The following is a 288,358-nucleotide window of genomic DNA, read 5'->3' on the forward strand; positions in this document are numbered from 1 at the left end:
TGAGAGTTGGCCTGACCCCTTGCCAGGGCAACAATTCCCCACCAGGTCATCCCCTGTAGCTAGCATGAATTCCAGCAAGGCGTTTCCCTTAGTGAGACCGTATACTTCGTGCACTAGGTGGAGGTTTAAACCAGGTTCTTATCACTTAAACTGGTTTATGTGTAACTTCTGTCCCTAGCTCCAGTGCCCAGATTCACTATGGGCCAGATTCCATTCCCCCTATTAGATTCTAAAGTTGACTTAGGTGCCTAAGTGTGATTGCATTACACCATGCTTGAGCCCTGAAAAAAAGTTAATGAGAAAGGCAGTTGGGTCCCCTTCTTCCTTGATGCTGTACAGTAGTGATGCATCATGTTTAGCGCCCACAGACGCTACTGTACAGTAGTGTCTCATGTAGACATACCCAGTGTGTTACAAAAGTAAATGCATTAATGGATTTTCAGAGTTTTGAAAACGGTTGGAATAGAATGATGCGTAGCTACCCAAGTCTTAGATGCCCAATAGGTAGAATAGGATGAGGCTGTGTGCACCCCTGTGCACTGCTTGCAGTTACAACATTAGTAAATCAAAACACTCAAGTGCCTGGCTCAATGGATTTATGTGGTTGTAAATAAAAAAATAACCAGGCCCTTTTGCTGAACCTTCAATTACAGAGATGATATCTTGTAGGAATGGTAGTGATGACTTCTTCAAGTTATCCCATCTCCTAATCAAAGAAATATCATAACAACTCAGCCTTTGTATAATGTTATATACATTCTATACACACATTCCGCATGGTTTCAATACACTCTGCAATCTATTCCTGGCAAGGTGAAGCCTTGATAAATTCTGACCCTTCTTAACCGGCTGAGACACAGGTCTGTGTCTTTCCCACTTTATAATTCTTTGCTGAGTGCTCATACTGAAATTGTTTCATAACCACATGAATTTGGAGTTTTCTTTTCACTCTGGAAGAAATGTAGAGTTTGGCACAGTGACAAGTATAACAGTGTGTAAAAGCACAATTAACTTATGCTCCCACCCCATTTTTTTACATTTTCAAGGAAGCTCTGAGATTTCAGAGTGATTGTTTTCACTTCAGAGCCAGCAGCACATGGTTCTTTCACTTCATCAGCAATCCCAAACAACCTCATGCTTAGAGATCGACAGCATGCAGCCTCCAACATTACAGCCACCATCACACACACATAGGACCTGAAGCCAATGCACTTAGTACTCTTTTTGTGATTAAAATCAACACAACCTGGTGCTTTCATAGTTGAAGGAAAAAAACAGAAAATAAAAAAAGACTGGTATTTTTAAAGGAGAGAGGCAGTTAGCCAGGATAGTCTGAAGTCACGCAGAAGGCAGGAAAAAGTGCACCTTATAGATTCACTAAGTCAGAGGTCTATAAGCTTGTGTAAGCAGCAGAGCCTAAAACAAGTAAGCATTTCAATCTCAATACAATCTACTAGAAAAAAGATGTTCATCTACCTTAGCGCTCTGGAAAATCATAATCAAAATAGACAGACTGAAGCCTATTTTAGATGTACCTGAAAGGGGAATGAAGTACTACAACAAAGTGTGTTTGTGTGTGCATTAGAACCAGAACCACACACCACAGCTTGTAGACTTTGGATTTAGGTAGAACTGGGCAGTTTGACAAATCTCCCAATTTGACATTTTTTTAAAAAAATATTTCCAAATGGTTGAACTTTCTCCATTTTGGCATTTTCTCCTTGCTAGGTTGTGCTCACATCTCCCCACAACTAAGAATCCAACATCACAAGTGTTAACAATTAGTTATAGTTTGATTCAAGTAAGTGGTCCTATTGAATTGAATGGACTCCTCATATGAGTAAAGATAGTTACAAGTGTTTGCCAGATTTTGCCCCATTCAAGTAACTACCTTATCTGTTCTAAATTTCTCTGTCCTGCCAGAGACACAGCATGCAAATGAGGGGTGGTTGGTACTGAGTCTAGATCTAGTGTGGGCAGGTGCTTGATGCTAAAAATCAGGTGGAACCTGTGTCCATTTATGGCTGGGGAAAAGGAAGAGGCTTGGTTTCCTGGTGATTTGAGTTTATTATCACTATGTTGCTCCTGGACATCACTGAGCTCCTGTTGCTCAATACCATGTGGAATATCCCACTGCATTTCAACTTGTCCTTTCTGAGATGGAGCTTGTGGTGGCAGCAACTATCTCTGAGCAGCCCCACTGTATGCCTATCAATATCTTCAAGCATTTGGTAATAATCCCTTTTTCCAAAATCCTGTCAGCCCTAAATCCAGACATTTCATTTAAACTAGTGCTATTCCAAACTAAAGATAAGTTCATATCTGGTGACTTTGGCCCACATCTTCCATATTCAGTAAAAGCAAAGTTCAGGGACTGAACTTCCTCAAGCTGTCTGAAAGGTCAAATCTTGTTCAAACTCAGATCTACCTCTATTCCCCACTTTAAAACAAGAGCTAAACAGTCTACCACCTGAGAAACATTGTCACCTGCCTTACTCGACAGTAAGGAACATTCTAATGCAACATTTTCATCAGTACCAGCATCACATCAGGTTTCCCTTTGCAACCAGTACCATTAAGGCATTTTGCCAAGCAAAACCTTGTATCTAGCATGGCAATTTACAAGTTATCCTAAATTCCTGGTTTGAAGACCTTGGCTGTTAAAAGAGGAACTTCCAGGTGCAGCAATGTATAAAACTGTTCTCTGTATTCAAAAGCAGAACAGAACAACATAATTGCCAAGCCTTTACTAGCTCTTTTGCAAGTCTATCCCTAGTATTGCACTGGGTTTTAAAATTCTGTTTAAATAAATAAATAAATAAAAGCCCTGTGCAGTGCACCCCACACAGTTACAACAGTAGTAAACCAAACATTCACGTACTCGGAGGAAATGCAAAAGAGACTAGGTGGACTTCATATTGCAGGGTTTTGCTGTTTGTTTGTTTTTTTAATTCTGTTTTTTTTTTTCAATCCTGGCATTTATTTTAATAGTGTTATAATGAAACACCCTCAAGCCCTACAATGGCTTCTATCAGTGGCTAATAGGCAAAATACCTATAACCTTTGTTTCATAGGAGGTGTTATGGATACCAGAGGGCAAGATGGTGCCTCAGTTTTATGAGGTGTGAAAGCAGATATTAGCTACTCCCACAAAAGGTGGAAGTTATCCCTAGAGCAAAAGTGGAGCAAGGAAGGTATGTGACTCCCTGGGTACAGCTACACATGAAATTAATGCAATGTGATAAACTCTGGAGCAGTTTGCACTGGAGTACACTGCTCCCAGGTGACGTGCCTACATGTGAACCTAGGACAGCAGTGTTTTGAGCCGGGGTGGAGCAGCCCCAGGCTGGCAGCAGGCTCAGGGGTTCAGCTCCAGGTTCCAGGGCTTTTTGTAGACATACTCATCATTTTCTAAACTTTAACTGATTTGCATCACACAGTTTAAATCAAATTTCAATTCAAATTAAGGGTTAACATATGCACATTGATCATGAGGGAGGTTTTCCTTCATTTCTGTACTTCAGGGCCACAAAACTGCACTCATTTGCTACATGTGGTAGCAAGCAAGAGCAACAGCAAGCCCTAGATATATACAGCTTAAAATGCCTAGTTCAAACTGTCCTAGTCTGTATTAAATTAATTGCTCATTCAATGAGGAATAGTTAATTCAGACTGGAGCCAATTTTAATTCGGACTACAGATGTCCACATGTATATAGTGATGGCTGTAGTCTGGATTAAACCTAGAAAAATGTAACATCTATAAATGGCTCAGGTGGCAGCACCAGGTAGCATAGGATCTGGCTGGGGCACAAGAGCACTAAAACTGTGGAGCCACCGTGGAGCCATTTGTCTGACCCACCGGGCTAATTACTCTACTCCAGAGTAAAGCGCACCTGTAGATGCACCCCTTAACTCCTTAATTAAACCACTTCTTTAAGTCTCTTTTTGTGACTGAATTAATGCAGCTATGTACCAACCTGTACTCAAGTGTAGCTTAAAGGCTCCATCTAGCCCATGATATTTGTATGTATAGAAAAGTATTCATTCAGAAGTCACTATTGGCCAAACACTACCCCCACAATAAGTACAATCCTATTTTCTTAGATGGCTTTGGGGTATGGGTAGAAAAGGTTTCAGAGAGACTGTTTCCCTGAACCTCTTAAAATTAGAATAAGAAAAAAAAGGAATTGCTCACAGCATTCCAAATCTACAGGAGAAAAGAAATGGCACCACAATTCTGGGCAAAGTAGCACAAATGAAGTGCAGCATGCCTTAAATTTGATCATAAATTTCACTTTTAATTTGTTTGACTTATGTCGTGAAAATTGCAGCTGAGATCTGTCAGAAATTGTTTGTCCACCTTTTATATATAGACAAACCTATACTTTCAATACAAAAGTATAAGGATTCTATGAAAATCCCAAAATTACAGAGGAAAACCATGTCTCACGTGGTCTCTCTTGATTCAAGTACTCTACCTGCATTCTTACCTATGGACCTGCTAAGCAATATGGCATCCTGCTTAGTCCCAGTACCCCTGTGTGCAAGATCTTAGACAAATGATTTAAACATGTTTCATGGAAATCATTGGTTCAGTCATGGGTTTTAGTCATGACACAGTCATAAATGTGAAACAGCATTTCATCTCAGGCTTCTTTATAAGCTGACCAGGAAACATTAGGGGTTACTATTCCAACAGCCTTATTAGTCAGAGGTAGATGAAATACATTACTACCCATTCATTTGCCAGTAGGCCCTCTCTGTGAGTTGCGTCCTCATTCTTGGATCCAGCTACAGTGATCCACCCTGGAAAAAATAGAACTAGTCCTTCCCATTGCTTCCTTTAAAATAGGGCAAATAAGAGGAAAATTATTTTTTAAAGGACTGTTTCACAATGGAGGGCCTACTGTTGATCCCATGCCCCCCCCCCCCCCCCATCTTCCCTTCCCAGTACTGACTGTTCATAAATTGGTGCGGCAAGTATTTTAATTCTTCTCCATAAGCAAGTCCTGAATTTTTGAATACATGAAGCATGAATACATGAAGCTGAGTAACCATCTCCTCCTCTCTTCTGAAGTCCCTGCACACATCAGGGACAGCATCTAAGACATAGTGAATCCATTTGTCCAATGGCAGAATACAAAAATCCTTGTACAAGCTGACCAACATCCCATGCCACTAGAAAGCAATATGGACATTAGGTGTGTGCAAAACAGGCCGTATTTGATTCGGATTCAGATTCAGCCCAAGTCGGGAACAGTGATTCGATTAGTTGATTTGGATCACTGTTCCTGATTTAATTCAGGCGAATCCAAATTTGAAGATTCAATGCTGATTCAGAGAATCAGTGATTTGGCCATAGACATAGCTTTAAATGTTTTTTCTGCATGCCTTGAGGTACCAGACATGTCTTGTGAATGCCACAGTGCTACAATGCTGGGGTGAATGGAGCTTCCCACAGGAGCATGGGGGGCGGGGAGATGTGCTTGGCGGTGGATCCGGAAGTGGACTGGAAGTACTTCCAGGTCTGCTGCCGAGCACACTGAGAGGCCCCCCAGTGCCCCCCCTCCCCCCTGACCCAGGAGGCACCAGTTGCCAAGCTGGGGGTTGCGGGTGGGGGGGGAAGAGCTGCTGCTGAGCACACTGGGGAGCCCCCCACGCTCCAGTGGGAAGCTCCATCTGCCCCAGCATTGCAGCATTCATGAGCCACTTGGTACCTTGAGGTATGTAGAAAAAACATTTAAGCTGTGTCTGTGTCTGAATTGCTGAATCTTTTGGAATCTCTCCAATTTGATTTGGAGACATTATAGGCTCTCATGATTCAGTTCAGATGCAGAGATTTGGCCACCGAATCAGGCTGAATCTCCGCCGAACTGAATCAGGGACCGAAGCTTCACACAGCCCTAATGGATATTTCATCACTATCCTCTTCAGAACTGAATTGAAACTGAGCTTTAGGGATACATAACATTCTAGAAACAACAGAAACAATAAGTGAATTATCACTTATGTTTTCAGCTTAGCTTCTTGTGAGGTTTCAAAAAACTCTATTCACAATAGGCATTAAGGCTCAAGAGAGAAACTTTTAAAGTGTTGAAATTTAAGTAAGTTCCTTCTCTGACCACGGTGTTTTAAAACTCATTATGGAGCAGCTTTTTGCATAGTATGGGTAAACCCATAAGAGCCCTTTCCCTTTTCCCTAAAAGCACAGTCCATATAAATGCCAGGCATTGCACTGTGAAGATCACAAGGTCAATTTGTCTTGGACAATGCCTCTAAAGTGTTAGTTAGAGAGGAAGAAGAGGTACATCAATTACCTAGTTTTTTGACTGAAAAATATAGATTTTCATGAACCAAAACATTTCACAAATTTGTGTTAATTCAGAAAATCGTTTTAATAAAAAAAGTAAAATAATTTTGAAACCTCCCAAAATGTTTACTTGACACTTTCAGAGCTTTCTTTATACTACTTAAACTGCTTTAAACTTACTTTTTAATATATTTTAAATTTGAAAACCAGTTCATAGTGAAATGAAATGCTTCATTTGACCCAAGGCAGACAAGGTTCGTTAGGTAGATGTGTTATCTTTTATTAGACCAATTACATAGTTGAGAAAAAAGTTCTTTGCAAACTTTCATGCACAAACACCCTTTTTCAGGCATTGAGAGACTCTGCTGCTGTTATGAGTTTTCTATGGTAGAAAAGAAACTAAAGTAAAACAAAAAGTCTCTGAAAATGCAAATGAGTGGAAGTTTGGAAGAGAAAGGGTAGAGATAGGGGGATGGAAACCTTGAGACAGATTACTTGACACACCAGATAACCTGCCTCAAGCTGACCACTTGAAGGAATGACAGTGGTCAGCTTGAGGCAGGTTACCTGCTGTGTCAGATGTCAGGCAGTTTGCGATGTGTCATAAATCCAATGTCTATATTAAGCCCATGATTTTTTTGTATCCAGTAGATTTATGAAGTGCATAGGCTCATCTATGAAAGGTGTTTTGTAAGTTCCCTTTGAGGATTAGAACGGAGAGACTGGAGAGGGAGTGATCGTCTTGTGAGAAGTGGGCACCTACAGGGAACTAAATATTTTTGTCTTTGATGGATTTTCAATGTGTGTACATTCTGGTGTGCAGTTGTTTGGTTTCTTCTACATATTTTCCATCAAGAAATTTGGTGCATTGGATGAGATATATTACATTTCTGGAGATGCAGGTCCAGGATGGTAAGATCCAGGATGGTGATGGTTCTGTTGTGGGGGATAGTTACTGTGGTGGTGATGTAGATGTGTTGGCAGGTTTTACATTTCTTGTCCTGGCATAGACTAGATCCATTCAGTGTGGTTTGCGTCATAGAAAGTTTGCTTCTGGTGATGAGGTTAGCAAGGTTTGAAGCTTGTTTAAAGGCTAGGATGGGTAGTTCTGGAAAGATCTCTTTAACAATTGGGTCTTCTTCCAGTATGAGTTGCAATTGTTTGAGGATTTTCCATATAGGTTCCAAGGAAGGATTTTATCCAAATCTTTTGATCCAAAAATTTTATGACTCTTCAATTTGCTGCATATTTCAAACTTTTTTCTTTCACAATTTTTGGAATCATCCAGTAAACTGAAAGAATGGTATTCACACAGCTAGGTAAGGAGGAGTAAACCCATTTATAAAGAACTTGTAGGCATGCAACCCTCTGTGCCTACCAGTTAAAAGTGACGTTGCATCTCCTACAGTTATCTGTGGGGTAGGACAACTGCATCTTATCCCCAAACACTGGACCATACCCAAATCTCACAAGCAAACTATATTTAGGGATGGAAACATGCATATTTATTAGACAGAGTGTGCAGATCAGATCAGAAGCTGAAGGACAGAAAAAGAGGCAGGTTATCAAATGAAGGCAAAAGAATTGCACCACAAGAAAAGAAACTGGAAAGTGATGAGTCAAGTGAATTCTCAGAAATAAGGATAAGAAATGGGGTACCCTTGTGACAGATACAGAAATGATTCATAGGAAATTCACATGAAGTCTAAATTAGGGGTTGTAGTTATCTGTAAAAGCATTTAAGGCAATGGGGTTCATCACGAGTTTGCTAAGGGCACATGGTCACATTTTTCTAGAACGTGAGGCAGCTGTTCCTGAGGGCACAGAATGAGGAAGTCAAAATAACAATGAAACATTTTTGCATTGAATGTATGCTTAGATGTGCAGTTTACTTCTGTGATCTAGGTTTATATGTAGCATTAGCATCATTTGAATTATTGCAGTCCCAAAGACCTTAAGCCCTGGAGTAGGAGACCAAAACTGTATTGTGATAAGCATTCACAAACCCAAGTGAAAAAAAGTCAGATTACAGAACAATAAAGGCAGACAGGAGAGTACAAGGAAACAACAAGACAATAGTGGCCAATATCATAAATATTATAGGTGGCGGTCTTAGCACATTAGATGCTCAGCCATTGTCAAGACTTTTTTTTTCCAGGCCTCATGGCAAAAGAGAATTATATTCCATTATTATAACAATATATTGTTACTTTATAGCTTTGTTTTCAACAATGCAATGTTCTTCAAGATTAGAATAAAGAGAGTATATTTTAATGCAATAATAACCCATGGAATAAGGGTTTCTCTTGTAGGTTTGTTTCTCATGCAATTTAATAATTTCTCCATATAACCCTTCACACACTATCCACAAATGTATTATATTTCAAATGATGAACTGTCATACCGACTACAGATTATCCCCAGTATGACTGAAGTATGAGCCCTAGGCAGTTATGATCTATATTAAAAAAAATACTCTTATCTTTTATATTGATTATAGACCCTATCTAAAGTTTTTTTTGGGGGGGGGGGTGGTATTTTTTTTTCTGGCTTAGAAGGCCATTGTTATTGGGAAAAGGTGCCTGCAGTACCGCTTATGTGTTAGAAAGGAAAGTTGCTTGCTTCATGAAAATATATTCTATAAAAGAAATCAAAACAGAAAATGTAGATGATATGGTAGCAGAATAGTTTCTAAGAACTCCATCCAACTCAGACTGAAGTTAATAGAAAGACTCCTGATTACTTTAATGGGACTTTGGTCAAGCCTTAAGTATAGTGATTATGGTTTATAAAATGTGTGTAGCCATATATTTTACCTGCACCGCAAGTGTGTTACTTTTGAAGCATTTTGAGATACTCAGATAAAAGTACAATTACGGTGTAAATTTTTCATCTACCTGAGTTGTTATTGGGCTAGACTGTGATTTGGACTGTGCATAGACTATATGGGAAAAGACTCTCCCATACCTCCCAGCATACACTACTTATATCTAGAGTCCAGGCATGTAGTAAGGAATCTACTTATCCATTTTTTACCTCCCCAGCAGATGGGTGTGAAAGGGTGTAAAATGGGAGCATAATGCTGAAAACGTTTTGCCTGTTTTCTGGCAAAAGCAACTAAGTCTTAGAGTATTTCAGAGTATTACTAAGCTTTCCAAGAAAGGAGGAAGAAGGGGAAGAATGGAGATTCAAAGTAATGTCACAATGCCTCCTTGGACTATTTCAAAATACACATTACCACTTGTTCAGGGCTGTCCATAGAAGCATAATCAAGACCATTATTATTAAACAACGATAAGCCTGAAGTCACAAAGTTTGGGACTGGAAACAAATACCATCAGCATTCATGTGGGGTTTCAAGTCTGTATTTGTGATCATATCCTCTGATTTCTGTGTACTTTTAATTTGGTTACATTTTTCATACACTTAGGAGTATCCAAAGTATCTAGCATCTCTGCCATTATGAAAGATTTTTGTTTTACTAATTAAAGCTAGATGGCTCAGGGAATTGATTGGGAATATGATACTGAGATGTTCACCTCTAGGTCATTAGTTCAAATTAGGCTCAGGTTTGTAGAGAATGAAAGTAATTACCCTCTGACAATGGCTCAGTGGTTGGAATAAACTATCTATTGCATAGTCAAGTACACACATGGTCAGACTTTAAGAAACTATGTATCCCTCATGTTAAGGAGTCTTCAGTGTAAAATAAACTGAGAGCATGACTGCTCAGTGATGTCTACTGTGTTAGACCAAGTGCTTGGTATTATATTGTTTATGTCATACTGAAGTAGGGTAGGACAAGACTGTCTGACTGCTGCTTCCCTAGGGACCCTTGTGGAAATGAGTTGTATCTCATGAGCTTCTCAGTCCGCAGGATTTTGAATAAAAATAAATAAACTTAGCTGGTGGTCTCTTCCATTTTTCCACTGGTCAGTTGCCCGAACTGCAAAAACTATCCCTTAATTGACACTAATTATCTTGCTTGTTAACAATCCTGAGAGAGAACCCAAAAAATGAATAATGCTAAAGAAGAGGTTGTTGGTTGTAGCTGAGCTGGTCCAAGGACATAGGCAGACAAGGTTCTTTGGGTAAATGTGATGTCTTTTATTAGACCAACTAAATAGCTGGAAAAAATGTTCTTTGCAAGCTTTGGGGCACAAATACCCTTCTTCAGGCATAGGGAGAATCATTTGGCATTTTGTCTGTTCTGCATCAAATAGAAGCCAATAAGCAAAATGCAGGTTGGGGTTATCAGATGGCAGGCAGGTTATAACGTGCTATAAATCCAATGTCTAAATTTAGTCCATGATTTTTTGTATCCAGTACATTTATGAAGTGAAGTTTGTAGGCTTGTCTACAAGAGGTGTTTTGTAAATTCCCTTCGAGGATTAGAATGGAGAGATTGGCGTGAGAGTGGTTGTTTTGTGAGAAGTGGGTATTTTTGTGTTCAGTAGATTTCTGGTGTGCATTCATTCTGGTACACTGTTGTTGTTTGGTTTCTCCTACATATTTTCCATCAGGGCATTTAGTGCACTGGATGAGATGTACTACATTTCTGGAGGTGCAGGTATAAGATCCAGGAATGGTGATAGTTCTGTTGTGGGGTGTTAAAGAACAAGTTCTGAGAGTTCTAGGGGTGCTGAAATGCCATGATTTCAAAAAGGATTCTGAGGTGCATCCTGATAACTGCACACGTGCAGGGGTGCACATTCCCGTGGGACAAACAGCAGTGGTACATATTTTTGCTGCTGCTTTTTGTTCCAGGGTGTGCTCCTGCATGTGTGCTCCAGCACATGACAAAATGACCTGGGTGGGGTAGAGGAGGCTGGCCACAGCAGCTTTACTTGGGGTCTTGGGGGCCCTCTGGGGCAGAAGCGGTGCCAAGCTGACCACTCAGCACTGGGCCAGCAGCCAGAGTATGGCTTTGGCCTGCCAGGCTCCATTTCTGATGGGGCATGCTGCTGCCATCTGGTCTGTGCCACTTTTTTAGCACTGGGATCTTCTGCTGTCAAAAAAACCCTTCACACTGCTAATTACCAGCATGGCAAATGAGTGCATGTGCACCATGTGCAGTTTGTAGTGACTTGCATGGGATTGAGGCACTGCAAACTTCACGCTCATTGGCCTCGTTGGGCCTGAGATTTCAATAGTTGGTCTTGTTCCAGGTTGGAATGGAGCCCTACAATCTGACATTGTTCTTCAAAGAAAATCCTCCCCAAAACTGCATTTGAATCAACCAGAACACTTTCTCTGGACAAAATTGAAAAAGTTGTTTTTTTTAACCTTTTTATATTCTGCTGCATGAAATACAAGTTTCTAAATGAAAAGCCATTTCAAAATGAAATATTAAAACAGTATTATGTCAAAACGAGCAAAATGAGTTCTTCCATTTCCCCCCAAAATTGAATTTTGGCAAAATCAATGTAACAAGCAACATGTACCTCGAAGCAGAGTGCTCCACAGCAGATACAGCGTAGCTTGCAGCAGCGGAGGTTTGTCCCTTCTAAGGCACCATAGGGAGCAGTGAGGTTTGTCCCTCTAAGGATGTCAAACTAAGGGCAAATGAAAAGGAAGTCCCAGTAGGACGTGGGCAAACAAAAATGACCCCTCAGCGAGCCTGCGGAAAATCCCAGCCTTCTGATTGGCTGGGAGGGATCCTTTAAGAGAGAAGGTGTATACACAAGGCCAGAGGGGAGGGGGAGCTTTGCAGCAGCAGATGCACCCCTTGGGGCATGTGGAGGTCATGAGGGAGGACACGGGAGCACTCAGCCCTGAAAAACCAAGTTGGGGCTTTAGGATATGACAGGCTGATCCCCGCTGGGACTCATCCACCAGGAATCCATGAGCCTTGTGTGGGGTGAGAGGGAAGGTGAGACTGGAGGGAGATAGTTTGGGTCACCTTTGGCATCTATGAGAGGTTGGGTTGGCCTGAGGGGGAGGGGTACTGAGCATCAAGCAAGAAAGCTGTGTGATGGAAGAAACCCTATGAGGGGTGAGTGGAGGGCTAGAGAAAGACTAAGAGGGGTTGGGAAGCAGTGGTTTTTGTGTTCCTTTGTTTTGTGTTTGCCTTTGAGTTAAGGTTTGTACCAGGGGCAGGACAGCACGGTTTGAGGGTATCGGAAGCCAGAGTTGGTTACCAGATGAGCCAGAGGGCATGGCATCCTCTACCAGCTGCTGCCTGCAAACCCAGCTGAAGATCGGGTTGTTGGTGCTAAGCCTGGTAGACCCCGAAGCTGTGCTCCCCCTGCTGACCACTGGAGAGATTGCAAAAGGCATTTTATTGTCACCCAGAGGGTGCTGGTATTAAGTCCTTCATGTATTTGAAGTGCTGTGTTATCAGTATGAAGTATAGTACGTTGTAGTCAAATGAATGAATGTGCGAATGTTAGGTTGTTTTTTGTTGATTGTTAACCAATATTATTAGCTTAGTTATGCATTTTCCATTTCATGTCATTTATAAATTTAAGTGCCTATAATTCATTTATATATATATATATATATATATATATATATATATACATACACACGTTTATATATATGTCAGTTTAAGTAGTGTCAGGCACTGGAGAAGGGGAACTTGGGGTATTCTGCTGCTCAGCTGCTACTACTTCTTTGGTGGACTGGGAGAAAGACCGAGGCCACTGGCACCCGAGGGATCTGAAATTGGCAGTAGGCGGCCTCTAGCTCAGTGGACCAGGGTTATATCAACAAGATATCATGAACTGTTTAGATTTCACTGAATCTGAATTCTTCAGTATGAAATACAGTATAGGCTCATAAATCTTTGGGACCTAGCAAACGCATGTATGCACCCACCAGAAATTTGAAAATTCTGGATTTTTAAAACACCAGGAAAGTGCATAGCCTTAGTACAATTTTCTTTACTATTACACTATACACGTGACTGAGTATTGTTCGAAACAATAGCTCTAGGCTGACGAACAAAAACAATGGCAGTCGGAGAAGTGCCAGACTTCCAGAGAAATTTTTGGACTATTGGGAAACCATTTTTTAAATCCAATAATGTAGTGTACTGTATTTTTTAAAAGTGCTGGATTTTTGAGAATTCTGGAATTTTGAAAGATGGATTTATAGGTTATACTGTAGTTCCACTGAAGGTTGCTGTCCCTGTAGAGATGGGTAGTCCATACAAAGGAGCTTATACCTGCACCACAATATGAAAACAGGTTTCAACCAGGCTACAATACTTCTTACTCTGCTCTTATCCAAGTGAAATAGCCCCAGTATAACAATGTCAAATGCACTAAAAGGCTTTGGACCTTAAGTCAGACTGACATTTTTCCTCTGTCTTTTAAATTAATTCTTCTATAGAAGCTTCTCCGTTGCTCCCATTCACCAGCACCTAGTTCACTGCACTATGTAGTACTCTAATCACAATAATAGTCAGGGTAGTATTAATATGGAAACAATAGGTGGCTGAGCAGAACTTCATGAAAGGCAAGTTCTGAAGCCCAGAGTACAAGAACACTAGCTAACAGAAAAACACCAAGATCCTCAACTGCTCCAGCTTGGAAAGTGATTAAATATCAGCACTCTAATCTGAAAGCATGTCACTAACTGAATGCTTGCTGCCAACAATCCCATTAATAGTTATGCAGATCACACAAGAACTCAAATGGTGAAAATGTAGCCAGAGATTCAGATGCAAACCTACTAAAGCATTTGCATTGTTAGAGATTCTGTAGCAAATATATGCTGCCACATATGGCACTATACATACCAATAGCAATACTACTATCAGCTTGTAACTCCCTCTCTACCACAAGACATTCCACCATACAAGGTTCATTTATTTTTTAATTAATAAGTGGCTCAGATCTTTTTCTCTGATGAGGTTTCTGGAGCAACTAAAGGAAAATCTACCTTCCTGTTAATATATGCTGGGAGAGGTTATACTCTATGCCCATGGTCTGCAGAGATGGGATTTTGAATGTTTACGGGATGAAGATGTATGCATTAAAGGTCCTAACTATCGAGCTGCTTCTGGAGTCTTGTTGCCCTGATTTAAGGTCCTCCCAGTGTCCAGAGACACACAGAACAGCCAAGCAGTATTCTTGTGCTATCTTGAAGTGATTTAAGGTTGAGAGACATGAAGATGAAATCTAGACAGTGGTGGGTCAATTCTTTCTGTTGCTCTATTCTGCCATTGTAAGCATTGCTTCCTGTTTCTCTCCAAGGAAGGGCACCTAAGTTAAATTCGTGCCAATATCATCTGTAACATGTTACCATTTTTGCCCATCACTTTGGGGTGTACTCATTTATTAGGGGTATGTTTCTGGGGGTCTCTGTAATTCTGTCAATGTGCTGCTTGTGTTACTTGTGTTTCTATATGGAGCTGTATCTCTCCCTTCTGCAAGTCCTCACCCCCAATGGAGCTATTTTGCATGACTCAGTTTCAATGGGGCTGGGTTCCTCCAACCACTGAATCAGTCAAACACATGTATGCACATATACACACAGATTGACAGGATATGCCTGAGCCAGGCCAGGTTATTTAGCATTGACAGGCTAACACCCTCATATGCCTTGAACTCAGTTCATCAGGGCAACAATAAAATGCAGGCAGACACAAGCACACAGGTTAACAGAGCACATCTGAGTCAGGCTGGACTATTCAGCACTGATAGGCTGACACCCTCCTGTGCCTTGAACTCAGTTCATCTCTTATTTCAGCAGAACAATAATAAAATGTAGGTAGACACACATACACACACGCTAACAGAGGACGTCTGAGCAGGCTGGGTTTGATCAGCACTTTCAGCTGATACCCTCATGCGCCTCAAAACTCAGCATGTCACAATCTCTTGGCACAATGGTTCTAGTAGTAACCCCCTTGATGAGCAGACCCTACTGTGGTTTTGGGCATTACAGGGATCTTTGGCTTAGGTAAAAGAAGTGTTGCTGCAGAGCAAATGGGAAGGTCAAAGGGAAGAAAGTAGGTGAGGTTCATAGAGAAAGTATAGTAACCAGCTTGACCATAGAAGTTATTTATTGCCAGGTATAGGAACTTATGATGATACCAGTAACAACACCCATACAAGAGAGAGAGAGACAAATAAACAGTTACAATATTATATAGTTTCAATTAGGGTTTTGGGGAAGTCTAACTCAAGTTTGATTAGCAAAAGTCAGGTTTAGAAAGCTGTGCCTGGAGTAAGAGAATAAAAAAAAGTCAGGTTCCTGGAATGCAGGGGGGGGGGGGGGGGGGGGGGGAGAAGAAAGAGAGAGACAGATCACAATACAGACAGGAAGATTCAGCGTTTTGGATACCAATAGGGGAGTCATTACTAGAATTGGTCTGATAAAAATGCTGAGCTGGGTGTGTGTGGATGTGGGTTGATTAGCATTTGGAGCAAGGATTCCCCATTATGCAGTGCTCCGCTGCTTTTCTGATCCCAGAATTTAGTGCAGCCCTTGCCTTGGAATCCCTGTTCTCCATCCTGAATGCTAATGAAGGTGCGTTCCTGTTCCATCTCCCATTTAAATGAATTGTCATCTGGTTCCATCTTGGATGCAAATGAGACCGGGGGAGTTGCTTCACTCTTGTTACCCTTGTCTGGAGGGCTTTAGGTGCGTCTCCCACTGCATCTTCTTTGTCTTCTGTAAGTCCTTCCTCTAACCAGTTCTTGTTCAGGCAGAGGTGAGAAGGGAGAAGAGTTCTTTGCGAGTCAGACAGGCTGCGTCCTGTGCCAGGGTTCCCCAAGAACATGGAGACGAGAGGTAGCAAAAGTAAGCATGGCAAAACTTCAGATATACACACCTGTAAACAGACAACACACTGAAGGCTGTCAAGGTGTCCAGTGTATTATACAAGCATGCTGCTGAATTAGATGGAAACCCAGAAAGAAAAATTAGCACTTGTTGAACTTTTTGACCAAAAAAGGGATTCTCAACAAAATATTAGATTTGAAGAAAACCCTATCATTTAAGTAACTTGTCCCATTTGGTGAAAAGTTTAGGTTTTTTTTCTATGGGACAGCTCAACATTTTGAGGAAAAAAAAAAAAGAGGTCTTGGAACCGCTAGATCCTACACTGGGAAAAAACAAAACAAAAACAAACAAACAAACAAACAAACAAACAAACAAACAAACAAACAAACAAACAAACACAGTTTGTTGCAATGGTAAATGATAAAGTATCTGGTGCTGCTGAATCTAAAAGACTGACATTTTTATTTCATAAAAAATTAATCAAAATTTCCCCCTTAGAGTTCCGAGAGGTGATGCTCTTAGACAGACACCCAAGGCTTAGGATGCTGGATGCTTGTATGTAAGAATTGCTCATGTGAAAGACAACATACAGCCCTGTCTCTTTCTCAACTGCAGCTTGGAGCAAGTGTCAGATCCTAGTGTAAACTTTCCCATCTGTGTTATTCTGTCAACTGAAAAGGAAAGGGATTAGCATGTGTACTTGTCACATCTTTTGACCCGGTGCACACTGAAACCAAAGGTAGCCTTAAAGCAAACAGCATTCTTTTCTTGCGAACCTCCTTTTGCAGGGATGAGCATGATCTGGGAGGGGATTGGGGTGGCACTTTGTTAAAAGAAAAAGAAGTCCAGATCACATAAAACAAAGTCTGTAGCCTCTGCAAAAATAAATCTTGAAAGCTTCAGGCCTCCAAAGGGTATACCTTAAGCAGGGCAAGACAGAGAGAGAGAAAACATTTGAGAGGAAAGTTCCCCTCTCTGCCAAGCTCCAGATGGAAGGCCTTCCCACGGAAATAGTTACAGAAGACAGATTGCTGACAGAAAACGTTGCCAAGTGAAGGAGGTCCCGCTCGTTGTGCTGGTTAGAGTTTAGTGGATGAGAACATAATACTCAGATTAAAACACTTGTTCCAGAGAAGGGGGTCGGAATGTAGTAAAAGCACTCTTTAATGTGACAGAGCACAGTTAGCACACTCGAACAGAGTGTATATTATGTAAAGGTCACTAGGCCTGGGGTTTTTATTCCATCCTTTCATGCATGTTATTATTATTATTATTATTTTTTTTTTTTTAACTGTAAATGCAAAGCAGCACTTGACAGAAAAATAGTCACCACAATATGGCCCTCAGCTGCCTTTCCACTTCTTTGTGTTTTGTTTTTTTTTTTAAAGTCTCATTCAGGCAGGATGAAGTCTTGGGTAGTGACATTAATAGAAAATACATTTGGGCTTTTGGACATTAATAGAAAGTACATTTGGGCCAATCTAGGCACCAACAAAACCTTTTCTGGATGGATGTGTTTTATGCCAATGCTTGGCCAAAAATTATTAATGCAAAAGAAGAATGTGAGAGTTTCCTCTCAGTCCTGTTTGATGGTTGTTTTCTGGTCATCTTTTGAAATCTGCAGCAGTGTATGTCACTGCTCAAAGACAGGAACAAATGCAGTAGTTCCAGGATGATCAAGGGAGTCAGACAATGGGAAAAAGGAGGTGAAATGCATCTCAAACACAGAGAGCAAAATGAATGGGCCAGGATGTACCGGGTACGCTGTGTTCAGGAAACATGCTTCTCCAGTACAGCTGGGCAGGTACACCCTGATGTTCCCTTTATTTGGATGGGAGCCATCCTATTAAAGCTACTGCCAAGACCCAACCATCATCCAATATCAACAGACCTGTCAGGTATTAATAATAATAATAATAATAATAATAATAAAATGCTTGTCATTTATATAGGCCCACATTTTCCAAAGTCCTACCTCCCATTTCTTCATACAATTTGGGCCCCCAAAATTTCACCCACATATTTTGTCCTTGTCAGCAAAAGGCCAAAAGAGGACTTAGTTAAAATAGAATTCCTAAAGCCCATTATTCTGTCTGCTTGCAAAGCACTTTGTCAAACTTCACAGCAATCCTACTTGGCTGATAGATTGTATTACCCTCTGTGTTACAGATGAGTAAAATCTAATAGGGACATGCTAACAGACTTGCCCACAGTCAATCTGTGGCTCAGCCAAGAGTAGAGTATAGTATTATGGATATTGGTCCCCTGGTATCTGTTTGTTTAACTGAGCAATGGGATCTGATCCCCATTCCCAACAACTACACCATGTCACACAATTTTGGATCTGGGATCAGATCTTAATCAGACTATTATTACTTGCCTGTGCAAGGGGAGCCCAAAACCATGAGTCCAAGTTTCCACTACACCACTTCATACCAGGCTGTGGGCACCTGGCTTTCAGCTTGCCACTGCAGGGGGTCTAGGCTCACTGGGGCAAGTTTGAGACCTGAAGGATGGAACCAGCACTGGGACCAAACTAGAGCCAGGTTGAGACTCCCTGCCCTATGACTGCACCAGAGACCCTAACTAGCTCTGATGGAGTTCCGGAGCTGGGACTGAAAGTCAGCTGGCAGGGACCACACTAGGGTCAGTACCAAAGCCCTGTGCATCAGGAAGTCAAAAAACCTCATGTACACCCCAACTGCAAACTTTTTTTTAAAAAAAAATCTTGGAGTGCCAGGACTCCAGGATTGGGAGAGGTTCCTCAGTCTCAGGGCCCCATATAGCAGGGATGTCAGAAAGCTATATGCAACTTGGCTGCACATCTGGGAACCTCTCCCTGATCCCAGGATCCCCCTGGCTGGGATGTGTCAAGTGCCTTGATCCGCAGTTCCCTGGGAGCTGCAGATCAAAGCAGACAATCTGCCAAGTCATGGGGAGCCACGGAGCTCCCCATAACCCATCAGGGTGCTTATCTTGCCCTGTAGCTACCACAGGGGCTGAAAAGCAAGCCACGTCCTGGTAGCAATGAGCCCTAGAACTCCCCACGACCCAGCTCTGCAACCCAGCTAATGAGCTGCCCTCAATTCATCACTCTGAAAACAGTAGGGCACAGCACAATCCAGAGCTGCATCACTTGGTTGTCTGCCTGGTGAAACTGGGGGAGCTGCGAGCCAAGCCCCACCATGCAGCCAGCATCAGGCTGCATGGCAGCACTACTTTGTCACACATTCAATTTAAGGCACAATTGAAACTAGTCACAAAATGTTATACGCATTTTGTGGAATATTTTTGTGGCTGTTTTCCCATTTTGCTGTGCCATTAATTGGCTGAACATGTGGTAGGGTTAATACTTATGGCATAATTGACACAGTGAATCAGGCCCCTGGGTCAGAGTGCTTCCAATCACCTCCTTTTAATCACCACCAAATATTATTTGTATTATCATATTGTCTAGAAACTGAAATCTTGGAACAGCACCCCAGTATGCTAGATGCTACACAAACTCAGAACAGAAAGATGGATTCTTTTCTTAGCTTGAGTCTCAGTTTATGAATCTAAGACACTCTTGTTACCTAAAAATGATTGGCAGTGTGGAGAGCATGACATACAACTACCTAGCAGAGACAGATTTTTACTGGTATATGAATGTAATTGTTGGTTTGGGTGGTTTTAACTTCCTTTAAACTTAATCATCAAGTTGGGAAATATTTTTTCATGTCTTTCAAAGCATCAAACACAGCAAACCTGGGTATGGGGTAAAGAAACTAAGGGAAAAGTTGATAGAGAATGCTAAGAGGATGATGGGCAGCTTCATGTGGAGTGGAATAAGACTTCTATGACTTTGCTGGAATTCCTTAGCATTGATACACTATTTCCTCCCCCCTATCCTCCTCCCTCAACAGAAGAGACTATTGAACCAAAGTTTACTGCCTGCTGTCATAATAAATATAGCCATTGCAACACAGTGATTAGGAATGTTTACAGGGTGCAATTCTTGGCCAAACAGAGAATGCGTGTTTTGAGAGGCCATATGGCACAGGTCATCGCATTGTTTGAAAACAGAATACAGAATAAGAGCACTCATGCTCTACCAGGTTTATTATTTCCCTTTTAGGCAAATGTAGGGATAGAGTCTGACATGGAACAGACAGACTGTATGAAAGCTTCTCCATGCATTTCCATTCACTCTGAAATATCCCCTCTCCATCCACTCCTCTGTTATGACTATTATTATTTATCTGTATTGCAGTAATGCCCAGCAATTCTAATTATGAACTAAGTTAATATCGTCATAGTGTAACATGTATGGTTCCGAGTTGACGCTACAAGGATCCTGGCCCAGCTTGCCACCAGGCTCCCCCCCCCAGTTCTCCCCTGCCACAACTTGATGTTATAGGTTTGTCAGGAGGCAACCCCAAGAGGCAGACGTGCGTTTGGGGTGGATCCCTATCTGAACTCAGGCCCTTCCAGGCCTTAGTTCACTTCCATTGAACCAGGACCCTAGGTTCTCAGGCCCCAGCTCGGCCCTCTATGGGCTCTGGGACACTCAGCCTCTAGGTATGCCCCATTCTGTGGGCACAGGGTTTACGTTCCCCACGGTCCTGCAGCCAGATACCCAGTCATCTGGCATGCCACCATCTTTCCTGTTGCCACATATGTGGGCTACTGCCTTCACACAACACCCCAGAGGTCCAGTTCCCTTGGCAAGCTATATACTGAGTGCCTCTACTGCACCCCCATTATCCTCCAATCCATCCCTTACAGTCACTGCAGTCCTCTGGTTCAAAAGTAAATCAAAGTATGAGCATTCACTCCCAAACACCAACCTTGCCAAACACCAGCTCCCTGTCAGGGTTAATTCTCACCCTGGGGTAACACAAATGCAAAAGATGCAAAGTATGCATCTCATGTTGCTTGCAATCTAGGGTCTCTTTCACCCTTCAGTGAAACACAGTCCTTGCCTCAAGGCAATCCAGACTGGTTTTCCCCTGGAGCTCTGCCCCATATCAGGTAGCTCCTATGTCCAGACTGCCTTTTCTGAGTTAAGCCAGACTTCCGAGCCTCTCCATGGGTCACCTGACCCTGTACTTCCACGCCAGGCCTGCCTATCACTGCCTATACCTGTAGCAGGCACCCATCTTATCCTTTCTATCATTAAGTTTTTTCAAAGGGGCTGGGCTGACCAGCAGGCCCTGGGGTTCTTTCCCTTTTCTCAGTAATGGGACAGGGCCCCTATTACAGATAGATACTAGGGCTGTGCAAAGCTTCGGTCACCAATTTGATTCGGCAGAGATTCAGCTCAATTCACCGGCCAAATCTCCGAATCCAAACTGAATCTGGATTTAATTTCTCTGAATTGAATTGGAACCCTCTGAATCAATTTGGAGAGATTTGATGTTTCAGACATAGACACAACTTTAAATGCTTTTTGTACATACCTCAAGGTACCAGGGGGCTTGTGAATGCTGAGATAGTGGGGCAGATGAAGCATCCCATGGGAGCATGGCAGGGTCCCCAGAGTGCTTGGCAGTGGACCCGGAAGTGGACCACAAGCACTTCCAGTCCACTTCCGTGTCTGCTGGGAAGCATGCGGGTCATTCCCCGCTGCTCCCCAGGTCTGGGGGGGGTCACCCAGGGTCCCCCCCCCCCGCCTCCTGTGGCTGATCGCTGAGCCAGGGGAGTGTGGCAGGGGAGGTCCCCTGTGCACTCAGAGACAGACCCAAAAGTGGACTGGAAGTACTCCCTAACTATTATGAGGGAATCCTAATAATCAAAAGATGAGTGAATTAATATTCTGAGTTCTACATCTGGCTATCCAAATGAGTATTTAGGCACACAAGGGACCATTCTTTCTAAGTGGCAATCTGAGCAGCCACATGTATATGCTATTTCTTCATGTTCTGATGGGAAGCTTAGTTTCCAAGTGTGGGTGGGTGAATTAATATACACTTTTGTAATATGAATATACACACACGTGCACATACATGTGTGTGCGCGCATGTGCTTTATCATCTCACATACAATGCACATTTTTTCCCCCAAAATCAGCCCTCCAAAATTGGGGTGCATATTTTAAGTGGGATAGCTGTTTCTTTTTGCTGGATAAAGAAGCAAGCCGAGACACTGTGCATGCCATGCAGCTGCCAAGGTGATTGGCAAGATGGTGGAGTCCCGTGTCAACCCTCTTATAGCCATCGTTATTGGCTGAGCACTGTAGCTTGTGCCTGAAGCCACAAGTGAGCTGCTAGTAGTATCTTAATGAGGCTTCTGATGTGGAAACAACACTATTTACCAGAACGTATGTAAAAAAAAAACTACTTACAGTAAAGAATTAGCAGTATTGCTACTGTCATAGCAAGGTTTAGGGGTCAAACCTGGTGTGACTGAATAAATCCGCTTAGAAACAAAATGTGCAGGACATGTGGCATCCCAGGAAACAATCTTGGTGAGGAAACTGGCACCAAGAACTTTCTGTTACCACAATTCCTGGACTTACTTTGTCACACAATCAGTCACAACTTTGAAAAAAAAAATCTTTTCTTTTCTACATTCTGCCTTCCAGAAACAAGGTATGTGTATTATCTGGGGGCAAATCGTATACAAGAAAACACAGTTTATACATATAATCCAATATCTAATAGGTATAGTACAAAACTATTGCCTCATACATTTCCTGGACTATCACAGCTACAATAACCCTCAAACCTACTTGTAGGCATTATGTGGCAGATAGATAAAGAGAAATCTATTTTTATGGCTGCATCAAAAGGCTACTGAAATCAATAGGGTTTGTTCCTCAGACTTTGACAGGCTTGGATCCACCCTTTAATTTAAATTAATTAGCCACTGCTCATAGACACCCCTCTCAGGTTGTAGTGCACATTCCCTTGGAGGCAGCAGCATGGATTCAAACATATCTTGCTGTGACAGGTATCCACACCAAGCCAATCTAAACGTGGCCTGCGCACCTGTTCCTGGGGCAACCGCCCGCCTTCTTGTCTGCCAGGCCTTGTTGTTAATTGATGTTAATTGGCGGGAGGCTGCCCTTATACTGCCCTGATACCAGGGGGCGCTATTTGCGGCTCCGTTTCCTCCCCTACACTGCAGTCCACACCTTGCCGATGTAATAGATGTTGTTATGTCCTAGCCGTATTATAATCTGGCCCCTACCTCTCTTGATCTGCACCCTCTCCGGCGCTAGGGCTCTCCCTATCTCCCTATGTGCCCTCTTCTCTGGGCTGTCTCCACAATGCTGCCCCCTCTCGGGGTTCCTCAAAGAGCTGCCTGCTTCTCTGGGGCCTTCTCAGTAACGCTGCCCTCTCTCCAGGGCTCACCACACCCACACTGGGACTTCTCAACTGCCCCTCTCTGGGTTGGGGGTCAATGCCCACTGAAAGCTGCACCCTCACTGGCGCTGGGATCCCCACATTACTGTGGGTCCCCTAGGAGGCCTCCTCCAACCCCTAATAGCCTCACCCAAACCACGGGTCACAAACAGCAAGACAAACATAAGCCCCTTGGCTATAACAAAAAAATAGAAGCCACCCAGCCATAATAACAATCCAGCCTACCAGGTAATACTCCATCCCTCAGCCATGTCAGATGCTGCACCTTCAGTCAGGCAGCTCCTCTCTTCCAGGAGAGAGCACGAGCGCACTCCTTCCTCCTTGGCTGCTAGCAGGGAACTACCTCTAGCCTCAGCCCCTAGGGTTTATAAGGGAGCCTGGCCCTGCCCCTTCTGGTCAGCTGACTTCCTCTGGTTGCCCTGGGAACCAACAGCTGGGCTCCTTATTCTCTGCTAGGGCTTCCTCTCTAGCAGTTTCCCCTCTTTAGGAGCAGGGCACCTCAGTGCTCTGTGACACTTGCCTAATGGCCACATGCCCCAACAAGCACAAACACCTCTCTGTTTCTTTTTTGAATATAGAGTTCCCTGTTACCAACAGACATTGCCTCTAGGATGATGGCAGTTTTAGCTTTGTCTTTAAGAAGCAAATAACTCCCCACAAGTTACATGCATTTTGCTCAGCAGAAGTAGCTAGTTCTCCTTGGAAAATTTACAATCTAGTTTCTATGTCTGCCCCAGCCAAATAATCTGGCTAATGCATTTTAATCCTTAATTAGATTTTTTGCATCTTTTCCATTTAAGCAGACCTTCCTGCTTGAAGAGATTTTGTATCAAGGATATTTCTTGTATTAAAAAATAAAAAGGCACAGTACTGCATGTTCATGGTGTTCTGATCTGGAACGCTAGGGACAGACATTACACATAAACTAGCTTAAGCGATCAGAAACTGGTTTAAATCTGTAATAGAACATAAGTTCAGTGCACATAAACCAGTTTCAAAATGGCTGATAAACATAAGCCTGGTTGAATGTAGTATTAGACTTAACTGATTTGAGTCAAATTGGTTTATGTAATGTCTGTCCCAGACCCCTTCCTGATTTAAGTTAAACTAGAGTTCACCAGCATCCCAGATGTTTTGCAGCCTTGGGCTGAACTTTCTGCTCCAGAAAGCAGGGCTGACCCCATCCATCTGCTCCCTAGCCAGAGCTCCAGCAGAGACTGCAGGCAGAGCAGGTTCTACCTTGCTTTCCCCTGTCCCACCCATGTCGCTGCTAAAGCAAGGGATTCCCCCCTCCCTCCCATCTCCCACAGCACGGGCCCCAGTCCCATGGACCCTAGGCATGTGGTATGCTAGCTAATGCTAAGAGGTGTCTATGTGCGTGTGTCTCCTGTTTCACTGGGACAGGCAGACAGGACAATGTCCACTTAGGGCATTTTGGATCAAATTAACAGGTAAGCTGGTAATGTCTCTCCATTCCTTCCTTGGAAAAAGCTGTTTAAGAAGAGCTTGAACTAATGAGAGAGGCCTTTGTTTTGTTGATGGCTTGATAACTGTGTTATTAGCCTCCTGCTGGCTCCATCATGTGTCAGGTCTGCAGCTGGTATGAAGAAGCAGGGAGAGAGAGATTGAAAAACTCAGTATCATCAACTGATGCATGGACTCCACACACCTTCTTTGCCTCAGAGTGCTAGCCAGGGGCTGGGGGCTGGCAATACTCCCACTCCTTGAACAGCAAGTGGGGAAAAGCCTGGGACAGTGCAGGCAAGGTGGGGGTTTAAACCCCTCCCTAATCAGAGCATCCTGCCGGGGCCTGGATATACCCCAACTCAGCTCAGCACTGTTGAAGGGTAGGGAGGGCTGCTGTAGCACCTCCTGGCTTCTAGCCTGAGCTGTTTCAGGTATGTGCCTGCATTACCTAGGCATCATTTTTTACACAGAGAAAGCAAGATCAAGTCTATGGGTGATATTTATGTCTACACCAAATTCCCAGCACTCCTGTAAGAGGACTTTCCAAAGTTCCATCTCTGGCTTCACCAATTGAAGTTTTACCACCATATTTCAGTGTGTGGTGAGTGAAGATGTGCCAGAGAGCAGAAGCTTCCTGAGAGCACCTCGAATCTGGCACAGACATACCCATGGTGAACAGGAAGTTTACTGCGCAGGTAGGATATCATATAGGACAAATTTGGGGGGTGAAATTCTGGCTGCACTGAAGTCACTATAATGGGACTGAGGGGCATAACCCCTTGAGTTTTATGCAGAATGATATACTGAATTTTATACCAATTTGGCCTTGGCTACACTGTGGATCTGCCCCAGTTTCAACCATCGGTGACCAACAAAAAAGTCAACGTATTGGGACAGACTTCTTCTGTAAACAGATAAAGCTGGTTTACTTCAGTGCTAGTTGTAACTTAAACAAGAGTAATATGCGCCAATGCTGATGTTATCAGCTTTGTTGGTCTACACTACGTACTAAGGTACTAGCCTGCGTCTGAAAAGCTTTCAAAATTTGGGCCTAAATAAATAAATAAAAAAGGTTCAGCAAAGCTTCAGTTTGAATACTGGGCCACAGTATGGATCAACCCAGATGTGATCTAATCTCTTCCAGTTTGCCTATAGCCTACAGCTATTAAAGTCCTACTATACTAAACAAAATCCACGGAACACTTTAAAAAGAAAAAAATCAAGCTAAATCAACTCTCAAATTCCCATGTAAACTGGGTTTAAGAATGGAAAATTTCTTTTACCTATTCTTTGGGTGGTACAAAAATCTAAAATTCCTATAACCCTACTTCCCTGGGCCAAGTCAAACAAGGATATTGTCCTTTTAATGTCTTAAAGGCTCTGTTTTCTTGTAATGCCAAATGCAATATTTTTTTGAAAACACTACACCAGAAGTTTCCCAGCTGAGAAAACAGGCTGGTGAAAAATGGTTTCAGAAAACGAAATAAACCATGCAAAAGCTGTTCAGGGTGTGTGTATGAAATGAACATCTGGATTTGAGTTGTTAAATTACCTCCTTTTTCCCCCCTTCTTTTTCTTTACTCACAGCTGTTCAAAAGAGTCCTGAGGGCAAAGAGACAGGTCAATGGACTGGATTGCACCTTTTTTTCTCCTTTCAAACCTCTTTGCACCTACACAACATATTCAGGGCACATGTGTATTTAATAAGTAGGCACAAATAGGAGAGAGAGACAGAGAGAGAGAGAGAAATCCCTCAATTCCAGAGGCACCAAAGGAAAAATAAACTCCGGATTTCAAATTTTCTCAGAAAAAAAAAAGAACACTTATGGTTCTAATAAAATATTTCTTTAATAAATGATGCATTTTTTAATCAAGATCTATCCTGAGCATATATTTTTTTATGTTACTTTACAGAAAGCTGATGGGGGTTCTACCATTAAATTTTGGAGCATGAAAAAAAAAAAGAAAAAATGTCCTGGGTTCACTGAACTGTATCTTCCAATATCAATATAACAATTCATGCATTCTTATTTAATTGACCCGTTGATTTAATTTCAGGTTGAAGGCTAATATGATGATGTTCTACAAAAAAATGGATGCATTAATGGATTTTCAGGGACTTCAACAGGGTGGAATAGAATATCACTTAGGGGCCTAAGTCCACTTAGATGCCCAGTTGTTGGAATGGGATCTGTCTCTGACTCTCCTCCTGGTCATAACATTGGTCAGTAATAGAGGGTTTTCCAGCTGGGACAAGTTTACTCCAGCTCCTGTTGGAATGACTACAATAAGTTCCCCTCTGCTTCACTGCCTTTAGATACTCTGTAAAGGCCAGGTGAGTCCTGGTTTGAGTCTTGCCTGAGGTAATATGTGACCAAGCAGTGAGTCTTGGTCTCTGATAGTGACATCATCTGATTTCAGTGACATCAGCTACATGAAAAATTCCTATCCACTTCAACATTTAGCCATGATTTAAGAAATGACACTTACACACTGAGCCTTAGACATTATGGGGTCACCCACTTAGTAAATGCCCAGAGTAATAAACCTAAATAGTTATTGCTAACAACCAAAGCCTTTCCATAGCTGAAACTAGTATATGAAAACAGTATGCTGAGCATGTCAACAAAGCAAGATGGACAGTTGTCCAATAATTACAAAACTGACTAGGGCTCAGGTTGGGGAATTGTCCTACCTCAGCCACTGAATCACTGGCAAATCAAGACGTACGTACACTGGTATAATCTGCTTTTATATCAATTTAAATGACATATGATGCACAGGTCTTTGCTAATGAAAGCCAGTCCATTCTGGGGTAAAGTTATCCCTAAAAAAATCAGAAGTAACAATAAAAAGTGTGAGTTATGCTGGTACGCAGGTCACGTGCTTGTAGCACTCAGCAATTTCATCTTGACATAGCTGTTTGCTCAGTACAAAAAGGCACCAGCTCCTCAGCTATCTAGTGAGAGGTAGCTAGCCATGTTAACTACCTCTTAGGAAATCCTACTGAGGGCAGCTACCTGTCAGAAGCTGTTTTGTTTTGTTTTTTTTCTGTCCAGACACCAGTATCAGACATTTATGATATAGAAGCTGATATAAATTACACTGGTATAAATGCGTAGTGTCTCTCCAGTACATCTTATACAAAGTTGCTTAGATATAATTTTCAGTCATGATACAATAGCACTACCTACAAAAGATACACATGAAGATCCAGGGTTTATCTCATAAGTGTTACTGTTGTATCACATTTTAAAATTTTACACTTAGCCACTCTGTACAACACATGCACCCATAGCACAACACACTGAGCAGTTATTAAAGACAGGCTGAGGAATTGGTGCTTTAAAAGTCTGTATTGGTCTCAGGCTAAGCTTTGAAGTATAGGCATGAGGATGACCTAGAATGTGGGTCTAGGGTTTGTATAATGGTACCAAAATCTCACAAACTATTCTCATATGTTTTCACTGGATAATTGTGAAATTCTTACATGGTCAGGCATGCCTTCAAGATTTTTACCTATTTGTGTCATCTATACTTGGACCTAGAGAACAAAGTCTTTTCAGTTTCTGGATCTACCCAAAGCTAAAATCATGCAGGCAGGAACAGATACAGCACAGAAGGGGGAAAGGACTCTGTGGCTATTCAAAAAGGACATGCTGTTCAAGTCATGTTAAAGTCATAGGCTCCAAAGAAAAATTCTTCCAGATAAAGCATGAGTTCTCCACACTGACCTTGACCTTAACACTCAAATACAATTCAATTCACCATGTGAAGAGGAGCACAGGGTTAGACATAAAAGTGAAGGGAGTTCAACTCTGTGATCATCCAAGAATGGACCTCTGAGAAGACAACAGAAGAATGTGAAAACTCCCCAAAGGTTTCAGCCGAGTCAAAAAATAAAAAATTCAGTTGAAAAATTTACTTCAGCCCGTAAACTGATGCTGAAAATCAAGTACTAAGCTAAATCCTTCTTCACAAGTAATATAGCCCCAGTGTCAGAACAGAGGCTTCCAAGACTATTGCTAATACACTAACTCAGACAGACATACTAATGCTTGCTGAAAAAGCATCAGCAAAGTAGTCTCCATCACAAATTCAGCATTTACCAATATTTACTGCATAGAAGCGCACCTACATGGGATGCTATGTTGCCGTAGCAATGTGCTCCCTCGCTATAGCACGTTGCTACGGCGATGTAGTGGCTAAAAAGACCTATGTGCCATTGGCACGGCACAGTACAGGCTGTAACTGCACATTGTTTAGTACTTCCTTTTGGAAGTACTAAATGACGGCGCAGTAACAATGGTGCCATAGGGGCACATGTAGACAGACCAACTCACATAACCAGAAAGTGCTGGCAGAGGGAAGAGGAAAGACTATGTATTATCTTTTTCAGCCTTACATCACCCTGATCAGAACCAAATTAAACATGAAGTAAAGTTAAGGATAACCATAGGGAAACAAAGTATAAGGTAAAAGCATTGCACTCCAATCTCATTTATATCTGTTATATCCCATCTTTGGTTTGTACCTTGTCTCTTTAAGGCTCAGGACTTGAGTCCTGAAAGTCAGGCAGAATTCTGCTATTGACCTTGATCTTTGCAATGAGTTGTATGTGAACATGTAGTTCTGCCCATGTGGGACTCATTACAGGATCCAGACCTTAGATTGGAAAGATTTGCATACAAGAGCCTCAACTTCTTGCAGGTCTGTTACACACCTATTACAATTAATTAATAATTAGCAAAGGCTGTTAATAGATGTTTAATATGCTGGTCAGTGCCTTGAAGGTTGTCAGTTCCATTTCAGCTCTTCAGAGCAATTTCCCTGACAACTGAACAAGTATGAAATACAGGGGGTTGGACTAGATGACCTCTTCAGGGTCCTCCCAGGCCTGTTTTTCTATGATTTCTGTGAAATACAAATTGGTGTTTCCTTGCTATGTGCTTTATGCTAGTTCTATTTAATTATGGTCATGCGGTTATTGGGAACCAGGCCCGATTTTGAAGAAGCAGGTTTGCAGTTATTTTCCAAGTTCCTAAATCTTTGACTAATTTAAAAGCCCCGTCACCTGCAAGTCGGAGTTAATTTATTTTTTCTTCTCTTCTTTTGTCTTCTAAAATGCCCATAAGAAGAGGACGGTAGTGAATATTATTTATGGAACACCTAATAAAAATGCTATGGGGAAATAATTACTGGAAACATTTGACTGAGTGACTGTAAATGGTTAGGCCCCAGCGTGCTGATTTAATGGACCACTGCTTTAGTCTGTTATACTTTGTGCTACTGACTTGAAGCCCCACTGCCCTCTTGTTAAACCACTTTTAGATCAGAACTTTGTTCTGTAGAGTTATGGCAATTTTTCAGAGCATGATAGTCTCAGAGGGGATGATTTTTGTATTTGTAAGAAGGCCAAGAGCTGGGCTTGAGAGAGAAGCAGAAGTTGCTGGATGAGGTTTTATGAAGGAAGAAGAGAGAAATGGTGAAGGTTTTGGGATACTAGGATTAAACAATATTTAATGCTGCAGATGCACCATGTTTCAGTGATATTTCTGAGTAAGACTGGTCAGATGTGAATTCACCCCTCTTTTTTATGCATCATTCAGAAAACAAATCTGACTTCCTTTCAAAGTATTTGCTGTTCCTCTCAGACTCTGGGGTGTTTTTAAAATGTTCACTTCACAGTTAATTATGTCCAGGGATTTGGGTTTCCCATGGAAAAACAGAGAAAAACACAGATTTTCACCTTTTCCAGAGGAAAGCATGGATTTCTCATTTTACTAGAGAACTCCATGGATTTTGCAGTTTTGCAAAGCGCTCTCTGCAGGCTGGCAGAGTTGCAGTCTGCAGGGGGCTGGGAGGGGATGGGAGGAGGGCAGTCGGGCAAGGGGCACCATGTGCATGTGTATGTATATGGCCACCAGACAGGCTGGAGAGCAGCTGCTGTAGGTTAGTGGGGGTAGGGGGGAGGTTAAGGGAGGGAATTGGGCAGGGTTGGGGCTGGGGCAGCTGCCCAGCCAGGTGGTGCATGGGGCTTGGGGCTGCAATGCATAGCTGCAGAGCCCCAGTGGGGGTGGGACAGGGTCACAGGTGGCTTGTCCAGGGGGCAGAGGGTGGGGCCAGTGCCCCACTGCTGCACGCACTCCTGGGGAGCAGGGGGGACCCGTGCCCCCCAGATCTTTGTATGGTGCGGGGGTAGGGCAGGGAAGGCTGCCCACTGTGAGCTTCGGCTCCCTGTCCTGCTGCCCTCCCCCAGGGCCTCCGTAGCCCAGTGGGTGTGACCAAGAGCTGCAGGGCAGAGCGGGGCCAAATCTGGAAGCTTGTTGCCACTGCAAACTCCATGATGCCCTGGCGAGGGGTCCCCTGCCTGCACCAAAGGCAAAGGTGGTGGTACAGGGTTGTGCCCCTCACTGCTGCTGTGTGCACAGGGGATGCATTGCCAGGGCAACATGGAGCTTGCAAAAGCAAACAGCTTCCCCATGCAGCCCCACTGTTCCCTGCAGTGCCGGGTTGCACCCACTGGGCTGCGGAGGCCCCAGAGGAGGGCAGCAGGGCAGGGAGCCCAGCCCTGCTGAAGGCAGCCTGCTTCACCCCAGCCCCATGAACAGGTCTGGGGGGCGTGGATCCCTCTGCCCCCATGGGAGTGCACACAGTGGCGGGGAGCCAGCCCCCCTCCCCCCAACAAACCCACAGCAGGCAGGCAGCAGGGAGCAGGGTGGGGGGAGCCAGGCTCTGCACTCCAGTCTGATGCAGCAGCCACCACCTCTTTCCAGGGGCAGGGGGCTGTGGACCCAGGTCTCTAGCCCTATAGTCCTGGCAGATGAGGAGCCCCTCTGGCAGGGCTAGGGGTGGCAGGGGTCAAGGGGCACCAGAAGGGCTTGGGGGGACTGTTAGTGGGGGAAGTGAGGGGCAGAAGCAGGGCCTGGGGGCTTATGGGGGGAGTGAGGGGCACCAGCAGAACTGGGGGGGGCTGTTGGGAGGGAGTGAGGGGCACCAGCAGGGCTGGGGGACTGTGAGGGGAAGTGAGGGGCCTTTCATTTTAATCACAAATCTTGGGGTTACCAGGGAATTTGAAATTTTTTATCAGGGAAAACCAGGATCCCTGATTATGTGTCATATGGGGTCCCTTAAGTCACGCGGTATTATTTCTGCCTTTTTCTTGGATAGAGTACCTTCTCAAACAGATGACTAACCCATGCAAAATAATGTACTCACAGATAATCAAACATCTCTACCATAACATATGTAAACTGTTCAGAATTCAAAAACAAATGCTATCACTTCTCAGTTCCCAGGAACTGAAGTCAGTGTTTTCATTCATGAAAATATTTCCAAACCAAAGCTGTTTGGGTTACTGTTTCTCCAGTGCTACTGCCACTGTGGAGTTGCTAAAACTCCCCAAGTGAATGGCAGAAACTACAGTGCTGGTTATTGCTTTATAGATTGCCAGAGCAGCACTGTACCCATCCTCTCTGCATATAGTAGCTGACACACTTTTCCTTGTTGTTACTATTGGTTTTAATGTGAATTTTGGTACTTCTGAACAGGAGATAAGGTTGTAATAAAAAGCTAACTCTCCTGCTTTTCTCCCAGCTACTGCCTTATCTGACTAGCTTGCAAGCCCTTCAGGATAGAGATTACTATTCAGTGGCTGCATCTACACATGTGGTCACTGGCGATGCATACGGGAACAGAGATCAGCCATGTACCCCTTGCAAGGGCCAAACGCAAAACCAGAAGTGCCAGTGGAAGTACACTTCTAGTTTCACCACTGGCGTGGTGATTGGCTGCTGGAGGACCCCCTCCCCGCAGTCAGCGATTGGCTGCTAGGGGACCCGCCACTATCAGCGATTTGGTGCCCCCCCAGCCTTGGGAGACACCAGTCTCCCATGCATGTGCTTGCAGAGTAGAATAATTAGCCATGGAGTAAAGTATCACCATCTACACATGCAGTGCTATTAGGCTGCAGTAAACTAATTTACACCACCATAAAATAGTACTGTCAGGAACAGTATTATCTTATGATGGGGTAATTAATTGCAATTAAACACATGTTTAAAGGCTGAACACAGGCATAAATTCTGCTCAGTCAGCACAGTCATCAGGGGGCCAGATTCTTTCTTGTTGCCTAGCATCATACCGCAGCCAGCTCCTTCATCACCCGCCGCTGCCACTCAGAGCCTGGGGCTGACTCTCCATGCCCCCAACTTTGGCATAAACTGCTCTGCCCTGGCTCATTTTCTGCTGCCCAGGTCACATGTGCATATTCAATGCCTGGGAGTCATCTACTTTGGCTCAAACTGCTCTGGAGTTAATGCTTGGAATTAATTGCACATGTAGATGCACCCGCTATGTGTTTGTGCAGTGCCCAGCCTGACAGCATCTCAGCCATGGTTGAGGCCTCTGGACACAAGTGTAATACAAATAACAAGCAAAGGGTAACAATATAATGTGACATTAACCAAAGCTAGTCTAGCTCTTACCAACCTTCTTTAGCATAGGCCTTCCATCAGAGTAGAATCATGCAAACCACTCCTTGAAAAAGACTATCTTAACATCTGTCACACTAAAATGGCCCATAGAGTAATCTGAATAAAATTTTCTCTTAAATTTACAAAGCAACATCCAAAGATTTGAGCTGTGGCATCCCACTGCCTTTAGTGGGAGTAAGCAAACTATATACGCTTATTTTTCTGGTACAGATCTCTCTAATTCAAAGCTAAATGACAGCTGTAGTAATGTACAGCAGTCTCTGTAGTATTGCAACCATGACTAGTGTCTTTTGAAAGGACTGTTTCAAAGAAACTGAAAAAGAAACGAGTAAACTGCAATACTACAGATCAAAGGGAACTAGCTAATGGAATATGATGGCAATGCATTTTTCATAAACCCAAACATTTTTATCATAACCAGAAACCAATCTATAATTCAGAAAAACCCCAAAAAGGGAAATCTACATTGTTGCAGAAAGGTCACTGAAACACACTGATGTTTATGATGTTGCTCTTTCTCTTTCTTCACTTCTGCTTCCACTAAAGTTTCAGTCATCTGATTCAGGAGAGGCAACACCAGTCTCAGTCCCTGTCTGCCTTAGCATGACTAACTATGGAGACTTTGAGACATATATCAGAGGCCTGCTAGACGCTCAGCCCTAGAGAAGAGGCTGTTCTTTATCTGCAGAAAGTTAGGGGCTGCATCTGCTCTCAATTAGTAGGCAATTAGGGGAGTTGAAAATAAACCTGTTTACATTGGCTATGAAGTCTAAAATAATTTGTGAGATGTCAGGACAGGATATTAAGATGTTAATGATCTTGTTTCTTTTCTTTTTTGCATGCAGTGTAGTATCACGTCTTCCTTTCTGAGATGTACATACAATGACAGATTGATTGACTTTGGGGAGGTTAAGAAATCACTGGAGGCTGATTTGGATGGGAGGCAGAATTCTGTCTTGTGACCAGTATGTATTGGAAACCTGGAGATATAAAGAGCCTTGCTAAGGGGAGGCTTTTGCTCATTTTTTCCTCTAAAGTACACAATTACAATCCATTGAGTTCTCAGCCACCATTCCCTTAGTATAGGCCCAGATCATTACTTCCAAATAGCCTCTGACTGTATCAAACCAAAGAAGATTGCTTGCAAACAATCACTGCTTGAGATGTTCATTTGGAATGATGAGAGTAATTACATTTTACTTCAGTTTTCTCTTGTCTGAAGTCCAAGATAGGTGGATTATAAAGTGATGTAGAGGAGGAAGAACATGAACAATATTTGTCCCTATTCTACTTGTGTGAATGAAAAGTTAATGGAAATCTGACAGAAGGACTGAAGATGTGCCCCTGACCCTTGCCTTTGAATCTATGACTCAGGATGTTCTTGCTTTTATGTTGCAGTTATCCAGATACATTTATGTTAAATTATTAACAGCACTACTATATTTTCTCATAAAAGCCAATAAACAAAAACTACATTCCATGTGCCATAGTGGCCAATTGTGTTCTCATAAGGCCATCTCCTTTTATCTCCAGCTTTTTTCATCAAATGTTGTGTATCCAGTTTGAACTAGGGCAAAATGTGCAAATTTTGCTGGATCCCAAGCTAAAAATTAGATGCAATTATAGTAAGTATTTTGCTAAAGTAGAAAAAAAAGCAAAGAGGTCAGTATGTGTGGTTCCTTCTTAAACTGTACTTATTTTTGTTTGTTTTTCCTGTTTTATATTTTCCACTAGCATTTTAATGCCTAGGTGACACTCAAGAGTACAATATAACATTAGAGCTAAGTACAGACAGTCAGAAAGCCCAATGCTGAATTGATTCAGTCTTTGCAGGTTAGTTTGAGCTGCATAGATTGAATGGATAAGTAAGTGAACAGACATTCACTTTTGATTCTGGAAATGTAGCCACATGCCTGTAGTGACCCGTAGATGCCTGTAGATGAGAAGCTGGGGGGCACTAAAGCACACCATCTTGCTTGGCTGGAACACATAGCTTGGGCCAAGGCTAGATGGCCCACTCTGCAAGGAGGGAGGCATTGCAGGGGAGGTACAAAGCATCCTGGTAAGTTAGGGGGCTGTGAATTAACCTAACTCTGGAGGAGATCTGTGACAGAAGTGCAATAAACTGATTTAACCTAAATCAGTTAAGTCTGATACTACATCCTTCCAAATTTATCTTAAACTGGTTTCAGCCATTTTGAAAGTGGTTTATGTACACTGAACTTCTGGGCTAGGTACAGACGTTCAGAAAGCCCAAGGCAGAATTGATCTAAGTTGCACAGTTTTCTGTAAGTTGTGTAGTTTAGCTCAGTAGCGAACAGAACACACTTTCGCCCTTTGGAGGGGGAGTCAATCTTAGACTAGATTCTGCCATTTTTAAACCAGTCTGTGTGCGCTAAACTTCAGTACTGGTATGGGTATGAACCAGTTTCTGATAATTTATATTGGTAAAAGTGTAACGTCTATACCTGGACCTGTTGTTTTACAGATTTGAACCAGTTTCCAATCACTTATACTGGTTTATGTGTAATTTCTGTTCCTTGCCTAGAAGTGATCTTTCTGACATAGTCTTACTCTTCCCTTCCACAAAATGAAGGACTAGGAGCAGATCCAATCTCACACCTATAGATATTTTCTTTAGTCATAACCTCCTTTGATAAGAAACACTAGAAGCTATAAGATATAATTTCTCCTTTGCCCGCTTGAGTTTTTTTTTGGTGGGGGAGTGGGGAGGGAAAATACAATCGTTAAAGCATATCTAACTTAGACCAGTCAACATCATCATTATTATTATAAGGGATCCTGGTTTTCTCTGTTAAAAAATCCAAAATTCTCTCATTAAAAAACCCTCTAAAATCTGTGTTTTTCCACAATTAAAACAAAACTTCACTATATACCCGAACATGTCAGAGTTGCTCAGCATCACAAAGCAGCAGAAGGGATAGCCGCAGCTGGACCTGTGTCCTGGTGAGCAAAGTGGGCAGGGGGGAGCTCTGATTATCTATGATAAAAAAACCAAAATCAAACATCAAAATATATAGGTATTTAGAATTTATTGTATTATAATGATTGAGGCACTGGTAAGCATTGAAATTGCTTTAAGATTATTAGTGTATCAATCAAACATTGTGTTCAATGGATACAGACATACATACATACACATATACATACACATATACATATATATGGTCCACTGGGGAACATGTGGGGGGCCTGTCTGTGCCCCCCTGGCTTGATGATCAGTCACGGGGGGACCCCAGGTGACCCCCCAGACCCAGGAGGCACCAGTTGCTGAGTTGAGGGTGGGTGCGGGGGGGCAGGGGGTAGGTTCCCTCTCGCATGCTCCCTGGTAGACCCAGGAGTGGACCGGAAGTGCTTCTGGTCCATTTCCGGTTCTGCTGCTGAGCACGCTGGGGAGCCCCCCGTGCTCCTGTGGGACACTCCATCCACCCCAGCAACAAGCCACCTGGTACACTGAGGTATGTAGAAAAAAAATGTAAAGCTGTGTTTATGTCCAAATCGCTGAATCTTTCCAAATCTCTCTGATTTGATTTGGAGAGATTAGGTCTCCTGATTTGATTCAGAGATTTGGGCTGAATCTCTGCCAAACTGAATCGGCGGCTAAAGCTTCACACAGCTCTACTGACAACCCAGATACAAGACTGTCCTTGATTCAAAGCAGAGGTTTCCACCCCGTATCATTCTCATGTAGGCAGAGTAAGGACATCCAGTAGTTGGGTGTCCCTGCTCCAACCACCAGGTTATAGAGGGCAAGTGTCTGTCTCTCTCTTCTTCTCTCAAAGATATTTAAATGAAGTATTCATTGAAACAGAATTATTTTGGTTTCAATGGAATGAAGTTCCAACTAGTTCTACTTTGTTATATCATATTAATGTCTCACCCTCAAAAAAGACTCTCTCTATTTCCTAATTAGGAGGTTTTCTTGATGCTGCCCAAGCTGTCTCTGCTTTGTGGATAGACTTGTCAGCATCTCAGACCAGCACTAGACTGACCAACAAATACTTTTCTTTCCAATACTAATTTCACCTGCCTGTTAGCCTACAAGTTAGAAGTCAAATCATATCCTTTCTGCTTCATACAGCATCTTTGTCAACAACAAACCTGAGATGTAAGTTGGACTTGGTAGTTCTGCTGATACCATGCACGGCGGACTAGTGCTTAGCTCACCCTAGCAAAGCTCTTTTGTTTCCACAGCACTAACAGTAGTGAAATATGGTGTTTGTCAGTAAGCTAACCTGCTGTGACTCAGACTCTGATACACAGGGTGCGCTTACAGTACATACAGTAACAAGGTACCATATTTAGCATCTCTAACCACAACTGCACACAAAATACTTCACTAGAACAACTGCTGATTTCCTGGACTTGCACTACAGGAACTCTGATGATTTGTTTTGACCAAATGGGGGTTTTTATCTTGAGAAATAAGTAATCGGAAGGAAAAACTGTAAGTCACCTGTACTTCTGGCAATCAGTGATTGTCCCAAGAGTGCCAAAAACTTGTTTGAATAAATATTGCTCACAGTTGAGAACAGTGGCAAAATGAAACCAATCATAAGAGGCTTAAAATAATTATTTCATAATTATCAACCCTCGTAAGCTTTCCATACCTGTATTAGCAAATCTCACTCAGCACCTGAATTTGCTATGTTTAAAAGACCTGTTTTTGTTTGTTAGCATGTACAATTTGGGATTGTATGATGAGAAAAGTTGTGAATGTTTCAGTCCTGCATGACATTAATTCTCTTCTCTTCTCTGCTCACTGATTCATTATTTTTATAGCTTTCTATTAAAAGGGGAACATTTGAGGCCTTTTTTGTCTGTCAGTAGCAGGTTTGTAGCAGTGGAAAAGGAACAAAAGCACAAAAAAGGAACAAGGTGTCAGTAAATTCTTAACAGACTCTCAGAATAGGACAAGATGTTTTGGGGCAAGAGAGAGGATCAGAGGCACAGCCACAGCTATGGTCAAAGTCTTGGGTAAAGAGAGAGAGAGAAATTTGATGATTCAAAGAAAGAGCTATGTGCACAAGAGAGGGATCCAGATCCTCTCAAAGGAAAATCTCCAGTATGGTAAGGAAAATGAAGTAGAGAAATGCATAGAGGCAGGGACAAATCCAGGGCTGATTCAGTGGTGCAGTTGCACCCCGCCCTCCCCCATTTGATTCCTGGTCAATGCAAAGTTTAAAATCAACTGCAAGGTAGTGGCAGCCACATCTTTTTTGGGGCAGCAGTAAGGGAGTCACTTGACTTCATGGCTATTCATAATCTACCTGATTCCTTCTAAATTCTTCATTTCACACTCTCCTTTTTAATGTTATTTGATGGTTCCTCTAATCAAGCTGTTCTTTTTTCTGCAATTCTACTGTCTGTTAGCTGCTGCTGGTAATGTAGCTCCTATTTCACAGCCCTAGCTACAAATATTAATTTAGGTGTAGAAATAACTTTCAGTGAAGCATTAGATACACTGTCAAGATGCTCAAGAAGGCTAGATTTTGTTTTATGAACCCAAAAAAGATGTAAATTAAATTCTAATACTAAAGAAACAACATCTTTTGATTATGTTTTGGCAAGTTTGTGTTTTTTATACATAATAGGATATATAAAATTAATGGGCATTCCAATAACATTAGATTTATAGGTGCTTCAAGCTTAAACTGAATAATATAGTTGTAATCCCCTAGCATATAAGTAACAATTATATCTTTTAACTAGAGAAAAATGTGTATTCTATGATGATGCACCACATCATCAGCACCCCCCTTTTGAAAATCCTGGATCAGCCCATGCATAGAGACATGCTTATTGTTTTCCTTTTACATTGTGTTTACATGGATGCAGCATGCATTTGTACCACTTTATGCCTTTTGCAGTATATCTGCTCCAACACCAGTGTAGTCTATTTGGATTTGATATGGAATCATCCCAGGAATAATAAGTGGTAAAACTGCACTGGTATAACTATCAGGGTAGATGCTATCTTGTTCTGACAAATGGTGCAGTTACGTTACTGAGAGTATTAGGGATGTGGATTGGGGTTGGGGATCTGTGAGAGCTGTGCTATGAGGACTCATTTCTAATAGAGGTGTAGCAGACAGACAGCCTGATTCCAGGTAGTGTGATAAAGTAGCTTAAGAATGCAGAGGTATGGGATTGCAACCCAGCATAGCAACTGGGTGAGTGTGCTGCTAGGGGGGCAATTCACATTTAAACTTTTTCATTCATTAAGATGGTTTCTGAAGACCTAGTTACCTGCATTTTTTATTTGCTACTGTATAGCAGAAATGAGCTAATACCTTATATAAAAGTGTTTGGCTATCTGTCAGGCTGAAATGTAGTTAGAAATGTGAAAAAGTGTGTAGCACTTGTATTTCCTTTTGATGCACATGGACCTGGGTGGGATTCTGGGTTTTCTTTGCTTTGCTTGTAATAAAAACATCACAAGGCACAGAAGGAAAAAAAAATGGTTTTCACAAAGAAACGAAGGCAGCAGAAGTGGCCACCAAATGTGCTGTAGTCCAGAGACAACAGTGCTGCCTTAAAATGATGCTCTGATGGTAAGGTTCCTTAAATGATGACATTACATTTGTTATATTGGCCTGCTACATTTTGACAGTCTTATGGGATCAACACAGATTTTTCTGGACATGCAAACACTGTTGGGGTTCAATCCAGTTTCTATGTTGCCTAGATAAAATTTGAGTTGGATCCTTCTCCCTTGGTGTGTGTTCCTTTATGTGGAGGTCTTAAAATTTACATTGATCCATTCCTGAAGGCTGGCAGGGCAGGAAGGGAGGGGGCTGGCTGGCTCTGTTTTACTGTTTGCTTTCTGGGAAGTCAGATTTGGTCAACTGGAATGAATGCTGTGTTCATTTTAAGAAAGTTTATATTTAACTCTGGCAGGGTGGGTGAGGAGAGGAATGATTGGAAAGGGCGGAAATGATCACAGACCTTACAAGGGGGTACCCCCACCAGACACTGCAGCCAGACCTTTCTCAACTCTCAACTCAAAGTCCTAGATCCAAACACATATGCTTTTCTTTTTTTGCAAGGTCAGAGGTGTATCTAAATCCAGAACCATCTCTAAACTTTGTAACTTGTTTTGAGGTCTATAATACACTAAAATAAACCCTTGGCTCTTACTCCCAAACTGAAAATACACCTACTAGCTGAGCAGCTATCCCATCTTATGCCAGTAAACTATGTTACCACAGCTGTCCCACAGGAGATGGTGGGGGTCACCACCAAATGGAGCACAGTATTTTGCTTGCGCAAGACTCAAACAAGCAGAATGACTCTGCAGATACACAGAGCAACATGGACTTTATTTAGGAGTGAATCCTACACCAGTCATTACTCACAGTGCCAGCCCTAACCCAGCAGACATAGTAAAATGACATGATAAATCTATAGTTTTGCTATCTTGGCATTGTCTTACCAGGAGTGGCACTTCCACTCCCCCCAAATATTGTGAGCAATATGCACAAGCAGTGGGACTCTAGCTGCCCCTCGCACAGATGAACTACTAGGCAGACTCTCTGTGGCCATACACATGTCACACAGGAACCTAGCTGTGATGGGATGAATTACCAAAGGAAGCTTGCTGGAAACAGATCCTTTCTCTGTGTCCATAAATGGCTGACCAGGGACTAATATCCCTATGCCATGCACATGCTTGTCCACTGCTTCTAGATTTATAATTAGGGGAATTTAGAAAGACTACAAAATAATGATTGGGTGACTTGATGTGAAGAGAGAAAATAAATAAATAACCCATAAGGGCGTTGTCACTGGGAAAATCTGATCTCAATCAAACAACCACATTACTACTCTTGAAAACCATAGCCAAGCTTATTAAGCTAACCACTACTGTCGACCCCTCATTCTTTTCAATATTTCTTAGGGGCATCCATCTTCTTTAACACAGTCCCCCTGGTTTCAAAAGCCAGACGCAAATTAATTCCTGGAATCCTACAGTGGGGAGACATTAAAAGCCATTTAGAGGTTTCTGTGGAAGCCTCTCTCCATGCTTATTTGAGTCAAGTCAGACTTAAGCTGTAGCATACTGGAGCCAGCCTGAAGGAGCAGGGGGTGATAGGTCTGCGGCAGACAGCAGGCACACACACAGGCTTGGCTTATGCAATAACTGAGGATTTTGTTTTGTGTGGCAGGGTGTGAATGGTACGTGTGTGGGAAGAGGGGAGAGAAGAGAGCTGGGTTTTTAAGGACCAAGTTAAATATCTGATATTGTTAATACTTAATCTAGACATCTGTGATTTTACATTTATTTGGTAATATCTGCCTAAAACAGGGGTGTCAAACATATGGCCCTTGGAGGGAAGTCATTCAGCCCACAGGGCCTCTTACTACAGCAGCCAGAAGGTGAGAGCCCCTGTGTCAGTGCCAGCGGTAAAGGAGATAACTGCTGCCTCTTTACCTACGTTGCTGTGGCTGCTGGAGTCGGAGTCGCTATTTCAGTTCAGCAGCTCTGGTAGATGCAGTAACCGTGGTTGAGGGGCAGTGGTGTTTATTCTTTGGTTGCTAGTTTGACACAACAGCTCTAGCAGCTGTCAAGAAGCCCCATGGCCATGATCCAGGGGTGGGTCATCTGGCTGCCAAGGAACTCTGCAGTCTGGATCCAGCCCATCAGGGCCAAATGAGTTTGACACACCTAGCTTAGAGGAATAAACACTGAAGCAGCCGGGTCAGAGGATGCACAGAATTTTTTCTCTGTGAAATCTCATGACCCCATCAAGTAGCATACTCTATGCTACATCATAAGGCAGAGACCCACAACTTTCAGCAGAGTTGTGTTTAACACACACCCTAGTGGCTGTGGATGGATATAAGTTATCCATTTGTTTTAGGTTTTATGAAAGCACCTATTAATGCAGTAGGTAAACATTTAGATTGCATCTCATCTGCTTTGGTAAGCGATTAGAAACAATCTTTTCCTCTGGGTCAGCTGACCTTCAGACCAGGCAGATCTCTGCATTGCCTGGAGTCTGGTAGTCATCCCCCCGTACTCTGAGGCATTGGTATAAATATAGAACATTATCGACCATTTTATTCTGTCTGGTGCACAAAAGTAAAACGAATGCAGCCCTGTAACTTGTCAATAACATTTTTTTATATATATATTAATTTTGTGCTTTTATTTTAAGGCTATTATGGGTTCTTGTTTCAGTAAAGTTCTTGATATAAAAAAAAAATCTTCACGATATGCTTCCTTCCTAAGTGCTTCAGTGGAAGAGGACATACTGAAGAATATGGGTTATTTTTGAAAATGTTTTGTTGCTTGAAAATAGGCCTGCAACTTAATATATGATCTACCTGGTGCTTATACAAACTGCACAAATAATAACATCCACTAGCTGCACAAGAGCAGCCCACATCAAAACCCTGCATCCAAGCTCCCAAGAACTCACAGGGATTTTTCAGCTGGATACACATTTGGATTTCATAGATTTCATAGACATTAGGGCTGGAAGGGACCTCGGAAGATCATCGAGTCCAGCCCCCCGCCCAAAGGGCAGGAAGTCAGCTGGGGTCATAGGATCCCAGCAAGATAAGCATCCAGTTTCATCTTGAAGGTGTTCAATGAAGGCGCTTGAACGACCTCAGGTGGCAGGCTGTTCCAGACCTTGGGGGCTCGGACAGTAAAGAAATTCTTCCTTATGTCCAGCCTGAAACGATCTTGTAGTAGTTTGTGACCATTCGTCCTCGTCATCCCTTGGGGCGCTCTGGTGAAAAAACGTTCCCCTAGATACTGGTGGTCACCCCTGATAAACTTGTAGGTGGCCATCAGATCACCCCTGAGCCTGCGCTTTTCCAGGCTAAAGAGCCCCAGGGCTCTCAGCCTGTCATCGTAGGGTCTGCTTCCCTGACCTCTGATCATGCGCGTGGCTCTTCTCTGGACTCTCTCAAGCTTCTCCACACCCTTTTTGAAATGTGGAGCCCAAAACTGGATGCAGTACTCCAGCTGCGGCCTCACTAAGGCCGAGTACAGGGGGAGAATGACGTCCCGGGATTTGCTTGAGAAGCATCTATGGATGCAAGCCAGCGTTTTGGTCGCTTTACTAGCCGCAGCATCGCATTGCAGGCTCATGTTCATCTTGTGGTCAATGATGACCCCCAAGTCTCTTTCTTCCATAGTGCTAGCCAACACAGCACTGCAGAGCCTATAAGGATGCTGCCGGTTTTTTTTCCCAAGGTGGAGAACCTTGCATTTATCGGCGTTGAACACCATCAGATTCTCATCCGCCCACTTGCTGAGCCTGTCCAGGTCAGCCTGGATCATCCGCCTGTCTTCTGGTGTGGATGCTTTGCCCCAAAGTTTGGTGTCATCGGCGAACTTGGCCAGTCCGCTTCTGACTCCAGTGTCCACATCATTAATGAAGATGTTGAACAGTATGGGTCCAAGGACAGAGCCCTGGGGGACCCCACTGGTCACAGGACACCACGATGAGTGACTTCCATCAATTACTACCCTCTGGGTCTGACCCCGGAGCCAGTTTTCCAGCCAGTGGATCGTGGGGGGACCCAAGGCGACAATTGGCCAGTTTCTCCAAGAGATGATCATGGGACACCAGATCGAAGGCTTTTTTGAAGTCAAGATATATGACATCAATCTCATCTCCCTTGTCCAGGTGATAGGTCACCTGGTCGTAGAAGGAAATGAGATTGGTCAAGCAAGACCTACCCGCAACAAACCCGTGCTGGCTATCCCTTAAGATGTTGGCGTCGGCCAGTGCATTAAGGATGGCCTCCTTAATAAACTTTTCTAAGATCTTCCCCGGGATAGAAGTCAGGCTGATGGGCCTATAGTTAGCCGGATCCACTTTCCTCCCTTTCTTGAAGACAGGCACCACGTTGGCCTTCTTCCAGTCTTCGGGCACTACACCAGAGCGCCAAGAGTTTTCAAAGATCCGTGCTAGAGGCTGGGCTATGATGCTCGCCAGCTCCTTGAGTACCCTGGGGTGAAGATTGTCAGGGCTGGCTGACTTGAAGGTATCCAGCTTCTCAAGATGTTCCTTCACAAAGTCAGCATTAATGGAGGGCAGGGGATCACCCTCACCCGGACTTCCCGGCCCTGTAGCGGGCACGGCCGTCCCATGGGGCTGATGAAAGACTGACGCAAAGTACCTATTTAATAGGTTGGCTTTTTCCTGGGCGTCAGTTGTCAGTTGCCCCATCTGGTTCAGCAGGGGTCCAACGTTGCCCCTGCTTTTCCTCCGGCTCCCCACATATCTGAAAAAGGACTTTTTATTGTCCTTGATGCTCAAAGCTAGCTGGAGTTCAGTTGCAGCCTTGGCTTTCCTGGTCTGCTCCCTACAGGACCGGACCAGTGCAGAATAATCCTCCTTGGAGGTGACTCCCATCCTCCATCCTTTGTAGGCCTTTCTTTTTAGCCTCAGGAGGTCTGCTAGGTCCCTGGAGAGCCAGGGGGGCTGCTGTGCCCTCTTGCTGCCTTTCCTCCGAGATGGAATAGACTTAGTTTGTGCATTGAGGATCGCTCCCTTGAGGAGCAACCACTCTTCTTGAACTCCCCTCTCCCTGTGGTCACAGTCCCTTAGGGCCTCACTGACAAGCCTCCTGAGCTTGTCAAAGTCGGCTTTCCTGAAGTCAAGGACTTGCGTGTTGCTGACTGACTTGCCAGCTTTTCGGCGGATGGTGAAGGCGATCAGCTCGTGGTCGCTGTCACCCAGCTTCCCATCGATCACTAGGTCGCCGACTAGGTCCTCCCCAGTAGCCAGCACCAGGTCGAGCAGCGCTTTGCCTCTCGTTGGCCCATAGACTTCTTGAGTCAGGTAGAGGTCATCCACACACGAAAGGAAGCTCTGCGACCGCTCAGATTTTGCTGAGCGATCCTCCCACGAGATGTCTGGGTAATTGAAGTCACCCATGACAACCATGGTCCTGGAGCAAGCTGCCTCAGCCAGTTCCTGGGCAAACTCCTGGTCTAGCTCAGGACTTTGAGTGGGAGGTCTGTAATAGACTCCCACCATTGCGTCCCCCGTGCCGTGTTCCCCACGGATTTTAACCCAGAGGGTCTCCAGCCGTCCACCCTGGTCGCCAATATTGGCTTGCAGGGACGTGTAGCTTTCCTTAACATAGAGAGCTACACCCCCGCCCCTTTTCTCTACACGATCCCTCCTGTACAGGGTATAGCCATCTATCCCCGTGGTCCAGTCATGGGTGGAGTCCCACCAGGTCTCCATGATCCCTATGACATCGTAATTGTTTGCACTGAGCAGGAGGATGAGCTCCTCCTGCTTATTCCCCAAGCTCCTGGCATTAGTGTACAGGCAGGCAAGTGCCCCCTGGGGGGCTCCTTCCTTGCCCACAGATTTTACCAGGGCTGGGGCTGGGGTGGGCTCCCTTGAGTGCCGTGATCCACTGGCTTTGCAAGGATTGTTCAGCGGGCCAGCAGTGGCGGTAGTCCCCCCGTCCCCCAGCGGGCTTAGTTTAAAGCCCGGTGGAGCAGGTCAGCCAGTCTGGCTGAGAAGAGCCTCCTCCCCAGGGGAGAGAGGTGGAGACCATCTCTTCCCAGCAGCTCGCTGCTTCTCTCGCCAAAGAACGGGCTGTGGTCATGAAAGCCAAAGCCTTCCTGACGACACCAGCGCCGCAGTCTTTGGTTGACCACATAGATCCTCCTGTCCCTTCTCAGCCCATAGCCTGAAACTGGGAGGATCGACGAGAACACCACCTGTGCCCCCAGACCCTTAAGCCCCGCTCCCAAATCCCTGTAGCGCCTCATGACCTGGCTGGGAGTGCTCCGAGCCGTGTCATTGGTGCCCACATGAATAAGGAGCATGGGATAGTGGTCTGTGGGTTTGAGGAGCTTGGGGATCCTCTCCGCAATGTCCCGGATGTGGGCCCCTGGGAAGCAGCAGACTTGCCGGGCTAAGGGGTCAGGGTGGCAGATAGGCCCCTCTGTCCCCCTCAGGAGGGAGTCTCCCACAACAAACACCTTACGTTTTGTCTTGGGGAGAGCAGGGGCGGGAGTTGCAGTTAGGCCCATGTTGCCTGTGGGGGCCAGCAACTCAGCAGGCTCTGAACTGAACCATAACTGATCCATAACTGAACTCAGCGATTAACTCCAATAACTAACCAAACCAAAATCTTGGCTCTGGATAGCCTCAAACTTTGAGGAATTTCTCATCTACCCACTCAATTCGTGGCTGAAGCCTATTTCAAATACATAAAAATGTGTCATTATATCAGGTTCTTCATCCATGAGTTGTGCAAGATGAAGCCAAAGTGTCTTCTGGCAGCCACAGAGCATGCACAGCTGATAAGAAGATGAGAATACTAGTTGCTATTTTGTGTCGGAAGACTGGTATATTTGGTTTGACATCCTTGTCACATTAATAGCAAATACCAGGCATTCCAGGGGGTGGTGTAAAATATTCTTTAATCTGCCTACCCAACTATATAGTATTTTGGTGAGTTGGGAAAAAAATTCCTTACTGATCACCTACAATGATCATTCTAAAACCTTCTTGGAGTTGCATATCCATTTTTAAATTATTAAAAAAAAAATGTAACTACAAACACATTTCAAACCAGTAGCTTGCAAACTTTTTGAACTTAAGGCACACCTACTGGACTCAAGGCACCCCTCCATAACTTTGGTTAATTGAGTGGCACCCAATTTCTAATACCATTATACATATTATGATGCTTACCTCCTTGAAAAGGGACCAGGCAATGGGGATGTGGGATGGGCCAGGTAGGGACAAATCTGAGCCTGTGCTTATCTCCTCACACCTTGCTTATCTCCTTATATCTCTCAGCAACTTTCAAAGGATATTGTAGCACCCCAGGGTGTCATGACTCCTGAATTGAGAACATTGTTCTAACCTCTCCAGCAAAGTATGAGATACTAATTATACAGTAGGCCATTAAGATCAGTTGAAGTCATTTTGTTGGCATTCAAAGGAGGTATTATCATCCAAAGAATTGTGTACTGGACTTGGAAGCATGGATTCTTCTCCCACTTCTTAAAATTACCTGCTGTATACATTTGGGGAAGTTCCTAGCTTTCTGGGTGCATCTACATTAAACAAACTACTTCTCATTACACTAATCTAATGCACAGTAAAGCATCACTGTCTCCATGTGCACAGCAATTACTGCAGGGAAGATAAGTCTAATGCACCATTTTCTAGTACCTGTAGAGACAAGTACTAGAAATCAGTGCATTAAGCTAATGTGCTGAAGCACACATGTAGACGCTGACTAGGAACAAATTGCTCCTGGCCAGCTTAGGCAGCAGGGGCCCACAGGGAGTGGGAAGTGCTGTCCCCGCTCAGCAGCATGCTGCCTTCCAGCCATATGGAGATTGGGACGGGTCCTGACCTCCATGTGGCTGGGTGGCAGCTGTCTGGCAGCCAAGACAGCTCTTTCCCACCCCGTGAAGATCAGGACCAGGACCTGTGCCCCCTGCCAGCCCAGGGCTGGCACCCAGGGGAGCCTGGAGCTCCCCCTGGCTGCTGCAGGGGGGCAGAGCAGGGCAGGACTAGCCCTGGACTGAACTGTTCCTGTTGGGAGAAAATTTGCTCCCTACAGGTGCACGTTCAGATGTGTGTGGGACCACAGTTTAATGCACCTGAATTTTCTGCCAGAAGATTCAGGTGCCTTAATTGCACGTGTAGACACACCCGTGCCTCAGTTTCTCAATCTATAAAATGTGACTAAAGTTATGCTTCACTTTGCAAAGTGCTTTGAGTTGTATGGATGTAATGTTCTCTATAACAGTGTTCTCTCTAAAGTGTTATTACTGTGAGACTTTCTCACAGAGAAGGGAACAAAGTCCTAGCTAACCAAGACCAAATGCAGCATTACAGGGAGCAGAAGTTGTAGAGAAATAAAAAGTAACAGAAACTAAATTCTTTGGAAGATCTATAAGGAAAAAAAATACAACAGACACATCAATTATTTAATGAAACCATGATGTCCATTAATGGATACTTAAGCACTGTTTTGGCAGGATACCCTACCTACTGTATCACATTTGTATCAGTGTAACTGGACATTATGCTGTAGCATGTTCACTAACTCTTGTTATTGTTTCTGACAGTTGGTGATCAGTTCCTAAACTCCATCCTGTTGCAGCCATTACCAAACAGCGTTCAGAGGATCTCTATCAACCAAACTAAAGCCCCCAACTATTGGGATTCTAGTGGCTATGGTGGACTTGTTTCACTTCACCTTGCCTGGGAAAACTAAAACAAAAGAACAGATTGCCATCTTAGAAACATCATTCAACAGAATTGCATCCATGTCACTGCAGTCAGAATCTGGCCTGGGAAGTTGAGAGATAAAGATAGCTCTAGTAAAATAAAGATAGCACTTTAGTACTCTTGGATGCCTCTATGCAATCTGAAGTTGAAACTGTTTAGTACAATCCAGAACACTTCTGAACATTAGATTTTACCAAATGAAAAGAGGATAAGAAAAGCTCTTCTAAGCAAAAATAAGGAGAGAAAATATGACCCATTTTAATTTAATACTGTGCAAAGAGAAGCTGAGTTTTGCCTTTTCCACCAGCCTAGGTAAAATGAAATGGCTTTGCCTGAATTTAGCAGTGAGTTTTGAGGTATTTGATTCTGAAATTTGAAATGGGACCCAGACCAGGGGCATGAACTTAGAGAGGATCAATAGTGTAGATAATGTTTAAATGAACTTTGTAAAAGATTCTTTAAGGTATTTTGGCATGTGGACACCTGGGGGATCTAGTCTGATGTCCCTCTCCATCATGCAGCCCATATATGGCTTTCAAACTAATGGGCCTTCTCCTTTAACTTAGGATCTTATGATTTTCAGATCTAGAGGTTCTGGATTCAAACCCCACAGACATCCTGATTAAGGGGCCTGTTAACACAAAACCAAACTTCTGAATTCCAACTACACATCAGAAAAATGTACCGGTAGAGAGCTGCTACTATGGAGAATACGTCCTGATCTTCCAGTCTTGAACCCTTTTGATCAGAGTACTCAGACTTTCCTATAATGCCCAGAGATATTTTCCCAAAATCCCTACCTTTGGTCTGACAACAGTTCTTATTTTGCTTCCTTATATTTATCTGTGCCTGAGGCTGCTGCTGTCTGAGGCTCTGCAGATGGTTCCACCACTTCCTCCCAATGGCCAGCACTTGAAGTACAACTACACTCAGGCTAACCCAGTTAAAGAAACAAATGCATTTATTTATGGACTGTTACACCCTAGAAGACACAGGCAAAAGTAGCTTAAAATAGAGGTGCAGCCTCCTAGGTTAAGTAAAGTTGTTTTTAATACTCAGTCAGCTTAATAGCTTAAGCAACAGTGTCTATAAGTGATTTTTTCCTTGTGTGTGGCTGTCCAAGCTGAGCTATGCACAGTACTCCAGCACCTCCATGCAGCCAGGCTGACAGAAGCATATCAGCTCTGCACCTGTGAGAATGAGGGGGCTAAGGAGTAGTGAATAATTTGCAGTAGCCTACAGTTCGCTTACAGGATTGGAAAGTTAAAAAGTCAAATAAAGAAAAAGTAGGTATTCAATACATTTCACATTCAATACATTTCACTAATAATGGCTCTTGACTTCATTGGTTTATGAAACCTAGCATCTTTGGGTACAAAAAGTAAGCTTTTGAAATCTTGTTACTTATGGTTTTGGGATAGTGACTAGGGCTGGTCAAATATATAGACTCTGACTTGTAAGCAAATCTCAATCCAATAGAGAAGAATGCACTGTATTCAAAAACTTGTCTAAGTCCATCCCACCCATGCAGCTGGTCCAATACAACATATCGACTACAAAAAAATCTTTCCTTCTTGTTTTAATAAACATTTTTGCCACAAAATTTTTCAAGTTTTGGACAAACTATTCAAAGTGAAAAAAAAGTGTCATTTTGATTCACTTACGGGTTGGGGCATGGTGTTAAATATTTTTTCTCATCCTTGCCTATAAAATTATAAGGAAGGAAAGAAAAAAAAAAGACAAGAAAAGGTGGAGGCGCAAATTAAAATAATAAGAAAAAACCCTCTGCTCGTATTCTAGTCATTTGGACTCAAAATAATGTTTTGATTTTTTTCAAATATTGAAAAATTTCAACTAATATGAATATTTTAATGACAATTCCTGTATCATTGGCAAAATTATTTTTATATAAAAATGTTTTTGAAGTATACATTTCAACAAGCCCTAATAAAATTAAGCCTTCTCTGTCTTTTGAAGGCTTTCCATCATACGTGAGAGCCATAGGGTTCATGGAATATTGTATAGTTGGGGAGAGGAATGAGAGAAAGGAGAAGGAGACAAGGAGAGATCATAAGGGAAAACCGTCTTATGACAGCTAAATTTATAACAGTTCAACTTCCTGTTGAAAATCCCCAAGGGGTAGCCACAGAGATTCAAAAGTATCCTGAAGGAATGGTCACTTGAGGTATATACTGCACCATATATACCATAAATTATAAAGGAAGCCAACTAGCAAGACAACTCTGCAGGGCTGCATAGCACTACCCTACAATGTATGCAAAGCTGAAGACTACAATGTATACTAGGGGTGCGCAAATCAGGCCCTATTCGATTCGGATTCGGCCCGAATCAGGGACAGTGATTCAATTATTTGATTTGGATCGCTGTCCCCAATTCAGTTCGGCTGAATCCGAATCTCAAGATTTGATGCTGATTCGGAGAATCAGTGATTGGGTCATAGCTTTAAATGTTTTTTCTACATACCTCAAGGTACCAGGTGAGGCTCGTGAATGCTGCAATGCTGGGGCGGATTAATCATCCCACAGGAGTGCAGCATCCGACAGGACTGCAACCACCCCCCCCCCCCGCCAATGCTTGGCAGTGAACCCAGAAGTGGTCTGGAAGTACTTCCAGTCTACTTCCAGGTTTTCTGGGGAGCATGCGCCCCCCGCTATACCCCCTGCACCCTCCCATGCCCCCCCTGGCTTGGCAGTCAGCTGTGGGGGGACCCCAGGTGCTTCCCCAGATGCAGGAAGCATGGGAGGGGGCCCCCTGCGTGCTCTCCGGTGGACCTGGAAGTGGACTGGAAGTGCTTCTGGTCCACTTCTGGGTCTGCTGCCAAGTGTGCTGCGGAGCCCCCCATGTTTCTGTGGAACACTCCATGCTCCCCAGCATTGCAGCATTCACAAGCTGCCTGCTACCTAGAGCTATGTAGAAAAAACATTTAAAGCTGTGTCTATGTCTGAATCTCTGAATCTGTCCAGATCTCTCCGAATTGATTCAGAGAGTTCCAATTTGATTTGGAGAGATTAAAGGGTCTCCTGATTCGATTCAGATTCAGAGTTTTGGCCACTGAATCGAGCAGAATCTCCCCTGAATCGAATCAGGGACCGAAGTTTCGCAGAGCCCTAATGTATACAAAGAATACAAAGAACAATGTATATGCTTTTTCTGAGGCCTGCAAGAAAACTTGTGCATATATGGATTCCAACTGGGAGAAGAAAAATGGTGAGGGATGTCTGTCTTTCTGTCTATTATCATTATCTTTCATAGTTTAATGGGGGTACAAATGATATTTGAATTCTGTTTTTACAGTGTAGTTTCTCTTTAAAAGGTTTCTCCCGACATAAAACAAACACTAGTCATATACTTGTTTTTATTCACTATTACAAAAATGATCCATATTCTTAAATTTCTTTTCAAAAGAAACAAATAACTGAACCTATACAGGAAATAGGAAAGAGGATGTGGTTATTTTGCTCCTGAAGTCAACCTCCTGAAGTCATATAAAACACTAACACTAGAGGTATAGGCTGGTAAAGAATAATAGTTAAAAGTCTATGTTTGTATAATGTTGTTCATACAGAAGGATCCAAAAGTTCTTTAAAAAAATTCTTACAAATTCTATATTGTCACTCCCCTCTGAGCTCTGTGAGGATAGCCAACATACACTCTGAATTACTAGGAGTTACACCCTCCACTACTGAAATGGAGCCACCTCTAGAGTGAAACACAGCTGTTGTAACAAAAAGACTTGCATAACAAGATGGGAAATGAAAATTCCTGTATCTGGTTGAAACTACAGGTGAAATTTAGAAGGAAACATGGACAGAACTTAAAACTGTGAAAATCAGAGTTAATACAATGTCAGCAATATGAAAAAATAAAATTACAGATTGTTTATATTTGGATGAAAATATTGACATTTACAACAAAAAATGGCAAATATTTGCTTTTTACAAATAAATCTGTGTTTATTCATATTTACACTCATCACACACGCAAGCCAGAATTGAATACTTTAAAAATGTTTGATTTATTTGAAAAGGACGGTGTAATTAATTGAATGCATTATTCAAGCAGGTCCAATGTACACCTATGTACACCTATAGAACCAGCTCCACAGAATAGCTAAGCACCCATTTAGGCTCCTAAATGAGGCTTAGGTTTCCCAAAAGCTCAGCACTCACCATCCCCTACTGACTTCTGACTTTTTGGAGTGTCAGGATGAACCGCATGCAATGCAGCCCCCACTGCTCCACCCTGGTTGCTATTGTTAGTGTTATCATTGGGCTGTGCTCTCTGGAGTTTCTCAGAGTCCCAGCAGCAGCAGAAAGAGCAGCTGCCAGCATCCTGAGAATATCGGCTCTGGAATCTCAACTACTGTGTGAAGTTGCTGCTGCTCCGGCCTGAGCTTTGTGTTTTCAAAAGGAATCTGTCCAACAACAACACCAGGGGGGGAAAAAGACTTCACGTAACAAAATTAACAGAGCTGCCACAGCCGCAGCACTCAGTTAAGAGGGAACTTTTCTCCTTCCGCTAACAGCCATTTCATTTGTTTTTGTTTCCGAGCTTCTTTAACTGGCCACTCACTCTGCCCAGCTCCCTTTGTCTAATTTGGGTCTGGAGGCTTCATGCAACAGGCTTTTGGTGTAACTGTAAATCTTTTTACAGCCCTTCTGCCTCTGGACTGTAAAAGCAGTGCCACTGTATGCTGCCTAAATGGGTCATAAATCCACTCAGTGCATTCACTGAACAAGGGAAAGAGTTTTTTAAGAGAAAGAAAGAGGGAAGAGAAGAAAAAAAAAACTACAAGGAAGGTTGGAGGGACTCTGGGGAAAAAAAAGAAAGGGTTTGCTACTGGAAACAAAATAACAGGAGTCAAAGGGAAAATATTAATGTTGGAAAAACAATCAAGCATGAAATATTATTTCTGGGTGGTAAAAACAAAATTCTTCTAGAGTGCGGCTCTGTTTATTACTGATCAAACCATCCTGGAGGACTCTGTGTATCTTCAGCTCCCAGTCACTAGGAGATTATGGTGCTGAGTAGCTCTCATTTTTTTTTTTTTTTTTTTAGAGATGAGGCAGCCCTCATCAGACTCAAGGCATCCCACCATAATGTCTGTCAACTGAGCAGCAACTTGTTACAACAAATGGATTTATTTTGGTGCTTACCTCTTTGTTGAGGAGCCAGGCAGTGAGGGCAGGTGCAATCCAAGCAGGGAGACCCTGAGCCTGCACTTATTTTCTTATCTCCTCACAGTTCCTGTGCCACCCCTCAAAGGAACTTATGGTACCCCAGGATGCTGTGGCACCCTGCTGAGAATCGCTGCTCTGGGAGTTGTGAAACACCTAGAAGGATCAGCCCCTAGACAGGGCAGTCTAGTGGAAACTGATTTGGACTTGGACTCTGAACACCTCAGGGTGGGTTTTTTGTTTTTTTGTTCTGGTACTGACTTGGGCTCCTGGATGACCTGCTTTGGGCCTGGGGCTCTGGAGCTTTGGAGCTCTGTGCCTCTGATTCTCCACCTACAAAATGGAGAAGATGATACTACCTTCCTTTGTGCAGTACCTTGAGATCTACTGATGAAAAGAACTACACAGAGTTGGCTACTGTGATTATAAAATGTCTGATATAATGGATTAGAGCCAAGCAAATCCAATGAGAACACTACCATTTGTATTCGGGGAGCAGGATCTGACCCAAAACAAGTGAGCCTTGTCTATCAAATTTATTGCATTTTTTGCCTTAGTACCCAGGCTCTAAAGGCATGAGCCAAAGTCCACAGCAGTCAGAGTCTTTCAGTTGCCTTCAGTGGGCTTTGGATTTGGCCTTAAAGTCACTAGGAAGCTGAGGGATATTTCAAAAGAATGTAAGTGGGTGTGAGCTGAAATTGAGGAGTTTCAAGACCAGGGAATGCAGAACAGTAGCTATTTAAAGGCAAAATTTGCTACTGAACGTTCTCTTTTATTAGGGTTATATAAATATGTTCCTGTCTCAATGTATGTGGAAAAACATAAGTGAGGTGAGACTATATCCCTTTATTTCTCATGGGAAATATTGTGCATAGCTAAAACCACCTTTTCCCCCATGTTCACCCACCACCCACAGTCCTTGGAAGCTCTTAGCAGCTGTGTACAGTGTTAGAATCACATCAGGAGTGTTGCTAAAGAGGTCACAACATTTCCATTATAATAAAGCTCCTGTTTTCATTGCATTCCAACTCAGCCATAAAGGTCTGATCTGAAATTTGGCACTCAACGTGATAGAAAGGGAGGGGATGCGCTCTCTGGCTTGTTTGCTTTGCTTTCTTGCAAGTGAAGGGAAGAAAAACAAAGGCCCTCCGTTACCTTTGTGAAATGAAGTGATGGGTCTCAGCAGGCAGGTGTGTTCCTTTCAGAAAACCACCACCATAATTAGCACCAATTAGCAACCCTGTTGCCAACTTCAGCAGAAATTCCAATGGGCATAAAGGTCTAGAGCATAAACTCCCCTCTTGTTCTTTCTACTAGAGCAGCACAGATCACTGACCAATAGTTCACGTCAGAAGACGCCAGGTTCATGTTGAAATATTTAACTGTGGAAAGTGGGGTTTGCACCTGGACAGTCATTATGTTTTAAAGAAAATCCATCTGGAGTTTTATTGCTTGTTCTCTCTGTGCACTCGGTGTACAAGAACAGTACAGAGGCTGGATTATTTCAAACCAAAATGGTTCCAAAAGACTGTTTACACTCAGTCAGGTCACTAAGCATCACATATTTTTTCCATTTTATCTTAATCAGAGTTATGAAATATGCTTTTTTACAACCTTTCTAAATACAGTGGACCACAGCCTCAGCCCTAGCAAACTGCTACAGCTCTAGGTCATCCAATAGAGATTTTACCCCAATCATCATATAACCTGTGACAGCAGGAAACTTTTGGAATTCCGAACAAACTTGAGTGTAGGAATTATGACAATTTTGAGGTTACTGGATCTGGACCAGTTTTATTAGCAGAGGCTCTAGAATCATGGAATCGTGGAAGGGACCTGTAAGATTGTCAAGTCCGGTCCCCTGCTAAGGGCAGGAAGTTATTGGAGTCAGATGAGCTCAACAAGGTGCTTGTCCAGCCTCATCATGAACACCTCCAAGGAGGGTGCTGCACCACCTCTGCTGGGAGTGTGTTCCAGATTCTGGTGACCCTTACAGAGAAAAAGCTTTTTCTTATGTACCGCCTGAATTTACCCTCTATTAGCTTATGTCCATTGGTCCTCATCCTCTGTTAAAATACCTTCCTGAAGAGTTCCTCCCCTAGATCTTGATGCTGTACCCTGACATACTTGTAGGCGGCTATCAAGTTACCTTTCAGCCTTCTCTTACTCAGACTGAACAAACACAGTTCCCAGAGTCTCTCCTCATAGGGCCTATCCTCCATGCCCTTAATCATATGGGTGGCCCTTCTTTGTACCCTCTCAAGCTTATCCACATCCTTCTTGAAGTGCAGTGCCCAGAACTGGACACAGTACTCCAGATGCAGCCTCACCAATGCCAAATAGAGAGGGGGAAGCACCTCCCAGGACCTATTGGCCACACATCAGCTGATGCATGCCAGAATTTGCCCTTCTGGCAACCTCATCACACTGTTGGCTTATGTTCATCTTCCGATTCATTGCGACCCCCAGGTCTCGTTCAGATGCTGTGCCAGCCAGTGGATCTCTACCCATCGTATAGTTGTGGTGAGGGTTCTTCCAACCCAGATGAAGAACCTTGCAATTCTCCTTGTTAAACCTCATCTGATTCAATTCTGCCCATGAATCCAGTCTGTCAAGGTCATCCTGGATCTTTACCTTATCCTCTCATGTGCCTCATGGTCTCATCCACAAACTTAATCACTAAGCCTTCCACCCCCTCATCCAACTCATTAATAAATATATTAAAGACCCTGGGTCCAAGCATTGATCCCTGGGGGACATCACTGAAGACGGCCCTCCAGAATGAGGCCATCCCATCGATTACAACTCTCTGGGATCAGCCTCTCAGCCAGTTGTCCACCCACCTCACTGTAGACTGGTACAACACAGTACCCTCCAGTTTGATTGAGAGAATCCCATGGGAAACGGAATCAAAGGCTTTACAGAAGTCTAAGTAAATGACATAAACCTTGTGTCCCTCGTCCAGATGGCTAGTTACCTGGTCGCAAAAGGACACTAGGTTTGTCAGACATGATCTACCTTCAACAAAGCTGTGCTGGTTGCTTCTTAACACCCCGTTAGTTACCAGCTTGTAATCGATGGCCTCCTTAACAAATTTTTCAAAGACTTTACAGAGGACTGAAGTCAGACTGCCTGGTCTGTAGTTTGCAGGGTCATCCCTCTTCTCTTTCTTAAAGATGGGCACCACATCAGTCCTCTTCCAGTTGTCTAGGACCGCTCCCGAGTTCCATGACTCTTCAAATAACTTTGCTAGTGGTGCTGCTATAAGCTCAGCCAGTTCTTTCATCTGACCCAGCAGACTTGAAAATGCAGGCTTGATCTGACTCTGTATTTATACAATGGGCTTTAACTTAATTATTAGGAGACATTATTGTCTATCAAATAAATACCATGTTTTATAGGGAAACAGAGTATAGTTCACTGGAATTGGGTAAGATTCCTTTAAATGGACTAGGTGCCTTACAATTTGTTTAAAAAAATTGAGAGCCTGATAATCTCAATTACTCTAACAAAATTGGGTGTAACTTCTCAGTTGCTGCCAATTGTCATGAATTTATCACAGGTCTCATGATATTTGGTATTTTTTATTAAATTCTTGGATCCTAGGATTTAGTGAGTACAGTAGAATTTCAGGTTTCACTTTAAGAGAAGGGAGGGTCCAGCCTTCCTGTTGCTGAGAAACACGGAAGGTAAAACAGAAAGAACACAACACTAGCTTGTTTTAAAATCTCTTGATTCGTAAGCAATGGCATGATGTTTGGGGAGCCTAACTCAGAAGATGTAAAGGGTAGGGAGTACTGCTACTCTGATGTCAATGAAGAAGACTAGCATGAGAGGAAGCAGAGCTTTTCATGGATTTATTTCTTTGTGTCTTTAAATATCTGCCTTCACAAACAGCTACAATGGAGACTGGTGTAAAATCAAACTTACTCTTCACTATTGATGTTCTTTGTTCCCTGTTTGAATTTGTATAAACTTGTATTATGAACCTAGGGTAGTTGCTTTCACTGTTGTTAACTGTTATGATTTTATAGCAAGCATTGTGATATTGGGTGTTTTCATTCCTGTCTACCACAGCAAGAAAAAGAGGAGAAAGGAAAGAAAAGAAAATTAAAAAGAAGCAAACATAAACAAAAACCAAAATGTGTCATTCATACTGCCTGAAGGGTCTAAATTAAATAGGTCAAATTCATCGAAGGAATGCTGTCACTCTGTTCTCTGCTCAAGTATCAAAGCATATTTAAGGTAGAATGGATGGAAAGGATAGGAAAGGTTCGAATCCATGCTAAACCACAGGCTCCCTCTGTGACAGTGGACAAAGTATAAGCAGCCAGATTTTCAAAGACATTTAAGTGTTGTAGTCCCAGTACAACATAGTCTTTACGAATCTTCACCCTAGCTTCCTGTGCCTTAGTTTCCCATCTGTACAAGGGAAATAAGAACACTGCCCTGCCCCACAGCAGTGTTCCTGAGGGTTAGAGAGTTTTTTACAGCATCTGACAAAGTACATTGTGGCCTCTGAGAGCTCATGCCTTTTTGAACTAGCTAGTTTTTAAGCTCCCACCCTGCCACACCTTCTGCCTGACCTCAGATTAACGTGGCTAGCCACCTGTGTACATCAGAGTGTGAAGTGCCCTAGTTACCAAGGAAAAGGAGCTGCCATACAAGGGATTTAGACAGCAGCAACATCCAGCAGATTAGAGTCCTTAGGCACATGGCATAGAGATGGTTGAGCTCTGCAGATGCCTGAAATGTACTGAGGGTGGGGGGGAAAGGGAATTATTTTTAAATAGACATTTTGCCATGCAGCTGACCAGCTGTAAAGATAAAGACAGCATTTGTACCTTCACTTGGAATTGCCATAGAATGCATTTCAATTGTTTTTTTTTCCTGTTCCATCTTTAATATCAGAAAAAAAATATTGCATTTAGTGGATAGGGCCTTTTGACCTCCTATGTACATACATCAACATCAAATGTCTATACATATGTACACAGAAACTAATCAGCTCCATTAAAAACAAGAATAGGTAGATTTCAATTTATCCAAAGCTTGGAAAAAACCTGCTGCTGACAAGTTCCTTCACCTCTGAAATATAACCTTTGACTTACCCTCTTGTGATGAGATAAAGTCAATCAGGAACAAAATGCCACTATAAGCCACTGGGCTGATAGGCATGCCATTTCCAAACAACTATTAAAATGTGCATATGGAATAGAATGTTTAATATCAATCTCCAAGAAATGTCTTTATCTTTACAGCTGGTCAGTTGCATGGCAAAATGTCTATTTGAAAATAATTCCCTTTCCCCCCCACCCTCAGTACATTTCAGGCATCAGCAGAGCTCAACCATCACTATGCCATGTGCCTAAGGACTCTAATCTGCTGGACATCGCTGCTGTCACCTAACAGTGAACACATGCTGTGTATTACTTGTGTTTGTGACCATGCACCAACACCTGACCTTTTTAGGATGCTCTCTTATGCACAGGCTGGGTGCAGAGGGTGTGTTATAAGGGCTTTTATTTTTGGCGGAGTTTCTAGAATGCAGCTGTGGAAGGGCGCAGCTTTGAGGAACATGTGGGAACAATCTGCATGCATAAGGGTCCGCTGTGAAACGTTTCTGAGATTTTATGAAACATAAAACAAGTGAATGGAAAACACTTATTTTCCACCTACATCCACAGCAAATTCATATTTCCTGAAATTATCTTCATATACATATGTATAAAATATAATAAACAAGTGCTGAGCTAGCTAAACAGTTGAAGTTCAGGTGAAATTTCTGACACTATTGAAATCAGGTGCTGAAAACTTATATTGAAACTAATTCATCTGCCAGCAGCCAATGTAATTTCAACTCCTCCTTCCCTCTGATCCTCAATCTTCCTTGCACTCTCCCCAGAGTTTCGATGCAGTGGTTCGTCCCTCCCAAGTGATTGGATTTAGCACAGCAACTCTGCTCCTGAAAAACATTTTTGAAATAGTCACACCATGATCTTGGGTGTGTTTCTGTTAGGACTGCTTAATATTTTTACTTTGGAGCACTTTGATGGATGAAGGCTTTTTCGCTCAATGGGAATTTTTGCCCAATAGTTTCAGCTTTTGTCAAAAGTTGATTTTTTACCCCAAAAAAGTTAAAAAGCAACCTTTTCATGGGTTGGCAAATTTAAATAGAAAATTATCCACCAACCAAAACTTTTCAATTCTTCAGTGACAAAATAAAACATCCAAAAGAATAATTTTCTTACCATCAAAATTATTCAAAGGGGGAACCCCCCCCCCATATTTTGCTCAGTCCTACACTGATTGAAATAGTGTTTACAAACTGCTAAAGATAACTCAATATAAATTAAGCTGGGGTGTGTTTCAGTTAAATAGCTGGGACACGTGAAACTGGCACATTCCATGTGCCTCTTTGAATGAAATGAATGTGAAATAGAGCACACTTTTGCACTTCAGATTGCTTAGGATTTTGCCCCCATGATAGGTTTAAATTGCTTTTCTTTTCAGCCAGCCAAGAACAAATGGGTGGTAGATGTAATATGGCTGTTCACAGGAAATCACTGTGGATTGATTTAGCTCCATCTCATTTAATACTGTATGGGAGTCATACAGCACAAGCACATAAATTACACAGGGGACAACTTGCATGGTTTCATAAAATGTTCACACTGTTATCCAATCAGATGAGAAGCTTTTATAAAGTAAAAGTATTTGGAACCAAAGGTACCAAATAGTTTCTTTCAAAAGTTTTCTTTTCACTAAATGGAAATTTGCCTGGAAAGAAAAATAACTTGAAATGTTTGAGGGGGGTTCCAACCAAAAACACAAAAGTGGATTTTTGAAACCTAAAGATACTTTTCTATCTCTAAAAATAAAAAACAACCATAAAAATTGAAAAAAAATTGCAATTTTCATTTTTCCATTAGAAAATGAAAGATTTTATGGAAAAAATGGAGAGGAGGGAGGAGGGGGATGGGACAGACCTCAAAGACATTTCATTTTCTTTGGAAGAACTTCAAAGGAAAAAAAATGTTCCTACCAGTTCTAGTAAAGAATTATGTCTGGCAACTGACTTATAACATACTGAAGAATTATTCGTAAGAATTGTTTACAGATCCATCTTCCTGTAGTTAGATTTTTTATTATTACAACCGGGCTGTCATTTTAAGCTGCATTTACTACAGGCCCCACTGAATTAATGCACAGATGTATCAATGAGGAGGAGTCCCCTTAAACTGAGTTAAAAGGTTACCTGAGTTAGTTAGCTTGTAAACTTTTGGGTGTAGAGCTTGTTTTTTTGTTCTGCATTGTAAAACTCGTACCACAATATGGTTCTGGTCTCTAGAATATAGATTAAGAAATAGGGATTGTACCAAAATACAGAATCTCCTTTCTGAGCAGAGCTGCCACCAGAAAGGAGGAAGCCTGTGTATGCTATTGGGGAAAGGTTGTGTTAAAACTAGGGCAGACCCTAAAATTAGAAGAGTTCTTTGCAAGTCCCTCTAAAATTCAGAGAACTCTTGTTAACCAATTTCAATAGGAAGAGGATTTAGCCCTTGATTTAATGTCCTGATTTATCATGAGTTCCAAAATTTGAGTTCTTTTTTGGCTTGGGCTGTCTGGCAACTATACAGCATATATAATTAGTGAATAGACACATGAGGACTATGAAAATGAACCCTTACCATTAAATATGCTTAACAAAACATGATAGTTTTCATTGTTTTGATATCAACTTGTTAAGAAGAGGAGATAAAAAAGTATTTTCTAGGCAGGGTGTATTTTAATAGCTCAACATAGCATTAACTCTTTTCACATGGTGAACATCCATGTAAACCTCAGGCAGGATTAAGAGAGTGAGTGACTGGTCTTATTGTGGGATCCCATTAGACATGGTCACAGTTTTCTCAACCAAAGTAGTACGCTCAGCAAAGTGCACGTGCCATAAATCTCAAAGCATTACCAGCCTTCAATGAAAGCTCCTAACATTATAGCTAGGAGATGATGTATGGGGATGTCACCAACTCCCCACATCACATGAACTCCCCTTCCCCCCAGTGCAGGCATTTTTATTGGCTTCAGTGACTCAGCCTTAAAACATACACCAGCCATCAAGATAAGTGACAGCAGGCCAGTGGCAGCTTTATCCTTTCTTCACCAATGACTGGTCAGTTGCAGATACTTATGGGAGAATGAAGGAGGTGGAAGGGAGTTGAGCATAATTAATTGGACAGTTGAATAGGTTTTGCTCTTATGATTTCAATTAACCTTTGAACTTTTTGATGACAAAATCAGATGACTACCAACCAACTTCAGTACAAACCAGATGTTGTCACTGGTTAATCCAGACCTCAAATAGTCCCTGGACAGGATTTGGAGAGGCTGTATTTATAGATGAGTTTAACTCCAAAAAGAATAGAAATGAAAGTGAGGGAGCTTATTTAATACCAGGCAAGATTTAGCTCTTATTCTTCTCCCATTGAAGGTGATTGCAAAACTCCTCTGTGGAAAGAGGATGAGGTCTTTAGATGTAAAGAAATACACTGAGGGATGTGTGTGGAGGGAATGTGAAGGACACAGTCATATGAAACACAACAAATAAGTGCACAGTCACTAATAAGTAATGCATTGTTGTTTGAGGATATGTGAGAAAAGGTATCATTGGGTGAATCAGTCCATTTAGAGTTAGAAACTACTTGACTGCTTACTTATCTTAAAAAAAAAATTAAATTGGGAATCAGTCTGTAGTTTAGAGATTCTATAAATGAATGTTTCATATATTCCTGATAATATGAGTTGCTCAAATGTATATTATAATACAACTATTTGTACAGGATTTTTAAAAATATCTATGTTAAAAAAGGTCAAAGGCATAAAAATGTATTCTAGGTCAGAGTATCTTTAAGGTACGCCATCCCTTGGCTCAATGTTAGAGAAACCTTGTGAGGATATACTTGAGAAATTCCAACAAGAAGTAGTCGGAGGACTTCTGTATAAAGACAGATTGCAGAAGTGTCCTTCAAACTCTTATACATTAATAGCCCTATCTAATAATGTCTAACATCCCAATGAAAGACGCATCTGGCTTCTCTCCCTTAATCAATACTATTCAGCAGAAGTCCTTTTGTCCAACAGTAGCATAAATTATCAGATACATGCAAATAGGCTCACTAATGTTAATTGCTAGGGCTGATTGGTGATTTTTTTATTATGATCAATCATTGCTCAAGAATCTTAATAAGGCATTCAGGGAAATCTGTGAATTCATAATAATTAAGGATCCCAACCTGTAACATTAATGGCCAACAATAAAGAGTCACAGAATGTTTCAGAGAAGATAGTGCCCCTTTTCTGAAAGCAGGGAAATAGGAAAGATTAGGCTTTTTAGAGAAGTAGCAGCTTGATGGGATAATATCATTAGACACTGTAAACACTTATTAGTACTGTAAAAAGCAATCTGGGCTCATGGGAGAGATGATATTTTTTTTAGACCAATAAGATTTTAGGACCAACAAAAAAGGGAGGAAGCAACTATGACCACTTGAAACCGGAGATCCTGATCCTGCCTTTGTTCAAGCTAATTTGCATAATCACAGAACCTCACAAGAGAGGTGAGAAACTCTTTAATAGCTAAGACCTGCTTGCCAGAGGAATTTTCCATCTATTGACTCCTCTGTGAAATCCTATGAAATATGAACATTCATTTCTACCCAGGATAACTTTTACAATCTTTTCTTCAATGCCTGATAAAGGGTGTTTGTGCCTGGAAGCTTCCAATTAAAGATTTTTTTTTTTTGTAAAAATCTTGTTGGTCTAATAAAATATATCATCTGTCCCATGAGTCCAAATTGCATTTTCCTCTAGACTAATATGACTACAACCTGGATATCTATTACTACTGTAGCCACTCATCCTCATGGTAAATTGGTTGATGATGTTTATATATCTCATTTACATATTTCACGCTGTTCCTTCTTTCCTCCTTTTTTTCTTTTCTTTTTTGGTTGAAAAGTAAATAGAAATTTTAAATAAAAATGAAATGTTTTTATTTTTGGTCTAAAGTTTTCTGTAAGAAAACAAAACTAATTTATTTCCTAATTTTAAGTTCAGACAAATGATTTTTGGAAGCAATGACTTGTGATTTCCAATGTTTGGGTTTGGCACTGCCTGGTTTAGTCAATATGGTTTTCAATGACACATATCATTGTTTGTACTTTTAGCAGGGTCTGATTCATCTCACTTATACTAGTGTACATCAGGAGCTATTGCAGTGGAACTACCTACCCATTTTCTAATCTGGTTTGTGAAAGAAGATGCTTAGGCCTACTTTTTGGCAGAAGTGTCTTCTAGAAAAATTTCTAAAAGTGTCCTAGGCATTTTACTGAAACAACTAACCAACCAACAAATATCTGAAGCAGGGCTTCTCATTCTTCCCTCTTGATTAGGCCTCTGTGATATTGAAATGCTAACATGCTCCTTGGATTTCGCCTGCCATTTCCAGCTCTCCTTGCACAGCTTTTATAGTTCACAAGGTAGGGAGTACAAAATGTGCCTGTTAACTTATACAAGAAAAAAACTGTCAGATAAGGTGAAACCTCCTTGTGTACCAGTTTAGTGCAATATGATTATCTGAACTGTAAAATGGATAAACCTATTAAATTAATAAATCTGCTGCTATGCAGTCTACCACTGATGTTATTGCCCTACCTACCGGGCACCCCTTCTTAAATGAATACTTGATAAAAAAATAAATAATTTAAAAGGCAGACACTAAAGCTTTGCATTGAAGAGTTGTCCTTTGTGTTATAAACAGTAAATAATTTTTATTGTAGTGGACTTAAGAAGGAGAAAATGCAATGGAAATCTTAAAAAAGTTATAATCCCTAGTTTATACTACCGGGCTCCTTATTATCCATTCAACTAATAGATTCCCTGTTCTTTTTTCTGTTCTAAAGTATGAGTAAATTTTAGCATTCATTGAAGTGAAAGATAATTAGCAGGGCACTGGATAAAGTAGTAAGACATTGTCCAAGATGTTTTGGGTCAGGAATGGATGGTCAGATTCAGTGCAGAGGTCATCTTTATTCATTGCTTGAAAGGTTTAACAGTGATGTTTTAGATCAGAAAAAGGTTTTAAAGGAATGATTCTTTTGACTTCTTGGGAAGTGTTGAGCACATGACTACTACCATAAATACTGTATTACATAGCAGCCTCCACTGACATTGATGCCTGAGCATTTGGACCACTGTGCAAGCAGACAGGAAGAGACAATCTCTGACTTTAAGTTCTTATCATCTAAATAATGAAACAACCAAACCTAGGAAGGTAAACAAAGGCAGAGAGAGATGGGGAGAATTGCCTGAGGTCGCGCAGAAGGTCTGTGGCAGAGGTAGGAATAGAACTCAAGTTTCTTGGATGCCTAATACACTAGCTGGTAAAGTATTATTAATGTTACCAATGAAATTAGAAATAACACTCAGAGCCCCCTCACCCCTACCCCCCAAAAAATCTAAAAAAGTACTCATAACTTGAAAGCAAATTTGTAAAAGGAAACAGGAAATGAAAACTATAGAGGGCTGACATGATTACAGGGTGTTAATAAGAACAGACAGAAGCCAGGAGCCTTGATGTACAACTAGACAACAAGAGGTTACATTTGGAGTCAGGGCTATGCTAATTTGCAAACCTGGGTCCATTTCATTAAGTGAGCTGAGAGACAGGCTGTCTCAGTCCAGCAGAGAGGGATCTCATTATCCATGTAGGGAGCAAGAGATAAGAATCTTTTAATAATTGCTGGGAATTTTTTTATGATGATACGGAATGCCAATTTATGCCTCTCCACTCAAGGAGGATAAAAACCAGCCTCCTCCGCAGTTCAAACCTATCCCCCTGGCTGTGGCCATTAAGGACAGGGAGAGAAAGCAGAGACTAATATGTTTGCCCGGGAGACCAATGCTGCAAAACTCCATTAAATGCACTTCATAGTAGAAACATGTTTGTTTACAGTGCTTGGAAAACTTTGCCAGCCCTTTTCATTTAATTATTAATTATTAGCAGGAGAAGGAGCAGTACTGAGGGCCTGATCCAAAGCCCATTGCAGTCAGTGGTAAAACTGCAACTCACTACAGCAATTTTTGGATCAAGACTTTTGTACATTTCTCATGAATGCAGGGTCCTGAATTTACAGGCCTGGAAAGCAGCCACAGAAATATGTACAGTATTGCCAAAAATGCAGTACACTCCCCTGACCTCATTTCCCACCCACCAAATTTATTTGCTGAAGCCAGGAAAAATGACCCATTCTTAAGGTCAGACATCAGCCAACGGGTCCTTGCTTGAGATAGCTGTAAGAGTGCTGGATAAGGCCACATATATTGGTGGTCACTGCAATAGTGACATTTGTCTACTAGGAACTGGTTTGTGAGACTAGTGCCTTTCACATGACCACCCTGGTCCTCAAATGGGAAATATTTTTTGACCATTACTCAAAGACCACTGAGAGCAGACACTGGCTATAAGACCAATGACCTCTCCTTTGAGCTGTACTATCCCTAGCAGACATGTTTTGTTATGTGATAATGTCAACCGTTATCAGTATTGGAAAAAGCATTTATGGAGGACAACCAGAGTGGTTTCAATCCCTGGAAGACTCAAACCTCTATAAGCTTCTGATGCAAGAATGAAAAGGAATCATATAAGGCCAAGTTCTGTTGCACATATAGTTACACTTAGAGTCACTAAGTTGGACTATGTCCAAGTGTAGGGAGATCCTAGCAATTAATTTATTCCTTGACTTCTCTTTTTTTCCAGTTAGAAGTTGTCCTCAAATAAACTGAACGAACTGCAGTTTTCTCAGGCCTATCTGTTATTTGCAATGATTTGCTAACATCTGTGAAAAATCCTTTATCTATTCTTTGTAAGCAAGCTCACAGTGTATCATATTTGAAATCTGAGCTGGTTTCCAGGGACACCAAGGTCATCAGGTATGTTATAGTTCACTGAGTTGGTGTGTACAGTACTATCAGGTATATGGTAGAGGTGCACCAATAGAGATTTTGGGGGCTGATACCAATAGTAAATTTTTAAAGAGGCATATCATATCAGCCGATACCAATCTGATTTCCTAACAGCTGCATGCTGCTGGTTAGTCTGGTGTGGTGGAAGGGGAAGGGGCATGGGGGGTGGCAGATCAAGGCCCCCATGGTGAGGGAGGGAGTAGAGCTGGGGCTGGGGCAGGAGCTGGCCAGCTGGGGTGGAGCAGGGTGTGGGGTGGAGCTAAGGCTCATCCAGTGGGTATGTGGGGTGTATGACTTTCACTGCTGCATGCACCCTTAAAGAGCATGGGGGGGAGGGGTGTCCCACATCTGTGTGCGGCGTGGGTGGGAGGGCTGCATCTGTGGGTTGGGCCTGACACTGCTGGGTGGCGGTGGCACTGGGAGGGGGCTACTGGGTGGGGGGGGGCTGTAGCCACCCCAAAGATCACCATAGCTGCCCCATAGCCCCCCCTCCCAGTGCTGCCACTGCCCACCCCACACATAACTAGGGAGCACACCCCTCCTCCCCATGCCCTCCTGGATGACAGGCAGAAGCAGCAGTGGAAACTACTGGATGAGTGGATGAGCTGCTGAGCGAGCTGCATGCAGCAGCAGGAAGCCACCCCCCTTCCCTTTCCATGCCCCCTCGATGAGCTGTGGCTCTGTCCCGCACCTCCCTTCCTGCCCTAGCTGGGCAGTGCCTGCTCCAGCTCCAGCCCCACTCCATCCTCACCACAGGGACCTTGACCTGCCTCCCCAAGCACCTCCCCTTCCTCTCCCCTTCCACCACAACAGACTTACCAGCTGCACACAGTGCTCCATGCTGCTGGCTGTGCTCCTCACCGCCTACATGCTGTGCTGAGGCTGCGCACATGCACGGGTCATTTATTGGTCAAATTATCAGCCACTTCAGGCCAATTTCCAATATATCTTTATATCAGTGCCGATCCGATATCGGACTAATGTATCAGTGCACCTCTAGTATATAGCTCAAATCATAGAATCATAGAAAATTAGGGTTGGAGGGACCTCAGGACATCATTTAGTCCAAACTCCTGCTCAAAGCAAGACCATACCTAACTAAATCATCCCAGCCAATGCTTTGTCTAGCCAGGTCTAAAAAACCTCCAAGGATGGAGATTCCACAACCTCTCTGGGTAACCTGTTCCAGTGCTTTATTACCCTCCTACTGAGAGTTGTTTCTAATATATAACCTAACTTTTCTTGATGTGACTTGAGACCATTGCTCCTTGTTCTGTCATCTGCCACCATGGAAAACATTTTACCTATGTCCTCTTTGCCAGGTACAGACACTAGACTTGGACCAGTATAAGTGATTGAAAAACAGTTTATACCTATAACAGAAGTTTGGCGCACACAGACTGGTTTAAAAGTGGCAGAACCTGTTCTAAGATTTGTTCTCCTGCACCAAAGGGTGTATGTGTTTATTGTCCACTACCAATCTAAACTATGCTGCCTACAGAAAACCATATAACTTAGATCGATTCTGCCTTAGGCATTTTTAGTATCTGCACCTAACCGTTGTCACCACCCTTCAGGTAGTTGAAGGCCGCTATTAAATCCCAGTCCAGTCTTCTCTTCTCCAGATGAAACAGTCCCATTTCCCTCAGCCACTCCTCAGAAGTCACGTGGCACATCCCATTAACCATTTTCATTGCCCTCTGTTGGGCTCTTTCAAATTTGTCCACATCCTTTCTGTAGTTGGGGATCCAAAACGGGACACAATACTCCAGATGTGGCCTCACCAGTGCCAACTGGAGGGAAATAATCACTCCCCTCAATTTCCTGGTAACTCTCCTACTAATGCAGCCCAGTATACTGTTAGCCTTCTTCTCAAGAAGAAAACACTGTTGGCAAATATACAGCTTATTATCCCCTGTAACTGCTAGGTCCTTTTCTACAGAGTTACTGCTTAGGTAGTCAGTCCCCAGACTGCACCAGTTCAAGGGATTGTTTTCTCCTAAGTGCAGGACTTTGACTTTGTCCTTATTGAACCTCATTAGATTTCTTTTAGTTTAATCCTCCTATTTGTCTAGGTCATAGTGAATCCTAGCCCTACCCTCCAGCATATCTACTACTCCCCCCAGTTTGTCATCTGCAAACTTCCTGAGGGTGCACATTATCCCGTCATCCAAACTGTTGATGAAGATATTGATCAAAACCGGGCCCAGGACCAACCCCTGGAGCACTCCACTTGATACCAGCTGCCAACTAGAAATTGAGCCATTGATCACTATCCTTTGAGCCCAAGATCCGACCAGTCTTCTATCCACCTTACAGTACATTTATCCGACCTATATTTCCTCAGCTTGCTTGCAACCATAAGGTGGGAGACTGTATCAAAAGTCTTGCTAAAGTCAAGGTACATCATGTCCACTGCTCTCCCTGCATGCACAGAACTAGTCATCTCATCATAGAAGGCAATCAGATTGGTCAGGCATGACTTGCCCTTGGTGAATCCATGATGACCATTCCCAATAGCCCCCTTCTTCTCCAGGTACTTAGAAATGGATTTCTTGAGTGCCTGCTGCATGATCTTTCCAGGGACTGAGGTGAGGTTGACCGGTCTATAATTTCCTGGATGCTTGTCCTTCCCTTTTTTCAGATGGCCACTATATTTGCCCTTTTCCAATCATCTGGGACCTCTTCCATTTGCAATGAGCTTCCAAAGACAATGTCCAGCAGCTCTGCAATCACATCACCCAACACCATCAGCACCTTCGGGTGCATCGCATCCAGCCCCATTGACTTGTACACAGCTAGCTTTGCTAAATAGGTTATAACCTGTTTTTTTGCCACTGTTGGCTGCTCTTCTTTTCCCCAGTCTATTTTGCCAGTCTGGGAGCTGGCCTTATCTGTGAAGACTGAGATAAAAAAGGCATTGAGTACTACAACATTTTCTGTATCATCTATCTCAAGGCTGCCTCTCCCATTCAGTAAAGACCCACAATTTCCTTGATCTTCCTCTTGTTGGTGACATACTTGTAGAAGCCCTTCTTGTTATGCTTCACATCCCTTGCTAGCTCCAACTCCAATTGCACTTTGGCCTTCCTGATTTCATCCCTGCATGCATGAACAAGACTCTTATACTCCTCTCCAGTCATTTGTCCAAGTTTTCACTTCTTGTAAGGTTCCTTTTTGTGTTTTATTTCACTGAACAGTTCCCTACTAAGCCAAGCTGGTCTTCTGCCATACTTACTTGTCTTCCTGTGGATTGGGATGGTTTGTTTTTGTGCTCTCAGTAAGGTTTCTTTAAAATACAACCAGTTCTCCTGGACTCCGTTCGTCCTCCAGCTGGCCTCCCAGGGAATCTGCCCATCAGTTCCCTTAGTGAGTCAAAGTCTGCTTTTCTGAAGTCTGGGGTCCTTACTCTGCTGCTCTCCTTCCTTCCTTTCCTCAGGGTCCTGAGCTCCATCCTCTCATGGTTGCTGTTGCTCAAATTGCCATCCATTTCTGTGTCCCCCATTAATTCAACCCCATTTGAGAGCAGCAGGTCAAGAAGAGCACAGCCCCTATTTGGGCTTTCCAGCATTTTCATGAGGAAGTTGTTCCCAACACTCTCCTGGATTGCCTGTGCACTGCTGCATTGCTCTCCCGGCAGATATCAGGGTGATTGAAGTCTCCCATGAGAAGAAGGGCCTGTGATCTGGAATTTCTTATAGCTGTCTGAAGAAAGCTTCATCCACCTAATCCTTCTAGTCTGGTGGTCTGTAGCAGCCACCCATCACAACATCATCCTTGTTGCTGTACCCTCTGACCCTGACTCAGATACTTTCAACAGGCCTATATACAGTTTCACATTGAAGTCCTGAGCAATCATACAAGTCTTTTATATAAAGAGCAACTCCTCTTCTTCTTCTCCCTTGCCTGTCCTTCTTGAACAGTTGACACCCATCCATAGCAATGCACCAGTCATGCGAGCTATCCCACCAACTCTCTGTTACTCCAATCATGTCAGAGTTCTGTGACTGCACAAGGACTTCCAATTCTTCCCCAGGCTCCACACATGCATGTACAGACATCTGAGGTAACTAGTCAAGTGCCCTACTTTCTCAGGAAGAATGAGAAGGCCTCTCCTGTTGCCCCCTCCTCCTTGTGCTTCCTCCAGGACATCTATTTCCCCACTTATCTCAGGGCTTTAGTCACCATCCCCCAGCCAACCTAGTTTAAAGCCCTCCTCATTAGGTTAGTGATCCTGTCTGTGAAGATGCTCTTCCCTCTGTTCATCAGGTGGTTACCATCTCTTCCTAGCAATCCTTTTTCTTGGAACAACAGCCTATGGCTGATGAAGCCAAAGCCTTACTCGCAACACAATCTGTGCAGCCATGCACTGATTTACAGATTCATCTACTCCTGACTGGGCCCTTCCCTTTGACTGAAAGGATTGAGGAAAACACCACCTAAGCCCCTGCCCCCTTCACCCTTACACCCAGAGCCCTGTATTAACTTTTGATCTGCTGGCAGTATTATTGGTGCACACATGTAAGAGCAGCATGGGTTAGTAGTCAGAGGACTGGATAAGTCTTGGTAATCCTTTCATGACATCTTGGATTTGGGCTCTGGGTAAGCAGTGAGCTTCCCAAGACAACAGGTCAGGCTGGAAAATGGATGCCTCCATCCCACACAAAGGAGAGTTTCCAACTACCACAACCCATTGCTTCCTCTTGGTGGCAGTGTTCTCAATTCTCCCAACCTCATGGATGCCTAGCCTGGCCTCTTTCTCCAAAGGAACATGTGCCTTCTCCTCTATTGCTAGGGCTCAATATTGGTTCTCTAGGAAAAACGCTTCAGGTGGAGATGAAGACTTCTGCTTGTTGCCAGAGGTCAAAAGCTTCCACCTTCCACCTTCCCGGGAGTCCATGTCCTCTTCCTTCTCTAGTGCTGCCTCTGACAGTCCTCCTTCCATAGTCCTAGAGGTCTCCTCCAGCACTGAATTGATGAAGTCAAGTCCTCATGGCAGAGGATGCTTCAGAGCCTTGCCACCTCCTCTTCTAGCTCTCTTGCCTGCTCCCTGAGGGACACCACTAGGAGACACCACTCACATCACAGGCACTCCCCCACCTGGCTGTTACTGGAAGGAACCTGCAAACTGGAGTCTCCCGTGCCAAACCAGGAGTTGGGTGGAGGCCTCAACAGTGAGTGGTCCTGCCTGGACAGACACATGACAGGTGCAAGTAAAGGAAGAGCTTGCAGTGGCAGTGGCTCTGGCATTGCAACATCCTCCAGACATTTCTCTGGTGCCTTTCTCTTCCTGCTGCCTCTCCCTGCCAACTTTCCAAGCAGAACTTACCTAGCAAACCCCCCTGTAAGTGGGCCTGTTCATTGCTCCTTAGTCCTGAAAGGTTCCCTTTTTTCCTGCTAACCTGCTTTATCTCATGCCTATTTGTTTATTATTAAATCACTTTTTGTAAATAGTCTTGTGTGTTCATGGAAAATTCAGTGTTTCCACACAGACATTCCTGCCTGTAAACTCACTCATTCCCTTGGATCTTCATTAAAAGCAGAGATTTTTTTTTTTGCCCTCTTAGCTGAAGGAAAAGACTTTCAAATACAAACTGAATATGATCAATGCAGTGAGGTCTGCCTGAATGTGGAGATGCCTCCAACAATAACTCCAAGGTATTGTCCATCGGATATGGAACTAGGAACGGCTGCAGGGAAGAAATGCTGAGGGAAAAAAATGATTCACAAAGATAGAAAGGGCAGAAACAGGAGAGGCCTAATGGGGAACAGGTATCTTCATTTAGTGATTAACTCAATGAACAAAACAAAAATAATCAAATGGGGCACAACACACCCCTGCTCTCTGGTTAAGGTCTTTGGGAGCTACAATCATATTGTGTGCAAATACAGTCCAAAAGGTTGATATTTCCCTCAGACAACCACTCTCAAACACACACAGATGTAGGGGCCAGCTGTACTTGTAAGCCACAAACTGTTCCTAAGCAATATTCACTGAGAACAGGTGCATGTCCTGAAGGGACTAAAGTCTCTCCCTAATGAATGTTACCCTTCCAGAATCAGTAAAACAATTTAAAATTTTCTTTTTCCAGAAGCAATTGATTCGTAGAAGAACAAACTGAATCTTAAAGGCTTTATCTATCAGGAACAATTTCAGGTGAACTACCTGGTTTGGTTCCTATCAGAATACTTTAGCCTGTGTTAGCTGGAAGCTTGGAAGAGTCTTTTGTACAAGAGACAGGCACAGCAATTTGCCATGTGTGTTATCTTAACCTTGTGACGACATTGGTAAGACTTGTCCTGTTGGATAGAAGTTGCAGTTTCAACTTTCTCCTGTTCCCTCCCGCTTCATCACCACTACCCCAACTATCTGATTCCTCAGAGATATGAAGAAATATGAACAAAGCCTGCAGTAGATCATGTCAAGCCAATATTAAATGCCTCTAATGGACCTTAGATTAGACCAGCCTTCTTAAATGTCTGGATGTTGCCTGCAAATACCCAGGGACTCTGTAACTGAAAGTCATGATCATTGTCATGATCATTTGGGAGGAAGGGTAGATTGCTAACCTTGCACTAACAAAATATGTGGAGCTCCTCAAACTTTACAATGTAAAGTGTAATGTAAAGTGATGCCCCTTTCTTTGATTTTATTTTTAAATTAGATGAAATTTTGATATTAATGAAAGCTAGGTATTGCTAAGCTTCTCCCACAGAGTAACTGATACAAGTCAATCCTTAGCTCAAATTCTTCTAATTCCAGGGTCCTAGATCTATCAATTCACATCAAATTAGACACACCAAATGCAATGCTGTTCCAACCCTGACCTATCCACGCAGCAGTACATAGCATGCTATCCCAGAGACCTGTTGTGACAACGCACCTTGCCTACATGGGCAAAAATTTCCAGTCTCCCAGTCCCCCTTACCAAGAATATCCCAAGTCTCTCTTTCTATTCTGAATCACAATAGTACTGAATTATAAGGCAAGCTTTTGAAGGGGATACATAACATCTACTAGGGAATTGTATGTGATTGCTGAATTATTTCCCTTTAGCCACCAGATTTAATCCCTGGTGTTGAGATATGAAAGACAAAAATTCATAATCTTCCAATCCAAAAGGTTTTTATTTTTTCTTGCTGGCTGTTCTGTTAATACTCTAGTCTCCCATTGTTCTGGGTTGGTAAGACAAATGCCCTAGATGCTTCTGTGATGAACTGGTCTATCCCAGAAGTTATTTCTAATGAAACAGTATAAACTAAAGAAACGATGCCCAATAGGAAATTTCCCAAATCTCCTACTGGAAGGATAGCATACTCTGAAAATGTGTAATCCCAATCTAAATTTTGAGGAAGGGGAGAATTTTAGTAGAAATGTGTGTGTGTATAGATATAGATATTTGTTTTAAAATTAAGATACACACACATGTGCATGCACACACACACACACACTCTAAATTTAAGTGTGTATGTGTGTGTGTGTGTGTAACTCTTCTGCTGGGTACCAGTTGGCAGCAACAAGAGCCAGGTTCAATTATGGGGTACTAAATATATTTTACCTTGGCTCAAGCCCCCTCCCAGACCATCTGGGAAAAAACGAATTATTAGGTGTTCCCCATAAATAAAAAAACCCTCCTCACAAACACTGTATACACAGAACACAGATTTATTACAGAAAACAGAAAAACACCAAATACAATTTAAAACACTGTTAACTACAAAGCAGAATCTATAGGTGGCACGCTCTTGGGGAAGGCTTCCCAAGCAGTCTTGGGACTTGGGGCTCCCCAACAGGTAGTTCTAGGGGTCTGCACCCCTATACCTGCCCTTCAGCAATGGGCTGGGGACGGGCTCGCACTGGAGAGTCCTGAGCTATTCTATGGGTTAACTGTGCCACGGGGAGCTGCTCAAGTGCATGGGTCCTTCTGCATTGCAAGGGGCTCCTTGAGAAGTGATAGAGAGCCAGCCTTCACTTCTGCATGATGGCTTTGAGGGGTTAACATTTGCTCATCTTTTGTCAGCATACCAGAACCCCAAATTCCTAGTCTGAATCCCAGCTCTGCTGGGCAGAAAGCTCAAAACAGCTCGGAGGAAAGGTCAGGCCTACCTTGGCTCAGGTCTGAACTACATCTAGCACCCAACCACACTGCTTGGTTGGGACATAAACTACAAAGAGGACAAAAGGAGGCTGAGACCTGAACTGGGCAGCAAAAAGCCGGCCAGGTCTATACTGCACTGAGGCCTGGATAGACAACAAGAAGTGCCGGGTCTCACCGTGGCTCAAACCATGCCTCACCCTGGCCCAAATCTGCCAGCCAAACAAAAGGTTGAGGTTTAGCTGTACAGCTAGGCTGAAATGCAATAGCTGTGAAATAGCAATAAGGGCCCAGGCCTATGACTGCAGCCTGGGCATCCAATCTCAGCTATATCACTGTTCTGAGACAATACAGCTTCCAAGCACAGGGGCCAGTAACTGCCAGGACACATTCCTGGCAGTTTGCTCCAGGGGTTAATACCCCCATGGCATTAACCCACTTCAGGAAAAAAAAGGGAACGAGGGAGGAAATAGTCTCAACCTCTGAGACAGACTTTCTCTTTGTGTACTTGAGGCTTTTCCATCCCACAGCTTTTGCTTGTCTCTTCAGTGAAGATGGGGGGAGACCCCACCATAGGGAGCAAGGTTTCTGACTCCCAATTTAGTTGTGCAACTCTTAGCAGCCTCAGGAGAAAAAGCTGGAAACCTTAGTGGAGTTGTTCTTATATACCTGGTGTGACATCACTCAAGCCTTGTCCAATTAGGGAGTGCCACTGTCCACCCTCTCTCTTACTCATCTGCCTGGAGGATTTTCTGCTTCCTCTGGGGGTTTTATATATTTTGCACAAATTTAGGCCCCAGCTTGCCACGGGCTGAGCAAGTGGCCAGAACAACAGGGGCCGTTTTGCTGCATCACACACACACACACACACACACACACACACACACACACACACTACACAACCAGTGTGTGTGGGGTGGTTACATTTAGATAGATAGATAGATAGATAGATAGATAGATAGATAGATAGATAGATAGATCTTAATTTTAAAATTAATTTGATAGTTTATAGAGAGAGAGTGGTGGTGGACGGGTCGTTTTCGACCTGGAGGGATGTGGGAAGTGGAGTTTCCCAGGGCTCGGTCCTCGGGCCTGTGCTATTCAACATCTTTATCAGCAACTTGGAGGTGGGCGTGGAAAGCACGCTGTCCAAATTCACTGACAACACAAAGATGTGGGGAGAAGTGGGCACACTGGAGGGGAGGGACAGAATCCAGCTAGATCTAGACAGGCTACAGAGGTGGGCAGATGAGAATAGGATGGAATTCAACACAGACAAGTGCAGGGTGCTGCATCTAGGGAGAAAAAACCTGAAACATACCTATAAGCTGGGGAACACCCTTCTCAACAACGCAGTGACTTAAGTGGATTTTGGAGTCATTGTTGACTCCAGGATGGACATGAGCCGGCAACGCAATGAAGTTGTTAGTAAGGCTAACCACATCTTGTCATGCATCTACAGATGCATCACAAGCAGGTCCAGGGAGGTGATCCTTCCCCTCTTTGTGGTGCTGGTCAGGTCTCAGTTGGAGTACTGCATCCAATTCTGGGTGCTGCACTTCAAGAGGGATGTGGCTAACTTTGAGAGGGTCCAGAGAAGGGACACTCACATGGTCAGGGGACAGCAGGCCAGGCCCTATGAAGATAGACTAAAGGGCCTGAGTCTGTTCAGCCTCCACAAGAGAAGACGGAGAGGGGATCTGGTGGCCATCTATAAACTCACGAGGGGTGACCAGCAGAACATAGGTGAGGCTCTGTTCCCCTGGGCACCACCTGGGATAACAAGGAATAACGACCACAAATTAATTGAGACCAGGTTCAGGCTTGATATCAGGAGGCATTACTTTATAGTTAGGGCTGCCAGGCTCTGGAATGGGCTCCCAAGGGAGGTGGTGCTCTCCCTTACCTTAGGGGTCATAATAGGAGGTTGGATAGATATCTGGCTGGGTATGATATGATCATAGATCATAGATATGATCCCAGTATTCATTCCTGCCCAGGGCATGGGGTCAGACATGATGATCTGTTCAGGTCCCTTCTGACCCTAGAAACTATGAAACTGTAATTAAAAAGTGATGGCATAAGAACTCTGCAAAAGTCTTCTACTTGTTGTACAGCAGCACTGTTTCTCTGCTGAGATTCTCCAGCTGTGACCATGCTAATATGTAGGATGATACCTACAGCCATCCTCTAGACCCATTCAATTGCTGGTCTGGCTAAAAATGATGATAAGAGAATAACAAGCAGGGCCAGCAGTGGTGGTATATTTGTGGACTCTTGGCCTTGAAGAATTAGTTTTATACTGCCTAGCACATTACATACATATGGCTAACAAGAAGCCATCAGGGAAGCATAGTCACAGCGAAATGATCTATGAGAAGTCTTTATTTCCATTCTATGTATTTAGAAGCTTTGTTACAGCCAGAATAAAAATACCAACAGTGTCTGCATTACTTTATCTTACAGCATAGAAGCAGCCAATCTGTGCCAAAATGTCCTGTTTCACCTCTGTGTATCGGTGTTGATGTGACAGGAGAACAGGTCAAGTAGAATTACAGGTTTTGAGACCTAGCAGACTGCTGCCCCCCAAGGACATTAGGCTTCATGAACAAGTTTGGAATTCTTCCATTTGCAAATTTTCACTCTAGCCGTTAATTTGGCAATGACAGCTCAGAGAGGCCCAGGCATGGAGGAGAGTAGAAATGAACAGCAACAGTGGTTTTATGTTTATCAGAAAGGATTTCTCCCACGGGCTACTCTGTACAGTCTGTCCAAATCCACTTAGGACATATTTCGCGTTTTCATCATACCCAAGGCTGCATGCTAAGAGTATTTATTCCAAAAGGAGAAGGGGAGAGAGACAGATACAGAGACGGAGCTACAGGCAGGCAGCGTCTAAAGACTGTTATCTTGAACTGAAATGCTTTATAGATATACAGCTACGTATATACTTACATCCATCTGGAGGTATTTATATATGAGTAGAACAGAGATACAGTTATATATATACATATATTCATGTATATATTTGAGCAGACTATTACATATACATTTGATTAAAGACTATTTTTGCTTGCATACTTAAAAAAATTATCATTTACTCATATTATGGAAAATGCCTCTCTTCTATGTGACTGCTGCGTACAGAATTCCCTAATTATCCAGGTATAAAGAACAGTTCCTGTTGTAATTAGCTTTTCTAAAACCTCTGTAAAAATAGTAGAAAATATTCCTCTAAAAATATATCCATCAATTTGGGGAACACCAATGCTGCAATGATTCTTTCCCTTCAGAGATGAGACCACAAATAATTTATTTTCTGTACTACTTCTTAAAACAAAAAATAATTCTAACCTTGTTTGAAAGTGCTCAAACATGTGAGTAGCATTACTGAAGTGAGTGAGTCGTTCCACTGAGCAACTTCAAGTTTTGACTTTACAAGAAACGTATTGTGATACGCATTTTTTCTCCCAAATGCACACTCAAACCTGATGACAGTACTTGCACTTCATGCTGCCTGACTGCAGATACAAATCAGGAAAAGCAGCAGTTTATTAGAATGTTTCTTCCAGATCTTTTTTTTACTGGAAAACAGCTGCTAAAACCAGGAAAAATAGGGCCTCAACTTGTTTGAAGCTCTGTCCATATAGATACCATATATTACATGTACCAGTGCATCAAAAAATTGTATTATTAAGTCCTTTCCCTTTTCCCTGTTGCCTTTGGGACCTCCTGGCACTGACTAGAGACTTGTTTAGCATATGAGCAGATGCTGAGCAGTGGCCTAGTTGATTAGTGTGCTGTAGGTTATGTTAGTTCTGGTTGAGTTTTCAGCAGTTATGTCTATGTTTTCTCTTGCATTAGTCAGTGCTTTGAAAGGCAAACAGCAACACAGTCATACATGAATAATGACATATTCCTGTAAACTGGAGGGACCACTAAGCCCCTCTTGAATTTCTGGAGGTCTGCTTTTGCTACATGTCCTTCTCTGTGAAATTCTTATTATAGCAATGAGAAGAGGGTACAGAAACTATAAGCTTGATAAAGGTCCAAGCCTTTATGAGGGGCTAAAACAGCATGTGTGCATAACTGAAGGACTCTTTCAGTCCCTCATAAAGGCTTGGCCTTTCATCAAGGTTATAGTTTCTGTACCCTTTTGACATCTATTCTACAGTCTTCAAGAACAGCTTCTGCCTTTGTCCTAAAGAAGTCATGGGTCTTAACAATATTGTTTAACCTTTCCTGCCCTCTCCTTCATTTCTACTGGTGCCAGATATATGTAAACTCATTCCGAAAAAAAAAAAAAGAAGAAAAAAGACAAAAAAAAGACACATACTGCTCAATTGACACTGCCTAACAAAAGCATTCATGAGTGTTTACGGGGCAGTTGAAGTGTAATGATTTAGTAGATGTTTATAAATGTTTATACTGTACAGATTAACATTCCTCAGGGGGCCTGTAATGAAGAGAGAGCTCCAACTGGAATCAGACCAGCCAGTCGTGGTTGGAGGTGTATGAATGAATCCTTCCGAGCTACACTCACTAGCTGTTTACTTATTTTGAATGGATTTCCTGTATCCATGCCCTTCTGCATTTTGTTTTGGGAAGGGCAGAAGAAGAGGAGTCCTACCTTAGGGATAGAATACTTTTGAAACCAGCTAAAACTTCAGCTTGTTACTTAGGTTAATATAATTAATCACAAATAACACAGGACAAAAGAACAAAGTGTCCATGGGCCAAACCCTGCTCCGATAGAAGTCAAGGCTTAAATTCCCACGGACTTCAAAGGAAGTAAAATCTTACTCTTCAGAGGCAGTTTGCAAATGTTGTACCCAACATTAGATATGTTAATCCACATTTTGGCAGCTAAAACTGATTATTATGGAACCAAATGCATATTTAGATATTAAAAATAAAACATGGGTATCTGATTAGGGATTTAAGTGCCAGCAAGGGAATTAGGTGCTTTACTTTAGACAGCAATGTTGAAAAATCTGGCCAAAGTCAAAAGGATATTGTTGTGCCAGAAGGTGGTAGGTGCCAGCAAGAGTATTTTTGATCTGTGGAGATCCCCAGAATCAGTAGAAGCAATAGACATGTTAGACATCTTTCATTTAGGCCCAAATGAGGGAACAATTGCGTGCCCTGTTGTGCAGTAATAGCTGAAACAATAGAAATCCTTGTTACAGGTACTGGTTCTCGAGGGAAGGCATGAGGAAGAACTAATACAGGGAGAATAAGAGGGGTTGCTTTAAAACTGATTGATCTGCGGTACTGAATGTATGTCTGTGAGGGAAGTAGTGTGAGTGTGACCCTGGAAGGATGCCACTCCTTTGAGCAGAGTACTAAAGTCAGACCTGGGAACTGTGAGCAAAGGAACTAGCCTGGGTGTTTTCTACTATTGTACTTAAGGGAGCAGGATTTTGGATGCCTTCTTTGTAAACAGATTTGTACTAAAGAAATAACTGACTCATGGCAACAGATTATTTTCCAAACAGAAACAACTCAACAAGGGTTAAAAAAATAGCTAATTTATCAGGCCACAAGGCAACTGCTAACTACACAATGGACTATTAGACTGTGGCTCCCCCTGAACGAAGAGCACATAATAGCAATCCTGGTACTTAAAGCAATAGAGGATGTGATTTACATAATGTCCTCTATCCCTAGAGGTAAAAGTCATCTGAAAGGGACAAGGGAGGGATGCAGAGCAGGAAGTATCATAGCTTGGTCTTCTTGTGCTCTGGCCTATGGAATTAGCCAGACGTATTAAGGACAGGCATCTGTACCAGCTAGCATGCTTCCATCTACTACAAGACTAGCAATTCCTAAACCCAAACTTGCACAGACAGAATCACTTTGGCAATATAGCTTAGTCTGTCTGTTCCTGGGAGCTAAAATGTCTGCTCAGTATATACAGCAACATCAAGCAATATTATGATAAGATTACCAGCAATCCTTTATGTAAGATTGTATAACTATGCGCTCTAATTTAGTCACCTTAAAAATGCTGGCGGTGATCTGAGAATTTTTGTACTGGGCCAAACTACATCAAACTATTTGTTTAAAAAGTTTCCATGCCTATTTTCCAAAAATCAAAAAAAAATTTGTTCTGAAGGTTGTGTGAAGATTCAATGGCACACAAGTGATTTTATAAGAAAGACATTATTTACTTCCCCTCTGTGGGAAACAAAGATTTCACAGGTTGTTCAGTTCACTGTACATGGTCGTTGTGGGGTGCTGAGCTTGGCTCTGGGGCTAGGTACAGACAGTCAAAAAGCCTGAGGCTGCACCAATTCAGTCTTTGCAGGGTTAGTCTAAACTACACAGATTAAATTGAAACAGAAATGAACAGACATTTACCTTTGATTCAGGAAATACATCCACATGTCTGCAGTGGCTCAGGCCAGAAGCCAGGGGGTACCAGAGCATGGCTGTCTTCTGTGTGTTTACTTCCTCTTCCCAGTGGCGTACCATGGGTCTTCAGCACCCAGGACCAATGCCTTTATTTGCACCCTCCTGCTAGGGACGATCTGAGCAGGGTGAGGAACTCCTTTCTTTGGCCCCATGTCACTTCCATGGGGAAGTTGACATCATGGCATGCTGGGGCAGGGGTGGCAGCTGGAATTTCTGCCTGTAACAGGTAAAGAAATGGACAACCCACTGGGTGGGAGGGTAGGCCACACACCAAGTGTGGGAGGTGCCACGGTCTCTCAGCCCAGCTGGCACTGCCCTCCCCCCCCATTGCTATACCACTACCTCTTCTTCAGCCACCAAGGTCTCTGGGATTTGCAGTCCAGAATTACAGCAGCAGGACTCTGCAGGGTTGCTCATGATTACCTCTTCCTGCTTCCAGGTGCCTGTGGAATTTGTAGTCTACAGTTGCAGCCAGCAGTAAGCAGGGGAAGGGGTGTTTAGCCCTCCTCTGTTGCCGCAGACTCCAGCAAGGTTTTGCCGGGGGGGGGCAGTCCCCGCCTCCCCCCCTTTCTCCATAGACTGGGCTGCATCCCTAGCCAAGCTAGCCCCCTCCCCACTTCCTTGTCAGCCAGCTCTCACTGCTCCACCTAGAGTGCAAAGGGGCAGGGCCAGCCCTACTCTCTGGAGCAGACAGCACAGCCCAGCCCAGGGCTGGAAAGCATGCTGCAGGACTCTTATTTAACTTGAACCAGGAAGGGGTCTGGGACAGAAGTTTCATAAACTGGTTGACCCAAATCAGTTAAGTCTGATACTACATTCAAACAGGTTTATCTTAAACCAGTTTCATCCATTGTTAAACTGTTTTATTTGCACTGAGCTTCTGTTCTCTTACAGGTTTAAACCAGTTTCTGATTGCTTAAACCGGTTTATGTGTAACTTCTTTCCCTCGCCTATGATGGCCCTTACTTTACAGCATGCAGAATATGGATGGGAGAGGGGCCAAGCAGGAAGACAAAGCTAGGAGATCATTCCTATACAGACATACTCACATATTCTTCCATACTTGTGAGTATAATAAGGGGACAGAGATAATACTAATAGCTGTAGAATGGCCTTGCAGGCTCTCCACCTGAAGGTCTTTCCTTTCTCTATGTCTTGTTCATTTACTGAGTGCTATTGGGATGCAGGCCCCTGGATTTGTTCTTAATCTCTCAATGGGTTGATTTTTCATATGTAAAATAGAGATAAGTTATAGTTTTCAGCCTTGAAAGACATAAAGAGGATTAGAAACATATAGCATGGAACTGGCTAGGAAGTCCTGGTTCCTCAAGTCCAGTCCATTACCATCACAGGCAACCATGTCCTATAATTCCATCTATTATTTTATCAAATTCCATTTTAAAACCAGTTATGTCTCTTACTCCCTTTAGAGCTGTGGCAAGTCTGCTCTAGATCCTCACTTCTCCAATGGAAAATCTTAGTCAGTTTATGCTACAGACTTTTATCGTAAATAATTAGCATGTATATAGCATGTGAAATCTCTTTGCATTAGAATCTATGTGCTTTTTACTATCAGCCAAAAAACCAAAAATACCAACTCTGTTAATAGCAGGGAAATACAATGATACACTATAAAAGCTTTACATGAACCCCTGATGAATGAGGCCAGACAGGAAGTTTCTGTGCACAATGCCTGTATCTATTTCTGTGACTTGGCTTTCCTTGATAGAGGATTTCACTTCCTATAATGCAAAGGAAAGTGTCTCAACATCCTATTTACATGTCCCTAAGGACCAAAGATGAGATGACTACTAACCACCTTCTACATTTTCAGCAGCCTCTCAAACAATGTAAATCAACTGCACTTTCTTTGTTTCTTTAAAAAAACACAGGAGGAACTGTTTGTCCCATAAAGTAGTCCATTTATAACAATAGCTGTTTACACACCAACATTTGCTAGGGATTCCAGTACTGTAGTAACAAAAAAACCCCACTCCCTCTCTGTACGAATAAGAAATAACTGGAACAAGCACTGCTCAATTACTAGTGGCCTCTAAAGTCCACGGGCACCACCTGTTTCCCTTCTTGATTGTAACTCTTAATTTTGCTTATGAATCATACTGTAAGTACTATGGGATAGAGATTCTGCTCCTTGCTAGGTACACTTATCTTATTGCAAATGCATTGTTTACACCTATGATACTTCATAAATTATTACACCCAAACAAACTACATGAAAGAATATAATTAAAATTGTAATGTAAACTGTTTGCAAGTTAGGAGATGCTAAAATCAAGGCTTCCTGAATAACCTAATTTAACCCCCTTGTGCATATATATTAAGATACAATCTTTAGATGTTCACATTTTTTTTTCAACAGGACCCCTGCCTCATGGACAATGCTCACTTAATGAGCAGCTATTCAATATTTACTTATAGCTTCATTATTCAGTGTGTGGCTCAAGGCCTTATTTACTGCACACTGTTCAAACCCTGCTTTGAAGAAAAAATAGCTAATTCCCTCCTTCATAAGCTTTCCTATAGTACTTATCAGGTTAGCATCTGAGTGCTTTATAGACATTGCTTCATTTTCACAGTACTCTGTGAGATGAAGGGATATCATTACTTCACTGTAAAGAACAAGAGCTGAGGCACAGAGAGATTCAGGTCAAAAGTTTTCACTTATTTTGGATGCCCAATTTTAGGTACCTAGGAACTAATTTTTCAGAATACTTTTCATTACAGTGCACTTTGCATATTCAAAAGCACAGCTCCCATTGACTTAATTTGCAGATGTGCGTTCTTCATGCCAGCAAGTCAGACGACAGGATATCAAGTTGCTTATAGAAAATGAAGAACACAGAATTAAAGACCTCCTGTGAAAAGCGTCATCAAAGTGACTTGCACAGACTCAAACAAGCACTTTGAGGGAAGTGGAGATAAAATCCAGTTATCCAGGACAGCAATCAACTGCCTAAAAGAAGTTCCCTTCTCTTCCTGTAGTCTGTTTCGTCATCACTGCACATCTTCAAGCTTCTGTACTGAGCCAGGGGCTGCACAGACAAAACCCTTCTACACTACAGAGCCTCATTTCACCTTCAGTTTAAGTGCATCTTATGCACTGACTGAGGTAGGAGTCCTTTGGTAAACATAGTATATGGTCATGTAATTAAAGAATGTATCAAAATAAGAGAGGCTTAATTCAGGGTTAAACTGGCTAATGACTTTGAAGCCTTGTGCATTTTCATTTAATTGTGAAGATTTTGTAGCATATTGTATTATACTGTGCTTCAAATAAGACTTCCAAAAGGTAAAAAAAAAAAATTATAATTATGTTTTGTGAAAAATTCCAAATTTTGACTCTGTCCTGATTTGAGAAGACAAAAATTCCAAATTCTACATCTCTAGTTATAAGAAACTGAAAACAGTATCAGGATACCTGAACAGATGGTACTACCAATAATAATCATCATCATACCGTGTAACTGACCGCTCCAGGAATACTGGCTGGACAACATGGAAAAACTGAGACTTGTTATCATTATTATTTAAAAGATACTAGCCAAAGGTATCAGCCATTTTTTTGTCAGATTGGGAGAGTAGGCACTTTGGGTGTTTTCTTATGTCCATCTTTATCTCATAAACAGAAACCTCATTTGTACTGGAAACTTTGTTTGTTTTTATTTATAAAGGAATTTATAAAGGAAAAAAATATTAATTTTTAGTGCTCAGCTTTTTGGTGCTGAAAATCCCATTGGCTGTGCTACAGAAGATAAATATTGAATTAATAGCAAATTAAGAATAAATATAACAAAATATTTCATATAGTATATGGGCCTTGATTCCGTAAAGCATTGATACACTTATTTAATTTTAAGCACATGAGTAGTCCCATTGATTTCACTGTTTCTGCTTATATCATTAAAGGTTAACTTTAAGCACACATTTAACTGCTTTCCTGAATCAAAATGGCCTAAGTGTTTTGTTGAATCAGGTCCACAGTCATCTTCTGGTGTTCACAGTTGCAGGTATCTAGGGAATCAAATACTTAAGTTGTGTAGGAATACAGATTTCCATTTCACAAGGAATTCCCTGATTTCAAATTTGTTTTCATTCCAAATCAGAACAGAACTCCCACATTTTGAAGTTTCCTTTTTTTTCTTAGCAACATTGTTCGGGGATAACATTGATCCAAAGAAAAAAAGTGAACTTAAAGTAGGCACTTGATATGGAAAATTTTAGCTCAAATATTTGAAGTTTCAAATATAACATAACTGGAAACTCAGTCTTATATTTAAAAAGAGTCAGGAAATGATAATAACAGGCACTGTGACCAGCCATTTCTATTATACTTTTATAATATACTTTTCTAATAATAATAATATTGTTACATACCACCTATGTTACTTTCAATCTAATGATTCCAAATTTCCAACAAAAAAATCTTTGTTTTTACAGGTGGAAAATTGAGACACAGGAAGTTTAATTGCTTTTCCCAGTTGGTCAACCAGAACTCCAGGTCTGCTACCCAGCCCAGTAGTTCCCATTTTCATGAAGAAAGTCAATGGGTTCAGGTCAGAAAACGCAAACCTAACTTGCTTCAGCACAAAAGACACACCAAACTAGTAAGTCAAGCATCAATTCATAAAAGTCAACACTCTTTGCTTTAGGAGATCCTGCTCCTCTCTCATGTGGTATCACTGACCACTAGGCCTGTGTGAAGTGGCTAGTATTCACTTCAGATTCAGATTCGGCTGATTCGGGGGACAGTGATTTGATTTGGTGATTCGAATCATTGTCCTGAATCGATTTGGCTGAATCTGATTTGGAGATCTGGCTGCTGCCGAATCAGCCAAATCTCTGAATCACACAGGCCCCATCCCGCACCTGCTCTCAGTGGCGGCCCCACCTACCCCAACTCCTGGGTCCTTGAAAAAAAAAGCCATAACTCACTAGCTGGTGCCAGGTGGGGGTGGTGATCCCTGCTGCCTCCCACTGCTCTTCCATGAGCCTACCAACCCCTTCCTGTTTCCCCAGCCCCTCCATGGCTGCCCCACCCAGCCCCAGCTCTGTCCCTTTAAACCCCCCCAAACCCCTCCCCCCACATTTACTGGCTGCTGCCTGGCAGAGAGGCAATCCCTTCTGCCCTGTACTGCCCCATGCCATGTCGGGGACTCTGCACAAGACCCCCAAAGCCCCAAGGCTGCTGCAGGAGCTGGTTAATCTGCGGGGGTTGTTTTTATTTTCTTAAAGAGCTGGGAGCTGGGGCGGGTGGGTCAGCCATGGGGAAGGCTGGGGGAGTGGGCAGGGGTCAGGGGCTCGTGACAGAGCCCTCCATGTGGCTTGGGATTGTGGGGGGCAGTAGGGATCACCCCCTGCCAGGAAGCAGCCAGTGAGTGTGGGCTTTTTTTAAAGGGCTGGGAGCTGTAGCTGGGCTGGGCTGGACAGCCATGCGGGGGCTAGGGGAGCGGGTGGGGGTCGGGAGGGCTGGGGGAGCAGGCAAGAGATGGGGCCTGGTGGGGGTCCCCCCATGGAGCCCTCCCAGCTCCTTCAGCCCCCCCGGCCCAGCCCCTACTTAACAGCTAGGAGTCTGGGTCCAGATCCCTGCTGCAGCGGGCAAGGACTACCCAAATTGCCAAAGCTCTCCAAATCTTTTCCAAATCTATTTGGAGAGCTTTGAATCAATTCAGACTTTTTAATTGGTCCCCTGATTTCATTCGGATTTGGATATTCAGCCACCAAATCAGGCCAGAGGTCCTCCGAATTGAATCTGCACCCGAAGCTTCTCACAGTCCTACTGACCATAGACTGCTTCTACTTTTTCCACCCTAGCATGCTCCCCAGCAGACAGCACTAAGTCATCATGGAGATTTCCTGAGCATTGATAACATGGCACCTGGAGTTGTCTGTACTACTGATGACAGGATACAGCATGCTTTAAAGGGTGGAGTAGAAGTCGGCCTAACCAGGCACTAAACAGGATAGAAAGCACAAGAGTTTGGAAGTTAGAATAATGAATAAATTGCACCATCCTCCTCCTTCACCCCATACTCACCCTCTCTTTCTTATTGTGGAAAATAGATGTAAAGGGAACATTACAATGCAAAAGGCAATTCAGGACATATGCCTTTGAAATATGATAGCAATAGTGATGGAAGTCCCAAGCTGCATGTAGACTCCAAAACACAAAAACTAGACAGAAGCTAGTTTATTACAATCTGTGCATGAGGATCTTACATTTAAAGGGGAAGCAAGAAAAATGGACTCAGATTCTCAGCTGATATCAGGTCCCTTTTGAATTGCTGAGGTGGTGGAGGTGGATGAGATTCAACTGCAAGAAGACAGAAAAGAACTCCTCTGCCAGAGGGGAAGTCCCTGTTGGTACCCCTGTTGGCTATGGCATGTGTCTTACACCCCAGTTCTCTGCTCCAAGGCAGGAGGAGGTATGTGTCAGGGGAAGGAACAAGGCTCAGTTCCATTGTTGCATGTTTCCTTTACTGAAATAAGGTCCATTAAGCTGCCCTAATTCTGGTGAAGGCTGGGGCCTTCACAGATTCACAGAAGTTTAGGGCTGGAAGGGACCGCATGAGATCATCAGGTCCAGCCCCCTACTCTGGCAGGAAAGACTGCTGGGGTCAATTAACTCCAGCAAGGTGTGCATCCAGTCTTCTTTTGAAGATCTCCATGGTAGGTGCCTGCACCACCCCTGCTGGGAGTCTATTCCAGAGTCTGGTCATATGAACTGTAAAGCATGAAGGATGCATGCTCCCAGTGGCAGGGGGGGGCACGGTGGTGGCAGGAGCACAGTGGCAGGAGTGCGGTGGTGGTAAGTGGGAGCTCCTGCAGATGCCACCAGCAGTCTTGGGGACGGGGGAGGAGTGGAAAGCAGTGATGACAGTATCAATGGCACCTTTTTGTAGGGGTGCACCGCCATGCACCCCCTATGCATCACCCCTGTTGTGAAGAAGTTTTTCCTTTTATCCAGTCTGAAACCTTCTTCTAGGAGTTTATGACTTTCATAGACAGCTGTTCAGAATCAAGGAGTTCTATAATACATCCCCTGACAACACCTGTGCTAAACAAAACTCAATCATAGGAGAGATTTTCTTTGCACAGGGGTTTCCCTCCCCCTCCTTCCCTTTTCCCACCAGGAAATAAAAGCAAATTAAAGGTGAGTCCCCAAATAAGGCCTGATACAGGACAGTGTAAAAGCAAAAAATATTATAATTGACTTTATTAGTGCAGGAGTTGACCCTGAATGCTTTACCATTTGGTTGGCCCTGAATGCTGCCATATGCATTGTGGTCCAGCAATGGCTGCGCTCAATAAATTAGCATTATGCAACTCCTGGCAAGAGCAGTGTGAGTAGGATGCAGCATTTGTATCTGTGCTCTAGGTATTTATAATTACGTTTTTCATAGGCTGTTTTACTGCCTCACTGAGTAATTTATGGGGATAAAATAACATGAGATCTGCTCTTTTTGTGCAATTTAAATCTCTGAATGGTGAAAATTGCATGAGAAGACCAAATTTCACATTGTTCCCTCTCCATAAATGGCTTTCTGAGGCAGTAAAAAGCCATGGAAAAGTAAACATAAATACTATACAAATACCACGATATTCAGGTTTATTTGGGTTTATTGAAACACTATATTGAAATATTCAGGTTTATTCAGGTTCCTGAATGCAAAGCCTTATTTGCCCTTCTGCATTGCTAACTCACTCAAATAAAAGCTTTGTAGGAAGGTGAAGTAACAAACTAGAAATATGTAAATTAAATTTACCAGATTAAAGGATTACTTTATAAAAGCATCATCCTTAGTAGTAACTGTATTACTTTTCAGGCTGATGAATAATGTATATGACTTCCAGTGACTTTTTTCAGCAATTGTATTATTCCCATCCCAAAACATGAACAATGACTAAACACCCAGAATAGCCAGAGTTTCACCATGCAACTGTCATGCAGTTGTTTCATTTTATGAAGCTATAATCAGAGAGGTATAACTAATGAACTTTCTGATCCAGTGATCAGTCACATGTGCAGTGTGCAATGTTGCATTAACAGTAGGGGTGTGTGAAACGGGTTGTATTCAATTCAGATTCGGATTCAGTCTGAATCAGGGACAGTGATTCGATTGATTGATTCAGATCATTGTTCTCAATTCAATTCGGCTAAATCCAAATCTGAAGATTCAATGCTGGTTCAAAGAATCAGTGATTCGGCCATAGACACAGCTTTAAATGTTTTTTTCGACGTACCTTGAGGTACCAGGTGCAGCTCATGAACACTGTGATGGTGGGGAGATGGAGTGTCCCACACGAGTGCAGGGGGGCTCCCCACATGCTCGGCAGCAAACCAGGAAGTGGATCGGAAGCACTACTTGGCGATCGTCCATGTGGGGACCCCAGGTGCCCCCCCCAGACCCAGGAGGCACTAGTTGCCAAGCCTTTCTGGTCCACTTCTGGATCTGTTGCCGAGCATACTGGGGAGACCCCCATGCTCCTGTGGGATGCTCCACCCACCCCACCATCGCAGCATTCATGAGCTGCCTGATACCTTGAGATATGTAGAAAAAACATTTAAAGTTGTGTCTATAACTGAATTGTTGAATCATTCTGAATCTCTCCGAATCGATTTGGAGGATTCTGATTTGATTTGGACAGATTAAAGGGTCTCCTGATTCGATTCAGATTTGGAGATTCGGCAACTGAATCGGGCCAAATCTCCACTGAATTGAATCAGTACCAAAGCTTTGCACAACCCTAACTAACAGCCCCTACCTTTGGTGTGAAAATTACTACAAGTGGAGTGAGATTCTCACTTGGCTTTAGTGCTGGCCAGAGAAGTTTTCTAGGTATCTGCCATAAACAAAGGTTCCTTCTTTCTCTTTTGGCCTTTTGGAAGGGGAAAGTTTTTGAGAAATACATAGATTTCAGCCCAAGAGGTAGTTTTAGAAATAATTAGAAATGCAGTGAAATTTGCATGTGTATGGAACACAAAGAGACACTGTGCCCACCTGGCTTCAAACAGTCGATCGTGTGAAACCTTGGTCTGGCCGGCTGGCAGTGGAGGTCCTACAGTCTCCTGTAAGTCTTTTGGTAGATGTTTATCACCCAGGTGGCCTCCCCCAATCTCACCTGCCATGATTTTGAATGTTATTCCAGTGGGGGGCCAACCACCCAGGGCTTCTCTGTGGGGGGGAGTCCACCTGGCGGTCATCTGTGGGGCTCCACCTCCCCTACACCCCAACCTCATGCTAACCTTTTGGCAGGTCACCAGATTTTCTCAGCTGTACCCCCAATGATGTATTTCTTGAGCTCAATGATCTCCATAGCCCTATCATGCCCTTAGCCCTGCCTCCCAGGATAACTCACTCCATTAGCTGTAGGGCTTCAGAAATAGCCTCCTCCTGCCCCAAGGCAGTTTCCATCCGGGACTCTAAATTTAACCAACACTCCAAAAAAACAAGGAAGAAGGAAAAAAAAGTATGGTGCAGAGCTGTCTCGCCTACATCACCTCGCCCTACTTCTCAACCCCTCCAAAAAGGGAGAAATGAAAGAAACCAAAACAAACTATAAGTTGGGAAGGACCTGTCTGGTTTCTTCCCCTGCCCTTCTGCTATGGTAATGGAGTGACTTTTGCCCCTATGATCCCACTGGGGTTTGACCCATCGTCTGGCCAGGGTAGACCGTGGCCCCTCATCCTGGGTCGTTTCTCCCCTCACTCCACCAAGTGCGGTATGTGGTGCTGCTCTCCTCATCTGCTGTCGGAAGCGTCCCGCTTCCGGCATCCTGCGGTATCTCCACAAGTGGCTGGCTGCTTCTTATACTATGAGCCGGTACCTAGCCTCCTACCATACTGCTCTGCAGCTCCTCTTGCTGCTCACAGCTGTTTCTGCCCAGAGGGAGAGCCTCCTCTGGCTCCCGCATTCCCCCAACACTCCCACTTTGTTGGTGTAGAGAGCCTCTTCTGGCTCTCCTGTCCCTCTGACGCTCCTGCCTTTGTTCAAGCAGAGAGCCTCCTCTGGCTCCTCTGCCTCCTCACCACACTGCTCTCTGCTGGCACAGAGAGCCCCTGCTGGCTCTCTCTCCCTTGGAGCATCCAGGACAGCATCCGGCTTGAGAGTCTTCCCCGACTCTCCTCTCCTCCTCTCGCCATCTTCCTCGGTGGTCCTTCTTATCCCTGCCAGCTGGTGATTGCCGATGACGTCACTGGCCAGTTTCAGCTGGATAAAGGCATGGCTTCCAACCCGCGTGGATTTCCTCCCACGCTCCAGCTGCGCCATGGTTCCTGCTGCTGGTAAGTATTTTTCTTGAGTTATTCTTATGTTTTTTCTTTCTTTTATACATGATCTCCACCCTAGGGGATCCCCATTTATTGTTTGGGGTACTTCCTGCCGCTCTCCCCCAGGACAGACACATAACATAAAAAGCCTTCTCTGCCTAGTCCTTTCCACTTACTTGTGATCCTTACCTCCAAGCACTCTGAGAAAGCTGTACACCATAAGATCATAAGGTGCTTTGTCTTTCTACTAAAGATCTTCTGGGTTTACATTTTTTCCTGATGAGACCTCACAACTCTCATGGCAATAGGTGTCATATACATGCATAATAACAAGAAACACAATATTACATTTAGCAATTATTGCAGTACCTGATTGGCTGTCAGGCTTCTCAGTGATTTTCCAATAAGCATTTGAAAATCAGAAGGTTTCTCCAAACAGTGTCTGAACAATCAGTGTCCCCATGGTTCTGAAAAGGGAGATAGGAAATTTCATTAGAACAGGCATAGCTTATAAGTAGGGGTGCACCGATAGAGAATTTTTGGGCTGATGCCCAGTTTTTAATAAGCCCCATCAACCAATACTGATAAGATTCTGATATGCAGCCAGACATAATGGAGAGTGACATTTGGCTGGTAAGTCTGTTGTGGGGGAAGGGGATGGGGAAGGGGAATGGGGGGCATAGATTGAGGGGCCCCACAGTGAGGGATGGAGTGGGGCTGGGGTAGGGGCAGAGGCAGGGGCAGGTGCTGTACAGCTGGGATGGAGTAGGGGACAGAGTGTGAGTGGCTCATCTGGGGGGTGTGGGGAGGGTGGCTCCCACTGCTGCATGTACCCTGGGAGGGCATGGGGGATGTGTGACCCTGGATCTGTAGACAGGGTGAAGGCAGACTGCTGCTACAGGCTGGGACTAGTGCCAGGCTCTTCCTGGTGCGGGGGTTCAGCCAGGGCAGCAGTTGCACTAGGAGGGGGCTATAGGGGGAGCTTCATCCACCCCAAAATTCACCACAACCCACCTCCCAGCACTACTGCCACCCACCCTGAGCACAGCCCAGCCCAGCCCCAGCCAGGAAGAGCCAAGCACTGCCCTGGCCCCAGCCAACAGTGGCAGCTCACCCTCACCCCACGTGCAGATTGGGGGGCACACCCCCCCATGCCCTCCTGGGGGTGCGCATAGTAGCAGGAGCTGCTCCCCACCCCTGACAAGATGGACTCATGGTCCATCCCCCACTCTGCCCTGGCTGTGCAGTGCCTTCCCCTGTCCCAGCACCACTCCCTTCCTCATTGCTGGGGTCTCCATCTTCCCCCCCCACACCCCTTCCCTTCCCCCCCCCCTTCTTCCACAACAGACTTACCAGCCAGATCTGGCTGCTCTCCATGCTGCTGGGCTGCACTCCTGGCCACCTGTGTGCTGCATTGCAGCTGTGCATGCACAGGGCAGTTATCAGTGAGATTATCAGCCACATCAGCCAAAAAAAGCCGATTGCCCATACAATCAATTTTCCTTATCTTGGTGCCAATCCAGTATGGGACCGATATATCAGTACACCTCTACTTATGAGGTTTCCAGTGCTCAGCTTGGAAAGAGATGCCATAAGGACATCCTAGTATGTTAATATTCTGTTTCCATCCTAAACAAAGAAGTACAAAGATATAAGAACCTACATATAGCTTTTCAAATCTCAGCATAGGCATTAATATTGCAATGACTTACATGCTTAATTACATCCACAATCAGCACTTTCACTAAAGACAATGAGATTAACCCATACCATGTAAAGACAAACACATAGAGAAATATTGCAGAATCATGTGCATATTTTAGATTTGAGTTTCAGGTGAAGGTTTGAGAGGGAATGTGCATAATTTATAACATGTGGCTCACCATGACTAAGGGCCATTTGGAATGGTATTTAAAGCTATTTGCAAACACTGAGAACAGCTGTGTTTCATATTCACCTGACCTTCTCTTAGTTCTAATTCTTTTGGAGGTTTGATTGTAAAGGAAACAGGTGGATTTTACTTCTGAAGAAGGAAAGCAGAAGGAAAAAGAGATGGGACACAGGAGGGAGGGTTAAAACTTCGTTCAAGTGTTCCTAGAACTGTGAGGGTGGGGGAGTGACTCATCTCTAAACTACATTGTTATTCATAGTAAACTACAGATGGTTGCAATGGGACAAGTAATTTTTTATATGATATAATTAATTAGAACCCATAAAACCCAATTAAACAGCACTTTTGAGACTATCAAGTGGTGCATGTTAGAAACTGAAAATATGACAGCATAAGTACATTTTTATAGCTGGGCGAACAGCTCAGGATTATTTTCATTGCTCTTCTAAAATGTGAAATGGCATTAGTTTGGCCCCTAATAATAAATCCTTTGGTAACTGGTGATATTAATAATCTTTATTGGAGGTACAATGGGAGCAGGTGGGGGTGGGGAAAGGAGAGTTAAGACTGCATAATATATTGGCTTGGAAAATGTAATCCAGTCCAAAGTGGTAATTTAATCTCAGTGTCTGACTTTGGTAGGTTTGGGAGTAGGATGGAGACAGCTAAAAATAATACTAACCCACACTTTACCCCTGCAAGCATGTTGAGGACATTTCCAATGTAAAATCTGAAGGTGATATTGCTACTCACTGATCAGCATGAGGAAAGAAACAAAGGACAGAGCTGCTGTGATTAAGTGGCGATTTAACAGCCCCCAGTGAAACAAAGGCCTTGTCCCATTCACATTTAAATAATTCCCTCCAACCCCCCTCCTACATTTTTATAACCATAATGTCAATCTTCTTATTGCCTGAGGAGGGGGTGTTATCACTGTGCGTGTGAGACAGAAATGAGCCTCTATATGTGCATGGGTGTGTGTCCCTGGGTGTATTTGTGTATACAAGCCTGATGCACAATCTAGTGTGAGGCAAAAGTTCACTTTTCCTTTATTTATTTACATGAAGCCCCATTTATGTTTAACTTGGCAGCCAAGAGGCCTGTATTTTGTGCCAAGCACTAATTCCTTGACTGCCCTGACAGGCCCTGGCGTGCACACCTGAAAGTCATTAGTGTGTGGACCCATTTTGTTCTCACATTTCGAGGCAGTGACCCGCAGCCATGTACAGCTTCAGCAGACACTTTATCATCCCCCCTGTCATCAGCTTTGAGCTCAGTGGCCTGGGCACTGCCAGACCACAATAAGCAATGAACTAATGAGGGCTCAGGAGAAGCCCCTGTTTTAGCAAATGAGTGTCTCAGAGGGGCCGAAGCGTCCCAGATCAGCACCGAGTGTGACTGATAGTCAAATCACTTCCTATTTGTTTTCAACTGACTAGATTTTTTATTGGTGTTGTTGTTGTTCTCTGAAGGAACAAAAAGCGCTTCAGAGAGAAGAATCAGAAAGATTAATACAACAGCTGCATGAAAAGTAACAGCTGCATGAAACTTTATGGTGTGCTTCATGCAAATGCCATCCTGAAAGAACAGCTCTATCTGAAAACTTTAAAGGTAAGCTCTGGGGCATTAAAGAACAAAATGACAGCAGAAGAAAAATGGGTTTAAGCAGAAAAGGATGCAGGGAAAATAATATACTTCTTGGCAAGATTGGAAATTTGATGGGGAGTCCAGAATGGAGAAAGGAAGTGAAAAGCTACTGCAGGTGAGGTCTGCAATTCAAAGTTTTGCCAACATGGCTGTGTCAGCTAGAGAGCAGCAAAAATGCCTCTAATGCTGGCACATGCTGCATCTTCAAGCTCTGCAGACATAGCTACACATGCCCAGCTATAAAGGCAGAGGCTCCAGAATATAGGCAACTCCTCAGACAATAAGTACTGCAGGCTAAATTAATCTTGGACTCACTGTGTCAACATTATGTATTGGGAATACTTCTGCAAGAATTCTTCATTTCTATACTGCTGTGCATCCTGAAGCCTTTAAAAGTGCTGTACAGTTTCTGTATCAGTGGAGGTACTAATCTGCTCCATCACTCGCAATGCACTTTGCTAAATTTCAGTCTTTTAATAATGTATTTATTTATTTCATGTATCTTCAGCTGTTTCACCTATACTCTTCCCATGAAACATTCTCCCCCGTGTGGTTTACTTTAACATCTCATACTCTTTAGCAACTGAAAACAGCTTCTGCTTTAGCTTGCCAGAGAAAATGGTCTTCCATTTCTCCCAATATGGAATCTTTTTTATTAAAGTGGTCCAGTCCTAGGACCCAGGAAGGGTAAATTCAGTGGACTGATAGCAGGTTTTAGAGCTAAGGGCTCATGAGCCTGAAAAACAAGTGGAGGGGCTTTAATTCTGAGATTCCCACCAGGGATCACAGCATTAGATATTTGTCTTCAGCAACCTCAAGTCTTTAAAATCATGAGTTACTATACTTTTTTTTTAAATGGATCTTTCTGAAGACTTTGTTCTGAGCCCAGAACATTTGGATGCATGGTAACCAAAGCACATGACTTTACAGGGAAAGGGATACAAACATGGACCCAAATCAAATGTTTAAAAAGTGGTAGGATATTACAAAAACAGTCCCCTCCTCCCCCGCCCCCAAAATAAATGAAGCACCTGCAAAATACATCAACACTTTTTTCAGCAATCTTTTGGGATAATCTACACAACTCACTAGAAGTTTCTGCATGCACTTATATGGACCCATGCATGATCTCTACATGTATTTGTGCTCTCAACATCCCTGAACACATATTATCATGACAAAGATGAGGAGCTGAGGTAAGGAGACTAAGGGGCAGATCTAAAAATTAAGCTTTTCAAGTTAGGCTTTGCAGCATCTAATTTTTAAGTGCTTGAACCTTGGACCTGAGCTTTGAGACCTCTAGGTTCTGTATGTGCACGGGGAGAAGTTAGGCACCTTAGGATGCCATGCAAAACAGCCACCATGTTGAACAAAGAGCCATCTAAATTCAGCATGTTCAGTGGGTAGCCACACAGAACCCATCAACACTAGGGCTGTGCAAAGCTTCGGTCCCTAATTAGATGTGGTGGAGATTTGGCCTGATTCAGTGGCTGAATCTCCAAATCCAAATCAAATCAGAGGACCCTTTAATCTCTCCGAATTGAATCAAAACCCTCTGAACCGATTCGGAGAGATTTGGAAAGATTTGGTGATTCGGATATAGACGCAGTTTTAAATGTTTGTTCTACATACCTCTAGGTATCAGGCAGCTCGTGAATGCTGCGATGGTGGGGCACATGGAAGTGTCCCACAGAAGCATGTGGGGCTCCTCAGTGCGCTTGGCAGCAAATCCGGAAGTGGACCAGAAGCACTTCCAGTCCACTTCTGGGACCACCAGGGAGCATACAGGCCTCCCCTCCCATGCCCCCTGGCTCAGCAACTGGTGCCTCCTGGGTCTGGAGGGGCACCCAGGGTCCCCCCATGGCCTATTGCTGAGCTGGTAGAGTGTGGGGGGCCCCCCCATGCGCTCTCTGGTGGACCCAAAATTATTTCCAGTCCACTTCTTGGTTCACCGCTGAGCATGTGGAGACCCCCCACCCACCCCACTCCTGTGGGATGCTCCATCTGCCCCAGCATTGCAGCATTCACAAGTCATGCTGGCACCTCAAGGTATATAGAAAAAACATTTAAATCTGTGTCTATGGCCGAATCGCTGATTCTCTAAATCAGCATCGAATCTTCAGATTTGGATTCGGCCAAATCGAATACGGGATAGTGATCTGAATCAACTAATTGAATCATGGTCCCTGATTCAGGCCGAATCCAAATCCGAATCGAATAGAGCCCGCTTCACACACCCCTAATCAATACCAACTGCTAAGGACAAGGGTGATGTCTTAAAGTTGGCTTATTACTCAAGGGGACTCCTCTCTCCGCTTGAGATCCACAGCCTGTAACCCTCTCCTGAAGATGTAGGTGCATACAGCCTACTTTTTAGGAAAGAGCAGGGATCACTCTTTTCTTTTAAAACACAGCTCCACTGTTTTATATAACAGCTTAGTGCTTAGAGCCTTTGCCCAAGGTGTAGGAGGCCCAAGTTGAACTTCCTCCCTGGTCTGAAGAGATTCAAACAAACTTCCATCTCATTCTTGGTAAGTGCTCTAACAACAAGGCTATAGGCTCTTCTGGATGTGTCGGTGGGGGATTTCTCCAGTCTTCCAGTTTAAGTGGTGTCACTATTCAGAAAATTGAAGGATCTGGACAAACAATCTGACTCATGCCTCTCATTTTCAGGACTATCAGGATATCAGATTAACCCAAGGAACCTTGTCTGCCTATGTCCTTAGACCAACACGGCTACAACCTACACCCCATTTTCAGGACTAGGCATTTAGTAGACTGCACAAACAATATGTACGGGGAGGCTACTGAATGGTTAGGAAAGTTTAGATTGAACTAGTTTTAACATAGTTTATGTTTTAGGATTTCCAAGGAAAGAGAGCATTTAAGGAGGGACTAAGTGTATAGAGGTTGCATGGACTAAGTCAGGATATATACAAGAGGAATAATTTCATGTATTGTACAGCCAATAACACAATGGCTAATGCCATCTGTATAAGACTATACAACAACCCTGTACTTTAGCCTAATGAACTTAACAGTAGCTATTGACAATGTAAAGAAGCCTTGCTTTATATTAATATTAAAGCCTCTTTATATTGTCAGAATAGCCTAGAATGACTTCAGTATAAATGAAAATTAGGTCCCAGATCCCAAGCCTGGAATTTGGAATATGCCAACATATCTCTGTTGACTTAATTTGATGCCCTGAATTTTTACTTTGTTTCTCTAATATCCACTGACCAGAACTAATGTAAAGGCCAAGGAGACCTAGCACACATATTCATGCAAAATGTGCATGGGATGTTTATTGTTGCAAAGGGGCACAACTTGAGAACAAAGGACCAGAATCCCTGTTTCACACATCAGTCAAAAATGTTCATTGCCAGCATCAAGACCTCTACAGCAATAAAATGCTGTGTGCAATACTGACTCAGAAGAGAGAGGGACACCAAAAAAAATTACCACACTTCCAAAAAATGCAAACAAAATAGGCAAAATCCTGGCTCTACTGAAGTCAACAGCAAAACTCCCACTGACTTTAATGAAGCCAGGATTTCTGGACAATATATCTGAGTAATTTACTAATTCCACTCTCCTTCTGCAGTCATTTATTTCCAAGGAAAAGGTCTATAGTTCTTGACACATCTACAAAGTTGTTTTAATTTCAATGGAACACGTGAGCCTAGAGAGTCAAAGGTGTTAATTTGACCATGCCAGTGTGAAAAATTATATAGTTAAACATAGTTCGGGTTTAGAGTACAAAGATCTTGGCCTGCTTTAGTCCCATGGTAGACACACTAAAATATTCATTCGAAATTTATTTGAAGCATAATCTTTTCCAAATTTGCCAGTGACATCTTAGCCACTGTTCCTGGCAATGAAACAGCCTCAGATGTTCAGTTTGGTAAGTCAGCCTCTTCCGCTCCCTAAGCTTACTGGTAAGGAAATGGAAACATCAAAGGGACAGTTGGTGAAACCTCAAAATAATGGTGTTCTGTAGTTTGCTATTTCAGCACAAAGTAAGAGAGTCCTGCAGGTTTTGTAATGCCTGGAGTACAAGTTAACTCGAGGGGAGGAGGAATGAAGTCCAAGCAGGCACTGCAAATTTCATTTGCCACATGGTTTGACTTTGAATAGTTTTCCAGGCCTCACGCCATTACATAGGATGTAACATCATAATGATGTCAGCTCTTGGACCACAGAATGAGCTGATTTAAGCTTTACAAGGGGAAGGATGAATAATTTCATAAGAATGGTGAGTTGAATAATGCAGATCTGTTGGGATCACACTTCAGAAAACTCGTGATTGAGTTTGAACTATTTTAAGGTGTGTATTGGAAGTTCAAGATCTGATCAATGTAGACATCTTTCATTACACTGTTGATTGCTTCTATCACCCCAGTGCACTCTTGCTTAGGGAATCAAAATGTCTCTTGTGGTTCACTAAAGGACGCTACTGCAGTATTAAAAAGATTAGAGTACTCTCAGCCTTTACATGGATGCACGGGGGTGGACATTAAAGATGGAGCAAAGAAGGTTTCCTTTTTTCTATATTGCACACTGAGCTCAAGGTGAAATATAGTTCTTTAGCTTGGAAGAATGGTCATCACTGGGGGATCTTCTCCAGGGGAGGCAAATGGCCACAAAAGGCACAGGGACCATGGTTCTCTCCATCCTATGTACTGGCCTACAGGAAGGAGCTCAGGGTAGGATTGTGTGTCCCGGTAATATTCAATTTTTCTCCCTTGAGCACTCCCCTAGGTGCTGCCACCCAAGCTGTTGCTTAGTCATACAGTTTTGCCAACATACCCTATAAAAGGACACAGAAACATCTGAAATGAGGACATGGTGAAAATACACCAGGAAAGTTTTCAATCCAAGTTTAAAAGCTGTTGCAGCTCCTGCACCCAGGCACTTTAATAAAGACATTTATTGAACATCACTGCAGATGTTAGTTCCTGCCAGTTCTTGGAGAATTTTTCTCTCTTTAAATGAATACTTAAGAGAATCCAGTTATTGCAGATCACCAGGAATACACAAGGAATGGTTTGCTTTGTAAGCTTTACTGCAATTACGGATAATGTTGGAAATACATACTGTACATTTCCTGTATGGTGGGCCTGCTGTGAGCAGAGAAAATTCTGATTGAAGGGGATTTCTATGCAAGCTATGCAGCAGAGGAAGATTGTATTACAAGCTTGGATTACTGATTCAAGCTTCTTCTTTCTTTTTTCCTCTTTCCCTGATAGCATTTAAACTTAAATAGCTATATAAGTTCAAACACTCTTTTATAGTGTGAAATAAACAACTTTTATGGTTCAGAAACTACAAGCTTAGAGATCAACAATTTACCACTAACTCATGCAGGCTTGGGCTCAGGAAATAGCTTAATGTTTTCCCCTTGCCCCCCAAAATACACAAAGGTCTGTAAATCAGATGCTCTGTAAATCATGAGTAAGATCTCTTTAGGATTTGCACCTCACCTGCTGACCTCTGGATCCTATCTGTACTGAAAGCTGGTAGAAATATATTCCAGGAAACACTCCAGGAGTGTTGAAAACAACTGAGGACCAGGGGACAGAGTCTCATATTATGCAAATTAGCTGTTGAACACACATGGAGGCAAGCAGGAACCTGCCCGGCCCAATGGCACGTGACTTCATACCTCTGAGCAACTTCCCGCTTGAGTGCTGGAAGCTCCACATGGAGAGCCAGCCCAGCCTGGCCTGATAGCACATGGACTAGGAGCTGTGTGCCATCAGGCCAGGTGGGAAGCTGCACATGGAGGCATGGAGTCACTCACCATGGTGCCAGGCTTACCTTCACATGTGGCTTCCTGCTGGAGTGCTGGGATGCCCCACATGGAAGCACAGAGTCCATTTGGCCCTATGGGACACGGCTCCTGGTTCACATGCCATCAAGCCAGGTTGGCTGGCTCCATGCCTCCATGTGGGGCTTCCAGCAAACTAGTGGGAAGCCACATGTGGAGGCACAGAGCTCGCCTGGCCCGATGGTGCAGAGCTCCCACCTGCAGTGCTGTGAGCCCCATGTACTGGCACAGAGCCCAGCCTGGCACAGAGCCCTGCAAGTGCCGGCTGGTGTGAAAGCACGTGCCAGTGGGCCAAGCCAGCTCTGTGCCAGTATGTGCAGGCTCTGGAACCCAGCAAGGGCCTGTTGCCTGCTGCTGCCAAGCTGCTGACGGTGGGGGTTGTGCACCACAAACCCCACATGCACATCCATGCCCCCCCTACACCCTCACAAATCCCTGTACACACCCCCCCAACACACACCCTCCAACCATGCATATATTTCTAAAGAAGGTTCAAATAGTGTTATATTTATTTTAGGTTTTTTTTTTAATAAAGTAATTAATTATGCATAATTTCCTGGACATAATTTTGAATTCTTCTGCATATATAGTGGCCTTTCATTTTAATCACAGATTTTGGGTTTCTAATCAGAAAACTTGTAATTTTTATACAAACAAAACCAGGATCCCTGGTGGTCACACACTGTGCAAGTCTTGGTTCCTCAGGCAGCACACTGTAGGAACCTTTATAATGTGCAGGCTCCTGGGACCCCCACTGTATGCAGTCCCCTGCTATGTGAGTAGTGTGAGGCCTGCCTGTGTTATGAAAGACCCCTACTGATGCTTGGTCAGTGTGAGCCCCCTGCCCCACCACTGCTCACCACTTGTAAAGGAGATAGAGTCCGATGTTCTTTGAGCAGTTGATTGGAAACTAAGTTCTATGAAGGAAAACAAGAGGCAGTTTTCCCAGGAAACTTAATTTTCTGCCCTTTTTGCCATGAGAATTGTGTTATTTCTGTGCACAATCATGGTGAATTTCCAGAAAATGGGGGTTATTTCACCAGATGAAATAAAATCCACAGTTTTCTCTAAGGAGAAGAGCATGTGGGATTTTGCTTGTTTGTTTTTTATTGCTACATCTATGTACTCTGGTGCCAGAAAAGACAAAATTTTACCCTAAAATCAATCTTCTCTGTCTTCCAATTTTTTCACACATGCCACAAAAGCTCACAAAGCAAACTGCAGAAGTTCCCTCTGTGGTAGCTGTTTTTCTTCATACTTTATGTGCCAATAACCCTTTAGCTACCAGTACTGTATCTTTCCCATGACATATAAGAAGGCAAACATTCCACTGGAATGATGATACTTTGCCATCTTGGAAATTTAAGAAAATAAAATCAATGCAAAAAGTAATTTGCCTTCTTGTCCAGTTCTCTACAATGCTGTCAGCTGTTTAAATACCAGAGGGACGCTTCAACCTTTTAGAGAGAGGTATTTAGCTATGTTAATCTGAAGTCCGGCAGAAGCAAGCTTCTGGAGGGATGCAGCTGCTCTCCCACCAAAAACTATGTACCACATATTTCAGGAGTGAGCTCCACAGCAGCAAAAGAGAAGCTGTAGCACAGGGATGGCTCGTGGGCCACTTAATGAGTTTTGGTGAGTTGTCAAGGGCAGTGCATATACAACCTTTCAGAAGATATCATTTAAATAAATTATAGTGGAAAATTTTTTTTTAAAGTATACTAAAAAATCAAACACCTACTATAATATATTTGAATTTTATTTTTTGTCCTGATTTATGGGTTTTTGAGTAGTGTATACAGAGGTGCTTGCATAATAACTCAAAATAAAGTCTTACTCTTGTGTATTGTATATTGGGGGGAGAAATATGTGGTGGGAGTCTGTGAGATGTGTGTGTAGGGGGTGGGTGTACACATGGGTGTCGGGTGTTGCCTGCACGCTAGGCCCTGGGAGCGAGCCAGGAGGGCGGGGGGGAAGGGAGGGAGGGAGGTGAGGGCAGGAAACACATGAAACACAGCTTGCCTGAGTGGTGCAGTGCTGATGCAGGTGTAGGTGAGGTCTATCCCCTCTCCCCCATCTGGCCTGTGGCTACCTCTGTGGCACTCTGCAAGGAGCCATACTCCACCTACTCCCACCCAGAGCTACTCATGCCACAATCCCGCCCACATTCAGCCCATGCCCAGCAACGCTACTACCCCAGCCCTGGCCAGCAGTCATCACGTCAGGTGGGTAGAGTAGGTGCAAGGCAGCCAGAAGATTGAGCCCCATACATTGGGGCAGGAGCTACCTGGCTGCAGCTTCTCCCATGCCACCACTTCCTCATGCCACCTCCTACCCAGAGTGGTGCAGCAGGGGCAAGAGGAGGAGGAGCCACTAGAAGCAGGGGGAGCCAAGCTGTACCTGGGGGGAGGCAGCAGTAGTAAGAGCAGCCCCACTGGGAAGCTGTACCCACTGGGGTCAGGGCTGGGGTGATGCCATGAGCGACTGGTGCAGCCTTAGTCAGTGGGGGCACGTCCCCCCCCGACCATTCTCACTGCTTGGGGGGGGTTCCCCCTTGTAGCCGGTCTTGCTGCCCAGGGGGCTCCCCCATGGCAGATCTCACTGCCTGGAGGGAGTTCCTCCACATAGCTGATTGCTTCAGCCACTTCTAGGAGTGGCTGCAGCGACTGGTTGGCACTTGCACGGCGTGCACCGAAGCTCCCGCCTGCCTCCCACCCATCACCTAAGCAGTGAGCGTGGCCAATCAGGGGGTGCACCGGCACTCTCAGGGGGTGCACATGCACCCCCAATGTGTTGCCACTCGGTGGTGCCATTGGCAGGAACAGAGTGGTTGTGGGTAGAAGCGTGGTTCTGCCCCAGGAGTGTTCAGGGGTTGGTCCCATCTGGACCACTGTAAGGGTACCCACAGGCCATATACAATCAATTGGCAGGCCAGATGTAGCCTGTGGGCCATATTTTGCCCACCCTGCTGTTACAGAACTTTAAGGACATAACTTACACTTCAGTGAGCAGGCTAATAGTCATGATACCAGTGTTGAGAGACAGGCTGAAAATTCCCTGAGTGGATACCCCAGAATGAATCTCTGCAAAATGAAATCACACTGCTCTACATTCTCTATACTACAAACACTTTAGAAACTCAATGGGCTATAATGTCTGCCTGTATGGCTAAGGATGATTACAATGACCTTGTGTGCACTGGCAGATTTAGGTTATCAATCTGTCCATCCATCCCATGCTCTTCACCATGGTATTTGACCATGTGGTTGATGGCATACATTTTGCCCCACTTATCAGGCATATCCCTTGGCATTTATAGGGTCAAAAATATTTATTTATTTTTTGCCTCCAAGCAGAAGAAAATCTCAGTTTTGGGGGAAGCAATAACCACGGCACATGTCAACATAATCAGCAGCACAAGGATATAAACAACTCTCAATTATCCCAAACCAAAAATTTTGAACATCTTGTTACATTTTTTCCTTAGGCCTTAAAATTACTGAGTTGTTATGGTCTGCTGCTTTGTGGTGAATAAATCTAGGATAATTCCCTGGAAAGAGTGAATTGCAGCTGATGTGCTGTTAGTGCAAAAGACCACAGTCCCTAGCTCTCCCTGACATTCCTATTGGGAGAAAAAACATACAACGTTCTCATCATATGGGAAAATAAAAGGCGTGGAGAGGAGGGGCAATGATCTGATTTCTAGGAAGTGGGCATCAGTTGCAAACTCTGCATGGAAAACAGGCAAAGGGGAAAGGAATATGAAAGTAATACACTTCACTGGGGTTTCTTACACACTTTTCCTCCTGTCCGAGAGCCAAAATCCACAGACCTTGGAAGTAACTCAGAAAAACAACGAAATTATCCAAAAATAAGGGAAAAGAAAGAAAAAAAAATCAATGCATACTAATTCTATCTCAGTGCACTTTGTGAAGGATTGTTAGGTTGTGTTTTTCATACACAGTTTGTGGCAATTGTAATCAAGGCATAGGCACACATATTTGACATGTGTTCAGCCTGGTAAGATGGGAACACAGGACTGTGAAGTAAAGGAAGAGATGAATTTGGGAAATAGAGTTTGTGTGAGAATGTAGATCAAAACCACAGTACTCAGACTCACATTTGGAATATACCCCCTCATACCCAAAGTTTGAACACATTTGGATCCAGGACTTTAGTTCTGTCCTATGTTCAATCTGGGAGAGCAGTGTGAGGTTTAGCAACATGTTTACAAGTAAAGAAGTATAGAGCAACTGAGAGGCTGGTCCAGTTGCACAGAAAGTGCATTATGGTGCCAGAAGAGAGAGATAATCCAGTGGTTAGACTGTTTGCCTAGGAATTAAGAGAACTTATTCTATCTTCCTTTCTATCACAAATTTCTTGGGTGGCCCTCGGCCCACCCCGAGTACTTCTTCCACTACGCGCACACCGAATTCTGGAAATAAGGCATGACAATGAGCTCATACAAGACAGTGTGCCTAAGAGTGGTGCAGTTGTGCACTCTGTGCTACTCTATTGCCATTAGATTGCCTTATTTTCGGGAGTTAGTACACACAGAGGAGGAACAAGTAGACGGGATACGCTTCATGGCAGCGCTTCTAAGCACAGCATGGAAGTGATGTAGGTACTTCCCTCCCTTACAGGGATATTATGAGGATAAACAGATCATTAATTGCTCAGATATCATTGAAGCTAGCCATGTAGGATGCCTATAGAAATGTTCTACCGTGTTCTAATTAGAACGTGGTGTAGCAGACCCCGTTAATTGAGTCTGCTCTGGGTTCTAATTAGAATGGTCTAGCATCGCTGCAGTGTCATGTGTATTAAACCCCTCCATGTTTCAAAATGGCTGTGGGGGTGCTTTAACTAAAACTCATCTAATGATCTTTAATTAAAAGGTTTTGCAGCAATTTTTAAATACGTAGGGGCTTAATACACATGACACTGTGCTCTTTTGATTAGAGCGGCTCTCCGGGAACTGCTGTAATTAAAATGCACCCTCCCCAAGCATGTCTATAGGCAGCTGGAATTAGCACTGGTAGATTTTCTGACACACATGCCTATACTCTAACCATTAGATCCAGTTTCTCTTTGAGCTAAAGGAGTTTATAGTATGTATTAAAAGAAGGTAAACCATTCCAAATTGTGCCTCAGCCAGTTGCCTGCTATGTTAAATACATGCTAGCTTGTTTTGCCCATCTTCGTACCAGTGTAAACTAGGAGTAATTTTATTGGCTGTCATGACTCCTGACTTATCCCTGGTACAAGCAGGATCAAACTCATGAAACTCCTTTATTCAAGAGCATTTCTCTTTCAGCCCCCTTTCCAGGTTCTCTTAAGCCAACTGCAATAACAACATCTGTGTTCACCATGCACTTTTGAACCCATGATGTCTGTGCAGATGTGAAATTAGGCAAAATGAGTTTGTCTATTCCCTGTACTCATCCATTAAAGCAAAGCCCAATTCTATGACTACTGTAATGACTAGAAGATACAGATTTCCTGCAAACCTGGCCCCTGACAGTACATATTGCAGCCTTCTTCAAGAGGGATAAATGTGTCGCATGTGGCATGTGGTGATTTAAAGATGGCTTGTCATACCTTTTAAAAAAAAGAGATCAGATACATTTGTCAATTATCCAAATGGGTAATTTCAAGAGATTTTCATTTGTCTCCTCTAAATGAACAAAGAGTTATGTGAATGTTAAAAGTGGAAAAGTATACATCCCACCTTGTACACAGATGGTAATCCCTTGATAAACAGGATGGCTTCTGCTTACAGATGTACACGTACTGGAGAAATACAATGCATCTCATTACTATCTCAGCTCAGGTGGCACTCCACAGGTATTAGCAATGAAGGAAAAACTAGTAAGGACAAAAGGTATACCTTCTTACCATGGCATTTCCTGCTTCAATCCTCATCGCAGATTCACTCAAAAGTCAACCTAAGTTCCTTTGAAACTGATTCATACACTGACCAATTTGAGAATAGAGAGTGCTGTTTCCTTCAAGTAAGGAGCATGCTTAGTGGAATAATGAAACTTCATTAACAGAGCAGGTTGTATTCATGTAGAGCACTACAATCTCCCAAATCATATCTAATTAGGAACCAAAGAATTTGGTCTAAAGGTCTCAAATATTGCTACTCACTATGTTACAAATGCATAGATATATAGGCACATGGCCTGGTGCGCTCATGAATTATGCACATCCCCCTTGCAAAGCTGGCAAAGACAAAATTAGCTCTTTTCCCATTTGGTGTTAAAAGTCCTACATTGGCATAAACTATGTAACTTATTAATTCAAGATGAGGTAAGCTCTCTTCCTACAACAAAGTGTTACATTATTAGTTCAGCCTCTTACTATCTTTTGATGGAAGTGGTGTTTTTATTGCTGTACGAAAAATTCAAGATGAGTTAAATGTTCAATATTTTCTTATAAAATATTTAGGTTTGTAAACTGTTGCAAAATGGCTAGTGTTTATATAATATGCACAGACAGCTGTAATGCCTATCATGAAAGACATTGGTTAAATGTATAAGCTCTTATCTTATGCTAAAGGATTTAAAAGATGCTTTACCTATCTTAAAGTGCAGTTCTATGGAGTCAAAGAAGTGACTTTGGTAAACTGAAGCATTCTGGGCTTCAGAACTTATTCCTTTCCAGGCTTGCTAGGTTAAAATGTACTTTTGAATTGGAGTCAAGGGTTCCAATTCAGCAATGCATTTAAATTGAAACACATGAATTGGACATCCCAATTCAGAAAAAAAACCCCCAAACACTTGTCTAAGTATGTGCCTGCCTGTAGGCACAGGCTACGTTTCCACTAAAATAACAATCCTAAAATCGTGACAACACTGATGGTTTTAATAGCTAGAAAACCAGAGGGGTTAAAGCAGTACCATAGCAATGAAGTTTGGCATCCGGGGCAAAGCCTGCAGTGGCAGTCCGTCCTTGCCCTGCAAATAGATCTGTGGGGCACATGCCCTCCCCCCATACTTGCCTGGGAGCGCATGCAGCAGTGGGAGTCACCCTTGTCCTGTTCCTGCTCCCCCCACAAACAATCGGGGCTCTGTCTCGTGCCCCACCCTGGCTGGGCAGTACCTGTTGGCACCCCTTCGCTTCAGACCCCAGGACGGTTGCTCTGCTCACCCTCCCCCCGCCCACTTGCTACAGCACTGGGTTATAGGCAGTTATGGACAAGGGAATATTTGGTCCATGTAGCTAGGCAAGCATGCAGATAGATGTATATTGTACCTTTACATTTCTAAAGGTTTTGCCTCCACTTATAGACAGCAGCTGTTTTGTCCTCTGAGTTGCTGCAGGCTCTTAGGAGAGTCACAAACTGTGCTCTCCCACAGAGACTATACTTTTTGTACTTTATTGCCCCTTTTCTTGATGTACAATAAAAGTAGATTGGAAGTGTGTAAATATTCCTTGTATGTGGTGAAAACCTCAGAAGTGGAAATGGGATTCACTTTTTTGGGTAGCAGAAGAGTATCAGCAGTAGAGATTGGTGTGTTCTCTTGAAGGAAAGGAAGAGCTGATGACTTTTATCAAATCAATCTCACTGGTTGAATAGCCTGAAATTAGATAAACCCTTGCTCTACTTGTTCCTGGAGCCAATTTGGAGGCAAAGTAACTGATGTAAGAGGAGTGTAATGCACCCTTGCAGCATCACTGCCAACATCTGAACACAATAGTCTAGGATTATGGCATTCCTAGGACCCGTGTCCAATCCACTATTGCATCAGCACAGACTTTGAGTGAATGAGGTCCTGAACAAGACGCTTTCTGTGACACAATTACATGTCATTTTAATCTAGCCACATTTAAATATCTTGATGCCGAGAAGGCAAATGTTCAAATGGCCTCAACACAATCAGGTCAATGTATTACTTTATGACTTTGGCAGATGTATCATTTGTAGCTTTTCACAGTAGTTGGTGAGATACATCAGATTGACAGCCATTCAGAACAAGCAGCCCTCAACATCAGGCAGCCTGGGGAATAGCAGTGTAAGCTTCTGCAGTATATCTCCAGAACTGGAAGGACAACTCCTAGAAATGAGTTATAAAGTAACATGCCAGCTGCAGTGATGAAGGCTCATGGTGTGGATCCCTGTCCATTTAAGGAAACAGAATATGTGAAGCACTAATACATTAACACAAGGGTCCACACAGATTTTAACAATAGGTAAAGACTTGCAGTTACTACTGTCTTGTGCTACGTTCAAATGAATGACAAAAAAATACAACCTTTTTTTAAATTCTGTCTTTGCTCATTGGTCCTTTGACCAACCATTAGTGGTTGATGGTAAAAACGCTAGGAGGTGGATAAATTGGTATTAGGAAACACATATCAAGAACTTCGTCTTTTCCAACCAAAAATACTGCACACACTAGACATGTTAAATAGATACACAGTGTGACACTAGACCATTAACTGGGCAGCTGTAACCTTAAATGGAAACAGGTTCTGAAAGCAAAAGTGCATGGCAAATGCAGAACTCTTTGGGAGAGTATTTTTTTCCTAAAGGATGCAGATGGTTCCAATCTCAGAGCCTTCTGTACTTATTCAGGTTGACTGATACGTGGTTTCTGCTTGATTTTTAGGGCAAGTTACATACGGAAATTTCCTAATGTGTCTTTTCTCAGAGAACATGTGACAGATTTGATATTCGTCAATGTAAGAGCTCATGTGCAACACGGAACTCTTCCGGTATTAGGAAAAAAGGAACTCAGTATGAAAAATAGAGAAGAGAGAGACCACAGAAAAGAGACAAGGCAATGTCACAGTCACCTTCTCACTCCAGCAATTCATGAATCTCAACAATAACAGGGTGATGCTTCCTCCAAGGTGCAATTCCTGTGCTCTGTGCTTGTGGGGGTGATTACACAGAATGAGAAGGCCTGGAGGAATCCTGAGGAAAGAACTAATAGCCCGAGGAAATCCTTTCACAGGCCTTGAGTATTTTTCCATACTTTCTAGTCATATCTCCCAGGGAAGCAGACTTTCTTCTTCAATCGGGTTACACAGCTTCTTTCTTTTTGTCTAGTGTTTTTGGAGAAACCATTTACTAGATAGGAATTTGCTTTCTATTTGATCATTTCTCACTAGACCTTAAAGAAGTAAAAGGGTCTCCCATGCTTGCAGGATCCCTTTACATTATTTTTGGGACTGTCTTTCAAAGAGACAGCTCTGCTGAACACACAGAACATTGTGAACAATATAAAATTGGTCTTGCTTCACTTTGAGCCAAAGAATGGCTTCCCTTTTTTTGCCCTGTGATCATCCAGGGGATGCTCCTTAACTCAATGACAGAGAAAGGGAGCTGTCAAAGCCAGATTTTTACATGGGCAGCAAAAGCAGGAACAGCTGGAGTAGCAGTAAGGGAAAATTCTACCTAGACCTCCCTATACAGATATAGGGTTTAACTGTGTGCTCTGATATTTTACAGGTATCACCACATTGCCCAGTGCGGCTCGTTGCCCTCAATAGTAGGTAGGCCAAACAGGATATATTTTTTTCTGCTAAAGCTACCAGCTGTTGGACGTAAGTCAGACATTTAAAGGGATTTTGGCCTCTAAGCAAGGAAATATTAATCTAAATCTAACTTGTAGACAGAATTAACTTTTTGATATTCACAGCATAGGCGCTGCCTAACTTCCTTAGGTGTCTACGTACACAAAGCAGCACATCCTATTTCACCTATTAGGTACATAAATGGACTTAAAGGCCTAAGAAATATTCTAGTCTAGTCTAGTCTACTCAAGTCACCAACAAACATTTATGGCAAAATGTTGGTGAATCCTGCCTTCTTTTGCCATCACTCAGATCTTAAGGGTAAGGTGATGGTGTGTTACAAAAGTATATGCATTAATGGATTTTCAGAGGTTTGAACAGAGACAAAAAGAATTGCATTTAGGGGCCTAAGGCTATAAACAGCCATTCATCTGCAGCGCTACAAATTGCCTCGGCACTTTATAGTGCTACTAAAAATGCAGCACCATGGGGGTGTATAGATATGCTAGATTGCTGGCTGGAGAGCTACAAAGCTGCCTCAAAGTGTGCTCTCTAACCAGGGGGCAACAGGGGGATATAACAGATATTACATATAGCACTACAAAGCACGCCATTAGAGAGAAGTTCATGTTTCAAACAGGTACTTTTCTGAAGTGCACAGATCATGTTTGTACAAGGGCTTCTGTAGCACTATTAATGTAATGACTGTCTATACACTAAGGGTGCTTGTACATGTACACGTGATAAGTTCACCTAAACACCTAATAGGTAGAACAGAACCTGGCCTAAATTTCTACCAGCTTGTCCTGTCAAAATGGCCAAAGAGCTTCTGTCCCTAAGGAGCTGCTCAGAGCTCTAGTTGCAGACTAAAAACTTGGTTTTGCGGGGAACACCTATCTCAAGAGTAGGGGGCCTCCTCTGTACATATCAGACCATGAGCATTGGAAGTAGACCACTGATAAGTAAGCAGGCAGAACAACACCAGCACAAAAGCCAGTTGCCAACACTAAGAAATGTAGGATGCGTGTGAGAGAGTTATCTAGTGTGAGCCAAATATAGAGCCAGTTTCAGCAGCTTGGTTGTAGATTAGCTAAGCAGCTGATCAGGCTGAGGTCCTTAATTGCTGAAGATGGTTCAAGGCTGAGGATCCTCAGCAAAGGGAGGTGCATCGCTCTGGCCCTTTCTGCATTAGATCAGCTTCTGTGGTATGGCTATACCACTTCTTCAGTGTTACTGAGAAAGCCCAGCAACTCCCACTCTTCATGCACCAAAGCCAGAAACAAAGCAATGAAGTGACTCTGTGGGCACTGTTCATCACTTGTCAAGCATACTGGAGGCAGAGAGTTTAGGCAAGTAGTGTGGGCTTCTCCATATGTCTCAGGAGCATTGCAGAAAAAAACTGAGGGTATAAAAGGAGACTCCCTGAGTGAATGGGGAGAGCAAATAGGGCAGTTTGGAAGCAGTTCACTGGGAGCAAGAGGAGAAAGGGGGAGAGGAAGAGGGGCTAGGCACCAGGCACCAGACCCTACTTTGGGAAGGTAAGTGAGCCAGGACTGCTTGTGTATTTGGCTTGCTGAGCGTTTGTTTGGTGGGCTGTGTGTGTTTTGAATGTGTGCTCTGAGTAGCTGGGAGTGCTGGTAGCTGAGTGATTGCTGGGTGATTGCTGCCTGTGTCTGACAATAGTCTAACAAGGGGGCAATGCCAGTCCAGGCCCAGTAGGATATAAAAGGAGATTCCTCGAGTGACCAGGAAGTAAGCGAACAGGGGACAGCAAGCAGGGCCATTTGCAGATCTGGTTGCCTCCCCTCTCTTGTAGGGGAGCCTTTAAGTTAAGCTCTTTCTTTTAATTAAGAGTAGCTAACCTACATATATTTAATGCAAGTAGCTAAAACTCAGGAGTTTGGCCAGTACTTAAACCCCTTGCTTAACTGGAGTGCAGAGCAAGGGGGAGTTCACTAGGAAGTTTGCCTGGAAACTCTCTCACCTTCCTTCACTGTAAGCTTGGTGAGAGGAAGCAGAGAAAAAGGAACCTTTCAGGACCAAGGAACAATGTACAGGCCAGCTTACAAGGGCGTTTACTAGAAAAGGTCTGCTTGGAAGAGGGGAAAAAAAGGGAGGAGGCAGATTAAGGGATTCATAGAAACAGTTGGAGGATGAGAAACACCAAAGCCACCGCTACTGCCAGCTCTTCCTCTCCTTGCAGCTGTGAGGTGTCTGTCCAGGCAGGACTGCTCATCATCAAGGCTTCCACCCAGGTCCTGGTTTGGCACTGTGGACACTGCAGCTTGCCGATTCCTTCCAGAGACTGCCAGGTGGGAGAATGACTGTGATGTGAGTGGTGCCTCCTGGTAGTGTCCCTCAGGGAACAGGCAGGAGAGCTGTAGAAGGACATGGCAAACCTCTGAAGCATCCTCTACCAGAAGGACTTCATCAAGTCAGTCCTGAAGGACACCTCTAGGACTGTGGAGGAAGGACTGCCAAAGGCAGTACTAGAGAAGAAAGAGGGCATGGAGTCCCAGGAAGGTGGGAGCTGGAAGCTTGTGACCTCTGTCAGCAAGCAGAAGTCTTCATTTCCACCTGCAGAAATTTGCCTGGAGAACAGATATGGAGCCCTAGCAAGCAACAGAGGAGGAGGAGTAGGTTCCATTGGCAGAGGAGGACAGGTCAGGCATCCGCAAGGTTGGAAGGATCAAGACTGCGGCCACCATGAGGAAGTGACAGGTGGTGGTGGTTGGAGACTCCCTTCTGTGGTGGACAGAGACATCCATCTGTCAGCCTGACCTGTTGTTTCAGGAGGTCTGCTGCTTGCTCAAAGCCCAAATCTGAGATGTCATGGAGGGATTATCAACATTCATCCAGTCCTCTGACTACTACCCCATGCTGCTCATCCATGTGGGAACCAATGACACTGCCAGGGGAGACCCTGAGCAGATCAAAAGTGAATACAAGGCTCTGGGTGTAAGGGTGAAGGGGACAGGGGCACAGGTGGTGTTTTTTTCCAGCTTTCAGTCAAGGGGAAGGGCCCAGGCAGGAGCAGATGCATCCTGAAGATCAATATATGTCTGTGCAGTTGGTGTGCAGTTGGCGCCACCAGCAGGACTTTGGCTTCTTTAACCATAGGATGTTGTTCCAAGATGAAGGATTGCTAGGAAGAGATGAGATCCAGCTGATGAAAAGTGGGGAAGGCATGATTGCAGACAGTCTTGCTAACCTTGTGAGGAGGGCTTTAAACTAGGCTCACTGGGCGATGGAGACCAAAGCCCTGAGGTAAGTGGGGAAGAGGGTGACCTGGAAGAAGCACAAGCAGGAAGGAACAACAGGGAATGCTTCCTCATTCTTCCTGAAAAAATAGGGCAATCTACTAGTTACTTCAGGTGTCTGTACATGAATGCATGGAGCCTGGGAAACAAACAGGAAGAATTGGAAGTCTTAGCACAGTCCTGGAACTATGATATTATTGGAATAACAGAGACTTGGTGGGAGCTTGAATGACTAAACAACTTTCATAGATGGGTATAAATTGTTCAGGAAGGACAGGCAGGGGAGAAGAGGAGGAGGAGCTGTTCTTTATGTAAAAGAACTGTATGATTGCTCAGCACTCCAGTATGAAATGAGATATACCTGTTGAAAGTCTCTGGGTTAGGGTTAGAGGGGAGAGCAACAAGGGTGGGGTTGTGGAGGTTGTCTGCTGTAAACCACCAGAGAAGGAGGATGAGGTGGATGAGGAGTTCTTCAAATGGCTGGTGCAAATTTCCCAGTCACAGGCCTTGGTTCTCATGGGGGACTTCAGTCACCCTGACATCTGTTGGGAAGGCAATACAGCAGTGCACAGGCAGTCCAGTAAGTTTTTAGAGGGAATTAGGGAAAACTTCATGGTACAAGGGTTAGAGCAGCCAACTAGGTGCTGTGCTCTACTTGACATACTGCTCACAAATGGAGAAGAATTTGTGAGGAACAAACACAGAAGTGGATGGCAACCTGGGCAGCAGCAAACATGGGCTGATTGAGTTCAAGATCCTGAGGAAAGGAAGGAAAGAGAGAAGCAGAGAAAGGACCCTGCACTTCAGAAAAGCAGATTTTTGACTCACCTAGGTAACTGATGGGCAGATCCCCTGGGTGGCCAGTCTGAGGGTGAAGGGAGTCCAGGAGAGCTGGTTGTATTTTAAAGATACCTTACTAATGGCGCAGGAATGAACCATCCTGATGCACAGGAAGACTAGCAAGTATGGCAGAAGACCAGCTTGGCTTAGCAGGGAACTCTTCAGTGAATTAAAAAACAAAAAGAAATCATACAAGAAATGGAAACATGGACAAATGACTAGGGGGAAGTACAAGAATATTGTTCATGCATGCAGGGATGAAATCAGGAAGGCAAAAGCACAATTGAAGTTGCAGTTAGCAAGGGACATGAAGGGTAACAAGAAGGGTTTCTACAAGTATGTTACCAACAAGAGGAAGATCAAGGAAAGTGTGGGTCTTTACTGAATGGGAGAGGCAACCTAGAGACAGATCATATAGAAAAAACTGAAGTACTCAATGCCTTTTTTACCTCAATCTTAACAGGCATGGTCAGCTCCTGGACTACTGCACCTGGAAGCACAGTTGGAGAGAAGGTGAGCAGCCAACAGTGGTAAAAGAACAGGTTTGGGACTATTTAGAAAACCTGGATGTGTACTGTGTACAAGTCCCTGGGGATGGACGGGATGCATCCCAGGGTGCATCAGAAGAGGTCCTGGACAATTGGCAAAGGGTAAGTCTACTGCCCATCTTTAAGAAAGGAAAGAAGGAGGATCTGGTAAACTGCATACTGGTCAGCCTCACTTCAATCCCCAGAAAAATTATAGAGCAGGTCATCAAGGAATCCATTTCTAAGCACTTGGAGAAGAAGGTTATTTAGGAACAGTCAGCATGGATTCACCAAAGGCAAGTGTTTTCCTGACCAACCTGATTTCCTTTTTGGTAAGATGACAGCTCTATGGATGCAGGAAAAACAGTGGACATCATATACCTTGATTTTTAGCAAGGCCTTTGATACTGTCTCCCACAACATTCTTGCAAGCAAGCTAAGGAAGTAAAGGTTGGATGAAGGTGTACAGGTTGATGTAAGGTGGATAGAAAGCTGGCTGGACCATCAGGCTCAACAGGGTAATAATCAATGGCTTGATGTCTAGCTGGTATCCAGTATCAAGTGGAGTTCCCCAGGGGTCAGACCTGGGACCAGTTTTGTTCAATATCTTCATCAATAACTTGGATGATGGGATGGTGTGCACCCTCAGCAAGATTGCAGATAACACCAAGCTGGGACGGGTAGTAAATATGTTAGAGTGTAGGCCTAGGATTCAGAGTGACTTAGGCAAACTGGAGGATTGGGTCAAAAGATATCTCATGAGGTTCAACAAGGATAAGTGCACTTAGGGCAGAAGAATCCCATGCAAAAGTACAGGCTTGGGACCAGCTAGCTAAGCAGTAGCTCTGCAGAAAAGGACCTGGGGATTACAGTGTACAATAAGCTGAATATGAGGCAACTGTGTGTGCCCTTGTTGTGAAGAAGGTTGCCAGTAGATTGAAGGAAGTGTTTATTCCCCTCTATTCAGCAGTGGTGAGGCCACATGTGGAGTACTGTGTCCAGTTTTTTGGCCCCCACTACAGAAAAGGATATGGACAAATTGGAGTGAGTCCAGCAGAGGGCAACGAAAATAGTGAGGGGGCTGGGGGACATGACTTCTGAGGAGGGGCTGAGGGGAACTGGGCTTATTTAGTCTGGAGAAGAAAAGATGGAAGTGGGATTTAATAGCAGCCTTCAACTACCTGAAGCATTGTTCCAGAGAGGATGGAGCTAGACTGTTCTCAGTGGTGCCAGATGACAGAACAAGGAGCAATGGTCTCAAATTGCAGCAAGGGAAATTTAGGTTAGATATTAGGAAAAACTTTCTCACCAGGAGGGTAATAAAGCACTGGAAAAGATTACCCACAGAGGTTGTGGAATCTCCATCCTTGAATGTTTTTAAGGTCTTGCTAGACAAAGCCTTGGCTAGGATGATGTATTTGGGACTAGTCCTGCTTTGAGCAGGTGGTTGGACTAGATGACCTCCTGAGGTCCCTTCTAACCCTAATTTTCATGGTTTTATGATAAGAGAGAGTTCCAAGGCTCCATCTCTAATATTAATATAATTGATACATTTTGTGCATCAAGTTGCAAAGCAGGGTATCAGCACTGGTCAAATTTAAGATTGAGTGACTATGTTTTGCCTACGTACCTAAGCCCATCCCTCCAGTTTTCTCTATTAAATCCATCCATAATATTGCCATATTCCCTTCAACGGCTGTTTTTTTGCCCCCAACATTCAGTGGGGGACAAAGCAAGTTGCATAAGAACTTTTGCCCTATTTTTTTCTTTGGATTTTTTTCTTGTTTCCAGAAATGCAGGCCCCAACATATAAAGCATACACAGATGCTCCTACAACATGTAATGAAGGGCCACAGAAATGCACATACAGATAGACACCTAGTCTGCAAGATCCTTATGTTTAGTGTTAATGACATTGAATATAACCTTCATATTGTCCTATTTGCATAGTAAATTAAAAAAAACCCCCACCAAACTAAAGCATAATTTATTGCAGGAGGAAAAAAAAAAGAAAAACCTGAAGAGGTTTCATTTTAAACCAAGAAGATTTTACTAAAAAAAATAATTGTGTCCTTAAAGAAAAGGAATAATTGTAAGCAGAGTAACAGCTTGGAAAGATTTCCTTACATTTCCCTTTTAATTTAATTTAATGAGGGATGCTAGTTAGCAATGCCGGTAATGGATTGTTGTGGTAACTCATCATGGCCACTGAAACCCAGATCTAATCAGATGGAGAAGCAGCAAGGGTTGGCTGTAGCAATAATTACAAGTCTGAGAATCTAAAAAAAGATTCCACAAGAACACAAAGAAAGAAAAGTGTTACTTCTTATATTGTTTATTTTATTAACTCTTTGTTATTTTTTTTCCTTTTCATATTAACATTTTGAACTTTCCTCTCAGATTCCTTACCACTTTGCTTTGCATCATACTTCTGAAGTGGATAATAATGTATTATATGTATGGTAGCAGAGCATGTCCAATTGACAATATGGACCCCAAGGTGCCATGCACACATACCCCTCAAAAAGACAGGACCTTAATTGAGGAGCTTCCAAATTAAACATAGTATAAGAGGCACATAGCTCTATCAGGCAGATAAGAGCACAAGTTAGCCTGGATAGACCATTGTAAGTGTATGTAGAGCTGGCTGGAACATTTCTGATTGCATTTCATTTCACTAAAATATTCAGTTTCACTAAAGCCAATATGTTTCAGGCAGACAATCTTAACATTTTTAGGAAAGAGGATTTAGGGATTTGGAGTCACTTCTGATCAGAGGCAGATCTGAATATATACATTTGACAAAATGCCATTTCACAAAAGTATTCCAAAGGGATCTGGTTCATTCCATGTGGAACCAAAACAAATTGAAGAATTTGAAAGTTGCCATGAAATTGAAACTTGCCATCCTCTGGCCAGCTCTGGGTATAAGGTTTCTAGGACCTCTCCTCGTGCAGTAGGAACTATCTAAACTGAAAGGATTTGGACTAAAATACAACTGCACTTGAAGCTGTTCCTTGTATTGCTTATTCTGGCCAATAATAAGCATAAGAGCATTAGCTAAAAGGTATGTATTCATATTTCTGAATGACTATGTACTATTAAGTGACAGAAGTGTGAGTCTTTTATTCTCTGCCCTTTCAGTTGATCATTCAACATCGACTATAAATGTCTGTAGCAGTGATGTGTGGGATGAAAAACATCCAGCAAACTGCAGCAGATTTTGTAGGGATATTAGTAATTGGCCTGAACTTCTTTTCATTAGTTATAGTCCACTTAGACTGTCAAACAACTAGTCAGCTAGGAGAGGCATCATACTTTCCTGAAAGATTTACTTCACAGATGGAATTCGCTGGCTGGAAGTTCACTGACATTGTCAGGTCTTAAGTAAATGTTACAGGCAGAAGGGAAGGGAGAGGCAAACACCTTCTCAAAAAGTTTTAACAGTTAAAGCAGGTTCTCAGCATGTTGGTAACTAATTAGGTGTGCGCGCACACACACACACACACACACACACTATACTTTCGTGTGCAGATAATGATAATCATAAACCATGAAAAATCCTCCAAGAAACTAATTAAATCAGGTCCTAACTGGACTTCAGCCTCTTTCCATCTTCTCTCCTCCCAACCTCTGTAAAAACAGTAATTTGTGTGGCATGTTTAATAACATTGAAGAGACAAATCTTTTGGGCATCTGACCCATGCATGACCTCTGTTATTCTGTGGCTATGTGTAGGGAAGAAGGATCAATGACCCACATATACACAGCAGGAGGCAAAGCTACTATTCAGGCAATCCCTGGAGAAAAGACTAGATTATGGGAGACAACTATGGAGAACTCCTCCCCACAAAGCTGACCAATTATGCAGAGAGGTATATAGTGCACAATCTGGGAAGTATAGGATAGAAGTTCTTCTGGAGCAATTCCTGGGGCAGCGTAAGATCATGGACTGTTGGAAAAGGGCAAATATAGTGCCCATCTTTAAGAAAGGAAAGAGGGAGGATCCAAGGAACTACAGACCAGTCAGCCTCACCTCAGTCCCTGAAAAAATCATAGAGCAGGTCCTCAAGGAATCTATTTCTAAGCACTTGGAGGAGAAGAGGGTGATTAGGAACAGTCAGCATGGATTCACCAAGGGCAAGTGTTTGCCTGACCATCTTGATTACCTTCTATGATAAGATGACTGGCTCTGTGGATGTGGGGAAAATAGTGGACACGATAAACCTAGATTTTAGCAAGGTTTTTGATACTGTCTCCCACAGGATTCTTGCAAACAAGTTAAGGAATTATGGCTTGAATGAATGGACTATAACATAGATAGAAAGCTGGCTGGATTGTCAGGCTCAGTGGGTAGTGATCAATGGCTCAGTGTCTAGCTGGCAGCCGGTATCAAGTAGAGTTCCACAGGGGTTGGTCCTGGGGCCCCTTTTGTTCAATATCTTCATTAACAATCTGGGAAATAGCATAGAGTGCATCCCTAGCAAGTTCGCAGAGACTCCAAGCTGAGGGGAGTAGCAGATTAGCTGGGGTGTAGGGCTAGGAGTCAGAGTAACCTAGACAAACTATAGGATTGGGCCAAAAAATTTCATGCAGTTCAACAAGGACAAGTGCAAAGACCTGCACTGAGGATGGAACAATCCCATGTACCACTGCAGGCTTGGGACCAACAGGCTCAGCAGCAGCTCTGCAGAAAAGGACCTGGGGGTTACAGTGGACAGTAAAGTGAATATGAGCCAGCAGCGTGCCCTTGTGAAGAAGGCTCACAGCATACTGGGCTTCATTAGTGGAAGCATTGCCAGAAGATTGAAGGAAGTCATTATTCCCCTTTATTTGGCACTGATGAGACCAAATCTGAAGTCATAAGTCCAGTTTTGGGGCCCCCACTACAGAAAGGATGTGGACAAATTGGAGAGAGTCCAGCAGAGGTTAATGAAAATGTGAGGGAACTGGGCTTTTGGAGATGAGAAGACTGAGGGAAAATTTGATAGCAGCCTTTAACTTCCTGAAGTGGGGTTCAAAAGAGGATGGAGCTAGACTGTTCTCAGTGGTGGCAAATGACAGAACAAGGAGCAACAGTCTGAAGTTGCAGCAAGGGAAATTTAGGTTGGATATTAGGAAAAACTTTCCCACTAGGAGGGTAAAACATTAGAATGGGCAATCTATAGAGGTGTTAGAATCTGTGTCCTTGGAGGTTTTTAAGGCCTGGCTTGACAACGCCCTGGCTGAAATGATCTAGTTGGGGATGTTCCTGACTTGAGCAGGGGGTTGGACTAGGTGACTTCCTGAGGTCCCTTCCAACCCTAATTTTCACAAACTCATAGAAAATGTCTATGCCAAAATCAGTCCTTCAACAATAACGTCATACACCTAATGGCATGCTGATCAGTGAGCTAAGGATCTAACCTGAATGGCAGATGTGCCTGTTGATTCCCCTTTCAACAGGCCCAAGAGTAAGGATTAATACCCAGTAGCAGTCAGCCTCTTGCAAAAGAAATAAACAAATGATAAAATATTATGTAAGGGTCAGATTCCAGATTCACTGCCAGGAAGAAGAGGAAAGACATTTTACTTCAATTGGGACCAATTAATTTTATTTAAAAATCTTTCAACTCCAGTGAATAAAAAAACCTTTACGTCCAAAAGCTTCATAGGCAGGTCATCCAGACTCCCATTTGCCTTGATCTGTTTTCCAGCCTATGAGACTCTCCTGGGCTCTGAGTTACAGTGTCGCATGCTGAAAATGTGTTTGTTCTGACAATTTGCTGTGCTTTTATGTAAAAGAACAGACAGGAACCCACCCCCAAAACCTCAAAGCAGCAGCACACATCTTGGCTGCTTGACTGATTGGCTCCCTGTAAAAAGTTGATTCTTGGACAAACTGTTATTCCATTTTGAAAGTATGCACTAATCCTAAAAAAACACACACACACAACCATACAATCAAGTACTAAGAGCTTTGGGTGGATTTGTGACTGTGATTTTGTGACTAAGGTGTCAGCTGCTTCTGCAGAAAAGGACAAGGTAATGGAAAAAGGAAAAGAGGGAATGCAAAGCTGTCCAACTGTACTGAACTGAACTTCAGGGCTAAGTCGCTAATTCTAGGTTTCCCTCATTGCTGCAGAGTCAGTGAAGTTATGGAAACTGGGGGGAGATAAACAAAGGGAATTTCTAAGTAGATCAAGAACTAAGAGGAAGGAAAGGAGACAGCATACAGATTGAGAGCATAGGTCTATTTTGCTGAGGGTGGGAGTCCTGCATAACCCCAAGCATTTCAGCAAAGACATAATTTCCTAAGATGGTAAAAAATCATCACTCCATTTACACCAGCAGAGAATCTGCTCCCTTGATTTTCTCCCATTTCTCCTTTTCCTTTTACATTCCCATTTCAGCAGCTTTCCACGGGCCCATTTAACCGGAGCCACATTTAAGTGACACATTCCAGACACATTCAAAAGTGTTGATCAGTGGCAAAGCTTGGAATAGAAACCAGGATCCTGTCCCTGATCCCCATCTGAGCTCACAGTTCTGTGTACACATTTACATCTAAGAGGTTGGCTAATCTGAAAAGGTTGCTCCCAGAGCAAAACAATGAGCAGAACATAAAAATTAGCATAGAAAAACCCTCAAATGTAGCTACCTCACTAAATTATTCCCCCCCCCCCACACTTTTAAATGCATTTTGACTTCACTATTTACCTTCTGCTTTCTGGTTATGTCTACACAGCACAAAGTAATGCCACAGAGAGATGCCAGAGTTGGCTCAGGTACCAGAAGTAATAACATTGTGTTAGTGTTCCCCCTCAAGCTAATTAGTCTTGCTGAGCAGCAGGATATATTAACCCAAATGCACTGTTCTGCTAACTTTCCTCCACTGCTTTTGCTACCCAAGCAAGCTGTTTTAGAGCTAGCTTACTATTTCTATATGGAACAACCCTGTGTTGTGTGTATCGTATAGACCTATCATTTATTCATTGTTAGTATGGCCTGCCACCAAAAGTTCTGTTCAGCAGAGAGGCACATATGTATGTGGTAGACCACATGCCATTAATGTGCAGAAAGCTTACTGTGCATTAAAATACTGCACAGTAAGCTTTCCCTGGGAGCACTTCTACATGTGCACCCATCTGGAGCAGTTCAGGGCAGGGCTACTCCTGCCCTGCTCTGCTCCCACATGGAAGCCAAAGGGAGTTCTAAGCTTCCCCCGGAAGCCAGCCCCAGGCTGGCAGAGGGTACTAGGTTCAGGCCTTGGCTCAGTGTGGGGGGGGCTGTCCTATCTCCCAGGCAGCTGTTTCCTAGCCCCATGCCCCTATCAGGACACTTTCCTAGCCCCCTGCCCTGATCTGCTGATCAGGGCAGTTGCGAGAGAAGGGAAACTTTCCTAACTGCTGCCTGGGCTGACCAGGAATAGTTTGCTCCCTGTCAGCTGTCTACACAAGCAGTGCTGCACGGTAGCTAATGCCCAGTTAATCTACTACCTATATTTACATAGTAGAAAATTGCACATTAGCCTAATTTACTGTGCAAAAGCTAATGTATACAGTTAAATGGTGCCAATTTAATGCACAGTAGATTAGTCTATTGCACAGTAAAGTATCTCATGTAGACACACCCAGTAGTACAGGGGCAGGCAATTATTTTGGGCCAAGGGTCACTTGCCGAGTTTTAGCAAGCTGTCGAGGGCCGCATGGGTAGCCCCACCCCTTGAAAGATGCCCCGCCCCCTGGTTGCCAACTTGTGACTGGAAGTCCCGCACCCTAACCCCTGACCTTTGCCACCCAAAGTCCTACCCCTTACCCCTGAAAGTACTCCTTTCAGCAAGGAGTTTTGCCATCTTGGAATCAGAAAAATACCAGATTATATTCTAAAAAGCAAACATCTACAGCATTCATTAATTTGATTTCAAAAAATATTTTTGTCTTGATTTAAATGTGTTTGTGTAGTGTACACAGAGGTGATTGGACAATAGCTTAAAATGAAGTCTTACTCTTGCATATTGTGAGGGGGAGTGTATAGGTTTGTAGGGGGTTCTGGGTGTGTGGACTGTAGATGGGTATTGGTTTGTGGGGGGCTGTGTGTGGGGAGAGGGTGGTTGGAGAGTAGGTGTGGGGGTCTGCATCATGGTGAATGGTTTGTGCCCCCGGAGGCTGGGGGGCATGGTGACCACCCAAAGGCATTGGCAGTGGGGGCGTGGTGGCAGCGAATGGGGACTGCCCACAAGTGGCCATGGTGACATTGGCAGTGAGGGCAGACTGAGCGGGGACTGCTTGCAGGCAGCCACAGTGGTTTCAGTGGTGGAGGGTGGTGGTGAGCGGCAGGTGGTAAGTGGCAGGTGACTAGCGGCGACCACCTGCAACCACTGTCTGCGCTGTTGGTGGTGGTCAGCGGTAAGCATTGGCAGCGGGGGGCGGGGGGAGAGGAACTGCCCACAGAAGCCAGTGGCAGCTTTGGCAGTGGCCAATCTTAGGGGGAGCATGTGCCCCCCCCCATGCCCCTCCTATACATCGCCTATGATCTGCGTGCAGGCAGGGGCAGTGTGTGTGTGTGCATGCAGTATGAAGCCTTACATATTCTTTGGGTCACCAAGAGAATGGCAGTGTGAAATGGGGTGTGGGTACATGTGTATGGTGGGGTGTGCATGTGGGACTCACCCTACAAACACATGCACATACACACACTGCCCCTGCCTGCATGCACACAAACATGTACTGGTATGGCCCCATTCTCCCCAGTCTGGAGATGAGATATAGCTGGGAGCCACATGATGCTGAGCAGGGTAGGGGCAGGATGAGAGTGAAATGGCTGGGGTGGGGCTGGGATGCTCAGTTCTGCTGAGGGCTCCCCCTGGGTCCTACTGCCCCTGTTTCCTGTCAGCTTTGACAGGCAGCCAGGAGCAAATAAAAATTAATTTACTAAACTTTTAGGGGCCCTGCTGGCCAGATAGAATGGTCTGGCAGGCCTTATCCAGCCCATGGGCCATATTTTGCCTGCCTCTGCAGTAGTACCTATTAGACCGTAACACAAAAGAATCAGCTTCTGGGAATCGTTTCCCCATAGACTCAGATGAGGATTAAAATTTTAGAGCATGATCCTCCTTGACTTTTGTGTACTGGAGAAGTTACTGGCAGATGGAATTACCAGAAATGTTAAGACTGCATTCGTAACTGTGCGGTAGATGAGCTTATCCATGTGTCAGACCCCAAGGACAAGTCCTGCTAAATGGAGTAGATCGTAAAACTCACCCCCCAAAATAGAAATGTTTATAACAATGGAGAGAAAGTTGTTATTTCTTTGTTGGGTGTGGGGGAGAGATTGACCACTTCTGCTAGAATGCTAGAAAAGGAGGAGCTGAGAGTGAAGGAAATGTTGCCCAGTACCAGAGGAAGCAAGAAAGTTTTAGCCAGGGACATGAGCTAGTCAGTCATGGAGATAAAGACATCTTTACCAAGGAAAGGCTGACAAAGTAAGGAGGAAGTGACAGGATCAAGATGTGGCATGTTCCCAGAATTAATGTAGATAACGGACAGAAAAAATTCCTTGGAAACAAAGGGTTAATGAAGAGTCAGCAGTGACCAAATTAGTGCAAAAAGTTGCTGATCTAAGCCCAGGCTGTTCACCCTCAAGGACTGCCCCTGTTGGGGGTTTTAATCACAATTCATGCCAGCAGTCTGAATAAGTAAAAACCCAAGGCTTGTACAGGGTGACTGCCTGATGAATCAGTGATGAGCAGCGTTTAGCAGCATCTGTCTGTGTAGTGAAGTTACATGGCTAAGCACATACGCTGTTCTGTTCCAAGGGCAATGCTCAGCCCACACCTCATGCATCAGGGACGAACTAGAATCGAGAGCAAGTGTCTGACAGAAGCCATGTGTTTGGTTCACAGTTACATGCCTGCCAGAAGGAAAGCTGCATTTCTTAAAGGAAAGCTGCACACGTTTCAGTGCTCATGCTGTTCTGCCAACCCGACAAATTAGAAAACAATGAATCCTCTTGGAGTTGAAAGCCCATAGCCAAAAGAAGGAACTTTTTGTTGTTTGTTCACTGTTATGTTACTAGCATCTTCATTGAATCTTTGTGAAACTGTGGCTTCAGCTTGCTTAGGTCTGTGTAACTACTGTCTTCATTTTCAAGCCAGCCCAATTATCACTCAGAATTTTGCTAAAAAATGGACAAGTTTTGCTAGATTTTGCTGCAAAATGTGCCTGTGTGGGCCAGTGACATAAGTCTGTGTTTGTTACTGCTATCTGCTTTCATAAAGGAACGTAATGGCTTCCTGCAACAGTCTTAAAATAAGGGTAGTAATAACACCCTTCCACTTTCCAAGAGGCTTTACCCAACCCATAACACCATATCCATATGGATCTGTATGGAACACCATATGGATCCATACGGATCAGGAAAGCGGAAGGTTCTCTCTTTTTTTCCATCACCAACATACATGCTGGGTTAGAAAAATGACGTTTGAAAAATATCCTTAGTGGTAATACATCATACCTCTTCCCTTTCCCCTTTGTTCTGCATTGTAAATTCTCTGAAAAATCTTCAAAAAAAAAAAAGCTTTGCTCATTGCACAGGCCACATACAGTAGCTGCTGTAATCCAAGCAGGGCCCTATGATGGTTCATGAGTCACTGACAGAATTACCAGCTGAGTTTCCAATTCCATAAACTTTATCAAGAGAACAAGACAGAGGATAACATACAGAATGCATCACGGTTGAGTTTGCCAGGAAAATGAAATTTGGCTTAAGTTGTAAACTCAGCAGTTTTGTTATTGGAGGAAATCACCAATGGGAAAACAAACAGTGGGGGAAACAGAACTTGCTTTCTAATCAAAATGGCAGTTAGTAGGGTAGTAGAGTATATACACTGTATACAGATTATGGACATGGCTCAAAGAGAATGAAACTCAGTTCTATTAGTAATTTTATTTATTCTTTGGAAATGAATGTGATGCTTATGAAAGAGAAGACAATTATTATGGATAATAAACAGTCCCTGTTGCCTTGTTGGCTAATTATCTCTCTTCTTTGGTGATTGTGCTTTAGTTAATCCGGACTCTCTATTGACTGGAGTTACAGATGTGGAGAATGTTCATACTATTCTGGGCAGAAGAGAGATTGGAAAAATATTTTGGACTATTTTTTGGAAGCAAAAAATATGTTTCCCTAGATAGAGAGATATATGGAAAACATTTAGCATATTATTGAGGCTACCAGAATAACAAAATAAATCATCATCATCATCTACTTAACCTCCACTTAAAAAGGCCAAATTCTGCCCATAGCTTTAAGAGTAGACAGATAGTACTGGTAAACTGGGTATCCCTCAGCATTTGGCACATGGAAATACAAATACATGGCAGAAGTTGGCTATGCATCTCAGGAAGGGTGAAGGAAAGAATGAACCAGGTCAGGCTCTTAATCCTGTTCAAAATCTTGCTGTTTGAACCAATAAGTACTTGAGGGCTCCTTTAAAAAGTAACAAAACTATGACATTTATCAAAAAATGTCCATTAGAAAAAATATTGAATAATCTAAGCCCTCACTGTGTTTCTAAATCAATTTTGCACTATTTATTGATTAGACTTCAGGCAATGCCCTCCCCCTATGCCTTCCCCTTTTTTGCAGCTGCTATTTACTAGAGTCATTCTGTGACAAAAAGTAATACATTCACTTCACTTTGAACCAGTGAGAAACACATTGCTTCCTACTATGACACAAGAAGGCTGCTATATCTCTCTCACATGTTTGCTTCAGAAAGAGAGGAACTCCTATTTTCTGCTTATAGCCAGACCATACAACTCATCAAGTTCTTTCAATGGCAGTAAGTCCCTACCTAGAAAGGTACAATCACGTTTGAAAATGCATCCTGCCCTTCATGCTCCCTTGTGGCTGTGGCACGGTGTGGGAGACCAGCATTTACTCTGCTTGCACTCAGATAAGCCATGTCTCTCTAGCTGCCAAGACAAGCCTTTTTGACCTGCTAATACATGAGGCCATAAGGGAATAAACACGGTACCATAATTTACAGATCCAAGGCCTGACAGTCCACTCATTAGATCTCCCCTCTCCAGCTTTCTGTAACTATCATTTTCTTCTGCCTTCCTGGTTTTGTCCTTTATATTGCCCCTTACCTCCCCACAACAATATACGTAGTAAATCCATAAAGGTAAACTGATTCTGATTAGAACAGTTCAGTGGGACCTCACTGTGGAGAAGGAGCAGGTTTTCTTCAGCAAACTGTGCTCTACTCTGAATATTTTGCATTCTGTCCCAATATTTAAAGAGGCAGTGGGTCTAGTCAGTGGAGGATCTGTCCTCTGAGTGCCATCCTTATCTCTGTCACTGTCTTTCTTTGTAGTCTACTGAATAGGAACATATGGTAGGAACCAGAAGACCTGGCCGCATGAATTACAGGAGCCATGACGATTTTGGACAAGTTGCATTTTCCTCTTTGATGAGTAGTGTTTATTTAGCCTGTAAACTCTTCAGGGTACAAATGTTTAGACAGTGCAGAGTACAACGAGGGCCTGATATTGTATATTAGTGTTAATATTTCACATTAATAAACTTGACTTCTGTGCTAATCATCACCTATCCATCTGCTGACCATGCTAAATGCCCTGGTTGAAAAAGGAGTAAGGAAAGAAATTGTCTTGGGCTGGTATCTCCATCAATGGAAATTTTAAACAGCAGGCTAGACAAACGCTTGGTTAGGATGGTTTATCTGTCTTTAGGTGCTGGGTGCAATTTAACTGCAGTCTGTGCACAAGTGCTTGGTAGGAAACTAGTGTGAAGCAAGCAGGGATCATCCCATCCCGAACAGGCAATTAGATCAGATAACTTCCAGGGTCCAGACATTTCTTAGAGCCCTTCTTTTCTGTGAATTATACCAACCCCATTACTGTATGCTGTGGAAATCTGGGTCTGTTTTTGTTTAGAATGACTGTCTTATGATTTAAGACAGCCCAAAACACAGTTTTCCAAACAGACTTACTGCTTTAATTTGCCAAAAAGCATTTGTGATGGAAATTGACAAGTAGTGCCCATGCTTCCTGGAGTTTTAAAAATGAAATTTGTCTCCAGAAAATTGTTGGAAGAAAAGAAATCAGAATTTGCATTGTAGATTTTCTGGTTCACATAGCCAATATGAACTCAAGGCAACTGCACTGGTATATTGCATTTGTGCTAAAATTAAATTTGATCTATCAGCCATCTGTCACATCATAATATATCATTGTCCCACAATGGAAGACATATACAGAAATTGAACAGGAAGCAATAGACAGCATTTCCCAGAATTCCCATAGTGCTTGAGTGCTACACCACCCCTTAGCCTATGAGTGTAACTACAGTGGGGAAACCAAGGCAGCAGCCCCAGGCACTGCTTTTTTGGGGGATGGGGAGGACAGGGGGAGTAGCAAAAAAATAGCAGCTTCTGCCACAGCTGCATGATCATGCCAGTGGTGTGGCAGTAGTCAGAAATGTCCATACCTCAGTGCACTGCAGCTTTGTAGCAACCTTAGGTGCCTGGCCGGCTTGCTATGCCTCTGTATTAACTAGGAGGCAACATGCATTCTATCTGTCCAAGAGACGGTTCAGTTCTGTCATGGTGTTGACTCCTTACAGTGGTTGATACAGAGAGGAATCAAGAATGAGAAGCAGGAAACAGTCTCACTCTTTAAGACTTAAGCAAATGTAGCTGATTCTAGCATTTAAAAAGCAGCCCTTACATCTCCCCTTCTCTTTCACTTGAGTGGGCAAAGTGAACCACAGCCTGGCTTAGTACTGATTTTTCTACACAGGCATTGTACACTCAAACCTTTTTCAGTCACTTTAAAAACAAACTCTTCTTAATGTTCTCAGCTAATTCTGATCTTAGTTATCTGGATGTCAGCCTAGACTAGAGCTGGGTGAACTTTTTCAGGTGAAACTTGTTCTCCCTAAAAATGCCTAAGATTAATCAACACTATTCATTAATTGTGTCAGTAGGTTAAATATAGATATGTCTCAAAAAGTTTAAAAAGTGTAAATGGTTTATTTTTGCATTAAAAAATCATCTTAACACAATCTTAAAATTTACCTGAATTCAATTTTAAGAAAGGCTGAAACAAACCTAAATATAAAATTAAACTTTTTACTTTCACCTGACATGGGGGGAAGCACATGATAAAACTCTTCCTATTTTTGGTTGGATCAGGAAACCAGGAAAAAAACCAATTCTACATGCAGTTCTAATCATGATTAACTCCAGTGACATTGGTGTTATTTCAGACTCTCACTCCAGTGACCAAGATCAAAGTCCTTTCCAAGATTTACAAGAGCCAGGATGCTGCCATCACATCTCCAGAACCCATAGAAATTTAAATAATGGGACAGTGTCTCTCTGAAGAACACAAATCCAGTTTGCTCCTGTCTGTGATACCCAAAGCTGATGTATTCAGTACTGCCAAGCCCAAACTTTCATAAAGTAAGCCCAAGTACCAGTCTCTCACCCCAAATCAAGATTTTAAAACTTTTTTTTTTGCCTTTTGGTTTCTCACCCTTCAGGAGCATCTAGATGAAGGTTTCTAGCCCCGCCCCCCAATCATGGATCTAGAAACTTAATGCAAGCAAATGAATCTGAGATACTCAAGATTCCTGGCACCAGAGGGTTAAAACCAAAACTCCAGGTGCCATGAACAAATAATGCGTTTAGGCCTATCACTTAACTTTACTGAAATTATGAGTTTCTCTCCTTATTCATTTCAAATCAACTCAGAACATTCTCCTACATAAAGCAACCAAGAATATTTCTGAACCATCAGTTATCAAGGCAAGATGATTTCATATACTGCTGCTTGATTCAATGTCACATCTCAGATTAATGTGTAAGAGCATAGGAACCTCATCATAAGCTCTCTTTCACTCTCCCATGACTTCATGTGAGACATTTAAGGTCATAAAACCTTTTTCTTCCCATTTCAAACACGCAGCCCGTGCAGTCAGACCATCGAGCAGGCTACAAGATTTCAGCTTCTTACAAGAAAGATAATACCTAAAACAGACTGAAAAGGCTTTGGGCTTACAGGCTAGGGACAGAAATTACACATAAACCAATATAAGTGATCAGAAACTGATTTAAATCTGTAATAGAGCAGATTTTCAGTGCACATAAACCAGGCTGAAAATGGCTGAAACCGGTTTGAGATAAACCTGGTTGAATGTAGTATCAGACTTAACTGATTTGGGTCAAACCGAATTATGCAATGTTTGTCCCAGACCCCTTGCTGGTTTAAGATAAGCCAGACACCCCCAGCATCCTGGCATGCTCTCTGGGCTGGGTGGGCTCTCTGCTCCACAGCAGGGCTGGCCTCTGCTCCCTGGCTGCAGCTCTGGCACAGACTACAGGCTGCTCCTCCCCTCCCCCTCAGCACTCCCTGCTAAGCAGGAATTCCCCCCTCCCTTCTACCTTGCTGAGGAGGTGTCTGTGTATTAGCTAGCAGACCATATGCTGACTACCATCCCTGCTGAATCAACAGGTAGAATCAACAGGTAGCAGGTAGTGTCCCTCTGTTGTTTTCTTAATGGGGTAATAAACACTGTTATCAATTCCTCACTGGGCTAATCAGAGCATCCTGCCAGGGCCTGGCCATGTCCCTCCCCTCAGCTCAGTGCTGTGGAAGGGAACAGGCTGCCTGCTTTAGCACCCACCAGTTTCCAGTTTGAGCCACTGCAGGCATGTGCCTCCATTTCTGGGATGTCTGTGTAGTTACAAACTGGTTCAGCCTAGCCAGGTTAGATTAACTTGCAAAGATTGAATCAATTCAGGCTCAGGCTTTTTTAATGTCTGTCCCTAGCCACACAGAGGTGTACATAGGATGTGCGCTGCCCATACTGTGCCCATAAGTTAAAGCCAAAACAGTATAAAGAGGGATGATAAAAAGCTTCTTCTTTTAATTACATAGCAAAGCAGCATACTCTTTAGAGGAAAAAAATGGACTCCATGGATCCAATATGAAAGTCACTGCATGGGGGTGCTATCATGACAAAATGACACAAGGGGCCCTTCTTTCTGCCTTGGAGGAAGCTGTCTTGATTGAGCTCTCAGTGCAGAAAGGGTACTAATAATCAAATTTTACATCTCATCCTTCAGTGTACACCAGCGCTGTCACATTGAGGGAAAAGTAAATGGATGCAGCCAGCAAAAAACACAGAACACTGCAGTGCTCCTAGAACCATGAAGGCAAAATGCTTGCAGGCACTGCAATGTAGCATCCTGCTCACCCTTACATCCATGCTCAAGCAACATACTTGGGCTGTGTCTCTTGACTTGCATTTCTTTTGTAAGAACCTTGCTTTGCCACAATTAGCACCACAGACACGATTAAGTTGCAGAGGGCCAGGTGTATGTTATTCTCTATTATTGATCGACAAATAAAAGGCTCAGCAAAGTCTGGGTTGCATGCTCTCCCTGTTTGGTGAGGAGACACAGAGCAGAAAGTTTACCATGCTTTTCAATGAGCAAACTCAGCATGCACTAAGAATCATGGGTTTCATCTGCAGTTGTGCCAAACTCCTTCTGAACATAGTTAAGGGGCGGAAGGTAAAGGTTGGTTGAGGCTTCCTTTCAACAAAACAGAGATATTCTGGGGGGTGGAAGTGGGGAGAAGGGGAGTCAGTTCTTTTCTTCCCAAAATTCAATTTTTGGCTTTAAACTAATCATTTTCAGGCATCACTGCAATAAATTTCCAAATAGCCGGTTGGTACGTAAAGAAGAAACAATGGCACATGCCTTTTCCATTGCTTTCTCTGCTTACCAAAAAGAATGATACCTTCATGTCCTTTTCTAAGATATGCATTTTTTACTGAGATACTACCCCAATCTTTCAGGGCTTTTTTCTCCACCATTCCCCTTTTCAATGGTTGGCAGTAACAGGGAGAGTTACTATAATACTTCTCCACCTATGTAAGAAAGATGATGCAGATTAAATGCATTTACTGAAGAGAAAAGTAAAAATAAACAGGTTTGTTGCCCAAAGGACGAGGAAGTGACAATGCTTCCTGCTTCTAGCCAAACCACTGCTGTCCAAACTGAGACCTCTTCACCCTTTGTCATTAATATCTCTTCATGTGAAAACACCTCCCTTATGCAGTGTGCTTTAATTACCACCAGCATAAACAGGCAGAAGAAATCCAGGGGATTAAAAATAATGCATTAAGCTGCATCCCCTTTAGTGCTTTAAATGAAAAATTCTTGTAGTGAGGGGCAGGGAAAAGGAGAGATGTATCATTCCTCTGACCCATAGGGGCAATTCTTTGCCACTCCATCTGCCACCCCCAGCTGCTAAATCTGAGACACATCACTAACACAAGGTGATTTCAAATGGAAGCGTGCTGCTAACACATGAAAGGAAACAACTTTGGCTTGTTGCCTTGTTATAATCCCCCCTCCCCCTCTGACATACTTAAGGCATCTGAATGTCATGGCACTGAGATCTCACAGAGCAAGTTTTCTTTCCATTCTCTGCTCAAATGACTCTTGTCACCAATTTCTCATCCTACCCCAATCTTTCAGGGCTTTTTTTCCCCTTCCCCCTTTCTCTGGAGCCACTACTCTGGAGCTTGCATTATTTCTTGCTTGGAGTCTACAGTCTGGAGCCAGAGTGGTTTGTCTGCTTCCCTGGGTTCAGCTAATAAATTGGGATCAGGGGGTCACCCAGCAGGGGAGTTGGAAGCCTGCAAGCCTCTGACACCATTTTTATTAGTTTTTACTATACATACCATTTCAGGAGCCGGGATGCCATCCCAGCGGGGCCCTCCCCATTGCTTAGTAACTAAGATTTTGTAATCTAAGTTTTGACAAGGTCATTTTTTACCTTGGAAGAGGGAAAAAACCCACATACATTAATTACACAAACAATATGGGGACAATGCAAATAGAAGGCCATCTCCCCTATGTGTCGGGGGAAAGAATGGAAAAGCTCTTATTACACTTTTTTTCTAAGAGGGGTTTTCTGTTCAGACCTGGCCACAGTATTTGAACATACAATTGCATTCTCCTTCTTTGCATTGCACATAAAGGCGGGAGGGTTGGGGGGGGGGGGAGTGCTATTTCAGTCTAACCCCTTCCACTCCTAACAAAATTCTTGCTCAGTCAAGAAAATAATGGAAGAAAGTGCCAAATGAGGGATAAACAAGCTCCTTGAAGACAACTGGAATTTTTGAAACAGCCCCGTGACTCCCACTAATGTCTAATAGGCCTGCTCTTAATCCAGGTGAAGTCACAGAACAAAACCGCTATTGACTACAACAGTGTGGGATCAGGGTCAGTATGGAAACTAAGATCAACTGCTTTCAACTGGGACATGGTGTATAAACTATACTCCCTCTGTCTCAGAAATTTGAGTCCCTTTTCACCCCCACAAGGTTAGACCCCCTTCCCTCTCTCTGCCCCTGAGGAAGTCCACCAGGTTTGTGAACATGAAAAAACATCAATTCCGTCAGCACCACCTTGATTCTCCTTTTGCTTAAAAATCTGATTTTAAAAATGAATGTCTGGAAAACAACAAATTGAAGCCACAGAGAACGAGTCAGTCCTGCAAGCACTTACGATGCATCTTATCTGTAGTATGAACGACACCTTGAATAGTGTTTGTTTATAGAGTACCGGTAGCACATGACCCACAAAGATCTTACAGGCACAGGTGCTTGAGAAAGCACTAGATGTTTAAATGGCCTGTCGTAAATAAATATGGGCACAAATTAGAGTAAAAGAGTACTTTGGGGTGGAGGGGCTGTTTTGATGAGCTACATCTTCAGTTTTTCCCCCCTTGCACTCACTGCTGCTTTGTTTGCCTTCAGCTTTGCACAGTTCACTAATCCCAGCTTTCATTTTCATTTGCTGGTTTCTGGAACTCAGTTCTGATAAACTCATTTGGGGAGGAAGTGAAAGGGTCATTTGGTCACTGCTACCTTTCCTCTCCCTCCTCCCAACTACCAATCCAGTGGTGTCTGAGGTGTTTGCCTCTGATGTGGTTAATCAAGAGCTGAGATTGAGTATGCTTTGAGGTCCTTTGGTATGTGCTCTGCTGGCTGTCACCTCTCTGGGCTCCAGCATATGCTTTGAGGTTAAGTCCCAGTGTTTTTGTTTGGGGCCTTTGTTGTGGTCGCTTGATTTGTTCATGATGGCCTTGGCTTTGCCACCCCACAAACTAAATGCAAGACTCACAGAAGGGTGACTCAGTCATTTTATCCATTGGCAGCAGCAACAATTGGCAGAGACTCAAGGCAGATCAGAGAACAGGGCAACAAGTGTCTCCAAGATGGATTTAAAAATGCAGACAAAAAAAAAAGGAAATGAAAGCTGAGAAAGCAGAGAAACAAGGCTGAAATAGAAGAAATAAGAAAGAAAAAAACCCCACAGTTGGAATGTCAAGTAAGGACTAATGCTGTGCTTCTGAGGAGAAGTACTGAATGTATGGCAAAGTACCATCCCAGATTTCTTTTCCATCAATTAATCCAACTCAGGTCAAAATAAGTTGTTTCTTACAGCCAGCACTGGAAGCTCAAACCAGGAGCAAAACATCAATCTGTTTCATCAGCTCCAACAATAAAGCTTCTACAATCAGTTTGACTGATGGGTTAAGAGGCAGGAAAGATTGACTCTCACTTGCTCTTTTGCAACTGTATCAGTGCTCCAAGACTGCTAGAAATATATTTGGGACAATAATATAAGCCTATTGATGTGGATAGAACTCCCTCTCTTTTGGGGAAATTACTCCTGATTTATGCCATTGTAGGTGGGAACAGACTTAAGTCTCTCCATTGTAAACACATACTTCGTTCTCTGGGGGCCACTGATGGGTACAGAGAACTTGAAATAATATCAATGAGAGCCAGTTTCATTGGCTCAGAGGCCGTTCATTCTCCATAGATCAGGGCACTACGTGCTACAGATATTGCAGAGAGGCAACTTTTACAGTAACCGTTCTTCAGCATGAGTACCTTGGAGATCCTCTGGGATAAGACATTCAATATTATGGTATAGCTTCTGGCCTGGGCTCCTGCAGGCATGTGGCTGCATTTCTGGAATCAAAAGTAAATGTCTGTTCACTTGCTTATCAGTTCAATTTGTGAAGTTTAGACTAGCCTGTGAAGATTGAATCTGTTCAGGCGTGGGCTTTTTGACTGTCTGTATTTAGTCCTTGTGTCTGGGAAGGTATGAAAGAAGTGGAACTACTTGTTTTAGTTCTTCAAAAGAAGCATTCAAATATTTTTTTGAAATTTGTTTCCTCATCTCCCCCCCCATGAATTTAATATTTCAGTGTGGGCCTTTTCTTTTTTTGTGTGTGTTTGGGTGTGGGGGACAAGGAGTACAGGGACTGTCTTTTGGTTGTTTTTTTTTGAGGGGGGGGGGTTGATTTTTTTTGAGATAGTGGTCTACTGACAGTGAAAACTGGTGACTGCGAATAGGACTGTTAGCCCTTGTCCTACCATACCTTCACAGCATGGCTTTGACAAGCCATTTCATGGTGTTCTATTTACTCATTATCAAATGAGTATAATCATAACTGCCCACTACACACTGATGCTATAACCCATAACAAGTTAATGATTATGAAGCAGTAAAAAACCCCAAAAAACAATGCCAATTTTTTACTGTTATTCTCCACTCCCTCCTCTCCTCCCTGCTTCTTCTAATCTCTCTTACAAAATTGTATTTAACATGCTAGCTTCTCTGTCTTCTGTCTAGCTACTTGCCTTGCACATTAGTCCAGTAGTGCTCAATCCACCTGGACCCATGTGTAGGATGAGTGGTATGGGGTCAGTATTCAGGATTGGTCCACACTTTTGTTCCAATTTGCCTGCTTGGCCCTGAGCGCCAGATATATCTGGGGAGCAACCCCATGTACCAGATTTGGTCACAAAGCAACCCCATGCACAGGCCTGACCCCACATGCCAGTACAATACAGTACATAAGGCCATATCATCTGGCTTGTGAGGCTCTTCACAGGTCCAAAAATGTGGTGGCAGGGAGCAGTGGTAGCATGAATTGACATGGTTTCCAGAGCTATTGCAATTAGCTCTGGCACTGTTTTCCCACCGCCGCAGTTTGGACCCAAGGATAGCCCTGCAGGCCCAACAACACAGCTCTGTGGGATGGATCTGGCTTGTGGGCCATAGGTTGAACACTAATGCTTTATTCTGTTGAAGAAACCCCTTCATTTGATCGCAACCCCACTTCTACAGAAGTCAATATTAACAATTCAGGGACAGTTTCTCAGTTGGTACAAGTTACCATTGCTCCACCTAGGTGAATTTAACTATGAGCCCTTATACCAGCTGTGCCCCCATTTGTGCAATCCCTTTGTGCCCTTTCCCATTGGCTTAACTTGGGCAGGATCAGACCCTTAACTTCTAATTTTCTTTGTCCTAAAAATATTGTTCTTCATCATCTGTGCAAGTATGGACATGTATTATTTTCTTAAAAGGCTGAAAGTGATTGCAGCCTTGTATAGCTTCTCCAGCTTCTGTCAGCTCCATTTGTAAGAGGCGAGAGGACAAGGTAACTCCCAGAAATAAGCAGTGACCTGCTCTGTGAAACCCCCTCTTCAATCTTATTTTCACTAAAGCTTTTAGGATGCCTTTAAGATGCATTAAAAGGCAGATTCAAACTTTATAGCCTGCATCATTTACTGCAAAGAAAGTGACTGATGGGAAACACCAGCCAGACTGACCGTAAAAATGAAGTCTGAATTTTCCTCAAGGAAAGAAGACAAAATCACATTAAAAATAAAAACAGCAGTCTCCAGAAATAATTTACATATGAATCAAGAAGAAGCAGGGATGTACCCTGGTCTGGTAATGAAAATAATAAAAAGTCCCTTTCTCTGCAATGGGAAAAGATGCCTTGCACGTTACTAATGTTGCTTTATAGTCCTGGGTGTAACTTGGATTTTTATGGTGTTAGGTTTCACTGGCTTTACTGTTATAGTCATTTAGTCACAGGTAAATTAGTCATTCAATGAGAACTGCTGTCACATAACAGTAATTTGAAATAAGGGTACTGAAAACTATTTCTAAAAAAAGAGGGAACAGATTCTGAGTAACAAAGTAGAAGCATGGCTATTAGAACATAGCAGAGCTAGATGGAAAACGTTTGGTTTTACATTTTTATTTGTTGCTTCAGGCTTCAGCAGAAAAGTTGGAATTTTCAATAAACACATATGTTCATCCACCCCCTCACCCCCACCACACACACACACTACTACCACCAGACACCTAACAGCTGAATATATTGGGCGATGAGGGAAGAAGACCAAGTTAAGCAGGCTCTTCTCAAGTTTTAATTGAAAGCCAATTTTTTCATAAAATACAATTTGACAGAAAATTTGACTGCTTTAGTAAATAATGTTTAGAGACAGCAATTCTAAGTAGCAAATCAATACTGTAGCTAATATGCAGCTTGATCTCATGTTCATTCTAGCCAATGGAAAGGATCTGGAGGACACCTATAGAAGTTAAACAAAGTTTATAATATGGCTGTTAGTATGGAGGGCTCAATGGAGCAAAAGCCTGCCACCAAGACTTTAACTAAGTTTTGTTCTCTTACTATTTATAATGTTACTCTCCTTGTAAATCGAGGTAGGCAAACTGATGAGACAGAGAGTTTTTTGAAATGTGTTGCTAGATGAGAGGAAAGAACAATTTCAACAGCTAGACGTTGGACATGAAAGTGTGACAGCTGACAAACAGTCATTGCACCAAAAGCCAGGTTATTTATCTGTCTACATCCTTGGTTTTCTGACATTTTAGTGAATATAATGCTAGTATAAAGGAGCTGCTCAATTTAAATCTTCCACTAGAGAGTGGATCCTACCAGAACAAAATGGTGAGGGTGTCACAGAACTTAATATATTACAGGGACAAAGCAAGGTTCAATAATAATGGAGTTGTAGATCCAGGTGAAACAGGGGATCCAGATGGGACCTCTGAACAGAGAACCTTGACTAAACCTGCATGGTCCCCATGACACAAGCAGATCCCCTGGATTCCCTTTGATTAAAGGTAAGGGCCAAAGGAAAGGACTATAAATCATGATGGTCGACTGATTAAGCGGGGCAACACCAGTGCACTCCCATACTCAGACAACGATCTAGGGACAGGAGTTTAAATTATAGCAGGGGTTGACAATGTTTTTGGGCAGAGTGCCAAAGACACCCACAACTTCAACTTGTAAGATGTTGGCGCACCAGGGGTGGATGGTGGGGGAGCCACGAAGGGCCTGATCCTTGTTGTGGCCATGTAGCCCAGGCCCCTTCCCTAACATCCACCCAGAGGCACCCAGAAGACCAGTGTGGCAGTCTTTGAGTGCCACACTGGCAACCGTGCCGGGGGTTGCCTACCCCTGGATTATAGGCCAAAATGAAGAAATCAGCAGCAAGCACCAGAGACTCTAGGCCAGAAATTTAGTTTCCAGTACAATCCATTCTTTCTTTATCGCAGTGTAACTGGCAGGAGTGAAACTTCCCTACATTGCCTCAGTGTTCAGCTTTCACTTGCAGAGACCACACAGAGACACAAAGGGCAACAGTCAACTATTGTCACTGCTGAGACTGTTTGCAACAGAAACCCTGTTTGCAATGGTATCCTGCTGCTCTGCCCTTGAAAAAGAGGGATCTTCTGAGTTAAGACTATCTGTTATTAATTTGTTCTTTGTGTTGAGATTGTGTAGTTGGGTCATGGTTCCCACTACAGATAGGGAGACAGGTCTGTTTGTGTCCCAGTAAAAATTGTTGTGCCCACTGGGCCTCTGATTAGCCCTGCTGTTTGAAGTCTGGGTGGTTAATTGCTCCCTGTTAGTAAAGAGCGAGAACCCAGCAGCCAGACTTCAGATAGAGTCAGTTGCCAAGTGAATATGCGAGCAGCAGACAGGAAAGTTTTGAGTGAGTTTGGAGATGAAACATGAAGTACTTTTACACTCGCTTCACACTTAATCTCATTATGGGCAGTAATGCAGCAGTAGTTGTGACCTAGAACAATGTGCCATATTTTAGTCCCTACCCTGCATGGATTTCCTGAAAATGAGGTGCAAGTTGGTGGCTGTGCTGAGGAAGAGCATGTGGATTGGAAGGACAAGTTCAGGTATGGAAGAGCATTAGAGATGCTAACAGGGGTTTAGGTTGTAGCCGTGTTGGTCTAAGGATATAGGCAGACAAGGTTCCTTGGGTGAATTTGATATCTTTTATTAGACCAACCTAAATGGTTGGAGAATAGTTATTAAGCAAGCTTTCGGGTTCAAAAACCCTTCGTCAGGCTAAGGAAGCTGCAGCAGTTAGTGTGTGCTCTTCCTGGATGGATGCTAATGAGTTTTTGGATACCAGATCTGAAAAGCATCAGTTCCTCATACTGAAGCTATAAAGGAACTAACCACCAAGGAATCAGAAAACAACAATGAGAAAAGGTTTGACAGTTTAATGAGTTATGCATGAATAATTGAATAACTGCTGAATAAAAAACCAAACCAAACCAAACCAAAAAGAATAAATAAAATTTTATACTTGAAATAAAATTTTTCTTGAAATTTTTACTTGAATCATTTTTTCCTCCTCATGAGAGACACACAGAAAGATGTTATTCTTTCTTTGGTAGTATTGAGATAATGTTACTATGATGATATGCATGAGGCAAGAATTCCTGTTTGTGATATATCTGATTTAAGTACTACAAGATTGGGCTAGACATAGGCAAGCTTTGCAAGCTTTTAGGTATCACAGTACCCAGAAGCCTGTGGAAGGTACTGTCTTACCCAAAGCCTACCTATGTCTATCCTAACCATGCAGTAGGTCCAGTAAAAGATATCACCCTAAAGAATTCTTGCCTCTCACATTCTTTCTTTGGGCACCTAGAATAAAAGCAGAGAAACAAGGGCTAGATTCACAAGACAAGATCTACCACACACATACAAGGAAGAAGAAGCTGTTTCCTCCTTTCCCAGTAGCCCAGCCGGTAGCATATGCACCCAGTGTGGGGAAGACTCAAGTTCTCTTACTTCCACTGTCTGAGAAAAATAAGCTCATGCCTTCTAAGAGTTCCCCAACCACTGGGCCATATGAAATATTGAGGTGGGATGGTGTCTTCTGTGTACATATCACTTAACTATTCAGTGAGAAAGAGAGAATAACTCTCTAACTGGGTGGTCAGGGCATATTTTTGGGAGATGGGACATCCATATTCCTTCCCTAATCCAGTGAAAATTCATTGGAAGTGCAGAAGTGAACAGAATTAGATGAGACTGAGAAAAATCCACCTCTGAACAGTCAATAGCACAGTAACCAATTTCTAGGGAGCATGCTGCCTAAAATAGCCAGGCGGATATTAAATAACAGAAGGGAAGAGAAGAGAGCGAAGAAATTATTTAAACTGACTATGAATCAAAGCAAGGAATCTGGCAAATAAACAAATGGAAATAAAGGTGATCAAGTCTTTTTTTGTTATTGAAGCCTGTGGAAATGATTTGCATGACCAGGATGTTAACATATGCGGGTTTAAGCTACATGGAAAGGATCAAGTAGGCAAAGAAGGAGGGGTGTCATTAATTGTTTCTGAGATACTGAAATTTTCTTCTGAGTTCATCTTGAATGGATCTACATAAGGGGCAGTCAATCCCTAGCTCACAGAGCTATGTCATCCAGCCCACAGGACTCCCTACAAGTCTGGAAATTTGGTGGCATAGGAGCAGTTGTTCAGGCACCAGTCAGGCTGTTGCTGTGTGTGGGATTGGGCCCTGGGTCATTGCAACGTAGCAGGATGAGATCTTGGCCAGACCTTACCCACACAGAGGTATGGGTGCTAGCTGTGCTTGCCCCTACACATGGGGAATTGAGCCTGGCCAGGCCTATCCTGAATGCCAGATTAGGCTCATAGACTGGATCCAGCTGGTGGATTGACCTGCCGCCATTCATCCGGTCCACAGGGCAAAAAGGTTGGGAACTGCTCTTCTAGATCAGCATCCCAACAGATAAAGTATGTGAACCTAACAGAAGAGAATATTTGACTTCATCTTGACAAATGAAGAAAACTGATCACAGAATACAAATTTAGCAGTAGGGCAGGAACAAATTATAATAACTCGATCATATTTGTTGAATGAAATCAAAATAAAGTCCAAATAAATAACACACACATACACACACACACTTGGAGCTCTGAAAGGGCCAATTTAAAAAAGCTGAAAACAATTATGATCCAAATCAGTTGGGAAAAGAATTTAAGTAGAAAAATGTGAACATAATTGGTAATTGTTTAAGAACATTTTACTAGAGGCCCCAAAAGCCACAATTCCACAATTGAGACAAAAATAAAGGCTGAGCTGGTTTAAAAACCTACTTGGCTTAGTGGAGAAGTATAGGCAGCTATATAAAGTTGAGAATACTACATGTTACCTGTTGAAGAAATGAGAAAGGGATGATCATGAATATTAATCAGAAGCTAGCAATAGTAGAAAATTGATAAGGGAAGCATAATGGCAAGGAGGATTATGTGGCAAGCAGAGTTAGAAAAAATAAGTAGTAGCTTATTTATAACAGAAACAAGATTATGCATAAAAATACTGTGTGTCTACTGCTAGATGGAAAGGATAGATTTCTCAATAGAAAATCCAGAAGGAACTAAAGTCTTCAACAAGTATTTCTGTTCTATACTGGGGAGAGAATGGGGAGAGTCATCATAAAATGAAAAAAAATAAACAACCCCAACACTTCCCATTCCAATAGAAACTAAGGAGGAAAGGAAAGCACAGCTACTAGAACTAAATATTTTTCAAATCAGCAGGTCTAAGCCATTTGTATCCAAGAATTGAAAAAAAAGCTGTGCAAGGAGTTCTCCAGTCATGTTATCTTGACTTTCAATATGTCTAGGAAAAGCAGAGAAATTCTAGGGGACTGGAATGAAACTAATGTTGTGCTAATATTTTAAAAGAAGTGGTATGACTCATACTTGTAGCTTTATCCTGATCCTGGGCAAAATAATGGAACAACAGATAAAAGACTCAATAAACTTGAATGAGGGTGATCTAATTCATGCTGATCAATATGGTTTTATAGAAGCTAGATCTTGTCAGATAAACTCAGCCACTCCGGGAGCATGAGCCAGTATGACAGCCCCAAGCCTGGAAAAATGGGAAATGTTGGAAAAAAATAAGGACAAAAAGGTTGAAGGCAAAAGAAAAATAAGGGACATAGTGTGACTCTAACAGACTTAGCTGTCTGTAAGACTTGTTACTATATAACGTTTTGATTAAAAAAAAAACAAGAACAAATATAGAATTAATGTGACATGTTAGATGGATTAAAAACTGGCTAATAGACAGGTGTCAAAATGTTATTGTAAGTAGAGAATCACCAGATGGGTCTCTTTCTAGTGGTTCTTGACCCTATCCTATTAGATGTTTTAGGAATGACTTGGAAGAAACCATTAAAAAATAATCATTAAAGAAGTCTTCCCCATCTTTGTCTCATCTTCAGAGTAATAAATAATGAAGAGGGCAGGTCACTCATATAAAGAAATTTGAATCAACTGGTAAACTGTGCAAGAAAACGGTATGGTTTACAGCGGGACCAAATGTAAAGCTTTAAGTCTTGGCATACAAATTTTTGAGAGGACCCTTCTGCCTAACAGAAAAATTTATAACAAGAAAAAGGGAGGCCGTTTGGACAACAGATGGAAGCCAGAACAAATTTAAAACTAGACCAAAATAAGGGACTAGTTTACTAGAGATGATATTTCTCCCGGAAACTGTCAAACAAATTTTAACTCAGAGAAGTTCTGTGATTAGTGTGATACAGGTGGTCAAACTGGAACATCAAAATGGTCTCTTTAGGCTTTATAATCTACTAGCCAATTGCCCATCAAGAATGACAGGGGGAGGGGACTACCCATACTGCCGCTGCTCTGCTGTGGCCCCATGGACCCTCCCCTCCTCCGCTCCATCTGGTCTGTTGCCTGCAGTCATGGTAGGTCTCCGGCGCGCTGACTTCTGTCCAAAACGCTCTTGGCATAGTCAGCCAATTGGAGTGGCTGTTTCAGTCAGTCAATCAGAGTGTGAATAAAGCATTACATACAGACAGACTAAGGCTTTTATATATATAGAATGGTATTAACAACCATAAAACCCTAAAAAAAGATAAGCTGCTTGCTGCCACCAAATTTTTAAAGGAAAGTGTCATACTATTGTTTTCACCATAGCTAGTTCAATGGCAGATGAATGGCACAGAAGCATCTGTGCATAGACCAATCTTTCAGGTACAGATTGTACTCAAATAACATGTTTAGTAGGTCTGTGCAGAGTGGCTAGTATTCACTTCACATTCAGATTCAGCTGATTCGGAGGACAGTGATTTGATTTGGTGAAGCACACAGGCCCCATCCCCTGCCTGCTCTCCCAGCTCTCAGCTCTTTGGAAAAAAAAAAAGCCTGCACTCACCAGCTGCTGCCGGGCAGGGGGATGATTCCCGCTACCTCCCACTGCCCCATGCTGCATGGGAGGCTTTGCCATGAGCCCCCCAGACCCCACCCACTTTCCCGCCCCCCCCTTTGGCTGCCCTGCCTGGCCCCAGCTCCTGGCCTTTTAAAAAAAACAAACAAAAAGCCCTGACTCACTGGATCCTGCCAGGCCCCGGGGGGGGGGGTAGGGAGCATCCCTGCTGTCCCCTAATGTCCTGTGCTGCATGGGGAGGTTCTGTCTTGAGCCGGCAGAAGCCCCAACAGCTGCTGCAGGGACTGGTGAGCCTAGAGGGTTTTTTTGTTTTTTTTTAAAGGGCCAGGAGCTGGGGCAGGCATGGCAGCCATGGGGGGGGAGGGCTGGGAGAGTGGGTGTGGGTCAGGGGGCTCATGACAGAGCCCCCCCCTGCACAGCAGGGGGCAGTGGCGGGCAGCAGGGATTGCCCCCTCCCCCCCACCTAGTAGCACCCAGTGAGTGGGGGCTTTGTAAAAAAAAAAAAAGGGAGCTAGGACCGGGTGGGGCAGCCATGGCGTGGGGCTGGGACAGCAGGTGAGGGTCAGGGGATGCTAAGGAGGGCTGGGGGAGCAGGCAGGGGATGGGGCCTGGTAGAGGTCCCCCCATGGTCCTCTCCCTCCTCCTTCAGCCTCCTCCCTCCCCGCCCCCTACTTGCCAACATGGAGTCCGGGTCCAGCTCCCTGCAGTGGGGACTGCCCGAATCTGCAAAGCTTTCTGAATGTTTTCCAAATCAATTTGGAGAGCTTCAAATAGATTTGGACCTTTTAATTGGTCCCTTGATTCGATTTAGATTTGGAGATTCAGCTTGTGAAACGGGCCGAATCTCCTCCAAATTGAATCAGCACCTGAAGCTTTGCATAGACCTAATGTTTAGCAAGGTTATAGAACATGGCATAGGAGACTCATCATTAGAACGTATATCCTCCTAGGAAACCTGGCAGCTGCAGCCTCCCCATCTCAACCTCCTTCACAAATACCTATGGTTTGGGTCAAGATCCAAGAGCCCTAGGTGCCATTTAGAATGTCACCCATCTTTCAGGGTAATACAGGGCACATCTATACATTCATTAATGCACCATAATTATGGCGCATTAAGTTCAGTACCTGTAATAACAGGTACTAACTTAATGTGCCATAATTGGCACTACTGCTTATTAGCACAGATGAATGCTTTTTTTGTGACATTAGTGCACATTAGACTAAGTCTACTGCGCATTAGTATGGTTTTTGCCAGCTGTGCTAATATGCAGTAGAATTAATCTAATGATTAAGCATCTTGTGTAGCTGTACCCACAGTCACTGAGTCCAACTCCACAAAACCAGCACAAAGAATCTTTACCCTTATTAGATTTATGCCCTTCATTGACTCAGATGAGGGTGTCAGGTGTCGTTTCTTGCTTCACATGTTAGTGTTCATCTTTGTCTACTGCCAGTCCTTCCTGGTTACATGGGGAGTTGTGCTGAGCATATCCTATTTTCCTCTTCTACATTTGCAACTGGTGCTCTCTATCTGGTGATTTGCTCACAACCCAGCCCTCCAGTCAAGTCTGTCTCAGGAGTATGATCTAATAATCTCTCACTCACTTAGAGGGTGGCACCTAATAGACTCCCTCCATCTTTAATTACCCCTCTTCTGGGGATCTGTAAGGGAACACAGTCCAACCCACTCCTGAGAACTGGTAAATCACCAAAAACCAACTTTCCTCTTAAGCCCTTTATTTCTTCCCATCTTGCCCACTCCTGAACCTGCCTACTCTCCTCGGATGCTCAGGCAACTCTCCTGAAGTCTTCACCACAGAAGTCACTTTTAAATGGCTCTTGGGCTTTTCTAAGTCAAACCTGCAGACAGATCCCAGCAACAGCCTCTCTCATCACCTCACCACCAGCTTCAGAGTGATTCTGCACAAAAATTTGCCCACCTCAGCTTTCTGATAGGGGATCTCCAACAAGCCGCACAAACTTTTCATTGTATCTATCCTGTAGCAGTAAGTCAATCCATCTTCCTCCCCAGCCTTCCGCAGCTGGCCTTTCTTCCTATGAAGTCTAATGCCTCTCAGGTGAAGCAGGCAAGGCTAATTAAACAAGGTTGGCCAAGCCTGGCTCCTTTAGCCCTTAAAGAGCAAGCCACCCTGTTACACTTGGTTAAAGCTGTTTGGGTGAGCAGGAAAAGGAAGATCCATACTAGGCAGGAAACTATTACTAGCAACTAGATTTAAAAGCAATGGCTGCTGGCAGGATTTCCCCGACTACAGCAGACAGACAGTTCCTCTGCAACATTTCTAGTGGTGATTTGATAATGTAGATACCTGCCCACTGGGAGAAAAGCCACATTGGAAACACAAGCTCATTTCACATGGGCCAGCAAGCAGCAATCAGATGGTACGAATTTTCTATCAGTGCCAATCTGCTCTGGATTTTGGCTGAGGAGGCAACACCTTGGTGTCCCATTTTCCATACCAAACCCCACAGACAATCAATCTACCATTTCTATGCTCTAGATTGAAATGACAAATTTCTCTTTGGATTATGGCATATCCAGGGTTTAATACATTATCTAATTCAAATGCCAAAAAAAAAAAAAAACTTGGAAAGCAAGGATTACAAAAAGCCATTGGCTGCATATCACTGGGCTATCACTGTCCAGCAGGCAACACAAGAGTCCCTTTGTTATAATAGAGAGAGTACTCTTTGCTGAAAAGTATAGTGAACTAGATATGGTAACCACTGCTAATCAACCTTCTAGCGTGCACAGACTCCATCTTTATTTTTAACTTCTTACATGCCATGCCCTCATACTAGGTCTGCAGGGCCTTGCCAGTTAAAAGTTCAGTGATTCCCTTCAAGTGACAGAGGGAGTGGCAATGAAACATCAGAGGTCCAAAGGGCCCCATTAGGTGTTGCTTTAGAGAATATCTACCGAACATCTGCAGTAATGAGATGCCTAATCTAAACTAAATTTAAGTTTGCAGGCTGAATTACATTAGCCAACATTCACTGCAGTGAAGTTCATTGGTCTATTCAGTGTTCCTATGAAATACTATCACAGCTTGTCTGTAAATCCTCTTCCCTTCCAATTTGAACATCTATAGCAGCCTATGTATTCAAGTGAGAAGTACCAGAACCCGATGGTTTAAGGTCCAAACTGACATTCATTGCAGTCCCTGGGAGTCCTTTCACTGACTGCAATTACAGTCAGGCCACAGCTTCAGAGAGGGCACATTCCTTTTGGCTGGTGGTGTAGGCTTAGTTTAGCAAAAATGGGGATTTTTTTTTTTTTAACACAGCCAATTCATGATACTACTATGAAGTCCAAAGTGGTTACAAGCTGCTCAAGAACTGAGCCTCATTCTGGCAAGTCTTTCCATTGATGTGACACGGCCTGGAGAAAGTGATTGTTTGGCAAAATGGGGAAGATGTAACAGTGAGAGTTCATTTGGAGTGCCAATGGCACTCCCTTCACCTCAATATTGTGAAAGGGGGGGGGCTCAGTGCATTACAAAATGAGCTCAGCACCTCAAAAGATCAGACTTTCACTCAGTTGAAAAAGACAGGCCTCAGTTACTGCAGGCACTTTTCCTGGCTCTCTCTTTTTCACAGAAAATACCATAGACATTATAAAGACTTTTTCATTTACTATTACACACAAATGGGGTTGTTCTAATTGTTAACTCTTTCCTGCCTGGGCTTTGCATGTCAGTTTGAAACTTTTCCCTAAACTTCATTCTGAGCTTCACAAATGTCAGTCTCGTATCTTGGAAATAGTTCTTGAATTGGGACACAGAGCTGGAAGGGGTCAGTAGTTTGACAGGGTACAGGACAACAGGAAGCTAACATGGGTGGAAAGGGCAGCATTAGATTAACCCTAGGCAGACAGGTCTAGAGGGAGGTGTTAAATACCAGATAGCCATTAGGATAATATATCCAGACTTATTGTGATATCCATAAACCAGGTTTCAGATATACCTTCCTAACTGCTGCAAGATATTGGTCCATCCTTTCTCCTCTCCAACTCAGAATCAGGGGCTGATCCCAGAGCGGGCCAAGGGCTCTGAACCCCTTTGCCCTGCACAGCATGGAAATGTTATTGCAAAGGGACATTTTTTTAACATTCAGACTATCTGGTAACCCTGATAATTCTGAGCAGAGAACAGGTCACAAGATAAATGTTCAGCCTTCGGCACTTATTACTCAGAGTGCAAGGTTCTCATATGGAGGTTACCATATAATATTGGATTATGGTAATATATTGCACTGCATTGCTGATAGGCTTTTTTTTTTCATAGGTTTTCACTTTCACTGCTTAACTCACCATTGCTTATAACATTATTTTCACCTGCCAATCTATCTATTGTACTTCTAAGACACCAATCACTTTGGTATCTATTTCCTGGAAGCAGGAAGATAATGCTTCTTCCCCCATCAGGCAGTTTGATCTTTTACCAGCAAACAACAATATGTTTTCTCTCTCTTTCATTTGGAACTCAAGCCAACAAAGCAGTGGGCTGCTCACTTCACTGTCTAGCAAAAGCTTTCCAAAGTCATCAGGTCTGAGGACAGCATTACTTAGGCACTGTAGCTTGTGCTCCATCTGCTGCCTGGATGGCTCTTTCTGCAGCCTTAGCTGCAGTACAAAAATACATGCCTTTCTTTCTAACAGCATCATTTCTGATTTTCTTGGTGAAAGAATGAGAAAAGTTAAAAATGGAAAACCTGAACCCAACAGTTCTGAATTTCATTTAATTATGATCCAGTGTCATTCAGTTTCTCGCTTGATTCGAACTGCTTCCAGATACAGTAGGATCAAGTTGGGAGGTTGATTGTGTTTAAACTGCGGTTCAAGGTTTGAAACCAAAACTGAATTATGCCAGCAGTCAGGATTACATATATTAGATCTCAGACTCTTTAAATTGATCTTGCAAGAATACGATCACATCCAAACAGGAACTGGAAAATAATTCATTCTGGTTTTAGGATTCTGATTCATTGGGACACAAATTGCAAGGTTGTGTTTCAGGTTGGTGGGATACATTTAGAACTTTCCAGGTAACAAGCCCCTTGCCCTCCATTGCATGTGAAATCCAATCCCCTTCAGATCAGAAGCAGCTCTGCATTAAATAAAGCTTTGAGGAGGCAGACAATTTCAATTACTATATTTTGGACCTTAACCAAAAAAAAAAAAAAAAGCTGTGAGTGACTTAGCCACTGCAATACAAGGCAAAGTGACATCAAGTTAATGGCATGGGGAATGGGGAAGGGAAAGATATAAAATAAAGGCCACCTCAAATGACTGCTCTCCCCTCTATTTCACTCTTAAAGAAGATTAGGTTACTACAGTTCAACAGGACTCAGTTTGCTTATTGCTTTGGGCATTCAGAACTTAATGCAAAAGTAATGAAGTTAAACCTGTGGCATAGATAATGGTCATTAGCAGTCTTCCTTCTCTGTCATAAAACTGACCCTTGTTAACTCCCAGTTTATCTTTCCATTCACACAATTTTGAAGGGGCAATAAGTACTCCGTATACTATTTTTAGAGAGAAAGAAATTGTTTGATCAGTGTACAATAGATGCTACCTAAACCGAGACACCTCACTACTATACTGTGCTCCAAAATGTGTGGACACCTAGGGAAATGACTTGGGAAAAAATATCTCCCAGATGAGTCAGGATAACTCAGAGTCAGAAATATATTTTGAAAAAGGGCTTGAGGATTTAAATCTCTCAGGGGGAGGGAGCGACTTGGAGAGATACCATATAGGAAGAATTGGGAAGTATTAGGAAAAAGTTAAGCTTTCTTTGTCTGAGTCCTGATAGTTTTTTCATGGCATCATACCTAAAAAGGCAAGTCTTCACCAGTCAGAGAGGCTAGGGTCAGACATTGCACATACACCAGTTTAAGTGATCAGAAACTGATTTAAACGTGTAACAGAACAGATGTTCACTGCACATAAAATAGTTTGAAAATGATTGAAACTGGTTTGAGATAAACCTGGTTGAACTGAGTATCAGACTTAACTGATTTGGGTCAAATCGGTTTATGCAATGCCTATCCCAGACCCCTTCCTGGTTTAAGTTAAACCAGACTACCCCAGCATCCTGGCATGCTCTCTAGGTTAGGCTCTCTGCTCCACAGTAGAGCTGGTCCCTCCCCTCTGCTCCCTGACTGGAGCTCTGGCAGAGACTGCAGGTATATGACTGGCTTCCCCCTGCTCCTCACCTCCCCTTACCACTCCCTGCTAAGCAGGGATTCCCACCTCCCCTCTGCCTTACACAGACATCTCTCAGCATTAGCTAGCAGACCACATGCTGTCTGTGCTCCATGCTGTGGGAGACCAGTTCCTTCTTTGGAAAAGCTGTTTAAGAAGAGCTTGAACTAATGGAGAAAGGCTTTGTTTTCTGATGGGGTGATAAACACTGTGTTAGGGGTAATAAAAACTGTGTTATCAACTGCCTGCTGGGCTGCTCACGGGGGAGAGGTGAACCCTCCCTAATCAGAGTGTTCTGCCGGGGCATGGCCAGCTCAGCACTATGGAATGGAGGGAGGGCTGCTCTAGCGCCCCCCGACTTCTAGCCTGAGCCACTGCAGGCATGCGCCTGCATTTCTGGGACGTCTGTGCAGTTACAAACTGATTTAGCCTAGCCAAATTAGAGTAACCTGCAAAGATCAAATCAATTCAGGTTCAGGCTTTTTGAATGTCTGTCCCTAGGTATAAACTACTGAAGAATAAAGTGATGGAGCCACAGTTTAAGCAACAGGACATACATGCCCACAGTGACTCAAAAACAATTGTATTATCCATAAAATACTTCTGTACCAGGGCCCTGGCAAGGGGTTGGGGTGGGAGGTGGGGGAAATCCTATTTTCCTGCTGTGTCAAGCAATGTCCAATCACATATTAAAGATCTGTGACTAGATTACTATGTAAGATTAAAATGTACTTTCTGTGAACAAATACAAACAAAGCTTGACCACTTTGGCATTCTTGCAAAACCAGTACAAAAGAAGCATAAGCATGGTGAAAGTAAGTATATTTAAGACAATACACGGGGAAATATTTTTCTAGTAACTGTCCTGTTCTAATAAAGATACTGGCTGCTTCCTGATTTCATAGAACTCTTAAAAAGCCACAAAAATATAAAGGTTCACCTACCCTTTTTTAATCTATTACTGATGGATAGGCTAAATATTTTCTGAGAATCACTTGATGACATGGAACATTTAATAGTTTAAGTTTGCTCCAGTGTGTCCTACAGCAAGGACAGTATTGCAGTTTCAGTCTAAAAATGGAAGAGACGTAGACAGATACATTGGCTTTAAAGATAAATTAATTATTTTGAATTTTCATTATGTCCTGGTTATAGAATACATTGAAAAGACAAAAAGAGACAACTTAAGACCAGTTGTAAAAATCTACATTATCTTCAGAGAGACCATGCTTTGGCCCTCAAAGAGCAGATGGGAATTACAGAAAAATATGTTTCACCTATGTATGACAGTTATACTTATATATGAATAAGTGTGAATAGCTTCATCCATTGATGAATAAACAGAAAAAAAGGTGCTTGACCATAATGCCAGGGAATTATAATTTTGCCTTTATATTTGTTAAAAAGCAACGAAACCACAAAAAGCCTAGTTGGGGATGAGATATGGCAATAGCAGGGCTATGACACAGCAACTGTTTGAGAATTAACATTCCCTTCTTGGAGACGGGCATAAATCTAAGCTCCAGATTCAAATTTTCCCAAAAGATCAGATCCAAATCTGGAGCCAAATTTTGTGGCTTTGGTCCATCTTTAACTAACTGCACAGTGACAAGAGCCCAAAATAAATCCCAAGATAGATATACAGACAGATCAGTCGATACATCTCTATAGCTTAGTAGCCAAAAAAACTGCTAGAATCATCTCCCAATCTCCTATTTAGTTTCTAATCTACTTTATTTACTAAGACATATGCGATTTTGTTGCCAGCTGGTGATTTGGCAATAAAATGAAATCAGAGCCTAATGTGCCTAGTTTGGAAGAAAATAAACCCAGGGAAAAAAACAAACTAAATTGTACATGTTTATAGAAACATTACGGTACCTTTGATCCTTTCTTCTGTTCAGCTTCAATCTGTTTGAGTAAAAAGAAAATACATTGTAAATTTCACATACCAGCATGGGGGCTCCTATATTTGTGTTGCCAAGACTGAATGAAGCCTTTAATCAAGACAAACTCCTGTAGGGCAGATTTCCCAATCCAGTATTGGAGGGGTGGTGTTGCTATGAGGATACCTATCCTACTGATCTAATGTCTTCTGAACTTGTTTGACCCATTTTTGAGAGAGAGAGATTGCACTGGAACATTCTTCAGACAGGGCGGAATCTGGTAAAGACAATAAGGTGGTATCAAACTAAGAGCCATAGGGAAAAAAACCCATGACACATGCTTTTTCAGTGGAGATGAGGCACTGGGCTACTGCACAGACTGACAAGCATACATAAAAGCAGTAATTATGATCCTGAAGCACAGATATAAATGCAATGGTAATTATAGCATCCATATGAAGAAAGGTTTCATACAGACAGGACTCTGAGCAAAAGCACTTACAGTAAGTCCCTTGACTGTGTCTATATATATGTCAAACAAATATGTTCATGCTGCCCTTTAAAGCTCTATGATATTTATTATATCTCAAATTCAAACAGCAATTGGACAGATTCTCATGCAATTTAAGCATGTAACAGTACATGCAAAATAAAATAAATTTGCCTACCTTATATGTGTCCAAACCAGGTAATTATTTGCACCAATTGCGGAAATAATGTAGGTTGCATGTGCAATGAAGTGATTACCACTAAAATTGCACATGAAAATTAGATGTGCAACTGCATACATGAAGTATTTGAAGATAAGCCTCTCAATGTGAAACTACAAAATCTGAGATTAATAGTCATAATTCTTATAGGGCAAAAAATGTATTTCCAAACGTCTGTCACAAAAGTGCCTAAAATATATTGTACTTCAACACTGGGCAACTCAATAGCATTCAGAATACCATACATTTTAGTTAAAGTCAGAACAGCATTTCCATTATAGATCTGTAGTTTTTCACTTGGCCCTTCCTTCTTTTGAGCTAAAAAAAAGTCTTTCCCATCTCAAAAAGCCTGTGAATAATTTGCTGAATACACAAGTCAACTCTGAGCTGTTGGTGTGTGAGTGAAAACATTTTTTATTGCAAATATTTACCAGAAATAACTATAAATGGTTAAAGATTACACTTCATTTTCCCCAGCAAGGATCTGATCTTGTGTATTCTTGCAATAGGTAAATCAATGAAAAGGAGTTAGATGTGATTAGAAAAATCAACGAATCATGAACAGTCAGTAATCTTAGCCTCATACAATACCCAACAGCACCCTGCAGATATTTGTAGAAATCCATATTGCCACAACTAATGGTCTAGGACATAGGTTCTTAAACCACTTACCTTATGGGGCCTGATTAAACTGCAGGGCATTGTTACACCCAACGGGCATACCAGAGGTCAGCCACCTTTTACTAATGGCAGGCCATTGCTTGTGACACAGCCACTGCTATGGGCTGACAATCCTTTGCTGCCATCCCAGTCATCCTTGCTCTCTGCAGAAGGCTACTCTCTCTCCCCCCTCATGCAGGCTCTGCCAAAACATGTGCAACTTAAAAGCAAGCCAAACAACAATTTGGACCAGCTAATTCAGTGAAGACAGTAAGCAGAGACTGCAGCTGGGGGCAGCCTGCAATTAGTAAAACGTGGGACACAAAATGTGGGACACATTGGATGGCTGGGTGGCAGTAAGATGCAGGCCAAATCACACCTTCAAGGCTTGAATCCAATCTTGGATCTGGCCAGTTAGCCATAGTTTAGCCATAACCAAACCCTGGCATAGGCCATTGTGGCAATATAGATTTCTATGACTGTCTTTGTTCAGTTCCACTGCACTGTTGGGTATTGCACTACAGTTTAGATTGCATTTTGTGGCTAGATGATATTTTCTTCTGTATCAGAAGGTCACAGCTTGGAACTGGTTGAGACTTGCCAGAGAAAAGACCAGAGAAACCTAGTGAATGAAAGGACTTATGTGCTCTTTCCTCTAGCAATCTGGAGACATCATGGACTGGTAGGTAACATTCTGAACCTTCTGGAGTAGATCAAAGCCAGATGACAACCAAAAGTCCATTTTCACCAAGTTACAGTGATTTTTACAGTGTTCTATGTCTTTGAAACACAAGCAAATTATTGCTGGCATATAAAAAATCCAGCAAAATTCCATCAATCTATTCAGCACACAGAGGTAAGATAGTATGATGAATTATTTCACACAATCAAAGCTAAACAACACATATGAAAACACTGTTACCCTGGAATAAAAAGAGCTTCTTCATGGAGAACACCAATCTGGCAAATAAAATGTTGTATAACTAATGTTTTATGAGAAAAAGATCCAGAGGCAGAGAGCAGAACCTCACCCAGTGTGACACACATATCAACAAGTGGGAAGATACAGCAGCAGCAAACAAATCACTTTGTCAAGCCAAAGTAGCATCTGGTACAAAAGGTTTAGAAACAAGATTCATGAGTCAGAAAGGAAAAGAGAGAAGAGAGATATCCTAACTTTGATTTAAACTATACTGTAAATTAGAGTAATTTCAATGAAGTCAATGGAGATACACTGAAATAAAATGCACGCGTGCATGCGTGTATGTGTGTTGGGGAGGAGGAGATGGTATCAGACCCAGAGAGAGAGCAATGTGGGTGTGTTGAAGAGGAGGGGATTGTATGGAGAGGAGTTGAGTGTGTGTGCTGGGGGGAAGAGGATGGGGGTGGAGAATTTGAGCCAAAGAAAGCAAGAGTTCCAGATCTGGTCTCTGTACGAAGAACTACTACATCCCCCTTCCTAGCCTTGGTTTGGCTTAGGATAGCATCAACATGTCAACATCTCTTTAGCATTCCCACTCCATAGCACTGCCTTTATCTTGAATCCTTTATGGCCTAATAGGATCAGGAGCTGCTGGGGACCTTTCCCTGGTCTTAGATTGATGCTAATGCCTGACTGAATCTTATTCTGGCCTTTCTGACCTGGTCAGGGACCACTGCTCACTGATCTCTCCCCAGGCCTCTCTATCTCTAAGGAGAGACCCTTCAGTATGCTAACTGATCACTGCAATCTGGTCACTACCTAATTCTTTCCTTGCTACCTCTCTGCCAGCATTTCCCTTTTAACTTTTCTTTTTTTATTTCTCTTAAAATTCTGCCTATTCCTTCCCTGTTTTTTGACTATCTCCATCTTTCAAGTAACTGTAACACTTGTCTAAAGAGCCAGTGACATTCCTGGAGAGTGTAAGCCTTTGTCTATTCCCAGAATAGGTATTGAACAAGTGGCGGACTCCCAAGTGAGTCTCCACCCTGACCTCAGAGGCAGGAGAGGCACTTGGTCCATTTAGTTCTGGCCAAGTCTGTCCCATTCAGAACACAAACTACAGCCACCAACTCATTTCACATAGTTGCCACCAAGTGTTGACAAATGGTAACAACTACTGAACTGGGCCAGATTTGTAATGAGCTAATGGGGAAAGGCTCTGTATCCCATTAGTTGTATCCCTCTGTGTCCTTCAGGCATCCGGTCTCCCTCCTTTGCTTCTTTTAATTTAGATAATTGGTCTCAATGTCCTGTTTAGCTTGTATTTTCTCTGCCTTTGTTCCCTCTTTGGTATAGTTTCCTCCCCTGCTGGCTCTCTGCTTCCTTGTCCAAAGAGCTGCTTTGTCACCATTTTTCATACTTTGTTTTCCTCTTACATCTGTTGATCGGCTCAGACATCCATAATTCTATTTAATAAACGACGGGCTGTGGGGGAAGGGGGGAAGGGTAGAGAAGTGTCTAAGAATAATCAGACAAGGTCAAACTTAGAATAAGCACCTCAAATTATGGTGCCCCACTAACAATGCTGTAGTTAAAGGTCTGAGTCATTTCCATTTGCAAACTCTTTTTTTCATAAGTAATTGAGATTTAATAATATGCTTAATGCATGGTAATTAAAAACAAATTGCAATTAAAACATTATTTAATGAGGTTTAACAGTGATGTGATAGATATGTATCTATCACCCTGCTCAACTTCAATAAATATTTTCTTAATAACAAACTGGCATTTAATTAACATAGAAAAATTGTTGCTGTTAAATCTAAATTAAATTAAAATATACTTAGGGCATTTACCCACTTAATAGTATATGTTAATGAAAAATATTTAAAAGGCTTTTTTTTTTCTTTTTAAGAAAGGATAATGGTTACAAGAATTAAATAAAAGCTACTTAACAGATTGTAAAATACCAAGGGATCTTCTATCCAGACACATAACATTTCATTGATTTAAATGTCCCTAACCCACTAATTCTGTATTGTGGTACATGTCAATGAATCAATGAATGAGCAACAATGATGGAATTTAGGCTTTAGATATGAAAAAACATGAATGGTTTGGATATTCATACTTAAAATTTCTGCAGCACCTCTAATACCTACCTGTCTATCTGTGTGATTTTATGACGCCATTATCATTAATTTATGAGCACCTGCCAAATATTTAAAAATAGATGTAAAATGAATCTTTCTCTTTCTTCCTAGAGAAATAGAGCTTGAATAGTTTATAAGGTTTTGGTTGCTCTGGGATGGAGGAGTTTTTAGAAATCCTATCAGGAAAGCTAAGTCAAGTAAATGAGGTTTGCCTTTTGTTCTGAACGAGAGGAAGTTCACAATCATTATTTTCTGCAAAAGTGATTTAAATAGCTTAGATCCTGATCCTGTGACTCCAGTTAGAAGAAAAATAGAATGAAAAATACATTTCAGGCAATATAGAATTTTTCATATTCAAAATGTTCCACTTTTTTGACAAATTGTTAGAAGCAAGAGGTTTGCATTACAATTTGAATCAACGGGAATGGAAATGAAAAACACTAGGAGGGGAGTTTCTCATTTTACTTTTCTTTTGCCACCTTTATTCCTCTATTTCCTAGTGGGAAAAGGTGGGAAAAGAACAAAACCCAAAACATTTTCTTTTTGGTTCCTGTGACTTGAATCAGAATATCTTTTGCTCCTGTTCTTTTTATACAGCACCTAGCAAAACTGAGTCCTGGTCCACAACTTGAGCTTCTATGCTAGAGTAGTACAAATAAAATAACAAACAACAGGAAATAAAAAGTCATTAGGTCATACATTTGAATTTTACATAGGAAAGAATTCCTGTTTTTTACCATCTCCAGTAAGAACTCTACCAGTAGCACTCTATACTATAATAACTCATCTATAATACTATACTATACTATACTAATACACATACACACACAGAACTCAGGCAAGCAGGGCATGACAGGACTACTGACATTCATAAAGCCAATAAGGACAATGCCTGTATCTTGCACAGCTCCCCATTCCCTGTGATAATGGAGAATGGACACTAAGCTCCTGAGTTCCCTGATTTTGTCATTGGCAATGTCATCATCCCCCACAAGCCTTGTTGGCAGCCCAGTCTACCCCCTCCTGTCCTGGCTCATGAGCAGGGATCCAGGTTTTCTGTTTCCCATGGGAAAATGGAAAAAAATGTGGATTTTCCCTTTTAACTGAGAAAAACAGATTTTTTTTTCATTTTAATGGTGAAACATACAGATTTTCCACTTTTTCAAAGAGCTCTCTGCAGGCTGGCAGAGTTCCAGCCTGCAAGGCGCTGGGTGAAGCAGGAGGAGGGTGGTCAGGCAGGGGGCTCCATGTACATGTCCACCAGGCAGCCTGGAGAGCAGCTCCCACAGGTAGGTCTGGTGCGGGGTGGGGGGCAATTGAGACCCTCATAGGGAGAGAGGGAGGGAATTGGGCAGGGCTGGGACTGGGGTTGGGGCTGCTGCCCAGCTTGGGTGGTGTGTGGAGCTTGGAGCCTGGGGCTGGAATGCACAGCTGCAGGGTCCAGGTGGGGAGCATGATGGAGGTGTGGGCGGCTCATCCAGGGGGTGGGGAGGGAGCTGGCTTCCCACCATTGCATGCTCTCCCGGGGGGCACATGCCCCCCAGATTTGTGTGCAGGCAGGCTGTCCACTATGGGCACAGGGCTCCCCACCCTGCTGCCTTCCCCTGGGACCTCAACAGCCCAGTGGGTGGGACCCAGCATGGTAGGGCAGAGTGGGGCAGGTTGGGGAAACTCCTCGCTTCCCATGCCACTCTAGTGAGGTGTCCCCTTGCTTGGCTGGCAGTTACAGGGCTGGCAGTGTGGAGTTGTGCCCCTTGCTGCTCCTGGGTAGGCAGGAGACACTGCCAGGGCAGCGCAGAGCTCCCAGTGGCAGCAATGAGCTTCCCTGCCCCGGTCCGCTCTGCCCTGCCATGCCAGATCCTGCCTGCTGGGCTGTGAAGGCTGCAGGGAGAGAGCAGCAGGGTGGGAAGCCTAAGCCAATAGCAGGCAGCCCATACACCCCCCACCCCCCAATGGGCTCTGCTATGGCCATACCGCCCATGGGGGAGGGGAGCCAGGCTCCACACTCCACTCCACTGGAGCAGCTGCCACCTCCCACGGGTGGCAGCTAAGGCTCCGGCACTGCTGCAGAGAACTGCAGACCTCAGTCCCTCACCTCATAGCCCTGGTAGTTGCCCCTCCTCCCAGTAGGGCTGGGGCGTGGGAGCTGTGGGTGTGGAGTGTGGGGCACCAGCAGTGCTGGGGGATTGTGGGTAGAGAGTGAGAGGCACCAGCAGGGCTGGGGGCACTGTAGGTGAGGAGCAAGGGGCACAAGTGAGGGGTTTGGCGGGGGTGAGAGAGGGATACCTGCAGGGTGGGAGCCTGTGACTGGGGAGTGACTGGACCTGTGTCTGGGTGAGCAAAGGGGGCAGGGGGAGCTCTGATTTTCCATGATAAAAAACCAAAAATCAAATACCAAAATTATAGGTACTCATAATTTATTTTATTATAGTGATTAAAGCAGTGGTAGGCTTCCAAATTCTTTAAAATTGTAAATATATCAATAAAACGTGTTCAATTGATACCTATATAGTGGCATTTCATTTTAATATCAGAATTTGTGGTTTTTAATCAGAGAAATTGCCATTTTTAAACAAGAGAAAACCAGGATCCCTGCTCATGAGGCCCTATGGGGGGCAGCTAGATCACAGAAAGGAGCACTCCAACTACAGACCAGACCTGGGACTACTAGCACATGCATTGCAGGGATGAGAGAGAGAGCATGGACCCACCGATGTGGGTGCCCCTGGCCTCTCACTTTGGCAGGCTGTCCAGATCCACAAAGCCCTGACTGACTGCCTTCTCACCTACGTGGTCTGGAACCCCTTACCCAGATGACTAGGGTTGGAGGGTTTCAAGTGCCCACACCCTGGCACTGGGCCCCGGGTCTCCTGCCATGTGTGCCTCTGGCCATACATCATGGGCACTGCAGCAAACCAGGCTGCCTGGGCATTGTCCCCCTTTCCTTCTCTCTCCCCAATCCTCCCCAGGGGCAGGGGAATGCAGCGTGAGGAAGAGACATGCCTCAGTTTAAAATGTTGCAGTTGCCAAACTTTAACTGTGTTTAATAAAGAAAACCTGTTGAACATTTCTCCAGTCTCAGCTTTCTCCCTCCTCCCAAACAGGTGACAGAACCTGGAAGGGGGTTTGGGGTCAGGGGCTCTGTCCCCAGGACTCAACAAACATGAAACCTTAGGAGGGAAGCACAGGGTAGGGGCTTTTGACCTGGCACGCTACTTTCAGGAGCCCAGAGTTAAGACCAGGGACCTCCCTGTGTAGCACCTGTACATCTGCATGACTCTGGACCCAGTGTCTGTCTGAGAGAACTGCATCCCAGGAGGAAGCTCTTGGGCCAGTGCTGCAGGTTGGGAAGAATCACTGCAGCAGGCACCAAAAACCTTTGGCCTTCTAACATCAGACCCCAGCCCATTGGCTCCATGGCCATATCCTCCTCCTTCGAGGACCATGGACTCCAATGCCTATGGCTCATGTCAGGCAGTTGGCCTGAGCCTATCCCCACCAAGGCTGTGCTGCTCCTCCACAACAGGACCTGGGCCAGGAGTGAGGCCACAGTGAGTGGAAGAGCACCCTCCCAAGGCTACCCACAGGGGGGTGGACAAGCTGAGGCCTCTGGGCTCTGCTGCCAGAAGCTACCCTAGCAACTGCCTAGCCCAGCAGGTTGGTGGGACACCCTTTCTCTCCCATTCTGAGTTCTCCTGTGCCCCTTGGAGACTGGCCTGGGGCTACATGGTGGGCCCAGGGCATATGAAGCAACTACCAGTGGCCCAGGACTGTGTACATCAACTCCCTATCCTGGAGCTGTGACTCTCAGCTCTGCTGTGCTGTGGTGGGGAGGGAGGGGTGAGGGGTCTCCTTCAAACAGTGTGTGTCCATCTGGAGTCCCCAGTTATGGGACTCAGCAGCCTGGGTATTAGTACCCCTGGACCTGCTCATTTCCCCTGTACATGTCCCAGTTCATTCTTCCTACCGGTCATGCAGCCCCTGGCTCCAGGACTCCACAGTGCATGGTCTGGGTTCAGAGGCTGCAACCACAGCTTTTAACATCTCTTTTTTCATTCACTCAGCAGGTATTCAGCCACACACCCTGGACTTACCATCCCATCCATTGCAAGCAGGCCTACTAAAAAAAAATGCGGAGCCTGCAGACAAGGTTGGGGTGGGGGCGGGGGGGGATTGCTTAGCTTGCAGGAGTTGGTGAGGGGGAAGTGTGGGCCTAGGATGGGTCTGCAATCATGGGAGGGGGATTAGGCGTTACCCTGAGTGGTCGATACAGTGAGTGCACGTCGTAAGAATCAGAATCAGCTGGTGCCCACTGGACCTCACCCACGGATTGGATCGGGGAGGGCTGCATCATATCAGAGATACAATCATGCCCCTGAGCCACACGAACAGGCTGGGCAAACAGGCATGCCCTTCAGCGGTGTGCTGAAGTTTGCACAGGAGTGGGCAACGGGTAGCCAGGGGACACTGACCCCTGGGGAAGGGGGCGGGGGGTTACTTACCAGGAGATCCCTGGTAAGGGGGGGCTCCAGGGAAGGGTTTCCTCAGGGTTTCCTTGGGGGGAGAGGCTTCTGGCAGACTCTTCTGCGCAGGTGCAGGGCCAAGTCATGCCTGCGCAGAATGGCCTGAGCAGCCGTTGATTGGCATGGGAAATTCAAACCGCGCCAGTTGGGCCCAAATGCCGAAGCAGCCACACGTGTGCACCAACGCACGTGTGCTCTTGGCTGCCCCCGACTACACTGAGTGGAGCGGCCTGATCAGCGGACAAAGAACCTATGAAGCTACGAGCAGGTAAGCCAGGGAGAGTGAGGGGGAGGGGCAAGGAACTGAGCCAGCTGTAGGGAATCAGGAAGGGTTTTTTCCCACCCGCCTGTCCCCATATAGCTGAGCCAGGCAGGAGCCATGCCCCTGAGCCAGGCAAACAGGCACACTCTTTAGGGGCATGCTGGAGTTTGCACAGTAACTTGCGCAGGCTGGTGCAGAGGAAGGGCCTGCAACCCTAGGCATCAGAGGCCATGGATGTGTATGGAAGAAGAGGAGTCTTACTATGCCAGGAAGTACTCAGCGCGCAGCCAGGGACCCTGCCCCAGAAATGCCTCCCACCCAGGGCTCCTCTGAGATGCCCCCCCAGATGGAGCTCCTGAGAGGGTCGGCAGCACCATGGGGAACAAACAGGAGGAACTCACACTCCTGCTTGCAAACAAGAACTTCAACTTAGTTGGGCTAGTTGAAACCTCGTAGGAACCTACCTATGATTGGGCAGTAAGCATTGAGAGCTATAGGCTGTACAAACGTGACTGAGTAGGGAGAAAAGGGTGGGGGTGTTGTTGTCTATGTTAAGGAGCAATATACATCTTCTATAATCAAGATGGGACCAGAGGAGGGGCAAATTGAGGTATTGTGGGTCAGAATGCAGGGGGGCTGCGGGGAAGGGACTTGGTAGTGGGGGTCTACTACAGGCCGCCACATCAGGAGGAGGAGTTGGACCTAAAATTCTCCAGACAGCTCTAGAAGCTGTATGGTCAAGGGACATGGTTGTCATGGGTGACCTAAACTACACTAACATCTTCCGGGAGGAGTAGTCAGCTAGATCCAACTGTTCGCATAGGTTCTTAACCTGCGTACAGGACCTTCACCTAACACAGGAGGTATACACTCCCAGTAGGGGAAACACCTTACTAGACGGTGCTGGCTACAGGGGATGACTTGGTGGGGGATCTACTGACACAAGGTAATCTAGGAGACAGTAACCATCATTTGATTGAATTCACCATCCAGAGTAGAGTGGGAAAGATAATCGGTAGGGCAGAAGTGCTAGACTTCAGAAAGGCTAACTTCAGTGTGCTCAGGAGGTTAGTTAGTGAGGCACTGAAGAACAGGAGAACCGGTGAGATGGGAGTCCAGGAAGGGTGGTCTCGTTCCTAAAGGGAGCAATCCTACAGATGCAGAAGGAGATAATCCCATTGCACAGGAAAGGGGACAAAGAGTCCAAGAAACCCCCTTGGCTGAGCAGGGAAATCCAGGAAAGCCTAGGGGCAAAAAAAGAGGCATATAGGCTGTGGAAGCAGGGGGTAGCTACAAAGGCGGAATAGACCTACTTGGCCCTCACTTGCAGGGAGGCAGTTAGAAAGGCCAAAGCAGAAATGGAACTTAGGCTGGCAAGGAAAATGAAAGACAACAAAAAGTCCCTCTTCAGGCATATAGGGAATTAAAAGGAGGCACAGAGTAGCATAGGACCCTTACAGGACAAACAAGGGCAAATAGTGACAGATAATGGGGTCAAGGCTGAGCTCTTCAATGAGTTTTTTGCCTCTGTATTCCCGAACACAGATCAGGACAAATCTCTCAACTGGATCACAGACAGGCTCAAAAGGGAAACCAGCTCACCAACTGTTAGTGCCGACTTAGTGAAGGGACACTTGAAGGGGTTGGATGTGTTTAAGTCAGCAGGCCTGGATGATCTTCATCCAAGGGTGCTGAAGGAATTGGCCAGTGTTATAATACAGCCACTGGCATGGCTGTTTGAGCGCTCTTAGGGCTCAGGTCACGTCCCAGAGGACTGGAAAAGGGCCAATGTGGTCCCTATTTTCAAGAAGGGGAGGAAGGAGAATCCAGGTAAGTATAAACCGATTAGTCTCACCTCTATCCTCAGGATAACCTTTGAAAAAAATTATTAAGGATCACATTTGTGGGAGTCCAGGGGGAAAAACAATGATGAAGGGCATCCAGCATGGATTCATAGCAGGTAGATCCTGCCAGACTAACCTTGTTTCTTTTTATGATCAAGTCACAAAATGTTTAGATGCAGGAATCAAGGTAGATGTCATCTACTTGGATTTGATGCATGATAAACTGAGGTTAGCTTTACTGATCATGTCATAACATTGACAACTCATGTTCATCTTGGTGTCAAAAATGACTCCGAGATCCCTTTCCACTGCTGTGCTGCTGAGAAGGTCCTCCCCCAGCCTGTAAGTGTGCTGGTGATTCCTTCTCCCTGGGTGAAGCACCTTGCACTTGTCCTTGTTGAATTGCATCCTATTATGTTCCGACCATTTTTCCAACCTGTCCAGATCTGCCTGGATTTGTTCCCTACCCTCTAGTATGTTAACTTTACTCCATAATTTGGTATCATCTGCAAATTTGGACAGACTGCTTTCCACACCCTCATCCAAGTCACTGATCAAGACATTGAATATCACAGGTCTAAGGACCGAGCCCTGTGGGACTCCACTGCCCACATCTTTCCAGGCTGATACCAACCCATCCATCACCACTCTCTGGGTGCAACCCCTAAGCCAATTTGCCACCCACCTGGCTGTGTAATCATCTAAGTCACGGCCACTCAGTTTATCTGTGAAAATAGGATGAGATACCATATCAAAGGCTTTCTGCCATTTTCTTGGACAGGTGCTTGTAGAATGGTCTGCTCTGCCCACAGTCCACAGCCTGCTTCCTAGCATCAAGCACGTGGTACTGATGCCTCCTCATCATCATGGTCTTGGCGAGGTACAGTGACCACCAGTCTCTCTCTGCTGGGTGATGCACTTAGAGGCATCTCTGATTTGATGCCCTATCTGGAGCTGGCAATAGATGTGCTCCTCACCTCAGATGGTGACGAGATCCTTTATTTACCCAAACTGCCATTTGTGTTTCTGGGCTTGGCTGGTGGCGGTGAATTGGCTGGGTTTGTCCATGGTCCATGGTAGTGCCCATAGGGTCTCAGTGTCCATGGGTTGGTGACAGTCAGGCTGTGAGGGGGTGGGTGGAAGGCTGGATAGACAGATGGAAGCAGTGGCAGACACGCAAGGGTGCAATTCCTGGCACATGGCTCTCATTCTCACTTCAGAGGCTTGGGGCCTTTGTTCCTGCATCACCCGTCCTCCACTGGTCCTCTCATTACTTTCTCTTATCTAGAACTGTAACTGCTTAAGAACAAGCATAAGCAGAACTATTCTAGTATTGGAACCAAAACCATATGCCAGGACCAAATCCAAGACTCTAATGCAAACACTTCCCTATTCCACCTCAATTGAAATTTCATATTTAAGGTTTTAAAGAAGACAGTGGAGTGCTATTAAAATATTTCAGGCAAGATTTTGCTTCCTAGTTTACATCCACACACATAACTGGCTCTTATTCTTATTTTCTTCACAGATATATAGAGCTCAGCAGCTTTACCTGATAAGCCTTAGTTGGCTTCATTCACCCCTGAGTGTACTGTCTTTTCTCTCTCCCTTCCCCTAAACACTAGAATTTCTCTCCCTTCCTCCAAAGTTCACTGTACTATCCATTTGACCACTTCAGAACACACCCAATGGGAGTGTTATTTTCCTGAGTGGAAATAAGCAATGCCTTTGAAAACCTTCAAACAATTTCTTGGTAAAAGGGTATTGCCCTGGTACTGCAGGTGGCAGCTCCACTGCCTGTTCTCCAGGCACATAATGCTTCCTATTGGCTTTTAATGTTAGGGCACCAGCTAACTATGCAATTAAAAAAGAATTGATGGTATACTAATATAGAACCAAATACCTAGTGATCCTAAGTCATCCTTTCCAGGGCATGAGCCAGCAAATGGGACAACCTGACTGCCTCCACTTGGGCTTCAGGAGGGTGATCCTGTTTGTTTCTTGGCTTCCAAATTGTACAGATTTTAGGGAATACACTGGGTTCACAAGGGGAAATAAAACCACTGTTTCTTTTGCAGCAAATTGGGAAGTTGGGGGAAGAGTTTCCTTTCCTCCCACTAAAGAAAGTGAGGGGTTTCCTCAGGGGAACATCATAGACACTGTATCCCAGAAGGTTTGGGTTTTTTTTTGACTGCTCTGTAGCTCTAAGAAAGCAACACTACATTAAGTCTAGGAAGATCATTGGATATTATTATTCATATAGTCAGGAAAAGTGACAACTGTAAAACCATAACTACTAAAACAATGTGAGAGCTTGATAAAAAAGCTAGCTATGTCTATGTGACTCCTAGCAACATACCTCAAAATCTGTAACTAGCTGTCTGAACTAGCTATCAAGTGCACATGGTTCCAAACCATTACTCAAGTGACCAGAGTTATTAGAAATTGGCTTTAAGGCAAGAGAATAGAGAAACTCTCTGCTTCTTTATGGGCTATTGAATGCATACAAGGTTTCTGGGACTTCTTGTCTGTGAGCTGGACTCATGGGCTTCTGGTCCTGCATCCTGTATTGAGCACAGGCAGCTTAAGAGCTCACAATCTACATTTTACTCATGTATTTGGTTTCCCCAGACAAGTCAGAAAGTAGTGATGCTATATATTAGTATGCATAGGTGTGCTGATGTACATTTTGGGCATGCTCAAGTACATATTTTACTTCCATTAGGAACATTTCCTATTGCCAGAAAGCTGTGCAGATAAATCAATTCTCAAGACAAGTTAACTGTGAGCAGAAGCAAAATAGCACCTGCCCCACATTCAGCATTTGCTCCACTGTACCTATTACAACATGCAACAAGAGAAATTCAGCAATAAGAAGTTTTCTTTGTGTGTCTGGATCTATGCAAACTGGAGAAAGGATGCATGCAGGCCTGGGAACAAAGGCTTTGCTGAATCTTGTTAGTGATACCCCAGGTGACAGGCTAGCCTGGTGCTTAGGCAAACCACACAAGGCATAGCTAAGGATAGAGCACCACCCTGGGAGAGGGGTAACTGGGGTGCTGCAATGCTCCCTGGAATGCTGGCACAATGTGATCTACCATAAGTTGCAATAGGATGTGGTACAGATGTTCATTACAGTACTCTTACAGCTCTGAAGTCGGATACCATATCCATGCAGGGTTATTTTAGAGTTATTGACAATTCCTCTATCTCCCCTTCTAAATGCCATACCACAAGCAGAAATACAGCCCCTTTGGATTGTTTACCATTTCTTTCTACTTCCAGCTTCTTGACTTGAATATCCCCATTCTCCTTATTTATGAATCACAGTTTAGAATGAGGACTATTTGGTTTCAGGTTCCCCTACTTTCTGCTGAATTTAAAGTGCCAAGTTTGGTTTAAAGTGATTGCTCCAACACAGTGCGCTATTAGTGTAATGCAAAATTTGACTAGCCATAGAAAATATGTAACAGATAAGCAGTGTAAAAATGAATGTCTGTGTATGGTGCATACTATACTACCCATATACACAGAATAATAGTGCATATAGCCAGCCAATTTATGATTGATCCTGAAAGCTTGGATAGATTAGTTGTAGAAAGTGAAGGATGTTTTCTTGGCACAAGCAGGCTTCAGATATGACGTGGATACCACTTACCATTAAATAATACTCATATGATTCCAGTTTTCAAGCATTTCACAATCTGCTGTTCAATGTGACATCCTGGATGAAACAAATGACTTGATTAAAGACTTATTAACATTGAAACAGGATTGACTTGATGAATCCTGACAGGCCCTACTGTACATGTCACACTGCATCACAGCTAAAAACAAAGATAGTGTCCTTACCTCAGAAAGCAACTACAACTTAGAGAAATAGCCACCTCCCAATGCAGTAAATAAAGCAAGAATCTGATTCTAGTGGGCAGCAAATCCAGCTCCAGGATTTCCCTCCAAGTACACAGGGGTAGATGCAATATATATTCTTCTTCTTCCCTGAAGTCAGTCAATATTATGCTTACTTATCTATGAAAGATAGCCAAACCTCTTACAAAATTATGAGGGAAAACCTTCTTCCCTTCTCTAAGTTTAGGTCACTGTCTCAAATATGTCAGACCCCAGGGGCTAGCTACCAAAAGGGTCCTGGCAAAATGACTTGTGATATATCTAATTGGGGAATACCTTCATAAGCTGGCAAGTTTTGCACTATTTTAAATGTGCAAAGATCATCAGCAGTTTTATAACCCATTGGTCAATGTGTGTTACATGACATCCTGCTTGCCCAGTCCTCGGAGAATAAGAATCTATTACAACTCCTAGCTACAGAATCTGTCTCTAGCTCCAATTGCAGAGAATATTGTGTTTTACTTCAAAGACACCCATTTCAGCCCCTGATATGTTGGCCATAACAGTAGCTGTCACAGCAGCGGTGGTGGCCCTGTTATGCAGAAACTGCTCCACATAAAATATGTCTTTTACTCCTAAATCCTAGTGATGCTTTTGAAAATCCCACCTTAGATGTATTAAATGAGATATGAAGAAAGAGAGAGACTGAGCTAAATACTGAACAGAAGAAAAGGAGAAGGATGAGGCATTGAAGCACATGGGCATATTGTCCAGCTACCACTAGTCATACAGCTAATGTTTGCACTAAAGAGAGAACTACTGTATATAACGTCCCCAAAGATCTCTGTTGTTGTCCAACTGAAAAGGAGGTGTGTTAAGAAGGTGTTTTATCATTCTTAGCCCGAGAAGCTTTTGATCCAATCTGTTCTACGGTGATGATGGGCTCCGGGCTGAGACACACACATGGTTCGAAGCCAAGTTGTTTTGTAGTCAGTGGCCTGTTGCCAGGGTGTCATTTTTCCCAGGGAGGACACAATACCAAGCAGTCTGGCTGAGAATGAATAAAAATGTCACCTGCACTCACTCTAGCCTAATCTTTAAGGGCATATTAAGTATTGTTCTCTCTGTCTGTGATACACTTCTGCTTGATCCCACAGACACATTACAAAATGCCTCCCAGGGACCCACTGGTCAGTCTTCCAACCTTAATAGGTTGGAACTTGCATTGCACCATCATTTATTTTATAACAGTGATTCAAAATTGGTTCATATTTTTTTTCCACTACCTGGATTGGTTGGTTTTTTTAGATTTTTTTTTTTTTTTTGACTACTGGAGATTTCTCTCTCCATTGCCCCAAAAATACTATAGCACCAGGCAACATGAGAAGAATTAGGAAATACATCTCAGAGATGTACAAGAACATTTGATTTGCATGTTACCTCAGACCCAAAAGAAAGGATGCTTCAGGAGACAGCTATAAAGCCAAACACTCTCAAGAAGTTTTTGAATTTTAGCTGCAAAAGATAGAAAAATTCAACAGATATAAGCACACATGTACAAGAACTGGGGAAAGAATAGCATTTTAAAGCACAAGAAGCTCTTTGCAAAAACTACTGACGTGATTTTTAACATGAAACATGCCTAACTTTCACCACCATTTTCTATAACTGAGCGCACAAATTACATGATTGTGTGCTTAAAGTGGCTCATTTTCAGCCCTGAGACAGAATGGCATGCAACAACGAACATTTCTTTAGGGGTATGAACGTTCCTGTTGGCTTAAATGGATCTGTTCCTATTCCTAAAGTTAAGCATGTGCTTATTTGCTCTGTTGGACAGGTGCCTGCAGGTCTAATCAGCCATGTGAAGCTCAATTATGCAATCTGGGCCCCTGGTTATAATAAACATATAAGTAAAGCAGACAGACAAGCACACATAAAAACATCTTATTTTCTTGCAATTAAATCTCAAAACAAGTTTAGTTCACAAGTTGCTGACTGTCACCTGGTTGCCTCCAACATCTAATGGCAGCAGTGAAAAATGGAGGCACAGGGAAAGAACTTAAAAGCTTGCAGGACTGGGGCTAATTTTAACTCCCAAATAAGTCCATTGAGAAGACTACTCAGTGACCAGATCAGCAGTTGGATGAGATCTTCATTACTTGACCAAAGCCACAGAGAGAGTAGTAGATACAAGAACAGAACTCAAGACTCCCAGTCTAATGAATAAAATAAGATCACGTAAGGACTACATCTCAGTAATCTGTACAGACATTAATGATCACTTATTATGGTACAGCTATGGGAGAGATACGATTCCGAGTTTAGCTTTGTAGAAACAAATCCCATTTCTAGATTTTCCTGCTTCAGGAGACATTGGGAAGGATTTATACAAGTTTGTACAATGCATCATGTGGAGAAATTTAAAGGATCACACATGACAAAGTACAAATGTGTTAAATGGGTTAATATCACCCTCACCTCAGCGAGAGCACAAAGTCTTGAGCTATTGATTTGAGCTGAGCAGAGTCCCCTGGTATTTAAAAATACTGTCTTGAACAGTTCACAGCTTCTTGTTTCCCATTGCCCGTTAGAACATTGTGGAGGCTGATTGATATGGCTAAAAGTGTGTTTGTAAGCTTTTCCCTTGGCAATTAGCTGAGGATTTACTCTGATGAGGTCCAAAATGTGAGAAAAATTTCATTACGAATTTTTGTCTCAAAGGCTTCACTATTGAATTGTTCACATAAGCCTTCAGAAACATCCAAACAATGTAGCCAGAACATCCTCTGGCACAACTGTGTTTTAATTCCAGATGGCTGCGTATCTTAAAGATTCAACCCACTCCCTTCTCCACATCATTTCAGTTGAACTGACTTGCCATAATGCAACACTGAAGCTATTCCTTCCATAGGGATGGGTAAGGTGGGACTGAAAATACACAGAACCACACAGCTGGATTCAACATCTGAGGTGCACTGCATAAAACATGCATATGATATATCACTTAAAAGGGGCTGATGAAGAGATCACTGTAAAGTTTCCATTTCACAGCACTAAAATCTTAGATTTACTTATTAAATTTCACTGGGGCCTCAGGCAATTGACCAGAATACTAGTGTAACTAGTGCTTTTTGCTTTGCTTACTACTATTGACACAGAGCCATATCTTACAAAGGGAAATTGAAAACCCTGATACTTCACTCTTGGCTAACCATTCTTTCTACCCCTGGCATTCAGAATAAAACTGACATCATTACATTTCTGGAACATGGAACAAAAGGGAAAATAATATTCCCACTTTAAGCACCTGATCCAAAGGCCAAAAGAGACCTTGGATAGATTCCCATTAACTTCAATGAACATTAGGTCAGGCCCTAAGTGAACACAGATGCAGGTGGAAGGATTTTATTCTCTGTGTCCTGCCTGGATTCTTTGTTCTCTCTGTTCATTTTTACTTGTCCCATCCACAGATACATGGTACCATTAGATGGGCTGACAATCTGGAGATGGCCTTGAGAAATGAGATACTCAGTGCAAGAAAAGCAGTTCTAGCTGATAGCAGAGGATCAGCACATCACAAAGTGGACAAAGGAACAGAGACCACAGTGGTGGTTTAAATCTGCCTTTAGTTTGTACCATCTCCACCAACTGCACCAACAAGCCTGTTTTCAGCCAAAGTTGAGGATGTAGTGCATTGTTGCACTGCCATGAAGAAAAGTCAAGAAACCTGCAGATATACTGACCAATAAGCAGGTTGCCTTTACTTAGTGGTTCTTCTCCACCCACAAATTCATAGTGAATAATGTGTTACCTTTCAGCATTTACCAATTTTAGGTATTTTGTTTGTCCAATCACAGAACAGAAACAATACCATGAGACTCAGGCAATTAGGCATGTCTTTCAAACAGGCAGTGATCCAGAAAAGTCCTAAAGTACAAGTTTAATTTTAACTCTGACTTTGGTAAGACTACAGGCAGTCCTCAACTTCCGGTGTTTCGACTTACGGCGATTTGCACTTGCAGCGCTCTGCCATTTACACCCATGTTATTACTTACGGTGCTGGATCCTCACACTTACAGCACTACAGGGAAATTTACAATGAGAAAAAGGGGGCAGCAAAACAAACATCCCAGGATCAGTTTCTCAAAAAGCCATGAAGTGGCCCTAAGTCTCCCCAAAATCTCCCCAAAGAAGCCCTTCTGAATTCCATGACCCTAATGAAGGTGCTCCTTCACCTTCTGATTAAATACAATTTTATGTGATGAGTTACTGTATTGCCCTGTTTAATCGATTTTTATACAGTACACTTTAGAAAGCTTTGCACTGTACAGTGTATATCATTTATAGTTGATTAAACAGTTGATTTAAATATGGTGTTTATGGTCATTTCTATAAAAAATTGGGCATCAGGCCTTTGGTCAGGAATGTAACATTGTTTCTACTGGAAAATCAGATTCAAATTACATCTTTCAACTTACAGCACATTTTCCAGGAATGTAACCTGCCGTAAGTGCGAGGACTGCCTGTACTTCCATGGCTCTAGTTAAGCATAGGTTTAAGGATGGTGCTGGATTAAGGTCAGAATGATTTATCTCTAATTTAAGTTATTTTGTATTATTATTAATTTATTATTACAAACAACCCTTAACTTTTTCATGCAAATTATTCAGCATGTATCAACCAACAGCTATTTACAGACATCAGGATCATTTGGTTAATGATTCTAAAGAACTAGATCAACGATCTTGTTATTCACTGTGTATCAGATGAGATGGTCTTGTTGCTACTTTGCATCATAGGAGTGATATTGAGAGTTTATAATTTGTGAATAACTTCGCAATAATTTGAGAAAAGTACTAAACAACTGAACAACAGAATGTCATGTACAAGAAATAAATAATAGCAGCAATATTCAGATATGCAGAACAGCAGGGTGATTGGATTCTAAGCATTCCTTTTTTGTTTTTTTAAACACAAAGATTCCTGTTCCTGTTTTAATGTTTAGGAACAGATGTTGACATTCAAAACCCTTTGTTTTAAGTTAAATTACTATTAGTGGATAATGTTACAAAAGACAAGTGGATACGACTTTCTTTGTAATTTTTTCTCTCTTTTTTTTAAACCCACGGGCATTTCAGATGTTCAGGAACTGTGGTTCTGACACATCTGTATTTTTTTTAATTAGCTCTCTCATAAATGAGATTAAAAAATGGCATGTAGGGTCTTTCAACCCAAACACCTGTAGTCAGAATTAGAAACTTAGTAGCTGCCGCTACTTGTGTTCCCAGGCTTTTTTGGAATGGGGAAAGTAAAAATCTGACAGTGAAATTCCGGTAATCTCCTCAAAAATGTTATCAAGGACTCTGCAGATTTCAATGACTTTCCTGTCTGTCAAAATTTTTAAATTTATTTATTCACTTTATTTTAAGGCTAGCTCCAACAGGAAAAAACTAATAGAACAGTGAGAATTTCCTGTGACAATATTACTGAAAAACGATAACATAAAATAAACCCAGACAAAGCCTTGTATGAAGCTGAAATAAGGACTGAGATGTCCCAGGTGCCACATGGGTCAAGTGTCCTTCTTATAGTTCAGTACTGGAAACGTGCCCAGCTTTTGTAAAAGGTCCCAAAGCCACGATGGAAGGCTCAGGATGTTGACTGGCCCTGGGCTACATACTTAGCTGTTGGAGAATCAATGACCTTTGTTCCTGACTCAAGTTTTTTTGGATTTCTCCAGAGTTCTGCATTCTCACTGAAGAGAAGAAAGGGCTCTAAAGTTCAGGTTTGCAGCCTGACATTTCCATGTCAGATTTGATTCATAGACCTAATCTTATTTTTAAAAATGTGGTGAATTTAGCGTTCATAGAAGATTTGATGTGAATGACAGTATCAGGAAACTGTATCATGTTTAACCACAGCACAGGTATCATGTGGGCTGTGGCAGCCTCACCAATATGTCTCAATCCTAACCTGATGAGATCATTATAGGGCGACAGGTGGTTCTGAGTCCATGTCTTCCCTACCTTGGCTTTTCTGTTGAGAGTCCTAACAAGAATGACAATTGGCACCCAGTTTGGCAGTGGGGTTGTGACATCATTGCATATTTTCTGAAAAGCATTTAAAGGTTTTCAGTTCATTTCATGCAGGCTACCAAATGTATCCATCAGCTGTTGGTTCATTCTCGCCACTGTAAAGTAGAAGAGGAGATGTAAAAATGAAAGACTCCATAATGTCATTACTAATACCCTGCATTATTATACTCCTACCTATAAAACATTTTTTCCTTAATTTTTATGGCTCATGGAACATTCAGAGCCACCTGACAGAGGAGGTCATTGACAAATTGTGACCCTGATAGAAAACACAATTCTCTTCACTTTTCCAGAAACAAGTAAAACCTGTGTTCATTAACAGCTAGATCATTGCTTGCAGATTCATCTGTGCCAAAGGAAGAAAAGTAGAAAAGAGATTTGGGGTGCTACTGGTGTTTGATCTTCATTATTTTTATTCTTATTTGTTAGGGCTGTGCAAAGCTTTGGTCCCTGATTTGATTTGGCAGAGATTCGGCCTGATTCAGTGGCCGAATCTCCAAATCCAAATTAAATCAGAGGACCCTTTAATCTCTCTGAATTGAATCAGAACCCTCCAAATTGATTCAGAGAGATTCGGAAAGATTCAGCAATTCAGACATAGACACAGCTATAAATGTTTTTTCTACATACCTCTAGGTAGCAGGCGGGTCATGAACACTGCAATGGGGGCATGCATGGAGTGTCCCACAGAAGTGTGGGGGACTCTGCAGTGTGCTCGTCTGCCAATCCAGAAGTGGACAAGAAGCACTTCTGGTCCACTTCTGGGTCCACCAGAGAGCTCAGCAACAGGTGTCTCATGGGTCTGGGGGGTCACCCGGGGTCCCCTCATAGCCCATTACTGAGTGGAGGTGATGCGGGGGGTGGGGGGGGGATGCACTCCCAGGCAGACCCAGAAGTACTTCTGGTCCACTTCTGGGTTCACCACTGAGCATGTGGAGGGCCCCCCCCACACTCCTGTGGGACGCTCCATCCGCCCCAATATTCCAGTGTTCACGAGCTGTGCCTGGTACCTCAAGGTATGTAGAAAAAACATTTAAAGCTGTGTCTATGTCCAAATCAGCATTGCATCTTCCATTTTAGATTCGGCCGAAGCGAATTGGTGACAGTGATCTGAATCAATGAATCGAATCACTGCTGCCAATTCGAGCCAAATCCAAATCTGAATTGAAAAGGGCCTGTTTTGCACACCCCTATTATTTGTACTATCATAGGGAATGAGGGACCCTCATCATGGACTAGAAAACCACTGTGCTTGGCTCAATAGAAGCATAAAACCGGTGGTCTACACCACAAGGAGGTTACAGTCTAAGACAAAAGACAACAAATGACACAATACCAACAGGCAATACATAGAAACAGTGAAACAAAATAACTCAGCACTATAGGTAGAGGTCTTCATACACAACCAACATAACTCTCGTCAAGGTTTATAGGTATTGTGGAAAAGGAGAGTTTTAAGGCATTCCCAAGGAAGCCAGTTCTACTAGGCTGAATTAAAAATTGGGATGATTTCCCTGCCTCTGCTATCTCTTGAAAAATCATTTATCTCAGGGATTATTCCTGAGTTTCCCAAAAATACTACTGAAAAAAAAAAGTGTAACTTTAGAATGGAACCGATTGCTGGGTATTTAAAAGGCATGTTGCTGGGTATTTAAACTGCATGTTAATCCACCCTCTCGTCCCTTTATGGTCTCCAAACACCCTTTTTTCACTTCCATTTAACCAGTGGGAAAAAGGATAAACATTTCCATAAAATGCACTTACACAGCATTTATCTCCCTGCCCCCTCCTCTTTTCTACACTACCTAGACACCATCAGGACCTGGGGGAGGGGAACAGGTGTTTTCTTGGACCCTCTAGTTAAACTGTTTGTAGTGCACGGAAGACACGAAACAATGGCTGCTGAAGAAAATGGGAATGCTTGCATGTACCTCTATGCACGTGGGATCAGGGGATAACTATTCATAACTTGTTCCTCTATTTCCATTTATTTAGCTATTGCCCCACTCTACAAAAAAAAAAAAAAAATCAAGTTCACCTTTGGTTTTATTTTAGATTAAAGGGCAGAACATTTACAATGATCCTTCACCCGTAATAAACTAGCTTCCCTTGCAAGTTGCAAGAGTTTCACTGATGTACAAGAGGCAATTATAAGGTTGGTGTAAAATGCTCATATGACTTCCAAAGCACACGTATCAGGCATACAGAGGGCGTAAAATTATCAGCTACTTAATGCATAATGATCCTGTCTCTCGTAATGTTTTGCCAGCAGCCTTGTGTCCAGTTACATTTCAAAGCTACCTCTGTGCTTTTAGCATCACAGTAAATGTTCCCTTTAATTATGATGTAATTTAGGCGTGTTTTTAATTATCATCATTAAGGGACTAATTTTGACCTGCTGAGATACAGAAGCATAAACATGAGAAATAATTATTCCAACCTCTTCACTGGTTGCAAATACCAATCACTTAGTATTAAAAGCTATTGTATATTGTATGATGATCTGTTTTAGAATGACTTAAGTCCATCTGTACATTAAGTCAACTATGGTTTACAAAAAAGTTTTGTTTTTTTTTAAATAAAAAGACTATGTTATTCAAACTGATGTCAAATACTGATCTAAAATCAGCACAAAGTCAAAAAATCTATAGTATAGCATCCTATTGTACTTAAATATTGCAGTAGTCTTGGAATAACAGTATTTGTGCGCTGTAGTAACATAGGACAATTGAAGGTGAGAATTCCAGTTTTTATTTTGACAACACAAAACTTTGGGGATATTGGGGTGGAAGTAAGGGGTGCGGTAGGGGATATGGGTTTGCAGCTAAGGTATAAAAGCAGACTCAGCACTTTTGAATAGAACCAATGAATTTTTTTTCATGAAAAATTTGTTTAAACCAAAAATTGTGGTTTTCATTTCGGTCATTTTTGTCCTGGCTTTTGACAAAAAATGAAAAACTGGATATTTGTATTATTATTATTATTTTTTTTTAAATCAACAATATTTCTCAAATTTCCTTTGAGTTTCCATTTAAGATTTTCCTTAAAAATATATAATGAGTCTCATGAAAAAATTCTAAATATGTGAACATTTTTCAGAATGCCTTGTGAAAAGCATTTGGCATTTTTCAATTGTCTCTAGTTCTGAGATCTATACCTGATTCTGCTACAGAGTTCCTATGTGATGTTGCCACATCTCTCAACTTTTCTGTGCCTCTGTTCTTCAATGTATAAAGGGAAATCACTAGAGTTTTTTTCTGGATTTTTTTTCAAGGATTTTTTTTTCCCCATTAGAAAAATGTTGAGTTTATAAAAATTATTTTTTTTAAAGATACCAGGTTTGACAAACCGTTGGCTGGGAAGGTTTCTCAAGACTTGGATGGAATTTTGGCATTAAAAAAACCTAGATTTACCAAGCCTCTGCTTTCGAACACTTAATTGACTGGGCTTTGATTTCATTTGAAAAATTGGATTTCTACTTTTCAGTTGCAAACACCACATTTATGCACACAAGTTACAGGTCTGCATAGATACAGATAACGAGAAAGGTCCCATGCTGTTCTCACAAGGTTTGGTTACTTCTTCACCCAAGTGGAAGAATTAAGAAAAACACTCAGTTTTCAATTGATGAATGTTCATCTATGAAAACATTTCCAACCCCACTCCCCCATTCTGCTATTTCAGCCATGGACAAAATGGCAGGATTTCTGCCAGCACTAGCACAGCTGTCAAAATCTCACCCTTGGAAATAATCCCATATCAACATATTTTGCCCCAGCCAAAAGGATCTAACTTTGCAGAAGTATTTTGAGATGGTAAAGAGTTATTTATGTAGTGCTCCAGGATCGCTCACATGGGACAGATTGAGACCAACACAGGCTGGAGCCTGAAGCATTAAAGACAATGGGAGTTGTGATGCTCACACCAGTTAGAACATAATCAGAAGCCATTTAGGCATGAGGCTATCATTACCAGGGCTAAGGTAAAGGGAAACAGTCTCATTTTGGTTTGGGAGCCAACAAGTAAGCGGGGAAATATGGCAGTAATTTTAGACTCCACTTGAAAACGTCCACCATCTGAACATCTCAGCCCCTTTCAGCTTTGATTTTCAAATGCAGTTAGGAGCTCAAACACAAATAGATTTGGGCTTCTAAATTCTCTGAGGCCTACTTGGAAATCTCAGTCTTAAGGGCCAAATGAGACCTGCCTTTTGTGTAGTGATAAGGGCACAAGAAAAGAAGTCTTCCTCTCTTCTGGTTCCTCACATGACACATCGAGGAGCAGAGACAGTCACACTCCCATAAAAATCCCATGCACCTCTGAGCCATAAGCTGCCCAAGTGCAGATGGGGGAAGAAGTGATAAGACTTTGGCCCTGCCTTCCTTTCGTCACTGATACATTGGGGTGGCTTCCCATAAAATAGGGACACACTTTAAATGGTGGGATAGCCACTTTGTTCTCCTCCTGTGGAGAGGCATTCAGAAAGGAGTTATTCCTGCTAAGACCCACTCCCTCCCTTAGCTTCCCCAGTACAAACCACCAGTAGTTTACAGTCCCAGATTACCCCATTAGGAGGTAACATGGCATTTGCACATTGACTCTAATTCTGTGGGGGCCAAGCATTTTTGACAGGTGTGCCACAAACTAGCCTCCCACCACCTCTGAGTGCCATTCTGATCCCCTTCCCTTACTGTTCTGCTTTCCGCATCCTGGCCCATGCTCCCTGCTCAGTTTGCTGCTCTGCTTTCTGCTTCTTGCACTATCTGCTGCTGTGCTGTCCGTCCTCTGCCCAGTCTGCCATGTGCCACACACAGAGGCTGCCTGGGCCACTTGTGGCACACATGAATCAGGTTGGCCATCCCAGATGTAATTCATGATTCATAGCCATCCTTGTTGCAGGGATTTTTTTTCAGGAGTGGGGTAAACGGAGACTTGGAGAGAATAAGTGACTCAGCCAAAGTCACTGACAGGCAGTGGCAAAGCTGGAAATGGAGCCTTGGTGACTTCTAATCTCTCTCAGATCACTGAGCAATGATCCTTTCCATTTCCTCACCTATAATATCAAGGCAAAGGTGATCTTTAACTATTTCCTTTTTTATTGCATGGTTTTACCTAAAAGGAAAACTTAGAGCCATGCAGGTTGGGGGGATGGGACAGGATGAGACTAAGGGAAGGGGAAAGTATTCCCACAGTTGTGGGGGCAGAGCAGGGAAGCGAGATCAGAAACAACAATCGTTATCCCCTTTACTGGAAACTGTGTACATGCACGGCAAAATTTACTAGCTGTTCCAGAGCTTTATGAGATTTACAAGGCTTAAGAAAAAATTTACTAGAAAGACATAAAACTTCAGTGGTTTCAAATGGAAACGTTTGCTAGGGATCAGCTAGTTTTGACTGCGGCCCTGTCTGAGGCAGGGAGGCCTCCGTCTCTAAACCTGAAACTGAAATCTTTTCTGTCTGGACCTTGCAATGATAGCCAGGGATCGTGTGTGACTATGTATGAAGAGTGGTCACCACAAAACACAAAAGGGCCAGGCTTAGCCCTAGCATAAAGAGAATGCCATTACTTTTACTTCACCGTTATTATGGTCTCTTATACCCGGCCTGAATTTAGCCCATGGAATACTAATAATTAAAATCATATCAAATTCTAACAGTAAAGACAACAAAACGGTCTGGACATGTTTTTCCCCCGTTTCAGAAGCCTAAAACCACATTGCACACAGCTTTTAATGAGGATATTAAGCTTTAACTTAATGGCCTCCGAACCGTGCTCATCATCCACTTAGCATAATATCCCCTACAGTGACTCGCAGGGCATGTTGGGATAGGTTGGCCAATGGTTAACACCTTTGCATTTGCCAGCATTTGTTCCTGGCGTCAGAACAAAGATAAAGCTGTGGTGAAGATTTCCAAAGGGCACGTGCCAAGGGGGGTTTGCAAACACTGCTAATTAGCTTATCACAGGGTCGTTTCTCCCACACTCCCCGCACCACCTCGCTAGGATGGGTTAATTACAGCAGGTTCTGTTATGATTCTCACCTAGCAGCTAACAACTGCTCCATTTGCAATTATTTTCAACATGAGTAGTTAGATATTAATAGATAAGGGCTCCTTCCACTCCTGCTGCCCCAAATTATTGGCAGCTGAGCTAGAAAGGAGATTTTTTCCCTGTGTTTTATTTTAACGTTTGCACAGGGCAGACTTTTCCCTCCATCTGTTCCTTTCCTGTATGGCTTACCTGACTGGCAGATACGCCACTATCCCAGTCTGCCAGCCCCCAGCCCATAATCCTTTTAACTGGGATTATCTCAAATCTGTTGTAATTGAAAATATCAAACAGTATATTCCAGTAGTCAGGATACTCCTTTTTTTTTTTTAAACTCTAGAGGCTGAAAATGGGGGTATTGATGTCATTACAGGACTTGCTATAGCGGATCAGATCATTTGCCCCAAATCCTACTGCCAGCTGCCGGCTATTACATAATTCTTCAGAGAAATGAGACGATCTTAAAATGCATTTGTCACTATTGTGCCATGTTGCGGCTCCTGTCATTTTCAGAAGTGGGGGATCCTAGACAGGGATCATTTATATAATGAAACATGGCATTTGACTAGCTTTGCTGGTCCTATCAAGGAAATCAACAGATTGACTCTGTGCTATATAAAGTAGAATTGGCTTCTTAAAGTTAACACCCACGTTGCCTTTAGAGTATTCTTTACTACAGAAACCTGTGAACCCCCCAGACCCTGAAAGCTCAAGGGGATGGCATACTTATTCAGGTGGAGGCAATTCGTTTTTCTTTTTGAACAGATTTAACTTGGCAACTAGGTTTTCAAATGTAACTATGAGTCTGTTGACTTATTTGTACTTTGGGACTATTATGAGAAGCTAGTAGCATCCGGAAGAGACCAGTGGATGAGTCAAATGAAATTTCTACTAGGATTAGCAAAATAGCATTACTTCAGAAAACTGGCACATCCTGAGTGATGATGTGTGATAAACAAATAAATAAATGAGTTTAGATTAAAGTAATCTGTTGCGTGCCCTGCAGCCTCATCATTGTTGGTCTCATAGAGCTACTGTCTGGGGTAAGGATTATTATATTCTGGTCTTCACCCACTAACTCATTGTGTGACTTTAAGCAAATCTGTTTTGTCATCAAGGGAAACAGTTCTCATTAAGCTGGTCCAATAACAGTCTCCTTATTGAAATACATGAAAAAAGGAATGCACCCAGAATCAATCTTTCTGCAAGATCCTATTTGCCCAGGACTCTGATTTCCTCTCTTCTTCTGGCCAGGATCCTTAAAAAGACAGTTTTCTGTTAATGAAATAGTATTAGAACTAGGCAAGTTATGTGTAGAAAATAATTAATTCATATAACAGCAGCAGCAATAAATCATGATTAGTGTTGTCTTGTTATTGCTGTTATTATTGTTACTGTTGTTGTTATTATTAGAGTAGATCCTAGAAGTGCAACCAAGATCAGGACCCTATTATGCCAGATGCTGCATAAACTCAAAATGAATTGAGAGTTTATCATTTAAGCCCCTTTTTGTATTCCCCAGTTGTCCACAGATGGACTGATTTTTAACATTTGTTTGTATTCAAAATTCTCAGACAAATCCTTTAGGCGAACACAATTGAGCCTATGGATTGCTTGCAAACCATTCACATTGATTATTGATCCAAATGCCATTCATGATTCATTATGTGTGCTGCATGGTTGGTCACCTAAATTACTTGGAATCGTTTCTGTTTCCTAGTTGAAGAAATGATATTTTTATAATCAGGAGAAGTATTTGAATAATATTCTTGTACGTAAACAACTGTTTTCATGAGTATTTCTCCTGATTTCTCTCTCTAGGAGGTTTTTCTTTTGTATGAATGATTCCAGCAAGTGAATATAAGTTATTTCATGTCTTTTTCTGTATGTTCTCCCTATTCTTGTTAAGCAATACTTTGTTTTGCAAGCACCCTATTCGTTTTTCAAAGAGCCCCTCCCAGAGCAAAGTTCTATTCAGCTAAGCAAAGATGGCAGAAAAACCCAGAGCCAATTTGTGGTTGTCCACTCAAATACATTTTTATTAATATTATTTCAAATCTACAGAAATATTCCCTAATAACTTCATCTGGATATGCCACAGATTACCTGTAGTACAATGCATATTTTGAATATATTTCTCAGTGGAAGTTTGTTCGGGTTTGTTTCAGAATTTTTATTTTTGGATTAAAGATCTCAAACTCACAATAAAATTTGATCATGTTACGGTGTTTATATGAAGCTGTATCACCACTGCCCATATGTTAACTTATTAATTAACGGGTTGTAATGTGCAAGTAAAGAAAATCTTTTAGGAAGCTGAGAAATGGTGTACTTGGAAGTAACAGGTCAAAATGGAGTAACATATCTTTCAAAATAATTCCTTGGTTACTACTTTTTAATAATGATGAACAGAATTATAATCTCATTGGCCCACAATCTATGACACTGTATCCACAACTGAAATGGAGCTGCATCTTAGGTTACTGTGATTTACTATATTGTTGTGTACCAGAACATATTCAGGTTGAAATTTTGAAAGGGAACTAAGGGAGTTAGGTACTCAGCAACATTTGACTTTCTGTGGGTCACGGGCATGTCTTTTTTTTACACCTCCTTGTAAATCCAAACCTTTAATATTCTGAGACATTATTGTGCATATATAAATACATTACTATAACTGTTTTTAACAAACCAAAATATAGCTTTACAATAAGGCATTATTCTCCTATGAGGCACAGGCTGACACAGAGAAATGTATTTGGCTTTGAAATTAATCTCTTCCATTTTCAAATTTTCAAGATCATAGGGACAAATATAGAGGGGGGAGAAAAGAAGGGGAGGGAAGGAAGGATTGTTGGTAAATGGAGACAGATACTTCATCAGTCTGAAACAGACGCCACTTGGGGAATATCTGCTTTCACACTGGTCAAGTTCAGCTTGTCTAATCTGACTTCGAAATCATTGTTCACCCCTTAAAATACCTTGGTTGTATGAGACAAGATACGAGCATTTAGGAGCTTGGTGGGGTGGGGAGAGGAAGAGAAGGAGGGAGACAGAGAGTCAACAGATCAATAAAAGCACTTTAGGATAATGGCACTACCTAGAGAAGAACAGGTCTGGATTCCAGGCCAGCTCCATCACTGCCAGGAAATGTGCATTTGCATGACTGAGGTGCTTAATCCACAGTGTCACATCATAGGGCTGTTGTAAAGGGTCTCTCCCAGATGCTGCTTCAAAGGTGTTTGCTTACCCACTCTCCCTCTGTCATGGTTTGATGCTGTGTCTTGACCAGTCAGCAGTGTCAAGGTGCCCTAGCCCGAGCATAGGTGTAAGGGACTGGTCTGGAGCTTGTGGAACAGGAGAACTCAAAAGGAATATATTAGAGAGGAGTGGAAAGGTGAATTAGGATGATGAGGAAGGGACCAGACAGAAACTGCCCAGTCTTTCTTTATTATGCTGTCCTGTTATAAGAGAACAAGGAAGATGCTAAGTGGGACAGAAAGCATCAGCCCTTGCATGGATGTTCAGGGTGTTCTGATCTATGGCTTTGGCTGGCCCTTTCTCTAACTGTAGCTAGATATGTAAATGAAAATGTTCATCATAATTTCAAATTCAAACACTGTAGAAGAACTCCAAAGCTGTGTTCCCACTGCTAATGGTGTCAGATCAGAAATCAAGGGTAAGTGAATGAAGATTCAGTGAACGTGACTATACAATATGCATAGTTGATTAAAATTACATTGCTATGGTATATTACTATGGTAGCATGCTATGGTATATTAAATACAGAATAATATTGATGCATATGTACTTCTAGAGTTTTAAAATATACAGTTAGCAGTTGCAGTTATCCCTCAAATGAGTTTTCTGAATTCATTGGGGCCTATCTTTTTGGCAAGCGTGCTACAACTTAACTCTTACGCCCCCCCTGAGAGCCACTCCAATCCCCTTCCGCTGCCTGATCTGCTGCTTTTCATTTTTCTCCCTGTCTTATCTACTAATATATTCCCTGCCCCTTCCCTGACCTTCCACGTGCCACATACAGAGACTGCCTGTGGCACTTGTGCCACACATGCCACAGCTTGGCCACCCCTGTCTTAATCCACCAACATTTTCCATAGGAAAACAAGCAAGTTTTTCAACAAGATCTAATAAAGAGACACCCCCAAGTGGATCCCACAACCATATTTCTAGATCATCTCATACATATGTACTACTTTACATGGATACTTAGGAAAAGTGTCTAAGAGCTCAGTAAAGGAACTGAATAAAATAAATGCCTGGTATGCAATTGCCCATGCACTCACCCACTTACTCCACTCCCTGAAAAGAAAGCAGCAGCAAGACAAAATGAGGAGTGTGTAATAAGACAAACATCTAACAGTGTTTCCCTTTAATCATCCTTTCTTAGTATCTTTCTTCATCAGCTGGAACTCCCTGTTGCTTTTTTAAAGTAAACAAAGCAGTAAAATTTAAAAGTGACCTAAGTCATTTCTTAGGTCTGACTAATTACCAAAACTGGTCATAAATTGTCCATATTGTGACATTTTGAATAGCCTCATTTATTCTGGACAACATACATCTGTTTTCACAGACAGATACATGCACTCAGAGCACTCAGTTTAGGGAAGGGATCATCTCTGTGGACTGAGGTGGGCAGCAGTCAGTCTTGCATTATGATCTGGCTGATGGAGAGGTCCCAGAAGCTGAAGAGAAATAAAGATCTCAAAGGCAAAATGGCACACAACTGTTATGTACCATAACAAAACTGTTATGTACCATTGTATATGTGTCCAGTAAAGTATCATATGAAAAGGGGCCTAGTTATATGTTAGTTTGGAAAACATGTTTATTAACTGAATGCATACAATCTTCCTTCTCTAGTATATGCACACAGATCTGGGTTCCTATTATTATTATTATTAGAGACCAGCAAGAGAAAACCAGAGCCAAACAGAAAAAACATGCAAAGCTGAACTATATTTTATAGCTACACTACATAATTTCAATATCTTAAACATTATTTTCAGACATGAAGAAAACCTCATTTTGAACTAGGCAAAGCTTCTCTAAGAGCTAAGTGCAAGAATGACCTAATCACCAAATGTATTTTTTTTATTATAATTTTTTGCCCACACAATACCTACAGACAGAAACCATTTTCCTGGATTTTAGCTATTATTTGGAATTCATTGGTGATTTGTTTGGCTACTTCCCTTTTGTAGCCTTGTGGCATGTACTCAGAACTTAGATGACTTTTACAATAAACAAAATCCTCCCCTTTTCCTTCTTGCATTTCACACAGAAAACTTTCATGTAATCTGGATCAGCATCTGGGCTTTAGAGCACTTGGATAAATCAGCTTCAAGAGATTAAGCTCATCTTCACTGTCAGTATAGTACAGCTACTGCCCCACCACAATGAAGTGACTAATTATTCTCTAGAAGGACACCTTCTACAGGATTCTTTATGTGGGTGAGGGATGTTAATATAGAGGAAGAAAGAGTGAGGGTATGGAATTTTTTACCTGATTTTTCCATTGAGAAATTGACTGCCCTGTAACACAGCTAATGCAGCCTTTTCAAAAGCTCTGAACTCCCCAAGATGCACATAGAGGGCCATTTACCCATCATGGCTTTCATTCATCCCTGGCTTTGTAATTCCTGTGCAGAAATGTTGATGGGGTGCTCACAGTGAGTCAGCTGCCCAATAGTTTCCTTTAATAGGAATCCCCACTGCTAAACTAGGGAGTGGGAAAATAAAAGAAAAGTAATTCTGCAGTGATCTCCATGAGACAAGAGAGGTGTGTTTTATGTGTCGTGCTCTGCCCTCAACTCTGTTGGCTTGCCCCTAATCCCCACAAAGATTCCCAGCAGCAGAGAGTAGAGCTCCTTGACTTGCATCAGAAAGGGGGAGTTTACAGTGTTATAGAGGCTGATGACCCACTCTACTGGAGGAAGGTAAGAAATCACATAACTAAGCATAGTTGTAACTGCACAATTAAAAGGCTTTTTAATAGCTGCTTACTACCAACTGATAATAACAAGAATGCCAAGTATATTATCAGTTTCTTATTACTGACTTTTTGGTTAGCTTTGATTAAAATTTAGGTAGACAAATGTGTATCTGCCTTTAGAAATACCTACCATATTAAATTAAGCTATTCATCTTAAGTTGCAGCAAGGGGAGTTTAGGTTAGATATTAAAAAGCACCATCTTACAAGGAGGGTAGTAAAGCACTGGAACAGGCTACCCAGAGGTGTTGTAGAATCCCCATCCTTAGGGGTTTTTAACAGCTGGTTAGACAAAACCTTGATTTGGATGATGTAGTTGGGGACAGTTCTGCTTTTGAGCCAGGGGTTGGACTAGATGTCCTTCTGAGGTCCCTTCCACCTCCATTTTCTATGATTTTACCTTTCTATGATTTTTTATAATTATTCATAGGGTTTTTGTCTACTTTCCATGCCCTTATCATAGCAATATAAAAGTGGCTTTCAAGTGGGAAGCCATATTAAAATGGGCCTTAACTATTATTTTAGTTCTCTTTTTACTTAAATGCATCAGTGGTAGTACATTTTTATTAATAACATTTTCAGCAAAACATCTTATGTGTAAACTATATTGATGAGACAAGATATATATATTAACAATCAATTGATAAAAAGCCTGTTTTGAAATAACTCCAATGCAGATGTGCATAGTGCTAACTGTTCAAGAGCTAATTATACATGCTTCATAAATTAATTTGTATTTACCATACTATGAATATGTTCTTTCATCTAATCATGTTTATATAAGTACTTCTTATACCTAGGTCTTAGATCTTTTCTCACTTAGAACAGGTTTTTGATCTAATTCCATTACATTTTTCATCAACATGGCAACAAAGAAAAATGAAACACTGCAAAAATGTATCCAAACAGTTTGCTTTTTTTTGCCAGCTCTTTAGGGAACAAGTACTATCTTGTCTACCTCTGTGAGAAGCAGTGCTCTGATATATGCCTTCAGAAGGTGGGATGAATCACTGTGATAACACTTTGCATCTGGGAAGAAGGCCTTTTCAAGACAAGTAGAAAAAGTTCCTTCAAGAGAGACATCACGTTCTCTGATGAGGGGATGTATTGTTTATGGCTGCACATCTCCATGTATGACCACTTCTCATTGCTGGCTGGGAAGTTTCAGAAGCGTACAAATTAGTATAACTTTTTTTTTTCTTCTTTTGGTATGGGAGTTGTGCCTTTAAATCTATAACATATAAACTAAATAATATATCAGTTATTTCTGTCAGACATGCCAATGGTACTGAACGTGTGCAAAGTTTCCACCAGAGGTTTCTGTAACTTAATTTTCCTCTAGAGATTAGAGGAAGCCAGATATTCCGTTTCTTGCTGGAACCTGGCGTTTAGCCACATTGCTCTCCCTTTCTCTCTCATCCCCCACCCCCATTTGTCACTGTTAATCAGATGGCTGAATCTTCCCCATATTTCTCCTGTCAAGCCATTAAGGAGACACAAAAAAGGAAAAAAAAAAAAGAGGATCAGCTGAGATATAAACCAGTCTAGCTCCCAAGACACAGCTCCCCCATTTTCAAGGTTGAGATTTTGACATTACTGAACGTGCTTTCAGATTTGAGGAACAGTAAGTACATCTTCTTTTCCAGGCAGAAAAAAGCAGAAGCTGCCATTGAAACATAAAAGGTAGGAGCATAAGTAGGAAGAGGCTAATGAACACATGCCTCTTTAGTGTACTTAGTAAACTCAAGCTTGGTCATATTAAGCCCCTCCTCACCCTCAAGGGAATGGTTTGTGTAGTTGGATGACAAGTGCCACTAGGGCTGTATAAGAATTGTCAGTTTTATTTAAGAGGGAGTTGTGGGAAGTGTCTAATGGTGGGAGGTCCAAAAGCTCTGAGATTTTAGGGAGGTCAGAGAGAATCCAAAAATTCAAAATAAATTTTAGTAAAAGCAACCAAATTTTGTTAGGTTTTACTTCAAAGGATATTACACTTTGCATGTGGAGCCTAACTGAAATCCTAGATCTAAACACCCCTAACATTTTTCAGTTCCTGGAAACTTTGCTGCTGGGTCCTATTTCTACAGCAGGCCAAAACAGCCTGAGATCCAAATGTCCTGGAACTCTGAGAAGGTTTTGTTTGTGAAGTCTGCAGCTTGGAAACCCTCATGTTTCTATACAAAATTGTGCATTGTTCCAGGTTTGATCTAAAGTGGCTCCAGGCTAACCAAAATGGGGAACACTTGGATGAATTTGGCCTTAACTTTGGGTCAGTAACCAAATCAAGTAGGCATCCTTGTTTCACAGAAGCACTTGTTAATCCTTATAGCTTGAGATAATTTAGACAGTACCAGAGTTTAGTCCTTATCCTCAAACAAAGAGCCACATCTCCAGAATTGATGCTGGTTATCAATATTCTAAAGTTTCAGAGGCTTCCACTCTGTAATCAGGATCCTGATTTTTAAGCCTATTTGGGGTAGTTTGAAAGTGTTCAGTGGGACTTGGATCATGTCAACACATTAAACTTACTATCACTTTACCACTTGGGACAGGCAACCTCCTAAACTAGAAGAAGCTACGATACAGCTACACAGAACTTCTGACAAATTAGCCAACCTGAAGCACAACATGGACCATTGCTTCTGGCCCATCAGAATAGGATGCTTGGGGGTGCTGCTGCTATGGTTAGTAAGTGCACTTTGGAAACTTAGGCCTCCTGAGTGCCTGAAATCACTTCTGGGAATGGGAATCACTTTCAAAGTCTCTTGGGCACTACACTGCTGAGTTCAGAAAACCCTAACTACTTATAAAAATCAGGGGCCAAATATCTAGCTGGTCAATAGTGGACAGATATCCTCAAGAGAGCACTTAACTGGTGTTATGGGTCATTTGCACTTTCCATATTCAACTTAAATATTGTAGGTGTCTGTCTGTTTTGTGAGAACATATTAAAGTTAAAGTTAGAGGGAATAAAATCCAGCTGATGGGCCAAAAATAGGATGCCCTTAACCCTCAAGCAGATAAAAAGTCCATTGACTTCAATGAAGACTGTGACTGAGAAAGGACTGAGTAAAAATGGACCTCAGATATGGCCTATGAAATAAAATTAATATTAAACTTTGTTTTACTTACCTTATAGAGAACATAATATTTGTTTTGCTTGTTGCTTTTGGACAAGTGACATCCGGGGGGTAAATTGTCATTAGGAATTTATTTATGGGGAGGGTGTTCCACATGATCATTTGCAAAGTTAAAGAGGTCAAATACCTAGGCCCTGGATGCTTTCATAGAGGATAAATATCCCTACTTGTAAAAAATGCTTGAATAGAGTGGGGGATAGAGCACCTTTGTGCCTATCAGAGAAAGAACACGCTCACACAGAAGTGGGATACATACACGTAAGATATTTTTGTTACTTGTTTGTACAGGTGAATTTTTAACACGACTCACTGTATTTTATACTAACATAATTCTTTCACACTCACCAACCACTGTTACAAACTTCCCCCACTTCACTACTTTTTGCTCTCTTTGCCTCAAAACTTTTTTTCCCCTCCTCTCCTTATTTTTGTTTTGCAAGTGCTATCTCTGTGAACATAACTTCTTAAGGTACACCTAAGCATCATTTCACCAGCAAAAGCATTTCACACAACATTAGTTATATTGTAGTGTGGATAATTTTTATGATATTATTATGCCTTCCATGGGTACATTATAACAGTTTAATTTGTACATATTCTGCTGTAGATGTAGTACCACTCAGCTGTAACCACTCAGTGTGTGATTTTTTTAGTTGAGTGCCATTGCAACATGTTCTCCTGAGAGGGAGAGAAACCCTGAAAATATAACAGGGTTTCTATTAAAAAAAAAAAAAAAAAAAAGAGTTTTTTCTTTCTAGGATGAGTTAGTTGGAGATGGGCCTAGCTAAAATGTTCAGATCCAACGAAAAGCCAAATTGCAACTTTCCACAAGCTTGAGGGATTACTTCAGACAGAAGCATACAAAACAAAGTTTAAATCTTGACTTAGACTTTTCACAAGGTTCAGAGGTAAAGGTTTCATGTCTGGAACACTAATCCAGGACATTTCCAGTTACTCCAAGGTTCATTCTGCTCCAAGGTTTTCTGTTCATATTATCCATCCATTTCCCTTCCAACAGTGATATCCATTATGCAATTTGAATTTTAACAAGCATGGGTCCAATTTTCAGCTTTTGGCATCAATGTTGGTATTCCCAGCTCTGTACTTGGTTTACCTCATCATAGTTCTGTGTTACATATCCAGTATGCCTCTGAAATAAGTCATTATAGTACTGGCTATTAGAGCTAGGATTTTGGAGTACCTGGAACAGAAATACTGGGACTTCAGAATCTGTTGAGATTCCCTTAGCTTTGTTTTTCTTTGAAAAATAAAACAATTCCCTTTCATTTCACCTCTTCAAAATAATTCTGTTCAATAAATACACTGAACAAAATTTTATAATATTTAAAATATAACTCAAGTGTCAGAATTTTGTCTCAGTTATTTCAACATTGAAGCAGAAACAATGGCAGGTGGAATAGGATTTCATGAGCAATGAAATTCTACTCCTGTCTCCATCCAGTCCTAATGTAAAAATACCTGTATTTCTATAGACCCAAAACAGAGGCTTACAAAAAGAGGCTTCCATACCTTGTCTGGAAATGTAATTCCCAATGGTGGCTAAATTAAGGAATCAGATACTACAGTCAGTGCTTTTTGTGGCGGATTGTACTGTAGCAGAAGTGGTATAATAAGTCACACATCTGAAGGCCAATTAACTTGAGATACTAAAGAAGAGATAGTATCTTGGGCCCAAATCTTCAAAGTATTTAGGTGCTTAAACACTTTGAAGGACCTGGGCATTGAACAAAATTTCAAGTTGGTATGAAATGGAATTTACAGGTAAGAAGGAAACATATTCAAGGCTGTAGCACTGTGGTCTAGTGCAGGTGTGACCAACTTGTGGTATTTGTCTGAAAAATGACATAGTCATTTGCGTGTGTAGCACATGGCAAGAGTGGGAGGGGAGCAAGCAGCACAAGGCAGATATGGCAGGGAGAAGACAGCACAGCAACAGATTGTGAAGGGAGTAGAAAGCAGAACAGTGGGTTGGGTAGAGGAAGGATATTGGAGTGGCATTCGAGGAGGGCAAAGGACGTAACCCGTAGCATACCTGCCAAAAAAGTTGTCCCCCACTTGTCCTATGTATGGAATGTCCTCTTCACAGAGAAGCTGCTACGCATCATAGTTGGAGAGAGGAGAGAGAATCATTTCATGGTTCCTGTACTGATAACAAAATAATGCAAGAGATTCTGGATGCTATTCCAGGCATGGATTATACTGTGAGAATTGCTTGTGTATGGGGCTTTTTCTGTGGCTTTGCAGACTGGCCCAGGATTCTGATTGATATTTTTACCCCAGTCACCTGTGCCCAGCAGTAAGCACACATGTAGACGCATATTTACTGTGCAGTAAATTAGGCAACTGTGCAGTACTGTGTCTTATGTAGATGCACCCTGTACGTCTAATCAGTCCTGCCATGGGACATAAGACAGCCTTCAGTACCAGAAACATTGACCTCTATAACCTGAATTAAAGGAATAATTCTCTTAACTGACAGAAAGTAATAACTCTTGTGTACACCAACCAGAAAAGAAGAATATAACATACTTCTCTACAATTTAACATGGGGATGTGTTTTGTGATGTTGACAAATACCAGCAAAAATTAGGATGGAACAGCTTTCCACTTCTCTGAGAAGATGGGGGAGACATCTTCTTGAGATCCTTCCTCAAAACATATTTATTTTGAGAACCCTTTGAATGGAGAACACACCCTCAGTGAAGATTCCACAATATCTCTCCAGTCAATCACTATATCATATTGGGTGTATTTTTCAGGCCTGGGCCTTGTCAAATGCCTGACCATTAATGGTACCTAATTATTTTACCTATTTGTATTTATTTGAAATTAATATTAGCAATAATTTGAAAAAAGAAAGCTTTTTGTTTGTAACTGCAAGCAGAAAAGAAACAGGGATGAAACACTAATTGGGCTTATCCAACCAGAATAAGGTCAGTCCCCATCCATGGGTAGACAATAAAAAAGCCATAGTTTGTAAAGTTATAATTAACCAATGCTCTTAAACCTGTGTAGCTCAAAATATTCTCCTCACACACTTGCTGTGATCCAACATCATAATATTTTCATGCCACTGGGGTATGAACACTTACTAGCTGGTTGTACATGTGGCCTTTTCAGTCAGTGCTACCATCTAAAAAGCCAAGACAACGGACCTCTTGCCAGGTCTAAATAGTTGCTAACATTCAGGCAGCTTGTACTGTTTCATACAGAGCTCAAGAACTTGGGCAGATATTAAATCAGGGGAGACTTTTCTTCCATTCCCATGCCATTACTCCACGAGGAAGAATGCAGCAGGAGCTGAAATGAAGGTGTTAAATTGTCCATAAACACTTGGCCTATGTAGAAGTTCTTATCATGCTTTGTTCCTGTGAATCAATCCTTTCAATTAAGGTAGCTGGGGGAAATAATGATGTTTTTATTTGCAATTACAGCTTTAAATTAGGATCAATATAGGCAGCTACAGCCCTACCATACCAAGAGTCCAGAGAGGTTAGTAGGTTTTTGTATGAGAGCACACAGCTGCAATAAAACCATCCGTATTCTATCAAAAAATATAATAAAATATCAGAGGAAAAAGATTGGGAAACTAATACAAGAAGAAGACTCAAGCTGTCCTATTTGTTTTTGTCTCTAGGCCTTCAGCCAGCAACGCCTTCTTCCCTATGGTTGCTTGGTTACAGCCCTATAGGTTCACCATAGTAAGACCAGGATTAAAGGTGGATGGGCATTAGGCCAGGTCAAAGTCAACTCTAGCTGTATCACTAGAAGAAAGGAAAATACATCTTACTTTAGTTGCTTCTCTACACTTTGGAACCAATGGTTGATAACATAAGAAAGGTAAATAGCAAACTGACTCTTTGTTAACCTCCCTTCTGCCACCCCCAAAACTCACAAAGGTATGTTACTACAATGCATTAAAACATTTATAGACAACCTGATATTTTCAAGTGATTTGGATAGCTCAAGTTTTGGAAGTCCAGTAAGACACCTTACTAGGACTTCGAATGGGTGCAGAACACTTTCTCTGAAAAATCATCCCTTTTCAAGGTTCCAGAAAAGCAGTATTTGTTATTTTGAATGGATAGTGCTACGGAAACAGAAAATTGTTTGAAGATCACACTGAAGCACTAAAGCACATTGCAAATACGTGTTTTATTATTTTTCAGTTCTATATTTTCCTCAAAATAATAATGTTCCATGGGGCACAAAGTATTTTAAGTTTCATTTCAGGCAAATGGGTTTTTCTCCATCAAGACATTAAAAAGTTCTAATTTGCACATATTGTGAGGAAAAAATAGATCTGAACATTTCAGAATTTTAAAATTTAGAGATATAGTTTATTTTATTGCATTTGGGGTTTTTATTTATACATTTCATATTTAAATGGTATATTTGGAGCTAGGACCGTTGTCTTGTTTTCAATGAAATTTCACCAAATTTCTGTGATATAAGGCCTTTTCACACAACTAAATTGCAACAAAACATCCATTTTCAAGACTTTCATATTTCATTGCATATTCTATAATTGTTGTAGAAGTTATGGTGATATCTGCTATGATTTATTGAAGAATATTGCTATAAGAAGCATCCCTCCTAATTATAACTGGTTATGAGGCACATCACTCATTTTAGACTGAAATTTACTTCCATCTCAGACATGCTCCTGTGTTTATCACCATAATATGACCTCAGAAATGCTGATAGTGAGATTATAGAGACTGTTATGCATATTAAAGAAATTAATCCTATATCAGTCACAGCATCTCCTCTTAACATAGAATATTTAGAGCATCATACATTTTTGGTCCTTGTTTACACATTTCAAATGCTTCTGATTGACCAAAACCTCTGGTACAGTCAGGATCTCAAGAGACAATAAAAACACTAGGCTTCTCCCTTGGGAAGTTATGCACTGAAACATTTCCTTATTCCATATTTACACTAGGCAGAAACATTGTCTCTAACAAAAGGTATATATTAGGGTTGGAAGGGACCTCAGGAGGTTATCTAATCCACCCCCCTGTTCAAAGCAGGGCCATCTCCAACTAGATCATTCCAGCCAGGGATTTGTCAAGCCAGGCCTTAAGAACCTCCAAGGATGGAGATTCCAACACCTCTCTAGGTAACCCAGTCCAGTACTTCACTTCTCTCCTAGCGAGAAAGTTTTTCCTAATATCCAACCTAAACTTGCTTTGCCACAACTTGAGACCGTTGTTCCTTGTTCTGTCATCTGCCACTACTGAGAACAGTCTAGCTCCATCCTCTTTTGAACCCCCCTTTGGGTAGTTAAAGGCTGCTATCAAATCGCCCCCTCAGTCTTCTCTTCTGCAGCCTAAATAAACCCAGTTCCCTGAACTGAAACATATATACAGAGCGTGACTACACATGAATTTACACTGGCTTAAATTTACTGCACAGTAAGTTACTAGGCAGTAAGCAGGGATAGGCCAGTGTCTACATGTGCAGATGACCTGGGACTAAATTTAGTCCCAGGTCAGAGCAGCCTGCCATGTTCCCCTGTGGCTACCAAGGGAAGCTGCAACCTCCAGCCACATAGCTGCCAGCCCTTGGGACTAACTTTAGTCCCAAATTGAAGCTAGAGCCAGCTGCCAGCCTTTGGGACTAACTTTAGTCCCAAATTGAAGCTAGAGCCAGCTGCCAGCCCTTGGGGCTAACTTTAGTCCCCAAATTGAAGCTAGAGCCAGCTGCCAACCTTTGGGTCTAACTTTATTTCCAAGTTGAAGCCAGGAGAGGCAGCCAGCTAGGAGCCCTGTGGCTGGGCTCAGGCCAGCCCCCTGGTGGCTGGGAAGACCCAGTAGGGAAGCCTGTGCAGTAAACACATCTACATGTGTGTTACTGTGCAGTAACTAATTGGGCATAAATTTGATACCTGCATGATGAACGTATTAAATTTACGTTCAAGTCAGTGTAAGTTGCCATATTTACTGAGAAGCATGGATGTGCGCATGTAGACATGCACCCATACTGTGCAGTAATTTTGGTTACTGTACAGTAAATGTGCATGTGTAGACATGCCCACAGTACCCAAAGCATGTTTACTCTAATGGAGTAAGACCTACATTTTTCAAAGTATCCATCATAACTCGAAGAAGAAATACCAGAATAACTTCTGTTGATTGATTTCTAAACTATAAATATTGTAGATGATCCATAAAGCCTAATCTGTGAATGTTACACAACATAATGAAAACCATTACCACTGTACTCTCTTTAATTCACCAAAGGCCTTGATTTATTATTCAATCAGGTATATTAAACTGCCCCCTTCTGAGACTTTTCTGTTCTTATTTTAATTCTTGTTGTTTGCTGCATTTTGAATGCCCTTGTTGTGATGACATCATGGGTCTACTCAGACTTGAAACAAAATGATGTTGAAGGTAATCATTTGGGAAATCATCTACTTTTAACACTGCTGACCATTCAGGGACCCTGTTCTTTCAGGTATCTGATTTGTATTGCACAGGACTTGGCTTGATCGCTATTTTGCTATACAGTAGAATAACAGTTCTTCATTTCCACTGACATGATTTTACATATTACTTATGAATGAAAGGGTGCCTGAAGTCCATGGATCTAATGGTATGCAGGAGATATTCTTCAAATCATTATTCAGTTTTTTAAGTACCAGGATGTCAGTTCTGTTTCTCATCTCTAGCATTTTGTCTGCTTTAAGTCTAAATTGGACCTGTGCAAAACACAAAACAAAACTCCACACCACTATTCAAAAGGGGAGGTGAGGAGGGTGAACTCTACATATGCAAACATGGGTGAAAAAAACAGGAGAGTCTCATTCTTTTAACAAATTTATTGCAATGATAAAAGCCTCCTCATTTCCGGGAAAAACAAGAAACCACAGAAAAACACTCTTAGCTTGCCAAACAACAGACAAATACCCCTATGGGAAAAAATTCCCTGGGAAAACAGGGAAATAACTTCCTTTCTATTGCACATTTATACAGCTTTCAGCAGAAATGAAGCATTTTCATCCTATAATAACCTCAGCAATATGTCTGAGAATTTGGAGGAAGGCAGGTAAATTTCTCTGAACCTTAAAGAACCCCTTGACTTTACTTTTCTTAATGCTATGACTCTCAAAACTCAACAGCACCCCCTAATGCCACTGGTAATTATAACCAATGAGCTACACAAAGTATTTTTTCCCTACCTCAAGACTGAGTTCTTTGCTTCCACTGTGCCTGTGTCATTAGCTCAGAAAGGGAGACCAGGCCACAGATCAAAGCAATCTCTCCTAACTTGTCATTGCTCAGCATGCTCACTAGGGCATGGCCAATTGTTTCCCTACCCACACTTTAAAAGCTTTATTTTTAATTGGAAGAAGTAAGAGAAAAGTCACAAAAATCTCCAACTGATGCCATGAAGATGTACTGTGTAAAGCAACATTTTCAAACCAGGAACCTCACTGTGGCTCCTTTTTGGGAATGTACAGACACATTATCACATCCACCCTTTGCCTCTGGATTTTTATTGCTCTGTGTAGGCAAAGTGAAAGTGCACAAAAATGGCACACACATAATCATGCATCTATGCTAGATGCCACATTTATGCCCCTCATTTAATTAAGCTACTATTCACGAGCACAGTGAAATTGTCTGATTGGTTGACAATACAGGAGCTAAAGGGTCACACGCTTCATTGATTCTATAGACTGAGCTCACTGCACACATCAGAGGCTCTTTGCACTCCTCCACTTCCCTCCCCCACAAGTTTCCTATAATTTCCCTCTATTCAGGGACTCCCTGAAACCCCCACTGCTATTTTTTCCTCAAAATCAAAGGCTCTATATCCCAAATGCCCCACTTCCCTCTAAAGCAAACATACTCTGAGCACACTCCACTCCCTCCTGTCACAACAATTATCATTATTCTGGGTCCCTATGAAATAAGTCACAGTGTCAACATGTTAAAGTTTAAGAGGATGGGTAGAAATGAGACATGGGTAATGTGGGCTGGAAGAGGTTTCAGATGAACAAGCAGGGAAATATCAGCAAACTGAATATAGGCCTTACAAGCTTGGCCAATCACCCTTTTCCAGAATGAATGATCGTATCCTTCGAGATTCATTTACAGATTCATGGTGAGAGTAGATTACTAGTTGGTTCTATTATTAAACTTTGCTACTTGATGTTTGACCCCGAGCAAGACAGTCAACCTTTTTATGCCTCAGTTTTTCCAATCTATAAAACAGGAATAAAAGAACAGCAAAACTTGTATCACAAGAGTGCTGTAAACCTTAAGTAAGATGTGTAAAGTACTTTTTACATTATATTTAGTGCTATTCATCCACATATCTCAAGGAATTATTATTTCCTCAAAAAGACTTTGATTTATAAAGACCCTTTGGTTTTTCAAATTGTCCAATTTACATAATTCAGCATTACAATTCACTGTTTCCAGACATATATATGTTTTTCACTGACTTTTAAGTTTTATCGTTCAGTTTTCAGCATAGAAAAATAATCAACCAGAGAACCTGGCTTATAAAGGGAAATGTGGCTATGAAGCAGTATGTTGGCTTTTGATTTTTTTTTGGCCCAAACCTAAAAAATTTCTATAGAATGTTGTTGATAAAAATGACTAGCTCTTGTCATTGTTTATGTTAAATATGAACAATATATAACTGTAAAAAAAGGTATATGTTCTCTAGAATTACCCTCTATGCCTGAGTACTAAAACTTCACTCAGAGAATTATTCTGTTTTGGTATAGTACAGTGTGGACCAAATGGTCTGTGGTGACCAGAAGAAATTCCAGGTGACACAGATTGAAAAATCACGTAAGTGGTAGCTAGAGAGACTCAATGTTACAGTGGCTTGTATTAGTTTCCCCACAAGTGATTATTCATTTATTTTAAGTGTCTAAATTTTAAGTCTCTTATTAGGATATGAATATTCCTTAGTTGAAAGGTAGGTAAAATTAAGATCATACCCTCTCTTCAAAGTCTGACAATGGCAAAGTCTCTTAACTGGACAGCATACTGCACCCTTTGGGCCTCTAAGATGTAAATTGTGACCCTGATTAGTGTCAATCAGGACAAATTCCATTAAGTCACCCATGTGAAAAATTTGCATAGGTGGTGCAAGAGAAAAATTGGACCATGTATTTCTTGTTCAGAAGATGTTTGTTCATGAGATGCAAGCATCATGCACTGTGAAAAAACCACCATCGACCACAACTCGGGGGGGGGGGGGGTATGGACGGAAGGGAACAAGGTAACCTATAAAGATTCATACAGAAGAAGAAAACAGATTGTCAGAAAAGTTTACAATATTTTTTTCAGATTAGCTCCAAGATAGCTCAGAAATACTGCATGCTTTCTATTGCTACCTGTTTCAGTTTAAGGTTAATTTTGACTATTTTTCAACAGTGGCTTTACACTGCCTAACTTATACGTGGATTCTTATTCAAGAGATTTCACTGAACTTCTGGTGCAGTTATACTCTGACACTTGTCTATGAAAATGAAATTATTAATATGTTTAATTATTTCTCCATTGTGTTAGGATATTTTTCAAGATTGTTTTTCCAACTGTTGACTCTGCAAAAATGTAGCATCTGAATGGCAAACTGGATTTTTTCCTCCTTATGCATCAAGACCAGTAACAATGACTGTACTTAGCTTACAGCATAAGAATTTGGGCCCCAGAATTTACAACGCATAAATATATGCACCTTAACAAGATTATTTCAGGATCTGGGCTGTTCTCTTAACAATACGTTAGACAAATCAGTATCTCACTCACTCCCCAAAAGACAAAAAATTATTTATGCTAAAGTTTATGAAATTGTCAGGATACACAAATGCATTTAATAAATTACTGAATCTTCACAAACAGCAAAACATGTGACTCTACTTATCAAAACAAGTTTAAACCTGGAGATTCTCTGTTAGCAAACTAGAAGGTGTTTTATTGTTACTGTTTGCTTCATTTTGGTAGCAAGCAGGGCTGTATTTGAACCACCTACCTAAAAGTGAAAGGACCTCTATTAAATATATTTATACAAAATATTAAAAAGTGTCTTTCCAGGGCTCTAGGCACTTTTGCTATATATTAAAAATACAAGCCAACTCATACAGACAAAAATAAACTCAGCAACTTCCCAGAAGCCAAAGAAGGAACAACAGACACTCCAGCCAGAAATAAGCAACTCTTTTTTGCAGAAATCCACACATGCAACTCCCATTACCCCAAAAGGCTTGAGAAATGAGGAAGATTTTGCAACACGTAAAAGCCAGCAGAACTGGACTCTTTCAAATCAGGAAGGAAAAAAAGCAGGTACTCTGAACACAAGCACACTCTACCAGGACTCCCTTGTTTAAAAACTGAGAAAATGTGAATCCAGGAGACTTGTTGTCTGCATCTGCAGTATATCACAAAGAGTACAAGGGCAGCCCCTTAAATAAGCAGAACCCCAAACACATGCAATATAACTATCCAACTAACAGTTCTCCACAAACCAACAGGCACTCACTGTAGATCACAAACTGCTAGTGTTACACATTTACAGTGAGACATGTCACTCACCAAACTTATACACAAACCAATACCTCTTAACAATCAATCTAAATCAGGGGTGGGCAAAATATGGCCCACCGTCTGGATCCGGTCCACCGATTGAATGCATCTGGCCCATGGCTGCCCCCATGGTGTTCTGCATGGGGCTGTGCCTGCCCTGCTTCCTGCTCACAGACGGGTGTGTGCCTGCCCTGCTCCCACTAACAACACCATCCTGGCCCCAGCCCCGGCTCTGGCCAGCACGCACAGCTTCCCAATGGGGCTGCTCCCACTGCTGCTGCAGCTATTCAGGAAACTGTTTAGCTCCCCCTGCCTCCAGTGGCTCTTCCTGCTCCTGCTGCACCACTCTGGGCAGCATGTAGCGTGGCGAAATGACAGTGGGTGGGGGGGGAAGCTGCAGCTGGGCAGCTTCTGCCCCAGAGCACAGGGCTTCAGCTCCAGCCACCTTCCACACACTCCACCCTCCCAGTGCAATGAGCAGGGACCTGCAGGCAGCCGAGTGTTTGGAAGGCAACCCTTGCAGGAAGAGTGGGTAGGGCTTGGCCCCACACACAGTGACACGGGGGCAGCTATGAATCAGATGGGGGGGAGGTGAGGCTGCACCTACAGCACACCACCCAGTCAAGCTCTGCTGCACACGTCCCCTGCCCCCCTCCTCCATCCCCGCAACCCCAGCTGCTCCGGGACCTAGCCTGGGACAGCCCCACAAACACACGCGCACACCCCCCCCCTCACAAACACCCTCCCAACACACACACACACACTCACGCACCCACCCCACAGGCAACACTTTATTTTGAGCTATTGTGTAATCTTTTCTATATACACCTCAAAAACATAAATCAGGACAAAAAGTATTTTTTGAAATAAAATAAAAATATTTTATTGTAGATGTTCAAATTTTAATATACAATTTGTTTTTTATGTAATTTGTTAAAATCATATCTTCTGAAAGATTTTGTGTGTGCAGCCCTTGACAGCTCACCAAAACTTAATTGGCCCACCAGCGAAAATAATTACCTACCCCTGCTCTAACTGCACAAGTCTTCTATTTCCAGAAAGGGCCTCAGGGAACACTTGAGCACCCCCCAGGAGTGTTCCCTGCCCACCTCTGAGTCTCCCACCTTCACACATTCGATAACCATTCCATGTAACTCAGCCCAACTTAATTAGAAAGTAGGTTTGCCAACTTTCTGCAGCTGAGACTATTTTCTCATGAAGGAAGGCAAAAGAAAAGAAAAAGATAACTATGGTAATGATTGGAGACCCGTCAACTTCATATCACCCTCTTCCCCCTTCCACCCTAATTGTCTAGGAAGACGCTATGGGACCAGTTCTTTTCCTGCTATTCCTGAATGGAGAGGCCCTTTGAAGCCTGTACCATTTCCCCGAGGCATCCAGTTCCCTTTCTGTTTGCTTTTCAAGTGAAGGGTGGCGGAGGAGGGCAGCAAAGGGAGGCTTAACTTTATAAACTTGGCTTCTTTCCTCATATAATCAGTATGTCCTAGACTTGTAATTAGAGATGGTCTCTGAGATAAATCCCAATTCTGTGAAAGAATGATGCTTTCCAAAGTAAACACAGAAGTAAACTTGAAGATGAGCTCTTTGCTCCTTTAATGCTGACAAGTCAGTAGTTTAAGATGTTGCAAAGACTCTCTTTCTAGGACACACTCTAGGTTCCTTCCTCCAAAACCAATATGCAAATCAGTGTGCAATCACTTCATGCTCATGTCTTTCATTAGAAACAGAGGATGCCAGGAGACACCTCCAGTTAAACACTTCACTGAGATTTCTTCAGGAAAAGAAGTTCCAGTAGCAGACAGGTTGAGCAAGACTGATGATTCCCATCACACTCGTGTTGCTGCACCTCTCTAAGCGTCCCCGTGAGGAATGAGGCAGACTGGCAGCTGGAACACTTCACAGCGCATGGCTGTGATTCCACCAGTTTCAGGAAAGCAACAAGAGGGAGAATGAACTCTCACTCGCTCTCTCTGGGCTTCTGCTACACTCGGAATGGATTTAGTTGGGAGAGGAATCAATTACAACCAGCTCCAGAGCACATAATCATAGTCCTGTTTACAGGCTCCTGCCACTTATAAAAAGTAACCTAACTGGATTCCTCTTTCATGGACAACACCACATTTTTAAGGCATGGATAAGCAACAGGCAAATTCCAGATAAAGTTACATCCCACTCTAATTCTGACAATTAAAACTACAGCAACATCATTTACAGGTTTGCTGTGGTAATATGAAACAATAAGGAGTGTGGGTTCCAGCGAGTATGCTCCCATGAAATTTTGGCCAGAGATGTAATGAGGTTGTGAATCTCTGCAAAACAGAGTTTATATATGTTAAATGCATAACTCCCTGGCATCAAAATTTTATTCTTTTAATATGAGTGTTTCTCCCTGGGAAATGGATGAAGCGTGTTCTTCTGTGTTATGAAATACACCACGTTTTGGTGTGATACACCGAAAATGTCTTTGTTTAACACAGCTAATCCTTCATCATGTCATTCTTCTATTGGATTTTCTTTTCTTTTTGTGAACAGGAAGTGTATTATTGTGACAGATCCGTTGCTTGAACAGCCTTAAGTGGGTTCCACTGTATGACCAATGGTGCCAGAGCAAGCGGTTTATTGACAACAATATGATTAGATCATTTTTGCAAGTCTATGCTGAATGACTGGATCCAGAACCAAGAAACGTGGCACATACTGGGAACCAAGAAAAGCAATGACTCAGTGCTGCAGAGGTGGTTTATGCACTAAAATAAGGGGCATTCTGCTAAACTTATTTCCATTTATTTTACCATGCTAATACACCCATTTACAACTGTTTCCCATAGTTAATATGTGATCTCAAGCAAGCTTGGAGAATGCAACTATTGACGTCATTTTTTCCAGGAAGAAGCCATTAGGGGTGTGCAAAGTGGGCAGTATTCGATTTGGATTCAGCCTGATTTGGGGGACAGCGATTCAGTCCGTTGATTCAGATCAGTGTCCTGATTCAATTCAGTCGAAACTGAATCTAAAGATTCAATTCCAATTCAGAGAATCAGTGATTCAGCCATAGATACAGCTTTATATGTTTTTTCTACGTACCTCAAGGTACCAGGCATGGTTTATGAATGCTGAGATGGTGGGGTGGTTGGAAGCATGGGGGAGGGGGTCTCTCGCACACTCAGCAGTGGACCCAGAAATGGAATAAAAATACTTCCAGTTCACTTTTGGGTCCGCCTCCAAGCGTGGACCTCAGTGCCTCCCCAGACCCAGGAGGCACCAGACACTGAGCCAGAGGGGAGGCATCCCCCACGCGTTCCCCGGAGGACCCAGAAGTGGACCGGAAGTACTTCTGGTCCACTTCTGGTTCCACCGCTGAGCACGAGGAGGACCCACCCATGCTCCCATGGGATGCTCCATCCACCCCAGCATCTCAGAGTTCACAAGCTATGCCTGGTACCTCAAGGTACATAGAAAAAACATATAAAGCTATGTCTATGGCTGAATCGCCAAATCTCTCCAAACTGAATCAGAAGCTTCCAATTCAATTCAGAGAGATTAATGGATCTCCTGATTCAATTAGGATTCAGAGATTCGGATGCCAAATCAGGCCAAATCTCCTCTGAATCGAATCAGCAACTGAAGCTTTGCACAGCCCTAGAACAGTTGCTGGAACAGTTTCCCTTTGTACAAGTGCCATCTTTCCTAGCCCCGCTATACTTTTCATTATCTGCAAACATGTAGCAAATGAAGAGGACATGTTATCTAGTGAGTACTGTGCTAGACTGGGACTTGAAGAGCAAAGTTTCAATTTCCTATCCTGCCATCAATTTCCTGTGTGACTAGACAAAGTCCACAAAAGAATTTTCGGTTTCTGAAATTGGACTTAGCTAAAATTTAGGTACCTAAGTTCAAGAATAGCAGACAAGATTCCTTGGATAGATGTGATTACTTTTATTAGACGAACTAAATATTTTTTTTAAATTTTCTTTTTTTTCATGTTGTGAAGTTTCCATTTCAAATGGCAAAATTTGAGATCTACCCAGAGAAACTTGTCTGCCTATGTCCTTAAACCAACATGGCTACAGCCAACAACCCTAAGTTCAGGAATGCAATTCCCAGAATCCCTGACTACCACTACCACCAGTTTTCTCCAGTAAATTTCTCTACATGCCTAAAATGCTGCTTCCACTGAGAACGGTTGTCAACCTAGAAGGGGATGAGCAGCTCTGTGCCTTTCTCAAGCCTAAAATGAATTGAAAATCTTAAAACTGGGCATTCCTTCTCACAAGCCCAATCAGATAAGTGAACTCTATGCACTGTTGACACATAAGGATAGAAGTCAGCTCCACAAAGGCCAAGGCCAAGGCCACTTACATTAAAAAAATGTGGAGAGGGGATTCCTCACCTACGATGTTAGAGATCTGTGTTGTAAGCCCTTAAGCCCTCCTCGGTGTAATGGGGTTCAACTTCACCCCCGCCCAATATATCAGGACAAGAGTTTCACCATCGTCTGTTTCGTGTAAAATACATGAGCAGTTCTTTGAGCATAGTCAGAACCTCAGGCTCCACTCTCCCTGGAGGCTGCCAAATCACTAGGCTTATAGGACTGTGCTCCCTTTGGCCCTCTCTCTCTCATTGTCTTTCTTTCTGACCCAAGGATATGGTAGGGTAAAAGTAATGTTGTAGGCTTGATGAAGAATGCCTTGCTTTCGAAAGCTTGTCTTACTTTATCCCAACTATTTAGGATGATAGAATCATAGAAAATTAGGGTTGGAAGAGACCTCAAGAATTCCTTTAGACCAGTGGTTTTCAACCTATGGTCTGCAGACTCCTGGGGATCCACAAACTATGTCTAAGGCGTCCATGAAAGATGACCATGATCAATGAAAAGCATGTGAATACCCACAGTTACAAATCAAAAGGGTCTGCACCTCCATTTGAAATTTCCAAAGGGGTCCATACCTCCATTCAAATTTTTTTTTCGGAGGTCTGCAAATGAAATAAGGTTGAAAACCGCTGATCTATACCAACCTCCTACTCAAAGCAGGACCATCTACCCCAGTCTCTTGCTGCAACTTGAAATCACTGCTTCTTGTTCTGTCATCAGGCACCACCAAGAACAGAAAACAGTTGGTCAGAGAACATAGTTGGTCCAATAAAAGATATCACCCTAAGAAATCCTTGCCTCTCTAGTCCAATGAATCTTGAACTAGGAACCATATAAGTATGTAGAAGATATAAACTCTATATATTACATACTCTGATAAACGCCATAGCAACTCAACCTGCTGCAGAATGGGCTGCCTCTCTTAGCAGCAGGGCTCATCACACACACTTCTGATCTTTGCATCCGTTGCATTTCATGTACAAAAGGATGGCTAATGTGCACATACTGCATTCATCGACTGATCAATAGCAACTTCCTTCCTGATAACCAATGCACTTACAATATTCATGGTACAACTTGCTTGGGGAAATGTTATCCATTCCAAGCACAATGAAAACAATCTGGACCCAGGTGTTAGGATAAACAAAAGTGCTGCTTAAACATCAGGACTGCCAACTGGTTCATAAACACAGCCCAATTTCACTGAGAGATCAGGGGCATAAACTACTTCGCTTCAATTAATTTTGTGAATGACTGAATAAGAGAAGGATATCTCCTGTCTCCCACCCTACATGCCATGGGAAATAATGCATTCTGAAGTCCACCTGGAAGGGCTTGGAAGGCCAGCTGCAGTCCATGAGTGCACAGGTCCATTATGATGGCCACAGATAGGAAAGACAATTACATCAAAAAGTATAAATGATCATGATAGATCTATATCTTCTCCTGTGAAAGGAGCAGTGGGAAAGGTGCATGGATATCAGATAAGAAAACTGAGGCATGGTGAATTTTAGAGGCAAATTTTACAAAGTGACCAGTGATTTTCAATGAGTGACCACTAGGGATCCTGGTTTTCTCTGATTTATAAAAAATCCCCAATTTTCAGTTTTAAAAAAGCCAATTTTTCCACGATTAAAATGAAACACCACTAATATCTAGGTATACATATATTGGTGTTTTGCATTTTTTTAAAAATGCATTTTAAAATTGATTTAAAAATTTTGGAATTTTTAAAATCAGAGAAAACCAGGATCTCCGGTGACCACCTTGATACTACATGCACATGATCTTTAGAGGCATCAAAGATCTATAGCCCCCCCATTCGGTTCAGATGGGCTTACAAACATTTAACACCTCTGGAAATTAGGAGCTTGGGGACAGGTTCAATTTCACGTTAGGTGTCTAGATAGATTTAGGCACTCCAGTGCTTTTCTATTCCACTTGTCCAAGTTCCCAAAAAAGCTAGGAGAGTAGAACAGAATCACACTTAGGTGCCTAAGTGTGCTTAGGGAGACAAGGTTCTTTGGGTAAATGTGATGTCTTTTATTAGACCAACAAAATAGTTGGAAAAAAATGTTCTTTGCAATCTTTCAGGTAGGGAGAGCCTTATGCACCTAATAGGTATCTAAAGTTGGGTGCCAAATCTACAATACCCTAAATGGGTCACTTCTGAGAATTTCAGCCTAAGTAATTTATCCAAGAGGTTCAATGGCAAAGTCAGAGATGGAATCCAGGTCTCTTGGTTCCCAGTCAAGCACATTAGCTACATTGAATATTATACCTGTCCTCTTTCCTTTCTATAGGTCTGTGGGTTTATCATTGAGCTACTGGCACCCTGACAATACCTTGTTACCCAATTAGGTGGTAGACTTTAAATACTCACACTTCTCTTAGATGTGCAAGTTAACAAAAGGTAGAGGCAGAGGAAAGACTTTAGAAAGGATCAAATACATCATAAGCTTGGCAGGCAGTGTAGCCCTGAAACAGCAGTTTGAAACTTGCACCATAACAAATCTTCTTCTATACATTATCTCACAGGAAACAACACATGATAAATTCTTAGCACAATGTGATTGCCCTCCTTCTACCTCCTCCCCACTTCAGAAAGATTTAACATCTAATTCAGCTTTTGACGAGCTGCTTCATCACTGCAGGAACGCTGTTGATCTCTGTCGGAACCCTGCGGCCTTGGACAGAACAAACTGAAAGGGAAAAAAAATTTTTTTGGCCGTCTGTAATGATAAATAAATACATTACAGGATACAACTCTGGGGAATGGAGGCTGACACTGACTGAGCACTGTGACCTCCACACAACTGCCAAGTCTCAGTCGTTTAACAAAAGTCAACTTTTGCCGGCTTTTTTTCCCTCAATGTCAGTTTCTTAAAGTGCAAATGCAAGATGTGGGGTGGGGGGAGGGGGAAGAAGTCAAATAGCATCACCATCTGCACCAAGTGACACTGGTTTGGACAGAACAATTTTTTCTTCCAATGCAATAGAAATCTGGGAAAACCATTCTAACTGTGGACATGGCAGCAGTTAAGGGAAGCTGTGCCACAAGGTAATTCTTCAAGTCACCCCTTATTTTAGGGGGTGGATCTCAGCACTTGCTTGTTACTCATGCACTCAGCTGTAGTCGCACAGTCACATGTGTGCTCCAGGGGTTCAAAAACCAATGAGAGGGAGACTACAATTTTACATGCAACGAATGAGCCTCTTTAATTTTGAAACCCTCTTAGGATTGCTTCAGTCTCCCTCCTAGACCTGGTCTTGGTGCCCAGTTCCATATAATTACCCCATAATCATGAAGGCAGGGCAAGGTGGTACCTTAGCATGTATAGACGAAATGGGGGCCCTAAATTGAAGTGGCAGGTTTTAAAAAACACCGCTTCAATTTAGGGCTGATTAAATCCCTGTGTTGTGCACACCCCAAGCTGACTTACCTGCCTCTCCAGCGGCAGGGAGGAAAGGGTGAGCTGCCAGCAGGCAGAGCAGTCCCTGGGCTGCAGAGGAGGCTGATGCTTCCCTCTGCAGCAGCAGTGCCCCCCCAGGCATCACCCACCTTCAGGCACCTGGCTCGGGCAGTCCTGGGGGGGCACTGCAACTGCAAAGGAAAGCACCAGGCCCCTGTGCAGCTCAGGCAGGCAGGCTCCAGGGGGAAAAAAAAAAAAGGTCAAGATCTCTGCTTTTCTTGGGTGGAGCCTGCTTTCCTGGGCTGCTGTCAGGCTGCCTGCAGGGCTTCCTGCAGAGCCGTGGAGCTGCATGGAGCCTGGTGCTTCACTCTGCAGCCGTAGGGGTAGCAAACTAAAACTCCTCGAAGGAGTTTTAGTTTGCTGCACCCCAAATCATTTAAGACACATTATGCCACTGAATTTCCTACAGCAGCTGGAATTAATGCTCAATATGCTGCTGAGGTGTGCAAACACTGACTCCATGAAAGCCTGCAAAAGCATTTAGCCCACTTTAAAGTGTCGTGCGCACACACCTCTCGTTTCATCTACACATGGCCTTAGAGACTAACTCAATTATAATTAGTTCAGAGTCTCTAAGGTGGCACTCTGTCCTGTCCTCTGCCTTATTTCAGATTGACATGTCTGACCCAACTCTTCATCATAATAATGATATTGAATGGCACCCATATACCTCATACTTATTTTGCAGACACAAAACGGGAAGTGAAGTGACATGCCTACCTTTGTCCTATTGAAAACCAGGTGTGGAATCCATGGCACCTGACTTCTATTTCTGAGTCTTTTTTCCATTAACTCTAAGAGCTCTACTTGAGTAATATTTGATTTATACTGGTGCAGTCGAGTTCATGGCCAGGTCTTCAAGACTCTCTTCACCAACTACTCATCTAGCAACTGCCTTCTCTCTATTCCCTCATATACACTATTGGCATGCCAGTATGCATCTCAGTAGCTCCTGACTTACAAATCAGCTTCTTACAGGTATCCGCCTCGCACATTCTGACCACAGTCATAATTATTAGTCATATTTTGCAATAAAGACACATTCTGTTTTCAGATTTCCTGTAACCAAACTTTGCAGTGTTCTTGTAAGATAGGCAATTATTCCTTCCATTGCATAGGCTGAGGATATGAGGAGGAGAAGTATATTGATAAAAGCCAAAAGGAGAAGATGAGAAAAGATTATTAATTTATTTTCCAAATCCCATCAAGAAAATAAACTTTCCTCCCTAGTTTATGGCTTTTAATAATTCAATTATTTTGTAATTATTGCTTATACTTTTTGCAACTTTTAACAGCTCTTGTTTCTTTTTCCTTTTCTATTAATAAATTACCATATTATTGCTTTAACTCTGCTCCCTCCAAACAACATAGGGTAACCAGTTTCCTTTAGCCTGGCCTGTCTTTTTAGTATATCCATTGCTCTACCAGCGAAGAGTCATTCTATGTTAGCAATTTCTTAGATTGTCCTTTACCTGTTTCCTGACAGGCTATGTGATATGGGACACGGTCCCTGCCAGCAAATGGCTGATTTGATAAACACCGAGGGTTAGAGTTATATACAAAGTTCATAAAAATCAATCAGAAATCATAAGTTATACACAGACATATTTCCCAAAACATCACATCCAGATATTGACTAATTTCTCACCCTCCAGTCATAGCATCATTAGAATATAATTGAGACTTGCTGTGATAGGATGGGTGATGTATAAGGGGGAACTGCTGCTTCACCAATTCAGTAGACACACAAAAGAGTTCAGGTTTTCCAGACCAATGTTTCAGAAGCTCTTACCCGCATCAAATTCACAAAAATCAGACCAACAGAGATGTTCTATCTGTGAGCCTCAACAACCACCTTTCACAGAAACAACCCCATTTCTCCTTCCCAACATGAATCAAATATTGAAGTTCAAATGGACCGAGTTCACAAAGTTGATTGAATCCTCCTTTAGACTTCTATGTCAGGAAGCATCTAAGACCAGGAGCCACACAACTGAAGGCACTTATTCTGTTCAGAGCTCATTGCTACTGGGAAACGGAAGAGGAAGGAGGTTCCATAGAAGTCAAAAGAACAGAAAAAAGCTCTAAAAATCTGTCTTTGACCTCTGCTCCCTGGACATCATCCATCACTCCATTTCACTTTATTGGCAACACCTGACCTCTCACTAAAGCAGATACTATACAAGTGTGCACTCTGAATGTATGTTTAAACAGAGAACTGATAAGAAGTGCTTGCCTGTCAGCAGGATCCGAAGCCCACAGCTCTTTGAGAGCACTTGGGTTTACTTGGCGGGTCATGCTGACTCCTTGTGAGCCATTTATCACTGCAAAAAACTTCAGAGGGATTGGCATGATGCCAGTGTCTTTTTTCTCCTCCTTCCTCCTGGGTATAGATGCTACATCAAAACAAACCTTCAGTTCTCATGGCAACAGAACATTTTGTATAACCTCTGTGTGGGAGCAGAGGCAAGACCAGTGGACGGTAATTTGGAGCTTGTTAGGTAATTCCTGAATATTTGGCTCTTTTCTGACCAACAAGCAGATGGACAAATGAAGTATAAAATGGGAGGAAGTCTTTGATGGGGTGGGGTAGAGCTTCAAAGCAATTTATGCACCTTTCCTCAGAGAAGTTACAGTGTAATTAAAAAGCAACCAGCATATCTGGGTGCTACTGGAATGCAAATTGGGACAAACTGTTGCACCTATCCAGCCCTTTGAAGACTGTAAGATTGCAGGGTTGTAACTGGCATAGACAATTAAATCCAATTCAGAGCAGTGGGATAGCAAGCTCCTGCAGTTCCCTGGCCAGCGGGCAGGGGGGAGAATCTGGGCTGCCCCAGCAATCTGCACTCTAGAGGCAGCTGCTGAGGGACAAGCTCACTGCATGCTGGTTGCAACAGTTCTGCAGTCTAGGCTCCCTGGGGTCCCCTGATGCCCTGTTCCTGACCCCCCACCCTGTCACCACCAGATACATTATTGGGCAAGGAGTTGCACCTGCAGTGGCAAAAATCCTGCTGGGTGCCATCCTGCTCACCCGTTCCACCTTCCTCAATATACTACTAGATACTGGGCTGCCTGGATTATATGGCTGACTGGCATGGGGCTACCCCTGCCTCACAAAGATTCCAGGGAGCATTCTGGTACCCACTCCACATTGGTGCCTGGGGCTGTGCTCTGCTTCTCCTCCTCCTCCCCCCGTTACACTACCAATTCAACAAATTCCAGCCTCATACAGGCATTCAGCTTCTCCCAGGAGAGTTGTTGCTCTCCCAGGAGAAACCACAAGTGTACAGACTTTTAGCTTTTTTCTCCCAGAATAAAAATGGCTGCTCCAGGAGAAAAATAACCTGGGACCAACCAGGGTTAAATTACTCCCAGAAGAGTTTTTCCTGCAAGAGCAAATATGTAAAGTCCCTTATTTAACCTAACACTTTGGTCCGCGGTTCAAAACATTCAGGTAAAAGGAAAATACGTGATTCAGTTATACTTAGCCTTACTCATAGAGGGACTATAGGAAGGGTGATCATACGTCGTGATTTGGCCAGAACAGTCCCAGATTCCATAGGCTGCTCCTAATCACTTGGTCAAGAATCCTGGGCCAGAATCTGGTGGGGAGGCAGAGTGGCATGGTGCACCAGGCAAATAGGCAGGCAGGCACCACTGCCACTGTGTGGGAACAAGGAATGTAGGGACCATGGATATGGCATCTTAGATAGGGTGACCATACATCCACCTGCCTTGTTCTCACACAGCAGTAGCGGTGTCTGGCTGCCTGCCTGCGTGGCACACCATGCCACTCAACCTCCCCACCAGACTCCAGCCCAGGACTTTTGACCAACCAGCTGAGACCAGCCTATGTAATCTGGAAATGCTCCAGCCAAACCAGGACCTATGGTCATCCTAACTATGGGGCAAGTGAAAAATCAAGCACAGAATGTTTAAAGAAGTAGGTATTATGTGAGGAAAGGGAGATTCTCCATAACCAAGGGATAACCCTGTCACTCCTGAAATATCCAATGAATAAATATTAGTTAGGGATGACATAGGAATAGCAGTCCTGCCTCAATGTAGGGGATTCGACCAGATGACTACTGAGGTCCCTTCCAAAAGTACAAGTCTCTAATATTAAGGTGAGCTACTGCATAACAGCTCATGCAGACTTCCCCTTCCTTATTTTATATCCTGTTTAGTGTTCAGATACACTATTCAGGTACAAAAAACAAACACCAATAAAGTAGCTTACTTGAGTTTCAAACCACCTCAAAAGCACTCCAGTACAAGTAAATCCTATGCCAGCAGCACTCCTTATTTCACAAGTGTTAGCTTCAGCCCTTCAGTCTTATCCTAATGCCTTTCAGGTTCACTGAATCTAAGCCTTACAGGATTTTTAAAATGTGTTAATGGGTTGCAGTGACTCTATATAATTCAGCAGTTATTACACCCTATTGCCACCTCATTAGTTTGCAGACATGAGAGAACACAGGTGTGTCCCATGTTCTGTATGAAGTCTGTCACATTAACTACACAGTAAAGAGGCCACATGAAGCTGTCCCTGCAGAGAAGCAAACTGAGTCTCCCTAATATGAACACTGTGTATCCTTGCATTGAAGTAAGTGATTTACTGTGAACTTCCCCTTTAACTTGTCCATTAGTGCAAGTAACAACTGCTTTGTTGAATTTATCTCCACACGGACAGTTACTATAAATAGCCAGACTTTTCTTTCTGGTGACAAATCTGGAAAGTCTTTTTAGGAAATATGTTACAAGATGGAGCAGGGTATTTGTTTTGTTTTGGACAGGTGAAGTACAAAGGGGATGACTCCTGAAGTGCAAGGTATGATCTGAATCCAAATTCAGCCACAGCTGAGGTCAAGAGTGCTCCCTAGAGAAACTCCACTGCCTCCCGGGCCTGATTTTCAATACTGTATGAGCAAAAATGCAGAATTAATTGTGGGCTTAATTTGCATGAATAACCAGTATTTCAATGTGCAGTCATAGTAACTGTGCATCCAACAAGATAGTTGCACTGAACAGCTAAGATAAATGCAGGTATAAATTAATTGTGCAAATGCACTTATGGAAGACTGATAAGTTCCCAATACGATCTAATTTTGAATACCTTTGAATGACAGTTTGGCTAAGGATACACACAAATGTACACACACACGATTAAACATTAAAAAGATCATCAAATTAACAAACCAGTGTGAACATTTTATCATTTAATCCTCTGTGTGTGTATGTGTGTGTGTGCACACACGAGTGTGTGTGACCTTTAAATCACAGCCTATCCTGGGGATATTTCCATGACTACAAAACTCAATTGCATGAATATTTATGGAAATGGGATTGGAATATGGCTCAAGCAAGTTCATTAAAGGACTCTATTGAGTACTCACAAAAAATTGTTTGCACCTATGTTTTTAAGCACAAGTCTAAAAAGCAGGAGGGATCTCTCATCCTTTTCCACCTTATACAAAGTGCAAACATGCCAGAACTAGTACAAAAGGCGATCAGAAAATGACCATTCATTCCTCCCCTACCACGCGCACAATTTTTATGAAAAACTCTTAGTATATTTCCAATTTTTAACTAATTTTGGAACAAACTGATACAGCCCACAGCCCCAGACTGTGAAGCTCAAGAATACCACAGTAAGGTTTACGTAAAGAGGATTGAGAAATCTCTATAGATCCATCAATCAAAGCCCTGAAGGTAGATAGGATTGCCTAATAATTACCAGAAAGGAGGACCCTTAGAATGCCCCAAGTGAAAAAGTGGAAAGAGGCAGCAGGCTATATTTATTGAGTCAACAAATACCTTTTGTTGGAATTAATTTAAAGCCATATTTTATGACCAACAAAGAGAAGGAATGCCTGACAGGGTGTTATAAACAGCATCACTGCTGTTCTGGTGTTGCTACCCTCTGAAGAGAAGGATAGATGGAGAAGAGACTGAGTGGAGAAAGAGAGCAGCAGTCTACTGGCAGAGTGTTAAAAGCTTCTGTGGTGTTGAAAACATGTTGAAAATTTCTGTTGCTTGCCTTGTAGTGTATATTAGGCAGTCTGGTTCTGTAACATACACCATTTCTACACTGCACCCTGCAAATGAACACACTTAGATGGCCTTGATGCTGTTTAGGTCAGTCACCTTCCTCAGGATTTTGTTTATTGCCTGCTATTTGTGAGAATGGTTCATGGCATCTTCCATTAAGCAATCTTGAGACACACAAAAGAATATTTACTCTATTTAACCATTTGATAAAGCCTAAATACATTGGACAAAATATTCAATAGCTTGCAAGTTCATTACCAATTAATTATTAAAAGGGCATCTATTGACTTTTAATATACATAAAAAGACCAATTCCAGTTGCCATGCAACTACTTCAGAATCACATAGACAAACATGTTGTTTTCATTTTTATGAATAGCTTTGTGTTGCTACAAAGAATGGCTCAACAGAAATCCATACAATAATGGAGAAGAGTAATGTTCAAAGGGCGCATCTACACATATTGCTGTAGCAACGCACTACAGTGATATACCTTCTGTGGGCATCTACACATGATCAGCAGCTACTTTGCTGTAGTGACATGATCCCCTGGAATAGTGTGCCACTACAGCAAAGTAGCTACTAAAAATAACCATGTGCCACACGTATGCTGCAGTATGGACTATTACTGAGCCATGATTTAGTACTTCCAAAAGGAAGTACTAAATCATGGTGCAGTAAAACATTGCCATAGCGACAAGTGTAGATGTGCCCAAAGTGTGGTATATTTACTATTTAGGAACTAAACGCTTATATTTTAAGTATTAAGTTGCCTAGGTTAGAAAACATCACTATTCTTTGAGTTCATTAAGTAGATTTTATTTCTAGAAATTTATATTTGCATTCTAAGTAGTTGATGTAGTAAAAAAAATCCATGTAACCCAATCCTCAGGGGTCTTACTGAACATCAGAGCTGACACACAAAGTATTTTGCAGGATAAGACAAATAAAATCAGAGAAATAAAAAAAAAAAAGATGCATTTGATCATCCTAGCCTATCTCTAACAATACAGGGTTGGTTCAAAGGGACAGTATTGTATTTGTATGATCTGCTCTTAAATCTCTAAAGCATTAAGCCTTTCAGCATGTTTCTTGGGAGGTTTGAACAGAGCTGGGGATATTTTTGGATTAACAAAATGGCCAAAATTTATTTTTTGAGGAACAAAAAGTATCTTTGAATCAGGTCAACTCTACCAAATATCATAGGCTATAAGTATGGCTGAAAAAAATTGAAAATGCCCAAAACTTTCATTTTGACATTCTCTAAACTCAAATGTTCAACTTTTAATTTTGAAATAGTATATTTTGACTTAAAAATGAACCTAACTTTAAAAATATACATATATATTTAAAAGGGTTAAATAACCAAATGAAAAGGGGGGTGGATGTTAATTTTGCATCAAGCAGAATGTTTCAGAATGATCTGCACTGCATTGGTCTCCCAACCCTTCCCCACTAAAATATTACTGAAAAATCCTGTTTCATCTTGTTCAGCACCAATTTTTCCCACCTGATTTTTTCAGTTTGACCACTAAACCACAAAACCAAATATATGCCCATCTCTAGTCTTGAATAACAAGAAAAAATGGAAATACATGTAGCTGTCCCCACTCAAGTAGTACTGTAACACTGAAAATTCAAGTCAGAAAGAACTTGCATCTAATTCACTGTTACTGAAATGATGGACTTATATGCAACTAACAGAAAAATTCCCATACACCTCATCATCATAAATCCTTTGCAGTCAAGGATGATTGCCTTTCATGACTGTCTTATCTGTGGAACCAAAGATAGTTGAGGAAACCTATTCAGGATTGATAGACTCTGTTGCAGCTTGAGCACATGTTTCCATATGGGGTGGGTAGCTCTGGGTTCTTGATTCAAAATTTGACATGCTGTTTCTGTCACTCCCATTTTTCCATCTCCTGTTGTCATCATAAGGTTTCAAAGTACTGAGATTTTTGCAGCAGATTCCTCCTCCATTTGGGTTGGTCTTCCAACCCAAATGAGCACCATTTGGGTTGGCAATAGTCTTCCAAGAGTTGACGTCTATGTTTTGTTTTTTCAAACTGGTCTTGAGGATAACCTTGAAGTGCTTTCTTTGTTCTCCTCTTGAGTGTACACCTTAACTGAGCTGGGAGAATAAAGCTTGTTTTGGCAGTCATCCAGATGATGTGGCCAGCCCAGCAAAGTTGATGTTGGATGATCACCACATCGATGCTCATGGTGGTTGTTTGCGCAAGAACACTAATGTTGATGCATCTACTTTCCAATGAATTCAAAGGATCTTCTGCAGATAGCATTGACAGTACTTTTCCAATGACTTGAGATGTCTCCTGTATATTGTCCACGTCCCAGCTCTAAACAGTAAGTATCGATCACAACTGCTCAATAAACCATGAACTTGGTTTCAGATCTGATGTAGTAATCTTTGAAAACCCATTTCCTCAGGCATCCGAAGGCTGTACTTGCACATTTGAGAAGTTGGATTTCTTTGTCGAGGTCAACCTTCTGTATGGGAGGTATGGGAAATACTCAATGTTCTCCAGAGTCTCACTGTGGATCTGAATTACCAGAGCTGGAGACTGCTCATTAAGAGCTTGTTGATGGAGGACCTTAGTCTTTTGAAGATTAAGCGTTAATCTCATTTTCTTGTATGCCTCACTAAAGATGTTGATGATTGCCTAAATGTCTGCTTCTGAGTGAGCACAGACTACAGCATCATCAATTGACTGGAGCTCAGTGATTGAGGTCAGTGTGGTCTTGGTTTTGGCTCTGAGTCAGCTGAGATTAAACAGCTTACCAACCATTCAGTAGTTTAGCTCCACTTTGACTGCAAGCTTGTTGGTAGGGAGATATGGCATCGTGGTAAGGAATATCGAGAAGAGCATGGGAGTGATGATGCAGCCTTTCTTACCTTGAAGTGCAATACACTTGCAGAAGGTAGAATTCTGAAAGGCAGTGAGCATGGCTTCATCATGGGTAGGTCTTGTCTTACCAATCTCATCTTCTTCTATGACCAGGTAACTCACTAGCTGGATAAAAGAGAGGAGGTCGAGAGTGTATACCTAGATTTCCAAAAGGCCTTTGATCTGGTATCCCATGATGTTCTCATAGGAAAATTGGAGGATTGCAGGCTTAATTGCTTGACAGTTAGGTGGGTAGGAAGGGTAAGACCCAGAGAGTTCTAATGAACAGATCTGTGTCTACCTAGCGAGAAGTGGCCAGTGGTGTCCCTCAGGGGTCTGTGCTTGGTCCAGTGTTTTTCAACAACTTTATCAATTATTTGGATGTGGAGGTGAAGAGCACACTGGCCATGTTCTCAGATGACACCAAGTTATGGGGAAGAGTGGTCATGCTTGAAAATAGGCTGCAGATACAGGTGGATCTAGTCAGGTTGGCAAGTTGGGCACATTGGAACAAGATGAAGTTCAACATAGAGAAGTGTAAAGTGCTCCATCTTGAGACAAACAACCCCCAACATACGTACAGGCTCAGTAGTGCCAAACTGACTAGCACCATGACTGAAAGGGACCTAGGGATAATAATAGATCATAGTATGAACATGAGTCATGAGTGTGATGCTGTAGCCAGCAGGGCAAACAATACTCTGGCTTTCATCAACCGATGCATCTCAAGCAAAACCAAGGAAGTGATTCTTCTACTTTACTCAGTATTGGTGAGACCCCAGCTGGACTATGTGTCCAGTTCTGGGCACCACACTTCAACAAGGACATGGAAAAGCTTGAGAGAGTCCAGCAAAGAGTCACCCATATGATCAGAGACTTGCAAGGCAGGACATACGAGGAGAGGCTGAAGAACTTGGGTCTCTTCAACCTAAAAAAGAGAAGCCTGAGAGGAGACTTGGTAGCAGCTTATTGCTACATCAGGGGAATATATCAAGGGCTCAGCGAACAACTGTTTGACAGGGCACCCTTGGGGAAAATCAGGAGTAATGGCCACAAACTCCTGGAAGACTGTTTCAGGCTTAACACTAGGAAAAACTTCTTCACAGTCAGGGTGTCCAGACTGTGGAATACACCCCCTCCAGAAGTGATGCAATCACCTACCTTGGAAATCTTCAACAGAAGACTGGTTGGTCACCTCGCAGGGGTCATCTGACCCCAGTTGTCTTTCCTGCCTAGTGCAAGGAGGCTGGATCCAGTGATCTTGCGAGGTCCCTTCCAGTGCCTAACAATCTATGAATCTATGAACTCCCATCTTAAACTCAAAGGGATCTGTGATAGATTTGTTATTGAGTCCCACTGCTTGCTTACCATTATGAAGCAGGCAAAGAATGAATATGAATTTTGGTGGACATCCGTACATCACAAGGCAGGCCTCTGTACTTCCCTTACATATTGATCTTCTGTTAGAGGTAGAAGCATTGAATATATCCCAGAGCTCTTGTCATGTTTTACCTCTTTTTCTGGACAAGTAATCCTTGCTTTTGCATGATCTAAACAACCTGATTTGGTTGTAGATAGATCCAAGTCCTGCAATATTCAAACCAAGAACTCTGCAATTTGTTAATTTTTCCTGTTCTCCCATCATGACAAACTGTTGCAGTTTGCAATTTCTCTTCCTCGTGTTGAAGATGTACATATTCCAGAAGATACTCTTACCTTAACCTGTTTCACAAAGTTTTCTCTTCCAATCTTTTTTCCTGTTTTCCTGCTGACAGACCTGCCATGGAGTAGTCACTGTCAGGTTGTAATTTAAATCACAAGAGCAAATATTGAAACCAAATTTCTGTAGGCAATTGATGGATTTAGCTAGCATTTTTTTTCTACATGCATACAGTTTATAAGAGTAGGCATTATGGTCTGAACACACCTAATATTATTTTTTAATCCACTCAAAAGAAATGTTTGGCATTTAACTTTATAATAAAAGGTATCAATTAGGAACTGTCAATGTTTTCAGTAGTGATATCTAATTACTGTAACTTGCTATAGGCTATCTTGTTAAATTCTAGTTGAATGACTAAGTATTCCTGATGAGTGTAATGCATTATTAAAGGTGTAATTACTCGGTTATTGCTCATGTAATTCTGAGTTAATTACATGACATCTAAATCCATCATTTTTATGTTTATTGAATTTGGTAAATTCAGTGTTAGCTATTGTTTGATATTTGCTCTGTGCTCCTCCCTTTTACTTATTCTGAACTTAAAGGAAAATTGTACCTATTTTGCCTAGTACAATAGATAATTTCTTTAAAGACTTCCCATCTGGGATGATCAAATGTGTTTTCATAAAAGGGCTAATTTTTCCATTCACGTGAGTCTGGTGTTAACTAACCTTGTATTCTTCACTGGATTTACTCTTGATTGTCTCCAGGGTACACGAGGCAAAAATTTGGCACAATGTTTATAAAGCAGTTGAGTTGAAATCTTGCCCTATGGAAACCAATGGTAAATTCCCACTGACTTCCAAAATGACATGATTCCACCTTTGTTATTTAAAATCCTCATGCCAGAGCAGCCACTGTGCTGGAAGAAAGTAATGTAATTGATGAAGTTGCTAATATGGGAGAAGTATATAAGAGACTCTAGGATGCATCTTGGGTTTGATCCAATACTCAATACTGCCAGGATCAGTCAAATGGGTATCTCAGGGATACAGACATTTGCATTTTAATTTGTATTATTTGAAATAAATAGATAAATAATACACCTAATATTATTTTTTGCTTCTTCGTTTAATTTCTCCTTTGTTGCCCTCTCCTGTTCCTTAGCTTTGCACTGCTAATGCAGCTGATTCTACCTGCACTGTGCCCTTCAGCTATGGCCCTTCAGCTCCCATGGTCCAGCTGTATTTGTACACTGCAGCAGAAGCAGGTAGATGTTGTTTCTCTCTCATATATACCAAATGAAAACCATGACAGGCTAAAGTGCCATAATTATACAGTCAATGCATCTGAGGGTATAAATCTCACTTCATTCCCATTTGGAAGAAGGATCTTCAATTAAGCAAACATTGATTTCTAATGATTTCTTTTTTCTTTTAGCTCATGATTGGTGGACTGTTTGAAACAGCTCCAGCCCAACAACGTACAGACAGAACAATTAAATATATGTCATAATTGACAGCAATACTGTTTTTAAGTAAGTGAATGTAATTTAGCCCTTCCATTTTTGGCAAGAACTGAATTTTATAATAATTATAGAGACAGAAAAGAGCACTCCTGTTAAGTGCTGCACATAGGAGGAGAATAGCACAAGAGAAAGCAGGGAATTGTTGGGAACCCCTTGCTGATCTTGTGGAGTTCCATTCTTATCCCTCATTGCATACCGTTTGGAAGTTACCATACTCTGCTCTTGCAAAAAACCTTGCTATAAGGTGCTTGGCTTGGCGTAAGATACTTAGTTGACTGGTTGCTACCACTGGATGATTAGGGTCTCACAAGCAAGCCACTTTTGTTTTTTCAGATGTGCTTAAATTTTACTGCTTGATACAGGGCTGATCTGAAAATCCACTGAAATTGCTGAGAATCTTTCCAAGAATTTCAATGGGCTTTGGATCAGGCCCTAACTAAAGGATGGGTACCTCTGTTACAGCTCCAGGAACAGCAGGAGCATGTCTTTGGTAAACTGGTCCATACAATTTAGCAATATAACTCAGTTGTGACTTACAATAACCACTGATGTGTCAGCCTTTCCCAAGAGGCACAGGTATGCCGTGAGAAGTAAGTACTGGTCAACAAGGTAAGTCAAGGAATTGGCATACCAGAACCCTAATTGTTGTTAAGTTTTTTGTAAACACCACGGCCTAGTGTAAAATTGGAAAGGAACCAGAAGAGAGGTATTTAAATCTAATTCAAATAGTGCTAAAGTACACAAGGGCTCCAAATGTGGACCCTGGCAACATCTCAAGTTTAATCTCTTTCAGTCTCTTTCTGGGAATCAGCTTGCCCAGAGAACCCCCCCACTGTTGATGACATTTATTCAGCAAGGATGGAATTTGCTCTTTTTCTTCAACAGTGTGACAACAGACCCATGCTAACTTTAAACTAGCTGGCTCAAATGCCAATAGCAGTATAACCAGTAAACCAAAGGGGGGCAAGCTCCCCAAGTAGTCACCTAGATTCATAGGTGGGTTATACATCCAGCAATCATCTCTATGCTGCCATGGCTATACCAGTTACAGAACCAAAGTTTGCTTGTTTCACGTTGGTTCAGTAGTGTCTATACCAGCTGCAGTCACACTTTTGACTGCAAGTTTTGTGTTCCCTAAGGCTTGAATGCCAGAAAGCAAAGGCAGAGGGCATGGCAAAACTTGGTAAGTCTCCACCAGTAGCATCAGGAATAATATTTCCTTGAATAAATCAAGCAAAATCTGATATTCTTTCTTCCTAATAAGGAGAGTTTTAAGATTTTCAGCTTGTATCTCCCTAGTATGTTAATTTCACCAGTACCCACGTATTATTCTGCTTGATCTGACCTGAATCTGACTTATTGCATTTCCCAAACTACTTTTCAGTCAGCAGTTAATTAAAAGATTTGGTCCCTGACACACTGCTTACAACCCTTATTGGCACCCATTAGCCTGGCTAGACTAATTTTCCTGAAAACCAAACCTCCTTATACTCTTGGGGTCAAGAGTTCAGCTCCAATTCCCTAAATCTTTAACTTTCACCATTAGTTCATTATTTGACCATAGACTGCTGTAAGAATCTCTATTCAAATTTAGGCATAGAAAGTAATTCAAGGAAAGCCAATTTCTCACAGAAATTCTGCATTTGCCAGCCTGCTGCATCAGGGACTTGCTGTTAACTGAACAGAGGGTGAGAGATGAAATCAACTGTCTTAAAGTATTGTAGGTTGCTTACCGTCTTCCCAGAAAAGGGATGCTTATTTAATACTGAAGGCCTTTTACTGCACTTATGGGCATGTGTCAGCTTATGTGCTGACTTTCCTTGAGATGTACCTTTAAAAACAAGTGGATGCATGATATGACATAGAGCCTTCAATTACAAGAAAAAAGAATCAGAGCTGCACAGTCAGAGTAAGATTTAGTTTTCCCATGTACATATGCCCAAATATTAACAATGTCTTTCTAGTTGGAGATGGAACTAAATTGGAAAATTCAGGTGTAAAACTAAATTTCAGATGGCAAAAGGACCAGCACCTGGGATTTGATTTGGCTCATGTCCAAGCAAATACAAAATTCAGATCCAGATACTGGCTGACAATCCCTTCCACCTTATCTGCCCAGGTGTATTTGGCTCTATTCCATTTTAGAGTTAAAGATTAAACCACGTATTTAGATCCAAACTTAGGATCACATTCTAAAATGTTTTCAGTTCAGAGAGATCTGGGCCACGGGTTTTGATTCAAACCCATCCATACAGTACAGAGATTGAAGTAGAAGCAAAATCTACTCTGTGAGGTGTGTGAGAAGAGGAAAGACAAAGTGCAATGATTAAAACCATGTAGCTGTGCAAGAATTCTACTTAAGCTAAGAGGAGTTGTCATTAAACTTGACCTTTTTGCCCCTATACCTAGTGTCTGGAATAGCTCAGGCACCAACGACGACCTTATGTATTTCTTTTAATTATTCTGAAGTAACCTCCTCCAGCCCCACTACAAGCCCTCAGCTACTTCAAGCAAAGACATTCTAATGATTTCGATTAAATTTTGGCCTCTCCCCAACAGAACACAAATTAAAAGCATTACTAGGAGGATACAAGCTTCAGCGCTTGGAAGTGTTATATAAAGAATGGGGAAAGTTGCCAAGAGCTTGTTGTCATTTCATATGCAGCAGGGGAGGATTAACCCTTTGGTAGCCTCTCCAAAAAGACAGCTCAGATTATATGTCAGCATTTCTGGTAGGTTCCTTCCTTCCATATACAACACCGCCCCCCCCCCCCCCCGGTTATATTTTAAAATAATTTGAATCTGACATCTGTGAAAGTGCTTTTTTCATCTTTCTTTGAACAAAACACTGTCAAGGCACTTAGGCCCTAAATTGAACCACCTTATATTATTACAGTTTGGTTAAGGAATGTCCACAGGTCTCTAAGAACCAGATTTCTAAGCAGCTTCAGTCCAGCTCCTCCATGTGTGCAGTTTTACATGTGCAATCTTCATTATTGCATGTTTGTTCCTTCCAGTACGAACAATCAGCAAGGTAAACATTCAGGACATTTCATCAGTGCGTGACAAAACTTTCTCATCTGAGCTGAAACAGTAGCTCCAGTAGCTGGCAGCAGAAGTGAGCTAATTGACATCTAGTGGTCCAACAATGACAAGAGGGCATCATGCACATTTTGCAATGTGACACACACCCAAATGCATTCAATGGCTAAATATCAATATTTTACTCCTGATACTGTTTGAATATAATCACACTGATTGTGCCTGTGGTCTTGTAGGGATAACGTTAAAGTTTGCTTTTGAAAAGGTAGGAGTGCATATTACCTTGCCATGCTGTTGCTGAGTATATGTAGTCACTGTGCCCAGAAGTAAATCTCAGCACTATACCATTCAAAGGCTGCAAACAGATGTTGCCCTAGTCCTGCCAAAAAAAAAAAAAAAAGTTCTACACTGGGTCAAAATGCAATTGTACAGATATCCTTGCCCCTTCTTGTGCTACAAATGTCCAAAAATACATGAGTATGATTATTCCTAGCAACAGTTATGCCACTTTATGGCAGTGCACATATGTACATTTGTGGCATGATACATGTGCCCCCTTGCAGGGAATTCCCGGGGCATGCATTTCACGCTGACTGATCCCAAGCCATGGCATACATCTGCAGGTTTGGGGAAGTCCTGTTTCTCTCACTAGTAAAGTGAGGTGTGTAGCTGTTGAAGGCAGCTTGCAAGAAAGCAAAGTTACAGCAGCTTTGAGCTGCCAATGGGGATCAAGACAGGGGCTGAAAAAGGACAGGCTGCTAATGGCTGAATTAATAGTACCTGGGCCCTGGGAGCAAAGGACAGGGTCATATGATTGAAAGCAGGCTGGGCTGGGAGCATATAAGCCCAGGCTCTGGCCATGGAGGGGGCAATCTAGCCCTGGCACAGAATTCCCAATAGAGCTCGATGCAGTTTGGAGTCAGACCAACCCAGGAGAGGTACCTGTGGCACAGAGGGGTTTGTATTTGTGTTAGGACCAGTTAGGCTGGGTTTTTTTGTTTGAGTTTGACCAGAGAACCGGTTTGTGGCTAAAGGGGAAGAGGTGGCCATGGGTGGGGTGCCTGGGGGGCATTCCCTACTACCAGGGTCTAGAGATAGACCAAAGATGAGAAGGCTGAGGCTGGTGTAGTCAAACTGGAGGTCCAGGAGGTATTCCAGCCAAGTTTGGGCTGAGGCTTGGAAGCTGAGGTCTCAGACGGTGGACGAGGGCTGAGAGCTCGGCCAGAGAAAAGAAGGCCAAGGCTGGGATAGCTGAAGCCCTGACAAGGGCTTGGTGGCTTGAGGGGATGCATCCCAGGGGAAGGAAAGACCCCAGGTGTGAGTGTGGACATAGCAGCAAGGACAGGGCCAGCAGGCAAAGGAACCAGAGAAGTTACTCCCAGCCCCCAGGGACCACCTCCTCAATAAACAAACATAACATCAAAGGTATGGCAGGAGAGAGACTGGGAGTGAGGTGGGGCCAGAGAGAGCTGGCAGGTGGGTCAGATCCCAGGGGGCACCAGATGCCAGGGGTGGAAGACCCATGAGACTTGTTACAGTGTTTTCTGGGAATTCCTCTGCAGGGGAAATTCTGGGGTGTGTTTTTCACACTGCGGCCCTGGCCTGGGTGGGTATCTGCAGGCACAGAGCAGGGTAGACATGTGCCCTTGGTTGGCACCAGGCACCCATGGCTGTTGTCCCACAGGACATGGAGTGGCAGGGGCCTGACCCTGTAGGACAATGGCCCTAAGCATTGTCTGTACCTGCCAAACAAGTGGAGCAGCTGTGGTTGGACACATCCTGCCAGTGGTGACATATAGGGGGGTGGGCGAGAGGCAAGGGGGGCAGGTGAGCCGATGCCCCCCCTGTGAGCGCCAGCCAGTGAGTGGGAGCGCCGTGGCAAGATTGGCTGTGGGTGAACCCCCCTGATTGCTGTAGGGCATGTGTCCCCCCTGACTAAGGCGGCACCAGTTGCCCATACATCCTGTTACAGCTGATCCCACAACAAAAACAACATTTGTTTGTATCCACAGTGACATAGTAATATCCAGTTATAATGACACAAGTCTGGGCAATAGGTGAACAAGCCATTTGGAGTCACATATTTATCCTTTCCCTGCTTCCATTACCGTTCTCCTCATTGACAAATGGATGATTCCTAGTAACAGTTGTGCCACTTCATTACAGTGGATAAGAAAACCTTGAAACATCAGTAAGATCCTCTGATTTTAAGGGGGAAAATGTGCAAAATCCTATTGTCAATCGATAACAGTTCAGTGGTAACTATTTACTTTGCTCTCTAAAAAGGCCTCCAACCATGAAACTACAAGTCCTGGACCTGATTTCTCCACTGGTTTGCACCTTTTGTAGCTTTGCATCCAGGCAAACTGTGCACTCACAACACTATCAAACCAGACTTCATCCCCTCGCAGCCACTCTACACAGGGATAAATAGCAGAATAGGAGAAGAATTGTTCCAAGACCAGTGCTTTTTCAGTCAGGTGGAAGTAAAACAAGGACATAGTCTCACAGTCCATGAAAAACAAGAGGGTCAAAGTCAATTGAATTCCCAGGGAGAAGAGAATAAGAGCACTAGAGTATGAAAAGTTACATTCAGGCTTTTGGCTGAGTATTCAAAACAAGAGAGCAAAAACACCCCAACAAAAAACCTCATAAACTAGATAAAAAATACTTGACAGCATGTTTTGAAATGCTGTTGCAATGATAGAGTGTTACTCAGACAGTGCGGGGGAGTCAAAGCAGCCTTGTGATTCCTCATGCTAAATTTATACTAACAAAATCAAGAAATCACTAAAATACTGGGGAACTATTATCTCAGAGAGATAGCTACACAAAGTTTCATTTTAAAAACAACCATTATCATCATCATTTTCTTCTTGTTGCAACACAGAAATATATTAAAATATCTGACTCCTTTACAAGCTCAGAGTAACTTTCCACACAAAGCACTTTTCCAGTAATAGCCAGTTCGCTTATTTGGCTCATATCTTTAAAGAGATTATAGGGTAAGCATGCATTTTACTACCTTGCTTACTTCCTGTGTGGGATCTGCACTAATATTCATCATTATAATTGAATCTAGAGGTCCCATGGAGGGTTGAAGACAACTGTGTTAGGTGCTGCACACATAAAATGAAGAGCCAATTCCTGCTGCAAAGAGCTTATGGTTCATGGCCCCGGTTCTGCAAGGTGTCTAACTTGAAGAACAAATATTACTATAATATTGATATTAAGGGGACTACTCATGTATTTACCATCTGCGACTTAATTTAAGGTCTTTTTCAATTGGGGCTCAGGTAAAGCAGAGCAATAAGAAGATTTCAACCCATTAGTCCTTGGTGCTGATTCTAGCCCATTTCTGCTGTCCATTCCAGGTTAGATGACATACTGTGCATGGAAATATGCCAGCATCCAATTCCTACTCCAGGCTCAATGGAAGAGCTTCACCAGCAGAAAAATCTCCAGTGTAAATAAATCTTACATCACATTAAGGACTCATGTGCCTAAGGCACTGACTCAATTTCAGAGCTATACATCCCAAGAACAAGGTCTCCCAAAGGATTGCTCCTCAGAGAAAGGCATCAGCACACTTCCCTCCCTCTCCGCTTTTCACCTGACTAGCTCTGCTGCTCAGTACAGTGACATCCTTGCTTCCTTGCCCATTCACTGTGCAACATGAGTGTAAAAGTAATCATTCTGAGTTCACATATACAGATGTAAATGTAATGATAGGATGCAAAGTAAATTAGACTTAGAGGTTTAAACTGCAGATATGAGGTTATGCTATGTGTTACTGATATGTGAAGGAAGCATCTGGGATCTAACACAACATCCTGATCTAACACAATATATGATGTATTTGTGATCCTGGAAAATGGAAATGAAATAAATGGTGTGAAACAACTTTTCAGGTGCAGATCCACACTCTAACTGAGAACGCTTTGCAGGAAGTGTTCTGAGTTACAGCGATCCCCCAGACCAAACAGAAGTTCACTGTTGGTTTCAGGGGAGACGTGAATCTAGGTGCTGGCTGCCAGTCCCCAGACCAAATTCCCTCTGTTCTCTTTCCCCCTCCCATTCTGAAAACAGCTCAAGACTGGCAGGTAGCACAGATACAAGTTATAAAGGATGCTCTGTTTTGAAATGTCTTCATCTGACCCCTCTTGCAATGAAGGGTCAGATTTTCACCCGATCGGCCATTTTTGAAGCTGCCTACAACTGTGCACTTTTGTTTTGGTCATGGCTATAAAACTGCTTTCTGTGGCCATATTGGGCAGAAATAGTCACTTCTGTCTGCACCTTTCAAAATGAGGCAGGGCCTGATCGCGCTGTTGCTGGCATTACATCAGATACAAAAAGACTCCTTTGCAGCAGTGGAGACTATTCTGATTTATACATGTGTGGGACCAGAACTGGGCCCTTGTCTCTACCTGTGCATGTACGACCATGCAGTCAATCATGTGCTTGGTTTCCTATGCTTGCTCCTGAGTATGTAAATAGAAACTTTATGTCTGCAAGTACAGTGCATATGAACTTTGTGGATGTTATAGCTCTCATTTGGCAGTGTGCAAAACGTCCATGCATACAAATAATGGTTGGGTTGAATCTCCCTCCATGTACTGTTTGCTGAGTGAGAAGGAATATTATTTATAGGCTGCATCCAGATAAGCAGGGACATGGGCTTGCAGCAGCACAAATTGCCTCAGTGCGTGCCCCTGCATGTGTGCTTCGCTGTGGGACAAATTGTCCCACAACAGGCAAGTTGCAGTTGCCCAGCTTCTTCTGGCTCTTCAGACAAGGAGAGCTGGAGGCTGGGGCCAGTAAAGGTGCTGGCCCCAACTGTCTTACCTAGTGTCCGGATGGTTCTGGAGCAGCAGGGGCAGCATGGAGGCAGGACTGGCAGCCTCTGTTTGTGCCAGTATATGCTTTTTCCGCATGTGTTGCGCTGCTTTTTCTTCTGGCATTTTTATTTTTTTTTCCAGAAAATACAAATTTGCAGTGCAGCACATGTTCTAACATTCACCACATGCAGTTTGTGATGCAACAAAAAGGTTTATGTCACCAGAAACTGCATGCCCCTGCTCGTCTGGATGCAGCCATAGAGCTTCACCAGGTAGAACTGCTATAAGAAGTCACCAAGTTGGATTTTTGGCAGAGAATGAGTGGGATACAGAAGCATCTACACAATTTACAAAAGGACCTTCTAATCAATTTATACGCTTCTCAATTTCAAGGTACATGAAACAATATCAAGCAAAGGAAGTTAATCTGATGCTACAGCTTTTTATTAAATAACAACTCAACCAGAGAAACCCATGCAGATGTATGGGTTCTTGCCAGCTTTGCTTCTAGACATGGAATCCTTTGTCTCTCTCTTCTATTATAGTTCAATATATTTTGAAGGTTGATCACGTCTTTAAGGGACAATTCTCTTAAGCCCACCACTGGTTTTTCATGTTCTTTCACAGGGGAGCTTTTCAAAAGATTTCATTCAAAACTTTGTTTCTCGTTGAGAATATGGCCAAACCCAGCTTCTTTTTACTTTATTATATTTTTATGTTCCCATATTTTTCCATTCTGTCACTGAAAAGGGAGGAAACCCCCCTAAAAAGAACATTTGTTTTTAATTTTAATATTGGAAATCTTCAAATTTTTTCAGGAAACATGCTTACCATTTTTCATCTGCTCCAAACTTGCTTAAAAACCAGCTTTCTTCTGACATCAATGATCTTGGCTTCTAACATTCTGTTTTTTATTAATAAGTGCCAGCATACCCTTCTGCCCTTTTATCTTCCCATTTTTGGTTTGGAAGCCATTTCAAAGGAGAGGGAGAAAGACGCAGTTCCTACCGATCAACTGAAAAAAGCACCACACAGAAGAGGGGGCTAAAGCTTTCCTGCTTTGCTACACCATGAGGTCTTCATTCTTCATGCCATTTCATACTGTGCTCTTTCCCATGCCTCGCAATTCAGGGGGGTGGTGAGGGGATTCCTTAAAGTTTTATGGAGCCCCTAATAATTCAGGTTGTCTCATCAGGAAATAATTATTCAGGCTGAATTAAAAAGAAACCCAAACATTCCTGTTTTTTGTCAGTCATTGGATTGAAATAAAGAGGTAGCTATGTACAAAGAAAGCTGTCATGTCAAACAATGTCTCTCTCATTAGTTTAAAGTACAAACAAGCTGAAAAGTGGCACGAGAAAAATAGTCCATCAAATCTGCTTGATGAAATAAACTAATTAGATAAATTACACCTTGATAATGATGTTAATCATCTTGCAGACATGTATCCTGCAGTGTTGCTGCTATTCAGTACTTCTGCTTACTGTGTAATTATGGTAGACTTTAATTTCCTTGATATAGATTGGATAACAAATGCCACCATTAACAGTAGGGCGTGTATATTTTTGGATGGATTAGCTGACAGATGTATCTATCAAATAGAAACTCTACCAACTAGAGGCAATCCTATATTAGATTTAGTTTGGCACATAGCTAGGGTCTTACAGAAGATTTGGTTATGGAAAATAATCATGAACCAAACCATCATGAGCAGATCCTGATTGCAGGATGGAAAAGGAAAGGTCTACACATATGCTAATTTTAAGAAAGGGGATTCCTTAAAGCACCCGCTATGCATTACATGTATTGTGCAATCACCTGGTCAACTGTGAAGTTACTGGGAGAACAGCTACATGTGCAAAGTAGTGATCACATGAGAAAAACCTCCAACTAGCTATAAAGTTAGACCTTGTAAGAGTATACTAATTTTATAGCTGGTTGCTCTTGTGCTTTAATTTGCACCTGGAGCAGGCTCCCAGCCACAGGGGTGCACCATGCTCAACATGAAACCCCCAACCCCTAGGGATCATGGCAGCTGTGATCCCCATGGTCTGGGGTTTCACACAAACCTCTGGACCTGGGGATCACAGCTGTGATGACACCTAGGGCTTGGGGGTGTGGGAAGCCCCTGAGGCCAGAAGATTGCCACAGGGGTGTTCCCCCAACCTGGCAGTTCAGAAAACCCGCAGGGCCAGGGTGATCCTCCAGCTACAGGGGTTTCCCACACCTTTGGGGTGGAAGGATTGCCCTGGGGTGATCCTCGGAGAATGAGATCGCAGCTCTTTTAGCAGACATTTCCAGTGAATCTGTCAATGTGGGGATAGTGTCCTATGATTGCAGAATACCAAATTCAGTGTCTATATTAAAACAGGGAAAAAGAGAAACTCCATGAAATTAAAGCCCATTAGCTTGACATTGGTATTATACAAGGTTTGAGAACAGATGCTGAAGGAAAGAACAATTAATAATAAAGAGGTAAACAGAAATGAGGGAAAATGCAACTGGTTTCATCCCAGAAAGGTTGTCTCTCACCAATCTAATATCTCTCTATAAAACAATAACTACTTCTTAGACAAAGGCAACACAGTGGAACTAATCTATTCCGATTTAAGCAATGTTTTTGACACCATATAATGGTCAACAGCCATAGACTACCCTGTTTTAAATAAAGCAATTAATTGATTTGAACCCATAATAGATACGAGACATCCACATATTTGAGTGTTAGTGAAGTGACCCACCTATGAAATGGATATATTACATGCAAATAGATATAATTTCAGAAGTGAAGCAGTTTTGTGAGAGATGATATGCTGATATAAATGTAATGAACTGTTAACAAAAGACACAAAAGAATTGTAAGTTGGTTTCACCATTCATTGTTAACTTCAATTCACTGAAACCAATGCAATTGGACTAAAATACGGCATTACTGAATCAGAATCCCAAAGTTTAAGTACTTGAATACATCTGGATGGTACAGAATTAATAGTCTGTGGCACTGAGATCTTAATGAAGGTAAAACTCTTGACTTCATTGCAAATAAAGGGTTAAGACTGCCTTTCCAATGACATGTGGCCTGCCTTTGAGTTCCTGATCTTTTTGGAGGGGGTCTGACACTACCTTTTTTTTCAGAATCATGTCCCTCCAAATATTTATCTACAAAACATTAACATGAATCTAGGGTGTCCAAGTCTGGGGATACAGAAACCAACACTGAGCTTGAAGAGACCAAAAACCTCTATGAAAATTGATTTCAAATGAAAATTCATTATAGGTTTTGTAAGGCATGACAAAACGATAGTTTATGAAAGTGTTCAGTTCTTATGCATCATTAAGACATATGAGACTAGCTAGTTGGATACCTCTCTATCAGGTGACTGCTTCTATCCAATAGTACTGGGCCCTGTTTAAGATTTTACTTGTACAACAAGGAGCCCCTTTATGAAATGAAGGGTAATTGTTTTTTGGACTGCAAATAACACACCAGAATATAATTCACTGTAATACCACTGCAGTCCATAGTAACTTTCAGACACTTAGTATTTGTCTACACACTGAAATATTTTAAATTAGGAAGGGGAAACAAGTTCAGTGGCTAAAAGGCTATTTTAGTTTTCATGTAGTTTTGTAAATGTCTGGAGGCTTGCATTTGTCAAAGCTAATGGACTGGCAGTTCTGGAAACTGCAGTCTTTTGTGATTGTGAACATGATGATGGTCTCCCAGACAGCAATGCTCAGCCCTGGTCTACACAACAAACTTCTGTCTGAATAACTGGTAAGGAATATGAAAAGATTACTCCCCTTACCTAGCAACAGGCCCCATATGGATGCAGCTATGCAGGCAGAGGAGGTTTTCTGTAAGTCAATTTATGTCATTTACAGAGGTAGTTGTAGCAGGACGAGCTCCAGGAGCAGCAGTGATACCCGCTAGTGGCCACCTTAACCCTGCTCTGCTTTCCCACTCTAGTTTCTCAGGGTCTCACCCGAATGCCTTGCCTGCCATGCTTTGTGGGCATAATAAAAAAGGGGAGGCTACCCTCAGAAGCTGATGGGCTCTGGGTGCTCTTTCTGGATCTCTGCTCCTACTCCTCCTCACACTCAACTTAACTCACTTGTCCTGGGCTGCAACCCCCTCCACACACAGTCTCCTGCCCTAGGGCTCCAACCCTACCACACAGTCTCTCAGCCCAGTACTCTGTCCCCTGCCAACCTCAACCACTCTCCAAGGCCCTGACCCCCCTGGACACTGGCCTACCCTATGGGGTTCTGATCCCTCTAGACGCAGGCTTTCTTTGGGCCTCAGACCCCTCTGGTCCTAACTGCCTTAAGGGGTGAAATTGTGGCCTGTGTCTTCCCCTGTAGTTACGCCCATGCCTCACAAGAGTTACTCTGTCAACATTCTGCCTTCCTGTGTAGACCTCAGCTCTCTTGGCTTTAGCCCACTGTTATTCTGGCTGCAGGCATCCAACCTTGGCCCATTTGTTCTGACCCAGGTTTCTCAGCCTCAGCCCCTTGCCTTTGGTTCAACTAGGCTCCAGGCTCTGCCTTTTTGGCCTCAACTTGCCTGCGTTTCACTCTCCAGGCCCATTTTGATAGTGGCTTCCCACTTTGCATCAGCTCCATAATGTAGACAAGCCCTCAGTGGAAGACAAGCCTCCCTGGTTTCAGCCCTTGCATTTCAGAAATGTGATGCCCCTTCCTGACCCATTTCAATATGAAGAACTTCATACACAGTGGGAGTATGTATACATAGATTATAATTAGGGTGCACGGGCAGGTGTAAACAAAACAGGGGCCCTAAATTAAAGTGGTGGGTTTTAAAAAACACTGCTTCAATTTAGGGCTACTTAAAACCCTGTGTCATGCATACACCCTGCTAACTTACCTGCCTCTCTGGTGGGGAGGGGAGGGCGAGCTGACGGGGGGCAGAGTGGTCCCTGAGCTGCGGGGATGGGGAGGGGGGGCTGGTGCTTCCCTCCACAGCAGCTGTGGCCCCCTCCCCAGGTGGCACCTGCCCACAGGCATCTGGCTCGGACGGGCCCAGGGGGCACCGCAGCTGTGGAGGGAAGCACCGGCTCCCGTGCAGCTCAGCCTGGGAGGAACAAGCTCCAGGGGGAGGTGGGGAGGAGGGAAAGATCAGGCTCGCCTCTTTTCTTGGGCGGAGCTGCTTTCCTGGGCTGCTGTCAGGCTGTCTGCAAGGCTTCTTGCAGAGCTGTGGAGCTGCACAGAGCCTGGTGCTTTGCTCTGCGGCTGTAAGGGCAGCAATTCCTTGAAGAAGTTTTAGTTTCCTGCGCCCCAAGAAATTTAAGACACATTACTCCACCAAATTTCCTACAGCAGCTGGAATTAATGAGCAGCACGCCACTAGGCATGCAAACACCAACACCATTAAAGCACTGCAAAAGCATTTAGCCCATTAATTTACTGCACTTAAATGCATGTATAGATGGTGACATAAGGATTAGCTTACTCCAGCTCAAATTGTGCCAGAATTTATTCAGTCACATTAATTGCACAAGTAGACACACAGAATGTTATTGAATAGAAATAGATGACTAAGATGGATGGTTTAAACACAGTAATTTTGTGGAAGAGACCATCACAAAAGAAAGAGCTAATATTTACCACCCTTACTAAAAATACAATTGTCTTCTCCAGTAATAATGAACCCTTCTCTCTTAAGATTTAATAGGGCTGCCCATCAGTGTGGTAGCAACACAGCTCCACTTAATTCTGATAGGAACAGCAAAATATCTTGTAGAGTTTATGAAGCCTGAAAGTCTTCCCTCTAGGGGATAAAGATTTTGTTTGGAGTAAGGCTGATTTGGGAGTGTCATTTTGTGTTTATTTCCATGTTGTGTGTGTATCTGTGTATGTGTGCATGTGCATGTTCACTCCTTCAATTTTTATTAATTTATTGTTCTTTTATTTTAAGTTGATATGTTTTAGAGAGTTGGGGTTTGTTAGTTGGGGTATAACTGAGAAGGTGGTGTCAGTGTTGTGAATGCAGGGCTTGCTTTGAAGAAAATTGTACTTCAGTGTTCCTTAAAGATGATTTCTGGATTCAAGTGGGCCCCATAGCCAGATTCCCACAATTTCATGCCATACTGCTTGTAAAAGACCTGGTGCCCCAGGGGTGGCAGTTACACCCCTTGTTCGCCACAAGGTGTCCAAGGAAGTTTGGATAGATATTCTCCAGGGACATGGGCAATGCAGTGAACTTGTTTGCTGGCATGACGTTAAGTCAGAACAAGTGTTGTAAAATAGAAACTGACATCAGAAAGTTGAAACAGGCTGTAGATTTATAAACGTGTGAAACATTGTAACTCAAAATGTTGTAAGTTGAGGACTGCCTAACTGCTGTGGCACTGTTTGCTCTGCCATTAGCAGCCCTCAATAAATCTCTGGGGACCTGTTCTGTAGCCCATAATGGGTAGCCTGAGGATCTCCCTGTTACTGTTTCTCCTTTGAAGTAACAGGAGCTTTAGGCTCCCTGTTTACACTGATATAAAGAATAAATTCAGATTTTCCCAGCAGTCCAAGGGGCTAAATTACCATGGAATTTGAGAACCTAACTCCCTTATCCTGCTTTGAAAATACCACATGTGGTGTCTTGGCCCATGAGTCCAGAGAAATACAGGGTTTAGTTTTGGAAGAAAACCTCTTTTTTTAGAAAAGTTTCCCATTTGAATCCTGCTGTCAGCTCCTCATATGCCAGCAAGGAACTGAGAATCAGTGATGCCTCTTGCATGGTAGATATTTTCTTTGGATGGGGCAATGAAGGAGAAAGAGGAGGGTCATTTACTTCTCCTCTCTGTTCTTAATGCTTCAGCTCTGTGATTGGGGCTTTTGCATTCTGTTCGTCCACCTTTCAGGAGATGGCTCAATAAAAACCACCTCCTCATGAGAATATAAACCATCTTCAGCTTGCTAGATGGAGGAGAACAAAATGATAACTCAGGTCTTGCACACCCCAGTCATAGGAGGCATCCCTCTAGTCCATTGGGCCCTGAACCTAATCATAGTTCTCTGTAAGGTGAGCAGAAGTATGAACTATGGGAATGCTGGTAGTGGGTTAAGCGATCTCAGTGTATCTCTCCAGTTGCTAACAAACATAACATGTCCCACACTACTGCTCTTCTCTCAGCCTGGCATAATTCATCTCTCTTCAAGTGAGTGAAAGGAAACAGGTGGGTAGATAAAGAACATTTTGCAAGACAAGGAAAGAAAAGGAAGAGAAAAGCTGCCCTGTTCCTTCTTCCCCCATTAAAAATTAAAAATTGTTAGACATTTTAGGCTGCATTGTCACTTAATTCTGTAGGAAACAGATCATGGCAACTACTGACCTGGATTGGATTTAAGCCAGTGATTTATTACTGAGGTGGAAGTCTCCATATTCCATTCCTGCAAGAGATAGGCTAGAGCAGTCAAGTGTGGCTTTCAACTCGTCCAGTGTTTGCTCTAGGGTTTTAGTGTGGTGCAATGGAAAAACAAGGGCCAGCTCTGAAGTTTAGACCCAAACATGAACTTCCTTAGGTCAAGGATGTTTGAATAACAGGTCCCATCTATACTTATAATAATACTATAGCTAAAATTAATGCCTAAAAGAATTCAATAATCTAGGGGAACACTGAAAGGAAACAGGAACCTGGAGAAGAAAGGCTGCTATAAGGAGTCAGGGCATTTGTCCTTATTGGAAAAGGTGAGGCAGAGGGGAAGGATCAGCCTATTCTTTTTAGGAATGTATTACTATATGTAGAGTCTAGGCAAGAAGTCACTGAAATATAACTCCCAGGTGCACTGCTCTTCCCTTGGGTTGTTTCCCTCCTCCTACTACCATGAGGCATTTAAAAAAAATACCTTTAATAAAAAGAAACACAAATACTAATTTGAAGGGTTGAAGAGTGGGACGTAGGAGTGAAAAAATCCTAAATTCCTAACTGTGCAACATGCAGTGTTTCAACAGTTTTTATAAAGCCTTTAAAAACAAGAGCAAGCTGCACATCTCCCAGCCCACTGCAAAATAAATGTGGCAAAATATTAAGGCTTCAGAGGTATCCCTGTTGTCTAGCAGAAAACACAACAGCAGCAAAGCAAGAGAAAGTTAGGGGGAGTTGCTTGGAATTTTTATTTTTGTTATTTAGCAAGATAAAAATGCAGAGAAAACTCAGTGTTCATTCCCACAGGAAAAGCTCATTCGGGTTAAAAGTCTAGTTGAAAAGAAAACAACAAATAATAGAAAATGAACAGGAAAAAATAAAAACTTTGAGCCAATTTCTCTTATCCTCCATTTGGCAAAGGAATGAGAGGGGCAGGACAAAGCTAGGTTAAAGATAGCTTTTTTCACCTTCTAAATCCTAGCCCAAGCCCCTGCCTGTATAAATCCTCAGAACTGTTCTTTTTTCCTGTCATAATGGAGCCATACTATAGAAAAGACTATGCAGTCACAAGTTGCTGCCTTGCCAAACCCTGTAGATGGAAGCACTGCGAAATGGGTATCCTGGAGTGTCCCAATTGCTCTAAACCAGTTGTTTTCCACCTTTTTGTCATTTAGAGACCCTTAAAAAAATTGAATGGAGGTGCAGGCCTCTTTGGAAGTTTCAAATGGAGGTACAGACCCTTTGGAATTGTAAGTGTGGCCATTCACATACTTTTGAGTGATCATAGTCATCTTTTGAAGATCCCAAAGACATAATCTGCAGACCACCCGTGGTCCACAGACCACAGGTTGAAAATCACTGCTTTAAACCATCCAGTGATCTCTATGACACCAGGGACAATTTCCACCAAGGTTATGGTTGCTTTGTGTCTCCCAAGTGCTGTAAAGAGTATAAGTGTAAAAAATTATCTGAACTTCTCCCTTTAATTTAGCAGTTTGTGCAGGATTCTCAAGTGTTTAAATAACCTAGGAGCAGAAGTCATTTAGGAACTTTTGAAAATCCTACCCTAAAACATATTTTCTTTATTGCTTGGGTTAGCGGCTGACACAGAGAAAGCAAATTGAAACTGTGTATGCTTCCATATTTTACAGAAAAAGAAAAATTAAACTCCATCCCTTTTAACCATTAATGTTCAAAGAAAAAGTGGTGTCTGGTATTAGGAATGTATTCTGGTTACTAGGATTCTCATCCCATAGTCATTTAACCTAGCCCACATTTTAGCTTTGAATCTTGAGAGATACTAGCAGTGGGAGTACTACCCATTTTTCAATGTACAAACACAACTAATACATTCACCATGTGTTTGTCATATGCTTTATAAGATCTACTCCCAACTGCTAGTGTTTTTAGTATGTAATGAACATATGGGATCTTAAACCAATTCAGTCCCATGATTGTGTATTTCAACTGCACCTCTAATGTGTATGAACAATCTCTACACATGTACATGCAAACTGATCGATCATGCTGGCAAATGATTATTTCTTAGACATTTACATGTACAATCAGCTGATTTACAAGCACAAATCAGACTGCACAGAAACTACATGTTACGAGTATTCATGTGCAACAGTATACTTAATTATTTCACAACCCCATCCATATCCACACACAGTACCGTTACAACAATTTACTGAACATGAATAAGAAAGAACAGGTCACAAACAGAATTAGAGAATTTGGGGTCATAGTAATAGAAGAATATATTATATACTCATATACAGTCATTATCACCCTAGAATTTGAACTTCTTCCATGTATTTAAACAACATTCTCTTTCCTCCTTCCCAATATGAGAAGGAAACAGACTGATACATTTAGTTTGTGCGTGAATGTGGAAAAGAGTCTTTCATTTCTATATGGCTGGTTTCAATCCATCCTCATTACCTAATAACCAATATTGTTACTAGGGCTGAATGATTTTTTTTCCCACTGAAATGAGAGAGAATTCTTTGTCTATTAAATAACCTTTGCCACAGGAAGTGTCTTTTTCTAAAGAAAATATCATCTTTTCTACACCCCCTTCCCCCCCCCTCAATCTCAGACTCTGAAACAGAACAATCCTTCAGTTTCTTAACATTTTACAACAGACTCTAGTTGTTGCCCTACTTATTTCCACCTGGAAATTATCTTACTGAAGATCCTAATGGAGAATTATGCATACCACAGAAAGGCAAAATACAACTTAAAACTGTTTTCTTCTTAGTAGGGGGAACCCAAACAGATTTAGTGTGGAAATTAACTGCATGTTTTCTGGTAAGGAATGAAGCAGCACTGCCTGGTGAAATGCCGACTACAACTCAGGAGGTATCATTTCAATTCTTGTGTCTGCCACTGACCTCCTCCATAAGCCTAGGCAAGTCACTTCACCTTTGTTTGTCTTCTCACATTTCTCTTTCTATTCCCCATCACAATGAGACCCTGATCTTAGCTGGGAACTTTAGTTACTGTAACACAAGTAACTAAGGGACCTAGCAGATATTACATTTATTGCCTGATTAACAACATGCAACATATTTAGTAGGGCTGTGCGGAATTTCACCCAGCGTTTCACTTCAAAGCTGTTTTGATGTGTTTTGAGCTAGAAACAGCAATATTGAAATGAAACAAAAGCCTTCAAAACAGCTTTGACATGAAACAAGGGCACTCGAAATGTTTTGAAAGTTTTGAAACATTTTGAGTTTTGAAGCCACGCTTACTTGGCTTCAGTGCCAGTCCCAGGCGGCAGCACCAGCCTCCTGTCATCTGGCAGCCAGATCAGGGGCCTGCACCCCCAAGAGGAGTGTGGCACAGCCCTCCCAGGGGTGCAGGCTGGCCCCCAATCTGCCTGCCGGATGGCAGGAGGCTGGTGCTGCTGGCCTGTGCCAGCGGCAGCACCAATCTTCCCAGCATGGGCTATGTCCAGCGCTGGTCCCAGCCAGCAGCACCAGCCTCCTGTCATCCAGCAGGCAGATTGGGGGCTCACCCACACCCTTGGGAGGCTGTAGGAGCTGTGCTGGACTCCTCCTGGGGGTGCAGGCCCCCAATCTGCCTGCCAGATGACAGGAGGCTGGTGCTGCTGCCTGAGGCTAGTAGCAGCACCGACCTTCCCAGTACTGGGTGCGGAATAGCCTATGGGTGAAGCGTCAAAACAGCATCAAAACAGTGAAAGTTTTGATGAAACTAAATGGAACAGTGCTTTTGAAATGAAACAAAATGAAACTCTAAATGAAACACTGTTCCGTCGAAATGTTGAAATGGAAGTCGAAGTGGAATGGTGCTGTTTCACATAGCCCTAATATTCAGCCAATTTATGGAGCAATAACATGGCAAACTAGCCACAAAGATGTTCCAACCAGCCCCAGTCTCTACACATATTGTGTGTGATAGCTGGTATGCATGACACCTTACACTGAACATGTAACATATCTTCAGACCTGGTGCTGTTCTGGGCTGATGCCAACAGTTGATTGTTGGCATCAGGCCTGGATAGCCCCAGCTCTTGAACCAGGTTCCTGGAAGATGCCAACAGGCTCCTGATTGTAGACATTGGCCCAAGACATCTGTGAGCCTGACTGAAGTTTACTCTGAGAACAATAATCAAAACAAATAATATAGCTTTCAAAAATTTCTCTCACCTGTGAGCAAAACCAAGAAGCAACCCAATGCCACTTCTATCAATTTTCTTTTGGCTTCTTTCCATCAAAAAGTTTTAAGATGCTGTGATTAACATGTTCAAAAGCAGCAGTCATCGCCAATGGTAGCTGAAGCAAAGGCCTTAGTGAGGTCAGTGAAGGCCATGTAAATATCTTGGTATTATTCACTGCATTTCTTCTGCAGCTATCTAGAAAGAAAGATCATATCTATTGTACCTCTGAGTGATCTGAAACCACACTGGGACTCAAGTAGAATCCCTTCAGTAAAGAAATTAAGTTTATTAAGAAGAATGCAGGTAAGACTCTTGCCAGCTATGGACAGGAGTGCAATATCACAATAATTGCTTCAATCTGATCCATCACTTTTATTGAATATGGTACTGATTCTGGCATTTCTCACATCACTGGAAATCTGTTTCATGTTTTCAGATTTTCATAATAACAATGTGTAGATGGTGAGAGAGCTTTTTATTCCACCTTGCTTATAAATTTCAGCTGATATTCCAGCACGTCTTAAAATGCTATGAATAATATGTGCAGCAGCAGCAATGTGTTTTAAGTCAAAAGAACAGTATTATTCCAAAGAATATAACTGGAAATTTGGCAATTTGTGATGAACAGATAATGTTAATCACTTTTACTGCAAATCACAATGCATTGTGGGAGTCATTTGCTTTTTTAGACACAAAGCCCAGTGCATTAGTCTTTGACTTGGGAAGAATTGATATTATTATTAATTCTGATTATTAATATTGATAAAGGGTATGCTACATAACAGGTATTGCTTAATATTTCAATACTAACAACAATGTATACTGCAAAATGTAAAATAATCCAAAATTTATATTTTCATATCTCAGGTTAATAATTATCAATATATGGAAACTAGGCTCTTAATGGTGTTCTGATACCTCCATTACTAAGCTACACAAAACATCTCTTTGATCCTGAACCAATCTAACAGTCTGGTAGTCTGATCTAAGTGAAACTGGTATAAGTGCCAGGTACCTCCAGAGTGGTCAGTAGAGTTTTTCTGGCTTTACCTTAGTCTGTTTGAAATCAGAAACTTGCCCAATATCTTTAAAAGTATGGAATAGCTTCATATCGATGTGTGCAGATTTGAAAACTGGATTCAACAGCATCAGCATATTGATTTTTTCTTCCCCCAGGAATTTATGAGCAAAGAAATAGAAATTCACCATTTGATCCTTAATCTGAGCAAACTAGATTTGCTTACAGCATAGTCCACCTCCCCCTAAAAAAAACACACAAAAAGAAAGGGAGATAAGAAGGTACAGGCATCAGTTTGGCAGATAGAGATATAAAGCAGTGACCACAAAGAAGAAGGGATTTTTTAAAGTTAAAAACAACGAAAGCATTGGGTTGGAAGTTACACTATTGCTTGTAAATGAAATATCTTACAATGAAACCATTGAATATCCAGTTACTATTCTTGAGGGGAGAATATTTGGAAAAAAAGAAGACCCCACTAATAGGCTGTTAAAGAAATCTTTATTGTGTTTGTATTGAGTTTACTCAGCCTAATGTCTCGATAGGATTCTAGATACCAGTGTGACAGGCATCATATGGGCAGGATTCAACTCTCACGTAAGTCAAAAGCAAGATTCCTCTTCATTTCGGCAGACTAGATGAAACCATAAGTACTTAAAGCAGACATATGGGTAATACTGAGGTAAGGATTTATGACACACATAATCCCTGTATTGGGGGATCATTTAGGGTGTAAAACTTCTCCAAGTGAAATCAGCTTGCAAGTTTCCATTTATATCAGTGGGAGCAAGCTGAGGTTCCAATCCCTTTATAATACAAACTGGGACTTTCAGAATAGACTAGTCTGTCTGAAGGGTTGCCTCGTCATTCAGTGGCTGAATCTACGTGAGACATTTACTACAGCTGTCTAATTAGCTCAACAGGAAACATTGCTATGTCTACACAAGCAGGGCTATTAGGTTGGAGTAAACTAATAAACTCCACAGCAGGGTAGTACTTGTAAATACAAGTATTATCTTGCTGCAGAGCTTTTTCACGCGCAGCAATACATGTGTAGACACTGATATGACTGGCTGAGGCAGAAGGCTGTTCAATAAGGGTGTACAAAATGGGCCATATTTGATTCAAATTCAGCCTGAATCGGAAATAGTGATTCAGTTTGTTGATTCAGATCACTGTCCCCAGTTCAATTCAGCCGAATCTGAAGATTCGATGCTGATTTGAAGAATCAGCGATTCGGCCATAGACACAGCTTTAAATGTTTTTTCTACATACCTCAAGGTATCAGGCACAGCTCATGAATGCTGTGATGATGGGGCAGATGGAGCATCCCAGAGGAGCGTGGGGGGGCCCCACATGCTCAGCAGCAAACCCAGAAATGAACCAGAAGTACTTCTGGTCCACTTCTGGGTCTGCTGCCGAGCACACTGGGGACCCCACCTACGATCCTGTGGGACGCTTCATCCACCCCAGCATCTCAGCATGTACCTGCTACCTAGAGGTATGTAGAAAAAAACATTTAAAGCTGTGTCTATGTCCAAATCATCAAATCTTTCCGAATCTCTCTGATTTGATTCAGAGACAGTAAAGGGTCTCCTGATTCAACTTGGATTCCAAAATTCGGCCACTAAGTTGGGCCAAATCTCTGCCAAATTGAATCAGTGACTGAAGCTTCGCACAGCCCTAGTGTTCAAGTGTGGGCCCTGCCTGCTGGTTAGCCCCACACTAGAGCACCCTCATGCCCCAACTGGCCCCTTCACAGAATGTTGAGCCAGATTGGAGCAGTCCTAGGCTAGCAGGCCTGACCCTCTGCAGGCCTCTGCTAGCTGCGGCTGCTCCGACCCAGTGCAACATGCTGTGGTCCAAGGCATACGTGTAAATGAGGCATCTGGGAGCAATAAACTCCGGTGCAATGTGCATCAGAAAGTTATTGTATTGCATTAATATGCACTTCTAAATACACCCAGTGGCTCCTCCACATTTTGGTCTGGATATCTACAGCACAGGTGTTGAATCCTGATTTCCAGAACCATCAGCAGTGTAGTTCTGAGATACTAGACTGGAAACTATCCTGATACACAAAAATGTTTGCAGATTCCAAATTTTCTTTTATAACATGTGCAAAAGAACTACAACGTTTAGCAACAAAGAATGTGCAGTACAATTGCAAAGCACAGCTGCTGCACCAAGTTAGATCTGAATTCAAAATGTCCGTATTAAAAACACTTGGAAGCACCCATAGCTAGTGCAGGCCTTTTCCATTCTGGCCCCCTTTCCTTACAGCTGATCTTGCCCTCTTTCCCTTTGTCTTCCTCTACCCGTTCAGATAGTGATAGGGATTGGACATCTGCTAAATGATCCTAGACAAGTTGTTTGCTATTCCCCAATTTGTCCATCTTGTCAACTGATTATTTTATTATTATAAAAATCGCAGTATTGAATAGGAGCCTGTCATGAATCGGGGCCCCATTGTTTTGAGTACTCTACATACCTGAAACAAAAAGACAATCCATGCCCCACTCTGCAATAAGCTGCTGTCTCCTATTGTGTGTTTGTACAATGAGACACTAATCTCAGTTCTGTATGCCAGAAGTTTCCACAATTCATGGAATATAAATTCTAGCAATAGTATTCCAACCCCTAATTTCAATGCACACACAGGTACAAAAAAACCCCACAGCTGAATTTTCTATGAATTAGTTAACATTTCTATTTGGCTTTTAATAAAAAAAAACACCCAAACATCAGACTCTTTAGGTACAACTGTCCTTGCAAAGATTCCTTCCAATGCTGGAAATATGGGTCACCGCTGGAAATATTTCACATGGCATCTAACCAGTGTAAAAGCAAATGCCAAGCCTGAGCTAGTATCATTCAGATTAGCCCTGCTGGCACTTGGTTTCAAACAAATGGGTTACCCTCACAGCAAAGGTCACAGGAAGACCTTGCCAGGAAATAGTTGTTGTAGTTGTTGTTGTTATCATTATTATTATTAATTATTATTAATCCTATTTAATCTTGGGTGAAGGATTCCATTTCAGTCAGAAATTTCCTTCCTATCACTTCCATCTGAGCAGAGTTTGGGAAATGCTGGTGGGAAGTAAGATCAAACAGAAACAAGTAAACACTGACTTGCAAAAAAAAAAAAGAAAATAGCTAAAGTACTGTTCAAGCACCCAGGAGTATCAAGACAATGCCTGACCCTTGAGTCGATTTCCTCTCTTTAATCTTTTGGATTCCGTTCGAAGGTTAAAAGGCATGTTATACCTTTTAAAAATGAAAACATCCACATGAAGCAGCTTCAAAAGGCTCTGACTTAATTCTTTCTTTAAGATGCAGCATAAACCCATCAAACTATTGTCTAGAAGGGGAAGATATTTACCACTTTCTCTAAACTGATTGCCAAGCCCCTAGTAGGTAATAGATTAACAAAGTACAAAAAACCACAAGCTGTCTTCATGCTGCACCTTATTTACATACAAAATTTGGTTCCATTAACTATGCTGGTAAAGTTAAAGCAGTATAACCCCTCTAGCATGCACAGGGTCGTATCAGTATAAAAGCATTGATTCTAGTGTAGCTATTTCCACAGCACAACAATAACTGCTGGTAAATACAACCTTCTTTACATGGTTAAGACTAGTCCTACCTTAGCATTGTACCACGATAACTTTAGCCAGGCCTATATTACAAACTTGGGTCCAAATAGCTTTGAATTGTGAGTGCACAGGACTCAAAAGGCCTGGAAGACATTACACTTAACCCACAATTAACCTGTTAAACATGTCATATATAACGGAGCAACAAAACAAGAAACCAGCCACAAAACTGTTCTCTAAAACATGTGGAACATTTTGGGGGCTGGTTTCCATTGCCTTAAGTTGAACATGTGGCAGGGTAGCCCACCCATTCAGCCCCATGCAAGGCTGCACTCATGGTTACACTTGAGGAACTTACAGCAAAGGCAAAAGCTGATCTTTTCAATGAGTTCTTTGCCTCCATATTTCTGAGCAGGGACTGGGACAACTCCCCCACTAGGATTATGGACAGGCTCAGGGGACACCACGCCATGCTTAGGGTCAGGGATGATCTAGTTAGGGAACTTTTGGAGGGGCTGGATGTGTATACATCAGCAGGTCTGAATGCTCTTCATCCAAGGGTACTGAGGGAATTGGTGGAGGTCATAGCAGGGCCCCTGGCATGGCTATTTGATCGCTTGTGGTGCTCTGGCCAGGTCCCAGAGGACTGGAAAAGGGCCAATGTGATCCCCATTTACAAGAAGGGGAGAAAGAAGGACCTGAGTAACTATAGACCAGTTAGTCTCGCCTCGGTCCTTGGGAAGACCTTTGAGAAAATTATCAAGAAACACATCTGTGCAGGCCAGCATGGAAGGTAATCCTCAGGGACAACCAACACGGGTTCTTTGGGGGCAGATCCTGCCTGGCTAACCTTGTTTCCTTTTACAACCAGGTCACAAAGTCCTTGGATGTGGCCGTTAAGGTTAATGTCATTTACCTGGATTTCAAAAAGGCCTTTAACACTGTTTCTCACCCCATTCTCATAAAAAAAATTAGACAACTGTGGTATTGATGCCTACACAGTCAGATGGGTGGCAAATTGGCTTGATGGTTGCACCCAGAGAGTCATGGTGGATGGGTCATTTTTGACCTGGAGGGATGTGGGAAGTGGAGTTTCCCAGGGCTTGGTTCTCGGGACTATGCTATTCAACATCTTTATCAGCAACTTGGAGGTGGGCGTGGAAAGCATGCTGCCCAGATTTGCTGATGGCACAAAGATGTGGGGAGAAGTGGGAACACTGAAGGGGAAGGACAGAATCCAACTAGATTTAGACAGGTTACAGAGGTAGGCGGGTGAGAATAGAATGGAATTCAATGCAGACAAGTGCAGGGTGCTGCATCTAGGGAGAAGGAACCTGCAACACACCTATAGGCTGGGGAAAACTGTTCTTAACAACGCAGTGGCAGACAGGGATCTTGAGTCATTGCTGACTCCAGGATGGACACGAGCCACCAATGCGAGGAAGCAGTTGGTAAGGCTAACCACACCTTGTCATGCATCTACAGATGCATCATAAGCAGGTCCAGGGAGGTGATTCTTCCACTCTATGCAGTGCTGGTTAGGCCACAGTTGGAGTACTGTATCCATTTCTGGGCGCTGCACTTCCAGAGGGATGTGGCTAACCTTGAGAGGGTCCAGAGGAGAGCCACTTGCCTGGTCAGGGGGCAGCAGGCCAGGCCCTACGAAGATAGACTAAAGGGCCTGAATCTATTCAGCCTCAACAAGAGAAGACTGAGAGAGGATCTGGTGGCCATCTATAAACTCACCAGCGGGGACTAGCAGAACATAGATGAGGCTCTGTTCCCCTGGGCACCACCTGGGATAACAAGGAATAACGGCCACAAATTGATTGAGAGCAGGTTCAGCCTTGATATTAGGAGACATTACTTTATGGTTAGGGCTGCCAAACTCTGGAATGGGCTCCCAAGGGAGGTGGTGCTCTCCCCTACCTTGGGGGTCTTCAAGAGGAGGTTGGATAGATATAGTTTCATACAGTTTCATAGCTGGTAGGATTGGAACGGACCTGAGCAGATCATCAAGTCTGACCCCCCTGTCATGGCAGGAAAAAGTACTGGGGTCAAACAACCCCAGCAAGGTGTTTGTCTAACCTCTTCTTAAAGACCTCCAGGGTAGGAGCCAGCACCACTTCTCTTGGAAGTTGGATTCAGATCCTAGCTGCCCTGACTGTGAAGTAGCACCTCCTGATGTCTAGTCTGAATATACCCTCTGCCAGCTTGTGACCATTATTTCTAGTCACTCCTGGTAGTGCTCAGGGGAACAGGGACTTCCCCAATACCTGCTGGTCCCCTCTGACTAGTTTGTAACAGGCCAACTAGATCCCCCCTCAGCCTTCTCTTGTGGAGGCTGAACAGGTTCAGGTCCCACAGCCTCTCCTCATAAGGCCTGCCCTGCTGACTGGCCCCTGATCATGTGAGTGGCCCTCCTCTGGACCCGCTCCAAGTTGTCCACATCCCTCCTGAAGTGCAGTGCCCAGAACTGGATGCAGTACTCCAACTGCGGCCTGACAAGTGTCGCATAGAGGGGGAGGATCATCTCCTTGGACCTGCTTGAGATGCATCTGTGGATGCATGACAAGGTGTGGTTGCCTTCCTGACTGCGTCCCCACACTGCTGGCCCATGTTCATTTTGGCATCAGTAATGATTCCAAGATCCTTTTCTGCCTCTGCACTGACAAGAAGGGAGTTCCCCAGCCTGTAGGTATGCTGCTGGTTCTTCCTCCCTAGGTGCAGCGCCTTGCACTTGTCAGTGTTGAAACCCATCCTGTTCTCATCCGCCCACCCCTGTAACCTGTCTAGGTCTGATTGCAGCCTATTCCTCCCATCTAGTGTGCCCACTTCCCCCCACATTTTAGTGTCGTCAGCAAATTTGAACAGGGTGCTTTTTACCCCCTCGTCCAAGTCACTGATGAAGATGTTGAACAGTGTGGATCTGAGGACTGAGCCCTGGGGGACCCCACTGCCCATATCTGGCTGGGGTATTATGATCGCAGCATTTGTTCCTACCCAGGGCAGGGGGTCAGACTTGATGATCTGTTCAGGTCCCTTCTGACCCTAGAAACTATGAAACTATGGACTTCTTCCCCCCTCCCCCACCATGTCAGAGACAGCTGTGTGATGCAGCCTTGCATGAGGCTGTACCATATGGTTTTCAGGGTGCTGAAGTGTGTGAAGACCATCAGCTCAGATGGGGTGCTGGGTTGCAGTGAGCCATGGGGCTCACCACAACCTGGCACATGGCTTGTCTTGCCTCACAGCTCCCTTGGGAGCTGCAGAGTAAGGCACATTCAAGTGCCAGGTTAAGGTAAATCCTGCAGTGCACCCTGACCCGGCATGGTGCTTGCTCTGTCCTTGCAGTATGCCTTTCTCCAGAACTCCCAAGGAATCTGGGGTCAACACAAGCGCCATGCTAAAGCACCAGAGACTAATCCCAACAATCATGCATCCTGCAATGCACAGGTAGCATGCTAGGACACAGGATTGTTGGGATTAAGGTTAAATTCCCATTGCACCATAATTTCAATTTTTGCCAGGGGCTCAAGATACTGTGTCTTCCTCACTCTGTGTGTGTGTGGAGTTGAGCCACTGAGAGCATAGTGTGGGTTTGTCAGTTTGTCCCTATTCCATGTGGATCTCTGTGCCCAGAAGCTGTCTAAAACAAGATAGTTGGCTGACAACATTGTAATTTTGCCCTTAAAAACTATGTCCACAGTTATAGCACTTTCCAAGCACACTGTACCAGTCCAGCTATACTGGCAGCATACATAGTATGCCTTAAACTGAAATATTTATAGCAGTACAATATGTGGGAGTCAGAAACTTCAGCTTCCAACCAAGATGTATGTCCAGTACAATCCTGCTACAGCACTAACCCAAAAGTTCAAGCCTTATGAAAAGTACCAAATATAATAAAAGCCTGAAAGTTCATGTTGGGCATACAAAGTTCCACAAACTCAGCTGCAGGTGTGGCTTTAACTCCATTCACTATGTAATAGATTGGAAAATGTGAAAACTTCACAAAAATTCCATGAATTTGTTTATGAAATCCAAAAGATTGATAAAAGATTAATTAAATCAAAAGTCTGTTGTAAGAAAGCCTTTGTGTGATTTTCTACCATTGTTATATGACATTGTTGCTGGAGAAATAATTCATATAGAAGACATCACAGCCTGTGATATGTGACACAATGCCTGCTCTAGCTGTTTCAGGTCCCACAATGCATGGGCACCCAGCTTGGAGTGGCTGAAAGTTGGGGGGCGGGGTTCTGAATGCAACACCAATCAGAGTGGGTTGGGGGTGGGGAGTACCATGTGCAGCAAAGGTCACAGAGCAGCAAGGGAGGGGAAGGCCCTGAGTAAGGCATGAGTCCCAGGCCCTGTGCAAGGAGCCAGTCCAGTGCAAGCTGAGTGTGAGTCTACTCCAGACCCAGGAGCAGTACCAGGGGCTGGATAATGAAGCTCTGTGGGCCATATCCTTGACATTCCTGGACTAACTCATTCAGAGAGGCATAAGCTTTCATGGACTACAGCCTACTTCATCAGATGCTAGGAACGTTTTGTCATAGCATCCAATGAAGCAAACTATAATCTACAAAAGCTCATACCACTCTGAATGAGTTAGTCTCTAAGGTGCCACCCTGCACTGCCTTCTGCCCACCTTCAGACTAACACAGCTAACCACCTCTTTCCATTTAATATTATATTACCCTTAAATTCTATTAACCTTACATTTAAATTACACTTTAATTTAGCCTTGTTATTTCTGATATAAAAGAACTCTGCCAAGTTAAAAATCACAATAGGTGCCTATACATGTGCTCCAGGGTGGGTGGGGGCAGGGTTAATTGGAGCAGTTCTTGGAAGCCATTCTAATTAAAATGCCACAAGGTCTCATGTATGCAGCATCCTACATTTCAAAATGGCCGCAGAGGCATTTTAACTAAAGCTTGTTCAACAAGCTTTAGTTATAGCACCCCCACAGCCATTTTGAAATGTGGGACACTGAATACACAAGAAGCTGCTGCACACTGGAGCATTCAGATTAGAACAACTGAGCACACTCGAGTCGTCTCTGACGCGTTCTGATCAGAATTCATCGAAGCACGTGTATAGGCTCCTGTATAGTTTAATAATCATTCTATTTCATTGGTTTATATTCTTAAACCAGAAACAATATTTATAACCTAGTTTACATGTCTTCACTTGCTCAGTTAGTTTACTCTTTTATTTCAGAGAACCTGAAAAAAAATATGCCCTTTAAACAAGACCTAATCCTACAAACATTTCATGTGCAGAATTCCCACTGTGTTTAGTGGGCGTCCCATTTTACTTCTTTAAAAAAATATATATAAACAGTTTCACTTTCTGATTCCTTTCCATTAAGAAAATATTACTGTATTTGGGCTGACAATACTGAAGGAGACTTTTAAAGTGCCAAACACATTTTCTAAAGGGTTTTTCTTTAAAATTTGCCAGCCCCCAAGTTATCCTGTAGAATCCTGTAAACACAAACACACTTTGCCTGACAAACCTATTGATAATTTCTCTCAATATGGTTAGTACTTTCCAAATTGTTTCCAGTAGTGGGTTCTTCCCCTTGATTAATCTATTCCTTCTCTGGGACCCTTTCACAAACTCATGGATGATATTAAATGCATGACATCACAAAGAATGCCATAGCACTTCCAGGTGCAGTTACAAATACAAGACTGTGACCTCAGTAAAGGATCCAGCAGACAGAGATGCTGAGACAGAGAAAAGACTGATCAAACACAAAGGTAATAAGAGAAACACTGAAAATGACATAGCTTTGTGCATGTATTCACTACCCCTTCTCAAGGGAACGTCACACACAGCAATGCACCACTTCATACTCTTCTAATTTGCCCATGCAAATCTTTCTAATTCTTAAACAACTTCATGAGAAACATTTCTTTTCTTATCAGCTTTATAAAATATATTTGCAATACAGATTTTCAAAGGAGCAAAGAGTTCGACACCCAAACCTCACTGTTAATGAGAACTGAGTTCTTAATTTGCCTGATATGCCTACAAACATATCCCCCTTAATAAAAATCCATCATAAAAGTTTTCCCCCAAGCTACCTGAGAGAAATGCCCATCCCCCCACACACCTATTCATTACCAATAATCGGGTATCAAGAGTCCCACTCAGTGCTAGCAACATACAGACACAAAGGCAGATAGTCTCTCTGCTCTGATCTGACCAACTCTCAATATATACCTCAATCACAGCTATAAGTGCGTGGAGTGAATCCAGAGCAGTGATAAGCCACTAAGACTACATTGATGACTGTGCAAGGAAGTGTTCAGGTTGTATTTCAACCACCAGGAAGGTCCACAACTATCAAAACAGCATGAGAAAATTCCAGGACAAAGAAGGAAAGTGGAAGAAGAAGCAGAGACTCTGTGACGGACTCGATGCAATTTTATAGGTGCAAATCAGTAAATCATAGTTAATGCTGCATCAGCTTTACACCCAGATGCCAAACAGCTGTCCAATGGGACTTGAGCCTAATGAAGACAAGGTACTGAGGTAAAATAATACTATTTTGTGGGGGGTAAAACTTTTACTTTGTATTACTGTATCTGCATTTAACCTCCTACAGGCTCCAGCCCAGAATAAGCCCACAGAATTAAATTCATTATTATTCATTATTCAAACACCATCCCTTTGTTTTCTGGAATAGCTTTGTAGCCTGGAGTCAAATGAGCTAAAGTAAAATTATGTGACTTGGCATTGAAAATATATTACCTCAGCTGCCAGAACGGATTTAGCAGAATATGTGCGCAGTTCGTCACTTCTTCCACAACTGCCTTCATGCACACAAAGGGGTATGACAGCCCCTGAGTTATGAGGGGCCATTCTAGGGGCTGTGATGGATTAGATTGTTTTATGCACTGACTTAAGATCTCATTTCCTGCAACATTCACAAGTGCTTTCTCCACGGCTGAATAGAAACCTGCTCCGTCCTGTGTATATTGCCCTCCCTCGTTAGCTGGGGAAACTATAGATTTAGGGAACTCATGCTGGTAAGGGCTCCCATTTGATCAGGGATTCAGGTAAGGTCTCCAAATAGGCGAAGACATTTAAGAGCTGACAAGTGGGTTCTCTCCACCCCTTTTAATAAGTCCTAATTGATTTATTCTAGAAAAAAGGGAACAGTTGCTTAAGGGGAGAACAGGGTTGGGAACAGGAAAGTTCTAATCACAGCACTGACAGGCCTCACTGCAAATCTTACAATGCTGAAATCCTACTGATTTCAAAGGTACTTCCGAACTGAATACTTCCTGTGTCGGTACGGACAAGTTGGTACACTACTTTGTCACAGTGTCCCTACCTGTAAAAGGGAGATAAAAATACTCACTCACTGAGTTATTGCAAAGATTAATTAATCAAATTTAAGTTTTAACTATGCTACCAATAACTCAGTAAATGCTGCTATGATTATTTTTAGTCACACAAAAGTCAGATGTATTACAATTAATAGAGACTTTGCTTAAATGGGAAAAAGATAACTGTGTAATAACCCTTGCATCATACAGTAACTGCTAACACATGGCCAGTAATACATAATCATGGGCTAATAATCTCAGGTTTTTTCCTGTTCTCTTTGATTGAGTCATATCATAATAGAATCTATGAACTGCAAGTTTCCTGGTAATTAATCTTTGAACTACTAGTTAACTTAACATGCGAGTTGCATATCAAGTTGGATGGATTTGCAATCAGTGTCTTTACTGAAGGTATGTGGAAAATATAACGAGCACAAAATGAAACCAGTAAATATCAAACCATTAATTTCTGTTTCTAAAATGGGGAAGAATGGAAAGAAGCTGGTCTTTCTCTGATGCTTTTTGGAGAGTTTTAAACTGGCATCATTATGGGAAAAAATGGTAAAACATAATGGCATTAACAAAGAGATTCCCAGAAAGAATCAGCTGTTTATATGATAAAGATGAAATTGGAAGGTCTGGTCAGAAAGGAATAAACTGAGATGTTCAAATGTTTCCAAAAAAGCTACATTTCTTGAGAAATTCTTTTTATCTTTAGAATGGCACTGGAGACCAGAATGTTTAGTTTACATATGGGGTTTTCATATGTTACTAGTTTCTAGTTCTACTGCACATGGGCTATAAAATCACAATTAATAAAAACATGTTTATCATATTGGCCAGAATTTAACAAAATATGCATCTTGCATTTATTACTTCAAATTATCTGAAATCTTATTTTAATCCACCTGCTCCTCACCAAGATCAGCCCAACCTAATGCCCACTGAAGTCAATGAAAATCTTTCCATTGACCCTAATGAATGCTGGGTTCAACTTTAAGACCTCAATTTACCAGTCTATTTCTATTCAGCATATACTTAATATTGAACACGTATGTCTAAGTGATTGATGAGAAATGGATTTAAGCACCAGTCTCACTGAACCAGAGCCTAAATAAAAAGTCTGGGATATCAATTTAATTCTGGTTTGATAGGTAATTTGATGCATATTAAATAATTGCCAAATAATCATTAGGAATATGGTTTTTAAAGTATACCCAGATATATTTAAGACATAGGGAATGTAGGTGGGGAGGAGGGCATGAAGAAAATAATTAGTTTGTGTAGGTAATTAAATGCTGATGTGAATTTGAAGCTCCAGTACCTGGAATGTCAAATCAGATTGACAAACCAGTTAATTATTGAATTGGAGGCACAAACTGAATAGCTGGTTTACAGGTACAGGAAAAACAGCAAACCAGTACATGTGCATAAAAGAGTATGCTCCTTTACATGTAATTTTATACAGTTCACAATAACTGTATAAGAGAGATTTGAGATTTGGCATGTAGTTTCACATATATTACATATATGCATTTCCACTTTTTTTCCCCAATTCTCCATTATTCCTATTAATAAGAAGAATAAAGGAACTGCTACAAGCTACATACATATGAAAAACCTATGGTATCTAAGGTTACTTTTCCTTATGAACATTTTAAAGTTCTGTGCTGTTGATTTCAGGGACTTTCAAACATCATCCCTTTAGCAGCTGGCTCATAGTGAAAAAGTAATATCTTGAGGAAGTGACCTATGCAAACTACAAACCGAAGGGGTATGTGCTTTATAGAGAAAAGATGTCAGTATCTTTTGCAAACATTTGCTTTTTCTTGAGAATGTGATGAGCTGAGCTAAAACCTCTTGTCTTTCAAGATAATTTTATGTATCTATACAGTATAAACTTTGGTGAATCTCCATAAATAAGTTCTTTAAAATAATCCATGTTACTATAATTATATCACTGTAGTATCCCATTAAATGTAAAGAGATACATCTAGCTGCAGTATAGTTATTAGATGTTCAATTTCAATTGACTGTCAAGAACATAGTCATTAAGATTCAACATCTGTTTAATAGGTATATCCTATTACATAGTTGTACTTAAATCTACAGGCAAAATCTGATTTAACATGAGACATAGTTTAAATAAACTAATTATGCAAGCATGATCTAAAACCAAGCTAAACATGGACCTTAGAAAATGACACATGAATTTAATCAAAGCCAGGGCCTCAAAGTGAGCAGAACTTAACCACTGGACTGAGTCATACACATGTTTGAATTTCACAGCTGAATCTAGTGAAGCCAGCACCCTCTGGGGGCTTCCTGACTCAACAGTACCTCCCCCACCCCTGCAGATTACAAAGGGGCAAGTTGTCTCTTTGTTTCAAATTACAGGAAATGTTGATGCACTTAATTTGGGAAAGTGCAAGCCATCACCTTCCTAACCATGTTAAAATCTGCTGGGATTTACTGTATGAAATTCCTTAATGTTTTTCTAAGTCTAAGGTGGAAGGGTCTTACTCTAATCAAGAACATCAGGTAGCTCCAGGAAGTCCCCTAAGGTTCTCCTCTTATTGTGTCTTGCAACTATACCTAAACACAAGGTACGTCATTCATTTTAGATTCATACCACATCCTATACTAGTCAGTTGTTCAAGTAAAGCACTAACACTGGAAAAGTGAACACTCCCAAATGAATGAAAAATTCAGATACATATGGGCATAAGTCATGATAAGGGTAATCACAGTTACAATATAAAGGAGCGGTAGTAGTATGTAAAAAAATAACTACAAATATTAATGAAATGACTGCTCAGCCACTTTTTCTTTGCCAGCTGATGCACTGCACTGTCAGAAGCGTGTTTCTCTGTCCACAGTGGGAGACTTCTGCATGCCTTAGCAAGAGTGGGAAAACTGCCAACTCTTCCAATCCTTTTGGTCCCCAGATAATCCACTTACAGCTTTGTCAACTCTTACAATATTTTGTTGTTTTCTTGAAGCTCCTAGGAACAGGCTGTTACATGAAAAGCCGGCATGGCCAAGAAACCAAATTGCAGTTCCATTAAACTTTGCTGTTGCCAGAATCCTTGTTCTGCCTGGATCAGCTTAAGGAGCCTACCTGTTCCAGGTGTCTGAGACAGCTCCTATCTTCAAGAAAGCATGCCTGTTGGGCTGCATCAGAGACATGTACCCACAAAGCCCAAAGATCCCAGATTCAAACACCCAGCAGAAAGTTAACTATTATATGCCACTTTACATGTAATAATTCTGCTCATGAGAATGTTTGCACTTATCTATATCACCCAATGCCAAAAATTCATGAAAGACACTCTAAAACTACTTCTTTTGGATACTTTCTCTCCCACTAATCAACAGTGATAGACTGAGGAAAAGCAACTTGGCACAATCCACAGCATACAGTAACTACTTGTTCTCAGGTATGTGGAAGGAATACCAAAACATTTCCAAACTGTAAATGCGCACACAGGTAAAACCTTATTTAATTTTGCTTGGGGTACAAACAACTCAGGGTGATAACATATTCAAATTAAAGCTAGATAGAAAACAAATATAGAATTGTTAAAGCTGGATAGAAAACAGCTATATTTTCAAGCACTAACTTTAGAGCTGGTTGGCTCCTTTTATCATGTAATAATTACTTTGTATGTGTGGCTGGTCTAAATTTATTGCACAATTAACCAGTTAATTGTGTGATAATTACTTTGCACTTCTGGCCAATGTTACTTAGCACATGTGCCAGGTCTAAATTCATTGCACGATTAACCAGTTAATTGTATAATATATGTAATGTGTAGCAGGGGCCTCAGGATCATATTCCCCAGCAATGCTCTTTGATCTCGATTGTCTCTATTCAGTATGATGATCCATTATGAACAGGCTCAGGATTCTTCCTTTCTAATTGCCCTCCAACCTCCTACCTTTCTCTTTTGTTATCCAGTTTCCCCAAGCAAATGATCAGAATCTTCATCACAATTCTACCAGCTCTCTGCAGGGTAACAGAATGTGCTCGCTGTGTTGCTCCAGTGCCGCATCATTTGTATTGCCATCAACTGCATATCACTCTGTGTTAACACTATGTTTCCCAGTGATTTTAAGTGTAGGTGCATGTAAAACTAGCAAGCAGTTTTTATGTTTATTGGATTATACTAGGAGCAGTTAGTGAATCCTGACAGCACTTAAGTTAATAAGGATGCCAGTCCTATAGGTCTGGATCTAAGCTTCAAGTTAAATAGTAGCTTCAATTAATCAGGCTATTAGTAAGTGTCCAGAAGTTGCAAAGTTGTGCATGTACTCGCCAGGAATAAATAGACTCCCAACTGAAATTAAACAAGTATAGCATCCAGACAGACATTTAGGAGGCATGATTACAAATTAAGGTCTCAATCCCTCAATCAGATCCATTCAGGCAGGCCCCTGTTCCTGAGCAGAGCCCCTTTAAGTCATCTGGGCTCCATGTAAGCCCTGTCTTTGGTTGGGGAATAAAGAATAAGGCTGGTTTGACATTTCACAAATTGTTAGTGATTATGTTAGGAAAAATAGGACAGGGACTAGACTAAACCACCATCTCACAAATCCCAGTCAGCTTCAGATCCACAACTTCATGGTCTGGGCCAATCTCTATTATACACCAGAGTTAGATCTCTAAATCTAAAAACCCTTTGACCCTTGGGTGAGCACTTTATACCTTCATCTGGACCTGCTCTTGGAATGTCTGCCTCATCTCTATTGAAAATATACAGCAGGTACTAGAATAACACTGACAACCTCTTTATAACCAAAAGTCTGCCATGATTAATATGTTCACATTGAAAACTGTAGGAAACTAAAATGATTTGCAACTGATTCATTAAAATACCATTCATCATACTAATTGATCAGTTAATTAATTATGGTTATAATGTGGATGTCATGTATTTCCATAGGAATTCTTTGGTAATTCAGAATTCATTCATTAAAGTCTAGCTAGTTCATAGTGCTACATATACCAGATCTTGTGATAGAGGGGAGTTGTACTATTACAGGATATAAGAATTCAGGTTGTTGCGTTATACAGTGAAAATTTCTTTTTAGGGGAACAACACCTTCTGTATCGATGGAGAATGATATCATCATCCTCGTCATATGTTCCCATGGAGCCTTTCATCTTAAATGCTCCAAGTACAATAGATGAAATTCAACCCTCCCTAATCAGGATAAGGTGCTTCTGCCCCTTACACCACACTGAAGCCACACAAATAAGATCCATGTCATTCTCTGTCTAACACAGCACAGAAGGACAAGTATTTTTGGAGGAGCTGGATGATAACTAGAGTAACAAAACACAGTACAGCAGCACAGATGAAATATGGTCCAAGACACAGGGCCAAATATATATTCCTTTAAAAATACCACAGGATCCTTCATGACAAGTACAAAATACTGCACCTCAGTTTTTAGCATTTCATTTGAAAGATGTGCACACAGCCAAAATGCACCACCAATTTATCTATCTGAGAAGGCTGAATCAACCTATACAAGTTATAAAGCACTCACTGTCCAGACTTCCATTAAACTGGCAGGTGGATCTGCCTGTCAGCCATTTGAAGTCTCTATCTTTAGACTGTTTTCTCTACAGCATGTTTAGAAAGTTAGAATTCATCAAAAGCCAGGATGTTCTTGCAATTAAAGCAATAGGACAGAACTTGGGAGATCTGGGTTCATGTCTTAGTTCTTCCATAGACTTTTTTCAGGCTGTAAGCAAAATTCTTCTCTGTACTTCAGTTTCCCATCACTAAGCTGGGAATCCAGTTAATTCTGTGTCTCACAAGGCTATCAAGAGGGTACATTCATTAGTAATTGAGGACATAAAAGGACTCAGACAAATAGACAAAATAATGGGTCAAATCCACAGTTACTGTACATTGACAGATGCCCAGTCACTTTCCTATAGCTAAGCCAGGGGCAAGCAATTATTTCAGGAGGAGGGCCGCTTACTGAGTTTTGGCAAGCCATCAGGGGCCACATGGCAGGCAGCCAGGGGCAGATAAATATTAATTTTTAAAATTTTTTAGGGTTCCTGAGGGCCAGATAAAAGGGCCTGGTGGGCCACAATATAGCTCATGGGATGCATTTTGCCCCCCCTTGATAAGCTAATGGTACCAAGTGAGGAATCTGCCTGTTAGCTTTCTCTAACACCTGTCAGATACTACAGACACTCCCACTTGTTACCTACCTCTTCTCCTGGCTGAGAGAGCTATGAGCAAGTCCATGCTGTAAAGGAGGACAGTGGCTGGGGAGATGAAGCAGATCTGTATAAGGCAGTAGCACAATGAGCAGAGGATGACCAGGGAACAAGCCCCAGGTGCCCAGTTAGAGGGGGAAGAAGACTAGTAGTCGTCACTGTTGCAGCCAACCCAGTGCTCACCACCAACCTATGAAGGACACAGATCCTGGTTGTTACACTTCTTATACAGGGCCTTTCATTTTGTGATCTGTAAGATTCAGCAGTGGCTCTCACCTGCAACACTGCTTTCTCTCAGTTTGGCAAAACTCTGACAGGTGTTTAACGGTCTGCGTGGAAATGGCTCTGTGTATCTTGTCAAACATGATTTTTCTTGAATTCAATTAAGAAAAGTAGCTGAGCCCCCTTCCTTCCTCTGATCTCAGTGGGGTAAAAGACAAAGTAGGAAGATGGGGAAGCCCCTTTTGACTTGGCAGCCTAAAAGAACAGAAGGACTATTAAAGATCCCTAATGCCAGATGAGAGACCGGGGGGGGGGGGGGGGTGTCTGTGATTTGCCATTCCCCATCTCTCTCTTTGTTCTAGTTTCACCTCAACTGTCAGCTGTTTTGAAAATGGGCTGGCAGTCAGGGAGACAGAGAAAGAGAAAGAGAGAGAGAGGGAGTGCATGTGCATCCAGCTCAGGCTGGTTCCTGGCTCAGGGAAACATTTTATTGGATTTGTTACTCTTTGATGCTGATTAAGCCCATGGGGTAGAAAAAGCAAAAGAGAGGGGGAGTCTAGGGGGAGGGGAAGAGTTGCAGTTTCCCTGTGGCTTCAATGTTTTTAATTTATTATTAACCATCTCTCATGTTATCTGACAGCTCTGTTGAATTCTGGATGCAAGAGGAAGCAGTGCCTGCACTTACAGTTTTCCAGGGTAGATGTCCCCCATCTCCCCAAATCAAAGTCCATGATATTCGACAAGATAAGTCTGTACTCACTTATTTAAAACAAGTAGATTACTGGGGAATTAGTACCATTAGTACCATAGGCACTGGAGGGCTGAGTGGTTCCAAGGCCAGTATTACACCATGGAGACATTTGTGATAGCCTGGGAGCTCCAGGCCATGATGAATTTGGGAAGCAATTCCACAATATTATGGATCTCAGAAGCACCCCCTTCTTTTGTTGCTGCTCTACGCTGACATTTTTGGGTGCAGTTATCTGATCTCCTTACTTATAGTCAACACTATTTGCACAAAGATTTGAATTCATGTACAGTATAAGTCCTTATTTTGTATGATTACATGTAACCCTAAGAAGGAATATACACTGCCTTTCTTATGCTACTACGGGAAGGAGCAGAGGACTTCTGTATTAGCCTATGATGTGCTTTGAAAAGAAGGCACTCCATCTTTGAGATGACACTCTGCTTTCTTTGGGAAAGATAATCTTTTCCTCTTGATGTTGCCAATGATATGGTACTTTGGGATATTCTTAATTGATTTAGAGATTCCCACATTTTTTGCACAACCGCATCAGGCCTCAAACCCAGGCCTTCAAAAACCCCCACTAAAAATAAAGGTTCAGCACCTGGTTCTCTATTGTCTCCTGCCATCACTTACATCCATTTAAAATGGATGTGAAATGCTACCTAATGAGGATGGTAAAGCACAAGCATTTTGATAGGACAGCATTTTACACCCACATTGCACAGGTTGTAGCTATTGTGTAAGATGCAACACAGCTGAAACTAGGTCCACAGTCTCTAGCTGGTTTTGCAAATCAGCACTCGCCGATGTCAACAGGCAGCTATGAACAAAACGTCTCATTCAGCCAAGGGCAACTACTGACTTTTTCCAACCTTTTTCTGGAAAGCTGGGTATAGGAATGGTTATGGGAATCAGAAGTCTGAGTCACCGATGCCCTAAAGCTGCTTACAGCTCCTATGTTTATGCCAAGTCAGCTTTCAGCTTTCCAAGACAGGGGAGGGCTCCCCACAATTCCTTTGACACTGGTATGACTTAAAGGTGTATCTTGTTCCCTCTTCCGTGTCTGCAGATAACCCAGGCTTGAGCAAAGCTTCCTTTCTCCAACAGAGAGCAGATTTTGAGAAAGCTGGGCACAGCTTTTGTATTGTGGAGCTCTCCTAAGTGAGAGGTTATCACACACAAGAAGAGAAAAAGGAGTGCTAGAGCACACCTCCCTGCTTGGGCCAAGGCTAGCCCACCCACCCTGCAAGGAGGGGGTGGCTGTAGGGGAGGCACAAAGCATTCTGGGATGCTAGGGGAGTTAACTGAGAGTTAACTTGAATCTGGAGAGGATCTGGGATAGAAGTTCAATAAACTAATTCAACCTAAATCAATTAAGTCTGATACTACATCCTTCCAGATTCATCTTAAACCAGTTTTGGCCATTTTGAAAGCAGTTTATGTGCACTGAACTTTTGTTGTGTTACTGATTTGAGCCAATTTCCAAACATGTGTGCTGGTTTGTGTGTAATTGCTTTCCCTAGCCTTCAGAAACAGATCTAGGGAGGGTACAGTGGTGTAGTACACCCAAGTTCTGCCACTGCTACTACTGTTCCTGGCTGACCCGGGCGCAGGGGGAGCCTTAGAGCTGTTCCTGTCCTGCTCCAGCCTCAGGTTGCAGTTGCACATGGTGCCAGGTTTGGTAGGAAACAACAGCAGCAGCAGCTTTGGTGGCTTACTGGTCTTCCTTTAAGCACCTGCTCCCTGCCCACTCCTCCCCTGCAGGTGTCTTCTGCTGAATGAGAGCAGTGCTGGATGAAGAAACCCACCTGCTACCACTGCTGCTCTTGACCTGGTCCAGTCCTGTGCTTCAGGGAGCAGATGTGCAGGAAGCTGGGTTCGGCCAGAGGCAATGCTCGTGGCAGGAACTGCCTGCTCCTGGACTAAGGGGAGACAGAGGGGCAGGGAGCATAAACTTGAAGGAAAACCCTGTGTACTCCATCACTACTATCCTCAGACAAGCCCAGCTCCCCATATAGGTGCTCCCCACAACCCCAGCTGGAACGGGCAGGAGTAGCTCTGTTTCCACTCCCCTGCCCCAGTCAATTGGGGACATCAGCAAGCAGTGGTAGTGGGGGGAAAGGAGCAGGTCTCCTACTTGTGCACCTGCTTCCTGCCCAATTCTTCAGTGCTCTGCCAACCAAAGAGCTCCAGCTATGCCTCATCCCATTTCCTCAGGATCTGAGGGGTGGTGTGCCGCACCTGCCTCCAGGAAATCCTGGATCTGCCACAGAATCCTTCTGCCGTGGCCTACCCAGATAAGGTGAGCAAACCTAAATTGTAATTAATTTAGACCAGAGGCTGGTATTGCAGGTGCAAATAATGTCTTAGACTACCTCTCACCTCCTTTATGCCATTCTGTTACTCCTCATAGATTCATAGATTCATAGATGTTAGGGTCGGAAGGGACCTCAATAGATCATCAAGTCCGACCCCCTCCATAAGCAGGAAAGAGTGCTGGGTCTAAATGACCCCAGCTAGATACTCGTCTAACCTCCTCTTGAAGACCCCCAGGGTAGGGGAGAGCACCACCTCCCTTGGGAGCCCGTTCCAGACCTTGGCCACTCGAACTGTGAAGAAGTTCTTCCTAATGTCCAGTCTAAATCTGCTCTCTGCTAGCTTGTGGCCATTGTTTCTTGTAACCCCCGGGGGCGCCTTGGTGAATAAATCCTCACCAATTCCCTTCTGTGCCCCCGTGATGAACTTATAGGCAGCCACAAGGTCGCCTCTCCTTTGGTTTTGTGGGCTACTGACATGGTACCTTTGAATCTCTGATACCCTGCAGAGCAGTGTTAACATCCACTGCCCATATGCATCCCAGAGCACTGCATCCCTAATTACATTCCTAAGCATTGCTACTTTCTGGTATATTAGAGATATGTCCTAAGTCTTGCTTGCTCCACAAGAAGGTGTGTGTTACAATGTAACACCCTGGAGTTCTCTCCCTGTGGAGGTCACATCCAGCAGGCAGCAGCTCTGCCATTAGGAGCTAATACCGCTCAGAAAGACTGTGGTGGGAATCTTAGACATCTTTACTGCCAAGAATCAAATGGCTTCTAAAGTGAAAGGCAGGACAGGATTCTCCACCAACATCTAATTGCTGACATGTTCAGTTGAAGAGAATGTGGAAACATATCTATAATAATGTCATCAGATGACTCCTCAGAGTACTCCATCCAGTATCAAGAAAAGAATTAGTAAATGCATGTGTTTACTGCTTTATGTAAATGGGGGTAAAAGTGCTCTCTTTACGTTTACCTCAAGGGGAACCATAAAAATAAATCTGACTTGACCCCAGGCTCCTTCATAAGTATTACTCCAAAATCAGCCTGTGTCTCTGTTGGCAAAACCCTTCACACCATGTTTTATCTTATAGCTAAAAATAAATCACTTGTAAATTGTTTTATAAATTATGTATAAGAAGAGACCTCATAATCTAAGAAGTGCTACCAGTGTATTCCACATGATAAAAATTTGTTTAAAAGAATCTCCAAAGGTTGGGGAGAGTGGATGGAGAGCTTTTTATAAATAATATATTCAGTGGTCAAAGAAAGTTATCACCTTTTATGAAATATTTGCGATTCATTATGCATACAAAGTGCAGCCCTGCTGCTAGCGTGCATGGTATCAGGGCCTGATTATTAGGTATTATAGCCATGAACTAAGTGATTACCGCTGCTGTCATTTGTTTATCTAACCAAAAGCTAGATTGCCACCTCTCATCATAGGAAACAAATAGCTGATGTGTTTGACCAGCACCACAGCTACATCAGTGATTACTCACTGAAAGGCGATGTCCCCATCATTGTGGGTTTCATTTGGTATTCATTGTAATAGCACTGATCCTAATGAATTCATTTGGTATTCATGTGGATGTCACATGTATTTCCAGAGATGTTCTGCTGTAATTTAGCATGGGTTAATGGACACCTCTATTAAAGCATTATTGAAAGTTTGACATTCAAATAACCCAGTTTAAAATCAGACAAACCTAGATATTAAAGCTGAAAGGGGAAAAAAAAAAACTTGAGCAAAAGTCAAGTAGGAAATACCAGCTAGCTTAAGATAGTCATGTTATCCTGGCTGCTAGAAAAGGGAAAACTGTTCCATCCACATTTTTCTCTCTTCTTCCCTTTTACTAACCAAAGTCAGAGCACGAGCTGTTCACTGGCATTGTACTATGGGGCCACTTTTTATTCCTAATCCAGAACGTCTGTTGCGGCTAGTTCACAGATCGCAGATCAGTGACAGTATTACATGAGTGAGTGGAATAAAATTTGAAAACATCTAAAAATGCTATGGTGGAGACAATTAGTCAGTGGTTGATAATACCACTGCAGGCTTACTCTGGCTGGGGAGTAGAGAGGTCCTATCCTGTTTTTGAGTTGAGGACCCGAGGACCAAGAGTTTTAGAGATCCTGGGTGCATCTACACAAGACATGTTAATGTGCATTAGCCTAATTTAATACACGTTATGGGTGTACATCTATACATGTATACTCTTAATGGCTGCCCAGCCACTAGGGGCACATGGAAGGGCTACAGGGACTTGTGCCAAGTGTACTAACTTTAGTACCAAGACTGTGCATGGGTAGGCACCTGCCAAAAATTACTTAATGTGCATTATCTTAATGCACAGTAAATTTAGCTGTGTTTAAATTGCACATGTAGTTGTGTCCCCCGGTACTCAAGTAAAGCTGGCTTAATTTCTTTTTCAAATTTTCACAATTTAGTTGTATTACAAGTTTTAAGTTTGCTTTACCTGAAAGCAAACTTAAAACCTGAGCAGACCTCAAAATTCAGCAATACTAATTTCTGCACCATAGACAGATTTAAGGTCCGATATCTTGTGAACCATCAGAGGACTCAAAAGCAGGTTTCCAGTTTTCTTTTTAAGTGAGACACCCAGCACTTGTATGCACTGTTAAAACACCTTTAGATATCCCTACGTTACACTGTAATGCATAGAAAGCCATTTTAGGTTATTTGTGGAAACATTTATAAAGGAAATAGTTTTGCTTTTTCTTATTAACAGACACCTAAAAGTGCTGCATATAGCAGCAGCAAAGAGATTCAGACACTGGTTTGCTCTGTCAGACTCTTGCTCATTAACTAGCTTGTTTTTACAGGCAGAGTCACCATGATATTTGTATAGGTCTAAAATATTTAAGGCAGCAGTTCTCAAACAGGGTGCCCAGACACCCTAAGATGCTGCCTAATCCTTTGAAGGGTGCCCTGAGGTGTGAGGAGATAAACACATAAACTAAGTAGATTAATGCAGACTCAGGCTTTTTCCTGCTGAAGGATCCCACACTGGCCAGCCCGTAAGCACTCTAATGTATAAATTAGTTTTTGGAATTGGGTGCCACTGAACTCACAAAAGTTATGGAGGGGTGCTTTGATTCCAAAAAGGTTGAGAACCACTGATTTAAGGTATAATGCATCCTTAAAATACATGCCAAATAGAGTACATAATGATAGAAATGTGGCATAAAGGTTTTACTTGCATTCATTTAGGATGACCTGCATAGACACTAAGATTTTGACCAAAAGGAAAGTCTGAACTGGTGAGTAATGTGGCCATCCAAGCACATGATAAAACCTTATACCGCACCATACCAGCACATTATACCCATACACACAATCCATATATGGCAATTGTTTTGAATATATACGGAGACCATGCACTACATACTTGGGCAACAGAATCATCATATAAACTGATAATTCACCAGCCATTAAATAAATTGTAAACCACAGAATAAATTTAGTTGTTTCTGCACTGTAGCAATGCTACTTAGTTCTGCCCAGGCTAATGTGGCATCATTGTTTCCATACTAATTAAAGTATTTGAAATACAAGAAAACAGGCAGAAACTAAAAAATTCCCATAGAAACCTAAGAAAAATATCTATCATGCAAAAAATACGTGAGGGTGTGGTATAATATAGAGGTTCTCATTGCCACTTGTTGTAATGATCTTTTGATTCTCTTTGAGGAGTACAGTTATACATTACTCACACAAAAAAGCTTCATACCATTTCATCATGGATTTTATATATTAGTGCCCACAAATAAAATTGCTGCCTATAACACAGCATATGCTCTTTGTGGGTATTTTAGTAACTACTACTTTGGGAACAAAATATCATATTTGTTTAATGTAAACTAACATCCCACAATTTTCTTCATCGAGGTTGAAATTCAATTCTGTTGCAGAGGCTGATTTATTAAACTCCAGTTAAATCCTCAAAAAACCTTGAGTAGGACTTAAGTGGTGCATACCCTCAGACACAAAGAGGGACCTCATTCTTTATTATCTCCGTGTTTTTATTTGCCCACCTTTGGGAGGGGGGGCGGGGGGAGAAGCTGTTCTAATAAAATATCATTCATAAAATAGTATTGTGTTGCCATGCATTACAGATATCCATTTGATGTCATCACAGGTGAAATCCTGACTTAAGTGAGTGAGTAGCAAAACAACTGATTGTAGCGGCATCAAGATTTCTCCTCAGGTATTGTATTGGTACCCCTACTTTTTAGGAGTAACCACTTCAGAGCAGTGCAGAGCATTGCTCAGCACCCTAAGATTCTGTCTTAACCAGTTACTGGTGTGTAGTTAGAGCTACTCCAAGGCAGCTACCTTATCTTACGTACTGAAATTTGCCCCGGGTGGCGTGGGACTAAGTGGACAAGGCATATTTCACTATGGCATTTCCAGGAACACATGGAGGCAGTGCCAACATACTGTACAAGACCATCTGCAGCTCCGTGGCTGAAGAGATAACAAATATGCTTCACTGGCAAGAGTTAACACGGTTAACAAATATATTTCCCTGGTATGATGAAGCTGTCTACACAAAGGGCAGAGTTCATAGACATGGGAGACAGAGCTTCCTTGAAGACCGGCCCGTGACTGTGGAACGAACTCCCCTGTAAACTAAGAACCATCACAAACCTCACCACTTTCCACATTTCATACCCTTACTAACATAAGAACATTCAACCCCCCCACTCCTAAATATCCAATCAGAACAAGATGCTCTACTTCATATGCTGCTCCCCTAGGAAGGATATCAAATAACAAAGCACGTGATGAATATTAATCATGTCACTTAATGTTCTATCATTCTGTCAGGCCAGGCCTCTCTTGGTCTGCTGTCTGATACCATGTAAACCAGTACAGGATGTTCCATGGTTGGGTTGTCAGCATAGGCAATGCACAGAGATAGAGAAAATGTAGTTATTCTGCTCAGAAAAAAATCAGATCTTGGTTCTACTTAATATGAATCCTCAGCATTTGGGAGCTACATGCTTGTTATTTAGTCCACCTTTGGTAGGAATTCCCAAGGAACAAAGCACTACAGGATTTGTTACAAGCATTTCACAGGTTTCAAAAGTTTTACTAAAGAGTGATGTCGTTAATGTAGAATGTGTCCTGGTTTCATGAAGGGTTTGCAAACTCAATCACAAACTGGCTGATAACATTTCAAGGACAACAGAAACTTCCCTTCTGAACTGATATCACAGCACACAGTTTGCTCTAATTATTCCTCAACTCTTACCAAATTAAGAAAGACTCCAATGCTTTCCCTCCAGTAGTCATGGCCTCACAATCTCCAGCCATCATAAGAGGCAGTATTATTGAATGTTAATGTTAATACTGTGATGGTTCCTAACCTCCAGCCAGCAGAAGGAAAGCAAGTTATTTTCCCAGCTTCATCTAGAAGCCTGGCTATTATCTGAGCCTTCCTCCTCTGTATTATTTCCTGAGATTAATGAGAAATGACATAGGTGGCTTTTAAATCTCCTAAAATAAAGTGAAACAAGGTTTTCTTGAGGGGTCTCTCTCTAGATAGATTCACTGTTGGGTAGATGTCTGAAGTCTTCTGGTTCAGGAACTGAAATAGTACTCGGTAGATACAGCTTTTCTGCTTCCATCACACACTGCCTATGTACATCTAGATAGGTCACTAAGGCTCTCTGTGCCTTTGATTAATGGGGCTAACAATCCTTCCCTGTCTCACAGGGTGAGTGAGGATGTCACAATATTTCCAAACTCAAACATTAAAAAAGCATGAGTCAGACGCACAATTTTTAAGTCATGAGATTGACTTAAAAATCGTGAGAAGTAAAATAAATAGATGTCAAACTTGTTTTATCTGCTATTTTGGTTTTGGGACTTTCCAGGTATTACATTTTTCAAGTGTTTTGGTGTCAGCCTTAAGGGCCAGAAGTTTACTTTATTTTCCTATGTTTTAGTCATTTTTTAAAAAAAGGATTGCTCCAGTTTCCCTAAGTTTCCTTAGCAAAAAGGCAGACAAATTTACATGGAACGGGGAACTTTGCAGACATCTTGCTTCTAATTATAACTCACTGAAGGACTTGGCTTGTTAAATTTACCATGCATCTATTTCTGTCTTTTGATGCATCCATTGCTTTCCATGTATCTAATTTTCTACATGGCCAGAACAAGCAAGGTAAGGCTTTGCTCTGTCCATGACATACTGTTTAAATTTTTTCCCCTATGGCTCCTAGCAATCATAGGGCTTTAAATATGGTTTCAAAAATGTGCTTATTAAGTGAACAGTTCTAAAAAGTGAAGTCAGCTGAAGCAGGTTATGGTACACCTCAGGGTGGAAAAAAATGCTCAGGTTTGCTTTAGGGTTTTCACACACAGAAAATGTACAAAGCGATACCCTCAATCTGTCAAAAGGTTCAGAAGTGACAGAGAGCAAAATCCAGTGTTCTGCTCTACCTACTGTGCATGGAATATAGAGCAGTGGACCCTGAGCCCAATTTTCAAAAGGTCATTCATGAAAATACATACATGTAACTGTATAGCTCATTACTATAACAGAACATGCAAATCAAGTAAATGAATATGCAAATGACTTGACAGACACAGCATTTATCGTTGCTCAAGCAAGTATCTAGTTTCAACTGCACAACTTCACTTCTGAGATCATTCCCTTATGGACACTGCTGACCTGTCTTAGTGTTAGTGACACTCACTCGTGCAGCAGAAATGTTCAGGCAGAGCTTCTTAAGCTTCATACGTTAATGGCCCTCTGAGCACCAGCCTGCTGCCTCTTGAGGGACAGGCTACTTATGTGCTATGGCCTCTTTCTTTATTACCAGCTGCCAAATCTCATTAACAGTGATGTTAATCTCTATAAATACTTTCTCATACTACTTTAAGCTCTTGCTGTGGTTTCCACAGAAGTTTAACACCTCCTTCCATGAAGGGGACCTGCTCTGACTAGAAGGCGAAGTTGAACCATTAGGTAATCTTTATTCTAAGGTCTGGTCAATGCCACTGTGATGTTCAAGACCCCTAAAGCTTTGACAAATGTGATAGCTCACATTTCACCATTGATCTTCAGGGATCCAGTGCTACTTGAGTTTGAATTCAAGCTGATGTTTGAATCCAATTATTTAATAAGCACATGCTCGAAATCTTATTGCAAATAAACCTAAGGATTTTGCATGCTTTCATTGCAGAGATCACAACTAGCCCAAACTCTTTTAAAACTTTAAACACACTTTTCAGATGTGGATCCAAGTTTTAGCTCTGTACCAATAAAGCCAAACTCAGTTCAAATGGGTAGCTGCACATTCTGTAGAGGAGTTGGAAATATATTGTAATGGTATAATCCAGCATACTTCATTTGCATGCAGAGCACATGCAGCATTTTTCCCAAAATCAACCCTTCAAAACTGGGGTGTGTACCTTAAGCGGGGAAGCTGATTTTTCTTTGCTGGATGGAAGTAAAGTAGAATAGAGCAAGCAGACAGTCTCTGGCTAGGGACAGAAATTACACATAAGCCAGTATAAGTGATCAGAAACAGGTTCAAATCTGTAACACAACAGAAGTTCAGTGCACATAAACCACTTTCAAAATGGCCGAAACTGGTTTAAGATAAACCTGGATGGATATAGTATCAGACTGAACTGATTTAGGTTAAATTAGTTTATTGAAATTGTGTCCCAAATCCCCTCCAGATTCAAGTTAACTCACTGTCCCCCAGCATCCAAAGGTACTTTGCACCTTTCCCACAAACCTCGCTTCACATGGTGGGCAGGCTAGTGTTGGCCTAAGCTGTCTGCTCCAGCCCAGCGGGTAGGTGTGCTCTAGCGCCCCCTGTCTGCTAGCCAGGGCCACTGAAGGCATGTGGCTGCATTTCTGGAATCAAAAGTGAATGTCTGTTCACTTGCTTATTTGGTTCAATCTATGCAGCTTAGACTACCCTGCAAATATTGAATGAATTCAGCCTCAAGCTTCTTGACTACCTGTATTTAGTCCCAGACTCACAGCTGCCAAGATGACTCCACTTCTCCCTGAGGCTGCAAAAAGCAGGTGTAGACTCCAGGATTAACCCTCTGGTGAAGCAACAGCTTTTGACTGAAGAGCTTGAAGAGCCACTGAACCAGCTGAGGACAAATGAGCTATTACATGTGGGAACAACATTTCATTATTTCCAAGAACTTTATTATCAACAACTATTTATAGTAAAGAAGTAACAGTCTTACTACCATCCTCGTAGTAGTACCATCCTGGGGCTAGCCTTGCTGATATACTGTCACACCAGGAAGTTCCTACTGCCTCACCCAGAGGGCCTCCTGGGATGCTGCACCTCATGGACGTTCTTATGCTTCCAGGAATCTATGTCACAATTAGCCATGAGTCTAGACAGAATTTTTTTTACATATCTGCCTTCCAAAGATAAAGTTTATGTTTTATTTGGAGGTATGTGATATGCAAGAAAATATGGTAATAACTCGTGCAAATTTATTTTATTTTGCATGCATAGAGGGAGAACAAGAAGATAAACAGATGTCTACAGATATCCACACACTTACTGCTCACTGGTTTTGGTACATTTTTCATGAATGCACAGCACAATGTACAAAAAAAAAAAAAGAAACAAATTAAGGTCACGCAAAGCAAAACTACACAATGCACAGTTTAAAAGTGTCATACATACTACTCTCTGCTGATACATGAAAGATCATGTAAAACCTCCCCCGATGAACAGCTCTGTGAATGAAACATGCTAGGGCCATTGTCAGCTGGAGAGAAAAGGGGTGGGAACAAAACCCACTTACAATCCACTTAGCTAGCAAATGATTTCCACTTCTTGCTTCATTTATTAAAAACAAAAAACCCCTAAATAGCTCAATGGGGATATGGGTTAAAAAGGCAAGATTAACATTGTGATTAAGCATTATACTCATCAGCCTATTCATTTGGGTAGGTTTGCCCCCCCGCCCCCCTAGCTGGAAGACAAAATTTTGCATCCAGTGTGACAGGAAGTGTACTCTGATCAAATTTCATTTTGAAAGAGCCTCCCTTCCACAGTAGCTGAGAAGGAAAAGCAGAACAGCAACTTTTTTCCCATCACTGACATGAGCCAAACAGCCTTATTACAGCATAGATGTTTTTTCCCCTCTTCTTTTATTTTTATTCTGTGAGAGGCTGTTCTCAAAGGACAAAGTTTAAAGCATCATAGTCAACTATGTTTACAAGTTCTTTTTTTTTTTATTTTCAAGTAAAAGGTGGCAATGCTGTTTCAAGTCCTAGCCTATACAGACCCTGGCTTTGGGATGAAATAAGTTAGCAATGGTACTGGGAATATTTAAAACTGTCAAAAAGGCTACAGGAATTAGATTTAAGGCCAAACTTTTCAAAAGTGTTTCCCACACCTCCTCTTTGCAAAATGCCTGAGTACAAATATCGATACCCAGTTGTGAACCAGACAGTAAGCAATATAGTTGCTCTGATTTGTGACTGCATTTGGATTTTGTGAATGCAAATTTTACCTGTAAACAAAAGGAACAGGTCTCTGCTTGACTGGAAACATTCTCTATTTGATTTTCTGCAGCCTAGAAATAGACTCAAGTCATAAAACTTGGAGCCAGACTAGCATCCAAAAATCAAACTTTTCAGGAAGGTTTTGATCTGTATTCTGGTGTGGTCCATGAAGGTGAAAGACATAACATGTAAAGCCTGAACTGAATCTAAACTCTCCAATGTTTGTGAGACCCAGACCTGGTGTTATTTATGCCCCCGTTTAGTAACAGCACTCTGCTCAGGTGAAGTTTAGACTATCTCACCTTTACCTTGATTCCTCTGGACCTAAAAAAAAGAGCCCTCCTCTCTCTCATTCTTCTAAGCTATTCGCTTTCTTTTTGGAGCTGATCCAAAGTTCATTCTTGTTCTGTTCCTTTTTTTCCAGTGGAATTGGATCAAGTCCTTTATTATTATTATTATTATATTTCCCCTTTAAGAGATAGGACTTTCTCGTTTCCCCTGTAGGTTTTCACTGGCAATTCTGGGATCCTGATTAAATATTAATTCAGAGGTGGGGGCCCTACTCTTTTATGATTCTATCCCTGGAAATCCCTATTAGTAAATCACTGTCCAACACAAGAGGAAATGTGGCTATTCTATTATCCTCAGTTCACAAAGGGACATTAATTCTTAATAAACTGGACTGATTATAATAATACTTGAAGGATGCAAAATAATGGATAGACAGGTTAGTGTCTATTCCTGAGATTAAACACATGTATTGTCCAGAGAGGCACAAGGGCAGGAGGCCGAGGGAGAAAGGGATGCAAAATTGTGGCTGGAATTGTCAATGAAACAGAATCAAATGGGTGATGTGCTGCTGAGTTCTTTTGCAGGTCTCTTGAGAGCTGTTTATTTCTCTATTTTCCCCGTTACAAGTTCAGCCCATTTTTAATTTAGGATGGGCAATTCAACTCCTTGGAAAGGGCCACACCATTTCTCCCCTTTTCAAGCCTGCAGCCTTTCAAACTTTGAAATGAGTGTTCCAAAAGAATTTAATTAAAACCTCATAAAGATTGTGCAAGAATATAATATCCTGAACAACAACAACAACAAAATCTGTGATAACCTATAAGATCCTCAAGCCTTCTGTTAAAAAATGTTGCAACCAAGAGGTCTTGAATTCTCATTTATAAATCCATTAACAGCCCACAAGCATGCTCACATTCATTCCCTTTGACAACTTAGCAACCCTCGACAATGGATTTCTAACATGCTGCTGACACACAGATGTCCCTTCCCCATTTAACAGCTGATCCACGTAAACAGTACTGTGGCAAGGAAGTTTGGCACCTGGGGCAAAGTCCGCAGCAGCAGCATACCCTTACCCCACGCACAGATCTGAGGGCACATGCCCTCCCCCCCACCCATGCTTGCCCTGGAGTACACACAGCAGCAGGAGCCACCCTTCCCCTGTCCCTGCTCCTCCCCAAATGAGCTGTTTGTGACTGTCCCGTGCCCCACCTCAGCTGGGCAATGCCTGTTGGCTCCCCTTCGCTTCAGAGCCTGGGGTGATCACCTCTCCCACCCCGCTTTGCTACAGCATTGCACATAGAAAATAATGGCCCACTGCTATTGTTAGCTAAACTAATTATTCTACGAATACAGGGAATCCAGTTTGTCTTTGCTGGTCTGAGTAGAGCATTCAAGCCTTTCTGATAGGGTGTGGAAAGGCTCATGAAGGTCATTACAGATTCAGCAGCAAAGCATATAACTTCCATCAGGAGCTCAGGAGCATTAAGACCTTCCTGCAGTAGCCATCAAACCATAAAATTCCTGAAATTCCTTCCAAAACTGAAAAAACCTCAGCAAGTCGCAAACTAAAATATTTAGAAGGAACCTTGAACAGACAAACCTTTGTAGTATCTAATATGGTTCAAATCTGAAGAAGGTAGGATCTAACTTCACAATTTCTAATTTTTAATTTAAACTAAACCACAGAGCTGAAATTTAGTAGGTATTTGTGTAAAGCAATATATAAAAGGATGTAAAAAAGGGATCTGCCATTACATTTAAGCTGCCTGATGTTTTGTCTATATAAAAAAGGCTGTTTTTGTGGAACTAAAATCAATGTAGTCCTGTTGGCACAGAACCCTTCACATTTAAACTGGTTTAAAACAATTTAGCTTAACGCAGGTTTAAGTGGAACTCTGTTAGACAGGGAGGCCGCATGAACATACCCAGATTCATTTTCTTTATATTGGCACAGGTTTTCTAATCCAAGCAAGGCTTATCGGTGGTCAAGTGTATTATAAGAAAGCCCCAAAAGCTGAAGGCTAAGCACTGAATAAATTACTCAACTTGGAGGTATCTGGAATGTTGAAAATCCCTGGAATGTAAATAACACCGCCCAAAAATGGCAATGGCAAAGACATACTATGATTTTTTTTTTAATTTGTATTTGCAGCTGGAACAACTTCCAGTGAAGGATCATTTCCTGTTCACATTGGGCGATCCAGTGGGTGATTTTAAAACTCACTCCCATGAAGTATTATATAGCATAAGCCAAAGCTAAAAATAAAGGAACTATTAAATGCATTGGAATGGGCCCTACTTATAAGCTAATCTCATACACTTTAACAGGCATATTTGCCTGTTATTTTCATTTGCTCTGCTTTATGTCCTTTCCATGTCTACGCTGCAATTGAAAGATGTGATTGCAACAAATAAACATCCTTAAACTAACTTTAACCAAACTACTCAGGGCATTAATGTCAGTGAAACCACAATAGCTGGGGCTGCACATGTCTAGTCAGGACTCTGTGAACATGCTGGTGATGCTGTGATGCCATTACTATTGATTCCCGGGCTAGGGACAGACATTACACATAAACCAGTTTAAGTCATCAGAAACTGGTTTAAACCTGTAACGGACCAGACATTCAGTGCACATAAGCCAGTTCCAAAATGGCTGAAAATGGTTCGAAATAAACCTGATTGAATGCAGTAGCAGACTTAATTGATTTGGGTCAAACCAGTTTATGTAATGTCTGTCTGAGACTCCTTGCTGGTTTAAGATAAACCAGACACTCCCAGCATCCTGGAATATTCTCTGGGCTGGGCAGGGCTGTCTGCTCCACAGCAGGGCTCACCTCTCCCCTCTGCTCCCTGGCTGCATCTTCAGCAGAGTCGTGTAGGCACAGCAGGGGTTGCTGGCTTCCTCATGCCCCCTTCTCCCCCTCCCCACCCCCCCACTGCTTAAGCAGGGATCTCTTCCTCCTCTCTCCCACAGCATGGACCATAGCCAGCATGTGGTATGCTAGCTAATGCTGAGACATGTCTGTTTAAGGCAGATAGGACAGTGTCTGCTTAGGGCTTTTTGGAGCTAATCAACAGATCAGCTGGTAATGTCCCTGCATTCCTTCATTTGGAAAAAAAACTGTTTAAGAAGAGCTTGAACTAATGAGCGAGGCTTTGTTTTCTGATGAGGTGCTAAATGCTGATAACAGAGCTGATAAATGCTCTGTTATCAAGAGCGTCCTACCATGCCCTCCTCAGTTCAGCACTGTGGAAGGGAAGGAAGGGCTGATCTAGTGCCCCTCCCCCCCAGCTTCTAGCCTGAGCCACTGCAGGCAGTACTGGCATTTCCTCAGTCCAGAGGGGATGTCTCTGCAGTTACAAACTGATTTAGCCTAGCCAGGTTAGACTAACCTGCCATGATTGAATCAATTCAGGCTCAGGCTTTTTGAATGTCTGTTCCTAGCCCCAAGCTAGATGGATTAAAGCTACATGTGGTGTGATCACTCATCTACTTACAAGTGTATTCAATCCTATACAGAGATTGTGGAAAAAATATGGTCAATTTTTTGGCCAGAAAGAGCTGGCTTCTGAACAGGTCTGGTAGAGTAGAGAAGGTACAAAGGAGAGAGAGAGAGTAATCAAAATGTACAGAAAGGGAAAGCAAATTTGGAGATTTTTGGAAAACGGGTGCCTTCTTTTGTTGTCAGTTCTAGCCAATAGCCAGTTGAAACAAATCCTATTAGAAAACATGATTTTAAAACTCGGTACCAGCACAGATCTGCAATCTGGAGCAGGGAGAAGGGGTCACAGTCACTGGATATCACTGTTTACCTCTTTCTGATAAAGCTTCTGGCACTGGCCTCCCCCAATCCTCATACGTCAAGTTAGAAAATGCTGTGGTCTGTCTGATCTCTGCATCATGGAGCTAAGTTGGGTGTTGATAAAGTGATGTTCTATACATACAGCAGCAAATCCATTCCAGATCAGTTTCAAGTTAACCCTGATGTTTTCACACACTCCTCGTGCAAAAAAGCAAACTCTTCAAAGTGCTAATATTAGAGCTGGCTGAAACATTTGTTATAGATAGTATTTATTGCAAACTCAACCTTAGTTTTAATGAGGGCATTTTTTTTTGGATCGATCTCAATTTGTTTTGAAGATATTAGTTTTTATGTATTCACTAAGTAGTTTGTATGAATAATTTTCCGATTAAGACTCGTCTATAAACTGTTCTTAACCAGAGTGTCACAGCACCCTGGGATGCTTTGAGAGTCTTTAAAAGGTGCCACAAAGGTGCCAAAAAGGAATCCATAGTGTTGAAAACATTTTGATCTGTTGTGATCTTTGAGAGTTCTTTGCAACAGAAAAAATGCTCTACTATTTTTGCATAGTTAAAAAGTGAGTGAAGACTAAGAGCTGAGACTTTCCAAGAGGTGCCTTAAGTCTAATGAGGGATGCCTTGAATCTAGAAAAGTTGAAAACTACTGCTCTGCATGATTTGCTGCTCATTATTTGTGTAGCGTGGTTGGTCATCTAAATTAGATGGTACCATTTCTACTCCCAAGAAAAATGACGCACTAAAAACACTTTCTAAACTAACATGCTCACTCTTAAGAATTTTTAGATTAACTTGTACCTCCTGTGTGCAGGATTCACTTCACCAGCTACTGAAATGCAGCTATGCCCTTCGGGGAACAACCTGCAGTTTATCAGCACATAGATACATCACACAATAAAAAAGGAAGTGAAGGAAAGTATCAGACTTGGGAATGGAAAAGGAATTTAGATAGCTTTTTTTAATTAATATGGGTGATTGATTAAGCAATTAAACTCCATATTTATGACCTACTGCAGATACATATTGATGCAAGTGGTCTCATTAACTTCAGTTATTTTACTTACATGAGTAATGTCCACTAACATAAATTTGGATCTGTAGGGCTGGAAGTTTAAATAGTAAGGACAAGACTTTCAGACATAACTACCAATTTTTGGTGCCTCACAGTTTTTAGCAATCTACTTAATACACCCTAAAGGTACCTGTTATTTAGAATATGCTAACCATCTAACTTTAGAAAATCCATCCCTTCCAGAATGTACTAAATCAGGAGTACATATGTCCAGACACCCAAAGTTGCTAATCACTTCTGAAAATCTTGATCCGTGTCTCCTTTTACTGTATACTCCTGGCTATCTCCCTCTCCTTTCTTCCTTAGCCAAATGCGGAAGGCAATCTCTACAAAATTCCCTTCACACATTTTCAGCACTACTATAAACTAAAGAATTTTAAAAAATGGTTAAAAAATAAACTGTTTCTCATCACAAAGATACATCTCTTTTGCATAGGTGCAAAGCAGACCATGCCTGCACAGAACTTCTCTAGCACCCGTTAGAGGGTGTGGGAAATTCAAACCCTCATCAGTTGGCTGCAGATGCTGAAGTGGGCACATGTGTGCAGCACCGTGTGTGCGCCCTCAGCTCACCCGAGACACAGCACATCGGAGCAGCCAGCCTGAAGCCTCCAGCAGATGGGGAAGTGGCAAAAATGGCAAAAAGCGAGGTAGGAGGATCGGGGTGGGGGATGCTGAGGAGGTGGTAATTGCAGGTGTGCAGGAGGGGGCAGGGGAGAGGGGTGTGTGCATGGGAGCAAATGGGTGAGTGAGTGAGGGACAGGGGCGAGACAGCAGAGCCAGCTGCAGGGGATTGGGAAAGGATTTTCCACCCTCCCGTCCTCATATAACTCAGCCGGGAAGGAGCCACATGACCAGACCATGCAAACAGGGAACGCTCTTCTTGTGAACACCAGAGTTTGTGCAAGAGTTCATGCAGGAAGGCGCACAGGAGGGGTCTGTAACTCTAGGCATCGACGGCCTTGGACTCCAGGTGAATGGTAAGTGGATGAGTTTTACAACTCCAGGCAGAGGCTAGTTGGCTTGGGGGGATCAGGGCTGCAGAAGAGGAGATTGATGGGTATTTCCATGCTCTGGAAGCCCAAACAGCTGATGGGAAGACAATGTAGGAAGGAATTGATGCAGACATATGGAAGATGGCTACCTCCAGAGCCAAACATTGCACTCCTGAGGCAACTTCCCCAGTAGAGCTGGTGAACAGATATGAGGTTTTGGTATCACTGGAGGAGAGAGCAACAGAGGAACCTCCACAACCACCACCAGGTAGTTTAAGAGTCAACCAGATAGCCAGAAGAAAAGAGATGCCATGTCATCATGGTGGGTGACTCCCTCCTGAGGGGAACAGAGGGAGTCATCTGTCTCCCAGACCCCATGGTAGGGGAGGTATGCTACCTGCCCAGAGCCTGGATCCAGGACATCACTGCGAGGATTCCTGACCTCATTCAGCCCTTCAACTACTATCCCATTGTCCCCATCCATGTGGGAACAAATGATATGGTCAGGAATAGTCCAGGCCAGATCATGAGTGACTACAAGGCTCTGGGGGCCAGGCTTAGAAGCTCAGGGGCACAGGTGGTCTTCTTGTTGATCCTCCCAGTCAGTGGTCACAGTCCACATTGAGACAGCTGTATTACGGAAGTCAACTTGCAGCTCCGGAGTTGGTGTCATTATGCAGGTTTTGGCTTCTTGGACCATGGTCCGCACTTCCAGGAAAGAGGCATGCTGGAACGAGATGTTCTCCATCTCTCTTTGCAAGGTAAGAGTCCGTTCTCTTACAGGTTGGCCTCCTACACAGGGCTTTAAACTAGGTTCACTGGGAGACAGGGATGCAGAAGATAGAGAGAAACTAGGAACAACAGACCAGGATCTCTGTATTGATTCTTTGCTCTCCTTAGCCTGGTTTTGTAGGTGCTAATTGATGCTTGTTAAGTTGTTATGTAGCTAGGTCCTGTGTAGGATCTCTTTAGCCTCTGTAAGAGAAGGCTGAGAGGGGATTTGGTGGCTGTCTACAAATTTGTTGGGGGTGGGGGGCGGGGAAACATGCTCTGTTTACCTTGGAATAACTAGAAACAACGGCCACAAACTGACAGAGAGCAGATTTAGACTGGACAGTAGGAAGAACTTCCTTATGATAAAGGTTACCAGAGTCTGGAATGGGCTTCCAAGGGAGGTGGTACTCTCCCCTACCTTAGGGGTCTTTAAGAGGAGACTGGAAACACACCTGGCTAGGGTCAACTGTCCCCAGTGCTCTTTCCTGCCCAGAGCAGGGGGTCAGATTTGATGATCTGCTGAGGTCCCTTCTGACCCTGAAAGTCTATGAAATCACACAGTTGGATAACTAATACAAGCTCATAAGAAAGGGTAAGCTTTAATCTAGAAGGGAAAGATTTGACAAATAAGCAGTTCATGAGTATGTTAAAGTCCTAAATTAGACTATCTTTGACATGCGTTATACTGAAGGCTCCTGACAAATGTTGGCTCCAGTAGATTGCTCATCGCTGTTGGTACCTCAATTCTGCTAGGTTTTAAACTTTCTTATTACTGCGGACTTGTTCAGTCTACTTTGTTATGAAGAAGGTGAAGTTTACTTTGATTAATTTACTGGTGTTTGATTTTGTCCCTGGGAAAAGTCTAGTGTTAGCTTTATTATATTTAATCCACTGGGACCCTAACTTATGCCCTTTTTGAATTTACTCAGGGTTCCCTGCTGGCCTTATCCATCATTATTTCACCACTTGCCCTCAAAGGGGGAAAAAAAATCAAAGCAGTTTGAAGGTGAGGTCCCAAAGGCAAGGAAGGAGCCTTTCAGTCAAGCACAGTTTTTCTAAGATATATTTTATAAAGAACCATGCAGTGGGTAAGCAGGCCACATGTGTGTGCCTGATGAGCACATAACCCCTTCCATTTGCAAATTGGCTAAATACTTCAAGTCAAATTGGCTGATGCATGTACACACACAGTAGATGATCCCTTTGTGTGTAAATCTCACTGCCTTCATGGGTTTGCAGCAGGGTTTCATGGCCCTGTTGCACAGGATCTATTGAAATGTCAAATCTCTCCATCCAAATTCAGTGATTCCACAAAGCTCAGTCAAGTGGACAGAAAATCTCAGGTACTCCAAAGGTAGAAATAATTGGAAGAAACATTCTCATATGCAATCTAGAGAGTCCAGCTTTTTCTTAATGATATTGTAAGAAGAAAATATTTCAAAGTGAAGGTCACTCAACACAAGTAAATCAAGATGTCTTATAGCCTTTTAAAAGGGTGTTGCAGTGAACAACTGTATTAGCCTTGTATCTTTGTTCTCTGGGAATTTACTGCACAGTCAAATAAAGTTTGATGTTTTCCAAGCAGGTCCCTTGAATGCGTGTCACAGGACATAAACCAACAGAATTTGGCAGCAATTATCATTCTGGGAATCTCCAGTTACAGTCATGCACAGCCCAAGGGAAGCTAATTCTGGAAAAGCAAGGTTTATCATGAGTTAGGATAGAGCTGAACTGGTAGAACAATGAGAGAGAAACTTCTAGAATGTTCCCAAGAAGATCACAGGGAGTGGATTTCAAGGGGTTAAGTTATAATTCTTATAGATCTGACCACAGCTTTTGTCATTAAAATTTGACAAATAATTGCAGATCAACCAGTCCAAAACTTGTCAATATTTCATAAAAAATACAATGTTATTTGACTGCATTTCATAAGTTTGTGTCAGAGTCCTGCAACAGGACTAACTAAAGAGACTGACAAACTTTTAAAGATTGATTCATGTTGTGCGATCTGCAAGCATAAAAAGGGGTCTGAATGTTGGCAAAAGAAGTATTTACTTTATTAGCAGACCTGCTTAGAAAACCATGCTAAACAAATACTCTATAATATAATCTATGTTTGGATTTAAGGTTGTAGGTTGAGCTTTCAAGCAGCATATGCATCTTTTGCTGTACCTTCTCATGAAAGAGAGGTGGATGAAGGAATTAAATCCAATGGCGCCCCCAAGTAATGTGGGTATATTAAGTAAATAACCGATGACTAATTATTCACTCAATTATTTTATTTGCTATGCTACGTCTTTACACATTTACCTTGTGTATCAACCTTTTCCTTCTGGAAATAAAGATAAATCCTTGGAAAGTGGTACAAGAAGAGTTAAACTAGTTACAGTCTACAGTCTTTGCTTTTCCTGATCACGTAGCCAGTGACCAAAAATAGACCTAGAGTGTTAGCATCACTCGTGTCTTGTTGTTAATTGTCCTGTTTTAGATGCAGATGTTTTTCACTTCCAGACCCTTTTTTTTTTTTTTTTTTTTTTTTTTTGAGGAGTACAAAATATGCTGCTTTGGCATTTCTGAACCCAGTAAAACTTTGATTTGCTATGCTGAGATAAACATCAAATCCCAGTAAGCAGTAGCCCTTTTGTTTTTCACAAGCTATAAAGTAACAAGATCTCTTTTAAACAGGCACTCGTATGAAATCAGGGATTTTTCTTTGTTTCCACAAGAGAAGATTTCTATTTTCTTTTTGCATATACTAGGTGAAAAATAGAAATTAACATTGAAATTGACAACCGCGTTTGATAGCTGTTTGCTTAACAAAAAGCCATCCTGTACTAATTTGCTGCGATTTCTGGTAGGTTTAATGAAGTTGGGAATTATCTTTAAAAAAAAAATGGTTTATTAGAATAACCATGAGTATACTTGAGACATCCATCCACAAGATACTAAATTCTAGCATGTGAGCAAACCAGGTTTTGTTCAGCTGAGCCTTCAAAACATTCAGATACTTCTTTAAACTACCCAGAACTCCCAGAATTATGGAGTTGTGATGCCACTGTTGAAAGAAGTGATTGTTTAGGGAAAACTCAACATTTAATCAGGTAGGAAATAAGAAAAGGAACACTTATTAGGGTGTTTCAGTATATTATATAAAAAGCCACAAAAATGTGTGCCAAGATGTTGTTACTGAGTCAGTTTCCACATCCATAGTGCCTACATAGTTTGCCGACATCAGTAAGATTGTGTTGCTATAAAGCTGGAGTAGTGGAGGAGAGAACTGTGTTCAACTCATCTTATAAATTGACACTTATGTTGACAGATCATGTCTGGCAATGACACAGTCAGTAAATCTTTCAAAGTGAATTTAAATCAGCCTCTAAAGTTTGAATGTACAATCACATTTGTAAATATTAAGATTTGCATGTGCAAATAAGATTTGCACATGTAAACTCAGTTGCTTAGAATCTGTGGGCACAAATCAGACAAACTTCCATTTACAAATGATTTTGAATCCATTCCTGAAGACTAGGACAGGCAGAAATCTCAGCAACGTCATTTGGGGCCATAGGGTGCCTGTACACACCACAGAGTTTAATCCTCATTAAATTAAATAGGTTTATAGAATTTAAACCAGTGTATTTTGGAGCCTCGCATCAGTGTTTGCACACACTTGGTTTTTGAATGAATTAAGCCCAGTCTCTGGCCAGCACCGTAGGAGAGTGGGACAGTCCAGCACTGCCCCCCCTGGCCCAGACCCCCCCCACCCTGTGCACTGCCATGCAGCTGTGGGAGCATGGAGCTGGCAAACAGCACAAGAAAAAAAAGTGGAAGCAATTCGAAGCGGTGAACTACAAAAAAGTTGCAGTGCCATCTGGTGAACAAAGAGGCTTATTACACATCTTTGAGTGTTTGCATGCAACAAATCCATGGACATGATGCTTTATATTTGTGGCAAGCCAAACTAAACTACATCTGAGGAGTGTTACTTTAATGAACCAGGAAGACTTTTAAAGCATCTGGAAAACCTGCTCATGCCAACAGTCACATCGCTGCAGCACAAAAAAGGGAAAAAATTGTGGTATGTACAAAGGCCCATGCTTTCTATCTATAGATTAGTGTATACCAATTTAGAGGCCATTTTTATTTTAAAGCATAAGCTTACTTATTGAAGCAAGAATGGGAGAGAGCATCAAAATTCAATTACAATGCAGCATAACATGTTTAGATCAATCAAATTAGTTATTGTAGATGAAGAATGGAGCAGAGATCTAACATAAATAACAAAACATACCTTGAAAAATAATAAGGGATGTAAATTTTAAAATTCAAAAGGAAATAATTTATATTAGATATATTTACATTAGATAGTACCAAAGCCCCATGAATAAAAATAAATTGTGTACCCTCTTAATTTATGGGTTTTTATGGAAAATATAAATGTGTATATATGGGTTTTGGTATCAATATTCACAGAATGAGGGAATTCAACTGTATAGTTTAGAGCCTCAGTTACTGGCCTGAGAAACCTGTGGTTCAACCAGAGACCTCATGTACAACCAGAGACTTAATTAAACACCTAAGTAACCATTTGCAGACACAAAATACCAGACTTCCTTTCACAGCCACAGGAATTAGACACAAAAAGCATGCACAAAAACTCACACACAAAACCACATGCTGAACTTGGGCCACATTCTTAAAAATGCCAGCAAGGATCTCATTTGCAGAAACAAGCCAAGCTTATATCTTTGGGGGGAGAAAAACATCAGACTAGAAGGCCACCAGAAATACCTGAAAAAATGACATCCTTTGTTGTACATTTCTCCTACATGTTAAATGAAACGCCATAAAGTGGATCTGTTCAAGTATTCAGGACACAGCTGTGAAGAGTAAGAGCCCATGATTAATTCTGTCATTATTCTTCATAAACTATTTGCCATATCTTGTTAGAAGAAAACACAATAGGAGCTACAAACAGTTTCGCCATTTCCAATTGGCTGTCAACAACATGAAAAAAGTCAAGTTGCCTTTTACCAGCCAAGTGAATATTGTATGGGAATACATAATCTCAACATTGAAGCATTGTTTAGAACTGTCATTTCCCATGCAAGATTCTTAATTTTCAAAAATTGTCTCAGAATTTGTCAGTAAGTCTTTCCAGAGCTCTTTAATAAAATCCTGGCAACTTTTAGAACTAATGCAACCAGAACAAAGGCCTGAGTTTTCAAATTTGACTTGTGCTTTAGTGAATGGCCTTGACTTTTTGAACCTTCAAGACTCAGCCAAATATCCAAAGGTTGAATTTCTGGAACTTTCAAGGATTTTGATATTCAGGGGTTACTCAACACTTTATGAAAGTTAGGGTCCATTAAGTTGTCATAAATTTGGAACCTTTAAAACAAAATTAAAAAACAAAACAAAAAAACAAAAATCCCAAACCCTAGGACATCTGAAGTCCCTACTGAAAATTTAGGGCAAATGTTTAAGTTCACCAAAATGGTGAATCTCAAACCTTGTCTTTTTTTCTAAACCAAATTATGGAAAATTATGATTATTCAGTCTTATAAGGCAAGGATTCATTTTTTAAAAGGGTCACCTCTTTCAAGATGTAAAAATGTTGCCAGGTTCTCAATTAATCTGCAAGTTCAAAACAACTAACAGATTTTGAAACCATTTGACTTAGACTCTCTCTTACAGTGCAGGCAAAAAGAGAGAAGGTTGAAGGGATGTGATGTGACATAGTCACTAATACACAAGTGCAGAAAAAAAATTACCTTCAAGTATTACCCTAACATTCTAGATAGGTCCAAAGTAAAGAAGTAGTCATAAATATTAGGGCTGTGTAAAGCTTCATTCCCCGATTCAATTTGGTGGAGTTTCAGCCCAATTCGGTGGCCAAATCTCTGAATCTGAATTGAATTGGAGGACCCTTTAATCTCTCTGAATCAATTCGAAGAGATTCATAAATTCAGACAGACACAGCTTTAAATGTTTTTTCTACTTATCTCTAGGTAGCAGGTGGGTCATGAATGCTGCAATGCTGGGGCAGATGGAGTGTCCCGCAGAAGCACAGAGGGGTTCCCAGAGTGGTCGGCAGCAGACCCAGAAGTGGACCAGAAGTACTTCTGGTCCACTTCTGGGTCCCCTAGGGAGGGTGCAGCCCCCCCCCCCCGTATGCCCTGATTCATAGGCTGGTGCCTCCTGGATCTGGAGGGGGCACCCGGGGTCCCCCCACAGCTGATCACCCAGCCAGGAGGGCACCGGGTGGGGGAAGCCTGCATGCTCTCTGGCGGACCTGGAAGTGGACCGGAGGTACTTCCGGTCCTCTTCCAGGTTTGCCGCTGAGCACATGAAGGGTCCCCCCACACTCCTGTGGGATGCCCCATTCACCCCAGCATTGCAGCATTCACGAGCCGCACTGATAACTCGACTTATGTAGAAATAACATTTAAAGCTGTGTCTGTGTCCAACTTTCTGATTCTATGAATCAGCATCAAATCTTCAGATTCAGTTTTGGCTGAATTGAATTGGAGACAGTGATCCAAATCAATGAATCCAATCACTGTCCCCGATTCAGGCCGAATCCGAATCAAATAGGGCCCGCCTGCTTTGCACACCCCTAATAAATATCTTACTAGTTTTTAGACGCTGTTTGTTCATATCACAACAAACCCATGAGTACAAGCATAGCAGTCATTTAAGTACCATCACAATGCTGGAGTTAAGACAAAGCCTGAAAGGAGAATGAACCCAGGCCTTATCTCTATTTCTCTACAGCAGACGAACAAAAAGTCCATACAACCAGCCAAGAAATATTTTCCCTTTGAAAAATGTATATAAAAATAAAAAAACATTTTTTGTCAGTATTTGGGGGGCAAGGGGGTGAAGGAGTGGTGGTCCAAAATTGAACATAGAAGACTCAGACATTTTCCAGCAAAATCCAAATATGTTTCAGTCTGTTATTTTCAATAAAATAATGTAAAAAAATTTTTTTTAAGGGTCACTTTCCCATAAAAGCATTCCAAAATTTACATTAAATTTTCAGCCAGTTCTAGGAATCCATCAACTTTGCTGTTAAGACACTATTGTAGTTTTTTCTTCTAATAGAGGACTATGTTGCTCCTAATATGTTGCTCCCAATAAAGGTCCTTATTTGAGGCCAGCTTTTTGAAAAAGCATCTATCAGAAGCCAGAAAAAAATTTAAGGCACAGATCATTGCAGGCACAAATAAGGGAATACTGATGCTTTTCCTTTTCATTTAAGGCCATGATGGACACAATTAAAATGAGTGACAGATATTGCCAGTTCTAGTAATATTCCTTTTACTTAAAATGGGGAATACTGTAACAACTGGTAAAACCTCTAGAACTAAATTTTGCTTTTTAAATGCCCTTTCTGCACAGAATCCTGCTCCAAATCCTATTGAAGTTAATAGGCTATCTGCCATTCATACCAATTGGTCTTGGATTGGGTCCCTAATTATAACATTGAAAGGTCAAGTTGAACTCTCTTTGGAAATCTGGCCTGTGATGACATGTAACAAAACTCTGGTAAATTTTCATTGTATTCATTTATATGAATATCTCCATCTCCCATCCTTCTTCTGTGTCTTTTAGACATGGTAAAATTTTCAAGAGTCCCTAAATGTCTCAGGAATCCAAGACCCATGTGGGGACCAAGATTTCAAAGTTACCTAAATACAAAAATGAATATAGATACCTATAGGGATTTTCAAAAGCATCTTACTAGGAGGATGTACCTAGCAGTCATTGATCTCAATGGAATTTGCATACCTGATGTGCCTGGAGTCACTGTTTAAAATCAGACTTTGATCTCTTGAAATTATTACTCTACAGACCCTGTAAGTCAGAGGCTGCCTCTTATTGAATTTTGTCCAGAAGCTAGTGCAACACTGAATACAGCCTTTGGGTGCTACCATTATAAAGAGACCAATATTATTATAGGGACTTCCAGATGTACATCACTCCCTGGTCATCAGCTGAATAATCTTATTTCTAACACTGAAGGGGCTGGGGGCAGGCAGGGGAGGGAGGGGGTCATAATGCAGGGAATGGAATCTGTAACAACAGCCAGGCACCATGGCTACCTAAGCTGGGAAAGTAGGGAAGACAAGTAGCTATTAAATTGATTTAACAACTCTTGATATGTAGCGATGGGTCACAGAGACTGGAATTGGATCCGATTTTTCTCTTTTGAAGTTTAAGACTTGGTTTGGTCTGATCTTTACAAAGTTTTGGGGGTGGAGAGAATATTCACTAAATTGCTCTAAGTCTTGCCTTACTATGGATGGGAGTACATACATCTCTCTCTTTTTCCCTCTCATCCTCATGCCCAAACACTGAATTGCTTATAATAGCACCTATTAACTCAAATGGAAATAAATTTAAATCAGTTTATAAACTTACACTGTGCTGAAGTGGAGGAGGAAGTATGAGTTCATACACATGTCTGCTTAAACCTCAGCTGTTAGGCAGGCACTGTTCAATTAGCAGTGTTCTGGTGAGGCAGACTCTCTCGGGTGTTTTAAAGTGACACACTCTTTGTAACAAAGAAAACAGAAAACTAGTGAAAACAAATTTATCAGACCCTAACCAAAATTCCTCTCTGTTTAGAGTAGATTTTTGTTTTTAACTGAGACATGAGCTGTTGTTGTTAATCTTCCTGAATAATTAAATCCTAGTCTTCTATAGGGCAGACTCCACAACCCCAAAACTGAACATACCCAAAGTTTCAGTAGGTGGTTGGGACCCGAGGCATTTGTTCAGCCCAACAGAGAAATCATTACCAGGTGTGAAGTTTAAATCCTGACCTGGGTCTGAACTGATTTTTTTTTTTTTAAATCCAGGTGTGTTTTGACTTATGCACATCCCTTGTTAATTCATAACTGTCATAAACCTACTTTCACTTTCACAACAGATTCAGTGCGTTTAAGCATAGGCAATCACTTCAGCAGCAGCTGCCTTAAGTTACCATTACTTTTATGTATGCAATGCACATGACCTGACATTCATATTAACAGATTATACATTGAGAAGCAAGGCCATTATACCCCAAGTCAAATCCAAAATTTACCTGTGCTTGTTTACCTTTGCACCAAGCAAAAGATAAGAGGTCTGATGCTAAGTTACTTATCAGTAAGAGAATGGCAGCCATCTGCTGGCAGGTAGGAGACTAGAAGAGTTTGCTCTAAGGGCTTCTCCAAAACTCCTGAAGTGCAGCATAACAAATTTTTAGCACGTGTATGGAGGGCCTCTGCACACAAGGCATCTCAACGCCACTGCCCAGAAAGTAACCCCTCTCATTTTTACACCAGATGAAAGCACAGGAACAGCCAGTGGGGATAATTATTATTAGGAAACTACACACTTAAAAACTGAGGAATATATAATATTTAACAGTCCTGGAGAGCAAGCTTTTATGTTGGACAATATTTTCCGGAATTTTGAATCTTATCTAAAGAAAGAAAGATTGCCATTTCTTTAATCTACAGACGAAAAGGAGCCAGTTTTACATCTGAAAATCAGCTGGGTATTGATCCTACTCCTGTTAATATTCATGAAGCTATATCGCAAGACTGGAGATTTTAACACAGTGCCCCCAGACTCTAAATCAATTCCCATTGATTTCAATTGGTTTCTCCCATCCAAGCATCGACCTTGCCCCCTCCCTTGGAAACATGCTCTCAAGGTCCTTTGAAACACACTTGCTGTATAATGAACTCTGAAGGATTGCATGTTTTTGTGGTATGTTCTTTTCCACCAGTTGAGCTTTAGGGAGGATGGATGCTATTCTGTGATGTGATGGGAATCTGTGAAAATTGAAGCCTACACCCTGTAGGTCCTCCCTTAGATATCAGAAGACCAAATAAGCTTTCTCCATTCAGAAGTCCTTTGAAAAAAAAAATCAAGATTAACATGATCAGTCCAGAAAATGGTAACCTTTTGAAAACAGGAAAAGTAAGTGTGCCCTCATGAAATGTTCCCATTTTGTCTTTGGTCAAAATCTGGTTATTATGGCAAAACACATACATAAGAATTCTGAACACACCACATTTCTGAAAGGCAGGTCCTGGAGAGCTCAGGATGAAAGACCCAATCTTGGAAATGATGAACCTTGATCCTGCATTCTACTGAACAACCCAAGCTCCAGCCTTTGAGTCCTCTCCCAAAAGCTCAATAGAGTTGAAGGAGCTCAACCCACCATCAGGGCTAGGGACAGAAGTGACACATAAGCCGGTTTAAGTGATCAGAAACTTGTTTAAACTTGGTGCACAACAGGAGTTCAGTGCACCTAAACCAGTTTCAAAATAGCTGAAACTGGTTTAAGATAAACCTGGTTGAGTGTAGTATCAGACTTAATGGATTTAGGTCAAACCAGTTTATGAAATTTCTGTCCCAGACTCCTTCCTTGTTCAAGTTAAATCAGAGTCCCCCAGCATGTTTTTCAGCCCTGGGCTGGACTGTGCTGTCTGCTTCAGGGAGAAGGCTGGCCCCACTCCTCTGCTCCGTAGCTGGAGCAGTGAGGGCTGGCTCACTGGCCTCCCACAGCCAAACCCTGGCTGGGGTCTGAGGCCAGGAAGGGGGGCTAAACTCCCCCACCCCCCAAGTACAGAGCTGCCCTGCCCTGCTGACTTACTTACTCCTGGCTGTGACTATGGACTACAAATCCCAGAGGCACCTGGAAGCAGAAAGAGGAAGTGATGAGCAAATGTGCAAAGTCCTGCTGCTGTGATTGTGGACTGCAAATCCCAGAGACCTCAGGGGCAGCACAAAGAGGAAGCAACCACACAGGCAATACTGGCTATATGCCAGAGCCATGCTGTAGCGCCCCCCCCAGCCCCGGCTTCTCATGTGAGCCATTGCAGGCATGTCACTGCATTTCCTAAATCACAAGCAACTGCCTGTTCATTTTCTTCTTGGTTCAATCATAATTCCATAGATTTCTAGAGTTGGAAGGGACCTGGTAGATCATTGGGTCTGACCCCCTGCTTCAGGCAGGAAAGAGCACTGGGGCTAAGTAACCCCAGCCAGATGCATGTCTAATCTCTTCTTGAACACCCCCAAGGTAGGGGAAAGCATCACCTCCCTTGGAAGCCCATATGTTGCCCATATTCCATATGTTGACAACTCTTACCGTAAATAATTTCTTCCTTATATCCAATCTAAATCTATTTTCCTTCAGTTTGTGGCCACTATTTCTGGTAACCCCAAGGGGAGCTCTGGTAAACTGAGTGTCCTCTATTCCCTGCTGACACCCCCCCCCACCCCCCGGATGAGTTTGTAGGCATTCTGATTCACCTATGTCCCCAGGCTGTCCAAATCTGCCTGAATTCTCTCTCTGCCCTCCAGTGTGTTTACTTTACCCCATATTTTAGTGTCATCTGCGAATTTGGACAAAGTGCTTTCAACACCTTCATCCAAATTGCTGATGAAGATACTACTGGTCCAAATACAGAGCCTTGGGGGACACCACTGCCCACATCCCTCCAGGGAGAACCGACTCAACCACCACCATTCTGGGTGCGTCTCATAAGCCAGTTTTTTATCCACCTTACTGTGAAAAAATCCACATCACAGTTACTCAGTCTGCTTGTAAAAATTGGGTGTGACACTGTGTCAAAAGCCTTTTTAAAATCCAGGTAAATAATATCCAATTCCACTCCTGCATCTAAGCACTGGACTAACCTGCAAAGTCTGAATCAATTCAGCTTTGGGCTTTTTGACTATCTGTACTTAAGAGGATAAACGACCAATTTAGATGCCTAGATTAGTTGCTAAAGATTTGAGCATTCAAGTTTGCACTTCAGCATCTAAAACTAAGACTTGAAGCTATGTACCTATCTGTTCATAGAAATACAAGATACAGGAAAGGCAGGTTTAAAAATCAGAGCTTATCCTACTGTATTTGAATAATAATGTTACATTCATAAGTATTAGTTGTCTACTGTAAAACAAGTATAACAACAACAACAACAACAACAGTGACAGCTTAGTCAGTTAACATTAGTACTGTCTTCTGAATTACTCAAAGGAAAGATGCTCTGTAAACACACAGATAAGTATTGTGTTAATGGGAGGGAGAGGTTAATTTATAATGAGGGTAATTTTGTATCGTCATGCAATGTTCATGGAATTCTTTGTATTCTGCCCTCTCATTTTGGTTAAATATTTGTGTGACCGTTTTCAAATATATTCTGCTATCTTCCTTCTCTGATAGCCCTAGTTACAGATTAATTAGAAGTGACTGTATGTACAGTAGTTTTTTGCACAGACGGTACTTGAAAATGATGCATTTTTCTGGGTAC

At 42.3% G+C, this 288,358-nt stretch overlaps 1 long non-coding RNA gene across 1 annotated transcript; it reads right to left on the bottom strand.

Moving 5' to 3' along the window:
- Positions 1-59,164: 59,164 nt before the first annotated feature.
- LOC109282484 (uncharacterized) lies at positions 59,165-222,007 on the bottom strand. The gene is made up of 5 exons (XR_009454913.1): positions 221,905-222,007; positions 151,758-151,787; positions 150,821-150,947; positions 92,016-92,113; positions 59,165-59,787 (listed from the first exon to the last, which is right to left on the bottom strand). It is a non-coding gene; the product is annotated as an uncharacterized LOC109282484 (long non-coding RNA).
- Positions 222,008-288,358: the final 66,351 nt, after the last annotated feature.

Source organism: Alligator mississippiensis, chromosome 9 (genome assembly GCF_030867095.1).
Source record: "Alligator mississippiensis isolate rAllMis1 chromosome 9, rAllMis1, whole genome shotgun sequence".
Classification (NCBI taxonomy): Eukaryota; Metazoa; Chordata; order Crocodylia; family Alligatoridae; genus Alligator; species Alligator mississippiensis.